Raw genomic sequence first — 288,358 nt, 5'->3', positions numbered from 1 at the left:
AAATAAACCTGAGAGAAAGTTGATGAATTGATGGGAGTGAAATAAATAAAAATCTTTGCAGTTTATAATATGAACTGAAAAAGAACAGAAAGCTTTTATAACATTTATAACATATAGTGTATAATATATAACATTTTCTTTGAGATAAGTATTACAAGTGCCTGAATCTGACACCTTGGCCCAAATATGTAAACATTCACAGGAATCTACAACTGTAGAAGTTTCCACATCTCTGAAGCAGGAATGGGTAACGTATGCGAATTTCCATTCATGTTTGTCATTAGCTGTATTCAAATATTTATTATAGATTCATTATAGATTGCTTGAAAATCAGAAAGAGAGATGGAAAACAAAGAATAAAATTTATATTTGGCTGAGATATACCCAACCTCATATACAAAAACTTATTAAGTGCAGACACATTCATTTATTGAACTTCTCAGTCTTCTTTGAAGAGTCAGGGCTTATCCTTACTGCTTATGAGGTGAGATTAAGCCTTTTTGCAATGCCTAAACACAGCTAGAGATGCTACTGAAAATTAGATATCTTGGGAAAATGTTCAACTATATACACACATGAGATCTTCCAGTCCAGATGACTTCCTATCCTAATGGCTGAGGATTAACTGGTACATAAGATCTAGAAATACCTATAAAAGCACTATTGCCAGAAATTGTGCATCCCCAAACCATGACTTTTGTTTTATTTGCTATCTATTGAAAACAAGATGCTTTTCCACTGTCCTCCTCTGGGGAATTTATCTTATTTAATATAAAATGAATGAATAATGAACTATAGAGCATTGGTCATTAATGTGGGTAGAGTCATCCATAATGAGTGGTAAAGGAAGCAAAGCCAAGGGAAGAAAAACTAATATCGTTAGTGAAAATTCAGCAATCTGTGCCCTAGTTTTACATCAGTTTTACAACAACTAAAGGGTATATAAAGGCCTATTTTTATTTGTAGCCACAGTTGTCAGTAGAAGTCTTGCTTTGTATCCTATCAACAGGCATACTTGGCAGTGATGTGAACACTTTTCAGAGGGCCCTAGAACTTCTTCCCAAGAAAAAAATTAAGTGATACCATTTGGTGTGTTTTCAGATAGACAGGCAAGATTGAGGAGTGGGAAGTGGGAAGGTTTCGAAAAGGCTTTGAATCCTTCTGCTCTGTTGTTCTTTCTAAGCCCTTTTAAAATAGTTTAGCTGTATTAAATGCTTTTGGGTTTTTTAGTATATTAAAATGTGTGCTTGGGGTTGTAACTTTCTTGGGGCCTGTTTGATTAATATTTTTATTACACTTTGGTTTGTGTCAGTGCAATGAACACAGGCCAAAGAATAAATGGCTAATTAAGAAAGGGAGAGGGAAACATGGGTGGCTGTCAATAGTTATAGGTTAGTTTCATTATCAAGCTTCAGGAAGTACGGTAAACAAAGTACTTCATCTACTGTTAAAGCATTGAGTCCAGGAGAGCTATTTATAGATTTAAATGTGGTATACAGAACATTGTTATAAATAAATTAGTAAGAAAGGCCACATTTTTTCACTATTTTCATTGTAGATCCACCTTTGTCAACTACAGACAAAAGCAGTCATAGCCCAAGGTTGTAGTAATTGTGCTTATAGCACACATACACAGTAATGTGTGTGCACCAACATCATTTCATGAATGAATTTGGGTTTCTGCCTGTTGGGCTAAATTTGACTTGCTTTCTGACACAACCTGTACATGGTACAAATTTAAATATGAAATCTTTTTGCCAATTTGAATGTATACTTACTATTTATGAACCTGTCTTACAGACTCAAAAAAGTGAATATGGCAGGTGAAGAAATATGGATACCCTCTGTTAAGTCTTCTCCGTAATGGCGAATGATGAAGACACATCTTACAAGGAACAACTCTTTATTTTGGTTCCAGCCAAAACTCCAACAGGCATGCAGGCCTCCTTTTATACGCCCAGATCCCCGGACACAATGGCGGCAACCACAGGCGCTTTTCCCGCCTTGCGCATGCACACAAAGCCGGCGCCACTCAGTCTGGTCCCAGGCAGCTTCTGCAATGCCCAGGACCATTGCAACATCCCGAGCCTGCATTTGCAGGCTCAGGACACAACACCCCTCCCCCCTAGATTGAAACAATCCTGACATCTTCAACATTTTTCTTTGGGAAGAGTGTCATACATCCTTATAGTCAAAATCATAGAAGGGAGTACCTGAGGTTGCTTTCAATCACAATTCCCTCTACATTGTTTTGATGAATAAATATATCCGAAATCATCAATAAAACAAAATAACATGACTAGTCAATGACTTTAGGAGTATTACCCCTTGAACTGAACAGCAACTTCACAAAATCTTTAAGGTATTTGGGCGGGCACTTGACCCTTTTTGACCTCCTTGGACCAGGGAAGTTTGCTTGGTTCCCTTGTATGATGTGAGTTGTGTGGATGCCCCCGGTCAGTCTCCCTGTCTGGAGCATTATCTGTAGTGTATGAATAATGTGGATACCCCCAGTGTGACTCCCTGGCTGGAGTAAGTGTGGGTTTGTGGGATGACCCCCTGCCCCATGAATTCCTGTTCCGAGCACTTGCAGAACCTTGTGATGGGGAACCCATGGCCCCCACTGAAGGCTGATGACCTTGATCCCTGGAATGCAAATTATAACCTTCCTCCCCCCCCCCCGAACAGAGCCAGGAGGAGAAGGGTGAGAGTCCAGCCTCGTACGTAGCTGATCTATATGCCGTCAAAGAACGCGGCCATCTTCCAAGGTCACTTCATAGGACAAAGATCCAGAGACCTTGCAGACTGCAGCTGGTACCCAGAGATGACCAGGCCCATAGTTCCGAGTCCAAACCGGATCACCCACTTGAAGTCTCCTCGGTGCCCGCGGTTGTGACACCTGAGACGCCACCCGGTCAGGGTGCAGACTGCCCAGCTTAGTGATGAGCCGACGACCCCAGCAGAGTTCAGCAGGGCTCTTCCCAGTGGATGTACAACATGTGGTGCGATGTGTCAGAAGAAAGTCTGCTAACCTGTGATGCCAGTTACCATTTCTTGAGGGCATCCTTGGTGGTGCGCACCAGCCGCTCTGCCATTCCGTTGGTGGATGGGTGGAAAGGAGCCGAAGTTGCATGGCGGATCAGGTTGGCCTGAAGAAAAGCCTGGAACTCAGAAGAGGTAAATTGAGGACCGTTATCTGAAACCAGAACATCTGGAAGGCCATGAGCTGCAAAAATTCCTCTCAACACCTAGATACTCTTGGCAGTAGTAGTGGGGGACACAGGAACAACCTCTAGCCACTTGGAATGGCTATCAACAACAACCAGGAAGAATTGCCCCTGAAAGGGCCCAGCATAATCTATATGTATCCTAGACCATGGGGTTTGAGTTTTCTCCCACCTATGAACTGGGGCCTGAGGCATTTCAAGCCGTGACTGTTGGCACACATGGCACCCATGCACCTGGGCCTCAATGGCTTTATCAAGGCCAGGCCACCACAAATGGCTGCACGCAAGCGCTTTCATCCTGACTATCCCATGGTGTCCCTCATGTAGAGAGATTAAGATTCTAGACCTCAATGAGGCTGGGATTACTATCCTACTACCCCATAACAGGCATCCCTTGAAAGTGGACAACTCATGCCTCTTTTGCCAGAAACTTTGGAACTCAGTATCAGGGGACATGTCAGGCCATCCTGACAACATCCATGTCAGCACACGTGTAAGCATGTGATCAGTGGCAGTTTCTGCAGCCACATCCCTAGCATTGAGGGGAGACTCAGGCAGCTCTTGAATGGACAGAATATTAACGGCTGGAGCAGGATCAGGTTCCAAGTTTGGCAGGGGTAATCTACTCAGGCCATCTGCATGACCCATTTCCTTCCCAGGCTTATGAATTAACATGTAGTCATATGCTGACAGGAAAATAGACCATCTCAGCATACAAGGAGACAGGATATGTGGAGTCTGTTTGGTAGTGGTAAACAACCCCAGCAAAGACTTATGGTCAGTATAGACTGTGAAGTGGCAGCCATATAAGAAATCATGAAATTTCTTAATGCCAACCACAACTGCTAAAGCCTCCCTGTCAATCTGAGCGTAATTTCGCTCTACAGAAGACAGGGTCCTGGAATAATAGGCCACAGGGACCTGCGTCCCATCAGCCTTCAGGTGGTTAAGTACAGCTCCCACCCTATATGGAGATGCATCGCAGGCAATGCAAACAGGTAGCTGCTCATTGAGCTAACACTGCATTAGCAGTAAGCAAAGTTTTAACCTCATTGAAACTTTTTTCATGGACTTTGATCCATTGCCAACAGGCTTGTTTGTCTAAGAGCTTGTGTAAGGGCTCTGCTATTGCCACTTTATGTGGCAGAAATGCATGGTAAAAGTTTAATAGCCCCAAAAAGGCTTGTAACTCACCCTTAGACTTAGGGCTTGGGTCCTGCTGAATAGCTTTCAATTTAGCTTCAGAAGGGTGAATGCCTTGAGCATCTATCCTGAATCCCAGAAGTCAGTAGAATTGACTCCTATCTTACACTTGTCCTTCTTTAACTTAATGCCTGCTCTTCTAAACTGATGCAAGACAGCCCTTAATCTCTCTGCCAAGTTTTGAGATGATTCCCCAGCAATGAGGATATCATCAAAATATGGACAGACTCCAGGAATACCCCGCAGCGTGTTTTCCATGACACTTTGGAATATGCCAGGGGCTACATTCACCCCAAATTGCAATCTTTTTACTTTAAAAGTTCCTCTATGGGTTACAATTGTCTGAGCCTCAGCAGCTGCCTCATCAACAGGCAACTGTTGATAGGCCTGTGCCAGGTCAAGCTTCGCAAAAATGCACCCCCCTTTAGGGAAGCCAGGGTGTGGCTTACTACAGGTACTGGATAAGCCTGCTGCTGCAGTGCCTTGTTTAGTGTGCACTTGTAGTCTGCACATATACGTATGTCCCCATTAGCCTTTAGAGGCGTTACTATGGGGGTTTCCAATGGACTAGAATCTACAGGTTCTAAGATGCCCTGCTGGAGCAATTTGTCCAGTTCAGCATCAATCTTGCCCTTGAGGGCAAAAGGTACCCTCCTAAGCTTAACCCTGATGGGTGTTATGTTTGGGTCTAACCGTAGTGAAACTGGAGGCCCCTTGTAGGATCCAAGCTCAGAGCTAAACACATCTGCAAATTCCTTGCAGACTTCCGCCTTGCAAATTGTGAAGCCTAGTAACCTGGATTCCCAGAGCCTCGAACCAATTGAGTCCAATAAGACTCGTGCGTTCACCCCCAACAACCAACACATCTAAGGGACCTTCAAAATCCTTGTACTGTACTTTAAGGGTGGCCTCCCCCTTAACACACACCTTAGAATTTTGAAAACCTGCAAGTATTACATTGGATGGCCTGAGTTTAGCTTGAAGGCCTCTGCTGCTGCAAATTTTCCTGAATGTGTTGAGGGAAATAATGGATAAAGCAGACCCAATGTCCAACTCCATGGATAAAGGAACCCCTTGCAACCTTACTTTAAGGGACAGTTTCTTCTTTAGGGGTTTATGTGTGCCTGTCCTGAAAATACTCCTATGCGATGCGCAGAAACCCACCCTATTTTGGCTGGGGACCCTGGCACCTTTCAGACACAATTCTTCATGAAGTTGGACCTTCTGGCACCCGAAACAGATGGCTGTGATGTGGCCTTGCTTGCCACACGCTCTGCAAATGGCGGAACGGAACCTGCATTCAGTTCGCTTGTGGCATCCTCCACACCCGAAGCATTGAAGGGATGCTTTGTTCTTGTTCTGGCGCTCCTTCTGCCTCCTTCCAGCTGGCTGGAAAAGTCTATTCACCTCTTCTTCAGGATCCGTATCTGACCCTTCTTGGATGTCCTCTTGGTGGACGGTAGCAGTCTCTGGAGGGCTCCTGGTGGGCCGTAGGGTCTTCACAGCCCCGCTCACTGCTTCCTCAGCCATCACCTCTCGAAGAGCATCTTGGAAAGAGACATCTTCTTTTGCAAAAATCTTCTGCTGTAAGTCTCTGTTCCTTAAACTGCATACAAAACGATCTCGCAGCCTCTCTTCCAGATCTTTGAACTCACACGGTCTGGCTGCTCGCCTCAAGGCCACAATAAAATCCTTAGCAGATTCACCTGGCCTCTGGTCTCTCTGCTCAAATGCATGCCTCCACGCAATAACGGACAACTTGGGGTGGAAATGTTCCTTTAGCATTTTCTTCAAGTCAGTATAAGTTACTGACTCTATAGATGCAGGGGCCACCAGATTCTCTGCAATTTCAAATGCTTCCTGTACACAGATGCACAACAGAGTTGCAGCCTTCAAGCTATCTTTTCTAATCTGATTTGCTCTGAAGTAACTCTCAACCCTTGCAACGTAGGAATTCCATCTATCTGGGTGTGAGATATCAAAGTCAGATAAACGACCAATCTTTGCCATCTTAAATCTGCACTTCACCACTCGCTACTCTTAGGGAAGAGGTCTTTCAGCCAAACTCACCCTCCAGCGACGCTGTACTGGCAGGCTGGGACGCTGACTTTAACGCCATCTTCCCTCTTCAGGACTTCTTTGGGTGAGTCTTTAAAGCTTCCTCCTGTTTAGCTTGTAAAGCATCTTATCCTCGTCGCCAGTGTTAAGTCCTCTCCGTAATGGCGAATGATGAAGATACATCTTACAAGGAACAACTCTTTATTTCAGTTCCAGCCAAAACTCCAACAGCAAGCAAAGGCACACAGGCCTCCTTTTATACGCCCAGATCCCCAGACACAATGGCGGCAACCACAGGCATTTTTCCCGCCTTGCGTATGCACGCAAAGCTGGCGCCGCTCAGTCTGGTCCCAGGCAGCTTCTGCAATGCCCGGGACCATTGCAACGTCCCGAGCCTGCATTTGCAGGCTCAGGACACAACACCCTCCCATTTATTTTTTCCTATTAATAAATATTTAAATACTCCTAAATAGCAGCATTGGCTATAAGAAATAGATTAAGAAACAGAAGTTACATGGGAGTGTTGAAGTCAAGGCAGGATCTGGAAGAACAAGAAAAATCTCTGTCCCCAAACTGGTCAGATCTACAAAACAGAATCTAGAGATTACAGCAGATGGCCAACTGCAAATTTTAGCTGATCCTGGAGTGATTAGCTACAGATTTACAGTACAACAATTTCCTTGCATGACAATGATCTACATGGGAGAATTGTCAAATAGAAACCTCTTATTTGATTAAATAAAAGTTATTATCTGAAGTATGCAAAAGCAAATCTCAATGAACCTGTGGGTTGTTTTTGGGGGGGGGCAACACAGTGTTTTAAACTGAAGAAACTAAAACTGAACTTTCAGCCATAAGCACACAAAATATGTTTCGAGAAAAAAAAGATACAAAATCTTTGGAAAAAAAAAATACCATGCCAACTGTTAAGCACACTGGTAACTCTTTTATGCTTTGGGGTTTCCTAGCCCTTGTGGCCAAAGAAATATTCCACTGGTGCAGGGAAGAATGAATTCAGTTAAATAAAAATATATCCCAGAAACTAATTTTCCACCATTGATGAAAAGTAGGTATGTATTGAAATTTGCAGAAGGATGCCTTGTTTAAATTTATGCAATGGGAACATTGGTCAACTTCTGTTCACTTGAGGATTCCTTGAAACATACAATTTGACCAGAGGTTGCTAAACTTTTGCATGTGCCTGTAGCAGCTTAAATTCAGCTATGTCAGTGTAGCTAGATTGTGCTGTTAGTGAGCAATGAGTATTATTACTCTTTGCATTCTAGGGCTATTTTTCAGTTTTTTTACATTTCCAATTACACCTCAAAGTTGCCATCGATCTGTTTGCCGTTAGCATGGAACTCAGAGATACTCTGATCTATTTAATGTAAAGTCTCTACCTTCATTAACCCTCCTTTTTGTTTTAAGACAGACCATTTAAATTGATTGCTATTAAATAAAAATCACAAGTGCTTTCAATCCGTCTGCTTCAGAGAGTTAAAATAAGCAACGATTAGACCAGGAAGCAATTGCTTTTTGTAATCCTTTTGCTTAAACTACTGCATTAGTTCTAACATGTAGATTTAAAACTGCTTCTTGCATACATTGATATCGCTTAGGAAAAACACAAAAGAAAATGGACCATTGATTTGAATTGAGCAATACTGAATCTAACTTTTATATGTCATCTCTGCTGGTGGATTAATGTTATTTACACACTATCCTGACCCACATTAACCTGATCCCAGATTCCTAGATCCTTTCAAAGGTTTTTTTGTTACTTCCTTTTTTTCCAATCTGGATGGCCCAAAGCTATATAATTGTATATAATGGGCTAGTGTAGTTGAGCATCCACATATTGATTAATCTACTGAATACTGCCTATATGTGAAAGTTCTATGTCCAGGACATGACTAAAGTATAGGGGGTGGGGCAGACTCATTGGGTATAAACCCCAATGCTTTCAAAATAGACACATTTGCATTCTAAACATAACATTTTTGAGAGATTACCTAAATTAAACTGGTGGAAAGAGTTCCATGCTATCCATGTAAGCCCCTAGCCTCTTCTCATTCTACTCCTAGTTTTTACCTTTCACTTTTCTTCATGTTTTAGGAAATTGAGCCCTTCACATATTTAAACCTATGTCTTTGATACTCAAAAGTAGTTTTCAAACTCCCTTCTCTCTTACTTGGTTCCTTTGCTTTCCTCCACAAAAAAAAATATATGCACAAACATAAATATCATTTGCATTCAAAAATTTACCTTAAATATGCTTTTCACCAGAACCCTTCTTCAAGAGCTTGATTGTGTGAGTGAAGGAAGAAAAGCACAAAAAAATGGAAAGAAAGAAAGAAAGAAAGAAAGAAAGAAAGAAAGAGAGAGAGAGAGAGAGAGAGAGAGAGAGAAAGAAAGAAAGAAAGAAAGAAAGAAAGAAAGAAAGAAAGAAAGAAAGAAAGAAAGAAAGAAAGAAAGAAAGAAAGAAAGAAATGCATACATACATTTTCTTCTTTCTGGTATTAATCTCCAAACATTATCACAAACTAACCTGCATCGTCTCAGTATTGGGATTACAAATTGTGGGATTGTAACTAACATGATCCAAATCAAAATGGCAGAAACTGATGAGTGCCTATCTGGAGTGATACCCAATGGTGTCAGCCTAGGTGTTTGATAATCTTTACATGCCTGCTAGAAAAAAGTAGATACTTTTTTTTTCCCCTGCATTCTTTTAAGCTATCCTGCTGACCTCCTCAAGCAAAGAGTCAGCAATTGTGAGAAATAGACATTCTTTTTCTGACACTTCTTCTATATCTCCTAAGCAAAAACAATGGAGAAGAGAGGCAGATAGACAATTCCTATCAGAGATCTCAACTAGTCACTTACAAACAGGTTTTGAAATTAGTTGGAGGATCATTTAAAAAAATAAGCTGATATAGTTTGAGACATATTCTGTCCCTCTCTGCTTCAAAGGACTAGAATCATGTGTATTCCAGTGACATCCTGTTTTGTCAATGAGACTCAATGAACTGAACACAGCAAGATTTGTCACCCTGTGGGTTAACTCCTTTCATAAACAGTTTCAAAACACAGAGATGGATTGGAACAGTACAGAATGTATTTCAGAAGCTTCATATGTTGCACCAGCTTGAAGTCTATTTCAAGCCTCATATTCATATTCTCTCAGGACCATGGGATCACACTAGGTGTGACTTCACCTTCTCTGAAGCTGGCCTACTTTACTAGATTGTCATAGGGAAAAGTTTGGAGAAGGAGGCGCATGTCATCTTGACCAATTACAGAAAAGACAGGAAAAGACAAAACAAAACTAAATTTGTATGGAGCAAGAATGCCCAATATACACTAAAACTGCCAGTCTGAAACATGCATTTCAAATAATGCAAAAACACACGAGCATTTTCATGTAGACTTCTGGTTGCAAAGAAACAGCACCATGTTCCTAAAAAGAGTAGAATGAAGGTAATGCTGAACATATTAGCAACAAAGTAAAAGTGAACTTAGCAAAGCTAGATGAGTTAATACCCAGTTCAGAGAGCTCAGGTGCATTTGACATATGAATCTCTTTGAAATATAATCAGCACAATTGCCAGATAACTGACTTGAACCACTTAACCTATGGTACTGCACTGTTGCCTCTGCTTCTGGTCTGTTTCCAGGCACAAAATGGAACAGTGGTGTTTTCCCTTCAAAAGCCTACAGTGATTAGATGAAAAGCCCTATCCAGATGTTTCCACCATGTCAAGGTACAGGTAGTCTTCAATTTATGACCACAACTGAGCCCAAAAATTTCTGTTGCTAAGTCAGGCAGTTGTTAAGTGAGTTTTGCCCCATTTTACGACCTTTCTTGCTACAGTTAAGTGAATCATTGCAGTTAAGTGCTTGTCAGTAGGTTGCAAAAGGCGATCACATGACCCCAGAATACTGCAACCGTCATAAATATGAATCAGTTGCCAAGCATCTGTATTTTGATCATGGGGATGCTGCAACGGTTATAAGTGTGAAAAATGGTCGTAGGTCCCTTTTTTTCAATGCTGTCATAACTTTGAACAGTCACTAAATGAATTGTTGTAAGTCAAGGACTCCCTGTATGTGATCACTGAAAAGTGGACAGGACCTTTTTGGTTGTGATGACTTTTTTTGCAAAACAGTCTAGGGAACCATGAAAGCCCCAGATGCAACTTATCTCTTTAGACTTTTAAGCAATGTCGTCGTGCTGCCTTCAACCACATTTTTGCCATTTGCAATTCTGTATCATTTATGTTATTGTAGCATTTGTTTTACAGTGTGAGGAAAAAATAAATGATAACAGGTAAGCAAGAAGGACGCATTTCTGCTCTTTTTTCTCTCTTTAACCTTTAGTTTTAGCTTTGCAATTACAAATACTTCTATTTCACTTTCTGTTGTATAGAGAAGTATCAGGTTTTCTGAAAAATCAAGACTGGGAATATGAAAAATCACTGAATGCCATTTGCTCCCTTGGAAAGAAAAAGCCTCTACATTCACTATTGACTCTGCCCTACATACATCTTCATTCCAAATTCCTAAAAGTGCATCTGCGTGTTTTGAAACTGCATATGAAAAGAGACAACCCACAGGGTGACAAATCTAGCTGTGTTCAGCAGGAACAGCAACACCTACTGATTCATTATTTCTCTACCCAAGGTTTATCTTAAGCACCACCTTTATACAGCTTGTGTTTCTTTTTCCTGTAGGCAATTAAAAGCGTATATCTCCATAGACAGCTTTGTTCCCTCAATAAAAGAAACTTCTTAATTTTGTGCTGCAGTCCTACTTAGAACTTCAGTTACAGAATCTATATACCCTAGAGTTTCAATGTGTATGGCTTAATGAGTTTAAAAGTATGTGACGTCCATTTTCATACATGCTTTTGAAGTGATCAAGCCAACTAATTTGACAAATGTTTGCACTGTAGCTCCAATTAAAACTAATAATCTCCTGCATTTTTCCTGAGTAAAAAAAATATTTCACTTTCACAATTGTTTAAATCTGCTAATGTGGACTACACTATAGGCAGAATGCTGTTGCATACACCTTGAATGAAATTCACAGATCATTAGTCTAATACTTTCCTATGAATCAGAGGCTTTGTGAAGAATATTTTAATATTTTACAGTTTAAGAATGCAGAAAAACAGCTTGTATTGTTCATTCTTCTAGCTCAGTATTGTCTACTCTGATTTGCATCTCCAGGATTTCAGGGAAAAAAAACATTTCTCCAACCTCACCTAGAGATGAGAAAAGATCAATCATATTATCAGTAGGGTGGGTACTCTACCAGTAGGCTTCAGACTGCCACCAATTCTCCCTTTTTTGTAGTAATTTGGTTAAAGATTACAGTTAGAAAAGAAATTAATGCAAACTCCAAGAAAGTATAAAAAGAAAAACAATTTTAAAAGGTGTAGAAAAGAAAAAAAGAAAAAGGAAAGCATGAAAAAAACTACAAGTATAAACAATTTTAACAACTTATCATCATCTCTTAAAACACAACAAATACTTTGTTCATCCCATATCTCATCTCTTAACTATAAACAAAATCCAGAGATCCTCATCACTCATCCCTTGTCAGCAAAAGTCCATTAAGGGTTACCAGAAATAACAACATATCTTTTTTAACCTTGATCAAATAAGACAACTATATATTCTTTCCCTGTAATTTTAACAATCTTACTTTTTAATCCCTTCAAATAACGTCTAAGAACTTGATTTCTTTTCATTATTTTTGTCTCTTCTCATAAAATTCTCCAAAACTTTAACGGAATCTCTTTGCACATCGAGTAAGAAAAGGTTATCCAAATCACTATTCTGGTTTGTTACTTGTATGCCATGTAAATATTAAGACATCAGTTGGTTTCATCCGTATGTCCAGCATATTATATCATTCTTGCAGCTTGTCAAATATACAGTAAATCCACATTCAAATCAAATTCAGACTCATCCAGTATAGCTTGTTCTTCTTTTGTGACCTCATTAACATACACATTAATAAAGATACTATCAATGGTATCAGACATTCTTAAAATTAATTACTGAGTCCATTGTTCAAAAATATCCTTTAACACATCCACTATTAAAGTATTATTATCCATTCTTTGTTAACAAGTCAAATTTAACTATTCTTCTCATTTCATTGAAATGTTTACTTTGTTCTAGCTTTGCTTCATCAAAGTCCCATCCTATCATGTTTCTTTTTCTTCAAAGAACCCAAACAACCACAGTTTCCCACAGAAAGGATTTTTATAATCAATTTCAAATAATTATTTAAATTAAAAATGGACTCTTACTCCATTTTAACTTTCCAGCCTTCAGAAATTGTGGGTGCTGTAACCCTGAAGGTTTTTAAGAAGAGATTGGACAGCCATTTGTCTGAAATGGTATATGTTTTCCTGCTTGGACTAGAACACCTCCAAGGTCTCTTCAACTATGTTATCCTGCTATATTGTTATTGTTATCTTTTTTTTCCTGGCAGATCTCTGACTACTGTCTTAACAACCAGGATTTAATAGCTCTACTTGTTATAAGCTTTGGGAAAACATGATAAAAACTTTTTTTCTCTCCTTTTTTTCATAAAGTTACTTGGAAGAATCAAATGAACCCAACAGGCAGAAAATATCCATGGGATATTTTTAACCTGTACTATAGATGTTGTAGAAGAATTTAGCAATGTTGGATCAAAACCAAGCTGTGAATTAAGCCTCATCTTTTGTGATGCTGGTGGGGGGGAAAGTACCCTAATTATAGTTGGTCCATTTTATTCTTTCTTGCCAAAAATGCAGGGGAGGTTTATGCACAGATATGTCAGGAATGAATGCCAGCTAAGAGAAGCATGACAAAAAGCTTCTATTGTTTCAGCCAAGGAAAAGGTTGCCTGCTTTATGTATCACCTGGCAGGTTTGCTTTCAGCTAATATTACAAACTATACCTTTATAGAGGCTCCATACTGCAGCAGGAATTTAAATTTTATTCCTAATGCTAGAACAGAACTAACCCTGATCCAGGACTGGTGACATGAAAATGTAATTTCCTAAAAGGAATATATAACAGGGATATTTCCCAACTGGAGTGAGCATGGCATGAAAGCAATTCAGACAAGGAAGTCCTGCAAATTTTATAGCCCCCAGATAAAATAATTACTATTCTGAGACTCCCTGAAAAGATTACAGATACCTGTAACAAAAACCCTGCACGTGAATTCTTCCATTTTCCCCTGCAATTGCCCTTATTGACTGTCTAAATTTAGACTGCAAGATAGGAAAGATCTTTGGTTTAGAACAGCAAAAGCAACAAGCTAGTTCCTACCCCTAAATATTTGCAATGCCATTTTAAGAAAGGGGTGCTACTTTGAGGCTCTTCTCATTAACAAAGCTTGCCTTTTCAACGCTGAAGTGGCATTGGTGAGGAGAAAAAAATGGCTTTATTAAAAACAAAAGAAAGAATATTAGAAGAAATTCAGTGTTTTCTTATTTAACCCAATCAATCTGGATACTTTTTTAAAGCCAGAGACTAGCCTAACTCTCACTGGGGCCAAATTCAGCAAATCAGTGTTAGTAGGTGAAAGATAAGTGAGCTAAACTTCCAGCTCCTTCTTATTCTGCAGCTGTGAATTCTGCAGCTGGAATCTCTTAAATCAAAACTATAACAGTTACTAATAATATTTTTGTTTTAGGAACAGTTTGTGTCAGTTCTTTGCTTATTTACCAAAATAAAGCAACTTTACTGAGAAGATAGCAGGAGGTGATAGAAGGTGAATTCACTGCATTCACACAGCACAGCCCTTTAAAAAAATCACTGGGCTACGAAGGAGACATTTCCATATTTCATAGCTATTTTTGGCTGGTGCCTAAAGTTGATGATACAGCAGGAAAAAAAAAAAAGAAGGGAGGGAGCAAGCTCTGAATGAAAGTGGGGGGTGGGGTAATGACAATTCTTTTACTGTGCCTTTCTTCTTGAAAACATGCATTATTCCAAGTCTTTTGCTCATCAAACCTAGCAAAGGAAGAAGGCTATAACTGTAAATTCACAATGCTTACAAATACAAATCTCTCTCTCTCTCTCTCTCTCTCTCTCTCTCTCTCTCTCTCTCTCTCTCTCTCTCTCTCTCTCTCTCTCTCTCTCTCTCTCTCTCATTAGCCATACAATAATTGGAACCAGTTTTTAACAACATTTCTTGAATCCCAATTTTCCTTTCTTGTTTTCCATGAAAACACTTCATCACTCCTGTCTGTTATCTATCTATCTATCTATCTATCTATCTTATCTATCTATTTGTATCATCTATCATCTATCAATCAATCATCAACTATCATCTATCTATCCACCTACCTACACTATGTATTTACTCTGAAGGTCTAAAATGACTATATTTTAGAAATGAATCTTTTCTATAGATGTCACACAAGTGCTTTTGCTATTCAGGCTTCCTCCAAAATCGTACAATGTGGTTGCTGGTATTATTCCACCATCAGTATACCTAGTTCTAGGAAAGAATAAGCTCTTGCCTAGAAAACCTTATAATCAATTATTTGATTGATAAGTGACAACAAAGGAGGAAGAAATTAATAAAGATGTTATTAAACATAAAACCTCTTTTCATTTATAGACCTAGTTCTAATAGACAGGAGGCACAGTTCAAGGGCAGCACCAGATATAGCACTGAAAATTGGGAGACAAATGCTACTTTTGCAGAAAGTTTTCAGGAAGGTTAAGGGGTGAAATGGGCACTTTAAGAGCCTAAAAATGCATAAAAGGACCCACTTTTTTAGCCACCCACTCAGAACATCCACAAAGAAGCTGCGGGCTGTACTTTTTATATTGCTACAGCATGGCATCAGGTTCAGTTTGTTAGGTCAAATGTCTCATGGAAGAAGAAATGTTTTAAGAAAGTTTTAACACAATTTAACACAAATTAAACAGAAGGCAGTTCCTGCTGTGTGCTGACATCTTGTTCAGCTCCTGTAGAGGCTTAAAAACCAACCTATATATAGTTTGAAACATTGGTGAGAAAAAAAAAACAATGGCCTATGGTTTCTTTTTATTTTATTTCTGGGTATTTTGGGCTCTGAGATTACAGGTTGGCCATCAATACACCAGTGTCTAGCCGATTTCATTCATCCCTATATAATATATATGGGAAAATGGGTATTGTACAGGTCCTTTCTTCAAGTCAGATACAGATGCAGCAGCTGAGTGCACATACGCTATGCATGTACTCAAGCTTCCTGTGTCACCAAAATTTCTGTTTGCCTAGATTTTCTGAATACTTTTAATTAGTCTTATACTTGTGCCATTTTTTGTATTATACTGACTTGCGATAATTCTCATTTGAAATGAGAGTGACTGATGGCAGAAGCTAAGAAATTGCCTTATATTATGGTATGCAGTTGGATCCATTTAATCCTATGCAGCTTTTTATCAAAGTAGATTTTATTGCTAAAATTGGAGCTGTTCAGAAAGTACCTACCTGTTTTCAAGGCTGGATCCAAGCCTTTAGGAATAATAACTCTGGAAATTTTGGAAATCCTGAAATTAAGTTCTGGATTTAATTAATCCCATTCCAACTAGTCTAGGCCAATTCAGGAATTGCCCAAAGAAAACGAAGATCCTCTAGTGCAGTGTTTCTCAACCTTGACAATTTTAAGGCATGTGGACTTCAACTCCCAGAATTCCACAGCCAGTATTGCTGGCTGTGGAATTCTGGAAGTTGAAGTCCACATGCCTTAAAATTGTCAAGGTTGAGAAACACTGCTCTAGTGGAAACCAGATCTGAATCTCAACCATTTCAATGTTTTGTTGATTTGTAGAAATGTTGAAGTGCAGAAAATAATACACGTCACTAAGTATCCTTTGTAAGTATTATCAGAATGGGAAGAAATGGAAAAGGATGGGAGAATCCCTATTTTTAACTGATATTAGACAATCCATGACCTGTTGGGTCATTCAATTTCCACAAATAATATAGACTTGTACCATTTCCCTCCCTACACTCATGACCCTTAGAAGAGCCCTGATGAAGCCACTGCCGCCTCCTCCTCTTCCTCCCACAAAACTGCCTGCCAATTTGCTAGGAATTGGGGACAACAAGGAAACATGGATCGTGAGGAAAGCTGCACCCCTGCTTCTCATTCTGGTGCATCACCAAGGTTCCCCCACCATCTTCCAGGGAGGAAGAGGGCTCACCTTTCCATCACCAGCAGCACCAGTCAGCCCTATTTATCAGCCTGGCACCCCAGTTGCCCCTTCATCATTCCACATAAAGTATAGACTTGGGTTGTTTCTCCTTCCCTCATGACCTTCAGGAGAGCCCCAATAAAGCCTCTTCCTCCTTTTCCTCCCCCTCCCACCTGTGGAGTAGCTTTCCACTTTGTTATGGGTATGAGGAACTAAGGAAACAATGGGCAATGAGGAAAACTGCACCCCTAGCCCCCATTCTGACATGTTTCTAAGGGCCCCCTCCTGGGAGGAAGAAAGCTCACCCATCAACTGCTCACCCATCCCACTGGCCAGTCCTACATTTCCAGCAATCATCCAAGTCATTCCCTTGTTCTTCTTTCACAGGCCACCACCATTAAAAGATTTCAAATTTCAACCTTAGTTCCAAAGCATTCACTGACTGCTTGTCTGTCAAGTCGGCCAATTGTTTGCAGGAACCAGAGGGAGTTGGGAAAGAAGGTGAGGATATGCTCCTCTGATCTTACCTTGTGCCATGCAATCTATGAACTTCTGGGAAGAAGTCAGAAAATGTGGTGTCTATGATATAGTCACAGCTTTGCCAAAATTCAATCCCATGGGCATGATGGGAACTGGATTTTGGATGCATTCTGTATATTGGCTCATTTAAGATATGTTGATTCAGAAATATTCCTCTGTGATGCACCATTTCACCCAACTGAAGGTTACAAAATATCAAACACAAGAATTTTAATAGTATATAGATTCTAATTTCTACTAACCCTAAATGATTCTCAAATGTGCATCAAATGAGGGGAGAATGGATGCACTGGAAATTATTATCCCTGAACCGAGAGTTCAATGAGGGATTCTGGGTTGTAATATGACTGTAGTACAGTGATGGCGAACCTTTTAGAGACTGAATGCCCCAAAACTGGTCCCGTGCCTGCTCTACCTCCTGCCCCGCCCCTGCTCTGCCCCCCCCGTCAACCACCCCGCCTGTCTGCAGGGCCACTCACCACCTCCAGGGCCTGCCACAGATAGCCCAGGCAGCCCAGCAGCGCCATGGTGGCCACGTCCTCTGCCTGCACCCCACAGCACCAACTGTGCGTGATGGGGCATGAGGGCAGAGTCTTTATGCTGCCTGGCTGCCATGTCCTTGGCTGCACTGTTCCACATGGGCAACGCTTGGGGGCGACTCTCCTCCAGGGGGGCTGCTGGTAAGGAGGAGGTCGTGGGGGAAAGCAAGGCTGAGACAATGGCACATGTGCTCACAGAGAGAGCTCGGAGTGCCACCTCTGTCTGGCACACGTGCCATAAGTTTGCCACCACTGCTGTAGTACTTCATCTGTTGCTCCAAAGAGCTAGGCCCCATTATCACATCTGTCCAACTCTATTTTATTTTGTATCTCCTCCACTTAACAATGGACACAATACAAAATGAGATAATTCTTCATTCCTGTTCAAGGAAACTGGGACACAGCATCATTGTGCCTGAATAAAATCTAAAAATGTAATCAGGCCACCATAGGGACTTCAAAAGAGCCCCTCCCGCGATATTTAAGAAAGGTTTCTCCATCACCTGCATGTGTGCCACATAAGGTCTAATCAGGTTAGCAGAGTTTTCTCTCTTCATTTCACAGCTTCCATTTGCTACACCAGATTACAAACTTTCGACACATAATTGAACCTGACTCAAGGAGCCAATTGTATTTCAGCAAACTTTTAAATGGGGAATAGCAAGGACTAAAGTTTTCTTTCAATGAATGCAATTTCTATGTGCAGAAATCAATTCAATTGACATTGGTTGAGTTTTAATGCTGAATTAAAGAGTTGTCAGGTTTCCCCCATGGGGTTTTTATAGTCTGGGCTTTATGAATTCATTAAAATGCACACACAAACTTTTAGGGAAGTAGTATTATACTGTAATAAGAACTACAAATCGACAATATTCCTCTGAGAGATGACTCTAATTTGAGTTGCCTAGTTGGCAAAATTGTTTTCCATTGCTTTGCATCTATTAGCACAGGGTGTCATATTTTCCCTGGTTCTTGTTTCACTTCCTCACTGTTGGCTCAGCAGGGACAGCATTTAAGAGCTCCAGAGGAAAGCAGACTCTTTTAGGGAACTGTCACCTTAGCAGGCACAAGACCAGAAGGAGAGATAAACAATGCATTTACAAGCTTTGTTCACAGAGAGAAAGAGAAAGAGAAAGAAAAGAATGCTCTTTTTCAAGAAAGAGTCAATTGATTTTTGTCTCTGCTACATTTCAATAGGAAACACAGTAAAGCCCATTTTTGTGTAAAGGCACCAAGGCTCAGTGGAGTTTGCAGTTGGGCCATTTCTCCACTGGCAGGAATTCTCACCACCTCCTAGCCCTTAGGTTTTCCTTCTTCCTTATAGTGTCGAACTTCACATGAACATTTCTTTGCTCATTTAATAAATGGAGCCAAGAAATTGCCGTGCAATATCTTGGCAGCTTTGCGGCTCCCTCCCAATTCTGAATGCTCAGATTCAATCTTTTTTTTTTTCCAATTTTCCCAATGAAAAACTAATTGCAGAATCCTTTTCTAAATCTATTCTCTTGCCTCCTGTTCTTTTCAATTTGATATTGGATAGATTGATTTCTTCTATGGTTAGGATTCTTAATCTTACCCCATGCCCTTTCTTGAATAGGGAAGCTCTTCACTCCATTACTCAAGCCCCGGTCCTATCCCACCTGGACTATTGCAGTGTGCTGTACACATGACTAGCCTCTAAAAAAAAACGGAATGAGGCCACATGAGCAACCTTGAGCACACCAACAATGGCACATGTAACATCTCTGCTTTGGATGCCAGTTTGCTTCCTGGTCCAATTCAAGGTGTTTGTTATGAACTTTCAAGCCCTACATGCCCTAGGACCAGGTTAACTATGGCGCCACCTTTGTCCCATTACATCAACCTGCCACTTGGTCAGGCAGGGAAGGAATGCTGTGGACCCCATCAGTTACAGAATTTCGGCTGGTTTGGGTCCAGAAGAAAGCCTTCTCTGCCATTTCCCCCATTCTTTGGAACATTAAGATCCATGATGGTGCAATGATTAAAGTGGAGCACTGCGGGCAAACTCTGCCCACAGCCTGGAATTCGATCCTGATGGGGCTCAAGGTTGACTCAGTCTTCCTTTCTTCAGAACTCAATAAAATGAGGATCCAGATTGCTGGTCAAAATGTGGAAATAATGCTTTTACATTGTAAACCATCCGGAGAGTGCTATAAAGTACTATGGAATATTACATAAACCTAAATGCTATTGCTATTATCTCCCCAGAGATGAAATGGGCCTCCACTCACCTGGCTTTTTGGAAGTGTTTGAAGACCTGCCAGCTTGCTTGGGCTCCACAGAGGAGAGTCATGTGCCTGGTTAGTGTTAGTGGCTGGTTAGTCTTAACTCTTGCCTCTTTAATTGTAATTATTTTATTGTTGTTTTTCATTTTTATTATATTTATGTATAGCTTTCATGTTTTTAATGTCTATTTGTGTACCACCCAGATTCACTCTATGAGGGAGATAAGCAGTTTCTAAACTCTGTGTGTGTGTGTGTGTATGTGTGTGTGTGTGTAAAATAAAAGTTCCTCCCAGCATACAACACCTACACAAATGAATAAACCAATCTGCCCCAAATTTGTCCCAGAAAACAAAAATCTGCCTAAAATGTAATTGAAATGAAATGAAAAGGCTTTAAAATAAATAGCAATAGCACTTAGATTTATATACCGCTTCATAGTGCTCTACACTATACTTCATAGTGCTATTGCTCTCTAGGCGATTTACAGAATCAGCATATTGCCCCCAACAATCTGTGTCCTCATTTTACTGACCTTGGAAGGATGGAAGGCTGAGTCAACCTTGAGCCAGTCAGGATCTAACTGCTGGCAGTGAGCAGAGTTAGCCTGCAATACTGCATTCTAACCACTGCGCCAACAAGCTCCTATTGCTTACTTGTAACCTGATCTCTGAAGTACATCTGTTTGCCATGTGCAGGATTACATTGACACATATTTTATGTGCTCCCCTGGATGTCCATACCTAGCGTTTATCTTCTCCCAGCATTGTGAAAGCCAAAATCAGACTTAGCCACAGAACAAAAGAAATACAATTTGATTGTCACTGTCTATTGCAAATACTTTATGAATGTATTTTGAAGGGGTGTGTGTGTGTGTGTGTGTGTGTGTGTGTGTGAGGGAGAGAGAGAGAGAGATTTGTAGTGATATCCAGGGGCAAAAGGATCAGAGGATGATAAGGAAACAGAGACAATGACTTAGCTATTGATTAACATTTTGTAACTGTAAAGCTGAGAGCTATCATAGTTCAGGACATGAAACTGCTAAGGTAACAAAAAAGAAAACCCTGAAAGTTGCATTTAACAAATTGTTCCCTTCCATATAAATATTGAACAAAGAAATTACAAGAGAGCAAGAGAGAGGAAGTGCACCAATTTTTGCACCTGAGAGTTCCCATCACGTGGATCCTGCCCTTGTGAAAGATCCCATTGTTGTGAAGCTAATATAACTATGTGAAGTAGTGCTGATTTGAATCAAAGTATTGCCTTGACCCAGACCATTGTAGCATTTCAATTTGAGATGTTGTATTGACTTAGAAAATTGAATTTATCTACCTCAGCTCCTTGATTCTAAAATCTGAAGCAAGCTTTCTCTCTTTGTCTATCTACTTGATTTTATTCATGTGTTCTGCATATGAAGAGAAGACTTCTGAAGCAGTCAGACCTAGGCAATACAGCTATTTTGATCCAATCTGGGGATGATTCTGATTGTGCAATCCACTGTGATTCAGCTAAGCTTTGTCAGGGCAAATTACCCCATCGAAAATCTATACAGCCTTGCAAGCTAATAGCAGCCATGCACTTTCTGTGATTTGCCCAGAAGTAAAATAATCCTTGGATCCTTTTATAATTGATATCAGGATCTTATGCATAGGGTACAGAAAGGGCTGAAACAATCCAAGGAACAAATAGATCCTGAGAATCTCTATTCATTGTTTGCCTTTTTACTACCCATAGCTGTGGATTGATACAATTAAGTAGCTTCAGTCACTCTTGAATGATATGTCCCAGAAAATGATGCCATGAGTTTAAAATATACTGCAATATTCATGATTTTATTTACTGCCATAGGCCACAATATTGGCCGTCCTATACACATGCACACAATGCTCCAGATTATTGTAATAATAATATAATTTCCAGGACCACTAACACAAATCCAATGTGTTCTATGAAAAACACTTAGTACCAGATCATCAGGAGGAAGAAACTTAAAATATGTGTGTCAAATGGGAAATCAGAACCCTTGTCCCTGAGAACACCCAGTGATGGAAGAGGCTACTTTTGCTGTTACAGCTTTTAGGCCTCTCTCTAAGTCAGGCATTGAAGAAATCTAAACTTTGGCCTAACTAAAGCCAAGGATTTAATCTCAATCTCTCTGGGCTTTAGAATAAATCTTGTGGAGTGAAAAGCAGAAAGCCATTCTTCAGTGGGAAATGTAGGATCTGATCAGTCTTTCCTAATCTGCAACCTATTCTGCAAATATATTGGGTTCCACAACTCCAATTACTTTCAGCCATGCTCATGCTACCTGGGAATGATTGGAATTGTGATACATTTAAAGGGCACAAGTTGGGAAGCCTCCATAAGATGATGTAATATTTTTTTTGTGTCAAGCAAGCCTTATTTCAGGGAGTCATTTTAGGAAGTAGCCTGGGAAAAGATGAGCTATTAAGCAAGAAATGAGAGGTGCACCTATTTCTTTGCTTCTTCTAGTCAAAATGAAAAAGAACATCATTTTCCCATTCAAAATGCTATTTTTATTGCTCTATGGAGTTGACTTGCTTAAGAAGCCCTCCTGGGATTTCCATGAATTGCTTTCTTTAGAAGCTCATAGACTCCAGTAGATAATCAGAAGACCTGTTGAAGAGACCTTCACTTTTCAATGCCCCCTCTCCCTTAGTTTGCCATCCTTGCCAAAGGATACCATACTACTCTTTCAATAATCTTAGACACCAACTAGGCAAAACTAACTCTTTGCTATGTTGAGTAGGCTGCAGAGGCACCTCTGAGTAAGAATGATTGCCAACTTATCTCAGATACAGAAATTCCACTACCACCAGAACAAAATTTTTCAGTTAAGGGGAGATGAAGGGAATTGCAAGCTGTCATGAAGACCAGATAGTCCTTAGTCACCCGCCATCTTATATTACACCACATGCAATGTTTGACTTGACTTTACATGTCAGACACTGAAGAAGCCAAGGGGTTGAACTCCTTTAGAAGCATGCAAAATATTTCATTTGTTCCAGAGTCAGAAAACATACAATAAGCCATGAGGCCTGCCTGACAACACAACTTGTTTCTTTAGCTTGTCTCTTTTCAAGCCTGGGCCCAGCCTCTTCTTTTGTCATGCTTAACACCTGCTGCAGTGTAGCTGGCTCTTTTTCTTTGTGCCAAGAAGCTCGTTCTGTAATATAGCAATGTTTCAAGCACACCCCTCTATTATGGTGATTTTTGACATTTTGCATCTAGACTGGCCATTTATGGCTCTCTCACTCTTGGTTGCATTTCTGAACATAAATTGGTCCAGGAAATGTACAGGAAAGGCAGCAGCCCTCTTTTACCTATAAGTACTCACAAGGCTTCTTGGGAAAAAGTTAGAAGCACAACAGAATGGTTAGTAGAAATAATTATACCAATGCATTTTACTGGGAAATTATTACTAAATAATCAATATTTTCCATTTTTTCAAAAGTGCACATTTTATCCGTTGAAAGTTTATGCTTCGTAAGAGGAACTGGGCCATTAATGGGGAAGAGGAAACAGTAAGAGTCTTGATGAGTCAGCCAAGCTTTTTCATTTTGTGTGTGTGTGTGTGTGTGTGTGTGTGTGTGTGTCCAAAGATCACACTGAGCTTTTCTAGTTGAAAAAGTGATAAGCTATCTTCTCTTTATACTTAATGAACTCCCAGGAGCAAACTGGGAAGAAGACAATTAAACACAATGTTGATATAATAAACCTTGAAGGAATGCAAACTGAAAAGTAATTTTGGCATTTACCTATCCCCTTTCTATTTCACCACATTCCCTAATACTGGCAGCATCTTATCAGAAAATTCTGAAAACAAACAAACCACAACCACCTTGAGGAACAGTTCTTTTTTTTTTTTTAGAACATAGAATAATAGGTAGGAAGGTGAATAGAATAGAGGTGGGTAGAATAGAGCTGGAAGGGACATTGGAGGTCTTCTAGTCCAGCTCAAGCAGGAGAACCTATATCATCTCAGAAAAGTGACTGCTTAGTATCTGCTTAAAAACCTCCAGTGATGGAGCGCCCACAATTTTGGAAGACAAGCTGTTCCACTGGTTAATTGTCCTCACTGTTAGGAAGTTTCTCCTTAATTCCAGGTTGCTTCTCTCTTTGATCAATTTCCAACCATTGTTTCTTGTCCTGCCCTCTGGTGCTTTGGAGAATAATTTGACCCCCTCTTCTTTGTGGCAGCCTCTCAAATACTGGAATACTGCTATCATGTCTCCTCTATTTCTTTTTTTCTTTAGACTAGCCAAATCCAAGTCCTGCAGTCGTTCTTCATATGTTTTAGTCTCCAGGTCTTGGATCATCTTAGCTGCTCTTCTCTGAACTTTTTCCAAGGTCTTAACATCTTCTAGGCAAACCCTCTGCTCAAGCAGGAGATCCTTTACCATTCTGGACAAAAGACTGTCCAGTCTTTTCCTGAAAAACTTTGCCTTCTGAAAAACATTGTTGTCTGAATATATAAACTGTCTACACAAGATTGCATCTTCTAATTTTGAAGATCTTAGATTTACCTGTAATGAATTTCTTATATGTAAATTAAGAAATGTAAACTAAGGCTACAGTCCTTTCCCTGGTTTCCTGGGCATAAGCTGCACATAATTCAACGAAGCTTATTGCGGAGTAAGCAGGTATGGGACTGACCTTCAGGATTGCCCTGTATGGCTGCAATCTTATCATTAAGTCAGGGAAAAAAATGATTCAGCACAAGCTTACTGAGAGATGCAGTCCAATTAATTCAGTGAGAAATAATGTTCAAGGATTATTATAAATATAATCCTCTCTGAAGGATTATATTTACAATAATAGACAACTCTGTGCAAAAGATATAAAACAAGTCTGAGTTTGGATGCAAGTCCTATTAAAAGTAACCATGGACATTTACAAATATTAATTTATTTCCTTTGTGAGGAGGTTTATAAACCTCTCCAACTTTTGGACTCCATTTTCATGAGTAGCAACACTACTCAATCAGTGTTATCTGGCTTGTAATTCCCAACTCTCTACTGCTCTTACATGCCGGGTTGTGTAGATATGAGATTGGTCATAAGCAGACTGGCACAGGTCTCGGCACAGAGCTCTGCATTTTTCAATCTCTAACCTCAGAATCACTGGGAAGACAAGTCGTCCATTTTATTTTCTGCAACTCTGAGAGGATCTTTTAAAATCTCTGAGTTTACTTGCTCTAAATAGAAATACAACTTGGCTTTTCTTTCATGAGTTATACAACCATTTAAGTACATGCAGGTTATGTTCTAACACATTCCACTGCAAGGATGCTATGTAAATATCTGTAAAAGAAAACAGAAAATGCAATTGTACATATAGCTAAGATTATGCTAGGCAATTTTTCCTCACATTTCACAACAATCAAAACAGAATTGTAAACATTAAGTATATTGCAAAAAATAAACTGGGTATATCTACCAATAAGGTAAGGAGTCTGCATTTATAAACTTGTAATAGAAAAGGAAGAAGTATGAAGACAATATTTAAGCTTCATAAAATGGGTCTCTGTGTAAATCAAGCCTTTGAAGAAATTACAATACCTGTAATAATCTAATTCTCAACAAAGGTGCTTTTGAAATTAATCTCAGTAGGTAAGTTGAAATTTCTAGTGGATAATCATGGCAAATGTTAACACCAAATTTCTGTGTGTGACATACACTGCCACACAGGATTTATAGTAATTGTAATCAGGTGTGGTAATTTCTTTTAGAACCCTTCACAATATTTGTTAGAGATGGATAGAAAAAATGGACACCCTTATACACTTATCCATTTAATATCATTTATATGTGAAAAGAGACGGGATTGTATTAAAGGGGATCTAATCCAATGGAGATGCAAACTACTTCCCTTGCCAAAATCTGTTTTAAAAGTGGGCTGTGCCTGGAGGTGATTATATAGTGGAACGTTGGTGACACCTAGTGGATGGCACTTTCTGACACTTTTCTACTGAACTACTTCAATATTTGCATGCTTACAAGAAAGACTAGTTTCTAAACTGCTGCAGCAAATGACATCAGAAGGTCTAAGAGTATATTTCAGGCTTTGAAATGTGAATTACCTTTTTCATTAATCAGCCAGCATCTCCCTCTCTTTTTTACATTTTTCGGGTTTTTGAAGATTGAACAAAATATCTTGCAGCAGCTTGCTTACCTTGCAATTTTAGCTAATTCTTTCCTATATCATCTATTGGCATCTGGATATCTGCAACTTAAACACTGTAGCCTCACTATTGGGGAATTTAACAGGCACTCTAACTCATTCCTACTAGAACCTCTGGACAATTCAAGTGATCTGTCAGTTGTCAACAAATGTCTTTGCCATCCATCCAGGTTTATGCAGTTTTGTTTATGATCATTTGTGATTACTAAAGATTATGTCATATCAAAAAGCCATAGGCAGAAATGATGCCCCTTTTTCATGTAAACTGTTCACAAGTCACACTAGTTGTGTGAATTACTTTTCATTGCAAACCCCACAGGTAATGTCAAAAGAGTAAATCCTCTTGTGACTGAGAGGAAAAAATACACTTTTTTAAGTAGAATAAGAAAACATTAATCCTAGATAAATTGCCCACAAATAACCTTTAATATTCTGAAGCTAGATCAACCTAGAAATGACCAGGTTACAGGGTCTGGATGATGAAATAAACAGTCCAAACAAACAATCATTTTTTGGATTGTTGAGACCTTAGAAAGAATGCAGAGAAGAACAATAAAGATGTTAAGGGTTTGGAGGCTAAACCATATAATGAACAATTGAGGGAAGTAGTGTGATGACTCCCCCAGAAGCTTCCCCAGGTACCTCTCTAGATGTCATCTGGGGGGGGAGGATGAACCAATTCCTGGTTGATTGATGACTCTGAGCAGCTGTCTTTGAGGGACTTGGCTGAAGTGCAGCTGCAGCAGAACATTCCTGAGCTGCAGACTGAAGCATATAACTGCAAGCAATAATGAGGAAGAAGAACAGCCTTCTGCACCTGATTGAAGAACAGGTAGGGCAGAGAAAAGGCACAAGCAGAGAAGGTCAGCCAGATTACTCATGAGGGGAAAGCCTTGCCCTTCTTGATGGGCTGCACTGGCATGTTGTGTGCATAGACTTACCAGATATTAACTAACTTGCTTAAACATGATGGGTGACCACAGCCAGCTGTATGAAAAAAGCTATAATTTAAATAATATAGTGAAATCAGGGAATGCTTAGTCTTTGAACAATTATAAACCTGAAAGGACTAATAGAAGCTTTTGCCATTTCAATTCCTCTTTCTAGACATTTATTCTTAGTTATATACATGTTCTAGAGAAAAAGCCATTCAGAACAGGATCCCCTTTCCACCAATTATCTGAGAATATCTAAAGATAGAATCCAACCTAGATTGCAAATTTGGGAGAAGAAGTACCATTAGTGTAGTGTAGTGCTTAAGGCACCAGGCTAAAAATAGGAGGTGGAGAGTGCTAGTCTCACCTTGGCATAAAAGCCAGCTGCATGACTTTGGGCCAGTCATTCTCTCTTAACCCAACCCACTTCACAGGGTTGTGGTTGTGGGGAAAATAAGATGAGGAAAAGGTATGTATGTTTGTTACTTTGAGCTATTTATAAAAATAATAAAGGTGGGATAAAAATCTAATAAATAAATTAGAAGTTCCAGTTTTCTCGAGACTTTATGAAAGAGGGGCATCATATTATTGTTATCATTATTTGCTTCAGGGAGCAAACAGGCTTAGGTTCACTCTAGATATTTCAGTAAACTCCAACGCTTCTTACAAAAATTCTGCTATACCAACCTGTAGGTTGTTGCTAGTTCAGTTCTGAACTTCAGTGGAAATGGAACATGCACAATGGAGGTGTCACTCATTCTTCTAAGAATTTTTCCCCAGCCTTTACCTCCTGGCATATTCAAATATCTCTTTATAACATGCTGTTCATTATTAAAAGTAATGTTCCAACAAATGACCATCTAGAGAGAAATGGGGGTGCTTTGAATAGAAAAATGGCACAGAAGAGTAATTCCTTTCATAATCCTCTACCTGTTTTGTAATCGCTGTTTCTTTGTTTGTTTCTAGACAATTTGAACTTAGAAAGCACATAAAGGAGACAATGTTACCTATTTGTGACAAATCTGCAAGACTTGAAGCTTCTACATTTAACGGAACAGAATAACAGAATTGGAAGGGACCTTGGAGGTCATTTAGTCCAACCCCCTGCTAAGGCAGGAAACCCTATACCATTTCAGACAAAATGATTGTCCAATCTCTTCTTAAAAACTTTCAGTGTTGTAGAATTCACAACTTCTGGAGGCACATTTTCCCCCTAATTAATTATTCTAAGAGTAAGGAAATTTATCTTATTTCCATGTTGCTTCTGTCCTTGATTAGTTTCCATCTATGGCTCCTTGTTCTGACCTCAGGTGCTTTGGAGAATAGTTTGACTCCCTCTTCTTTCTGGTAACCTCTGAGATATTGGAACAGTGTTATCATGTCACTCCTAGTCCTTCTTTTCATTAAACTAGACATACCAAATCCCAGCAACCGTTCTTTATATGTTTTAGCCTCTGGTCCCCTGATCATCTTTGTTGCTCTTTTCTGCATTCTTTTTAGAGTCCCAACATCTTTCTTACATCGTGGTGACCAAAACTGGATGCAATATTCCAAGTGTGGTCCTACAAAGACATTGTAAAGTGGTATTAACACTTCACATGATCTTGATTCTATCCCTCTGTTAATGCAGCCTAGGACTGTGTTGGTTTTTTGGGCAGCTGCAGCACACTGCTGGATCATATTTAAGTGATTGTCTACTAGGACTCCAACATCCCACTCACAGTTACTACTGTTGAGCCAGGTGCCACCTGTACTATAACTGTACATTTGGTTTTTCTTGTCTAAATGTAGAACCTTAACTTTTTCACTATTTCTAGGACTCCTATTGACTTGTAGCATATAACATCTCACAATATTCTATTTAATGATGGGGAACCAGAACTGAGGAAGGGATGGTTGACCAAGTCCATCCAGGAGATCACAGGCTACTTAGAAAAACTAAACTCACAGCTTCTAGGACTATGTCACCAATTCAGTTACTAGAAGGCTGAATGTTTTATACTTAGAAAATAATTAGAATTTCCAATTTCACTTTTGATCCAGTTTGCTGCAAGTACAGGTAGTTCTCAACTTACAACCATTATTTAGCAACTATTCAAGCATACAACAGCACTGAAAAACAGTGACTTATGACCAGCCCTCAACCATTACAGCATCCCCATGGTCATGTGATCATAATTTGGGCCCTTGGTAACCAGCTTGTACTTACAATGGTTGCAGTATCTCGGAGACACATTATCACCAGTTCTGACCTTCCCAGACAGCTTCCAAGAAGCAAAGTCAATGGGGGAAGCCAGATTCGCTTAACAACCATTTGGTTTGCTTAACAACTGCAGTGATTTACATAACAAGCAAAAAAACTCATAAAATCAGGTGAAAGTCACTTAATAAACACCTTGCTTAGCAACAAAAATTCTGGTCCCAATTGTGGTTATAAATCAAGGACAACCTATACAAGCTTAGGGTAGGTTGGTAGAAGTACTGATACAAATCAATAGGCAAAATATTTGTGCCCATAGGCTATTTTAATTTATTTATCAATCTTATCATTAAAGAATTTAAAAAATATATTCCCCAAACCACAATCTAAATTCAAAATATTCAAGTAACTTATCAATGTTGTTTGAACATCAGCTTTCTCTGCATTACTGTACTTGGAAACAAGAAATCTGATTAATTTTGTTGCTAGGAAAAAAAACATCACAGCGCTCTAAATTCAGAGCTACTGATTCTCATGTTTCTGATTTGTGCCAAAGTTTAATTTGACCTCAGTGCTTCTAAAAGGCATCTCTCCTTGGTAACTACTATTTGTTTTTAATTTTAATTATCTCTGTGGCCAGAGGGTGGCTTTTCTACTTAAAGAGACTGTACATTTTCATACTTTCTTCCCATTAAAAAGTCTGCAACTTTAGTTTAGCAGGTCAGACTGTGGTCCAGCTATCCTTGATTGACAATCTTTTAGCATAATGATTTCATATCCTTTGTAGATTAACAGTGAGTTATTAAAAGGACTGGATGTACTGTACACTCAGCCGCTCTAATATTGCTTCAGTCCAAGTATGCCAAATGTAGAACATTTTGATTTGTTATCTAAGTAGCAAAAGAAGAAGGGCTGGGCTGGGGGTGAGAATGGGGAAAAATGTGGTGTTTCCTCTGCAGTCACATGGCAGCAACACTGTTATCTGGATCAAGCATCTCTTTGTGTAAAATGTCAATTTCTGGGTGCTTGTATGTTAATAATCCAGAGAGGAATTAGTCTGAAAATCATCCTTCTGTCACTAAATTTCCAGATGAGTGGGAGAGGCAGAAAACTGAACTAGCTCTACTATAGGACTGCCAATTCCTGTGATTTCAGCAGCCAACTATCAGCTCTAATGTTAATTGGCTGTCCGGAGTCCAATTAAATATGTGGAAGGTTGTTTTCCTTTTATTTTTTCCCTTTTTTAAAAAAATTCACATTTATGTGCTTCCCACATGGCCCATTGCTTCCTGGATTACTGAAATGGTGCAACAACTGAGGGAGGCATGAGGCAATGTGCCATACGTGGCAGTCACAATTATGGCCACATTAATTGCTCCTGGAAGTTAATTCTGACAGCTGTGAGTAGCTGGATCCACACCACCCAATGCTTTGAATGCAGTGGAATGCCAGGCCTAGTTGCTTTGTATCCAGGAATAACGGCCTCCCGTTTAGAACTGATGAGTCAATGTTGCATTCAAATGAGCTACCAGAAGCTGCTTCTAACATAGTCTCCAAACCTTCTTTTCCCATTGGTAACTGGTTCTGAGGCACAAGTCATCTCTTGTTTCAAAATGTTTATTTATTACAATCACTTACATTCCACCTTTTAGCATAACAGTCTTTCCAAACTGCCTTAAAGCCGTAAAAACAGTTGTAAATAAAATACAGTTTTACTGTCTTACTGAAAATCAAAAAACAAAGGCATTTCCAGGGAGATTTTCACAAAGCAATTGGTAATAATGGAAGGGGCTTTCTTATAGTTTCTCATTTTAGCAGGTAACTTTGGTGAAAAGATACATACATACATACATACATACATACATACATACATACATAAGGTTATAAGTAACCTACTGTATGTATGTATGTATGTATGTATGTATGTATGTATGTATGTATGTATACTTTGTCTCTTTCTTTCACTTTTCCTTCAGGACTCAGGATGACATATCTGCCATTTTTTTTTCTCCCCAAGTGTTCTGTAAGATGAGCTGGCCTGACAAAACTGATATGCCTAAGGCCATCCAATGAATTTCAGACACCCAGTGACAATTTGAGCTTAAGTGGATTTGGGTCTCTCTGATCCTAGTCCAAGAATCTGACTACTTCTACACCGTGACATGTCTCCTCTTTTTAAGGACATTTAGTACAGTACCTTACTAGTTTGGTAGTTATCCTGCTGTTCCTTACAGCTAATAAGATACATTGTTATTTGAGCATTTCAAGCAAGATAAGCAGTGTCATTGCATCATCTTTGTGACAGCCCTTCACATACTTGAAAGGCAACTATCATATAGCTTTTTTGGATCCTTCTGTACAAGACAATTATTGTGCACTCATTCTGCCTCATTCACTAGATGTTGTTGGATGGTACAAACAGAAGTGACTCCAGTTTGTAACTTTCTATATTTCCTATTGGTTCTTTCACCTTTTTTAAATAAGGGATAAAAAAAATATTTTTTATCTAGGGAAAGTTCTTCACCTAACTTTGCTGACTAGTCCTTCTCAGAGTTCAGCAACATCTGGAGATCACAGCAATTCCCCATCTGTTTTTGGTAATACTACAAGTCATATAGTTGGAAATATTCATATCTGTCCTTTTTCAAAAATGAAACATAACCTTCCATCTTCCTTCATAGGACTCATCTCCAGATGCTCCTGAATCTTCGTTGCCCTCCTTGGACAATTCCAGATTGCATATATCCTTAGTAAATTGCTAGTGCCCAGAATTTAAATGGATTGGGAGAAAATGCCAGTGCTAAAATGGAAATGTGTGCTTCGGCAACAACATCAATACAGCAAGAGAATCACGTTCAGCTCTTATGTTTCCAACAGGCCATGAAACTAAAACTGCAATATTGTCCCATTTACCAGGCCATATAATCCACTGATTTTGAGGAAATTTACTTCTGAGGGGTGTTTTTATTTCTGAGGAAGCCATTTGAATGTCTCAAAAAGAGGTAGACAAAAGGCCAGAGAAATTAAGCTGTACAGAAGGGTAAGAAAATAATCTAACAGGAGCTGTTTTTTTTTGTTTGTTTTTTTAGAAGGGAAGTTTTTCCCTGAAGACAGAATCAGGGACAGAAGAAGGAAATAGAGAACTTAGTCCAACAGTTGACAAAGAAAAACCAAATGTACAGGTATAGTATAGGGTGTACCTTGCTCAATAGTAATAACTGTGAGAGGGATCTCGGATTCCTAGTGGACAATCACTTAAATATGAGCCAGCAGTGTGCTGCAGCTACCAAAAAAGCTAACACAGTGCTGGGCTGCATTAAAAGAGGGATAGAATCAAGATCTCGTGAAGTATTAATACCACTTTACAATGCCTTGGTAAGGCCACACTTGGAATACTGCATCCAGTTTTGGTCACCACGATGTAAAAAAGATGTTGAGACTCTAGAAAGAGTACAGAGAAGAGCAACAAAGATGATTAGGGGATTGGAGGCTAAAACATATAAGGAACAGTTGCTGGAATTGGGTATGTCTAGTTTAACAAAGAGAAGGACGAGGGGGGACATGATAGCAGTGTTCCAATATCTCAGAGGCTGCCACAAAGAAGAGGGAGTCAAGCTATTCTCCAAGGCGCCTGAAGGCAGGACAAGAAGCAACGGATGGAAACTGATCCCTGCAGTTAGAACAATTAACCAATGGAACAATCTGCTTCCAGAAGCGGTGAATGCTCCAACACTGGAAGTTTTTAAGAAGAGACTGGACAGCCATTTGTCCAAAATGGTGTAGGGTTCCTGCCTGAGCAGAGGATTGGACTCGATGACCTCCAAGGTCCCTTCCAACTTTATTATTATTATTATTATCGATCATCGCACAGTCAGCCAGATGTTCAGACTGGATTTGGCATTTGTCTACCTATCGAGTCCTTACCCAGGACCTGGGATAGGGAGATGTGGATGTTTGATGGTATTACAGATATCGTCGCAGGATGGAAGCAGTTCCTAATAAGGCCGCCTTTTGCAATTGACTAATAGCGAATTTGTCAATGCCAATGGTGTTCAAGTGCTCCAGTTGTTTTGGGATTGCACCCAAGGCGCCTATTACTATTGTACTACCCTTGCTTGCTTTTGCCACAATCTTTCTATTTCTATTTGTAGGTCTTTATATTTTGTTATCTTTGTTATCCAGTTCTTTCTCGTCTATTCTGCTGTCTCCAGGCACTGCCACGTCCACTATCCAGACTTTTTTGTCTTTCTTATCGACAATTGTTAAGTCTGGGGTGTTATGTTGCAGGTGCTTGTCTGTTTGAATTCTGAAGTCCCAGAGCAGGTTAATTTTATCATTTTCTATGACTTTCTCTCTTTTATGATCCCACCAGTTTTTGCTTACAGGCAAATGATATTTTTTGCAGATCTTCCAATGCACCATTGTTGCTACTTTGTCATGCCGCTGCTTGTCATCAGTTTGTGCAATCTTCTTGCAACAGCTTACCAAGTGGTCCACTGTTTCTTCAGCTTCTTTGCATAGGCGGCACTTACTGTCTGTTGCTGTCTTCTCAATTTTGACTTTGTATGCATTTGTACTTAAGGCTTGGTCTTGTGCAGCCAGAATTAGTCCCTCGGTCTCTTTCTTCAATTTTCATGCTCTTAGCCATTGCCAGGTCTTGTTATTATTTGCTTTCCCAGCTATTTTTTTCATGTATTGGCCATGTAGTGCTTTGTCTTCCCATGCCTCTATTCTGTTCTTCATTTGGTCTTTCTTGTAGGCCAGTTTGGTCTCTCCAGTAGTCAGTAAGCCTTCCTGATATACTAATTTCAGTGCATCTTCATCATTGTTCTTCAGATATTCTTCCAAAGCAATTTTTTCTTCTTCAACCATCTGATGTACTTGTAGCATTCCACGCCCACCTATTTGCCTTGGTAGATAAAGTCTATCAATGTCACTGCGTAGATGAAGGGCATGATTCATTGTCATTATTTTTCTGGTCTGCCTATCCATTGTTTTTAGTTCTGCTTGAGTCCAGTCCACTATTCCAGCTGTGTACCTAATGTCTGGGATTGCCCAGGTGTTGATTGCCTTTATGGTATTTCCTCCATTGAGTTTGGATTTTAAGATCTTCTTCACTCTCTTGATGTATTCACCTCTAATCTTTTTCTTGACTTCAGTGTGCTTGATGTTGTCAGCTTGAAGGATACCAAGTATTTGTAGTACTCTTCCTCATCCAGACTCTTAATGTTATTTTCGTGGGGCATCTTGATTCCTTCAGTTTTCATTATTTTTCCTTGTTTGATAGTAAGTGTGGCACATTTGTCCAAGCCAAACTCCATTACAATATCTTGGCTATATATACGGACAGTGTTGAGCAGCAATTCTATTTCAGATGATGTTTTTCCATACAGCTTCAGATCATCCATATAAAGGAGGTGGAATAGTCTGGCAGATGTTTTTGATGTTTGATAGCCATGTCCTGAGTTATTCAGTATTGTTGACAGAGGAAACAGTGCAATAACAAATAATGATAATGAATCTCCTTGAAATATTCCTCTCTTGATATTAACCTCTCCCAGCCTCTCACCATTGATCTGCAACTGTGTCTTCCATTGTGCCATCGATCTTTGCTCCCCCTTCACTGGGCAGGCCAAGAGTTTCTTATGGCCAGTTGAATGGAAGATAATAATAATAATAATAATAATAATAATAATTATTATTATTATTATTATTATTATTATTATTATTATTATTATTATTATTATTATCTTCCATTCAACTGGCCATAAGAAACTCTTGGCCTGCCCAGTGAAGGGGGAGTGATGTTTTCAAATCTGTTCTAACACACACAAACACATATTAGGCAGCACAGAAGATCCTTTGGAATGCCTGGCAACACAAACAGCACCTGTCTGCAACTCTTTAAAACTGCTAAGACTTTTCCTGGGAATGAGCAAATGCTTCTTTTTATAATGACTGCTGTAATCCCTTACATTGAGGTGAGTCGGGGTTGACTGAAATGAGCTGAGCATTTCAATGGCCAGATGCCCTTCCTGGCACCTGCACAGCAGATATTTTCTCTTTGTGTCCAGAGAGAGAAATATCTTCCACTACCTAGAATTGAACTCCCAGGCTCCTGATTGTGAGGCGACAACTCTACCTCTAGGCCACCACACTGCTCACAATGAGCAATTGCTTATTTGGTTTAAATATCTGGCCTTGAGTACTCCAAAACAGTTTTTGCTTCCACAAAATAACCCTTTTCTAGTTCTGAACTCCTGGATGTGGACCTGTCAAAAATGATCTAGTTTCCAAATTAATTTGGGGAGTCCTCGGGCTCTTCAGAACATCAGTACATTATTGATGCATTCCTAGAATACACAGCTACAAGATAATTTGGAGGGTTCAGGAATGTGTCACACATTACACTAAGCCATGTAGTTTGGTTTTCGCTAACTATTTATTTATGTGAACCAGGATATTATTGTTTATTCAGAAAATCAGCATAATGCATGAAGCCAGCAGTGGTGTTCCTTTGCGCAGAAATGGACAGCATGTAGACTGGAAGCTAAACATAGATTCGGTTTGGAAGGTTCTTCATTACTATACTGAGACACTCCAATGATGTGGCTCACCATACAAAATAATACCTAGCAATTCATGAGATAGATGAAATCATTGTAAGGTATGGTCAGAATTCAGGCTTGCAAGTCTGGTGTTTTCTTTTTTCTTTTAAATTTCCTATGTCACTCAGTCAGGGCCAGAGATCAAATGATGACTCAGATGTGGAATTGGAGGAAAACAGTAGTTCAGGAAGTGTAGCCAATTATCCATTTCACCATATGAGTTCTACACTGGATAGTCACCATATATCAACTCAAATTTGTATGGGAATCATTATAAATCAAAGGTTTGAAATGTTTAATTGGATGGGGGAGAGGTTAGGAAGAGAAACATTTTATTGTTGGTACTGATAAATGAACTGTAAAGGTCCTAATTGTCAGTCTACTGAAAATCATCAAGCAATGTGTCAAAAGAACCTCCTCTAACTTCAGCATACTCCTTTATTAAAGAATACTCATTATTCTGACCAAATTTGTACTTCTTTGGGGGGGGAAACATGGTAATTAATAAGTTATGAAATCCAAAAGGCTTGTCATGTAGACGAAGGCTCAATTCCTCCAAGGATAAATACCTCCCTACATTCCAATTGTGATGAAGTCTGAAGAATCGTATCAGTGAAAAATGACCGACAGCTCATTTCATGTTTCTAGAGTGAATAAAACATTATTTTTGAAAAAATAAGATGATGCTTTTTGCACTGTAATAGATGTGAATTCTGTATACAAAGCATTCATTCCTGATTGAAACAAGTAACCATCTGAAAACAGGTTAGCTCCTGCCAAATGTGCCAACTATGCTGAACTTCAGAGACCAAAACTCTGTCTTAATATAAAACAACTTTCTTTAATCCTTTAATGCTCCAAGATACCTGAGATTAAATTATCCTAAAAGTATCTAAGATACTTGAGATACAAATACAAATAATCAACTTATTTTTCAAAGCACCAGAAGGCAAAACAAGAAACAATGGGTGGAAACTAACCAAGGAGAGAAGCAACCTAGAACTAAGGAGAAATTTCCTGGCCATGAGAACAATCAACCAGTGGAACAGCTTGCCTTCAGGGGTTGTGGGTACTCCACCACTGACAATTTTTAAGAAGAAACTGGAGATCCATTTGAATCCATTCCAACTTGAAGAAAATATACCATGTGCTGCAACACAAGGAAAGCTGTCTGAAAATCCACTTATAATTTAACAACATGGTTTACATTTTTTTTGTTAATCATTTCTGAGCTGAATTTTATATGTCAATGTTTGTCTATCTCCAACTAAAATCAAACTGCATTTGGTCACAGCATCTGCAGTTAGATATCCCTGCCATTTGTGCTATGAGTAACTTGTGCAAGTACTAAGATGAAACCCTTCAAGCTTGAATAATAAACTAAAACACACTCTGGAAGATAGATTAAAGTACCCCAGCACTTTGAGATAGCATTTGCAACGCAGATAAAGCGCCTGTGCTTTAATTTTCCAGCCACCTACAACAAAATAAGCAAGTGTGCAGGAATAGTATTTTTCTTGCAGAACCAGGCCTCCAAATTATTCATATCGAAAGAAAACAACCAAAAATGTTTTTCAGCAAACAGTGCATGTAGAAAAAGATTATACATGAATATCAGCATTGCAGCGATAACTTGCCCATTTGAAGCAGATTGTTAAGAAACACAAAGCTGTTTCTTAATGGACTGAGTACGCTTTAAGTCTAATTAAGCAATGGATAAATGTGGTTGGCTAAACACTTTGAGACTGCTGGGAATCAAATTTGGTAGCAAAAGCAAACTGTGTGTGCTATGCATGTAAGAAATGTCTGTCAGAGAGAGGGAAAGCCAAGTAAGGTATCAAATAGCACTAACACATTTGCTCAGGATCTCAGAAAGATAGGAGTAAACATTTTAATACAAAAAAATAACTAAGCCGATCTATTAAAATATAAAGTCAAGTTTGCAAAACACACATGTTTACTTGCACTGAGTGAAAAGACTGCTACAGCAGGAAGTATAGAAAATCAGAAGCTGCCTCGTAACAGATAAAAAATAGATCCATATAAATAAAACAGGAACAGCAAAATAATTAAAATATAATATATTGTGGATTTTTTAAAAAAAACAGTTTTAGATTCTGTATAGGGAGGTTTCTGGATTGATACTTCAAAATACATTATAGTGAATCATAAATAGAAAAATAAAATGAAATGTTTTCTCTTGCAAGCAAGAAAATACTTATTGTTGTATGCAGCTTTTATATAATAAAACACAATACAGGTCGCCCTTGCCTTATGACCACAATCAAGCCCAAAATTTCTGTTGCTAAGTAAGGCAATAAAGTGAGCCATGCTTCATTTTACAAGCTTTGTTGCCATGGCTTTGCAGCAAATCACTAATAATAATAGTAATAATAATAATAGTAATAATAATAATAATAATAATAATAATATGTTGGAAGGGACCTTGGAGGTCATCTAGTCCAACCCTCTGCTGTTAAGTGAAGCATACAATTGTTAAGCAAATCTGGCTTCCCACATTCACATTGTTTGTCAGGCGCTCCTAGGATGGTTGCAAATGACAACCCAGAACCCCAGGATGCTGGAACCATTATAAATATATTGTAGTGGCCAAAATAGTGGAAACCTTTTGGGAAAAGTATACAGTAGAAATGCCACCTTTGGTTAAGTTTTCACCAATTTTTCTTCTAATTTCTTTATAACTGTAGCCTTGTTCACTTAATAATACTACTTTACATCGCTTTCTGGGCGACCAGTCAACTCTTTGCACCATTACTTTAATTTTATTATGTTTTACAAGCTCACTAAATGAAAGAACACAAAAAAACCCAACCAACTTGATAGCAATCACATAACACACTGACAAATGTCCTCCTCTCAGTTTCAATCCAATCCATGACACCAATAACTGAATCCTACTGTGATTGTCAAAACGAGATGACACCTGATTGGCTCGCTAAACACTCATGCTCATTGGCTACAATCAGATGAAGGAAAGCTACCTGATATCAATCTAAGCAAGTTGTGCTTCCTTTTTCTGGTTATTTGGCTATAACTTTTCATAGAATACAGTACAGATAATTGAATAAACTTTGCCGCATTACATTCTTGATTAAATTATCTTATATAATTTTATGGTACTACTCCAAAAAATCAGTCCTAGAAGAGATCAACCCTGACTGCTCTTTAGAAGGCCAGATCCTGAAGTTGAAACTCAAATACTTTGGCCACTAGAAGGGACTCACTGGAGAAGGGCCTATGCTGGGAAAGATTGAGGGCAATAGAAGAAGGGGACGACAGAGAATGAGATGGCTGGATGGAGTCACTGAAGCAGTAGGTGTGAACTTAAATGGACTCCAGAAGATGGTAGAGGACAGGAAGACCTGGAGGAACGCTGTCCATGGGGTCGCGATGGGTCGGACATGACTTCACAATTAACAACAACTCCCCCAAAAAGTGGTGTTATTAGCCATCAAACCTCAAATGTACACTTTTCCCAAAAGGTTTCCACAATTTTGGCCACTACTGTATGCTATTAACTTTATTGTAGAATCTCTGTAAAAATTACAAAATAATATAATATGAGCTAGCAGTTCAAATGTTCAAAGACAGATTCTGTTTCCATACAGACGTTTAGTAAATCAGTCTTTTTAAGATTGTTGAGGGTAAGGTACCAAAGTGTAATAGCAGGGAAGTTTTCTGGTATTGAGGTTACCATATTTTCTGGCATATAAGATGACTTTCTAAAGCACGGAAATCGGTGTCAAAGTCGGGGGGTCGTCTTATAGGTCGAGTCATCTTATATGCCGGAAATTACAGTAGTTTCCGGCGGATAAGACAACATTCTAGGCATGGAAATTGGCGCCGAAGTCGGGGGTCGTCTTATACACCGGAAAATACAGTAGTTAGTTTTTCAAGATAGTTAATTGACTTAAGGCTATTCAACAGGTTCCATTGATTGATTATGATTATGTGTCATCAAATTATTTTCAGCTCCTAGCAGCCTCATAACTCAACTTTACTGGAATTTCTCCTGTATTCCACTGGAGTTTTCATAATCCATCTGTGGTCTGCTGTAGACTGTCAGCAGCCCAAGAAAAATCACATTTTAGAGGAATATTCATGTCATAGCAGCTTGTCCTCCACTTCTATATTCACAAGAATCAGTAGCTGTCAACATTTGTGAAGTGAAACCTGTAACAAAATGTTTGTTTTAAAATGTAGAAACAGTTGATGTTTCATTATTTTATTTCAACTTTGGTCAAACCCAATTCAATGCATTTGGTCACAATATTCCTCCTACAGCAGCTTTCTCCAAACGTTAGATTGAACCATGTCAAATAAAGCAAATCTAAAGCATAGGCTTAACTGAACCCTAGAGTGGCCATTAAATAATAATAATAATATATTTTTCCTATGTTTATTACCTCATTCCTATTTATGTATACAACCTATTTTGTCCATAATACCTCTGAAGAAGGGTTGATTCAATTCAAAATGTGTTAGAGAATATGTCAAAATTGAACACTAATTTGGTATTTTCCCTCCTTTGTTTTTTTTCCTAGTCCAACATCACCCCTTATATAACACTCATTCCCTTTAAGTAAAAAAAAAAAAAAAAAAAAAAAAAAACAGGCTTAAGTTCATTTAGTCTTCAATTTAGGCTGTGGAATAGAGCCTACCATTGGAGATTATCTTCTCTTAGTAGTGGACAGATCCAGTAATTCTCTGTTGCTTCTATTAAATAGTTATCCTTCTTAATAGCTTGAGAGAAGTGGTTTGGTGGGGTCAGAACTTGAAGGGTTAATTTTAAAAGGTAATAATTTGGGGATTTGATTAAACTCTTTGGCTCATGGTCCACCTTGATGTGCCATCTTGTCTCACATATGGATTAATTTTTAGATAAAAGATATGGAAGGTTTCCAGGCTGCCCTTTCAGTTTAAATCCAACGAAGTTCTTTAAGTCCTAAATCTGTATTCAGTGTTAGAAACATACAGGATGCAATGTTAGTCTGGGGATGTCTTCAAATATATATATATAAAAGTGTGTTTCACGTCATCCAGAATAGAATACAGGATAACAGAGTTGGAAGGGTTGTATGTCATCTAGTTGAATCCCCTGCTCAAATAGGAGACGCTGTACCATTTCTGACAAGTGGCTGTCCAGTTTCTCCTTGAAAGCCTCCAGTGTTGGAGCACCCACAACTTCTGAAGGCAGGCTGTTCCATCGGTTTGTTGTTCTCACTGTTAGATAATTTCCCCTTATTTCTAGGTTGATTCTCTTCTTTCATATAAATATAAATAATATATAAATATTATATAAACAAATAATATAAAAATAATACTTAAATATAACTAATATAAATAATCTGTAGAAAAATCGCGGACTGAAAATGTTCTCACCAGTGAAGAATATCCTAGATAAGTAGGAACAGATGGAATCCATGCAGCATTTCCTGCAATTGCTTTACAAATTAAAAAATAGTTATTATAAAGACAAAAAGACAAAAAGTACAAGTATAAAAAGTGGAAAGAGGGGCACATAACTAAGGCAGAATATCAACAAATAGCCTGAGCCTGCAAAGATAGAGTGAGGAAAACTAAGGCTTGCAATAAAAGTCAAAAATAACAACAAAAAAAGCTTCTTTCAACATGTAAATAACAAGAAAAAAGTTAAGGAAATGATTGGTCCACTAGTGGGTGGAAGTGGCAAGAAGGTGACAAGCAACAGGGAGAAAGCAGAACTACTCAACTCATTTTTTGCATCCATATTTACACAAAGAGAAAAAACAGTCAAAGCTACCAAAACAGTACCATAAAAAACAGATTAGAAACACAAGTTAAGATAAGCAAGAAAATGGTAAGTGAGTGCCTGTCCACCCTAGATGAGTTCAAATACCAGGACCAGATGACTACACCCCAAGGTTCTGAAGGAACTGGCAGGTATGATCTCAGAACCACTGAACTATATCTTTCAAAGATCCTGGAACACTGGGGAACTATCAGAGGACTGGAAAAGAGATGATGTAATTCCCATTTTCAAAAAAGGGTAAAAAATGGATCCAGGAAACTACAGACCTATCAGCCTGACCTATCAGCCTACTTGATAAGATAGAAAAATGTGGGTTAACAGCATCACCACCACATGGATTCGTAGCTGGCTGACCAGCTGTACTCAATGTGTGGTCCTCAATGAAACTGCATCTACATGGAGGGAAGTGTGTAGTGGGGTGCCCCAGGGCTCTGCTCTGGGCCCAGTGCTCTTCAACATCTTCATCAATGATTTGGGTGAGGGGATAGATGGGGAAGTCATCAAATTTGCAGACAACACTAAGCTGGCAGGAATACCCAACACTCCAGAAGATAGGCTTAAGATACAGAAGGATCTTGACAGATTTGAACATTGGGCGCTATCTAATAAAATGAAATTTAATGGTGAAAAAAGTAAGGTTCTACATTTAGGCAACAAAAAACAAATGCACAGGTATAGTATAAGTAGTACCTTGCTCAATAGTAGCAACTGTGAGAGGGATCTTGGAGTCCTAGTAGACAATCACTTAAATATGAGCCAGCAGTGTGCTGCAGCTGCCAAAAAAGCCAACACGGTGCTAGGTTGCATTAACAGGGATAGAATCAAGATCACCTGAAGTTATTGTTTTAATTTTGTACGCCGCCCTGAGTCCCTAGGGATTGGACGGCATATAAATTTTATTAATAAATAAATAAATAAGTCAGTGGTGGGATTCAAGTACATGAACAACCGGTTCTCTGTGTGGATGCCACTTCCGGAAGTCCGTTCTGGGCCTGGGCAACAAAAAATTAGCTACCAGTTCTGCCAAAGTGGTGTGAACCGGCTGAATCCCACCACTGCCTGAAATGTTAATTCCACTTTACAATGCCTTGGTAAGGCCACACTTGGAATACTGCATCCAGGTTTGGTCACTACGATGTAAAAAAGATGTTGAGACTCTAGAAAGAGTACAGAGAAGAGCAACAAAGATGATTAGGGGACTGGAGGCTAAAACATATAAGAAATGGTTGCTGGAATTGGGAATGTCTAGTCTAATGAAGAGAAGGATGAGGGGTGACGTGATAGCACTGTTCCAATATCTCAGGGGCTGCCACAAAGAAGAGGAGTCAAGCTATTCTCCAAAGCACCTGAATGCAGGACAAAAAGCAATGGATGGAAATCAAGGAGAGAAGCAACCTAGAATTAAGGAGAACTTCCTGACAATTAACAAGTGGAACAACCTGCCTCCAGAAGCTGTGAATGCTCCAACACTGGAGGTTTTTAAGAAGAGACTGGAAAGCCATTTGTCTGAAATGGTATAGGGTTTTCTGCCTAAGCGGGGGGTGGGGGGTGGACTCGATGACCTCCAAGGTCCCTTCCAACTTTTTTTTTAATTATTATTATTAGCTGTTCATTGAATTAACATCACTGTTTTTGCAAGTTATACTGAGTGACAAAACAACTGGACTTACTGGTACAACTGCCAAGCATTTTGCAGCAAAACCCATTTCTTCCCCAGCCAATTAGGGGCCATGACATTGCCTTTGAAACCTCCCTTGAATGAATAGGGAAAGATGAAAGCAAAAGCAGCATTTTCAAACACAGCTTGAATAAAACTCCAAAGATTAGTCATGAGAATCATGGTGTTCCAAATGTAGCAGAGCAATCCAATAGAATAGACTCTCTTGAATAGAGTCTAATTCTATTGGCTTTCAAAAGCCAATAGGAATTGTCCAGGCTGTCTCTGCCCTGCTGAGCCCGCCAAAAGTCCCATTCTGCAAACGGTGCTGCACCAGTTGAGTAATCCTCGACTTACGACCAGTTGAGTAGTCCTTGACTTACAACCGGTTGTGGGTCACGGCATTAAAAAGATTGAGAACCACTGCTCTAAGTAGTTTGATTCTTATTGCTATTATTGTTGGGTGTATCACACCTTTATTTTTGTACAAGGCAAATAATGTTATACTGCCATTGCCCACATCAAGCCCGAGTTATAAATGAATGGATGATTCACAGTCACCCAGCCAGCTTTCATGTCTAAGGAAGGACTAGAACTCATAATCTCCCTGTTTCTAGCCTGGTATTATTAACTACTACATCAAATTGGCTTTTGATTTGGAATTTAAGCAAAAGAGTACAAAATCATACAAGGGAGGATGCACACTTCTAATAAATAGTATCCAGATGTTTCAACTACAAAGTCAACTTCAGTAAAAGGCAAAATGATTCAAATACATTGGTTGATGTAGTATACAATTGGTGGCTGGATTATTTTTAAGCCAGATTGAAGCTAGTTGCAAGGAAAAAGAAAGAAAAATACATATTTATCTAAAGATTTAAAAACAGATAATAATTTAGCCCTCAGAAATAATACATTAATAAATGACTTTCACACCTGGTGTATTTACAGTATAATAAGCTTCATTTTAAGCCTGAGCATGTAATCTGTTCACAAATAGTATATCACTTACAGATCAAATGAGTTGTGATATATACAATAACCAATAACACAATAACCATGCATTTTAATAGTCTGGCTTAGGAGGAAGCAAATTCCAAGGTTCCTGAGGCACTCCAGGCTCATAGTTTCATTGTGGCTATAAAGAAAGGGGAGGCAAAAATAATGTTGAAATGATATTAATTAACTATGAAATATATTCAGTACAAAACACTGTTCATAAACAAAAGAAAAGACTGAACTTATCCATAAGCTAATCATCATGAGAAAAAATGGAAATTAATAAAGTTATGAAATTTAACCAATTATCCAATATATATATCCACAATCTGAAAGTGGACAGATTAAATTGTATGAGTTTTGAAGGCATCAAGATTTGATCCAATTCAAGATTTTATTCAATTATAAGGTTAGCCAGGGAAAGAGCAAAATGCTTGCAGCTGTTTTTGTTTGCTTGTTGTTTTTAGAATGGGATGAAAATAAAGAGAATATTACATATTCCAATGAATTTAGCCGATTGAAGCAAACTGTAACATTCTTATTCTGCTTTGTATTTTTATTTTTATTTTATTTCTAATGTGTTTTATTTGGACAATAATAAATTCTATTTAAACAAAATAGTAGGTTCTTCGGAAAATATTAATTTGCAAAATTTCAGCCCCCAAATTTTCCATTTTTCCAGCAAGGCTGTATACTGTCACCCTGAATATTTAACTTATATGCAGAGCACAACATGAGAAAGGCAGGGCTAGATGAATCAAAAGTTGGAATTAAGATTGCTGGGAGAAATATCAACAACCTAAGATATGCAGATGATACCACTCTAATGGCAGAAAGTGAAGAGGAACTAAAGAGATTCTTGATGCGGGTGAAGAAGGAGAGTGCAAAAGTTAGCTTGAAACTCAACATTAAGAAAACCAAAATCATAGCATCTGGCCCTCTTAATTCCTGGCAAATAGATGGGGAAGAAATGGAGGTAGTGACAGATTTTATTTTTCTGGGCTCAAAGATCACCTCAGATGGGGACTGCAGCCAAGAAATTAAAAGATGTTTGCTCCTGGGGAGGAAAGCTATGGCAAATCTAGACAGCATACTAAAAAACAGAGACATCACCCTGCCAACAAAAGTGTGTATAGTCAAGGCCATGGTTTTCCCAGTTGCAATGTATGGCTGTGAAAGTTGGACCATAAGAAAGGCTGAGCGCCAAAGAATTGAGGCCTTTGAACTATGATGCTGGAGAAGACTCCTGCGAGTCCCCTGGACTGCAAGGCATTCAAGCTGGTCAGTCCTAGAAGAGATCAACCCCAACTGCTCTTTAGAAGGCCAGATCCTGAAGTTGAAACTCAAATACTTTGGCCACCTAATGAAAAGGAAGGTCTCACTGGAGAAGAGCCTAATGTTGGGAAAGATTGAGGGCAATAGAAGAAGGGGACGACAGAGAATGAGATGGCTGGATGGAGTCACTGAAGCAGTAGGTGTGAACTTAAATGGACTCCAGAAGATGGTAGAGGACAGGAAGACCTGGAGGAGCATTGTCCATGGGGTCACAATGGGTCAGAAACGACTTCACAATTAACAACAACAACAACAATATTTTTTTAAGGGAGAAATCATTGGAATGAAAAAAATAGTCCAGCTTATCCACCAAATAGTCCGTAGAAAAAATGTGCTGAATTAATGCAGAAAGTGTTCTATTCCAAATTATTAAGGAAGAAAATTAATTGTTTTTATTTTTAAAGATTGGAGAGTCTATCACAATTTGACTATCTGCTTTCCTGGCTGGTTGACTTATTTCATGCCTCATTGGCAATGTTAGCCTCTTCTGTATATTGTGTTATCAATATTGCATATATAATCCTGATTATTTCTTTATGTCACAATGTATTATGCATTATAATTGAACAATAGCCACACTATCTCAGAGTCACTTATGCAATAGAAAACTGTCACTTAGTATAGACAAGGTAGAGATAGGCAAAAAGAAAACATAGCAGACTAGACAGAGAAAAACAAGACTGACAGAACCGGAGAATTGCAGATAGATTGGACATAGGGGCTAAAGTACAGGTCACACAAATAGAGTTATGAAAGGATGTAAAAGGTGTATTTACTTGAATAAAATGGAAAGTATAACACAGGAAAGACTAAAATAGATAAGAAAGACCAGCAGAATAAATTTAAGTCTCTTTCCCTCCACACGGGAATCTACCAAAATAAATTTCAGCAGAAGAGCATGAGAGACAAGCAGCAGAGCAGCATACCCTCAAGCACTCTGATAGGCAGGTTTTTCAGAGCATGGAACAACTTGCCACACCCAACTCATCATGGCCAGCTTGCCACACCCAACTCACCACATGATTCACTTAATTCCTTTTATTTTTGTCAACCATGTTTTCATCAAAATTATTTTATCGCTTGTATCAAAGGAAATAATTCTTATGATTACTAGTTTTTGTAATGCTTTGATGAATAATAAAAAGAACTAATCCTGTTGAATTGTCCCACAGTGAATTGTCCTACGGTAAATTGGCTATGGCGAGTTGTCCCACAGTGAGTAGGCCGTGGTGAGTAGGGCATGGTGAGCTGGCTACAACAAGTTGGCTGTGGCAAGTTGTCCTAGACCCTTTGCAGAGGTGATAATATCAATATCAGAAAATTCTAACACCGCTCACTGCCCAATTTTATCCATATAGGAAAAATACAAGAATATTTGAGACCACAAAGTCAGGATCTCCAAATTATCTTTCAATATGTTTGAAACCATATGAAGGCACTTGAGTCCATGACTCAAATTAATTCAAAAATTTGAATAGAAAGGATTATTTGATCAAATCTCCCTTAAGGGATCAGAAAGGGGTCTAATAAAAATGAATATATTGGAGAACACACTGGTAAAGACGAAACAAAGAAATGACTGTACAGATATGGTTCTTAAAAATGAAGGATGATGGTGCTGCCTTGAATTACTGGTTGAAAATTTTGGAGGTTACCAAGAAGGCTGGCTGAGGTAGTTAAGAAAATTGAGCAAGACCATTGTAGCATCAAAATAAAAAAAGCAATAAAGTGGAGCATATAATATACGAAAATTCTAAGATTTGGTTGAAGCAAAAATAAAGCACCAACTGAGACTCTTTTAAAAAAAAACCTATATAAAAGTCAAAAATAATTTGACAGCATTAAAAGAAGAAAAAGAAAACAGAAACATGTCAATAATGAAGTTTCAATAATTTTTCAAAAATGAATATTGTACTGGAACAATGATAAGCTGCCAAAAAAACCAAAACAAATAAACAAACAGCTTCTCTTAAAATGATTTTCTTTGACTGGAATCAAGAGTAACAATGCCACAAAAGTTTATGACTACATGGTTCTGAATATACATTCCTCTTATTCTTTTCAGTTGTACAATTGAACAAACATGATTTAGTTCATCATTCACCCCCCACAACATTCTCCACTTGAATATAAAATCAAAATGGTGTGTTTATCTGCAAAAGTATGGTCAGCAATGAGAACTTTTATCAAACAGCTAAGCAAATAATAACAATTAAGAGTTTCTCTGCTTTTTACTTGAGTCAATTTTCTATCCAGTTCATAGACATTAATCACAGCTCTGATAGAGCTATAAAAACATTGCCAGAGGGTAATTTTTAAGATTCCAGGAACTGCCTGAAAGTCAAAGCCTATGATTAATATCCATGACTTGAACAAAATGGTTGAAATTATGAGGAACAATAATAATAAAAAAGATAAGCAATGTGATAAAAACAGAGCCAAATGCACATTTTGGTTCCACTCTCTATATCACAATCACCAATCTCCTTTAGTGTTCCCCAGTGACAGGAAGGAGCCTTGGGACATGTATGATTCTATAGTACAAATATTTAGTAAGAATTTCAGAAGTTGAAAATCTGTCTGTCTGTCTGTCTGTCTGTCTGTCTGTCTATCTATGCCTGCCTGCCTGCCCTATCTATCTATCTATCTATCTATCTATCTATCTATCTATCCATCCATCCATCCATCCATCCATCCCAGAATGACTTTGAAGCTATATTGATCATGTTACGTAGCAGCTCAAATACTTGTATCTTTGTAACTTCTAGTTCTTAAGGTGTGTGAAATCTATGCCAAACGTTCAAGCAATCTGAACCCTTTGAAACAAGCCCTGGTCAGCATAATGAAAAATGCTGGTAGTTGGGAGGACAAAAAATTCTTCATCCCTGCTTTCAGTGAACAGCAACAATTAAATCAATACTGAAATATTTGTTCCAATTATGTATATTTGTATTTGTTCAATACAAGGATATTTAAGTTGTATACTACCTTTCTGATTGCATAAATATTTAATTCTGTTGGGTCTTTTACTGAATTAGAGCTTTTGTTATTGTTGTTACTTTTCCCTTGAGGACTGAAGTGCCTCTCACTTTCTCTGCAAGTCAAAATAGCTTAAGGAATATGTCAGACAGACAGGTGATGGACACAAAATGGTTTGCTACAAACTTGGAGTGTTTTATTAACTTCCAATTTATGTACCATTTACATGGAACAGTGTCTAAATCATGTCCAACCTATGCTAAAGATTTCCTTGTTGTAATTTTTTCTGAAGTGGGAAAAAAAAGCATGCTATTCCATAGGGCAGATGTAGTGATACAAAAGGCACATCTATTGAATCCCACCAAAATGCTGTTTTCCCATGGGCAGAGGAAATCAGAGACAGACATGGATTCGTGCCATACAGGACTTTAAAGATGTTAGTTATCACCTCTGAATTGCAAGTGGAAGCTTCTCTGTTATGTAGTACAAATCATAGAGTAGTAGAATAACAAAGGCTACGTATTCTGCAGCATTCTGAGTTAGCTGTAACTTCTGAGTTGTCTTCTAAGGTAGTCCTAGGTCAGTGATGGTGAACCTTTTAGAGACCGAGTGCCCCAAAACTGGCCCTGCCCCTGCTCCACCCCCTGCTGTGCCCCAGCTCTGCTCCAACATCATCCCCCACCCCGCCTGCCCGCAGGGCCACTCACCGCTCCAGGGCCCACCACAGATTGCCCAGGCAGCCCAGCAGCGCTATGGTGGCCACGTCCTCTGCCTGCACCCTGCAGCATCAATTGTGAGTGATGGGGCATGAGGACAGAGTCTTGTCTACACTGCTGGTTGCCATGTCCTTGGCTGCGCTGCTACACATGGGCCACGCTCAGGGGTGACTCCTCCAGGGGGCTGCTGGTGAGGAGGGGGTCATGGGGGAGGTGAGGCTGGGGCAATGGCACATGAGCCCACAGAGAGGGCTCCGAGTGCCGCCTCTGGCATCCATGCCATAAGTTCGCCACCACTGTCCTAGGTAGAGTGTATTTTAGTAAGCAAGGTAAGAGGTAACTTAAATGCGAGTGATCATGAGTCAGGCCTCTCAATCCAGGAATAGGTGCAGCTGATATAAAAGATGGATACAAAAAGACACAAAACCAATGGAACCCCTTGCCTTCCAAAGCTGTGGGTGCCTGAGAGATCTGGGTTTCCTGGATCTAGGCCTCCTGCTTGAGCAGGGATTTGGACTTGAAGACTTCCATCTCTGGTATTCTGTATTATATTATTTTATAAAATTCCTCTGAGCCACGGTCGCTATTTGCTCTTCAAGCAAGAGTTATGTATCTAGTTATGTATCTAGACTTCCAAACTGTGCAGCAGGGTTGTCTAATGCAATGTGATCCCATCTAGAACCAAAGGTGGAAAATTTCTAGATCCAGGTGATTTGAAAATCCCCATAGCTGCTCAGTCTTGCTAGGTCTGAGTCTGAGCTTGTTCCTCGCCATTCAGACACCCAGAGCTTCCAACCTCTGAGCAACTAGGGCAGGGGTTCTCAACCTTGGCTGGCTGAGGAATTCTGGTAGTTGAAGTCCACCAGTCTTAAAGTTGCCAAAGTTGAGATCCCCTGAACTAGGGACTGAGATGTACAACTGGATATCATTAGCATACTGGTGGATATGCACTCTCCACACCCTTTCCACAGCCATTCCTTCAATGGGCTGCTGTTGTATTTGTGGTAGAGGAGCAGATCCTAGGAGGAGACTGGAAGGAAAGTCCTAGATTTAATCTGCAAAAAGCCTTTTGCAGACACACATTCTTGGGTTACTCCTTTCTCAAGACATGATTTCAGAAGGTTAGCAGCTTAGACACATATTCTCACCCTCCTTAGATAAGAGAAGCTGTGGAATAACAGAGATTAGTTATTTGGGGACAAATCAAGCTCTAAGTGCAGAAAAGTATGCAGATGGCCTTGAAGAAGCTGTTTAACAGTTACTACATAAACACCAATTTAACCTCAGAAAGGAGGAAGAAGTGAGGAAGAAATTCAAAATTCACCACTACTACTACTACTTGATTCTCTTGGGTATATAGAGAGAAAATCTCTCAGGTTTTCAACATTCTGTTATTTTACTCCACAGCAAAGCTCAGGTTGTTGATGACTGTACAAAATCATGATTTTCAGAGCACAAGCTTCTTAAACTGCTAGAATAAAAACTAGATTGAGATTTGTGCAGAAAAGACCACAGAAACATTTGTCCCTGACTCCCGAGAAGGTGCATTTTTCTAGGCACTTTTTCCTGCACTTTTGACAGAAAATGTTCTCTTTCTAAGATATATATAGTAATAATTCATAAACTATCTTGCTACCTGGGTTCCTGCTGAGATCCAACAAACACCAACATGCAAATAAAATTGCCAGTGCATAACACTTGTAAATTATGCCATAGAAAGAATTCAAATGCATATGCAAGCCAGCTGAGGTACAAAATCCAGAGCTACAGCTGACTGCTTAAAAGCTAAAATACTTTCATATACAGGTAATCCTTGACATCTGACCATTTGTTCAGTGACCATTTGAAATTACAGTGGTGCTGAACAAAGGGACACACATCCACCTGCAAAGTTCTGACTGTTGCAGTGCCCCTGCAGTCATCAGACAAGAATTTGGTGGTTGGCAGAATACCAGCCCTTACGACCATGGGAATGATGCAAGTGTCCACCATCATGGGCCAGGAGACCTCAATCAGCTAGGCCCACTGGCATGCAGGCCTTCTTCCTGCCCCACCACTCTTTTGGAAAGCTTGGACATTTCCCCCTCTACACCACTCCCCAAAGACTTGGGCCTTCCTCCTTCCCCACCATTCTCTCAAAGGCTTGGTCCTTCTCCCTGTCCCTGCAACAGTGGAGCTGGGATTGTGGTAACTGAATGAGGTGGTCATGTGAGTGTCTTGCTTACCAAAACAATCTATCAAAATATGGGGTTAGTTGTGTTCATAGGTCAAGTATTGCCTGCACTAAAAGTAGGTCAGACAGAAGAAGGTGAAGATTTCTCCACTGTCATCCCAGAAATACAGGCCATGGAATGATGTTCTTATCTTACAGAAAGGCAGGTTTCTGCTGAATGATGAAAAACACTTTCTAACAGTAAGAGCAGATTAACAGTGGAACCAATTACCCAGCCAGATGATGGCCTCCCCTTCAATGAATGGTATTCTTGCACTGAACAGTGGATTAGACATGATAGCCTAGATGGCATCTTCCAACTCTAGGATTCTGTGACTTAATGTTGGATGGACAAGTTGGCTAGAGCTACCTGGACTTACTGCTAAGATAATGAGAATAACTGCATATATCTTACTCTTGGCTTGGAGAAGTGGGCAACATGAATTAGAATAGATTTTACAAAGACCAAATGACAGTAGTTCTGATCCCTCTTCTCTTAAGAAATAAAGAGCTGGCCTTTATTTAAGTCTAATCATCAGAATTGTGAGGAGAATATAAATTATCCCTGTTCCCTCCCTGCTCAAGAGTAAGGCTGACTCCATTATGTCACTAGGATACTGGCCACTACTCAAGGGAAGCACAGTTTGCTACATTTTGATATTTTAATGGGGTGGTAACAGGATAAGCATTCATTGGTTGCAGAATTAGTTGGAGAAGAAGACAGAGAATGTAAGTGTAAAAAAGAAGCATTTAGGTTTTCAGAAGCTGCATTGCCCCCACCCCCATTTTAATGTCAGTATTCAAATGTTAGGCCAGTTGTCTTTAGTGAATGTCAGGAGGAATAGTGGTGACCTATTGTAGGACCCACTTTCTTTCAAAAAAGGAAAAAGTAGAGGAAAGGAGGTTGAAAATCAGAAAAAAATCCAAATCCAAATCCAAGCAATGATCTGCATGGTTTCATTACATTTAAAGTTTGCATTGCAGGTTGAAACAAAATGATAAGCCAACCTCTCAGAAAAAGAACCATGATTTAAACATCCTTGCTGAAACTATAGGATTTTTCTTTCACAGCCAGCTTTTTTTTAATATGAACAACACTGTTAATTTATTGAAGTACATGTGCTTGAACAGTGCACATATTCTTATTGTACTTTGTAACTGATGCGGTGTGGTGGTTTTTTATGTATTGCTCCCCAAATGATCAATCAGCCAAGATCTTTCACTAGTGTAAGTATAAATATTTCCAAGTTATTGTCTTCCTTATTTTATGAAAGCTGAAGGCTTATTGTAAAGTACAATTGTAAATAACTGTAAGAGAGGCTTCATACGCCACCTTCAGAAACATTACATTGGACTGGTTCTTACAAGGCAGATTGTTTCCTAAGATCCCCACCCACTCTAAACCAAGGAAGAAATTCTTCTCATCTGGGATATGATGAACTGTTGATATAAAAGCAATTACTGAATATAAAGGTACCTTTCCACATTTCAATAGTCCCAGTTCAGAGTACTGTCAAGTTATACCCCCAAAGGGTCAAGTCTGTTAAGAAAACTATTATATTTTCCATAGAGGTGCAACTTATGCTTTGCTCCTGGGATGGAAATCCCTGAACTTGCACTTATGTGATCCCATAGCAAGTCTCTATCTGTTTTCCCAATGCCTTGCATCCTCACCATTACTGGCTGTTCCCAGTTCATTGATATATTGTCCTGCTCTTCCAGGAAGTAAAGGTGGGCTTAATCAGCAAAGATTGAGGCTTACTTAATCAGCAAAGGTTGAGGCTGCTGGCATTTCTCCAGGAATGAGGATAGAATCCATTCTATTTCAACCATAACTTTCCATTTAAGGCAGGGGTATCAAACTTGTAACGTCACATGATGTGTTGCGACATATCGTGACTTTTTTTCCATTGCTGGCAATGGGGTGGGCACGATTTCAGCATGACACATCCAGGCCCGCGGGCCAGAAGTTTGACACCCCTGATTTAAGGGGAGAAAGAGAAGGCACAGGGATAGTATTTGTTTTTCCTAAAGTTACCCTATAGAGGTGATGCTATTAGTTCATCTAGCATTTTCCCCCATGGAGGTACAGCAGATCAACTTCTACCAATCAGAAGAGCAATGTTCTTTTACCTCAGAGAGACCCAGGACTGAGCAATGCCCCTCTTGGTCTCCTGCTCAGAGACAAGGATGACACCCATCTGAATATGAGCTCCTTTCCATTATGTGAGAGAGAAGAGATGGGGCTGAATCTTGCACCAGATTCCAGTCCCCATTCTTTCTTCATTGTAATTGTCATTCTTCGTAGTCTCTTGTCTTCTCATTAGCTATACTCAATAAGTCAAAGTCAAAAGGTACAAAAGGTGGAGAATAGAGAGTGAAGATCTCTTCAGAAGAAGAATGTGGAACTATTTAGTCTCATTACAGCTTGCAAATTAATGAGCCAATTGGTTACCACTAAAGCCTGACCTTGTGACATCTAGATGATTTGAGCTACCTTCATACTGATTACTAAATGAGTGAACTGCTAAGCTTTCCACACATCTTATGCTGAAATCACAGCAGCATTTTCTGTTATATCCTATGATTGCAAATTTTAAGTTACAATAAGAATTAGATTTGAATTAGATTTTGTAGTTCCTCTTGGTTTGGATCCACCCTTCTGAACAGAAGCCTTTCAATTCTACTTCTGGCTGGAGATACTATGGTGCAAAACTCCCAATTTGCTACTGTTTAGGACTGCAACAAGATACATTTCAGTGCTCCCACATCTCTACATTAATGGATCATGCAATGCATACTTTGTGCATCTTTATTATTTATTTAGTGTATGGTATATCATACATGGATTAGCTATGTATATTAACATTTCACCTAGATTAGTAAAACATAATAAAATATAAATGTTAAAAAGATCTGTGTTCAAATATCAATGTCTAGACCAGCGGTTCTCAACCTGTGGGTCGCGACCCCATTTGGGGTCGAACAACCATTTCACGGGGGTTGTCAAACAACGCGATCCGCCATTTTTTCCGCCATTTTTTTCCCCTTTTCCTTAGCTGTGCTACTCCCTCTTATTCTATTGGCTTTCGAAAGCCAATAGAATAGAGTCTCTTGAACAGAGTCTAATTCTATTGGCTTTCAAAAGCCAATAGGAATTGTCCAGGGCTGTCTCTGCCCTGCTGAGCCCACCAAAAGCCCCAGTCTGCAAACGGTGCTGCAAGGGAAACAGTCTGCAGAGCTTCCCTCCCTGTTGAGCAACTAAAAAGTAAGTAAAAGAGGGCCGGGAGTGGGAGGTGGGAGGCCGGTGGGTGCAGGGAGGGTTGCTGGCGCGCGTGGGGCCCGGCAGGTGCCTTATCTGCCTTGGACTGGGCCAGCTGGTGGCCCAGCCGGTGGTCACCCTGCGCCGCCGCTGCCGCGGCCGCCTGGGAGCATCCAGCCTGCCTGCCGCCACCCCTTGCCGGCTATGCCTCAGCCGGCGCAGGGGGCGGCACCGCGCATGTGCACCACACCACGCATGCACACCACGCAGGGGACAGCACCGCGCATGCACGCCGTGTCGCGCATGTGCGCTGCGTGCTTATGACCGGGGTCGCCGGTATAAAAAGGTTGAGAACCACTGGTCTAGACCATCTCACAATTGAAGTGCAGGGTTTTTTATTAGATATAGATAATATAGTAAATAACTTTTATTTAACAAAGCCCATGAACTAAAGATCCTTCCAGAGGATGATACAAGTTAAGTACAAAATCATAGGAAGTTGATATATAAAAACATCATTAACAGAGGAAGATTTAAAAATGAAGCCAAACAGCAAGGATTCCTAAAAATAGAAGAAATACCTGGCAAATCTTTTGAAAACACTTATTTTATTTATTATTTCAATTGTATTGCCTATTAAGGAATCAAAATAAGTTTATTTATGGGTGTTTCAAAGAGTTAAATAACATATTTGCAATAAACCCGTGAGTAGAGCAGCAACCAGCATATGGAATGAAGCACTTTATATCTTTATATTTAGACAACTGAACTTGTCTTGTGTTTAAATTTTACAGTAATTAATAAGGCCATGGTTTGATAAATGTTATCTTGTCAGAGCAAACAATATGTGATATGTCTAGTACCCCCATGTATCATTCCTTGTTGTCCAGGATGAACATTAATCTGATTGTGTTGTCAAAGCCCATTACAAAAAATGTCACAAGCATTCTAGAATGGTACACTGGAAAAATCTGCTCTGACTTATTATTTGGTTGCAAATATGCTATCATATTTTGGTAAGGTCTATAATATAAAGCTTAAGGAGGATGACATCTTCTGATTAATTAATCTAGGTTTATAAATAGAAACAGAAAAGGGTTTCACCATGGTTCATGCTGGCAGTAAATGTGGGGTTTTGCTTCTAGGGATCTATAACCAGATGAATATTACTGACATGAAGATAAGCTAATGATCATTGCTCCTTAGGGGGAAAAATACAGTTAACTTTGGAAAATGTATGAGGTGATCTGGGCTTTCTCTTTTGGCAATACAAAGTCTTCATACCCAACAGTGCAATGCTATACATGTTAGTTGAGTCTTCTTTGTAGCTTTTCATGAAATAACTATACTGTATGATTATAGATAATTTTGTGGTAATGTGGAAATTCTAGCAAGTGCTGTAAAGGAAAAGCAGTAAAATCCATGCTGTTATCAGTCTGTGGGTTCTTTTGCTTGAGAAAAGGAAAAAAGAAAGAAATGCTTTTGTGAACATGTTGGGCGTTTCATTGCCCAACGAGGAAAAAAAAATGCCAAGATTTGCAACCACTTTGTATTTTGTTTTCAAAAATAAGTTCCCATTTATCCCCCCGTCCTTAAATGAACTAGCATAATTTTGTGTCTAAATAGTTCATTTAAAATCTAAGCTTAAATATGCCAGAATAAAACCTGTTCTACAAAGTAAAGATTAAAAAATAAAATGAGATTTCCTATGCTTTGTATGGCTCAGATTTTAATGGAAAGCCTAGCAACCCTTCTATTATTATATATGTAAATCCAGCTACAGCTTTAAGACAGGTTTTGCCATGACACATTATCTTCTTCATCTATAGGAAGGTCAGTTATTTATATAAATGCTTTTTGAATATGAACCACTGAATTCATGTATAGACACTTTGATTATATTCAGTTGAGATGCTTATTATATCACATTTTACAAAACACTCAATAATTTCTAAAGATTAAGCCACCTGTTTCCTAAATTATAATGGTAATTTTTTCCCTCTAAGAATCATAAATCTGCATTAGAAAGCAGGTTCTTTGTTTAAAATGTAACTAATCTAAAATCAAACTTCTTTGGTTCATAAGAAATTGTAGAAGGCACAATACACTAACTCAAATTAACATTCTTCTGTGCTCTTAAACTCTTATGTCTGCAGGAAATTTGTCCTTTCAATCTCAGAAGTGTAATGATTCTGAACTAATGATGCCACTAATAAACAAATATGTACAATGGATGTGAAATTTAGCTACAGTTGCTAATTCAGCATTTTGAATTTTATTGAGAAATGGACCCAGAATTTCAGAAATAAATCAGAGGAGCTACTGTAACAACAATCACGTATTCTCTATAACCAGCTCTGATGAATAAGATGGCTAGAGAGTTCAGAAATACATTTAGTAATCAGTGCACCTAGTATATTAATATTACTTCTGCAGCTGTTCTCCTTGAACAGTTTCATCTTGTACACTGACTTCACATAAATCCAGAATTTGATAATCTAGCATCAGTTTCCATGAGAACAAATGGTAATTTGTGGTTGGCATCTTAGTGGTACCAAATCTTCAAATTCCTGACATACTGTCCCGGTGGGTGTCTTGTCTCACCTGCCTCCTTGGAATGTGCTCCCTCCTTCCTGGGAAACTATATCTCTTCACTGTAGTCTATCACATGATCTCCCCCTTTGTAGACACAATCCATCATAGACCTCTACCTAATGAACACCTCAATTTATATAGCATGATGAACCCATTATATATGAGTTCAGAAAGAACATCAGACAATATAATTGCCTCTTCCAAAGACATCCTTGGTTGCCAAAGAAGCCCTTCCAACGAGGAACAGATGAAATCCTTCTCTGAGTATTCAAGGGCAAATCCATCATTACAACCAACATTTAATGCTAGACCCCCAAACAGTAAACCAAAGTTATTCAAATTTACTTCTTGGGGTCTCAACACAGCATATAATTGAGACAGGGTATTCTCCACAATGATGGAATTCAACATGTGGTTATTGAATTATTGGGAAGGGAGGGAGGGAGGGAGGGAGGAAGGAAGGAAGGAAGGAAGGAAGGAAGGAAGGAAGGAAGGAAGGAAGGAAGGAAGGAAGGAAGGAAGGAAGGAAGGATTGATTTCTGATGATCTTCGGCAATATCTTACAAAAAAACTCAATGTGAAAGCTGACAAAGTCATAAATCGCTCTAGCTCCCATTGCTTTTTTGCCCCCCATTGATCCTTTTGTTCTGCTATTCGGGTAAGGAAATATCTCTGAAATAATGACCCAGTGTGACACAGGTTGCCTAGTAAACGAATAAAAAGAAAATGGTATAACCCAAAATAAACTACAGGCTAATGAACATGAATAAGAGCCCAATTTTACTTCCAGCGGCAGTCATTCTTCCAAAAACAAATGTAGCCAGTCCAGAACAGTGTCTTTAAAACCTAATCTGGTTAGACTGAAATGGAACATAGCAGGAAGACTGACTAGGTGACTTGTATGCCTTAATCCAGATGTTAACTATTCATAGGAAATGTCAAGGCTCCCTGTTTCTGATTCTTTGCATTTGGACTAAAAAGCCTTTCAAATAGAAGTTACCTTCAACAGAAGATTATTCTCCATAAATTTAAAACCTGTGGCCATGCCACTTATAGACATATAACAACGGGGTTCTGATATTCTGTTTTATAAAGGTTTCCTTCAGTACAGCTCAGAAGAGAAAATGCAAAGTTGGACTATAAATAGTAAAGACTTGGAATATAAAAATGAAAAGCAATCTGGCAAAAAAAAAAAGACATGGCCAAAGCTGTATGTGATTTGTCTGGTCAGCTTAGCCCAGCTATTGGGCTGTGTAAATCATGGTTATGCCTATAATGGTCTGTGGGAATGATAGGAGGAAAAGCCACAAACTAGACCAGGGGTAGTCAACCTTGGATCTTTTATGACTCGTGGACTTGAACTCCCAGAATTCTTGAGCCAGCTAAGCTGGCTCAGGAATTCTGGGAGTTGAAGTCCACGAGTCATAAAAGAGCCAAGGCTGACTACCCCTGATCTAGACAACCATCATGCAAAAAAGAAAAGTGGTGTTAGAAACATCTCAGAATTAGCCTTCCTAGCTTTCTCAGAAGTAAAAGGAGGGGAGACGTGCTTTCAGACCTGCAATATTCAGTTACTGTAACCTTATAATAAAGATAAGGTCGTGGTTCATGCTGCTTATCTCAAAGGACTTACAGTGCCTTAGCATTAGTATTAGGCCATCCAATAATGGTTTATATAATAACTCATGATTAAATAATAGCTTAGAACAATATGTGAATCCAATTTATGACAAATTTCCAGATAAGGATCAAAAGCAAATGGCAAAGGTGATGTCAGCCCCATCGAATAAACCAAAGAGGAAACATGACTAGATAAGTTAATTCTATTTTACTTTAAGGCTACATTAAAAAGAATCTTGCAAATCTAAAGGTACAAACTTCCTGTCGCTTTTAACTATCTGAACTATTAGGATGGAACCATCCTAAGTTTTTTTCTCGGGCCATTAATTGACCATGTACTCCTACCTGTCTTGTCTATTGTTCCTTAGGCCAGGGGTCCCCAACCCCCAGTCCGTGGACTGGTACCAGTCTGTGGCACTACAAAAACTGGGCCACACAAATAAGCAAAGCCTCATCCACAGGATGCAGGCAGCACACAAAACCACGCCCCCCCCCCAGTCTGTGGAAAAACCTCTCTCCATGGAACTGGTCCCTGATGCCCAAAATATTGGGGGCCACTGCCTTAGGCAGCATCACATTTCCCAAGGTCATCCACACATTCCAACACAGGTGACTACTCTTATGTCACTTCTTTGAGTCCTTAGACTCTTCCTCAGAGCTGAGTTGAGGTGATATCCGTCAGTCCTTTTGCTGGCAGAAAAGTATACAGTACCAGCAAACTGTTTGCTATTCCAACAGTAAAACTGCCACAGCTCATTGCCTGCTTAAAAGGGAAACATTACCATTACACTAGAACGGCTAAGGATGACTTTAAATTGCCTCAGGTATGGATTGAGGAAAAGATTAAGCAATGTCATGAGGATGCAGAAGACAAAACAAGGTTGTTGAGGCACATTCCTGCCACGGTTAGATGCAACTTAGATAAGTCCCTTTATTAGGCTTTTAAAGAGTCATTACTCTTTATACTGTAGTTGCTGGCTCCTTCCTAGCACTTCAGATCTGCAGTGTGAGGATCCCAGTAGAAGATATGGCCAGATGTTGCTGTTTACTGAATTATGTGAAAATCACCCTTCAAAGTCAAGGAACAGCATCCTTTGCCTGAGCTTTTGGAGACTATAGGATCTAAAAGGAAACCCTTAATTTAAATCAGGATGGTTTAGAAACAATAAGCAAGGTAAATATGGAAACAATTAAAATCTTAAAAGTTACATAAGAACTAAGACCAAGGAGACAGACCATACAATACATACCTCTACACAATCAGTGCAATTAAACTTAAATAATTTCTCTAGTGAGGCATTTGTGGGTGAAGCTTCACTGTGAGACCAATCTCAGATTCAGTACAGTTTTTGACCTACCTTTATCAAAATGTTTTATTTATGGTATGTACACTAATTGTATTTTAGTATTGTATATATTATATTCCAAATAATGTATACCTTATTTTGTGCTTATTATAATGTATTTTGTATTTCTCTATATACTTACATTATAGAAATGTAAATTTTTACCTTATCAGTAAAGAAGCTACAGCAGTGGTTCTCAACCTGTGGGGTCAAACGACCATTTCACAGGGGTTGCCAAACAACGCAGTCCGCCATTTTTTCCCCCTTTTCCTTAGCTGTGCTACTCCCTTTTATTCTATTGGCTTTTGAAAGCCAATAGAATAGACTCTCTTGAATAGAGTCTAATTCTATTGGCTTTCAAAAGCCAATAGGAATTGTCCAGGCTGTCTCTGCCCTGCTGAGCCTGCCAAAAGTCCCATTCTGCAAATGGTGCTGCACCAGTTGAGTAGTCCTCGACTTACGACCGGTTGAGTAGTCCTCGACTTACGACCGGTTGGGGGTCGCAGCATTAAAAAGGTTGAGAACCACTGAGCTACAGCAAGCAAATACTTAGTTTTCCTTGAGCAGAAAAGAATAGTAACTACATCTTGAGAGAGTTTTTCTAAGCTTTTTAAAAATGTGTTCATTCAGTATTTTATTTATATTTACATACACACAAACACTGTTTAACATAACTCAGTTGCATGATTAAGAACATCTGGGCGACTTTTGTCTCCTTAAAATAAACATGATTTTGCTACCAGTCTCTGTTAATAGCAAAATCAAATAATGAACTAGGATTGATAAAGAGAAGCTGGCATTTATAAACTAGAGAGAAGAGTAAATAAATGTAAAGTGGCTTGTTGAGTTGAACAGTAGCATCCTGAAAAGGCTTCATAAAGCAGATTTTGACAGTGTCGTCATTCTCCATCCATACAGACTACATGTTTCCAGTTTTCTTCTATGACTCCACTTGCAAAGTCAAATGTTAAATTGGCTGATATGATTATTTATTTATTTATTTTAAAAAAGGGATCCCAGGATTTCTTTGACTGGGCATAGATGTAAAAGAGAAATCAAAATCTCCATTTCTTCTAATGGAGAAAGGGATCTATAGAGACAGTCCAGGCCTCTTAGAAGAGAAAAAGAAGTCAGAACCTGGGAACTGACTTTTTTTCCCCATGGTTGTAACTCAGAGATTGCTAATAGTCCCTTCAAGGGTGCTGAAGAGCACTGCAAGTGCCAAAGGATGCTACTTTATGCTAACTTGGAATCCTGAGGATAAAGTTGAGATGAAGTTATTTTACCACCAGTGTTTTGGTCCCTAATATAAAAATGTTAATATGCATTGTCCATTCCACTGTAGAAGAAAATCTAAAGCTACATTTTCTTTTATATTCCCTGATAAAGGGATAAAACTGAAAGAACAATCTGATATTGTTTTATTATTACCATTGACAATCATAATTATTTGCTTAGCTTCCCAAATTAATAATTTAGTTTGATTCTAAACAAGATCAAAATCTGAGCTGGTGAAATATAGTACCTGTTTCTTTCTTTCTCTCTTTTTTTTCTTTCTTTCCTTTCTTCCTTTTTTCTTTCCTTTTCTTTTTTCTTTCCTTTTCCTTTTTTTTGTTTCATTTCTCTCTCTCTCACACACACACACACACACAGACACAGACACACACAGAAACACACACCAACTGTTGTTTTTAACTTAACTTGGAGAGTCCTCACAGAATAAGGGAGTTGTTTATGTTCTACAACTCAAGTCTCTTTGCAAGTGTCCTTTCACGTCTTCTTCTCCACTGATGTCTGATTCTTGGCCCCAGGCATAATTAGGGACACTGTCTTCTTTTTTCCAGTCACCAGGTCTTCCATGAAGAGAGAATTTTGACAGAGTGAAAAGGAATCCACCCCCACATATCGCCTCAGTTGCATGTAATCATTATAAACATTGCCTTTCCTTCAAATGTTGCTTTTAAAGAAAAACACTAAAGAATGTTTTTTTTAAAAAAAGCCAGATTGCTTGAAGAGTTTTCTTTCAATCAGTGACCTTGAGAAATTTGTGCCATGCCCTTAATCCTGGGGTAGCCAGACCTAAATCATTCTTGCAAATATTCACCATGGAACACTGAGCTGCAGTATTAATCCAGGAATTCAAGACTACATAAAAAGGTACATCCAATCAGTCACTAAGGTGGTTGCCTGGGGTACACATGAAATTTGATGAGCTTCCAAAGACCAGTTCTGGGAGGGGGACTGGGGAGGATGGTGTGATGTCTTATGTATCTCTAAATATTTTTTTTTCCTATTTTGCAAATGGAACACCAAGATTATGATATAAAAGCCATGTACTCCTATGCGGCTAGAGACAGACCTGTCAAATTCTCAACTGTAGCATTACTGTGTGAGTTGCCTTCTTATCTTAATCCAGGGGTCTTCAAACTTGGCCCTTTTATGACTTGTGGACTTCAACTCCCACTCATTATGTGATTGCCTGGCTGAGGAATTCTGGGAGTTGAAGTCCACAAGTCATAAAAGGGCCAAGTTTGAAGTCCTCTATCTGAATCCATCTCACCTTGCTGAATAAGGCTGCTTAACAATTCAGGGGTTTTTTTTAGTGCTGGCAAATAAACAGTGACCTCTCTTTTAGAGAGGTTACCGTTTATTTATTATTAATGAGAATCCAGAGGATGGGTTATTCAATTTGTTACATTCTGATTATTATTAAACTTCTCACTTTTTCGTGCCATGCTAACTGGCTCCAGTGAGCTGTTTCCAGCACACTCTGGTTAGAAAGCGATGCATCATGATGAGGAAACACCATTGAATGCAGGCACGTACATATGTACATACATATATTCTGGCCAGGCACATACAGATGCAGGGATTACTGTATACATAACATTTCCAAACAATCAACCTCTTATTACGTGCAACAGTGACGTCATGTATTTATAGCATAAGACACTGAGCTTTTGGAAAAATTATAAATTATAAAGAGAATGACAGAACTCCTTCATTGCTTTTGAATGTCCTTCTCCCTATAATCTGTCAGGCCTCCACCAAAAAGCCTAGTCTTCCAAAAAGCCTTGATGACCTGGCTCTCCCCACAAGCATTGGAGCAGTGCTGAGCTAGAGACTCTGAAAGTGGTTTGTCAGATGTGAGAAATATGTTGTTTTTAGAGGTGCCTGGACTTTTTATTTTTTATTTTGTAATTTTTATTGTTTTTATTGTTTGTAAGATGCCCAACGTTATGATATATAAGATGGGCAGCTCTATAAATCTTTCAAATACATAAATAAAATTCATCAAGCTGCAATCAGTAATTTGCTCACCAGGCGGGGGAAGAAAAATCCACACAGTCAGTATGAATATGTATCTCTAAGGCTTACAGCAGAGAACTTGCTAAAGAAAATACAAACACGATTTGAATTCCAAATTCAGAGCCCTTAGGAGCAATACCACAAGTTAATATTATTATAGCAGCAACATAGGTATTTAAAATTAAACCTGTATCTAGGACAGAGAAAGTACCAAAAAGAACCTGGAGTAGCTTTCTCATGCTAAGGTTAAAAGATATAAAATTCATAGAAAAGGAGCTGTAGGCTTTATATCTGCATATTAAAGAATTTCATATTCAAGTAGAAAAGATTATCCATGTCAAAGGTACATAAGAAATTATCTTATACCAAGTCTGAAGTTTATTTATTTATTCATTCATTCACCTTATATAATAGTAATAATAATAATAGTAATAATGATAATAATAATAATAATAATAATAATAATAATAATAATAATAATAATAATAATAATTGGAAGAATATCTGAAGAACAATGATGAAGATGCACTGAAATTAGTATATCAGGAAGGCTTACTAACTACTGGAGAGACCAAACTGGCCTACAAGAAAGACCAAATGAAGAACAGAATAGAGGCATGGGAAGACAAAGCACTACATGGCCAATACATGAAAAAAATAGCTGGGAAAGCAGATAATAATAAAACCTGGCAATGGCTAAGAGCAGGAAATTGAAGAAAGAGACCGAGGGACTAATTCTGGCTGCACAAGATCAAGCCTTAAGGACAAATGCATACAAAGTCAAAATTGAGAAGACAGCAACAGACAGTAAGTGCCGCCTATGCAAAGAAGCTGAAGAAACAGTGGACCACTTGGTAAGCTGTTGCAAGAAGATTGCACAAACTGATTACAAGCAGCGGCATGACAAAGTAGCACAATGGTGCATTGGAAGATCTGCAAAAAATATCATTTGCCTGTAAGCAAAAACTGGTGGGATCATAAAATAGGGAAAGTCATAGAAAATGATAAAATTAAACTGCTCTGGGACTTCAGAATTCAAACAGACAAGCACCTGCAACATAACACCCCAGACTTAACAATTGTCGATAAGAAAGACAAAAAAGTCTGGATAGTGGACGTGGCAGTGCCTGGAGATAGCAGAATAGAAGAGAAAGAACTGGAGAAGATAACAAAATACAAAGACCTACAAATAGAAATAGAAAGACTGTGGCAAAAGCAAGCAAGGGTAGTACCAATAGTCATAGGCTCCTTGGGTGCAATCCCAAAACAACTGGAGCACCACTTGAACACCATTGGCATTGACAAATTCGCTATTAGTCAATTGCAAAAGGCGGCCTTATTAGGAACTGCTTCCATCCTGCGACGATACCTGTAATACCATCAAACATCCACATCTGCCTATCCCAGGTCCTGGGTAAGGACTCGATAGGTAGACAAAATGCCAAATCCAGTCTGAACATCTGGCTGACTGTGCGATGATCGATAATAATAATGTTGGAAGGGACCTTGGAGGTCATCTAGTCCAACCCCCTGCTCAGGCAGGAAACCCTATACCATTTCAGACAAATGGCTGTCCAGTCTCTTTTTATAAACTTAAAAACTTTCTAGCAATTTAGTTCAATAAAACATCCATGATACATGCATGATAAAGCAACAAATTAAAAATTAAAAAAATGAAGCATCCTTCATCAATTCCAATTAAATGATTGTCAAACTCCAGCAAAAATCTATCATTGGTATACATGGCATCCATAAATACTCTGCAGTACAGCTTGAACCCTATCCAACATCTTTTGGAATAAAATCAAGACTGAGCAACTTTGAGAGCTATTCCTATGGGCAAGTCATTGGGCCTCAGCTGTCTCACATCATAAAGTGAAGAACAGCCAGCACTTTCTCCTGCATAACAGTGTAGAGTGTGATCCAAAGATGTGGTCCTGCAGGCATCCAGGTGTCAAGCCACATAGGACTTTATAGGTCAAAAATCCACATTTTAAATTACACATGGAAGCCAATGCAGAATCTGAAGCACAATTGTAATTTACTGTTGTTGCAAAGAGCTGGTTAACAAAGTGGCAGCTGAATTTTTAACAATTGGAACTTCTGGATAATCACCAGAGGCAACTCTTTGGAAAGTATATTTCGGTAATCCAGACGACAGATAATAAGATTCTGAGTTATAGTGGAAAGGTCTTCCTGATCCAGGTAGGAAAACAATTAGAGCACCGAATGAAGCTGGTCAAAGGCCACCTGACCATGGCCTCCATCTACTCAAACACCATCTACTCCAGAAAGACTTCTAACATAGTACTCCCCATCAAACATCAGTACTGAAGCTGACAGACTTAATGCACAAATAGCAACTCCATATTACCATTTCAGATAAATGGTTGTCCAATCTCTTCTTCAAAACCTCCAGTGTTGGAGCACCCACAACTTCTGGAGGCAAGTTGTTCCACTGAGATCCATATTTATTTATATGGAAAATATTTAGATTGGTCTTCATGAATGCATTTCATGTCTTATTCTGAATGATTTCCAAAATGGAAGCTCTGCTGCTCTCACTTTAGGGAAGATGCATGACTATGCATTTTTTTAAATGCCCCGCAAGAAATGCAAAAAGAGGATTTCAGCAATCCACGCCCTTTGTCACTGAGTCTATGAGGAGTCTGACTCATCAAGAAGTCCAAATAGAAGATGATGCATTGACATCCTTCTGTCAAATTTAGGTTAAATAGCCTCTGGGTATGTCTATGAATCTAGAGTGGGAAGGAATTTTGTCCTCGCAGAGCAAGATTTCCCATGCTGAATAGTCCATTCTCTACTCATTAAAATTCCCTGTGCTTTAACATCAATAATGCATACTTGCACCTCTGTATCTTTTTCCATAATCTGTTCTCTTGGTAGCATATGTGGTTTTGCAGAATTATCGTATTTTAGCCAGAAGAATTTAGGAGATTAGGAATGGAAGAGTTAGAAAATTAGAAGCAGAGTTGTTTAACCTTGGCTTGTGATGAAGAGGAAAATCTCTTAGTTTATAAACCTTTGGCAGCAAATATACAAGCAAGGTTTCTTTTGTTTTGAAATAAATGAGACTAGAAACAGATATAAAATTTGTAGCAAGGATAAAGTTTTTAAATTTTAAACAAGGTTAAAGGAGGAGGAGCAAGACCCAAGAGTTCTGCAACACATGTAGCAATGGCAGATCTCGAAGGAGTCTTCTCCGGGCTCCTGGCCAAGGGAGATGGCAAAGTTTCTGACCTGGAATGTTAATGGATTGAATTCTCCTCAGAAAAGGAAAAAAATATTTTACTATTTGAAGCAACATAATAATGATGTTATTTGTTTACAGGAAACTCATATTTTACTTAAGGATCAGAAATATTTAGTTAATGCTCGTCTGGGATCTCATTTTGTATCTTCTGCTCCCGGGAAAAAGGGGTGAGTTGTTATCTATGTGAAGCAAAATTTACCAGCTTGTCTGGTAGAATCAGATCCCCAAGGAAGATATGTGATGATTGAACTTGGCTTATATGGTAAGAAAGTACTTATAGTGGGACTTTATGCACCAAATCAGCAACAGGAACAATTTTATAGGTTGTTACATCAAAAAATAACTTTGTTGGACTATAGATCCGTGGTACTAATGGGTGATTGGAACGGTGTCTTAGATATACAAAGGGATAAGAAAGGTTCTTCTCCTTTTTTTAAACAGGCAAAATTACCTAAAGCCTTTTTTGACATGAAAGAGGACTGGGAACTAAGGGATTATTGGCGGGAATGTAATCAAGAGGAGAGAGATTTCACTTTTTTTTCAGATAGACACCAATCCTTCTCAAGAATTGACTTTTTTTTATTACAACGGACTTATATAATAGAGTAAAGAATGTAAAGATTTTTCCTAGGTCGTTGACGGATCATAGTCCAGTTTGGATGGAGCTGATTCAAGAAAAAGAGGAAAGAAGATCCTGGAGGGTGAATGAAAACCTATTCAGACAAGAAAAGAATGTTCAAAACTTAAAGGAGTGTTTAAAGGATTATTTTGCTTTAAATATGTATAAGGGGACTTCAGTGTCAATGGTATGGGATGCAGGTAAAGCATTTATGCGTGGGATCTTGATAAAAATGAATAACTCTCATAAGCAAAAGCAGATTCAGAAACGTAAAGAATTGGAAGATGAAATTAAATTAAAAGAAAAGTCTTTGATTTTAAATCCTTCTGATGAAAGCATCAAAGAATCTGTAAAGTTGTTAAGAACACAATTTAATATGTTGTTAGCAGATCAAGCTGCAACTAACTTATTGTTTATGAAACAAAATACATTTTGTAATGCTAATAAGCCAGGGAGATGGTTGGCTTATCAGTTAAGAAAGAAACAGAGACAGAGAATAATAGATAAAATAAATTATAAGGGTAAATTAGTCTCTCAGAAGGAATTGATTAAGAAATCTTTTTTGGACTATTACCAAAAATTATATAAATCTACCGATGTGCAAATCTTAGATATAAATAAATATTTAAGTGAGGCTAGTTTCCCCAAACTGACAGAGGATCAGAAACAGGGAATTAATGGCTTAATTACTAAGGAGGAGATTGCGTTAGCAATTCAACAATTGAAACCAGGGAAAGCACCGGGTACGGATGGGTTAACTGCTGTTTATTATAAAGCTTTAATGGAGGAGATGATTCAACCATTAGGTGATCTTTTTAATGATATTTTACAGGGTCTAGAGATTCCTCCTTCATGGCGTAGTGCTTTTATATCATTGATTCCAAAGGAGGATCAAGATCTTACCTTACCAAAGAATTATAGGCCTATATCTCTTTTAAATGTGGATTATAAGATATTTGTAAAAATTTTAGTAAATAGGCTTATGAGGGTTGTGCATTACCTTGTGCATAAAGATCAATCTGGGTTTATAACTGGAAGGTATATGAAAAATAATGTTAGACAAATTATCAATTTATTAGAATACTTAGATAAGAACAACCAAGTTCCTGCAGGGCTGATATTTTTAGATGCTGAAAAAGCTTTTGATCAACTGAATTGGCATTTTATGTTAAGAGTAATGGAAGAGATGAATTTTGGTGAAAAGATAGTACAAGCCCTTACGGTAATATATCAAAAACAATCGGCACAACTTATTGTTAATGGAGGTTTGTCAGAGGTTTTTATAATAGAGAAAGGTACTAGGCAGGGATGTCCACTATCACCGTTGTTGTTTGTTTTAACATTGGAAATATTGTTGATCAAAATTCGAGAGTCACAGGAAATTAAAGGAATAGAAGTTAACAAAAAAGAATACAAGTTAAGAGCTTTTGCTGATGACTTGGTGGTTACTTTGTCGCAACCTACTTATTCTGTAGTAAAGTTATTACAACTGATTCATTATTATGGTTTGGTCTCGGGTTTCAAGATTAATGTTAACAAGACTAAAATTCTACCTAAAAATATGACTAGTCAGGAGAAGCAGACTTTGGTTAATTTGACGGGTTTTGAAATTGTTAATAAGGTAAAATATTTGGGGGTGATGTTATCTGTTTCTAATGCAAAACTATTTAAAAATAACTATGAAAGGTTGTGGGTTAGGGTACAGAAAGACTTGAAGAATTGGGAGAAGTTGCAATTATCCCTCATGGGAAGAATTGCAGTGATAAAAATGAATATTCTACCCAAGTTTCTCTTTTTGTTTCAAATGTTACCGATTTTGAAGAATGAGATTAATTTAAGTGAATGGCAGAAAGGCCTTAATAAATTCATTTGGGCAGGGAAAAAGCCAAGGGTTAAGTTTAAAATTATGCAAGACTTCCGTGAGAGGGGTGGACTCAAGGTACCGAATCTGAAATTATACTATGATGCGGTGGTTCTAACACTAATTAGTGATTGGGTAAATTTGACAAATCCTGAGATACTCCATCTAGAGGGATGGGATTTACTTTTTGGGTGGCATGCCTATTTAATATTTAATAAAAAAATGGATTGGGTCTTTAAAACTCATATTTTAAGAATTTCTTTACTTAGGATTTGGAGAAAATATTATAAAAGTGATTTTAAAGTACCATTATGGGCTATACCTTGGCATGCGATAGAAGGAATAAAAAGAGGTGCTAAAATGGATATGGTGTCTTATAGACAGCTACTCAGATGGGATGGATTAAACTGGCAGTTTAAATCACGGGAAGAGTTAGCACAAGAAAATATTATTTATTCTTGGTTCCAATATAGGCAACTAGTAGATAGATGGAAGGTGGATTGTAAGGTGGGTTTTCTTAGAGAAGATGAAAATCTTATTAAGCAAGTGAAGGATCAAAGACAAACCCACATTAAGAGGATTTATGGGGTTTTAGTTGAATTGGATTCAGAAACGGAACTAATTAAAGATTGTATGATCAGATGGGCGCAGAATTTTGGTGAGCCAGTTCCATTGGATACCTGGGAAACCATCTGGGTGAGAAATGTCAAATTTACACAAGCACAGAACTTAAGGGAGAATTTTTATAAAATGTTTTATAGATGGCACCTTGATCCACAAAAAATGTCTTTTATGTACCCTGACTTACAACCTAAATGTTGGAGATGTGGTTGTATGGACGCTACTTATTATCATATTTGGTGGTCGTGCAGAGAGATAAAAGCATTTTGGATTAAGATATGGTGGAATATCCAGAGAATTTTTAGAAGGAGGGTAAAATTTACTCCGCAATTATTTTTGTTGGGTATAGTTACTGATTGTGATACAAAGGAGGTTATATTGATGTTAAATTTGATTACAGCCGCAAGGCTGTTAGTAGGGCAATATTGGAAGAAGGAATCTTTGCCTACCTTGCAAGAGTGGTTTCTTAAAGTGTCTTATTTGGCGGAAATGGCAAAGATTTCGGCTTTTTTAAAGGAACAAATGCAAGAGAAATTTCTTGCTGTTTGGGATAAGTGGATAAAATTTATACAATTTAAACTGGATATAAAAAAATATTATATAGCCTTTTCATAATTTTTATTTTTATATATATACATATATATTTTAATGTCATAATTTCCTTTTTTTATAAACATAATTTTTTAATTGTTTTTTAATTAAGCCTATATTCTGCTCTGGGAAGCTCAGGGGGGGAAGGGGGGGGTGTTTGGGTGGGGGTTGGGGAAGGGGGGTTTTGTTGTGTAATGTTTAATTTTTTCTTTGTATATGTTGTTTTTTGTTTTTGTATTGTTTTGTTCTTTTTGTAAAACTTATAAAACTTTTTAATAAAAAAAAATTTAAACAAGGTGTGCATGAAAAAGGGGGCTGATGAGTTGAATTTATTTAAAAAGAATATGGGAAGGTGATTTAGCAAAACCTATTTAGGAAATATCAATTTTGATTAGTAAAAACCCATTTAGGAAATATCAATGTTGAAAGCTGAGTATTAAAAAAAAATAAGCTGACTTCAGTATCTAAGTGCAAAATGTGATCAAGCTCCAACTGACATGGAGAAATGTCAGTTCTTAAAACACATTAGAGAGCCAGTTTGATTTAATGGTAAAGGCACCAGGATAATTCCAGGGAACTTTGAGTTCTTGTCCTGCTTAGGGCATGAAAGCTGGCTGAATGAGTTTGGGCCAGTCTGTCAGATCCACCACCTTCATCTTGGTGTCTTGCTGGTGTTCTGCCATCAACCAGGGAAGGGAGGAGGGAACAAATGGGCAATAAAGCTGTATCCCTTTATGATGGGAAATTGGGAGGGGGGACTGAGAGTTGAGGAAGAACAGGGCATTTTGGAAAATGGTCCATACTGACATCTTCAAGGCCGCATATTCTGAGAATGGAATTTCACCAGCCTAAACACCTCAGCACTTCCCAAAATATCTTGGTGGAACTAGATTGATTGCACACAGATGGATTACGGGGAGAGGGCTGGGGTAACCAAGGAGTTAGTTTTGTATTGATGCACAGGAACGTCAGATTCCGCTTGACTCTATTGCAATCAGCATCTCTTAGTAAAAGTGCCTTTTCACTTCAATCAAATGGAGTCAAGAGTTTTGCTTTCCTAGAAGATCAGACTGGGGCAGGTCTGACAGAGTCATTCTCTCTGCACCCAATTCACTGCTCAGGGTTGTGATTGTGGGGAAAATATGTGGAGGAAGGAGTATTAAGTATGTTTCCTGCCTTGAGTTATTTATAAAATAATAAAGGCAGGATAAAAAAATCTAAAATATTTTTTAAAAAATATGGATTACATTTTGGAGATAAAAATTTTAATACACTTGCTCTAGCAAGTTCAGCCTCATGAGTTCTATTTTAAAGGTGGAACAGGTACATATATCTCCAGGGGACTAAAAACAAAGACTTATATAGGAAGCCTGGGACAAAATTCCATACCAGAGATGTGACCTAGTGAACAATTATCTCCTGTTAGTAATTCTGACAGAAGTAGCTGAAAGCAGAAAAATATGATGAATCCACTGGTACTTCAGTTCTTTTTCATTTACATCTCTGGATGGGACAGAACTAAGGGTTGAATGGGAGTGGGAGAGATGTTCTGCAATAAAGAAATGAAAAAGCAAGTCCACAGTTGTCCTTCTGCCAACAGAGGAGCTCTTTATTAGCAGAAGGACCTGGGGAGCCTGTAATATCTCACCACCATGATTAAAAGAATAAGGTGATGGTAGGAATCAGTGGATGGTCTTCAAAATTTAATATTTAAAATTTATTGCCTGGACAAACGAGCTTACTAAGGAAAGTACAATGGATGGGAACCAAGAAAAGGTAGCATAAAGGGTGAATGTAAGATAAACACGTAGGCAAAATTGTTATCTGGGTCTTCAGAATGGGAAAAAGAGCTGTAAGAGGAGATAACTAGCATAACAGGAAAGAACCTATTGTTTTAAGGAGCCATAAAATATCAGAGCTCAAAATAACTAATTGAATATGTCTAATATAATTAATGTATGTAGCAGGAAATAGGTAGGAGGTGGTAGGAAAGAGTGTAACCTCATAGTACCTCAGCCAATGGGGAAAGAGGAAGGATGTGGTGACCAGGACAGGGTTGTATAAAGAAAGGAATATTTTGGGTTGGAACTTTGGAGAGAACCAAGCTTTGACAGCTTCTCTCCCCGCTTATTGCAATAAACAAAACAAAAGGCCTTCACTGTGTCTTGGCTGGTTATTGGTCAGGCGAGCTTGCCTCTGGTCACAAAGGAAAGTAGCCAGGAGCACATAACAGTGATGATTTTCCTTATTTGTCCTTTCCCTGCAGCTCCCAGTTATATATCATTACAAGTTAAATCCTCCAGAGCAGATTTCCCAGCACTTTGGGGAGAGCTGGGAAGCACCAAGAATGATCTCTCCCTCTTCTTCCTGTGGAAATCTCCACTTCATAATGGTCCACTATCCCCGACTATAAAATACAACTTAACAGTAGATGGAAAGGAACACTTGAATTGTAGTCAAGTGCTTGGGTCATTCCTAAGCAGCCTCCATTTCATCATTTTGATCATTGGGAGACATCCTTTGAAATACATATACAGGTTGCTGATTTCAGCATATTTATTCATTGGCAACTTTGAAATCATCGTCAGCAACAACAAAAATCACTTTTTGAACAAGCTTTCAGCTTTGCTGCATTTCTTGGCACTGGGTATTCAGCTGTTGGACTTAGTGCTGCAATATAAAAGCATCAGCTGCTTCCTTAGTTTTGTTTATCTTTTGAATATTGCATCCATGTATAGCAAAAAGATAACATTTAAGAATAGATGCAAAAGACTCTGCCGTTTCATGCCAGATGTATAGAAATCATATTCGAGGACAAGCAGTGAGTAATTATTTTAAATATGTATGCACTGCCTTAGCCGAACAAACACTGGATAGCTAAACGCTCCCTTTTTAACCTCCTGTAATCCCTTAATTTGGGGTACGGTTGGGGTGATTGGATGAAGCTGAGCTGGTTGGATGCCCTTCCCGGCACCATGTGGCATTCACAGCAGATATTCTTTTCTTTGTGCCCTAGAAAAGTAACATCTGCCGCTCCCCAGGATTGAACTCTCAATCTTCTGAGAAGAAGGCAAGCATCTTAACTACTAGGCCACTATGCCGCTCAAACACTGGATAGCTAATGGGTTAAAAAATTATAAACTATGGGGATTAATCTACAATTTCTGGAACAAAGAAAGTTGGATGCTACTGAGTTTATAGTCTCACTATGGACTTCCTCATCTTCAGGTGGACAGGAATATCCAGGCCCCAAGGGATTCCCAGATTCAAGATAAAAAAAAAATGACTTAAAAATAGAGACATATTTGTAGGTTGAAAAATGCCTTGCAGCCAATAGAAACAAAGTCCCTAGCATCAGGAAACCAACCAACCAACAACATTCTGAAAATGTATGATATTCCTATTTATTCAGGTCAGTAGGAAGACATGTTTATAAAGCTGAATTGGGCAGAGAGAGAAAAGAGCACACTCCATCTGTTGGCATGGCTGGCAGGGTTTAGGAAGTGGTCATTTTTCTGCCACCAAATCCCCTCCCTCCATCATCATCCCCATAGGATGGTTCCATTAGCAATCTGAAAAACACTTACATAGCAATATCTGCCACAGGGCAGTCACAAAACAATTCAAAAGCAGGGAGGAAGGGAAACTGAGCAGCCATCAAAAATCATTTCATCACAGCAATTAAGCCAGAGAGGGAGGAACTACTCACAGCTCTTAAAGGCAAGGATTTTGATCAGTGGGTGGAAAAGGGAGGGAAAAAGAACCTTCCATTCCTGCTGCAGATGTGCACTGTTGACCACTCAGACATCTGTGACATAGGACACAGTTGGTAAAATGCCATGCTATCTGTGTAAGGCCCGAGCCAGAGTTTTACAACTGTATGGAGAACTCAGCACACTCCAAAAAATGGATAAACAAACCAGAACAAAGAAATACGTAAAGTCCAAAGAACTCACATTTATTAAAATTTAAATAAATAGAGGTAATATTATTATTCACTATGTATTCAGTATGATAGGGGTGTCTCTCCTACTAACAAGTCTTAAAATGGGAGAGTTATTTCATGGCTTATATAGGCAGCCCAGTCGCTCCAGCACCAGAATAAGAAGGCAATTTTTCCAAGAGGGCAGAAAGTTGCCCTTTATTAATCCCCCATTAATCATCAAAGCAACTTCACAATGCATTTTTCTGCTCTACATCTAAAAGACACTTCCCACCTTATGCCATCTTGAGTGTTTCTGTCCCTTTGGGACAGTTGACTTCAGTTTGATTCTCAGTCATCCACGTCATGGTTGTCCCAAAGGTGCTTCACAACTGGATTTCTTTGTTTTTCTTTGAAGACATTTCGCTTCTAATCCAAGAAGTTTCTTCAGCTCTGACTGGATGGTGAGGAATGGGAGGATTTCTATTCCTTGTAGATAAGCTGATCATTTGCATTCTTTTAGAGAGTCATGGAGGCCATTTGGGGGTTGGTCTGTGTCCTCAGGGTCACCTGAGTGGTGCAAATGGGTGTGGAGCCTTCTTGGAATTGCTGAAAGGACTGTGTTGTGGAGCTGTGCTTTCTGCAAGATGTTCTCTGTCCTGCGTCCCTTCATCATTGAACACAGGCGCAGACTGTCAGGGATGAGTCTATGCTGTATGCATTTCAATCTGAAGCACAACATTTGTTGCAGACTAACTTCAACAGTTCATTGATTAGTATTTATTTTGCTCTATATTACCTTTTACAGCTGGGTTTCCACTACGAATGTTGTATTAGTGGCTATAATTTTTGCCTAGTTACTGCTTGAACCTTGGCAGTAACTTCCACTTGTACCATGTAAACTTATTATTGTGAGCCACCCAGAGTTGCTTAAGATGAGTCATCTAAATCTTTTAAATAAATAAAGTACTTCTGTATTCATACCAAGCTCTAGATGGTTTAAAAAAATTGTGTCTGGCTAAATACACTATAGAAATCAGTTACAAGTTTGCAGAACACCCTTGTCTTCCCATAGGACATTTTTCTGCTGTTGTTTCCTCCCATCTTTTGGCTCCAGGAAAGAAAAGACTAATTGCTTTCCTTCCAGGGAGTGGATCTTCCTGAATGTACATAGCTATCTTTGAAAAGTTCCTGTAAGACTAAAATGAGAAATTTAATTCCTTCCCTGAGTGACAGTTTTAACAAAACAGACTTCTTTGCATTGGGAGAGTGAGGAAGGAGAGGGTGATCCTGTAACTATGCTCTTATAAATATTCATTATCAGATTTAAGAAAATATCAACATGTCTATATATGATGTGGAAGACATCTGCTTTCTTCTGTTGATACATTAGTTGCTCATCAACAATTCCTGCAGAATGGATCCTCCCAGGAAAGAGATACTGTGGAGAGGGCCTAGGAATCTCTGAAGATCTGTGGAAGAAAATTGCCCTGATTTGATTATGAGACTGTGCTAAGATTAGAAAATTAATTTATACAACATGCTTAACAACATTTTAGCCTAGTACCATATAAACCCAGCCAGTGAAATGAGTTTATGCTTTAATATGCCATACAAACCCAGAAAATTGGGCTAATTGACAAAACCTTGGTTCACTTAACCATGGGTAAATTTGCATCCCTCGTGCTTCTATCAGTAAATTCAGACTGAACTGTTTTTAATTATTCTAAGAAACAGGTGAATGGCAATATTACATGAATTAACATAATATTAGAAGAGTTGCTAATATTATACCTGTTTGAATTATACATAAAAGAGTATAAAATGCATTCCGAATGTGATGACAGAAGTACATCTGCAATGGATACATTTAGATAGTGATTTCAAGGACCGTGCACCTGGTTTGTTTTTCGACTGTTTGCAATGTCCTATTAGTGCTAAATAAAATTCTATTGTTTTCCCTTTTAAACTGATGGGGCTCTTGCTGTGCACAATAGCAGCTAAATGACTAAAACTGGTGAGTCATTACTTTCACTTATTTGCTTTATTAAGCATAAATATTAACTTTTACATTTACTGAATTTTGAGATATTATTTTCTCATTATCAAAATTGCCATTACTGGTTTTGGGCCAATATAAAAGAAGCAGAATAGAACTGTAAGAGGGAATTTCACTATCAAAACAGATTGGACCTTATCCATTGTTCCTGGAAATGTAGGATAGCATTGAATTATAATATCCTTAACACTTGTGAAGTGTAAAGGGGTGGGCGGGGCACAGAAAAGAAACACAGCACCTGGCCATCTTCTAAGTATCTTATTGTATTCATGGTGATCATGCATATCATAATAAAGACTGATAGGAATCTACCCACTTGTTGAAATGTCTGTAAACACAGAGGGAAAATGTAAATGAGAATAAGTGTATTTACTATTTCCAAGCAGGTAGTAGCATCTAGCTGACCTTGAGTGGTCTTGAAAAAGCTAAGCAGGGTGAAACTTGGCTAGTACTTTGATGGGAAAGTTTGTAGACTAGATTTTTTTTTATTTACAATTCTTACTAAGCTAAACTAACAGTACTTATTAGCTGCTGTCAGAATTGGAAATTCAGTAAACATTCTGTGAGAAGACGGCAATGTCAAAACAGTTCTTTATTGGTGGACATGACCATGTGAATCAGCAAGAATCAAGTACAATATGAGGGATGCTCTGAAGTTTTACTACCTTTCTAGGACTGATATAAGATACAGAGAAGAAAGCAAGAATTCTGTGATTATGAGAAAACCAGAGATGAGTTCCACACCAACATTTAGTTCAGGCATGGGCCCAATGGTGGGATTCAGCCAGTTTGCACTGGTTCAGGAGAACCAGTAGCTAAATTTATCTGAATTTGGAGAACCAGCTGGCTTCTGGAAGTCCAGTCTAGGCCTCGGAGGCCTCCCAGGCCTAGAACAGCCCACCAGAACTGCATGATGCCACTTCTGGAAGCCCGTTCTAAGCATCGGCGGCTCAGGCCTGCATCACATAATAGAATCGGTTGTTCAGGTATTTGAATCGCACCACTGGATAGGCCACCTATGTGACTTTTAGTTGATTTTTATGTGATTTCCAGTCTTATGGGATCCAGCAAGGAGTTTGAAAGATTTGATTGGAAAAGTCAATGTAAAACAGCATTCCAAGTCTCCTCCTCCCTTTCTTGTATTCAAAGTATGAATAAAATACAAACAAAAAACAACGATAAAGGGGATAAAAACAATTTCATTTCTCTAGCCTCAAGCTTTGCAAGGGCAATTTATAGTGATCTAATTGTTCTGCATTCCCTGCTTCAGATAAGAACAGTGCTTCAAAAGTATCAATGAGATCTCTTTTTTTCCTCTGAACTCCAGCTTTCAGCTCTCAGATTTAAGCATGCAATGTGTGGAGATTATGATACAAACTCAACATTTGTGTTTACTATTCTAATTCTATCTCTACCCACTCTTCTAAATCCTAAGATTTTTTTTAAAAAAAAAAGTATTTCAGGAACTTCTGGCAAAATTTCCTCTCTTTTTTTGTTCAATCAAACAAAGTGGATGGGGCCCGGGCTGGGTGAGGACTCCCTTCTGGTCATCCCGAGGCCATCTCTGCCCATGCCAATAGGGCTCTGTGGCTGCTTTTTGTCTTTTACTCCAGACGGCTTTGGTAGATCCCCCATCACCCACCCACCACCCTCTTCGTTTTCACTCCCCTTCCGAGCCCTCTTCACAATTCTGCCCACACAGCCACCAAAGCGGTAGGTGGAGCACAGGAGCTGGAAAGCATTTCTCTGCCACCACAGAGCTGGAGAGGTTGCCCCATCCACCACCACCCAAATGCCCTCGCTTCCCAACCATTTATTTTTAACCTTCTTTCCAGCTTCTCCATCACTTCCTCCATTATCATGTGCAGTGGGACTAAAAAAAAAAAGTTCAATCAATCAATTCCAACTTCGTGAGATCTTTTGGGGGGTTTTTTTTGCAAGAAGTTGGAATTGATTGATTGAACTTTTTTTTTTAAGTCCCACAAACTTCTTTTGTTTGTGGGACTGCACACGGCGGAGGAGGAAGTGATGGCGGATCACATTGGAGCTGGAAAGAAGTTGTCACTTGGGTCTGATCAGAGACAGGAAGGGGGCGTTTCTGCCACACATCAACCAATTCACTGAACTCAAAAGAAATTTGCTACCAATTCTACTGAACCGGTGCAAACCGGCTGACTCCCATCACTGATTTTTACCACTGTGCCACCACGGTTCTTATAATAAAGCTCATTCCAAGCAATACATTCAGCCGGAGAAGACCAATCTGATTCTTCACTAGCAAAGAGAAGAAAATGAATCAGATTGAAAAAATAAAAAGTTGTGATAGATATGTGAAAGGGTTTATTTGGGAAATGGTACAGACTATCAACAAAGAGTCTGTTGTTATCTTCCTTGTGTTTCCAGGAAAACTTTTATTATACAAAAAGCTGAACAAATTTGCTTATTTCCTAACCTCTAACATTTAACATTAAACCTCTGCTATGTTACACTATGAGAGCCACTTTGGTGTTGTGGTTAAGGCATCAAGCTAGAAACTGGGAGACTGAGTTCTAGTTCCGCTTTAGATTCAGTACATATACTAATGCCTATGCCTATGTGTTTATATAATTCCTAAACAGTCCTATGAACATTTCTGTTATGGTTTGTTATCTAACAAAGTCTTTAGCCACCTTCAAAAGTTAGTTGGCTTCTGTTGCTGTCAGCTGCTGTTCTGAACTGCAAACCTGGCTTTATATGGTATCAATCTGTGCTGAGGGAGGGAGAGAAGAAGGTGTTTAACCAGATGTTGGTTTGCTGTAGGCTTGCAGTATCTCTGCTGGCCTGGTGAGGCTGTGGGGCTCTGATGTCCTTTCAGTCTGTCTGCTCTTGGTATCCTGGAGTCTACACCTAATCCCCTGCTAAACTGTCCCATTTCCCTAACAGATGCGCCACTCCCTTAGCTACACATTTTCTCTCTCTGCTCTCCCACACCACACAAATTATCCTCCAATACATCCTTACATTTAGATGCTATCAGCATTTTCCTTTTATAATTGGAAATCAGATGTGGTCCAGTGCTCCTCTGGCTATTTAAAGTCCCAGGAGGGAAAATAAAAAGGAAGCAAGAATTCAGGCTGGTTATTCCTTCCAAAAAAAGAAAAAAGTGGAGGGAAAGGCAGAAATTCAGGATTTTTTTCCCCCAAGCCCTTAACAGTGGCATGGTCTGGGTCATGTGATCACAAGGATCTTAAGAATGGATTAATTAGCATTTCCCATAGGGATGCACTGGAGAATTATATTTGCTGTGTAGCTCCAGCCAAAATCTGCTCATTTTTTAGCTCAATCATTCTTTTGCTAGCTTCTTCTGCTTATCAGATTTGGTTCCATCCTGTTCAGTTTTCAGAGAATTATCCTGCTAGCAGACATTGTCTTGGAATTTCTTTGTAAAAATTTCTTTCCAACAAATTTCTTTCCAAATTGAATTGGAAAAAAAAAATTCCATATAAGAAAAGACATAAGAAAAGAGTAAAAAATGATGATCCTACCCACCATTGACTTTTGGATCCCAATTAATGTCTTCAGAAAACTGGAGCCTTGACCATAAAGAAATTATTCATCCCTGTTCCTTTCCACACATTCAGGTATATATAATTTATTCATATCCAACCACATCCTTCCCAAGTTTAATATGTATTGGTTTTCAACTCCTCACTTTTCTTGGCAGCAGGTCTAACAGATTCAGTAAGCTTGAGGCTTGGGAAATCTGCATGAATTTAATCCATTACTGCAAACAGTATGGCCTCAGAGTCTGAGATTTTATGAGTTAGCAGATAAGACTCTTCTTGATGCCCCAAAGCACTCTATTTTGTACCCAAGAAACTCAGCCTCAAGAGTCAGGCAGCTGAGATCAAAAGCTTGTAAGTTAGTCCCACAAAGCCATGAGTTCCAGAGGATTATTCAGGTCTAATCTGCAAGTATAAAGCCCAAAAACGCAGTCCTGTGTCTAGAGGGGACTGAGCTAAAAACTGGTCAAAGGACAGGTGAGGTTCAAGGAATTCAGGTAAGGGGTTAACAGCTATAGAATCAGGTTCTAACAGCCCACTTAGCCTATCAGTTCCATGTAGCAATCAGCCCCTCCCAAACTCAGCTGCTTTCATAAATATATTTCATATTCACATGCTCCACTTCATATAAAATATGGTTTGAGCCCAGTTGAGCCCACCATCAGGGTAAATGATGACTGCATGTTTAAAAAATAAAATCAAGATGGCAGAAATGATAGTAAAATTGAAGTCCCACCCCTAAAAGGGGGCAGGGATTTGATAAGGCAGCTGTTGTCTTGACTTTTTGAACCCCTCTTATGGATACCCCTGTATTGTCCATTTACAGTTTTCACTGGTGAGAGATGAGACACTGAAAGAGAAAAGTTGTCTGTAGAAACAGCTTCTAAGCCACCAGAGTGTTTGTGAAAGTGGCAACATCTTTTTGTAAGTTCTGCATCAAAAGCCGTATAAAACAATGCTAAACCTCCAGGCTAGTATGGGATTATACAGTTGTGGAATAATTTATCCTGCCTTAAAAGCTGTCTTTGATTTCTGCCTTGGGCAGTTTTTCAAAACAGGCTTTTGCTCCCACCTGCATAGCAACCAAAAGCTAAGCTGACACATGTGGAAAAGGCACGCAGAGGCCCCAAATACCACCCAACTCCAAGAATGAGATGGGTAGGGAATTGGCAAGAAAATTCTCTTTCTTTGTCTAATTGTTCTTTCTTAGTTCAGTCTGCCACTAGCAAACATTTACTGCTTTGTGACTAGAGAAGAAATCCAATCCAAAGCATTTGCGGTGAGGCACCTATCATACTGAAAGCCTTCAGATTCTTTTATTAATTGTCAGAGGAGAGGCAAGTGTTATTCCTTCAATAAAGTGATATGGCTAGGAAAAAAGTGAATGCTATAGCTATAACATGGATTAATGTAACATTTCCCAAACAGCTCAATTTTCTCCATTAGCCCTGATGAAATGGAGATGATGGAATCTGAATATATTTGGAGGGTGCCAGTTTAAGGAATTGAGCTTCAATAAGGTTTTCCCCAACACGAGTGACTGTTAAGATAAGGATCAAGGCTCATACCCACTTATGAATTCCTTCTCTGATATCTGGTGAGTGTCATCCCTCTGAATGTGGTAAAGTATCTTTGCTGTCATAGATCTAGTTCTAAAGTATAACCTAAGCAACCTTCCTTAATTTGCATTTTCTCCAGATCTCTGGTGGCTGAACTTAACAACCAGAATTCTCAGCATTAAACAAGCTGCATGGTTTGACTACTAGATCTGAAGTAGTGTGGTTCATTGCTAGATAACAGCTGCTAGTATAAAGTTGTTGAAAAGTCTTTGCTGCCACTAAGAGGTCGTGCAAACATTTGCAGCCCAGTTTTGGCAGCCCTGCTGAATGGGGAATTTAGAAGGCAACAAATATATTGGACATGCAGACTTATTTCAAAATTTCCACAGCATATTATAGAATAAATTGCCACCAGAGTTGAAGCCTATTCTCTCCTTGTGACAGTTTATGAGTGGGGTCAGGTTTTTTAAAGGCTTACAGTCCTACTATTTTATCCCTTGTGTTTTATCTCTTATGTTTTAATCTGGTGTTAATATATGTTTTTACCATTTCTTATAAGTTGCCCAAATCAGTACACAACTTCATCTGACCTGAAATATTCCCAATAATACATGTGATACAAAACCCCTTTATCAATGCAATTTACTAAGGTGACCAACTTTTTTACAATGAAAAGGAGGACAAAAATAAATTGAAGAAAAAAAATATCATACATAAAAGAAACATTTTATTCATTGCAACAATAATACAGAATACACTATAATATGATAAATGCAGAGTGGGCCCCGCAGCTCCCAAAGCACCAGCCGCGCCAGCTCCAACCCCGGGGGGGGCAGCCCGCCATCCACATACCCTGCCTACAGCAGCCCCGCTAGCACCATCGCCCACCCTGAGCAGCCCCATGTAGAGTGGGCCCTGTGGCTCCTATAGCACGGGGGGCAGCCGGCCGCCACCACCCCTCACACCCCTGCCCGCAGCAGCCCCATTACCCATGCCTCTTGTGCCCGCAGCCATTATTGCCCTAGCAGGGGCTGAAGATCAAGAGAAACTTACAGTGGCGTGGCCGCTCCAGTCTCCTCCAGGTATCTTTGGGACTAACTAGGAGATGGTGTAGTTGGGTAGCAGGGGGGGGTGCAAAGTTCCTGCCAATTCGCCTTCACTGCAGACAACTTGCATGTGCAAAGTTTGCCAGCCGCACTCAGCAGCAATTTGGCATACTCAGCAGCAATTCCTATTGGCTTTCAAAAGCCAATAAGGGGAGTAGCACAGCTCATGCAAAAGTTGAAAAAATAAATCAAAAAAGGTGCCGGAATGCCATTCGGAGCATTCTATGAGAGAGAGAAAGCCCTGCAGATTAGTCTTCAAATATCGAAAAGGAGGACATGTAGGAGGACACTTTTCGAGGGAGGACAGAACTTGCAAAAGGAAGACTATCCTCCCTAAAGGAGGACGGTTGGTCACCTTAAATTTGCTGATTAACAACTAAAATTTAGGTCACGTTCTAATGCCCTCACTGATAATTACAGTCAGAAGACATACACATACAGACATTCTTCCTTAGGAATGACTCCTCCAGTTAGGGTTTCCAGATCAGAAGAGACAAACTTTGCTCAACAGCAAAGTATACCCAGTTTATTAATATCATAGCTCAGTCTAGAAACCAATAACATTTGTGTGGGTGAGTGTATGTGTGCATGGGTGTGATGTTATCCATTCAGTCGTGTCCGACTATGGGCCAAGTCTTTTCATATCTTCTAATCTTGTTCTACTTCTTTGAGTTGTTCTATGTTCCGTATATATGTACATGTATACAAATAACTACAAAATATCCAGAGAAAGAGCATTTTAAAAGAATAGATATTAGCAAGAACTAAGTAATTTGAGTCTAAAGATGTTTTTCCTACGTTTATAGAACCTGGACAGACAGGCTGTCTCTATGTGAATGGGTAACTAGAAATATTAGGTATCTGAAATATCCTACAAACAAGCTCCATATTATAGATGTATTTATTCAAAGATTTCATTAAAAACCTTAAACCTAGCATAGATTTCATCTAAATCCAGTATAAAAGAGAGTCTGCTGAAGATAGTTCTTCACTGTTATTTTTTTGATGGAAAACAACTGTAGGAGAATGGATAAAGAAAGTCAAATAGCTACTTGATCACATAGCTCATTAGGCCAATTACTCTTCATTGGACCAACCTATTTCATAATGTGTTGATGTAAGGACAAAATTAAAAGAGGCCCCCATGTAAACTGCCTTTCGAGTTCTCAGAGAAGAGGAAAGAGAGAGATGAAGTGAATCAATCAATAAGTCCTTGATTGGATATAATTAAGAAAGAATAGCAGCCGTTTCTCTAATTTAGAGCAAAATAGGCATATAAGAAAGCATTGTTACTCCTTTGTTTTAAAGGACCAAGTGAAAAATAGATACATGCTTCCCTTCCAGCAATTAGTGACATAAATACTCTACAAATTTCAAGAGGAACATAAAAGGTTCAGGAGAGGGGTAGATTCAAAGAATATTAATTATTCCAAAGACTCTTAGGGGGCAAATTCATTAGCTTCTTGTCTCCAGCTCTAACTATTAACGTTTTCTTACTACCATTATTAAAAGCCCAAATAAATTCCCTCCTAAACTGTATAACATTGGACATTGCTCCAGCCTGTAATGAGGTTCATCTGTATTGTCTTCTTAGGTCATAACCCTATACCTATTAGCCTAGAAATCAAAGCCACTTTAGCTTAGTTGGGATTACTTTTGAATGGGTAGTTAGGCTTCCTTACATTTGCAGTATTTGTCTGGAGGAAAAAAAAACAATAGAATTTATGTTTTTCCTTGCAGAGATGGGAATGGGAAAGGGATAAAAAAAAAACAGGGAATTAATGCCGCTATGTAATGTTGAAAGCCTAGATTTGCTCACTGGAATCTGCACTTTTGCCTATAGATACCTTTAAATAGATTAATAATTTTGTGTTAACATAAGCAGCAGTGGCAGAGTGTCAGTCATTACAAAACTCAAGAGTTTGAATATCAAACCAGAAAGAGCTGGAGAAAGTGAAATCCGTTAATTACATTTCTGTAACTGGCATATGCCTTTTCTGCTTTTTTTTTTAATGACATTTTCTCCACCACTTGGATAATATGAGCAACTTTAGTGCTACCCACCCTCCCCTGCAGCCATCTCTCTCAAGAACAAAATTACATTTAAGCTGCTAAAGTCAGATCTTCCCAAAGTAAAGAGAATCTTTAGAATGGATTTTTTAAAAGGTCGTTTTGAACTTTATCTAAGCACGCAGAAATGGATTGGAAAACCAAACCATTCAGCTGAATAATATCTTCTGATGAGCTCTGTCATCATTACTAGGACAAATTCATCACTTCCTTGAAGTTGTCTTCTCTTTCTCCCTCCAAATATATATATCTGCAATCACAAACAAGAGGCAAAGACACAAACAAGAACAGAATTTAAACTTGGCTACGATTTTGTTAATTGACAAGCTCAAACATATCGAGCTTATACTCATATTTTCCAGAAATGAAAGAGGCCACCTAGACAGTTCTTCCAGTTGCTCCAAGCCTTTAAAGCACGGGTGTCAAACTCGCCATGTCATGTCGTGATATGTCACAACTTTTTTTGCATTGTCAGAGCTGGGGTGGGCGCAGCCTCTGTATGATGCAACCGGCCTATGGGCCAGCAGTTTGACACCCCTGCTTTAAAGGATTGGTCCACATTGCATTTAGCTCATCAGTATTTTCCTCAAGTATGATAGAGACACATACAATTTTACTATTGCTGTAAGTTGTGGAAGGGTGGTGCAGTTCCTAGTTTTCCCAGATCTGGGTGATTACCACATATTCTCTGCACACCTGATTAACTACATCATTGGCTTCTCTTCTGAGAATCCCTGTGTTCCTTCATCTCTTTCTATCACAGCTGTGATGATTCCGTGGGGTCCTTGGTGCTCTCTGAGCTTGGTTATTTTCTTGTAGATGTTTCGTTACCCTAGTAGGTAACATCATCAGTGCTAGAAGGGAATGAAATGTGTGGTGATTCAATCTATCTCAGACCAGTGAAGTATTGGGGGGGGGGGTGAAAGAATTAAAAAAACAGGTGTCATGAAGATTAGGGTATCTTAATGTATAACCTCTGCAAATGGGGAAAAAAAGATTTAAAAAATGGGTCCCTCCAAATCAGCAACTTGCTGTCAGATGTTGGCAACTGGAACTGCTCAACTATTAAAACAATGGGGTTGGGCTATTGCATTGAAACCCAGGCAACCCACTGCCTGCTCTTAATGGAATGTTGTCAGATGCATATCTCCTGAAATTGCTACTTCAGAAAACACGCCCACTCTCATAGAATTGTGGAGCTGAAAGGAACCTTGAAGGCCAAAGGCAAAAGTCCTTGCACCATCCTGGACAAATATTTGTCCAATCTTTTCTTGAAAACCTTTGATGATGGAGCAGCCAAAACACTGGGGAAGCAAACTGAAATCAGTTAAGGTCAGCTAAGTACTCCCATCTGAACTGGGCCTCTTCAAACTTGTGAATATAAAAAGGTCCTACAAATGAGAGTTATTTCAGTGTAGGCATGCTATAGATCAGGGGTCTTCAAACTTGGCGGCAGAGGAATTCTGGGAGTTGAAGTCCACAAGTCATAAAAGGGCCAAGTTTGAAGACCCCTGCTATAGATTATCATCTAAAAATATCAGAATGACTGAAAAACTCAGGCCAGGACCTGCCTGGAAGGGCTTAGGAGAAATTCAAAAGTTCCCAAAGCATTGGTGCAAAGCTGAGAGCCAGAGAAAGGTAGGAGCTTCCTACTGATTGACTCACTCTTTTGCAGTCTGTTTCCACAAAAAATTATGTTACTGTGTCTGATAATATAATTAACCCACTGGGGTTGCCCTTACCCCTGCAGCGTTCACACTTCTTCAGTAGCAATTACATCCCAGTTGAAATGTAGCTAATGATGGAACACTCGGCACCAATTATATTTGCTCCTAAGGAAAACAACCTACCTTGCAGTTTAGAAGTCAGTGAGATGATCTTTTGTGCTTTCAACCTAGAGTAACTTTCTATGATCAGTGCTCTCTACCTAACAGACTAAAAGCCACATAATTGTGTGGTGAAAATTGCTATGGTGTTTGGGCTCAATAGACAATAACTGTAACACATCAACCAGCAGAGGAATTTCAATTGTTAGTGTAGTGCTATCTGTCTTTTCTTTCCAAGCCTATCTCCAGGCAGGTCTACATTTGTCTTCCTTTTTCTTAAGTAGGACTGTTTAAAGGCAAATATATACACTCATCCAGATATTTTGGAGTATAGTTCCTACCTTCACCATTGGCTATGTTATTTGAGAACGGTGGATTGTAATCCAACATATAAAACCAGCACTGTGTGGGGAAGGCTGTAAGAAAAGAAAAAATGATACTATGGGATTTGGTAGCATTTTAGACATTAAATGCCATTATGTGGATCATATTGTGCAATGATCTTAATGTCCTCACTTTTTTAGTACATACAAAGAGCATGAAATTGTAAAATGTAACCTAAAATTTCACATAAAAACGTCTAAATCTCACAAAATTTTGTACGAAAGCTGAATTCTTTAAAGTTGCAATAGCGTTCTCTTGAATAAGAATGCTATTACTTTGCCATTTCAAGCTTATCCCACCCCTGTAAGGATTCCCAATAAAACAACAGTAATATTAAAACTAGTAATACGGTACAGTAACATTTGTATTGAAAAAAAGGCCACCAGTGAAATACTGTGTGCCCATTTTAACTTGTTTATGAAAAGCCAGAATGTGAGCTATATGTCTTTCCAGAGGGAGAGAGAGAGAGGTGGGATCTCTTTTTAAAAACAAGGGACAGGGGGGAGATACTCTCAGCAATCCCTGTCATAATGGCCAAACCAGCTGATCAGATTCTACCTAGAACAGGGGTCGGCAACCTTAAACACTCAAAGAGCCACTTGGACCTGTTTCCCAGAGAAAACACTGGGAGACGCAAAACTTGTGTGTGTGCACACACGCGCACGCATGCGTAAGGGGGGAAGCTTGATTGAAGAGTTTAAATAAAAAGAAATAGAGGCTGTTGTGCATGAGTTCTCTCTTTCTCTCTCTCCCTCCCTCCCTCTCCCTCTCCCTCTCTTTGTCTCCCTCCCTCTCTCTCTCTCTCTCTCTCTCTCTCCCCTCTCTCCCTCTCTCGATCGTCTGCTCACCTGGCAAGCTGGCACCACACTGTTCTCCGACAAGCTGACACACATTCTTATTGGGCTGGCTCTCTCCTGCCCTTGGTCTGCCAGTCCTCTTCCCCCACTCAGTGAGAGAGAGAGAGAGAGAGAGAGAGAGAGAGAGAGAGAGAGAGAGAGAGAAAGAGAGAGAGAGAGAGAGAAGGGAAGCGCAAGTGCCTCTCTCTGTCTCTCTCTCTCTCTCTCTGCAAATGGTGGAGGAAGCTGGGAGCCGCAGAAGAAGGCTCGAAGAGCCACATGTGGCTCCGGAGCCACGGGTTGCCGACCCGTGACCTAGAACATTATGTTACACAACACACAATGTAACCTTTTGCTTCTTTAAAGATAATGACCAGGACTTTGAATTAGGCTTGGAAGCCTGCTGGCAACCAATGCAGTGACTTCAAATCAAATGTCACTATGCACAGGCAAGATTGACATGAAAGCACTGTAGCTGGTTGTATTTTGTACCAGTTGTAATATCCTGGTTGGCTCCAAAAGCTGCCTCATTCAGAGTACATTGCAGTAGTCCTGCTGAACAGTAATTAAGATTACTGTTATTTAGGTGTGGTAAGGCCATGACTGGCATACCTATCAAAGCCAGGAGAAGCTGCATCCCCTGTTGCCGTCATGCCTTTTGTCACCTATTTATGCAGGAGCCAGAAGTCCAACTCAGGCACATTCAAAGCAACTACAGGGATTGAACAGCGTCTCTTCATGATCAGCAGTTCCATCTCCTATGGCTGTAATCTAAGCTTGTTTTGCCCTGTCCAGATCTTCACAGTCTACAAGCACCAGCTGAGGGCTTCAATTGCCTCTCCAGCTCAGCACATAGTAGTAGTGTACAATTAAGTGTCCTCATCAGATTGGTGATACTTTACTCAAAGTTGATAGATGTGATTTTTGGATCTCAAGAGATTTTGGATATTTTTAAATTTCTATTTTCATTGCATGTGAGATCCACAGTTGCTGTCTAGAAATATCACTATTCTGTTGACTGGATTATTCATGAGAATTAGTTTTTGAAAGTCTAAACAGAGACACCACTTGGAGCTTTGATGTTTGGGCTTCCCAAGGAGATGATACAGTTCTTAAGAATTTTAAGAATGACTAAAGTCTACTCTCAACACCTGCCTTTTCTCTCATTTTGCAAAGATGCTTGCTATCATGTAATCCCAGTTGCTTGCTTGCTTGCCGTCATACCCCAGAAAACACTTGTCACTGTGGCTGTTAGTTTAGGACAGGGGTGTCAAACTCGCAACATCATGTGACATGTCACAACGTATTGTGACTTTTTTTCCATTGCGACAATGGGGTGGGGGCTGGCAGTTTCACACCCCTGGTTTAGGAAATGCTTCAGTTTGAAAACCCTGCACTCGCTCAGTGATAAACTGTTACATTATGATGGGGAGCCAGCCTGCATTATTACCATCTGTACTTCATGATTCCTTCTTTAATGAGGCTGCTGTTAGGAATCATACATAATGGGGAAAGATATTGATGCTAGCAGTTTCCTATTACTATAAAAATTAAAGCAGTCAAACTATTACTGCATAAAAAGACCTCTCTGAAAACCTCTCATGTTTGTTGGAAGCACTTTAATTTTCTGTTATTTAGTTCTTCAGGCACTAACATGGCCCAGTTCCCATCCATGCAAGATAATTCTTTGCATGATTCACTAAATATGATGATATGCTGCCCTCTGGTGCATTTTCCTTGTATATGAAAGATAACATGAAAGCTCCATTTGTTTCCCCATACTCATTTTTAAATGGACGCAAGCAGTTAGATTGTTTGCATTTGTAAATGGGTCACTAACCTTCATGCTTCTGGCAGAAAAGGTTATCGATTACAGGATCCATTCCTGCATGAAAAACAGGAAAGTGTACCAAGAGAGGATTGCAGGCTGAGATTCACAGATTTTTGGCTAAAACAGCTACGGCAATTAAAAGGGAAAAAAGATGGACAAGATTTTCTTTCTTGTTATTTTTTCCTTTTCACACCCTATTATCAAACTTCTGAAGACACGCAACTGACACTAAATAAAACAGCAGAAACCTTTGGAGCTTTTGCTTTTTCTCCTTTTAAAAACAAACATGTGTTAAAATGGAAGAATTAGTCTTTTAAACAACAGCTCTAGGAGCTGGTTTTCCAGGTGCACCCAAAAAAACAGGTTCTGGGTTTTACTCAATCCAAGAAACTGAGAATCATTGAGAAGTTGCATAAAACTGAAATGATCACATAGGCTGTGGCTGATTGCACAACATGCTTATCCTTAATTTATTTAACACATCAAATTTTTCACATACTGAGACTCTAACCACATGAATCCAGTTTGCATAATACATTGTTTCTGTACTCGGTTGAGCTGTTTGTGCTTCATTGTGTAGCAAGAATCAGCCACATAGTAGTAATGTGAAGAAAGGCCTTGGGGCAATTAAAAGCTTAGTCATGCAATTAGTCAGTACAAGCATCAGTTGACTTCTAGTTACAGCCTATCATTCATGAACTGGAGCAGGGAGGAGTTGTTATAGTACAGCCTTTGCTATACTGGTATCTCCCAGGTATATTGAATTGCAATTCTTGGAGGTTTCAAATAGATTTTGGTAGATGTCAAAAGACTGAAATAAAACCCTTATTAAGAGACTTATTGTCATCAGACTCTTAGATGTCAAGCTGCATAAAGCCTATCATGACCACTGGCATTTTTTTAAATTATATTTAAATCAATCCGTAATTCTCTTAGCTTTGATTTGGGCAGTTGACCTTTGTGATACAGCACTTACATTCCTTTCACTAGATTATAGTTAAGTGCATTAACATAAAATAGAGATGCTATAAATACTCTAATGCAATATTCTCTATCACCAGAAGTACTACTTCATTGGATACAAAGCACAATAGTTGACCTGATTATTATGTTCAAGAAGGCATTACAACACTTTTAATTTGTGGTTATATTTAAGTATGGTTTTGAATTTTAGCAAGCCATTTTTTCCTTGCACTTCAGTGTTCTGCAGTGAAATGTCGGAGAAAGAAAGGTTAAACCACCTTTTCCCAAAATTCTGTCTTCCGGATATGTTCAAAATTTTCATTGCTATAAAAGTCCTGAAATGGTAAGTTTGTTTTTGAATTAAATCCCACTGACTTCAGTTGAGAAGATCTACACATCCATTAAGTAGTAATTTGGGAAGCCAATTTCCAAATATATGTAAATAGAAGGCTAAAGTTAATACCTCTGAATGCTGCCTTTAATATTTTTTCTATCTTGCAACTGATGACAGCAGTCATGAAGTTATATTTTGAATTTTTACCAAAAATGTGAAGGTCAATTTAAAAATTGTGTTATGGGTTGCCTGCTCATTCCTCTCTGAAAAACAAAATTGTTTCTGAGCCAGCGCACGGAATGGGAGATCATTTACCTACCAAAGAGAAAAAGTCCAGTAAATATAATTTAAGAGACCTACTGAGAATACATCTATGACGAAAGGCAATGTAAAAATTTCTGCTTCTGAATTATTATCTGATCTGCCTGCTGTGCATGCTTAAGCTACTAAAGGAGAAAAAATAAATCGGCTGTGCAAAACAAAGAAGCAGAAAATATCTGACTATTATTTTGTCCAGTTCGCTTAACCTTTTATTGCCGTTGGCCCGGCTATCCCATCCAAGGCTCTGACTTGTGCATGGAAAGTGTTTAGAACTAAAAACAAACCAACCCACCTAGAGATAGGAATTCAGATTTGATTGAGAGGTGATTTGTTGAGTTATTTATTATTATTGTCATCATCCAATCATGTTTATGAATGAAGGACTTAAACAAGTTATTTCAGTAACCCTGAAAGCAAGGGAATGGGTATGTTTTCTTTTACAAGTCACGATCAATCATAGGGTATTGAGAGCAAATCACCACTTGCCCTTCCTAGTTAATGGAGGAACATGGAGATGTTTCAATCAATCTATCAAAAGTAATACGTGGTTGATGTTTCTGTCATAGCAGGTTGCAGGACCATGTGACCTAAGCTGACCTTGAAAAAAGTTAATCCAAGTTGTTTCTTGGATGGGAAGCCATTAAACAAGGTCTCTAACTAAGACTATAAAATTGGAAAAAAATATGCCAGTAATCCATGATCAGTCATTTCTATATTGTTGCCAAGAATATGCACATGTCCAAATAGCCACTAAGAATGAAGCTTAACTAAAGGAAATCTTTACCCTTATCTGTCCCTCTCCCTATCCCTTCAAAGCAGGGTTCAAAACCTGAAAAAAATAAAATAAAAATGAACATTGCTAAAAAATCTCACAAAAGTCCACTTTCTCAAGATTCCAACATTTCTGCCTACCAAAACTAAAGCATTGCATTCATGAAGAGGAAGAAGAGTGGATTATCTGCCGAATCCATACTGTGCAGGACATAAGGATTGAAGGGATAGACTTTCCCACCTGCAGCCCTCTGGTGCTTTTGAAGTATAACCTCCAGAAATCATAGATGAAAGCTAGAATTCCCAATATATCTGGAGGTGCAAGATTGGGAAAACCGATGTAAAGGTTTGGAAAAATCATGTACTAGGTGAAAGGAAGGGGCATAAGGAACAGTTGCTCTAAACCAGTGTTTCCCAAACTTGACAATTTTAAGGCATGTGGACTTCAACTCCCAGAATTCCACAGCCAGTGTTGCTGGCTGTGGAATTCTGGGAGTTGAAGTCCTCATGCCTTAAAATTGTCAAGTTTGGGAAACACTGCTCTAAACAAAGTGGCTAGCTATGATTGGAATCTTTTTTTGCGCTCAAGGGAAATGGTGTGGGTTGTTTTTTTATGTGCCTATATCATTTTATGAGAAGTGTATTTCCCAGATGGAACATAAGGACAATAAAAGGAGCAAGACAAAGAATTTTACAAAGTATAACACCATACAATGGTTAATACATTGATCACAAAGGGAGACATAGCTGTTGTGGTGCACGGCAATGCTTGTTACAGCAGCATTCTGTATGCAGTTAGGGTGATCAGACATCTGGAATAAGATCAGCAATGCAGATTATAGAAAGCTTGTCCTCCTTTCATGTCTATTACCTCAGGCAGGCTCATTTTTGTCTACTTTTTTAATATGGTCTGCTTTTTGTCTTTTCTTCAATTGAGTTCTATATCTGGGCTACAACTCCTGATGTCTGGTGTGTGACTGCAGATATTTTTGTATGCTTTTTAATGACTAGAATAATCACTAAGGGAAAATTCTTATGCTGCATATTGTTTAAATGGCATGTGATGTGAATTTTTCCATGATCGGAAAAAAGTTCAGATAAAGTCACCTTTATCTTTTTAAAAAAAAACTATGAAGAGACACTGCCCTTATCCTCAAAACTTCCTAGCTATTGAACTAGACCTTCCTTATGCTTTCCATTGGTGGGTAATGGATGCAGAAGAATGACAAGACAAGAAAAAATTACAAAAAAGGAAGAGATTCCTCCATTTCCTACCATTCTTCCGTCGTTTTGACTAATGGAAGTTTAAAAGTGGACAATTGTGTTGGAGGTACAGTTCTTCCCAAAATTTGAGGGGTTCAGTTGGAAAGTTTTCCATGGGCTGTCATTTTGTTATCCTGGGTGATGGAAAGAAAAGTTGACGGTGAAAGGTGAAAAAGAAGCCTTTCCTCTTTCATCCTTTCCAAATTAGTACCACTTATAAAAGGGATTTTGGAAGTGTTTTTGTGGATTATAGGAGTGGGTTAGGAGCAGGGCAATGTTTTTCTGAAACAAAGAGCTAGTCTGAAAAATGCCTCTTCAGACAAGGTTCTTCATTTCAATTGAAGTCGATTCTTCCCCCTTTGATGACCTTATTCGTGACATTTAGAGATTAAATTTTTCTACTGTTAGAGTATAGTTGCAACGTAAGGTCATCTGTTTCATTGTTTTTCATTGTTTTAATTTTAATTTTTAATTTAATTGTTTCTTATAAATATTTATGTTCCAACAAAGAGAATAAAATCTTCCCAAAGTGGCTTTGGAGAGGGATGCCTTCGTGTTAATGTTGATTCCTGGCAACTGCCTGGACAAGTTTCTGCGATGTTCTTAGCAAGATTTCATAAGCAGTTTACTCTTGATTGCTCCCTAGGGCTGAGATAGTTATGATTAGGCCAAGGTCACACATGCCTACAACTCACCATCTTTTGGTTTCTAGCCTTACTACCTTAAATCAAACTGGCTCTCTAATATGGCTTATTGTGACTGTCAAGTGTCAATACTGTCAATCATTTTCTTTGACTGTGGCAAAGCATTTGACAAGGTTTTGTAGAACGTTCTTACTGGCAAGTTATTAAAGTAGTGCTTGAATGGCACTACAATAAAGTGGGTAGTTAATTACACTCAAGAGTCAGCATAAATGGCTTTACACTGTATTGGGGAGCTAAAAATAATCTTGGGACTGTATTATTCAACATTTTTATCAATGACCTGGCTCTTAGGATTGATAAGATGATTATGAAATATGCACATTGAAGGACAGAACTCTGGTTTGAAAGGAACATGATCTTTTCAAGAGGTAACTATTACATCTCAGACCCTATTCCTAGGAAAGGTAGATTACAGTCCCCTAGAACCATAAGTCTGGGAAACCCCACTGCCAATTCAGAAATGGAGTCAAGGAGTTCAGGCAGGGAAGTTGTTATGGTGCTTTTAATTGTTTTACATTAGTCATTTAAATTGTCATATGAATGAATGTACCCTGTAGCATAGGAAGCATGCTTTATTGTCCTTCAGCCCTGAAAGGGAATTTGGAAATAATTAGGTCAGTTCTTTCCAAGGTTTTGTGGAACAGTAAATTCAAACTTCCCTAACTTTCCTCAAATTCCAAGTAGCACAGAATTTTTTTCTTTAATCATCCAGGGACATGAGAAAGACTTGCTATTCCTGTTAGTGTGCCTGATCATGTGCATTTTTCTTGGTTCTTTGTTTTTCATTCTTGTTTTCTTGGAGTGATAGGATTGGGGATTTTGGAGCAAGCCACGTCTGCTGCTCAAACTGAAAAATATGTTCTGTCATTGGAGTGGGCTCAAAGTAACAACAACTTAGCTCACTATAGGGAGAAAGGAAATGTATGAGGTGATGGATCATGACTGCATCTGCTGGTGCTGTCCTCAAGGGTTTATTTTTTGGAACACTGTATCCTCCCATCCCAACCCTATTCCCTCAGTTTATACCAGTCCTTTCCCCTGGAAGGGGAAGTTAAAGAACTTGCCATTGCAGTAGACCACGGGTGTCAAACTCACCACGTCATGTGACATTTTGCAATGTATTGCGGCTCTTTTTGCATTGCCAGCAATGGGGTGGGCACGGCTTTGGTATGATGAAACTGGCCCGTGGGCTGGCAGTTTGACACCTCTGCGGTAGACTTTCAATAGGAACATTGCTTCAGTGACTGAAATAAGCATGGCTGTTGTACTATCACCATTACCAAGAGAAGACAGCAGATTCAAATGGGACTATATTGATCAGGGGTGTCAAACTGCCGGCCCACAGGCTGGATGGTCATGCCAAAACCGTGCCCACCCTATTGCCGGCAATGGAAAAAAAGTCGCGACACATGACATTGCGAGTTTGACACCCCTAGTATTGATGATGGATTGGCTTCTTTGGGGATTTATTTCTTGCTGGACCAGCATCTGACCAGTTTTTTTTTTAATTCCAAAAGCACTCTATCCCAGCTGAGGGGGATATGGCAGGGAGCATTGTGCAGTTGGAGGTCATGATGGTCTGGATGAGACAGAACAGACCGAATCTGAACCCAAGTAAGTCAAAATCATTCTTTGCACATTAGGTTCTCTGTTGTCATCAGTGTTATTTCTGTTGTCTCTCTTAAACATGAAAGAACAGGTTAGGCTAGGGGGGTCCTTTAAGACTCATAGTACCTTCAAGAAGGCTACATAAAGACTATGACTAGAGGAGCCTTTGCCTAGCTACAGCTGTGTACCACTTGCAATTCTACCTGGTTACAGAGGCATCTGAATTTGGTAACTCATCCTTTCATCACCTCCTGGATGGTCTACTAAAATGCATTTCATATTTAAAAACTATGCCTCCAACACTGCTCCCATCATGAAATTAGAATGCAGAACCGTATGGAACATTTGGTATATACCAGTGATAGCGAACCTTTTAAAGACCAAGTGCCCAAACTGCAATCCAAAACCCACTTATGTATCATTGGGTGCCAGGTGGGTGTGGCCCATTGGGTGGGCATGGCCCATTGGGTGGGCATGGCTGCCATGGTAACAGCAGACTGGGTGGGACTAAAAAGTTCAATCAATCAATTCCAACTTTGCGAGATCTTTTTTTTTCCCCGCAAGAAGTTGAAATTGATTGATTGATTGAACCCTTTTTTTTTTTTTTTTTTTTTTGCACACAGCAGTAGAGGCCTAAAGCGAAAAGGTTTTATAAAACTCAGCTGAAGGCCTAGGACTGGGGCGACGGTGCACGTGCCTACAGAGAGGGCTCTACATGCCACTTGTAGCACGCGTGCCATAGGTTCGCCACCACTCTGCAGTACATTGTCAGAAACTAAATGCATGTTTACCAAAGACAATACAGCTGATTTTAGTGCCAAAGCAGGTTCTTTGGCAGCCAGCTCCCTAAATCAAATGGGACCAGCGAGCAATGGTCCAAGACAACTTTGGATGAACATGAAAGAGAAATCCATGGAGATTGCAATTGCTGGTAGGGTAGTCAAAGAATCCTGGTTTCCATTTTTCCTCTCAGTTGGATTTTAACTGCATATTTCAAAGTTTTTTTTTCTTTTAATCTGATACTTATTTTTAAAAGTTAACTAACTGGTTGAAAGCCGATTTATTCTAATTGCCTGCTGCATGTTAATGTGAATTTTCTTTTGTTATCAGGGTTTGGTTTGGTTTGGTTTGGTTTTGGTTTTTTCAGCTCTGAACTACTTTTTGCTTTCTGTATGGAAGCTAAGGGCAAATTTCTGAGTAGTGAAACGACCAGATTGACTTCACAACTATACCGGATTTCACTACAGGATTTAACTCTTAAAAAGCTCTGGTCTGGATTTTTTCTTTTTTAATTTTTGATGAAAAATTTTTTTTCTTCACACCTTCATCACGAGAAATATCATTTTACTGTTCTCTGCAGCCATTTTGTCACAGTATATTTATCCTTTTTGTCTTTGAATTGTTTTCTTTGGTTGTGTAAGTTCAGACACAAAGAGAGTCTGCTTTTATTAAAAACTCAAATAATGCACCAAGTTAAAGCCTGGTGGCCTACCTTCTCAGAAAAAAAACAAGTTAGTCAAATAAAAACGGAAAAAGATGGCATTTGATTCTCTCAAATCAACAAGCTCCACGTGAGAATATGTCATGGAAATCAAATGCAGAGAGTCTGAACAAAGGTTTAAGTGCTTAGGTCCAGCTTTTCCAATCTGATCCTCCTGAAATGTGTTGATCTTCAGTTTCCCATAACTGATGATGGCAGAGCATAATAGAGATTGAACTCCAACATGTTTGGAAAATATTAGATTGGAGAAGGTTGATGAAGATTTTTTGTATTATCGTTTATCATTAGGAACAGTGCATTTGGAATGGCAGGAGAGGGCATCTAAGCTGGGTTAGACCTCAACTAATAGAAAGGTGGTCCAATTGACTGAGGTCACTTTGAGAAGATCCAGCAGACCTGGAAGGATCAGAAAGGTAGCGGAGGCAATGAAAAGATAGAAGAGACTGTGAGAAGCAGTAGAAGAAAGATATTCTGATTGGGTTGTATGCAGCTACATACAACCCTGTTTGTTCTCTAACATTTTTCAATATCTGTAGCTTTATGTGAAGGAAATCACAGTTTCTGGCCCAGAAAGTATATGTATGGATAACTGTATGCATTTCAGGCCTGTACATGTAATGTTCTGTATGGCTTTTTGATTTTGTTGCCTGTGTGCATATATGCATACCAAGTCTCAAATAGTCCTAAGTGTACAATGGCTCTCTTCCCCTCCCACCCCATTTTCCTTGTTTTATCTAAATTCCTGGGGAAACTAAGGTGTGTTTCTTAAACTGATTGATATCACGTTGTGTTTACGCAACCTAATCCAGTGCTGGATTACAGTAAGTGAGTTCTCTATACTGTATAATTAAACTTGCCATCTGAATGCAAGATTATAAATTAGGATCAGATAATTTATATCAGTATCTATAATTTATACCAGCATCAGATAATTAGCATCTTTCGTATAATTGACAAAAAGATTTTGCTTTCCATTTTCTTCACCTTCTTTCTGTTATTTGTGAGCAAATTTTTACACCTTGAAGGTTTTTTAAAAAATAAAATAAAATAAAATGATTTTCCCAGGACAGAAATTTAGAAATTACAGTGAAAATGTAGTGCCACAGCCAATCCTCCAGGTGGCAGGTTTTGCTAGTTTTTCACTCTGCATACTCCTACTCCACATACTATATTATACATCTAAAGTGCTTTACAAAACTGGATTTTTAAATCCATAGAGCTCTCTCATCTCTCCAAGTCCTTACTTCCCTTCTTGCAGGGAAGCCACTTTCCCTTCCCAACCAGCAATCAACACCTGATCTGTGCATTTACCATTTCTCTTCCAACTTCTCTCAGCTACTCAGTTCAATCAAATTATAGTCTTTCCTATCTTTCTCTCTACTTCTTTGTCTTTCAATTTTGGGATAGACTGGCAGGATCTCCTGCAATAATTGAGTCACTCCCCAGGACCCTAGTCTTCATGGCTATTTACCTCAAGGCACCAATGAGACTGTTGACTCAAAATCTCACCAGCTCATCAGGCCTTTTGACAGAGCAGCTCTCTCCAAGGCCAAAAGTGAGCTACTTTTTCTCCTTTTGCTCACTTCCTTGGCTGGCTCACACCAGGAAAACAATCAGACTAGGCCGCTAAAACTCAAGTGCCATATTTTGTACCTCTGCAGCAAATAAATGAACATATTTTATCACAGTCTGCAATCAGAGGTTATAGTAGCATTGAGTTTTTCAGTCCTTTCATCAGATGTAAGGAAAGTGTGGTCCTCGTTCACACAATATGTTCAGAACATGAATAACTTAATGGGATTTTTTGAATGAATGACATTTGAGTGGGTTCACAGATCAAGCTAAGCTAAAATCTATGCTTTATAAGCTATTAAACATGAAGCCAAACATACATACATGGATATGTTAAACCATTGCTGCTCCAGTTAAACAAACTGCTATGGTACCAGTAGCAGCCTGCTGGTATCCATCTTGCTTGCTTGTTCAGCTTTGGCTGTTGCTCCAGTTGTTTCCTGGAATGTGAGGCAATGAGTTCAGTCAATCATGCATTTCCAAATTGGTTTACTATCACTCATTCTATATTCTACTGCAGGAATTTTCAGCCTGTGATCCATAGGCCATACACAGCCCCTGGGCAGCTAGTAAAAAATACTTGAAAATTAAGGAAGTTTACAATTTATATACATTATATACATTAACTATATATTTGATATGCAGCCCAAGACAATTCCTGTCCACTCAGTGTGGCCCAGGCAAGCCAGAAGGTTGGATAACCATGTTCTACTGCCTTCGTAGCCCATATGGAAACTTACGTTAGTACAGAAGGCAAATATAGCTACCCATTGTACAATATCAGACCCACCCATTATTCATACTTGAAATCATTATTATGGGACAACACAGGCTACCATTACTTTTTAAACTATATTTGGTGGAAAACAATTGTGCTGGCCCAGAAATTTAGGAAAGGGATTCCATTTTTCTCTGTACTGTTCTGTATATAACAGCTTCCCTTTAGATGTCTAAAAGCAAGCCTCTGCATTTCCCTGCCTCTTCTTATTCTTCGATGCTTTCTTATGCAGTCTAGCTCAAGAATCACAGCCTTTTAACCCCAAGGTCAACTACTTATGCACAAATAGGCTGATGGATGAGCTGCTGCACTCTCACATAAAATTTTGCTAGCACTTACTCATACATCTTATTACGTGCATGCATGTATAAACAATGTCTGCACTTAATAAGAATGAGTAAGTACAATAGCATACCATATAAGATAGGAAACCCATTCTAGAATGAACTTCAGCATAGATTTAATGCCTACTAATAGTGCTATATATTAACCAGAATGATCAGGGGTATCTTGCCAGTCAACAGGACATTCTTCTGTTGAAAATTGACAGGTCTTATTTTATTGTCTTGCCTATAAGTATTTCCAATCTATGTTCTATTCTGAAATTAAAGTTGCTTTGCTTTGCTCAGTAAAGTTTGTAACTTCATTTGGGTATTCATTTCCTACAATTCAAGATACAGGTTTTATCCCTTAGATTTAGAAAACCCAGTACAGCTTGGAGACTGAGATCTTTGCAGTCACCTGTTCCAAGCAGAATTGGTCTGCCAAATGCCTACTGTGAATGTCTTCTGAGGTCCCCCCATTTTGGGCCATGGGAGGGAAAGAGTGTGGTAGTGACTCCACTCTGAGGGAAGAAGTGAGGATGCCTCCTTCCTCCTGATGGTTCTGGAAACCTGGTCGAATTTGATTATTCTGGGAAAAACTTCAGCAAGTAGTACTGTATTGCCATTAGGAGATGCTACTGCAATTTATTGTTTTATGGGCATTTATAGGGTATTATGCTGTATTATGTACTGTATGTTACTTGTGTCCTGCTTAGTTTAGTGTACTGTAAGTGATGCAGAAGTTTCATAAATGATGAATACATAAATGATTTGCTTTGAAACTTGGAGGCATCTGTGCCATATCCGTGCCATACATAATGAATAAATTAAATATATTTACATAACAGATTTCTCTGGCCTGGGAATCATGAGCTTATCCCTCACCAGTTTCATCATTTACATCTTCTGGAATGTCCCCCCCCCCCCAGTCTAGTCAATTTATCTGGAATTCCATGTGACCTTCATCTGCTTATCTTCCAGGATCACCTAAGACTGGCTGGATGCTTCCATTTGCTATATGAGCAAAATGTAGTTTCATAATTTGCATATGAAACTGCATATAACATTCCTATATTATAGAACAAGGGTGTCAAACTCAATTTCATTGAGGGCCGCATCAGCATTGCAGTTTCCCTTGGGGGGACGGGGTGTGTGGCCAGGGGGGGTATGGCCTACTGGGTGGGTGTGGATGGAATGGGTGTGGCCTACTGGGTGGGCGTGGCCAGCTCTACATCATTCACGTCAAGGGTGCCTGTGGGGGCCTGGGCAGGAATGGGACAGATCTGAGGGTCTCTGGCAGAAGGGGATGGGACCAGGGCAAGTGCCAAGGCATGCTGCATTTCTTCATTCCTCACAAAGGGTGACACTTCCCCAGCATGCACCCAGGAGTTGGGACGATGCGGCAGGGGCTGATTCCTCGCTGTTTCCAGATGGCCTTGTGGAACTAAGACTGAATGCGTTTCAGCATAGATGGCCACCACAAAATTGTACATTGGCTCCCGGCCGGTCTGGGCCAGGGCCAAGGCAGCGGGGGCCATTCCCTTACTGTTTCCAGGATGGCTTTGCGGGCCACATGAAACCACTTCGCAGGGCGTATCCGGCCCCCGGGCCTTGTGTTTGACATGTCTGTCATAGAAGCATAAATCCAAAGCATCCTTCACAAGAATTGCGAAAATTTTGCCTTTAATACAAGAGCTTGTTGAAAAAAATATACAAAAGAAAAATACAAATTAAGAGTATTCATACCCCCTTCTATTAATTGTCATTAGGGTCAAATCATAATAAAATGTAAGAAGTATAGCTTGTATCAGTGATAAGCAAAGACTTAGATATATGAAGTGGCTACAGTAGTCACAACAGTAACAATTGATATTACAAAACATTCCATTTTTCTGTGTTAATTAAGATTTGCAAGAAAACCCATAGCCCTTATCTTGATTCAATTTAACAGAATTACTTCATGGTAAATTCTAATTTTGTACTGGAATTTCTCTTCAAAATGCTTTTTGCAATTACATGCTTAAGCAGGAACACTATTTCTGACAGCTACCTCATTGGAAAGAAAGAAATATAAAATGAATTTTGGAAATTTAAATGTATTAATATTTTTAAGATGTGCTTTTGATGGAATCTTAACCAGTTGCTTTATATATTTTTCTCTATGTAGCATAATCATACAAGGAAATACAGTGGACAATATACAGTACGGTATGTGGATGAAACTTAGCATTTTAAGGCAAGTGACATATTGGCAAGGGCTATGTATCACTGGATGATGTGATATAATCTAACAGACCTCCATTAGATACTAACCATTTCCTTTCATATAATTATTGCTATATATGGTCATATAAATATTTCATTTCCAGTTGCCAACATAGAGTTAGGTGTGATATATATGACACTTACTCCTAGTAGTACTGTATTAGTACTATCTTGAGAAAGTTTATACAGAAAGTATAGTTTTACTGGGGAAATTCATTTACTGAACTCAGCATAGAAAATCTAATTATTGTTAAATAAATTTGGCTGAATCTTTTGCCTCTTTGCTATGTGATTTAAAGTGAACTTTTGTATTTTCAAATCTGAACTTTGATTGCTGCTCTTGCCCACCTGGGTTTTCAGGTTTGGCATCAGTTGAGAGCCCAGTGAGTGACTTTTTTAATGAGTGAAATATTAAGGACTTTCAGAGAATCTGCTCTGCAAATAATAAGATATGAGCAGGGTTTTTTCTAACCATTCCATCCAGATGATGCACACATAATCTCTGCTAGACCTGCTGGATTCAAGCTATGGTGGCCTATGGAGACCCCAAGTGTGTTAGTCCTCAGGGATTTTCAATTTGCTGCCAAGTAACATTGAGTCCAGAGCAACACAGGAGCTCATGGCTCTCCATGGTAACCATGGACTTAATTCTGAAGACAGCTCAGTGCATATCAGTCATTGCATTTCGTGTTTTTGTCTTGGAGTAGCTGCAACATGATCTGGCACTGAAGGACATTTCAATGACATTTCAGGACATTGAAGGCAGATCGCTTTTGATTGCCTTTTTTTACAGGTGTCATCACACCCCCGTAGAAATAAGGTTCCAAAGGGAGCTTGGATTTTTCCCAAATGTCTGGTGGTAGTAGGAATGTGTCTGCCTGAGCTGCAGGCGGAAACTGTAGCCCAAAGGACCTTTGCACAGATTCACCTAATGTGCCAAATTTGCGTAGATGTTATTCCTAGATCAGGAAAGCCTTTAGACAGTCACTTAGTCACCTCACAAATGGATTGTTGTAATGGGGCTGCCCATAAAAACCATTTAGAAACTACAGCTGGTCCAGAGTGTACAACAGCAACCTAGGCACTGATAGACACGTGCACTATATGCATGTGTCATTGTTGCACACTGCACTGGTTGCCATTTGACTTCTGGATGTAGTTCACGATGCTTTTCATGATAAAGAACTTGATTATCTGAGGAACTCCCATTGTTTCTGCTCATCCAGTAAGATTGTGCAAGGAGGGCGTGTTCAAGTTCTCCTTGATAAAACAATATCGTCTATTAGGAAACAATATCATCTTTCTAATAGCATCTGGGCTCTGAAATAACATCCCTGAGAGATTTGTATGATTCTAGTTCTGATGTTCTGAAAACCTGGCTATACCTATAGGATTGTAGTGGTTATACCTATAAGCTATATCTAGACGATTGTGTATGTTTGTTCTTCTGCTTGAGGGTTAGATTGGTGTAGTGGTTAAAGCACGATGTTAGAAATTTGTGAGAAATTTGTTCAATAAATGCCAAAATGAATGTCACTTTATTCTGTTGACATTCTTGATAACTGATGGTTTTCCAGCATTTGGTCCTTGATATTTACTCAGAAATGATATTGTTGGAACTGATGTGTTATGATATCATCGGGCATTCACAATATTGACAGATGTTCTCCCGACAGGGAATGCTCATCTTCTTTGGCTCAGCAGAAGGGCATGAATTTTACCACCTGTACGACAAGTAGATCTCTTAATTCCTTTCATATTTTCCTTGAGAAAAATAATTTTCTCTTTTTAAAACAAAGCTGAGAAGTGAGGAATGAGAAGAAGAAACAAGGCATCTTTCGTCTCCCTAGAATTAACTGAGTGGAATGCTTGGGATTGTGAAAGCAACCAAGTCAGAGAGAAATCTATTTCAAGAAAAATGGCTACCTTTGAAAAGACTAGTAAATGTTTAGCTGGAAACATTGCCTAAAATTAGTTTTCAGTGTGGGTGCTTAAATCTCATTTATTGACTGATATTTATGTTCTCTAGATCAGCGGTTCTCAACCTATGGGTCGCGATCCCATTTGGGGTCGATCAACCATTTTACGGGGGTCGCCAAACAATGCGATCCGCCATTTCCCCCCCTCAGGGGGCGGCGCCGCGCATGCGCACCACGCATGCGCGGCACATTCGTGTGACGGGGGTCGCCATCACACAAACATTGAGAAACGCTGTTCTAGATACATCAAGTAACTTGCTTGCTTTTGTGCAATGTGGAACTTCATTACATCATAGCTGTTTCTAAACTAAGAAAAAGAGCAGCATTATTCTGTGATCTGTCAAAACTTTATCTTTCCCTGTATATTTTTCCATTGAAGGGTCTGTAATGTCAGTAGTTCTGTATTTTATCTCCTCCACCACTAAATGTTTTACATACGATTACTGAAAGTAAAAAAAAAAATGTTTACCCATTCTCTTTTTGTTTAAAACAAAACTAAAAATAGATCTTGGGAGATTGATCTATCTCCCAGAAGAGTGGAGCTGATTTCCCTAGCCTCTTGCCTCAGAACTAAAAGACCAGGAACTCTATGCATTTTCATTTTTTTTTTTTTCTGTAAGGTAAGTTGGCTGTGGTGGCCTTATCTCTTCCACACCAGGAATAAGTGAGACCACACCAGGTAATGGCCTCCTCCTGGAAGACAGGTGGAAGCAGGAGTAACTACCAAGTTGCTAAGCCAAGGCAGGGGCCAAGCTAATCTGCAGATCTCTAGGAGAGTTTTGAGACCTCCAGCCTTCATACTATGGACTCAGCCCTAATGATGTAATGTATTTAACAAAATCAGTGCTTTTTTTGTAAAAAAAAAAAAAAAAGGTGCCAGAACTCACACATGCTTACCCTACAAGGTTTCATAAAAAAAAAGGTGCTGGAACTCTGTTCTGGACATTCTATGACAAAAAAAGCCTGAGTAAAACATTCCATTGAATTATATATTTTATATTCTTTCATCAAAGTCTAAAAAAGTTTTTCAGTTAACTAGATTTATTAAATTATCATATATCTTTACACCAAAAGTTCTTGATTCCTTGCTCTATCCAGGATTTAAATATTCTTCTACTATCTTGTCAATTGCATTAGATAATAATTTCCAGAATATCCAGCACCATAATGAAAAAGGAAGAAAGAACATAATACAATTGTTGCTAATAGATGTCTATGGAGATTCTCAATCATCCAGGTCATGGTTGTCCTAAAAGTGCTTTTCGAAAGACAACTAGTTTTTTTTCCCCTTGAAAATGTTTTGCTTCTCATCCAAGAAGCTTCTTCATTTCCGGAAATGAAGTTCTGAAGTTTTGGAACTGAAGTTTGGAAACTGAAGAAGCTTCTTGGATGAAAAGTGAAACAATTTTAAGGAAAAAAATCCCAAGAAAGTCCAGTTCTAACTGGATGTTGTTTAACACTAATTGCTTGTCACAGGGGCTATATTCACATAATACATTGAATTAAGAAATTAACCAAAGGCAATCTATCCCAGTGATGGCGAACCTTTTAGAGACCGAGTGCCCAAAAACCAGCCTGCCCCTGGCCTGCCCCCGTTTGGCCCCCCGCTCCGCCCGCCCACAGGGCTACTCACCACAGATCACCCAGGCAGCCTTGCAGTACCATGGCAGCCACGCCCTCCACCCGTACCCCGCAGCATCATCTGCACGTGATGGGGTGCGAGGGCGGAGTCTTGCCCCTGCTGCCTGGCTGCCATGTGCTTGGCTGTGCTGCTCCCTGTGGGCCGCACCTGGGGGAGCTTCTCTGGGCAGGCTGCTGGTGAGGAGGGGGTTGCAGGGGGAGGCGGGGCTGGGGCAATGGCGCGTGTGCCCACAGAGTGCCACCTCTGGCACGTGTGCCATAGGTTCTCCACCGCTGATTTATCCTGTTATAACCTGTGTTGCTAGTTTGTCTCAATATGTTCTGCAAATCTAGAAAATTAGGTTAATTCCATAAATCATGATTAAATTATAAGTAGATCATAGGCAGTTAAACAAAATTTCTGTGTGCCTTATTTGTTTTTTCCCCACATTAATCTTGCATTACTTATTGACTTTTGCTATTTAGTATTTGTTTGTTTCTTTTTCTTGTTCTCTATTTACTTATTTAGCTTAAATTTCATTCCATTGACTGTAAACAAATTTGGTATATTGAATTAATATAGCAGTAGTACAATTTTATATCTGAATACAAAATTTATATTGGTGCAATATTTTTAATAGACCAATTGCTCACTCACACAAGCTTTTCAAGACATCTTTGTCACGCAAGATGGTAAAAGTCCAGGAAAAAAGCTTGAGGGGGGAATAGGTGCCTTGTGCTACTTCTATACCAAGTTAATTTTAGATGAACTAAAATGTAGAATTATAGGACTAGACATTCCCCTGAAGCTATTTATCCGACCTCATGCTCTGTACAGACATTCTTGTATAATCAGACCATTGCAAAGAATGTTCTTTCACAATTCTGCATCAGATGTCACCACAAGACTCCAGAGGGGGGGAACAGCCCACCACCTCTGTATTTGGTGTTGAACTTTTCTCATTGTCAAGATTTTTTTCCACTCATAAATTGTAATCTACTCTGTTCCTGTTCAGATTAGATCTAGTACGCTGATAGTCCTTCATAGTATTTTTTTTGTCTCCAGTTAGTCCCTTCTTCAATAGCTTGCTCAAAGAACCTTTTTCTATGCCTTTAACCAACCTTGTTACCGTTCTCAGAAACTGCTTCAATTTGTCTTTATTAAAGGTGGGCAACCTTTTGAACATATACTGCCAGGAGGTAGCTCTGACATTGCACAGATAACAGTTTGGTCTAGTGATTAAGGCACCAGGCAAGAAAGCCAGAGATTGTGAGTTCAAGTCATGTGTAAGCCAATGAAAGCCAGTTAGGTGTCTTTCAATCAGTCACTCTCTCTAAGGCCAACCCATCTCACAGGTCTGTCGTTGTTGTGGGGAAAACGGGAGAAAGAAGGTATGTTGGATATGTTTTCTGCCTTGAGTTTTTTGTAAAAATAATAAAGGCAGGATACAAGTAAATAAATTAAATAAAAATAAATAAGGCTTTCACTATAACAATCATGATCAATCTTGGAAAAAGCACATTCTTCATGTGGACATTCCTCCAGCACAGATCAGGCTCTTGACAGGCTGTGACGCTTCCGTATGGGGGATTGCTTAGAGTGCAGCCATGTTAGGAACCAGGCTTGTGAACACCAGGGAATCCCTGGTGTGATGCAGCATGAGCAAAATATAGAGATGGTGATACAGAAGAATTGGTGATAAATGAATACCTGCAGTAGGCCACATAGGAGGTCTCTAAATTACATCAAGCCCATATTTAGTTTCTGATGCTTTACAAACCAGATATTCTTTTCATATTTACTAGTAGTCAGTATTCAATATCCATCTCCTATTTTGGTAAATTACTGACAATTGAGAGAACACAAAAATTAAACTTTAACAGTGCCTTAAACTCTATTTAAGTGTAATTAACTCTGGGAAAATCTTAACTGGTAAGAATGTTTTGAACATTGCGGGGAAAACAAATCTAAATAAGAACTTTGAAAACAGGATTTATGACAAAGTAATTAAGATGATCAATTAATAATAATAATAAAGTTGGAAGGGACCTTGGAGGTCATCTAGTCCAACCCCTTGCTCAGGCAGGAAACCCTATACCATTTCAGACAAATGGCTGTCCAGTCTCTTAAAAACTTCCAGTGTTGGAGCATTCACAGCTTCTGGACGCAGGTTGTACCATTGATTAGTTGTTCTGACTGCCAGGAAATTTCTCCTTAGTTCTAGGTTGCTTCTCTCTTTGGTTAGTTTCCATCCATTGCTTCTTGTCCTGCCTTCAGGCACTTTGGAGGATAGCTTTATTTTCTGGTCTATGTTGCAGCCCGAGATATTGGAACACTGCTATTATGTCACCCCTCGTCCTTCTCTTCATTAAACTAGACATACCCAATTCCAGCAACCATTCCTTAAATCAGTGGTTCTCAACCTGTGGGTCGGGATCCCATTTGGGGTCGAACGACCATTTCACGGGGGTCGCCAAACAACGCAGTCCGCCATTCCCCCCCCCCTTTTCCTTAGCTGTGCTACTTCCTTTTATTCTATTGGCTTTTGAAAGCCAATAGAATAGATTCTCTTGACTAGAGTCTAATTCTATTGGCTTTCAAAAGCCAATAGGAATTGTCCAGGCTGCCTCTGCCCTGCTGAGCCCACCAAAAGTCCCATTCTGCAAACGGTGCTGCACCAGTTGAGTAGTCCTTGACTTACGACCGGTTGAGTAGTCCTCGACTTACGACCGGTTGGGGGTCACGGCATTAAAAAGGTTGAGAACCACTGCCTTATATGTTTTAGCCTCCAGTCCCCTATCATTTTTGTTGTTCTTCTCTGTACTCTTTCTAGAGTCTCAACATCTTTTTTTACACTGTGATGATCAAAACTGGATACAATTAACCAGTGGAACAACCTGCCTCCAGAAGCGGTGAATGCTCCAACACTGGAAGTTATTAAGACAGCCATTTGTCTGAAATGGTATAGGGTTTCCTGCCTGAGCAGGGGGTTGGACTAGATGACCTCCAAGGTACCTTCCAACTTTACTATTATTAAGTGTGGCTTTACCAAGGCATTGTAAAGTGGTATTAACACTTCACGTAATCTTGATTCTACTCGTTAATGCAGCCTATCACTGTGTTGGCTTTTTTGGCAGCTGCAGCACACTGCTGGCTCATATTTAAATGATTGTCCACTAAGACTCCAAGATCCCTCTCACAGTTGCTACTATGAGCAAGATACCACCTATCCTATACCTGTGTATTTGGTTTTTCTTGCTAATGTAGAACTTTATTTTTTTCATCATTGAATTTCATTTTGTTAGATAGTGCCCAGTGTTCAAGTCTGTCAGATCCTCCTGTATCCTAAGCCTGTCTTCTGGAGTGTTGGCTATTCCTTCCAGCTTGGTGTCGTCTGCAAATTTGATGAGTTCTCCATCTATCCCCTCACCCAAATCATTGATGAAGATATTTTAGAAAACATCTTTAGAAAATTAGATTAGAAAATTAGAAAAGAAGCTTTATATTGATATGGTTGTTACTTGTAGAAATACTAGAAAAATGTTTATATTCAATTGTTATCTATCAAAATACTAAGAAATGTACTAATTCAAGGTTGATAAAAGAGAATATTATTGGAAGAAGAAAAAATCAAGGAAAGCTACTATGTGGATTATGGAATTATAGAAATTAATTGTTATCTTTTTTTAGTGTGTGTATATATATAAAAGAAAGAAACTGACAATGATTTGTGGTATTCTGATTAGCATATGTGATTATATATTCAAAATATCATAAAGTATTATTCTTTATGACTGTTGCCCTGTACATATAGAATATGCTAAAATTGCTTATTTAATTTATTTGCCCACCCATCCCATAGAAAGCATCTCTAGATGCTTTCCAGCATTAAAACACTTAAATCCTAACAAATAAATAGCCCACTACTCTTCAATATCTTCATCAAATACTTAGATGAGGGGAAAAAGGGAATAGCTGATACCAAGCTGGCAGGAATAACCAACACTCCAGAAGCTCAATAAACAGAAGGATTTTGACAGAATTGAATATTAGGCTCTGTCTAACAAAATGAAATTCAATGTAGAGAAAAGTAAGGTTTTAGTCAAGAAAAATCAAATGCACAAGTATAGAATAGGTGTACCTGGCTCAACAGTAGTATGAGAGGGATCTTGCAGTCCTAGTGGATAATTACTTAAATATAAGCCAGCAGTGTGCTGCAGCTGCCAAAAAAGCCAACACAATCCTAGGCTGCATTAACAGAACGATAAAATCAAGATCATGTGTAGTGTTAATACCACTTTATAATGCCTTGGCAAGACCACAATTGGAATATTGCATCCAGTTTTGGTCGGCACATTATAAAAAAGATGTTGAGACTCTAGAATAGTGGTTCTCAAACTGTGGGTCGGGACCCCATTTGGGGTCGAATGACCATTTCACAGGGGTCACCAAACAATGCAGTCCGCCATTTTTTCCCCCTTTTCCTTAGCTGTGCTACTCCCTTTTATTCTACTGGCTTTTGAAAGCCAATAGAATAGACTCTCTTGAATAGAGTCTAATTCTATTGGCTTTCAAAAGCCAATAGGAATTATCCAGGCTGTCTCTGCCCTGCTGAGCCAGCTAAAAGTCCCATTCTGCAAACGGTGCTGCACCGGTTGAGTAGTCCTCGACTTAAGACCGGTTGAGTAGTCCTTGACTTACGACCAGTTGGGGGTCGCGGCATTAAAAAGGTTGAGAACCACTGCTCTAGAAAGAGTGCAGAAAAGAGTAACAAATATGGTTAGGGGACTGGAAGCTAAAACATTTGAAGAATAGTTGCAGGAATTGGGTATATCTAGTTTCTTGAAAAGGACTAGGGGTGACATGATAAGTGTTCCAATATCCAAGGGGCTGTCACAAAGATGAGGGAGTTGACTTATTCTCCAAAGCATCTGAAGGCAGGAAAGAAGCAATAGGTGGAAACTAATCAAGGAGAGAATCAACCTAGAAATAAGGAAAAAATTCCTGACAGTTAGAACAATTAATCAGTGGCATAACTTGCTTCCAGAAGTTGTGGATGGTCCAACACTGAAGGTGTTTAAGAAGAAATTGGACAACTATTTGTCTGAAATGGTATATGATTTGCTGCTTGAGCAGGGGGTTAGACTAGAAGACCTCCTAGGATCCTTCCAACTGTTATTTTGTTAAAAGAATAAAAATAAAAATCGTAATCAAGATATAGTTAAAAGGAGGGAACAGGATGTACGCAGAGGGGGGGGATTGCCTCTTAATTCAACAACCACCCTGGAAATGTGATATCTTAGGGTACCAGGCATTCTGGCAAAGGTAGGTCTTGGCTGTGGGGTTGATCAGTTTTCAATGTGTGATACAGGCTTGGCATAATGAGCGAACAGTGAAATAAAAAAAAGAATGAGTAAAGAGTGACTGAAAGAAGAGACTCATACTAATAAACAGCAGGAAATAATTCAGCCAACTAAGCACACAGCAATGGATATTAGAATAGTTAATATAATGTCAACTTATCCAATGAAAAGTAAACAGAAAACAATTGCCCATCATTAAGATGGAGATGCTTTGTGTTTAGTCATCATTTTTTTGCATATTTTGTACTCACACTAATTTATCAGTTCTGGGATGCATTGTATGTAACCTTCATCCTAAGACCTTATGCCTGTTTCTGCTTGAAATAGGCTCTTGTCCTTTGTACACGTTAGGGGAGGGAGAAAGAGAGTCAAAAAGCCATCTTGGTGGTTGCAAATGTGTGATCAAAGACCTGAGCATGAATATGTGTATGCATGAGGCTGATGCACATAGAGAAGATGGGTAGGACTTTGATTGTACAGGCAAGCCCTCCATCTTGGCTTTTTTTTTTTAAACTCTCCTCCCCTTTTGACTATCACTTCCTTCATAGCAATTTGCACACTCTATATCGTGTGATCTTTTCTTTTCATCTTGACTTTTAGAGGTATCCTGTACTCCCAGTAACCTACGGAGACCCTTAAGGTTCTATTTCTAGTGCTACCACTACTAAAGTGAAGGCATTAGTATTCTTTTCTCAAAGCTGGCCTTACTGCAGCTCTCCCATAATCGGGAGATAATAAATGTTTCCAGCACATGGGGAATTTTTTTTGTATGTTTTAGTCTGAAATTTCTATTTAGACTGTCTTTCCTCTCATATTCCAATCACTCTCCTGTCCTGTACTTCAGTTTTAATTTAAATTTAACTTCTGCATTTCCTAATCTTTAGAATTATTCTAGGATTTTTTTTTTAACCGGATAAATGATAAGCCCAAAGTTAGTATGCAGAACGAAGCTTGGATTCATAAACTTTCTCAGTAGAACAAACTTCCTTAATCCAGACCTTCCTTCAATCATCCCACTTATTCGATAGTGGTATTTTGGTTTGTAGACAGTTATTGAAAACTGCTCAAAGTCATTAAGGAATGTACAATAGCAATTATTGTGGATACAGAATAATCTGGAAATATCCTGCAACCAGGCATCTACCAAAAAAAGACATTTCTTCATACTTCATACTGAAAGCTTGCATTTTTCTATACTCCAGAGACCAAGTGCAAAGGATCTTTTCATAATCAAATAAAAATCTCCCATGTTTCCTATACTGCATTACATTACTATTTGCAATACAAAAAACGTTTGCACTGTACATGGACATAATAGTTGCAGGACTTTTTTCGGATACTTGAAAATAGGCATATGTCAATTAAGTTCCCAAATAGAACCCAAATGTTGTCCCACTAGTTACTCGATGGGGCGCTGAAACCTTGTTTCACGCGCCTCAGAGGCCGGAAGGGGCGGCGCAAATTACCAACTCCATCATAATCCGTTTCGCTTTCTGTCTGGTCGCTCTTGTGTGGTGGGCCCGCCCTCTCCGGTTTCGTCTTCGGCGATTTTGCCCTCGCAACCTCCCCTCCCCCCCGAAAAGCGCCAAGTAAACTTCACCTTCCCCCTCCCCTTTCTTATTGGACAAGGAGGAGGCGGGCGAGAGGCGGGGTTAAGGGCCGGGCTCCCGCGGACCGGGCCGCGCATGCACGAGAGTGAAACTGAGCGCCTGGACGGAGGTGACCGCATAGTTGAGATCTGCCGGCGTCCGCTGCTGCTGTTGCTGTTGTTTCTTCGGCCTCCGTCGGGGATAGACGAGGGCCCGCCATGCCGCCTCCGGGTCAAGTCCGTCTCCCAGACCTAGATGCGGTGAAGCTCCGCGTCCGAAGCCTAATCAGCACCCACTGGGTGATGATCTTCAGCAAGAGCTACTGCCCCTTCTGCAGGAAGGTGAGGGGGGGGAGAGAGGAAGCAGGAGTTACCGTGGCAACGATCCTTTCTCGCTGTGGGACCCTCTTGCCGCCGTTTCGGTTTCTGCTTGTGTCGGGTCAGTCGGGGATTCCTCGTATAGAGAGACACATGCACACGCTTCCGTTGCCATTTCCCGTTTCTTGCTGGTCAGTGAGCTCTTCCCTTCTGGAGGCGTTGAACAGCCTCTTCCGCTATCTGGAGGAATGGAGTATGGCCAGTGGTGGCATTCAAATATGCGAACAACCGGTTCTCTGTGTGGATGCCGCTTCCGGAAGTCCATTCCGGGCCTGGGCAAGAAAAAATTAGTTACCGGTTCTGCCGAACTGGTGACAACTGGCTGAATCCCACCACTGGGCATGGCGCAAGCTAGACCTTCCTCTCTGTGGCTTCTTCCATGCTTTCGCGCCAGGGAAATCGGGGCAGGCCGGAAGACAGGAGTGACATAATAGGGCGTCTGGGTTAACCTCTTGGTGAAGGCTCCAAAGTAATAATTGGGCAAAGAAAACTTTTGGGTAGTGATTACAGGCACCTGGCTAGAGACCAGGAGAACATGGATTCTTGTACTGCTTTAGACATTAAGCCAACTGGTTCAATCATTCTTGAGAGGATGGGTTTTGTAATACCTGTAATACATGGTGGCCAACACTCAGCCCTCCAGAAAAGACGGTGTTGAACCACTTTTGAAATTTTGCCAAGAAAACTATGTCCAGGCAATGCCTGATGTCCACACTGGTGATTTTTTGGAGACAATCCCCCACTCCCAAAATTGGAGCCCAAATCCACTTTGCCTTGCTAAGTTTTCTCTAAAATGATTGATGATTCATCATCAACCTAAATTGGAAATCCCAGGTGGAGTCACAGTGCCAGAATTTCCAAGGCCTTTATTAAGAAATGTTGTGCTGCACATTCTTTGGAAAGAAGTTTCATTGAAAGGACGTAAAATGTGCCTTTGACAATTTGTCAAACGTGTGTTCATATATGAAATTCCACTTGTATTTACATAGCTTATTTGTCATGCTTATGCCATATGTTCAGATGTTCAGAAAGATTTAAAATATTCAGAGGAGAGAAGGTGCAATACTTGTATGATGAAAATTAAAATAATGGTAATTAAGTGTGGATTAAAACATAGGATCCAATCTGGGTCGGTTACCAGGAGCAGAGGTTTATTCTTTCGATCATTCTGGTGATAGAAGTTCCCTGAGGATGGGCTCCAGCACAAGTCCAAAAGCTCGGAAGACTAAATCACTGGTCCTGGTGACAAACCCAGATTAGATCCTGCAACAATATCCTGGCACATGTATATTTGCCTTCATGCATAAAATATGATATAATTTTTTTTTTTCCCTTTAGTATATCATTTCTGAACTCCCACATTCAGGTTGTTGGGATATAGATTTTCTTCATGGAAATAGGATTGATTGTACCATCAGTAGTTAATTGTTTATTTGTTGCCACACAGGCTTTAAGGCTAATTTTGTAAACTAATACTCTATATAAAAGGAATTCTGGAAATCATGAAGAAACAGCTTGTTGTTGAGTAACACTGCTTATACAACAGCTTGTCTTGTACAACTCTCACTAATATGATGCTGCACTCTGTGTTGAGTATCTTTCTGGGCCTAGGAAGACATTAATATAATGAGTCATGGTAGAAATTCAACTCTGGTAATTAAATGCTATCATGATATACTTAACAGGACCAAAAGTGAATAAGCATTGGCTAGAATATGTTAATCTTGCAGTATCTCTAAAGAAGTAGAAAATATGAGTTGGATAAAGAGAATGAAATTATACAAGGAAAAAAACTAATTTATAGTTTCATATGTTGTAGAAATGTAAAATTGAAAGGCAATATAGGGAAGAAAATATACTGAATACAAAAAATCTTAGGTTTAAGAAAGTATAAATACATCAAAAGGGCACAAAGTTTTTCATGCTTTATTTCTGTATGGCTGCATTTAAACTGCAGGTGGAACCAGATCAAAATCTATAAATAAGTACAAATTAAAACAACTAAACACAATCCCATCATTGTGAAATAATTTTGGGAGGAGCTTTAGAGGCTATACTCAAGGATTTCAGAATACGCAGGTGATTCCTGAGTCAAATTAGATGCGGACTTTTTGGTAATATTGACAGTATGAATTGAGAAATTCTTCCAAGATAGGATTTCACTGAATCTTATTTGCATGCAGTTAAAAAGATTCTCCATTAGTTCTTCCTTATTCATTTACTAATGCATTAAAAAAAACCTTTAAAGTGGAGTTTCTTTCTGATGGCTTGATTGGATTAAGAATCAATTCAAAATGTTTATTTGGCCTATTACTAAAAAAATAGGGGGTTATATTATTACTTTACAAATGTTCCTGAAAGTTTCAAACAAAATCAGTTAAATGTACTTCTGAATAGATAGGTATGTCTTGAATTCAGAAATCTACTTAAGAAAGTTTAATTGTTTTTATGGTTCTATTTTTTGTTATCTTCGTGTTTTTCATAATCCAGAAGAAGGGATATTTATAACATCTTCAAAAATAGGTATGGTCATGAATGATTATGGTACAATTCTGTATATGCAGCACTGGATAATAATAGAAAAACAGAGAAAAGCAGCTGTACTTAAATTATATTGAATTGCTGTTCTCTCTGTGTCTGTGGGGGGGAGGGGGGAGAGACAGAGATGGTTATATTTCCTGCAGTGAACAGATTGGCTGCTAGACTCAGAGCCACTGTATATTGCAATCTTTTCCAGATTCTTGAGTTGTCTTTGTCCATCTTAACTATTTCCACTAAAGTAATTTCCAATCAACTTTCAAATTACCATGTGAGCTGAGTAAATATTGATGTGAGTTATCATCAATACTTAAGTCTCATGGATCTTCCCAGTTCTTACAAAGATAAATTCTGACCAAAAGTACAGATATGGAAGGTGCCTTCAAGATATTAATAGAACTCATCAAATCATGTGTACCCAGAGTGATCTCAACAAGAGAAGTCTTCAATACAATCAAAGCCTTCAGTTGCTTCCATTTCTTTCAGCCAGCAATAGTGTTTTGGTATAGGAAGAAAAAAAAATTACATTTGAACTTTTCCTGTCTGTTTTTCAGTTAACTGCCCTTCTATTTCTGATAGTGGATTTTCAAATGTTCTGGTTTCCCACAATTTCATTTTTTTTTTCTTGCTACCAATACTTTTTCCCCATCTCCTTTAGCTGTTTATCAGCATGCTTGGTTTGCAGTTTTCCTTGATTAATAACATCTCCCATAAAATAGTAAGTGTCTTTTAGGTATGGAGATGAAACCATAGCCTCTGTCTCCCAGTTCTCTTCAATTTACAATAGTAATGTCTGCCTTACATGTACCACAGTTGACATTATTTGTAATGTATAGTGTGCTAGCAAAAAATGGTAGAGTTTCCTAGTCCCAAGTGGTGAATATCTCCCCATATTTTATCTCTGGAACTGGTTTAGCAAACAGTTTAGATACTAATCTTTTAGCATTAGGTTATTTAAAAACCCTGCCTTCTATTCTGCTAAGTAATTAAATCAAATTATTCTCTTGTGCTTGACATAAATTATAGTATCTGGCTTCTAGCTATATTTTAACTTAAATATCACTTAAGCCACAAATTGGAAGCAATACTGTTGCTTTGCTGAGTTTCGTCAGTTATTTGTAGCTTTGGTGTGTACAAAGCCTATTTGCTTAACAGAAATGTTATCTGCAGGCAATAAAAGAACTGGGATTCAAAAGCAGGGAAAGAGACCCATTTTCAATATTCTCTCTCTTTTTTTTTTACCATCCACATTATTCTGGACAGACCCATAATCCTGCAGAGAAAATTTCCATAATGATACAGAGGGAATAGCAATCTTTATATTTAATGGGTAATATTTATGAAACTTCCTTTTTCATATGTGGAATAGTGTCAAGATATTGATTTAATAGCTAATCAGCTTATATAATATAAGATGTAAGATATGATGAGAATGACTCAGCAGGATTTGTGTCTCTTTAAGAGCATTTAAAGGAAGACTCTGCTGATGTGTTCTCTCTCTTCCATTTCCTGCTGTAATTGTGGTTTGTTGGATCCTCCTGAATTAGCACGTGTATGTATATTGTTCCTGGTGTATGATAAAGTAGATAGTGTAAGATAAACCACCATTGAATACAAACCACTGTTTACTGTGTTCACTCCTGGGTTATCTCAACGCAATAAGTTTGTGCACACTCTGACAGGTTATGGGCCCAGAGAGAGGAGAAACCCAGTGAGAGCTTGACCCAGAGCCAGAGGAGTTAAGGTTTGTGGTGGTAGCAGGCAACATGGACTCCATTAGCGTAATGGGAGGAGTTTCATAGTATCTCGTCTGAATGAGACAAACTACCTCTCCTGGTGTCTAAAAATGGAGATGTACCTGCGAAGGGAGGAGTTGTGGATGATAGTTACTGATCCATCTGCAGCCGTGGATGATTGGGACCGGAGAAAGAATGAGAAAGCATTGGCCAGCATAATCCTGAGTTTGGAGGATAGCCAGCTGATACATGTGAGAGGTCTCCAGTCTGCTAAAGAGTGCTGGGAAGCTTTGCGCAATATGTACGTGAGAGAGACTGCGAGCAGCAAAGTAATGCTGACAAGAAAGCTATATAAGGCCCAACTGAAATCAGGTGAGAGCATGTCTATGCATTTGCAGTCCATGAGAAAGACATTCTTAGAATTAGAAGAAAATGGAATGTCTTTCACTGAGGCACACAAGGTATATGTAGCGCTCAGTTCATTGGATACTTCATGGGACATCATAGTGACCAGTTTAGAGTCCATGCAGGAGAGGAACTTAACCATGAATTATTTGACTGGCCAGGTGCTGGAGGAGGAACAGAAACGTCTGGAAAGGCAGCAGAGAGAAGATGACGAGTACGCACAGACCAGGCCTAGAACTACAAAGAAGCCAGTAGGGCAGCCAAGAACATTTGCATGGTGAAACGCTGGTTCAAGTGTGGTTCTACAGAGCATCTCTAGAGACACTGCCCTGAGAGGAGAAACAGGAGCAGTGAGACAAGGTCGTGGAGCTACACAACTGACATTTTCCCTGGCAGCAACTTTAACGGAGAAAAACACTTGGTTGTTGGACAGTGGGTCAAGTTAGCATATTGCAAATGAGCCACAAATGTTTTCAAACCTAAGATCAGCGAAGCAAACATTTGTTAGCTTGATTAATGGACAACAGTCTGCTGTTAAAGGGGAAGGCAAAGTTTAACTGGTATTAGAGGAACATTGGAAAATGTATTATATGTACCAGAGTTAGACCATAATTTACTCAGTATTTCGAACTTAGATAATATGGGGTATGAAGTACTGTTTGCAAAAGGTCAATACACCATCAGGAAAGGTGGGGGGGATTTATGCACAGGCTGTTAAGCTGGATAATTTATATGTGTTAGGGAAGCAGCAGGATGTTTGTGCACAAACAGTTACAAACACTCCCACGCATGATAATTGTGTACGTCTATTACCCAGGAGATTAGGTCATGCAAGTTTTAGAGTGCTGCAAAGGATTCCAGACCTAGCTGAGGGACTTAATATTAAGCAATGCAACACATATTTAGATTGCGCTATTTGTAAGGAGTCAAAGTCCAGAGTGTATCCTGTACGTAAGAAAAGCTCAAGGCAAACAGACTTTTGCAGTTAATACATGCTGATTTAATTGGTCCTATGGCACCCTCTCTAGGAGGAGCTAGGTACATACTAGTCTTAGTAGATGACTACACCAGATAATGGGTTTTGCTATTTATTAAAGAGCAAAACAGAAGTTCCATAATAATTCAGGCAATGGATGAATTTTGTAGAGCGAAGATATGCCCATAAAGTATGCCAGCTGCAAACAGACAGGGGAACAGAGTTCATGTCTGACAATTTCCAAAAGTGGTTGAGGAACTTAGGCATAAGGCATAGACATACGAATCCGGATGTCACAGGTTCCGACTAATGAAGTACTTCAAAGAACTTTCAGGCATGTTTCCTAAAGTCTTTATTACAGAGCTACAATTTTGCCGGTCACCATCATGGACTTATTGATGCCAGAATCTGACTTCCTCTCGCTGGCATCAATCTTTTCTTGCTAAACCCCTCCCTTGTCTTGCAGTCACAAGTCACATTATCCAATTAGTGTGAAGGTCAAAAGTTTACTTCCTCTTTCTTTCCCGGGCTTTCTCCCCCCCACACACTCTAAGCTATGTATTAACCCAGTAATTACCAGACAGTTTTGCATATTGTCAAAGCAAGAATATACAGTATTTGCAGCATTGACACCGTACTCACCAGTAGAAAATGTAGTTGCTGAAGAGAGGAATGGCATATTGCAAACCATGAAAGACTTACAGCTGGCAGATGCAGGAATGAGTAAAAGGTACTGGGGGAAAGCCATGAAAACAGCCAACTATTTAGTAAACAGGGTATGGAGTGTTGCTATAAATGAAACTCCATATTACCTGTTATATGGAAGGGAACCTTCCTTGGCTCACCTAAGGACATTTGTCAGTTATGCCTGGGTGCATATTCCCAAAAGTACCAGAAGTACAAGAACCTAGGTTTGTTGGATATGAGCCAGGTTCCAAAGAGTATAGATTCACAGATGGAACAAAGAAAGTTGTGGTTTCAAGGTCTGGTTTTGCAGACCAAAACAATTGGGATTGGGTGCATGCTAACACCAAGGTGTTCATGCCAACATGTAGCACTAGTTCTCAGGAAGAAGAGGCCACACAAAGCCCAATGAAGAAAGAACAGGATAGCAGGTCAGAAATAGTAGGAATAGAAGAGGATAGACCTGAGATAAAGAGAGAAGTCACAGGAACAGGTGATACCGAGGAGGTCTGAATGTAGTAATAAAGGTGTATCTCCTGATCGGTTCTCAGCAAGTGGGGTTAGAGCGTATAGTGTAAGGCAGACATGTCAAACTCATGACGTCATGTGACATCATGCAACGTATTGGGACTGCTTTGCCATTCCTGGCAAAGGGGTGGGCGCAGCTTCCACGTGATGTGTCCGGCCCGTGGGTCGGCAGGTTTGACACCCCTGGTGTAAGATATGAAACCCATAATTACCAAGAGATGATGTCAATGCCTAAAACAGAACAGGATAAATGGAAGGAAGCTATGGATAGAGAAATGGAGTCTATGAATATGCATCAGGAGTTTACTCTTATGAGATTACCAGAAGGACAAAAGGCCGTGGAATATAAATGGGCATGTAAAAAGAAGTTTTTTCACAATAATGAACTGCCGTATAAAGCACGGTTAGTTACGCAAGGATTTACACAGAGACAAAATGTTCATTAGCATTGGCTTTAGCAACTGCACTTAGTCATACAATATATCATTTCAATATTATCACTGCATATTTAAACGCTGAGTTAGAAGAAGCTGTGCCAATATTTGAGGACCATGTTGCATGTATAAATATGGCAAAAGGAGAACATATCAGAAGCAGAAGCAAACACGTAGACATAAAATATTGTAATGTCAGGGAGGCTGTAAAGGATAAACTGATAAAGTTACAGCATTGTTCCACTAACAGTAATATAGCCAAGAGGTTGACTAAGCCTTTAAATGCAGGCAAGAATCAAGAGTATATAAAAGCATTTGGGTTAATAGCTGTTTAGCTTTAATTGGGAGGAGTGTCAAGGTATTGATTTAACAGCTAACCAGCTTATGTAATGTAAAATGTAATGATGAGAATGACTTAGCAGGATTTGTGTCTTTTTAAGAGCATTTGTATAAAGGGAAGGCTTTACTCCTGGGTTCACTCTTGGGTTATCTCTGCATTCACATCCTGTGGTTTCTAAGAAAATATAGCTTTGGGTACCATAATATATTTTAAGTGAAATAATTTATGAATTAAGTTATAGATTTTTATTTATTGCTGTCGTTACTGCTGAATGTCAGCTTGTTGGCTGTGTTGTACTGCAGTTTGGTATTAAGCTTCATATACAGTGGGGCAAAAAAGTATTTAGTCAGCCACCAGTTGTGCAAGTTCTCCCACTTAAAAAGACGAGAGAGGCCTGTAATTGTCATCATAGGTAGATCTCAACTATGAGAGACAAAATGAGAAAACAAATCCAGACAATCACATTGTATATGGTCACCTACAAACAAGCAAGATAGACCTGTAACCTCTTTAAGAGGCTCCTCTGTCCTCCACTCATTACCTGTATTAATGGCACCTGTTTGAACTTGTTATCAGTATAAAAGACACCTGTCCACAACCTCAAACAGTCACACTCCAAACTCCACTATGGTGAAGACCAAAGAGCTGTCGAAGGACACCAGAAACAAAACTGTAGACCTGCACCAGGCTGGGAAGACTGAATCTGCAATAGGCAAGCAGCTTGGTGTGAAGAAATCAACTGTGGGAGCAATAATTAGAAAATGGAAGACATACAAGACCACTGATAATCTCCCTCGATCTGGGGCTCCACGCAAGATCTCATCCCGTGGGGTCAACATGATCACAAGAACGGTGAGCAAAAATCCCAGAACCACACAGGGGGACCTAGTGAATGACCTGCAGAGAGCTGGGACCAACGTAACAAAGGCAACCATCAGTAACACACTACGCCGCCAGGGACTCAGATCCTGCAATGCCAGATGTGTCCCCCTGCTTAAGCCAGTACATGTCCGGGCCCATCTGAAGTTTGCTAGAGAGCATTTGGATGATCCAGAAGAGGATTGGGAGAATGTCATATGGTCAGATGAAACCAAAGTAGAACTGTTTGATAGAAACACAACTCGTCTTGTTTGGAGGAGAGAGAATGCTGAGTTGCATCCAAAGAACACCATACCTACTGTGAAGCATGGGGGTGGCAACATCATGCTTTGGGGCTGTTTCTCTGCAAAGGGACCAGGACAACTGATCCGTGTACAGGAAAGAATGAATGGGGCCATATATCGTGAGATTTTGAGTGCAAACCTCCTTCCATCAGCAAGGGCATTGAAGATGAAACGTGGTTTGGTCTTTCACCATGACAATGATCCCAAACACACCACCCTGGCAACAAAGGAATGGCTTCGTAAGAAGCATTTCAAGGTCCTGGAGTGGCCTAGCCAGTCTCCAGATCTCAACCCCATAGAAAACCTTTGGAGGGAATTGAAAGTCCGTGTTGCCCAGCGACAGCCTGAAAACATCACTGCTCTAGAGGAGATCTGCATGGAGGAATGGGCCAACATACCAGCAACTGTGTGTGCCAACCTTGTGAAGACTTACAGAAAATGTTTGACCTCTGTCATTGCCAACAAAGGATATATAACAAAGTATTGAGATGAACTTTTGATATTGACCACATACCGTATATGCCGGCGTATAAGACGACTTCCGGAAGCGCTAAACTCGGTGCCAAAGACGGGGGTCATCTTATACGCCGGAAATACTGGTAGTTTCCAGCATATAAGACGACATTCTAGGAAAGTGACTCAGCGATAAAGACAGGGGTCGTCTTATACGCCGAGTTGCCTAATATGCCGGCATATACGGTACTTATTTTCCACCATAATTTGCAAATAAATTCTTTCCAAATCAAACAATGTGATTGTCTGGATTTGTTTTCTCATTTTGTCTCTCATAGTTGAGGTCTGCCTATGATGACAGTTACAGGCCTCTCTCATCTTTTTAAGTGGGAGAACTTGCACAACTGGTGGCTGACTAAATACTTTTTTGCCCCACTGTACTTGTTATCACCTTAAGATGTCTGAAGGAAAAAGAAGCAACTACAATACATAACTGACCTTTAGGGCTATGCATGTTTCAGAAATGATTCTGAACAAGTGCTTTGGAATATGTGCATATGTGAGCTTAATCAAGTGCTCAAAGCAGCTGAATTTTTTTCCAGGCTTAACGACTTGTGCCAATTCCCAGTGCTTTCCCATTGGGCAAAACCAGTTGGAACCATGTGTAAAAAGTGCTTGATGGAGAAACTGTTTGCAAGGGGGGTTTTCTTTTCCCAGCTTTGCACAAAGGGGCTTGCCTTTGCCAGGTTTATACAAGGGGTCTTCTTAGCATGCCTTGCCAGCAGCAGGAGCAAGAAGATAGAGAAGGTCAGGTGGGATGGCGGAGCACAGGGCAACATGGTTCTCAGAGAGCTGGGGTAGGGTGGGATGACTGTGACTTCCCAGGATGTGGCAAGCTGTTGTATACTTCTAGGGCTGCTTGCCACCTCACCAGGTAGAGTGCAGAGTGACCAAAGAGCAGAGATGCGAGAAAGATAGGCGGGAGAAGTTGAAGTGCCCCTGTGATAGGAAAGTGCAGGTGGCTACTAAGCACCCAAATTTTGATCACGGGACCCAGGGGTGCTGAAACAGCCGTGAGTTTAAGGGCTGGTTGTAAGTCCCTTTTTTCAATACAGTTGGGATTTCAAGCAGTTGAAAGAATAGCTGTAAGTCGAGAATTACCTGCAGCTTTTTAAAAAGAAGTTAACTCATACAGTTTCTGATGTTCCTTGAATCATTTTGATCCATACGCCAACCTACTAGCCATTTTCAGTGCAATGGCATGTGCAATTACCTTGTAACTTTTAAGCGTCACTAAGTTCAGTGCTAGTTATTTGACGTCATGTTTGTGTTTACATGATGGTTTCATCAGTGAGTGGCTGAAAAATTTATACTTGGATGAATAAAATATTTAAAAAGTTAAATTATTTTAAATTATTCTTTAAACTACATTAAAACCATTGGGTTCTATTCCTTCTCCTCCCCCCCCCAAAAAAAAACCAGTTAAAACTCTTGGTCATATTAGCAGAAGGAATTGCTATTACCCCACTAGACCTTTGGAGAATATTATCTGTACAAGAAAGAAAAAAGTCGTATTAGCAATTAATGTAAATTAAAAGAGCTGCTACCCTAAGGCTGTAAGTTTAAGAAATGTTTAAGTGTTTAAAGCAGACACATTTTACACAGTAAATGGCACTCTGAAAACGGAGGTGGTAAATAAGGTTCACTACATAAACACCAAGCATCAGTTAATTTATTCTCATTCCATACCTTCAGAGTACCTAATAACACATTTACTCCTAGTTTAAAGAATTTTTTTTAATAAGGGGTTGTGTGCTCATTTTCTGTCTGTTATTGGTTGTGCTTGTATTCCATATACATTATTTCTGGTAATTTAAATTGCAGATTTAATTTTCTGCATCACGCAAAGCTTTCAGTATTTTCAAGTGTCAAATTGCTGCCTATAGGCTACCACAGAAATTGGAACCTGAACTGCACGATGTCACATGACTGCATTGCTTAGTGATGGCATTCCCAGTTGCTATTGTAACCTCAGTACCATGCAGGTTGTTAAGTGAGGACCACATATGGCTGTGATGTGGGAAGAGGTGGGGGTCCCAGACAAGCAGGCTAGTGAATGAGAGCTATGGGCAGATAGGTACTATGGAACATGGACAGTTATTATTCAGTGCTACCATCACTGTAACTTTACACAATTGCTGGTTGTATCCCAAAGACCTCCTGTATTGCTTATTTTGAAGTGGTCATAGATGTAAAAGCAAATCTATAGATTGACATCATAGGTTTTCTGTTTTAATATATTTTACCATTAAGGTATTTTACACATTGAAACAACGAAAGCTTTTAATTTCTGTTTTACCTAAAACAATTATTTATTTAAAATTTGCAGAACTTTATTTAATCTTTGGATTGATCAGACAAAAGACAGCATGCAAAAATATTCTTGTCAACCAGTCAGTTCTTTTATATGAGGCACATCCAAGATAAGAAAGTATTGATTTCTTTGAGATTGCTTGCTTCAGATAATGATACAAGTCACATTTAGCTATATCATATGGAACTTCAGTTTCACCTTCCTTCTGAGTTCAGAGGAGGATGGAATGTAGCAAATTGCTTTATGGCCAAATTGCTCTACCATTCTGAGATTAGCTATCTTTTTATCTGGAATAGTTGTGTAATGTCTTTAATAAGCTGTTGTTATGTGTAAAGTAATTACTACCGTATTTTCCAGTGTATAAGACGGCTGGGCGTATAAGACGACCCCCGACTTTTGAGAAGATTTTCATGGTTTAGAAAGTCGTCTTATACGCCGGAAAATACGGTAATTTCATTTTAGAATTAACCAAGGACTTTAATTAGAACTTAGTGGCAAACTCTCACAGCTAGAACATCCACAGTATTCATTTCCCCTTAATTCTCTTGTCCCTCTAGAAAGCCTCACTTGGTAAACATGCCGTTCTCCCACATAGTAGTTTCTACCCTTAGTCTAATTCCTCATTGATTTTGCTTATGGGAAACTGGCAGGGAGTGTTGGAAATCACAATCATGTGACCATAGCTATGATGATGCCACAACTTTGCAAATACACCTGGGGTGAAGATCCTTGGAATTTCAATTACAAAGGAGTAATGTGTTCCTGTTTTTATACATAATCTTTAAGACAGCAGATTTGACGTACCTTGATTCAAAAACTGTTGTGCTGTGATGCACAGTTTGAATTAATTACAGGTTACAAACAGACAAGAGAGTTTTAGCATATATAGATGACTGGAAGATGACGTAACAGAATATTATGTTTGAATGTGGCCTTAAACTGCAGTGGGGGACAAATATTCTGTGGGTACAAAAAAAAGGGACATTGTTCGTGTTAGAAGTTGCTAATATCAGTAAAACAGGTGGATTTGGAGTTTCCTTAGAAAAACAGAATGCAAGCTCAGAAGAAATGAGTTAGCTCATTCTGTAGTTAAGATCTCCCCATATTGTTATCAGATCTCTCATTCCTGTAGTAAAGGGTTTTTTTATAATTTACCATGCTTTTGTAAGTTTTATGTATCATTTCTAGAAGGTGTATAACCTGTAACTCAGGGCTCTTCCTCATTCTTCTGGCAAGAGCCCAGTGATCACCTTAGTTGTACCTGAGGATAAAAGATACTTTGTTCCATCTGTTTCCCAATGCTTTGGTTCCTTATTTAAGTGAGCATTTTCCCCACACTTTCTAATGGTTATGTATATTTAAAAAACAAGCTAATGATTTTTTGTACAAAAAATAAATATACAAAGATCAAAACTGGCATCCCTAAATACAGTATATTTTAAGCAATGCTGTAGGCAGCCATTACTAAGCAATAATTTGTTTATTTTAAATGCTTGTTTAATCTAAAGCAGCATTGTTCCAAGAGGAACAGAAATACTAGTTTTATGATTTTTCCTATTTCCTTATCAGAATTTATTTTTTTTACAGGTGAAAGATCTCTTTCATTCTCTGGGAGTAGAATATAGTGCTCTGGAACTTGACAAGATTGGTAAGGATAATATCGATCTCTACAAAACAGAATTCAAACTTTCTCCAACTAGAATATGTAATAAAGTGGTACAACTTTTCCAGACTTTGTTTTGAACAAATAGCTCTTAAAATTCATACTGAAGCTTTTTGTGAATTTCTTCCATCTCTGGATTTATACGGTCCCTTCCCTCTCAAAAAAGTGTATATGTTGCTTGATAACTTGTTAAAAAATCATCTAAACTAGAGTCCCTCCAATTGGTACCTGTGGACAATTATTTTGTGCCTATCAGGTTCCCTGCTGTTCCTTTAAGCAACTGGGACTGGAATATTGTAAATCTGTGCCAACTCTTCAGCATCATTTTAACTCCTAAAATGCCTGACCCTGGGAGGAAAAAAAAGGTTGCAGGTAATTGTTTTCTTTGACAATGTAGAAAGACTTATGATAAGGATAAAGACTAGCAAGGATGATAGAGAACATTCTGTGGAGGATCAAACACTGGTAAGCCAATCATCATTTGTGTACATGGGGATATGTCTTGCATGCAATAACTTATGCTTTACATCATATCCATTCTTAATCTGTTCAGTTATATTGATCTGGCTTATTCTGATGAGAATTATTAACAAAGATTTTGCTTTGTTTCTTTCATATGTTACAGAGTACATAATATAACAAAAGATTTTTTATCACATTTTTCTCCCCCCCCCAAAAAGAATAAAAGATTATCTAAAAATGTTTTTCAAATATACTATACTGCAGTTTGGCTTACAGTTCTCTCTCTCTCTCTCTCTCTCTCTCTCTCTCTCTCTCTCTCTCTCTATATATATATATATATATATATATATATATATATATATATATATATATATGTAGCCCACGTAAAATTGGAAGTGTCTTGGCGACGTTTCGACGAAGTCCCATTCGTCATCTTCAGGCTGGTGCTTTCAGCTTCGTGCCTCGAGCAGCAGTGTGTGGTCTTGGCTGTTTCTTCCTTTTAACTGCCAGTGGAGGTCTGAACTGAGTGGGTGGGAGCTTGGCTGTGTTCTGATTGGGTGGAGGTGTGTTCTGATTGGTTAGGGGCTTGGCTGTGCTCTGATTGGCTGGGCCAAGCCCCTAACCAATCAGAACACACCTCCACCCAATCAGAACACAGCCAAGCTCCCACCCAATCAGTTCATACCTCCACTGGCAGTTAAAAGGAAGAAACAGCCAAGACCACACACTGCTGCTCGAGGCACGAAGCTGAAAGCACCAGCCTGAAGATGACGAATGGGACTTTGTCGAAACGTCGCCAAGACACTTCCAATTTTACGCGGGAGAAAACCCGAACAACCAAAGACCTACATACAAACACCCGCGAAAACCTCAGAATATATATATATATATATATATATATATATATATATATATATATATATATATATATATATATATATATATATATAGTTAATAATGCTAAAAATATGAACCCTGGGAGTATTCATATCAAGAAATAAAATGAACACCAGGGTAGTAAAACTATAAAAGTTTAATTAAAAAGCGCCAAGCTTTCGCTGTCCCTGCCGGCATCATCAGGGCTAGAGCGCCAGAAAGTGTGAGAGTTTTTTTATAGGCAAGTCAGAGTCTGCGCCCGGCTCCTCGATCTCGTCACCGGGCCTAATTGATTCAACTGCGCTTGATTGGTTTGCTTCCTCCTATTCCTCTTAGTTACGTGTGTGTTGTCGTCTCTCCTCCTTTCTTTCGATTCTGGGGTGGGTGGGATAACTCCCCTACCGTTCAAATTATCTCTGTTCTGAAAAAGAAAGAGTAGCCTTGAATCAACTCAGAAAGGATGACACCATTGTCATATTCCCAGCTGATAAGGGGAGGGCAACTGTTGTCATGGACAAAGGGGTGTATATAAATAAGGCGCTGGAATTGCTACAGGACAGTGCTGCTTATAGAATAGTGAGTAAAGATCCCTCCACTACGTTAAGGAACCGCACCAACAAGCTTCTTGATGACTTAAAACGGAATGGGAGGATGGGGGAAGATGTGTTAAAAAGGGTACGCCCTGGCGATTCAGCCCTTGCCAGGTTTTATGGTTTGCCTAAAATACACAAATCCAACGTCCCCCTCCGTCCCATTGTCGCATTTAGGGGTACGCCCACCTCTGAACTGGCCAAGTGGCTGAGCATACGTATCTGCCACTTGACCAGTAATAGTAATACCACTGTGAGATCGGCAGGTGAGTTCCTCAATAAAATTAGGGCCCTGAGGGTGGAGGAAGATGAACTCATGGTCTCCTTTGATGTGGTCTCTTTATTTACTTCTATCCCGCAAGAACTTGCGATTACAGCTTTAAGAGACCGGTTGAATCAAGGAGACCAGGAACAACATCAGGACTCCCTCCAGACAGAAGACCTTATAAAATTGATGGGAGTCTGCTTAAACACCTACTTCACCTTTCAGGGCACTATATTTGAACAGATCAAGGGAACTCCAATGGGGTCGCCGATCTCCAGCATAATAGCAGAGGTGGTGCTCCAACGTTTAGAACACATAGCGATGGCCCAATACCAACCTAAGTTTTGGGCCCGCTATGTGGACGACACGTTTGTAGTCGTCAAGAAGCAACACAAGACTGACTTTATGGGCATTTTGAATTCGGTATACCCAGACATCCAGTTCACCATGGAGGAAGAAAATCAGGGCACATTAGCATTCTTGGATGTACTGGTGCAGCGCCAACTGGATGGATGTCTGACCACCAGGGTATACCGAAAATCAACATGTACGGATAGGATTCTCCACTTTGAGAGCAACCATCCGACAGCCCATAAAGCCAGCTGTGTTAAAATCCTATTTAAACGCGTGGAATCACATTGCAGCACTGCCAAAGCAAAGAGGGAGGAAAGAAACCATCTTTTCCAAATATGTAAGCGCAACGGGTATCCGGCAAAATTTGTTAACCGGTTCAGTAAATCATCTGAACCCCGGAATAACCCTGCACCCCAAGAACCCACACCCCAGACAACCACACGAGTTACCCTCCCCTATATCCATAATATCTCAGAGGCTACAGCGAGAATCTTGGCACCATACAACATACAAGTAGCGCACAAACCAAATCAAACGCTACGAGCAGCCATCATGCGCCCTAAGGACCCACTCCCCAGCATGGAAAGATCGGCAGTCATATACAAGATTGATTGTATGGACTGCCCATGTAACTATGTTGGGGAGACTGCCAAACGGGTAAAGACCAGGGTCCACGAGCATAAATTGGCAGTAAGAAGGGGGGGACCAATACTCCCAGATATGGGCTCACATGGCAGAATTGGGCCATAGATTCAATTTCAGTGAAGTTAGCGTGCTAGCAAGTGACAATACCAAGGGAGGCCGCCTACTTAGGGAGGCGTGGCTCTCTAATAATAGCTCTATTAATCGACACATCGACCTGTGTCCAGCATATATGGTGTTAAGATCGTGGAGTGCGACCAACCAGCTGTCCCATTACCGACGACCTAATAACAACCCGGATAATATCAAGGAGAATATGCCAACCCCCCAACTGGCTCGGTGTAGGCCAGATGAGGAAGAGCAATTATGGAGCATCCCTACCACTCTTACAACACCAGCACAGATCCAAAGGAACAGCAGAATGAATCTGGCAGCCTGCCTACGCCTGGAAAGAAGCGAGGCAACCGATCTGGAGAGGAGGAGACGACCCCTCCACTCAGCTGAGACGGCCGGATTGAGGATGTGTGAAGTGCGGAGCGAAGCCAGCGACGGACTTACGGACGCTTTAGAGAACTCCGAAGACCCCCACGATGCGCACATGGGCATGAACGACGTCAGAAGGGAGAGGAGAGCGAAAGAGAAGCACGGCGGCACTCAAGAAGATCGTAATTCCACTACCTCCCCCAGACCGAGCCTCCGAATTATAACGCGTACGAAAGGAACACAGGAGGCTCAGGAAAGGGGGAGGAGGAGTAAGACGACTGAATGTAAGTACAGTCAGGGGACCACCCCCCCAGTAGACAAACAACCCATCAACCTATCCCAGATCACCAGCATATCGCAACCAACTCAGAGCGACTTACAGGATTGCCCAGATGACAGTTGGATGGGAGGAGAAAGTACTAAAGTTAAAAGAGAAGGCTATCGCAAAAAGAACAGCCAAGCGGAGGATGATTGGGAAAGGAAGGGGAGGTGTACATTACCACTCAAACCTGATGGGGAGGATGGGTTGAAGAACAGAGATAATTTGAACGGTAGGGGAGTTATCCCACCCACCCCAGAATCGAAAGAAAGGAGGAGAGACGACAACACACACGTAACTAAGAGGAATAGGAGGAAGCAAACCAATCAAGCGCAGTTGAATCAATTAGGCCCAGTGACGAGATCGAGGAGCCGGGCGCAGACTCTGACTTGCCTATAAAAAAACTCTCACACTTTCTGGCACTCTAGCCCTGATGATGCCGGCAGGGACGGCGAAAGCTTGGCGCTTTTTAATTAAACTTTTATAGTTTTACTACCCTGGTGTTCATTTTATTTCTATATATATATATATATATATATATATATATATATATATATATATATATATATATATATATATATATATATATATCGCGGTTATTCGGGTTTTCTCCCACGTAAAATTGGAAATGTCTTGGTGACGTTTCGACAAAGTCTCATTCATCTTCTTCAGGCTGGTGCTTTCGGCTTCGTGCTTCTAGGAGCAATGTGTGATTGTACCTGTTTCCTCCTTTTAACTGCCAGGGGGGTATGAACTGATTGGATGAGAGCTTGGCTGTGTTTTGATTGGATGGAGGTGTATTCTGATTGGTTAGGAGCTTGGCTGTGCTCTGATTGACTGGGGGGTTGGCTGTGCTCTGATTGGCTGGGGGAGTGTTCTGTTTGGGTGGGGGCTTTGTTGTGCTCAGGTTAGTCTGAGTTGCAGGGGGGGTTTAAAATGGTGAACTGCATTGCTATTTTTTTGGCTTCGCGTTCGTGATCGTGCCTCATCTTCATGGTGGGTGTCAGTTTGCTTCATGTATGGATTGGAGGGGTTTAAAGTGGCTAATGATGCAGCTGTAGTCTGGCTTCTGGTTTGTGGTCGTGCCTTATCATCGGTGTGGCTTTGGGTTTGCTTTTTGCGTGGATGTGTGGTGGTGACATCCTGTGTGGTTTTTGTGAGTGTGGGTCTGGTGTCATTTTTTGTGTTAGGGAGTCGTTTGTCAATAAGGGCGGGTTTCCAAATGGCTGGTAGGCGGGAGGTATCATCTCGTTTGTTCATGCTGTGTGGGCGTTTTTCTATCTCGATGGCTTCTCTGATTATTCTGTTATTAAAATGTTCAGTTTTGGCGATAGTTCTGGTCTTTTTAAAGTCAGTTTCATGTCCTGTGATTTTAAGGTGTTGGACCAGGGAAGAAGTTGGTTCCTCTTTTTAGACTGAGTTTTTATGTTCTTCAATGCGTGCACTTATTCTTCTGTTGGTTTGTCCGATATATGTGGTGGGACAAGTGGTGCATGGGATTTCGTATACTCCTTGATTTTGAACTGGTATAGCTATTTCGAGTTCCATTAACTCTCTTCAGAGGTGCATGGGATTTCGTATACTCCTTGATTTTCTAATTCAGTTATTCGAGAAAACCCGAATAACCAAAGACCTACATATATATATATATATATATATATATATATATATATATATATATATATATATATATATAACAAAGAATAAAGAGAGAACTGGTATAGCTATTTCGAGTTCCGTTAACTCTCTTCAGCCAGACTTACTCTTCTGAGATTCGAACCTGGGCTTATCTGCATGTTAGGCAGTTGTTATAACCTCTAAGCCACAGGTTCTCTCCCACTCTGTTAGCTATCAGGAGAGAGACAGGGGGAGGAGATTTTTACCTTGAATGTAAAATGATGTCGCAGTTGGCGACTGCTGCTTGTGGATGGCTCTAGATTGATACAGGCAAAAGAAAAAGAAAAAGAAGATTTCTTTCTCCCATATTTGGGCTTACAGGGTGTACATTCAAGGTAAATATATATACATACATACATACATACATACATACATACATACATACATACATACATACACACAGTGTAAAATAAAATAATACACTTGCCATAAGGATTTGGCTGAAAAATAACCACCACTTTGCTGTGAAGGTTCTGAGGTTTTGCTTGATAAAAAAAATACAGGAAACCAGAAGTTTCCTTCTAGCTTTACCTTTTTATTCAGCTGAACAAAGACGGGCTTCTCTAAAAGAGAGAAAAAGCCCCAAATATCAGAAAAGCCTTATTTTTATACCTTCTTTGATTATATAAGTAATTCACCCAGCAAAGCTGACACACGCAAGATAAAGACTTTGCTCTTTAAGGCTGGCTCACTGTAGATAAGAAGGAAGAAAGCAGAAGTAGCTAAAAATGTTCCTTTTTGGGTGGTTTAGGTGCTTCCCTAAGACACCTTATGTGGGTTAGGATATTGGGTGTTTCCTTTGCTGCCCTTTTATGACCTTGCATTCATGATTCTGCAAGTGGCCAGAGATAGCGGGGCCATCTGCACGTATTCACAATTGATACTGTCCCCTAAGTCTGGGTCAACAACTTTGAGGAAATACTTTCTCCATAAGCTAAAATTTCTGTCCTATGTTGCAATATATTTATGGTATTTCTCTTTAGCTTTTCATCTTTTGTTTGGTGGTATCTGTTACTGTATATGTTAATTGAGAAACCAGCCAGATAGGACAAGCAAGTTCTTGTCTTCTGTATAATTGCCGGATGTGGTAACTAAGTGGGAAGATGTACAGAACTTTGAACTACATCTCTGCATTCCTAGATTTTGAATTCTGTAAAACAGATTTTTATCTGTTAGCTTATTTCTGTTTTATTAAGTTAGCAGTGGTTGACTCTAGTTGTGTTGACCCAAACCAGTATGTTTCAAAACAGCTCACTCCTAAAAAGAACTTTACTGTATAAATCCAGTGATGGAATATTAAATAGGAATTATTAATTCCTAATAAACTTGTAGTGCAAGAAAACATTTTTTAAGAAAGTGATTCGGTCTGAATTTCTTTTCCACCTATCTTCCTTCTTTAGCTTGAAGATTTGGTAGAGATTTTGTTTCAGTTATATTTTATATTAATTGTGTTTTGCCTTATCTCAGCCTTAATAAATCTGATTGATTCTGTTCTTCATTTTATCAGGCCAGTTTTAAATTGGGACTTAAAGGTTCTTAACTTTTTGGGTTACTAGGCATAACTGGGTTTTTTTGAAAGCAAGTTCAGAAAGTTATATTTTAAAGGCACACCATATAAGTACTCATAACTCCTTTCTAGTTGTATTTTCTATGCATTGTTATGAGCCCAGAGGCATGCTTATAAGTAAAAATGAGTGATGATTTAATTCTAGTTTTCCCTTCTTCCCCCTTTTTTCCCCTTAATTACAAGAGCCCAAAACTATGTTTTAAAAATCTGGAGAGCTTGGCAGTTATCAAGGGTGGAATTGGTATACTAATCCTTTAACATTGTTTTGGGAATCAGTGATAATGAAGCTGTTTTGTTTTTACTAGCTATTATTGAGAATAACTAACTCTACAATATATGAAGCAAAATTAGCGCAAGATGGAATGGTCTTTCTTCTTTATGACTAAACTGGATGAGAACAAGAACATTAATGCTGGTTTTTTTTTTTTAGATTTGCTGCATTTAACTGTTACAAGTCTGAAGTCTCAAAGGTATTTTTTTCAAAAGGCAACTGGACTGCTTTTTCCCTGAGGAAGATATTTTGCTTCTTCTCTAAGAAGCTTCATCAGTTCTGGCAGGATGGTGGGGGCTAGTCTGACAGGACTAGTCAAAATTAATTATTCTACCGACCCACCATCCTTCCAGACCCGATGAAGCTTCTTGGATGAGAAATGAAACATCTTCAGGGGAAAAAAATAGTCCAATTGCCTTTTGAAAAGGTATTTTTGAGACAACTATGACCAGGATGACTAAGAATCTCCACAGACATTTACAAGTCTGAAGGACATTTTTATTCGTAGACTCTTAAAACATGTTTCAGTTTTAGATTAACCAGCTTTTAATGTGTACTTTTATATGGAGAATTAATAAGTCTTCAGTTAGTGAATGAATATTTTTATTAATTCTTTCAGATCTTGTTTTGCAATAGACATGGATATTTTAATTAGAGACGTCTTACTACTTGAATGGATCTTAACAGGCGGTGGTAGTGCTCTTTATGCTGAACAATAAATCAGTGAACTTTACTGTTATAAACTTTATTTTCCCTTTATAAATTCTAGATGATGGACCAAGTATCCAGGAAGTATTGCTAGAATTGACGAGCCAAAGGACTGTCCCCAATGTGTTTATAAATGGAAACCATATTGGTGGATGTGATCAAACTTTTCAAGTAATCTTCAACTTTTTTCTCTTATGTATGAAAATAACTGTGACTCACATTTTTAAGCAGTTCCCCAATAGATTACTTTCACAAATTCTGGTTATTACTGAAATAAATTATTGTAAAGAATAACATGCACACGAATATAGGATGTGTGCATTCAACATATTCTTTTTTCTTTGAAAATTGAAAATGTAGAATCTGCTTTTCCTAATATCTTTTTGTGTTGTTCTCTAGAGCTATATCTTACATTAATTGCTTAAAAATGAATTTTCTACTTGTAGTATTTATCATGTCTTAAAGCTCAAGAAAGCACTGATATTCAGTATGGTTGCTAATCTGGTTAGTTGTATTCTGTTAGCTAAACAGACCTTGATGATCAGCATCAAGATTTATCTAGTGTCCTTCTACTCATAGAAGCAAGTAGGGTTTATATGAATGGAAAGGGAATGAAGGCAATTTTCAGGATTCTTTTTATATTAAGGCTCTTCACTTTTCCAGACGATCATCTGACTTCTGAAGGGGAAATTGTAAAAGTCCCTTTCATTTCCAGAAATGTTCATGGGATCAAACAGCCAGCCCCAAAAGGAAGAAACCCATTAGATATAGCCTAAGAGTTATGTATTTGACATTTAAGAAAACTAATAAAAGATTCATCCTTTTTTAATAAGCTATGTTTTTATTGCAGGCTTACCACGATGGTACATTGCAGAAGCTTTTAGGGAATGGAAAGGGTGAAGAGATGGAATCGTATGATTATGACCTAATTATTATTGGTGGTGGTTCTGGTGGACTTGCTTGTTCCAAGGTATGTCATCAATGTTACTTCTATGTTTTAGTTTTTTAAAATTCAGATTCATCCTATTGGTTATGATAGATAGATAGATAGATAGATAGATAGATAGATAGATAGATAGATAGATAGATAGATAGACAGACAGACAGACAGACAGACAGACAGACAGACAGCTTCATCAGTATTTCATATTGATGTTGAACCAATATGCAAACCAGTTTGCTTACATCATAGTGTTAAGGTAGCTCTTGGGGAGATAGAGTGAAGCTGCAGTCCTACATAGAGTCCTATATGTAAACTTCATCAAATACCATGGGATATGTACCTTAGTCACTACACATCAGTTTTTGCTGCAAATGGATATAGATATTCATGTATTGGCCTTTTTTGGCCTGGTGATTTCCATATTGAACTATAATTTTCCTCAATCCGGTTCATTATGAAAATTTTAACTATTTAGAGCAGTGGTTCTCAACCTTTTAATGCCGCGACCCCCAACCGGTCATAAGTCGAGGACTACTCAGCTGCTCGTATGTCGAGGACTACTCAACTGGTGCAGCACCGTTTGCAGAATGGGACTTTTGGCGGGCTCAGCAGGGCAGAGATAGCCTGGACAATTCCTATTGGCTTTGGAAAGCCAATAGAATTAGACTCTATTCAAGAGAGTCTATTCTATTGGCTTTCAAAAGCCAATAGAATAAAAGGGAGTAGCACAGCTAAGGAAAAGGGGGAAAAAATGGCGGACTGCGTTGTTTGGCAACCCCTGTGAAATGGTCGTTCGACCCCAAATGGGGTCCCGACCCACAGGATGAGAACCACTGTTTAGAGTTATAGGCCTGTATATGGCAAACCCCAAATCTCCCTCCCAAGCCCCAAGTAGTGTGGTGCTACTTCATTGTGGTGATAGTGAGGGTTCTTGGGAAGGATGTGTGCAGAGTGCAAGAAATGTATCCCAAGAGCAAGTATGTTCAGCTAAAGGAAATTGTGAAGGAGATTCTATCTGCTCAGGTAAAGCAAGTAATCGCCTATATTGGGCAGCAGGGATATCAAAAAATGCTGGAGGTAGAATATCCCTTTACTGATCAAGGCAGAGGAATCATTTCATATTGCTCAGGAGAGGGCAGTGATAAATAACTCCTATATTTTAGCAAGGAGACCACATTTAATATTGGAGAGGACTCCTGAGAATTCCATGAATAGCTAAGAAAACAAAAAATAGATAATAGAACAAATCAAACCCAGAGCTCTCAGTCAACCCACAAATGACCAGGTTCAAATTGTTATAATGTAAACACCTCTTCTGAGAAATATATAATGCTGGAAAAGGAGAAACAAATGAGAAAAAGAGAATGAGTAGTAGCAAGGTGGATGGACTCAACTGCAGCAGTGACGGGTCATGGGTGCGCTGACAGAAGACTGAAAGAACAAGATTTGGGACAGATCTGTGTAGTCACTTACGAGTCAACATAGACTTGATAGCTCATAATATTGCAAAGACTGGCTTATGCTTTCTAAGCTCCAGTATATATTGTTCATGCATAAATTCATCTATTCCATCTAATACAAGCATTTTCTTTTCTTTTAAAAATTGGCACTTGATAATTTTCTGTATTTTTTGGAGGCCATGGGGGAAAATAAAGATTTATATCTATCGGGATGAAAATGACTAGAAGAAATGCAAAAAGCATCATAGTTGCCTAGGATATCTTTAGAAAGTTAGCCTCACCAGCCATTTAGGAGCGATAGGCCTTTTCCCAATTCCTAGTTATTTTACCCCTTTTGTAATGCTAATAAGGTTCATTCTTTTCTTCTTATGTCCATTTTTCTTTTTTGCTTGAAACAGGGTCAAGAATGTCTATACATTTTCTTATGTATTGTATGTGAGAGAAAGTTTCATATATACAGTTGAGATAAATTAATTTCATAAATGGATTCTTTATATGCAACTAAGTGTCTTGCAAAGTGATTAAAAAGTTAATGTAAAACAATTAAGAGGGATTAAATAAAGATTAAAAATCTTTAAAATTAAGTATGTGTGCAAAATCTATTATTCTGAGGATACTGCTCCAGCCATTCTAGAGATAATAATAATGATGACGACAAGAATCTATAAAATTGCTTAAATCACAATTTAATATGTTGATGGCTGATCAAACTGCAACTAATTTATTGTACATGAAACAAAATACATTTTGTAATGCTAATAAACCAGGGAGATGGTTGGCTTATCAATTGAGACAGAGACAGAGAATTATAGATAAAATAAATTATAATGGTAAATTGGTGCACCAGAAGGAGTTGATTAAGAAATCTTTTTTAGATTATTACCAAAAATTATATAAGAGTACTAAAGTGCAGGTTTTAGATATAGATAATTATCTAAATGGAGCCAACTTCCCTAAATTAACAGAAGTTCAGAAACAAGAAATTAATGGTTTGATTACTAGTGAGGAAATTGAGATGGTGATTAAAGAATTAAAATTAGGTAAAGCACCGGGTACGGATGGTTTGACATCTATTTATTATAAAACTCTGGTACAAGAGATGATTCAACCTTTAACTGAGCTCTTTAATAACATATTACAGGGTTCTGAGATTCCCCCGTCATGGGGCAGAGCCTTTATATCTCTAATTCCAAAAGAAGATCAAGACCTCACCTTACCAAAGAATTATAGACCTATATCTCTCTTAAATGTAGATTATAAGATCTTTGCAAAAATCTTAGCTAATAGGCTTATGAGGGTTTTGCATCATGTCATACATACAGATCAAACAGGTTTTATAACTGGAAGGTATATGAAGAACAGTGTTAGACAAATTATTAATTTATTAGAATATTTAGATAAAAATAATCAAGTTCCTGCAGGATTGATATTTTTAGATGCTGAAAAAGCTTTTGACCAATTGAATTGGCAATTTATGTTAAGATTAGTTGAGAAAATGAATTTTGGAGAGAAAAATTTACAAGCTCTTGGTGTTATTTATCAGAAACAAACGGCACAACTTATAGTTAATGGGGGTTTGTCAGAGGTGTTTACAATAGAGAAGGGGACTAGACAGGGTTGTCCACTGTCCCCGTTGCTGTTTGTTTTAACTTTGGAAATATTGTTGATTAAAATTCGAGAATCACAGCAAATAAAAGGAATAGAAGTTAATAAAAAAGAATATAAATTAAGGGCCTTCGCAGATGATTTGGTGGTTACCTTATCTCAACCTACTTATTCTGTAATAGAGCTACTACAATTGATACATCAATATGGACGGGTTTCGGGTTTTAAAATTAATAATAATAAGACTAAAATATTGCCCAAAAATATGACTAATCTGGACAAGCAGATATTGGTTAACCTGACAGATTTTGAGGTTGTTAGTAAGGTAAAATACGGGGGTTATTTTATCTGTTTCTAATGCAAAATTGTATAAAAATAATTATGAAAGGCTGTGGGTCAATATACAAAGAGATTTGAAAAATTGGGAGAAGTTGCAATTATCTCTTTTGGGAAGAATTGCGGCGATCAAAATGAATGTTTTGCCAAAGTTTCTTTTTTTATTTCAAATGATACCTATTTTAAAGAATGAGGTTAATTTAGATGAATGGCAGAAAGGTATTAATAAATTTATCTGGGCAGGGAAAAAAACAAGAGTAAAACTTAAAATTATACAAGACACTCATGAGAGAGGTGGACTCGAGGTACCAAACTTGAAATTGTATTATGATGCTGTGGTTTTAACATTAATAAGTGACTGGGTTAATTTAACAAATGTAGAAATACTCCTCTTGGAGGGTTAGGATTTACTTTTTGGATGGCATGCCTATTTAATTTTTAATAAAAAGGTTGATAGGGTTTTTAAATCTCATATTATAAGGATTTCTTTACTTCGGGTTTGGAGGAAATATTATAGAATTGATTTTAAAATTCCACTATGGGCTATCCCATGGCATGCGATAGAAGGGATAAGGAGAGGAGTTAGGATGGATAGCGTTTCTTATACACAATTACTTAGATGGGATGGTAAAAATTGGCAGTTAAAATCTTTGGAAGATTTAGCACGAGAAAACATTATATAATTCATGGTTTCAGTATAGACAAATAGTGGATAGGTGGAAGATAGATCGCAATGTGGGCTTGCTTAGAGAAGATGAGAATCTGTTTAAACAAATAAAAGATCAAAGACGAACCCACATTAAGAGAATTTACGGGGTGTTAGTAGAATTGAACTCAGAAGCAGAATTAGTCAAAGAATGTATGATTAAATGGGCACAAAATTTTGGTGAACCAGTTCTACTAGACACCTGGGAAACTATTTGGGTGAGGAACGTTAAATTTACACAAGCCCAAAATTTAAGGGAGAATTTTTATAAAATGTTTTATAGATGGCACCTTGATCCACAAAAAATGTCTCGTATGTATCCTGACTTACAGCCTAAATGTTGGAGATGTGGATGTTTGGATGCTACTTATTATCATATCTGGTGGTCGTGTAAAAATATAAAGGTTTTTTGGATTAAGATATGGTGGAATATTCAAAGAATTTTTAAAAGGAGGGTAAAATTTACCCCACAATTGTTTTTATTAGGTATTGTTACTGATTGTGATACCAAAGATACTACATTGATGTTAAATTTAATTACAGCTGCAAGGCTGTTAGTAGGGCAATGTTGGAAGAAGGAATCTTTGCCTACTTTGCAGGAGTGGTTTTTTAAAGTTTCTTACTTGGCGGAAATGGCAAAGATTTCGGCTTTCTTGAAGGATCAATCGCAAGAGAAGTATGTTGCGGTATGGAAAAAATGGATAGATTTTATACAATATAAGATGGATATAAAAAATATCATTTAGTTTTTTAATAACTTATATTGAAAAGGTAATTTTTTTATCTTTTTCTTTCTTCCTTTTCTTTATCTTTTCTTTTTTCTTTTTTCTTTTCTCTTTTTATGTATTTCTTTTTTCTTTTTTGTATTTATGGTTTATATATATATATTATTGTTAATTATCTTGTAATTTGTTTAAGTAATGTATCTAGATTTATTCATAGTTTATATCTCTTTTAAGATTTTTTGAAGAAATTTTAATTAAGCCTATATTCAGCTCTGGGAAAGTCGGGGGAGGTTTGGGGAAAGATTGTTTTGTTTTTGTAAAATTTTAAAAATTTTCAATAAAAAAAATAATAATGATGACGACGACAACAACAACATCAATAATAATAATAAAGTTGGGAGGGACCTTCGAGGTCATCTAGTCCAACCCCCTGCTCAGGCAGGAAACCCTATACCATTTCAGACAAATGGCTGTCCAGTCTCTTCTTAAAAACTTCCAGATGATCCAGCAATCTTCCAGAAGTTAACCCTCAAATTTGAAAGATTTTTACAATGTTCTAGATACCCAAACCACTTTCAGAGGATTAACTCCCTCGCAATGAAACCCTTGGGACCACTCCAGAATGTTCTGGAGTTTCCCAGAATGTTCTGTTCCCAACAAGGAAGGTATCTGCCTGAAAATACTGCAAAAATAGTAATGATCTTGAAAAACATCGCTATATATAGTGAATTGAATTAATTATTTTTTCATCTTTATTTAATCCCTCTTAATTTTAATTGTTTTATAACCTTTTTATCACTTTGTAAGCCACTTAGAGTCAATTCAACAGTGAGATGGACAGCATATAAATTTATTAATACATACATACACTTAACATGTACATACCAACGTACACAAGTGTGTAACCTGCATATGTTTATTAGAGAAGAGGAAATCACCAGGATTGGTTTTGACTAGATTTAATAATATGTTAATAATGTAGGGAAGCTGAGCAGTGCACAGAACTTCTTTTCTGTATTTATATTTTCTACTTCTGGTTTTGTGGAACCATGTTTAATTCTATTTATCATCCTTTTGAATAAATGTGATAAATGCTAAATTGACCTGTGACTTGGCATTTTATTTAAATTAGTGATTATTTTTACATTTTGTAACTCTTAAATTCTATATTTTAAAGTCATTATTTATTCTGCTTATCTATTGCTTATTTTTTTCAGGAAGCTGCCACCTTGGGGAAGAAGGTCATGGTCTTAGACTATGTTGTGCCAACACCATTGGGTACTACATGGGGTATGTTTCATGCTTGCATGGACTTTATTATTGGCACTTATTATTTAATTTGCTGACATTCCTGATTCTGTTCTAAATGGTTCAATAAAATTTACTATGTCTAATGAGTTCACAGATGTATCTTTGAGAAATTCATTGGTCAGCATATTTCAATTTTCTTTCAAGCCCATTTCTATAATTATAATTACATAAAAAAGCAGTTACTCATATAGCTATTTTCTTGTTATTTAAAAACATTTTTGCAAATATGGAAAATGTTATTTTTTCTGATGTATTAAATCTGCTTGAATAGGCACTTTGTATGTGGATAGATTTGATATGCTTTGACTTTCTCCTAAAATATGGCTTCCTGATTATGCATCATGTCACATATTTATATGCTAAATGTGTTGAACATTTTACAATACGTATTACTCTTGCTATTATTACATAAACTTTATATATGTACATAACTATAAGTCTCCTGGTGATTACATAGACAAGGCAATATTTTGGGAGGGGTTGTGTTTTGCTGTTGCATTTTTCTTGCAAGAAAGTGTCTGGCCAAACATTACCAGTGAGCTTTATCCCTAATAAAGCAATACTAGAATCCAGTCTCTCAGTGTCTTTAACTGCTGGAGCAAATAAGCTCTCCATATAAGTAGAATTAATTATAGTTTGGTATAAAGTATTGTAAAGAAGAAATTCTTGCTTGCTTACAATAGAAAGACTTGATCAGAAGTGAGTATAGGTGAATTTTTATTATTCTATCATGTTTTAGCCATACAGTGTGTTTTCATTCATGCTTAAATGCTAGAATTAATTATACCACTCTGCTATTACTTTTTTCCATGGTTCCTGCCCTTTTGAATAAATTTCCCCAAAAGATTGTATTGCCTAGCCCTCCTGATATCTAAGATAACCACTAATTTCCATTCCCCTATAAGTACATTAAAAGTTGTTTTTAAATATTGTACTGGAAAAATGTTACTAACAATTTACTCAGGCAACATTTTAGTATCATCATAGAACTCATATCTGTTGACCTCCTGATGTCAACAAAAGTCCATTAAGGGTTGTCATAGACAACAGCATAGCTATTTCAGTTTTGATCAAATAAACCAACTTATATTCCTTCCTTTTACCTTCAACAAACTTGATCTTTAGTCCCTTTAATGTCCTAGAATTTGATTTTTTTCTTTGCCCCTTTTTACAAAATTCTTCAAAGGTTTAACAAGACTCTTGTAAATCAAATATAGGAAAATTATCCGTGTGACTCTTGGTTTGTTATTTTAATTATTAAGAAATCAGCTTCCTTTCTTGTATATTTCTTTTGTATGTCCAATGTAAGATTTTTTTCCATATCATTCTTGTAGTTCTATCTAGAGGAGCAGAAATCCTTAAAATTAACTGAGTCTGTTCAAAAGTATCCTTCAACATGTTCAGTATTAAAATTTTTTGCTTCATGTAATTTTAAGGCGAGATTAAGTATTCTCTTTTAATTATGATTTTTGGTTCCCTCTACTTCTCTCTAACATCCTTTTTTTTAAAAAAAACCCAATTATTTAAAAAAAATTCAAACAAAAGCATTTTCTCATGGGAAAGATTCTTTATAACTAATTTCAAATCCTTATTGAAACTTATCTGGACTCTTAGGCTGCTTGTAATTTTCTAAAATCAACCATTTAACCACTCTTATTTTTCATTAAAATTGTTTTTAAATCTTCAAACTTGTATTTAAAATGTCTTTTCCTAAGTATTGAAAGAAATTCACCCCACGTTTAAAATTACTTTCTGTCAGTATACTATGTAGAGGATTTTTTTAGTAGCAGGTAGTCAGTGTATTACATGGCAGTGTGAGGGAAAATAAAGGTGTGTGATTAAATTGTCCTAAATTGTCACATAACATGATGATTCAGCCCAACTTATTTTTCATTTCATCCAGCAGAGATATTAGATTAATATTATTATCATGTTAAAAGGCAGCTAGGAAACATAAGCTTGGCTATGCATTTCGATAACATTTCTTAAATTCTGGTAATATTAAACAAAACAATTAAAATTGCACCTTCCATTTCAGGGCTTGGTGGTACTTGTGTAAACGTTGGTTGCATTCCCAAAAAGTTGATGCATCAAGCAGCTTTATTAGGTCAGGCACTTGAAGATTCAAGAAAGTTTGGATGGGAGTATGATCAGCAAGGTTTGTAAATTTATTTATCTGGCAATATATAAGAACTCATGGTGAGGCTAGGATGTAAAATTTTGAAATTAATGTATAAGTAGATTTTTCCCTTCATTGAATATTCTCAAACTTGGCAATCTGGTCTGAATAGACTTGTTCTGTACTTTGCCTTTTAAAGAACAATGAATATTCTTTATCATTCATATTTAGGTATGTATGTATGTATGCCGTGTTTTCCCGAAAGTAAGACCTACCCTGAACATAAGACCTAGTTTGATTTTTGGGGGTGGGCCTAATATAAACCCTCCCCTCAAAATAAGATCTAGTTTTGGGACAAGGTGCATGCCTAAAAATAAAGCTTTGGGGAGGGTGGGGCTACCCACTTACCAGGCCTCCTGTGAATCAACACCTGCCTCTCCTTCTGCGGCATCCCCCGGCTTGCATTTCGCAGTCAGAGGCCTTTCCGGAGCTGAGAACTGAGTTATGAATTCAATCCATAGCTCGGTTCTCGACTGCAGAGGCCTTCTGGAAAGGCCTCTGACTGCAAAGTGCAGGCCAGAGCTCCATTCTCAGCTGCAGAATGAAGCTGCTCCTTCGGCCGCAAAAGAAGTGGGTCAGATGGGTGGGGCTGTCATTGCTGCCGCCACGAGGTGAGTGGAAAAGGACACCCCCCCCCAAAAAATAAGACCTGGTTCCTCTTTTGGTAGCAAAAAAAGATAAGACCAGGTCTTATTTTGGGGAGAACATGGTAAGCATGTGTATTTTTTTCCCCATTCAATTGTATCCATTTATGAAAGACCGGATTAGTCCCTGAAGTTTTCTTTGCCATGAATACAGGTGTTCCTTGACTTAGGACCATAATTCAACCCAGAACTGCAACATAAATTATGTTGGTTGGTAAGCACCAAATGACTGTCCGATTTTACATCCTTTTTTGCAGTGATCACTAAGCCACCATAATGGTCATAAAGAGATCACTGCAGGCATGAAGTAAACACTGCCATTGTTAAGCAAATGCCTGGATTTTAAATATTTTCCAGATAAATATTGCACTATTCTTGTACAAGCACGCTATAAATTAAATCTGAATTAATCTGTTTGCATGCTATTTTATCTGTGATACTTGCATCTTTTTTCAGTTAAACACAATTGGGAAACCATGGTTGAAGGAATTCAAAATTACATAGGGTCTTTGAATTGGGGATATCGGGTGGCTTTACGTGAGAAGACTGTGACATACCTCAATGCATATGGAGAATTTATTGGACCACATAAGATCAAGGTACTTGCGGAAATTTACATAAGTTTTAATCTTCCAAAATTGGTTGTATATACAGGGTGTACCAGAAGTCAGGCCCCATAAATAATTTATTACATATATTACATTAAATGTTTGGACTGGTTGCCATCTGCTTCTAAACATACTCCTTTGAAAAACAAAAAATCATGAAACATTGAAATTAGCATATGGGGTCTGGCTTTTGGTATAACCTTTAATAGTAGAATGAAAAGTCAATTAAATGGGTCAAAGTGAATATGGGTCAGGAAAACTTGAAATTTGTTAACCTTGCGTGCAGTTGCACACTACATTATCTTAACTTTGAAACCACTCAAAAGACATTAAATCTATTAGTAACAAATAGAGACATGAGCATGTTATAATCAGTTTTGGAGGTACTTGTATAGAGTAGGTACAAAGTTTTAACTGAAGCTTTGCTAAAAGAAAAAAGTTCTAAGATTTTTATATCTTCTGTTTATATTAATTCATTTGCAAATTGATATTACATTATGCAACTTTCATTGCTGATTTTATCATGTGCATTTGAATGAGATGTTTTTCCGACTACTGTATTAAATTGAAATTGCATTTGATTATGAAGATTATTGAATTGAAGATCAGTTTTTAAAAATGCAAGTATCTGATTATGTTGCTGTGCTTTGCATGTTAATGTTACAATTTTTTAAATTACTTGAAAGAAGTTACTGTAGTAAAGCTACATATACGAGTAATGTAAAGTAGTGAGAATTCAAAGAGGCTTTCTATGCACTTGAAAGTTAGAAAATCAGCCTTTTTTGTTCAAGAGTAACAGAAATAGGTGTGGTGCCTGTCTCCTGCCTACAGAAAACTTGGTTAAGAAAGCGACTTTTTACTATAAAATATAAATATTTTTAAATCCCTGTCAGAAAGAGTTGAAACAGTATTTAATTCTCAATGAAGGATTTACATCCATAGCATAGCAACATCAATAATATACTTATTTAGTTGTTGGCTAAAGGCTTCTTCCTAAGAATTTGTGCCTATTTGTGCCTTTAGCTTGGTGCCATGCTGGCGTCCTGCCATCAAAGGACATGGGGAGAGGGATGGGGGTAACAAATAGGCAATAAACCTGTATGCATTTTTGTGTGGAAATTCAGGAGGAGGGATGACAGTTGAAGAAAAGCAGATCAACATGGAACCGATTAGTGCCAAGGCATCTTAAAGGCCTTTTGCCCTGAGTGAGGAAAGTGGCTAGCACAAATACCTCAACATTTCCAAAACATCATGTCTCCTGGTGGCATCGCATTGGCTGGGCTTGGACTGGTCATGGGGGGAGGGACAGGACTGAAGGAAGAGATCAGACTGGGGCAGGTCTGACAGTATGTTCCTATACTTGAATACCTGCCTGGAAATCTCATAAAAAATAAAGCAACAACAGTTTTTACTGTGTCATCAACATAAGATTGATTGATTATGTGCCATCAAGTCACTATAAACTGCCAGCAGCCACATACCATAGATTGCCAGTCTGTCATTAATCTGCTCTTTCAGGTTTTTCAACTGTGCATTCATTGCCATAGGAACTGAGTTCAACCATCTTGCTGCTGTTTGTCCTCTTCTCTTTCCTTCACCTTTCTCAGCATTAAAGCTTTCTCTGAAGCTAGGTCTTCACATTATGATCCAAAGTAGGATAGTTTGTGTGTAAGGCAACGTTGAATCAGTGTAGATTAAAATAGCCATATGTCATCCTGAACTCATTGTTTTAAGTCAGAACAATAGAAAATGATCAATCGAAACACAGAATATAGTAACCTTTGAATGTTCCATGCCCCATAAAAGTTTTAAGAGTAGGACATAATAAATATATACTGCTAGAAATAGCTTTTGGAAAATATTTCATGTCTAGAAGGATAGTAGATGTGATGCTGCGATTCATTTTACTAGGCAATCAACAGAAAAGGACAAGAAACTTTCTACACAGCAGAGACATTTGTTCTTGCTACTGGAGAAAGGCCGCGATATTTGGGCATCCCCGGAGATAAAGAATATTGTATCACGAGGTTAGTTGAAATGAAATCATTACTTTTTTGGTTTGTTGGAAAGAATGTTTAATTTTTTAATAATTTACACTAATATCGCTTCTTTCCAGTGATGACCTCTTCTCCCTCCCCTATTGCCCTGGAAGGACCTTAGTTGTGGGAGCCTCTTATGTAGCTTTGGAATGTGCAGGATTTCTTGCTAGCCTTGGTTTGGATGTCACCGTTATGGTACGCTCAATCCTTCTTCGTGGCTTTGATCAAGAAATGGCAGACAGAGCAGGTGCTTACATGGAAACACATGGAGTAAAATTCATCAGAAAGTTTGTTCCTATTGAGGCAAGTATTCGTCAGATTTTTTTTCTTTCCAGGATTGGGTGATACAGCAGATAAGCATAAACAATGATTTAATTTGGAATGGCTAATATACAAATCACAATAAAGGGTATAGCAATACAGTTTGCTGTAAGTTTTTTGTTCATTCTTCTTCCATGCAGGTTATAAAGCTAGAAGATGGTATCCCTGGAAAACTCAAAGTAATCGCAAAATCCACTGAAGGATCACAAGTGATTGAAGGAGAATATAACACTGTAAGACACTTTTGCATTTTTGTGCATATGGTTGGTAAATCTTAGAATAGAGTTTAGCAATAGCTGCCGTTGCTTTGATTTAATTGCTAATTTCTATCCATTAATAATGTTAAAGAAATCAGTTAAGAAAAGATGCTAACACTTTTGAATTTGTTTTATAGCAAAATCTATTGTGCTATAAATGAATGCTATCATTCAATCATGATTCATTTTATTTAGGTTTTGATAGCTGTTGGCCGTGATGCTTGCACCAGGACTATTGGCTTGGATAAAATTGGTGTGAAAATGAATGAAAAGTAAGAATTTGAACTGTTTTATTCCTGACAACCTATTCATAATATGTTTCAAATTCTATTAAAAAAACCAAAGAGAATATAGTCCACATGTTTACTTAGAAGTCCTGAATCTTAAGCATTGTGATCTTAGTTTTAGATTAGTTCATATTATGACTGAATGCTTGCAGTTTTTATTGCCAGTAATGAAAATGCACAACTGTTTTCAATTTTGAGATTTTCCATATTTTTTATTTTGCTGATTTTAGATAAGTATTATGAATAAAGTAGAAGATCCCACTTCCTTGAGTTAATTTTTTAATTTGTTATAGACAAACTCTGAAATTATTTACTTTGGAGAGAGAAGTGAGTTATGTAATGGAGCTGTGATTTTCAGTTGTTATCTTTTCCTTTCATAACAAGTAATGGGAAAATACCTGTGAATGATGAAGAACAAACCAATGTACCTTATGTCTATGCGATTGGGGACATTTTGGAAGGAAAGCTGGAACTTACACCAGTTGCCATACAGGCAGGCAAGCTATTAGCTCGCAGACTTTTTGGAGGAAGTTCTGTAAAGGTAAATGTATATTCTTAGTGATAGTAGTGAAAGACTTTTAAGTTTGGACAAAAAACCTGCAATCTTATATTCAGGAACTTGAAATTTCTGTGAGCTATTGCACTAAATTTTAGTATAAAGCTTAACAATTTTGGTGGAAAATACAACTAATCTGTCTACTGATTCTGAACTTAGTTCAAATGCAGTACAGCAGTAGCCACTGTTTTTCAAAATGTAACTAACAAAATTTTATTTATTTATTTGAATAAAATCTAACACAGGTCGTACATAGTACTATATAAATTCTTATGGGAATAGAACTGGGAGAAAGTCTAGATAAGTTACTACAGTAATAATGTTCAGAATTCAAATTAAATTGTTATGATGCCAGGCCACCATGGTTTGAAACAAAAAGCAAAACATTGAAATCTCTCAACTTAAGATTTGCAATAATTAAAAATACTAGCAATGATTGTAATATTTTGTTTTAAAAATCATCTATATTTTAAAAGTAAAATAGCAAAATTTGGCAACATTCATATGTAACACAGTATTTATTATATCAATTTTTTCAAAAAATTACATAAGAAACTTCTGCCTGATCTAGCATCACTGCTAAAGAAGGAAAAAAATAAGCCTGGGCCATAATATCACAACTTTTTCTCTTCCATAAAGTTTAAACATGCACATCCGTTACCTAATATTTCTAAAAGGGCTGAAAATTAAATTGCTTTTTTTATACTACAGGGTAGACCACTATCCATACATTTGGTCTTGAAATATTTAAAGTAGAATACAATTGTTGGCTTCTTTGCTACTGCTGTTACATGTTTTGAGTCCTATTGTATGCTTCTACTTTTAGTGTGATTATGTCAATGTGCCAACTACAGTGTTTACACCTTTGGAATATGGTTGCTGTGGCTTACCAGAAGAAAAAGCTATTGAACTATTTGGTGAAGAAAATATAGAGGTACACTTGAATTTTTTTATTTGAAAACCCATTACACAAAAAAATATGTATAACATACCACCAGCTATGTATGATCTGTTGTAATGTGATATAAACTCTACCATTGATGGGAATATACAGGTAGTCCTTGACCTATGACCACAATTCAGCCCAAAATTTCTGTTGCTAAGACAATACATAAGTGAGTTTTGCCCATTTTGTGACTATCTTACCACATTTGTCAAGTTAATACCTGCAGTTAAGTTAGTAATACAGTTGTTAAGTGAATCTGGCTTTCCCATTGACTTTACTTGTCAGAAGGTTGCAAAAGGTGATCACATGAACCTGGAACATTATAACTGTCCACAAATACATACCATTGCTAAGTGTCTGAATTTTGATCGTGTGACTATGGGGATGCTCCAACAGTCATAAGTATGAAAAATAGTCATAAGTGACTTTTTTTCAGTACTCATGTAACTTCGAACAATTACTAAAAGAATGATTGTAAATCAAGGATGAGCTATATATTACAACAGACCATCCAGTTTTACACAAGCTAATTATTTTAATTTGCATTGCATAAGTTACTATTTAAATCCGTTTTACATACTGTGTATTTTCAATCACCAATCAAAATGATTTTAATATATAACACAAATAAGTTTTCAAAATGAAGCAATACAACACTAAGGCCATTGTTATCAGGCAAATTCAAAAAACAGTCAATTGTGACTGTAAGCCATACGACTGGTACTCCAGTTAGTAGTTACAAAATTAGTTGGGCTTTTTCCCACTTTGCCTAAAAAAAAAAAAATCTGCATTCCATGTCCTTTTGATTCAGTGCCCCTTCAGCAAAGTGCTTTGAGCCAATAATTTCTATTTTGATTGCTTCTTGAATCATCAAAATCCAGTAATGGAATTCACAAGGGAATTTTTTTTCCTAGATACATATAACTCATTATTAGTGTCTGCAAAAGGTTATCCATACCAACTAATACTTCAGTTATCCTCTTGAAACCCTGATGATCCATGGTTTATTTCTGCAGCCCACTGCAGGATTTCCCTTCCTCACATGTAAGCGAGCTGCCTGCTCTCTTTTGCCAGGCAGCTCTTTTGCTGTATCTACTTAATGACCACAAATGGGAGAGACAGGATTGCAAATACTGAGTGAAGCAGTTACATGGGCATCTTGCTTAACAACCACTTCATTCAACCACAAAAATTCCAGTCCCAATTGTGATTGTCATTGAGGACTACCTATATTGGATCCCAGTGTCATTCAGCAAGAAAGTATATATGAAAATTGAAAAGAAGCAATCTAGAAATAAGTAGAAATTTCCTGGCAGTTAGAACAATTAACTGGTGGGATAGTTTGCCTTCAGAAGTTGTTGGGGCTCCATCACTGAAGGTTTTTAAAAAGAGATAAGACTCACTTGAGCAGGGGGTTGGACTACAACACCTCCGAGGTTCTTTCCAATTCTGTTATTCTGTTAAAGGTGTGATGAGAGAAATAAGGCAGGTATTGAAGACCATGTCAGGAAGACATTGTAATCAACTGAAAAACCAAAGTATCCAAAATAGTGGGGGGGGGGGTTCAGAATGGGACCACCCTAATAATCTTTTTTGGTAAAACAAGACAAAAGAATTCATGCTTTCACTTCATAGTTTAGACTTCCGCCGTGCCAACCTCTAACTTTAGTCATCAAATGCCCATGATGTCAAACACAATAGATGCATAGATTAAAAAAAACTATATAACAGCTGAAATTTGTTTTTCTTCAGGTATATCACACTTACTTCTGGCCACTTGAATGGACAATACCAAATAGAGACAACAATACCTGTTATGCAAAAATAATCTGCAGTAAGCTTAACAATGTATGTATTTTGCTCTAAAATAATTTTTTATGTTCATATCTTCAGAGATAATGTTAGGTGTATATGAATTGCTCTACTGATATTTACAATAATCCTAAAATATTTGTTGTAGGTTGGATACAAAATCCTTTCTTAATCATGAGGGTTTTTTCAGAGGCCTGGGATCTGGTGGAAATGATTGTTAAATTAATTTTTGCTGCCTCCCATTATTCTGAAGCAGTTTTTCCATTAGGGAAAGGGATCATCAAGTAGAATGTGATAATGATAATTTCAATGTTTATTTTATTAGTAGTATCACATGTAGAATTTCATTCTTTTTCTAATTCCTGATCCAAACCATCTAATTGCTTTGAAATACCGTTATATATAAAGCTGTTAAAATACATACCTATATAGGCTTCCCAACACACTGGCTTATTAACTTTATTAAAGCCACTAAGAAGACTAGATATCAAAATAATCCATTTGATCATAGAAGTTGATGTAGAAGTTGAATTAAATAAACTCACAAAACATGCTTTCAACTTGAATAACTTTATACTGCACATATAAATATGTATATTTTATATGCATTATGTATATAGATACATAATTTCACAGGTCTTGCAACTAATTTTTAAAAAGTGCATAAATTATATTCCCATATTCTGCTTTTTCCGTGTATTCTCACAAATCTGGATTAAAGTTTCATTTTGTCTCCTAGTTTTGGGTTATTGGAGGGGTTTTTATTTGTGTCTTTTACATACTCTAAATTTAACATAGTGATGATATAATTTTCTTTTCTTTTCCTAATTTAACAGGCAATCCAAATTTTTTGACTATACTTCTATTACCTTAGAATTGATCCTACATGTACCAGGTTTTTTTTTTTTAGGAAGCAGATTAAAAGTTTAAAGTTTCTATTATTTTCAGCAAAATTAAGTGCTAGCATATGGAATTTCATCATCATTCTTAGTAGTTGTAGAAAGGGAGAAAAAAATGAAGTAATTGAACTCTATTCTTGTCTCTTCCTCTACCTCATACCTCCTAATTACAGAACCGTGTAATAGGATTACATGTACTTGGACCGAATGCTGGGGAAATAACCCAAGGTTTTGGGGCAGCAATGAAATGTGGTATCACAAAAGAATTACTTGATGAAACAATTGGTATACATCCAACTTGTGCAGAGGTAATAATTATAATGTTTTTTAAAAATATTGCTTAAAAGATGTTGCGTATTCACCCTGTTATCTTCTAAAACAATAGTAATCATTTCAGGTTGAGTTACTTTTTGTTTAGGTGTCAGCTTTGCCAGGTAAGCCAGATAGAAATCACAATCAGATGAGTTAATTGCACTTCATTGTAAAGCTGTATTGACAGTATCTTGCAAATCTGAAAGTACAATTCCCCTCCCCCCATCTCCTCTACAGCTCCTTTATACGAGGGCAATTCAGAAATAAACCTCCATTTGGTTATCAATGACAGACACTCGCAGATACAGAACTTTTATTATACACATTAGAAAACTACAACATTACATTACTTTTTGACATAATTGCCATTCAAATTGAGGCACTTGACATAACATCTTACAAGGTTTGAAATTCCTTAGTAGTAGTCACTCGGTGCCAACTCTTGGCTATTGGGGGCGGGGGTGATCAAAAACATCCAACGGAACTGCTTCAAAAGTTCTTGGGTGTGTCTAGCAGTGTACGGGCAAGCATTATTGTGAACCAACACCGCACCGGAAGTCAGCATGCCCCAACGCTTGTTATGGATGTCTTGTCTGAGTTTTCGTAATGTTTCATAGTAGACTTCTGAATTGATGGTTGAACCACACTCCATGAACTTCACTAGAAATACTCTTTTGGCATCTTCACATTCGGCGGGATTTTCTATGGCACTACTTCCGTTGTGTTGTTGGTTCACGATAATGCTCGCCCATACACTGCTTGTTCTTTTATAAAGAACAGACAATATTTGATCAGATATTGTTGACCTCTGATGAAAAACTGATTAGGAAATTATATAACCTTTTATTAAATTTGAAAATGGAGGATATAATCAAAAGCATTTTATATGCTTTGTTGTTAGGATTTTAATCTAGTTTTGCTATTTCATTCTCTTACAGGTGTTCACTACAATGGGAATTACCAAATCTTCAGGAAAAGATATCACTCAGAGTGGTTGCTGAGGTTAAACCCTGCTGTTTAAACTATTTTCTGATGGGCCACTAACCTATTGAAAGTTTCATAATGCATACCAAATACACGGGTAAATAAGTAATATGTGATTGTAGTATTTTAATACTAGAGATGATGCATTTTTGAACTTCTATAAAAGATGGTGGTCTTTGCCAGAAATAGTAAAACAGCAGGGTGAACATTAATCCTGACATAATTAGAATGGCACACAAGTGCATTTTTGAAGTTATGGCTCTGAACCTCATCTGAAGGCGAGTCATGACTGATGATTTCTATGCAAGTTGGGAAAACCTATTCGTCCAGTCAAACAAGTAGAAAAATTTATTCCAGAGAAACTTCTGAATTGCACAGGTGGAATTTTTTAGTTTCAGTGGTTTTGTATGAACACTCAGGCACAGTTGAATGTATGGTTGATAAATTTTGCTAGCATGCCCTGTTAACATTGTTGAGATACTAGTGCATTTTGTTAATTGTTAATATGAATGCTGAGGTTTGTTTGCATTTTTTATAAATATTCCAGTTCATTTATTAGAATCTGTTAATGCATTGCATTCCCCTGGGCATTAAAGTTCCAGTGACATGAAATATGATGTGTGTTTTTTGTAAATGAAATCCTTATAATTCTAGTCATCAGAAAAAACAGTGCTAACACATGAAATTATCTTTACAAGTTTTGGGGAACAGTTACTATTTTGGCATTTCCCTTTAAAAAAATCTTCCATCCCCCACATATATTCTAAAATATTCCCAAATAAAATTGAAACCATCTGCTTATGTTTTCTGTTTGTGCAGTAAGCAAATAATTTCAGCCATACAATGAATGTATTTGGTTAGGTTGGTAGTTTATAAGTACGTTGCCTCAACTTTGCCATAGCAATGACAATTAGGCATTGTGCTTTGTGAAATTCCTATTACAGTAAATAGTTTTAATCTGTGGAGATCTCCTTGGCAATCCTCTACTTGGGATACTTTGAGGAGGAGTTAGGCCTTTGGTGTCCAAATATATATGTTTTAAATGCTTCAATTCAAAAATTGTATTGCATAGAGAGTTTTAAACTATGATGCATCATGGAGAGAAGTCCAATAAATAAGCAATGTTATGTGTGTAAACTGTTATATTCATTAAAAAAAGTGCAGCTTTTACTAAAATAAGTATGCATTTGTATTCTTCAAAACTAAAAACATGGTTTCCAGGAGACATGTAGATGACTTTTTTTACCATGGGGTATAAAATGGGATTTTCTGTTCTGTCTGAGGGGTGCAGGGATCTGGGCAGTGACATTTATAGGAAATGACTTCACCCTCACGTTGAGGAGGAAAAGAAGTTTTAAATTATTTGTATTTCAGACTGCAAATATTAATCTTGCAGAGATTTAAAACACCAATTTTGTCTCTTAAACCCCAGATGAAAAAAATCAGCCCAGAACTGAGGGGTGTCTCCATTACTGTATTTACAATAAGTGTCACATTCAAGTACCAATACTGTTACGTAACAACCACAATATAGAAAAGACCAAAACCTTCAACCCTTCTCTAACTTAAAATGGGTGGTAGGGGTTCTTGATTACCTTCCTCACTCTCACTCCCATTGAATCATAACTATTGTACATTCTCAAAGAGATTTCCAGGAATATGCTAATATTTCAGATAGATATCCACTTCTTTCTTGAGATAGTCCATTCAAATTTTCTTATTAATTGTTATGATGCTTATGGGCAGGTATAATACTTTATCTCACTCCCATGTTCCATATTCCATAGGGAATGAAAGCTCTCTGCCTCACCCAAATTCCCCATGCCTGCTTCTGCCTGTTTTCTCCGATTTGCCTTACTTTCTCATATCTAGTTCCAGCTCTCTAACCACTGGATAAAAACAATCTTTCATCAATAGCTGATTAGAACAACTTCAAATTGTAGAACAAATTGTTGAATGTTCTACTGTTGAATTATTTGGAAACAAGTTTACAATTTTGAAATTAGTTTCAGAGCTGGATATTTTTGAAAGGGGTTACTTCTAGGAGAGATGAATTATCAGACCTGTTTCTAATGTGGTAACCCTACTTGAAAAATCATTTCCTCCACATTTCCCCCACATTCTACAGATGTATTCTAAATATGTTGATTCAATTCATATTTTAAAGGGGCATCATGATATTGTGAGAAGTTTGGGGAAGTAATGGGAGGAATGTTAGACTTCACCAGGAGATGGAAGGAGTTTGTTAATATCTGACAGTTCAGCCAGGCTGTGAAAGCCTCCATCAAGACTACTGTAGATAACAAAATATCTGAAAATAGTCTATGTTAATGAATGCACTAATAATGAAGGCTGGAAGTCTTTGTGGCAGTTTCCAAGAATTTGTACTTGCATTAAAAAGTGTTTGTAAGTTCTGTAATTTTGACTTTGTTGACCAGGTTTAAGGCTTGAAGTTAGTCTATTAATTATTCAAATATGTATATTGAATATAATGAATGGCCAGTGGTAAGGTTAGTTAAAAATCTAAACATTTCTGAGCCATACATAGCTTATGCAGTTAAAGATATCCATGACAGAGGAAACATAATTGGAATGTGCACCCAGAGGCATAATGGATTTTAGGTCCTTCAGAACAAGTTCAAACAATTTAAATGATTCATTTTAAAATAGGAGAGGTGGTTATTTCTTAAATGCTAATTAGTGGATTAGTAATTCATTAAAAGTAGAATGTCATGCTACTTGCTTGATTTCTACAACCAATAATTAAAGCTGAGATATACAAGTGCATGTTAATATATACTTGAGCGAAACTGCAAAAACAAGGGTGCTTACGTCAGACAGATTTTTAGTTAGAGGTATAGTGTGGAAGGACATAAAGGACAGCCTGTGTTCCTTCCTCCACTCACTTCTTGGCCCTCCTCCATCAGAACGACCCAGCTATAAATCAAATTGCAGCACTGGACAAGAGGTGAGAAGGAGAAGCAGAAATAATGGCTGCCTAGGAGCTCTGCAACCTGGCCCTCACAACAAATGGGCTGAATAAACAGAACTAAAGCCCAGGAGTCAAAACTAAAACTAAACCTTCATGAGAAAAGGCAACAGGATGGGACAACTTGAAAGGGTGTGTGTGTTTATTTCCTTTCCTCACAATGGTGTGAGGTAAAAGTTCAAGCCATTTTAAAAACTCAAGAAGCCTAGCAAGGAACAAACAGAAAACACACAGACCTATTTCTTTCACAGAAATAGAAAATAGAGATTTAAAAGATAGATTGAACTCTGTAGAAAACATTGTACAACTATATAGAGCAGGGGTTCCCAACGGGGTGTGACCAGGGGGTGCAAAAACTTGGGTTTTCAAAATTATAGTGTATATGTATAATTTGTTGCCATTATTTCAAACTTTTGTAAGGGGTGCGAGAATATATCAAGCATTCTAGGGGTGCGGGGTATAGAAAAGGTTGGAAGCCACTGATATAGAGTGACAATAAAGATATACAGCAATTTTTCATTCAAGTTGTGTACAATTCTCAAAGACCATCTGGACAAGTTCTTAAAGTTTACTTGGCATGATTTTTCAGAAGTTGTTTTCATTGTCTCCTTCCTAGGGCTGAGAGAAAGTGACTGGCCCAATGCCACCCAGATGGCTTTCATGCCTCAAGAGAGACTAGGTTTCTAACTGATGCCTTAACCACAGTTCTTAAGAAAATAGAAATATAAGTCATCAATAAATATATTGAGATATAAAATAGATGTGAAGATATAGTGAAATTGGACTTTAAAGAGTAGTATAGATAAAAATCTTACAGAAATTATATATATAATAGAAAAAAGTTGTATTAAGATTCATTTCTACACTAGTTGACAACATTTATAACTTAAGATTTGTTTCCAATGCATTGTGTGCATTGAATCTGAGTCAATCTAATTATTGCAGGTTCAAAAAAACCTCAACATGTTAGCAATCAATTTAGTTTTAAGGGCAAAAAATTGTGCAAGTAAATGTTAGAGCAGTGATTGAAGCCTCAAGTTGCTCAAACATTTCAAATCTACTATTTTTTCTACACAGGAATCCTAACATGGCTTCTGTGGAAAAATTCAAAATATTTCTTTTTTAATTTCAAATGAATGGAATTATGTGATAGAGGTTGGTGGTTTAAAAATGCAATAAATAAAATTCCAAATATTTTTTATTGCCAGAAAGTACTGCAAGAAGGTATTCAGAAGAACTTATGATAAATGAAATTGCTGTTAAAATATAAAGAAAACATTACAAAATAATAACTGTAACTGCTGTATGTCAAATCCAAATCTTATTTATAGCAAGATTTATGTTCAAATTTTTGCACCTCTCCTACCCAAAGTTATCTAATGCTCTGACTCAATGTTTCTCCACTTCAGCAATTTTAAGACACATGGACTTCAGTTCCCAGAATTCCCAAGCCAGCATGATTGAAAAACACTCGTCTGAACTATCCTCTTTGGGGGGGGGGAGGCTTGGTTTTCATTTATCCCTTATTTGGTTTTTCAGTAATGGACAGTCCTGCTACATAGTTTTATCTGACCATGTGAGAGCTAAGTCTACTGGCTAATAGGACAATCAGGATTGCAGGGAAAAAAGCATTTCCCTCTATCCTCATCAAAGACTATTTATTTTTCAAGGCACTACGCAATTTAATTAGAACAGATCTTACACCTACCTTCTGACCTGGAACTACCAATTTCAATATCTAAAATGCTGGCCTACAACACTGGCTAGAATCCAACTCATGCACAATTCACAATGGCACACCTCTACTTGTATCAAGAGAAACAGACCTATGAGTCATCACATGCTGGTAGCATCCAAGTCCTTAACCTCATGTAGAAGGTTCATCTAGCTCAGTGGTTCTTAAGCTGGGCAATATTGCCCCCCAGGGGGCAATTTTGTTTTTCAAGGGGGCAATGGAATGAAAAGGGGCGATGTGGGGGTGAAGGAACGAAAAGGGGGCAATATGGGGGGCAATGGAGCGAGAAGTTTTGGGGACACTTTTGAGATTTTTTCGTACAGTGAATAGCTGTATATCTGTCATACAAAAACATCAGATGATCGCTATTAGTGGATTGAATTGTGTTTTCAAATGTTCCTCCAGCTAGCTTCAGTACAGAACGCCATACATATGTGAATATGCATCGCTTATATTCATGTGCGTTGCGCAACAGCCTCTACCCATACAGTGGCATGCCATTGGCCAGAATATGGGAGATATGGGAAAAAGACTGGAAATAAATTATTTGCATCGATATGTCCTGATGACAATTTTAAAGAAAGCAAAAAAAGTGTTTGCATAAATTGAAGAATTATTTCCTATGTTGTGATTGAGAAGTTATGTTGGGGGAGGGGGCGATGACAACTTCCTCATTGGCTCAAGGGGGCGATTAGTTCAAAAAGGTTAAGAACCACTGATCTAGCTGGCAAGAGAACATCTGGAACCTGCAATTTGAACTTCCTTCAAATCGGCATGAACCTGAGCCTAATAGTTGTACTGGCATACTTTTCCCGTGTTATTATTGTCTGAAACAAAAACATAGCTAATAATTGTGGCACCATATCCATTCATTATGCTATTATAAGAATATTAAATAAATTGTAGAATGTAAAATGGGATTAAAAAGGGTGGTTAGAAGCTGTGTGCAGCATATAGACTGCCTCCTTCCTCAATCCTTTTAAGGCATAAAAATTATGTCACTTTTATTGTATTTTTATTATACTGTGGAGAACCGTGGGTAAAATCTAACAAAGAGCAATATATACGTTTCCCCAGGAAGACTCCAGAGTCCAGAACTAGTATCACATAGAAACAATATTGTAGTCCTGCACGAAGCAACTCAATGCTTCCAAGGGAAGATACTTAATTTATTCCAGTTGAAGGCGATTATAAATTGTTTTAATTCAGCGGCATGAGACGATAGGGCGACGGTCGTGCAATCAAGGGGTAGGTAGAGTTGTTACTATGCCGATGCCTCGGTCAAGTGCAACAGGGGCGCGGCTCTAATCCACAGGCATCTGACCGATCATAAAGTTCACGCGATGAAGGGAAGAGAACGCCGGCGCTAAGGCTCAGTATAAAAAAGGTTTTGCTCTCTCCAGTCCGAACGTCCTGCTCCTTCGCAGATCGGCCAACTTTTCACAGACAGGGCAGTCTGAAGAAGACGGTACTCCGTCCGCTTCAACTCGTCCTTTCTTAAGGCTACTTTCAGCAAAAGTCTCCAGAAGCTTCAGAATTTGATCTTGCCAAGAAAACTTCCACGTTGGTGGCAAACATTCCGTTAAATCACCAATCGCAGACTTCCATTTTCCAAATAATTCATTCTTCTGTAGCGGCAAAGCCAAGGAAATGTCAACCACGGGTGGCTTCTTTGGCAGCGATGGTTATCTATTTATTTATTTATCTATCGAATTTCTATGCCGCCCATCTCCCCTGATAAGGTGATTCTGTTGGAACTGCAGTTCTGAAGATGTCCCCATCCCGCCACCTCCGCTTCTCCTTGCGTGGAATACCTTCAATAAAAGCGTGGCTAAAGCGGGCGAGCGCAACTCTCCTCTCGCTCGAACGTCGAGTTCTATTGGCTCCGCCCCCCGCCCCATTCCCCCGCTTGCTGGGAACTTTTTAATAGAAGGCGGCGCGCTTGCGAATTACTCTCGCGTTCCAACTTGGAAGGGTGGGCGGTTGTCTAGTCTCTCGCCTCCTCCTGATGAAGTTCTCTGGCAGCCTGTTTGAGCCGCCCCTGGAGAGTTTCCTTGACACACTGCGTGGATCTCTCCCCCGCCCCACCGGGAATCCGAAGTTTCTCCCAGCGCCAACTCCAGCACCTTTCTTCTCCTCACCATTGGCCATTTTATCCCGTTGCTTTGAGGGACATAAACAGAGCTCTCTCCCCCCACGCCCTTCTCTTATTTCTTGGAAATCTCGTTGTTTTAAGCTGAAGCAAGCACTTCTGGTAATTGGAAGAAAGCGAGTTGATGGGTGGGGGGAAATGAGCCTAGGAGCCCTTCTATTTTTTGTTGAGGGGTAAATCCTTTTGGTACAGCTAATAGGAAACTGTTCACAGTGCAGTGTATGAGTCAGGACTAGGTTTCGGGAGAAAACAAATTGTCGATAATAATTGTATATATCTATACAATATATACAATGGTGTATATATATCTATATAGACTTATAGAGATATAAGACTTCTCCATTGGCTCTTGTGAACCAAATATTTCATATTTTTTCGCCACAATAACAACCTTGTGGTAGGCTGCTAGAGGGTAAATAACTCAAATCATCCAGTGTAGTTGAAGGTGGAATAGAATCTGGATCTCTCAATTCCTAGTCCAACACTTTAATCATTGAACTACACTTTTACTTTCTTCCAACTTTTATTCATTCCACTTGTATAAAGCTGATCCCAACTTGATAGCACATAATCAGTGCAATACAGATTCAGTGGTTGGCAATAATAATAAGTTTTTAATATTATTTCCTGGCTACAGTCACTTATCTCTGTGAATTTGGAACCTAGGAAGATAAACTTACTACTATACTTTCTTCTCCACCTAGTTATATTGGGTCGGTATTGCCTCTGTCATAATCATATTTCTTCTTTCACTTCACCTATATTTTCTATATTAAGAATTAAAATTGATGCATTTGTGCTATTTCCCATGATTGTTTGATGGGGTTTTAATGTTTAGTACAATGATAGCGAACCTTTTAGAGACCGAGTGCCCAAACTGCAACCCAAAACCCACTTATGCATCCTCGGGTGCTGGGTGGGTGTGGCCCATTGGGTGTGGCCCATTGGGTGGGTGTGGCTGCGGTGGTAACAGCAGACTGGGTGGGACTAAAAAGTTCAATCAATTCCAACTTTGCAAGATCTTTTTTTTTTCCACGAGAAGTTGAAATTGACTGATTGATTGAACCTTTTTTTTTTTTTTTTTGCACACGGCAACGGAGGCCTAAAGTGAAAAGGTTTTATAAAACCCAGCTGAAGGCCTAGGACTGGGGTGACCTGGCGCGTGTGCCCACAGAGGGGGCTCTGAGTGCCGCCTCTGGCACCCGTGCCATAGGTTCACCACCACTGTTGTAGTATTTTCAATATAGTCTGGCAAATTATTTTGATTTCTTTTGCTTGTACTCAGTGCCCAGTTGATCAATTCTTCTGACTAATCTTGGATATCTAACAACTTTTGGCATTTTCTAAGTTAAATGCTTTAAATATTGTATAGAATTATTTTTCAATTAGAAAACCGTTTTCAAGATCTAAAATACCTCTTTTGAGATTAGTTGATGAAAAAAATTAGGGTACTGAATATTTTGCATTTGATCAGATTTTTATAACACTCTCTCATTAGCTGGACAGAATTAGCCTGAGTTGAACTCTGGTTTTCATCAAACTCTTATTAAAATAAATGTGTGGCACTTCTACTTTATTAAGGAAATTTATGTTTTGTTTTTAATTTCAGGTAAATGCTTCAGTAGTTAATGACTGCATTCTTGCGTACCAGAAATCTGATTAAGCCAAGATTCCTTCTGGCTGATCATCAGGCTTGAGAATGGATGTTAATCAAACAATTGTCAGTGCTATTAAAAAGCCGAAAAAAAGGGGTGTCAAAAATAAAAAGAAAAGGTGAATTTGAAGTTATAATTTTTACATGAAAACATGTTTGCATCTTGGTTTTGTTTTTTCCTCTTGGGTTTATCTTCTTAGTGTTTTATGTTTGAATAGTTCATAGATAGGAATGCTTAGTTACAGTATTGGCTTTTTCTTTTTCTAAAAAGTCTGTCAGTAAATTCTTTTTCTTGCAATATCCAACCAGAGGTAAGGCAGCTAGCTGCTGTTTTTTTGCTTTTAATTTAGATTCCTGCATTAGACAGAAGCCTGGGTTCAAAAGCCCAAATGATTCCTTCCAACTATGTAATTTTATAATGTGGAAATATTTTTCACTGACCATAAATGAGTGAAAGCTGATTCTCAATATTCATCAATAAATTTATTTTTAGGAAATGCTCAGAAATATTTCATTTCTCATTGTTTTGTATCCCAAGGATTATGCCCTAAAATAATTCTAACATATTTTAGGTTAAAAATGTATCCCCAGGTAATCACACACCGGCTCTGTAAATTCAGATTAAGTGTCTTGACCTGGAAAAATCACTTTACAGGTAGTTCTCAATTTACAACCATTTGTTTAATTATCATTCAAAGTTACAACAGCACTGAAAACAGTCCTTGCACTTATAACCATTGCAGAATCCTCACAGTTATGTGCGCAAAATTCAGGTGCTTGTCAACCGCCATGTATTTATAATGGTTGCAGTGTCCTGGGATCATGTGATCACCATTTCTGATCTTCCCAGCCAGTTTTTGACAAGCAATGCTAATGGGGAGAGCCAGGTGCATTTAACAACTGCAATGATTCACTTAACAACTGTGGCAAAAGTAGTAGAATAAGGCACAATTCATTTAACAACCATTTTGGTTAGCAAGGAAACTCCTTGCCCCAATTGTGGTCATAAATAAAGAACTATCTGTATTACTATTTTCCTGACACTCTGAGACTCTAAAGACTTTGTAATTGAAAACTGAAGTTTCTCAGTAAGGAAGAAATTCATACCCATCCATATATTTATGTTTTCATGATTGTACACTAGTTACTGATAATTTGAAGATTATAATCCTCACAATTTGTTTGATATTGAAATTGCAATAAGCTTCAGTACAATCAATACACCAAACCTAAGAAATGAACAAATAGTAAATGCAACAAAAGTTAAGACCACAAAACAAATAAGATAGTATATGAATATAACACTGCAATATCCCCAAATAAACCCTTTTCTTTGAGACAATCCTTCCATCTACAATCTACATCCTCATAATGGTACCAGGGACAGAAACTTGGCCACAGAATCAGGCTTTGAATTTTATCCAAAATATATTTAACATAAAACTGAGTGTCTCTGTCAGTGAAGATCTCTTGGATATGGGAGGAACTAGTCCAAATAAAAGAATTGTGATTATTGCATATTGCATACAGGAACAAATGTGAGTACCATTGTTATCAAGAATAGCTCTGCATAGATTACCTAGGACTGCAGTATTAAATTAGAAGCAATTTACTTATCCATGTCTGCTTAAAACTTAGTTATATTGAATTTAATTGGGTTTACTATTAAATATGTCTCAGAACCGGTAAAGGCTTTCATTTCTCTGTTGGCTTCAATCATATAGGAAGTCAAGACTTCAGGTTAAGACTCATAATTTGTCTTTTTAATGGTGTGTCTAGGAGTTTAAAGGAAAGTTTGGAAGGGTAGGACAAAGAAATGGGTGGTTTCAAAACAAAAACTAAATTTAATTTATGGTAAATTTAAATGCAATTATATATTCCCTATGTAATTAATAACTTTTCTTTCTGCTGTAATATCATTTGGACTAATTTTTGAGGAATTATAAAATGGAACTTTTCAAAAGCATCTCTGAATTCCAATAGGAGAACCCAGCCTCTTCAAATCTGAAAATCTTGTACAAAGACCTTGAATTTTACTTTTGCTCTCGGTTCCTCTTACTGTATCAATCCTGCTCTCTGGAACAATGTCATGACCAAAGGCTGCTGATTTGTTCGAAAAATTGCCATTGTGGCACATTTTGTGTGCTATCATAGTAATAGGGGATATTGTAATTTCGTTTTTAAAATATTCTACTTAGCTGAACAAAAATGAGGATAATAACAATTCCTTATTTAATTCAAATCTTTATTTTTATGAAGATTAACTTTTCAAGATGAAGTCCATCCTGAAGAGGACTTAATTTTAGAAGAGTCAAAACCTTTGTAAGTATATATACTGTGAAAATACCAAATAATGTTATGGGTGATGATGATGTTATTCATTCAGTGATGTCCAGCTCTTGGTGATTCTATGGGTCAGGTCTCCACATTTTCTCGAACAAGTGATCTTGTACTACTTTGAGTTTTAGGATAAGAAAAACATGTAGCTTTTCTTTTGAGCTTTAATATTAAGCATATTAAGATTCTAAGTTGATGAGTTTTCCCCTTTTAAGATTTTTGAAGATGGGGATAATTAAATATGTTTCAGATACATTTTTCTTCATATAAAATTTTATTTTATGTATATGTTTTCAATATATTTTTGAAAACTGTTAAGAGTGTGTTCTAACATTTGGGTTTTTTCCTCTGTTTCAGAGTCACAACAAAGACTACTAGTTACCTTACCTTTGGCTTTTTTTTTATTAAAAGCTTACCTTATCACAGTCTAGATATTGTAGGAGGTAAGAGAAAAATAAGTGTTACTTATTTAAATAAAATGTCTGGACAAATTGTTCAAATTTAAAGAGTTGTTTGTGTATATGTGAGCATTAGAGAGAGCAGGACCTAATGTTAGCAAGGATGAGTGAAACAAACTTTACACTCATAGGTGTAAAGTAGGCCAATCTCAACCCTTAGTGTACTATATCCTATCACGAGAATGATCAAAAACTATGTGCACCATATGTAAGTGCCTAGGAAGAAAGAGAAGAGGAAATGATCTCAGTTAAGCAATCTCCTAGTCAAAAAGCAACCAGAGTGATAAGCAAATTTATTGTTTGGAAAACATGAGGTGTTGAAGAGTCAGTGGCCTTGACTGAAATCTGTAACAGAAACACTGTTGCCTTCACTTAGTCTTTGCTTTTGAAAACATGGAGGAATTCCACAGAAGTTTTGAATTAACTAAGAGGCCATATTAATTGATTTCTTTTTGTTCGTGTAGATCACCACTCCCAATTTGCTTTTCAGAATAGGAGGAACCATCAAATAGCATCAGGAAGTTGCACTAAAGACTGAAGCATGTTTATGGAGATTCTCAGTCATCCAGGTCATGGTTGTCCCAAAGGTGTTCTTTCCAAAAGCAATTGGACTTACTTTGTTTTTTCTTGAAGACTCAAACAAAGACTTTTCCTTGAAGACTCAAGAAGCGGCCTCAATGACTCTCAGAGAGTAATGAACATCCTTCAGAGTGCTAATGATCAGATAACTAGCACTGATGATGTGTAGTGGGGTGCCCCAGGGCTCTGTTCTGGACCCAGTGCTCTTCAACATCTTCATCAATGATTTGGACGAGGGGATAGATGGGGAAATCATCAAATTTGCAGACGACACCAAGCTGGCAGGAATAGCCAACACTCCAGAAGGCAGGCTTAGGATATAGGAGGATCTGGACAGACTTGAACAATGGTGAAAAAAGTAAGGTTCTACATTTAGGCAAGAAAAACCAAATGTACAGGTATACTATAGGGGATACCTTGCTCAATAGTAGTAACTGTGAGAGGGACCTCGGAGTCCTAGTGGACAATCACTTAAATATGAGCCAGCAGTGTGCTGCAGCTGCCAAAAAGGCCTACACAGTGCTGGGCTGCATTAACAGAGGGATAGAATCAAGATCACGTGAAGTATTAATACCACATTACAATGCCTTGGTAAGGCCACACTTGGAATACTGCATCCAGTTTTGGTCACCACGATGTAAAAAAGATGTTGAGACTCTAGAAAGAGTACAGAGAAGACCAACAAAGATGATTAGGGGACTGGAGGCTAAAGCATGTAAGGAACGGTTGCTAGAATTGGGTATGTCTAGTTTAATGAAGAGAAGGATGAGAGGGGACATGATAGGAGTGTTCCAATATCTCAGGGGCTGCCACAAAGAAGAGGGAGTCAAGCTATTTTCCAAAGCTCCTGAAGGCAGGACAAGGAACAAGGGATGGAAACGAATCAAGGAGAGAAGCAACCTAGAACTAAGGAGAAACTTGCTGACAGTTAGAACAATTAACCAATGGAACAACCTGCCTCCAGAAGTGGTGAATGCTCCAACACTGGAAGTTTTTAAGAAGAGACTAGACAGTCATTTGTCCAAAATGGTATAGGGTTTCCTGCCTTAGCAGGGGGTTGGACTAGATGACCTTCAAGATCCCTTCCAACTTTATTATTATTATTATTATTATTATTATTATTACCTAGTTAGGATAATGAAATGTCTGCAAGAAAACAAGCAAGCTCAGAGAGCACCAAGGGAACCTCATCAGATAACTGCAAGGAATATAAATCCTTCCATTCCCCACCATTCAGTCAGAACTGAAGAATTTCTTGGAAGAAACGTTCAACATCTTCAAGGAGAAAAACAAGAAAGTCCAGTTGCCTTTTGAAAAAGCATCTTTAGGACCAAGACTGAAGCAGGAATAGTAGTAGTTTGACAACATTTGCTTCTTACTATTTTTCTTCAAAGGAGGATCTCTTGAGAAGAGCTTAGGCATAAAACTCAATAGACTTCATATTTATTGCCCTCTAGTTTTTTTTTATCTCATTTGGCTTTTTACTATAAAACAAAGCAAGATTTTTTTGTTGTTGTTGATAGTTGTGATCTAAAAACATTCCTTTTAACAATCCTTTGTAGCAACCTATAATAACAGGAGTAAAAAACTGGTGCTGATAGATGGAAGAGGATTTTTCAGTCTGGATTTGATACCTTCCAACTGTACTGGTGAGATGAATCAAGGGATGGTCTTCCATTTCATTTTACATATTCTGTTTGGAGAGATGTATCTATTATAAGTATCCAGAACTCCTTTATAAGATTTGTTCTAGTATTATATATAATACTTTGATATTAACTCTTTTTTTGCTTCATTTCTCTGTTGAGTTCTTAACGCTTTCTAATATTTTTATAATAGTAGGATTGCTTTTTACTGAATATTTGAATCCTTTTAGAAAATAATTTTCTGTCCATTATTACAGAATTATTGGAAATTTAAATTTTACACTTTCATTAAAGTTTTGGTAGCATTTATACAAATAAATTATATTTATGCATTAAGTAGGCATATGTGTTTCTATGGATTTGTACCGTATTATCTTAGTAGGAAGATTGGGCTGTAGGCATTAGGTCAGTGGTTCTCAACCTGTGGGTTGGGACCCCATTTGGGGTCGAACAACCATTTCACGGGAGTCGACAAAAAAGGCTGTCCGCCATTTTTTTCCCTCTTTTCTTTGGCCATGCCCCTGGCACCCGGTGATGCATAAATGGTTGGGGGTCACCACAACATGGGGAACTATATTATGGGGTCGCGGCAGTAGAAAGGTTGAGAACCACTGCATTAGGTACAGGGGTAGGCAACCTTGGCTCTTTTATGACTCGTGGACTTCAACTCCCAGAATTACTGAGCCAGCATGACTCAGCTTGGAAACCTTTCCCTTTCCCTTCAGCATGGCTGGCTTAGGAATTCTGGGAGTTGAAGTCCACGAGTCATAAAAGAGCCAAGGTTGCCTACCCCTGCACTAGGATATATACTGCAGCACAAGCAAGTAAGTACACATATTGATGGAGTATACATTATTCCCTTCTTTCTCTGCTTGACTTCTTGGTTAAATGGAGTAATTTATTTAACAGCCTATTAAAAGGTAGTTGCATTTCTATGCTTACTATCCAATAGTTTTCCCTTTTGATGTAGCCAACATAGAAACACAATAATTAGTGTCCTTGTAGACAAACAGTTGACTATTTTTAAGAAAATAGTATTATATATTCATTTAAGAGACTGCATTTGGTTATCAGGCTTAATCATAATATTTATTTTAACATTTTAGCTAAAAGAGAGATGTATTTTCCAAAGTATCAGTTTAATTTGGCAAGAATAATCACTTACTCTGAAAAATACAATGTTTACTTTGTTCTGCAAAAAGATTTTGCAATAAAGGTAAGCTAATATATTTCCTTATAATATATCTCTATCAAAAGCTCAAGAATATTTTTAAGTGGACATTTCTGGAATATTTGAAAAATGGAAGAAAGAATTGGCATTTCTGGTAAAGCTATTGTAATGGTTCCGATAAATGAGACCAGTAGAAATAAGAACTCTGAGACAATTGCTTTCCTCAGAGAACACTTTTAATGGCTACATAATATCAGCACAAACAAAGATGAAACCAAGACTGAAAGTTACCCCCCCCCAAAGGTTACAAACTCCCCACCCATTAGTGTGTCATAAATCACAATCCCCAATTAACACCTTTGGTGGGTTTCCTAAGGTAGCTCCAGCCCACCAAACACATAGGCTGCTTGACCTGGGTCCCCACAAGAAAGTTATTTTTTTGACTAAACTATAAGAATGCATCTCCCCCCTCCCATTGCTGTGGCAGCTGAAAAATGAAGAAACATGGCTGTATTCAAAGTGTTTGAAGGTCTGACAGTTATAGCAATAAATTTGGGTTTTTAAATACCATATATTAAAATGATACCTACAGATTTGAGATTAAGATTGATTCATTCAAAATGTATTTAGGGTGTGATGAACTCATCCTAACTTCAACCTCAGGAAATAATATTGTTACTATAATAAACATTGAGGTAATATAAAAATGTTATTAAAAACTAAGAGTTTCTGAGAACAAATAATTGTTGCTATGCATGCATATGCTAAAAAAATTAAGAGATTATTTACTATAAATAATGGTTCTCACTCTTAGAGGTTTTTCACAACTTGGTTTGCAACCTTTAACCCAGGAAGTTGGGTTAAGTGGTTAAGAGTCAATTAAAAATTATTGATTTTTTTTAATCTTCCGAGAGACTGCAAATAGATTTGACCAAGGATATTGAGGTCATATTAACACCTCACAGCTGGTCCTTAGATGTTCTTCCTCCTCTATTTCAGTAAAAAATTAATGAAATTGGTAAGAAACTTGCTGAATCTTTCAGCCATAGCAAGCAGGCAATGACAAGCTTGTTCTGAAATCTTGCCAAGAAAACTGCAGGGATTTGTTCAAGCAGTTTGCCAGGAATCAAGTCTGACTTGAAGGCATCAATTTAAAAAAAAAAAAAAAAAACCACAACCACAAGAACATCATGAGAATAATGTTGGATCAGACAAGCATCTTTATCATATGTACATACATGCACACATTCATATTGTTTTATTCCAAGAGTTTCTTCAAATTCCTTAGCGTTCCTAAGCACTACAGACAAAACACGATCCACTTGAAGGAGCCAGGAGGGCAGCCTTCAGTTTAGTAAATGTTTTTCTTTAAAAAATAATCTGTGTTGCATATCAGTGAGAATGGATTTGGGACAGCTGCAGCTATTTTAACCCTATATGGTCACAGTTAGCCAATAGGTAATGTCAAGGTAATGCCAAAAGGTCAAGGACTCTGTTTAGAGCAGGGGTTCTCAACCTGTGGGTCGGGACCCCATTTGGGGTCGAACAACCATTTCACGGGGGTTGCCAAACCATGCTGTCCGCCATTTTTTTCCCTTTTCCCTAGCTGTCCTACTCCCTCTTATTGGTGGCCACACCCACTTGGGGGTCACCACAACATGGGGAACTGTATTATGGGGTCACGGCATTAGACAGGTTGAGAACCACTGGTTTAGAGCTTAGTAGCAATTATTCTAAGGACAGAAAAAAAAGGGGGGGGGAGAAACATGGAAGGAGTCTCAATAAAGATAGTGCTAGAATTGACCAGTAAAGATTACATATAATATATGCGGTGCCGGCAATGTGTGGAAAGCTGACATTGTATAGAATGTCTAGGAAATCTATAGAATGTATGACATTTTTAGGCAAAGTATGAAATGTCAGTATTACAGTATATTTTAATATGCTATATAGTATACTCTCCCTAGGTATTCTGTATAATACCTAGGTATTATGCAGAATAACAAAAGCTATTCAGGCAAAATATGAAAAGACAGTCATGAAGAGTTTGGGTTATGATTAATCTAACCCTAACTCTAATCCTGAAATGCCTAATTTCACATATTGATGGTAATGTGCACGCCTTTGGTAAATGAAATTTTCTTTGCAGCGTTGGTTCTGTTTTAAACAACAAGTTTGCTTCCTTACTTGTTTGCTTGCTTAATGCTGATTTGGTACTTTAGAATGTTTATATCCTGTCCTTTACATAGTTCTAGGTGACTCACAGCAAATACATTAATACATTATTGCTATAAGGTACAAATAAAAAATAGAAAACAGTAGCTAAGACCAATCACGCTTAAAAAGCAGAAATTGATAAAAAAAAATAAACCGCAAAAAGTTTATATGCTAAGACCCATCCTTAAAATGAAGGTCTTCAGCTTCTGAAAGGTTATCAGGTATATAGTTAAATTCTTGGTTTGTTGCTTATTTTGTATTTCACTCAATTTTTGATATCAGTAATTGTTTCTTAAGGTTTACAACAAGAACTACGCTGAAATTTGCTCTGTGGAAAATCCAGGTTTAGGTCGATTAACATTTATATCATTTAACCCAGTGAAAGAGGAACTTATCAGCGGAGGAATCACTGGAGTAAAGGTGATGGTTTATTTTATCCTTATTATTGATAGGTTGGCTTGTTGCTGAAATGACAGTAATACTGTATGTGAAATTGGATGTTTGGGGAAGGATCTGTATAAAACCAGGAAATATTATATCTTGCTATTTAAAGCCCTACAGGTTTATATGTTATTCCTGATATCTCTATATGATCAGAAACCTCTTAGGAAGTTTCTATTAATAATTGGCACCTTTCAAGTACTGTTGAATGCAGGAGTTTTATTCAAAAAAGAACAATCTGGTCCATAAAAATATAATTTCAGTCTCTCTCTTGATTTACTGGACTTATTGGCTTCATGAAAGAAATAAGGCTCATGTTTCCCCTCCCATAAAAATGTGTGTAATTATATGAATATATTGTCCAAGTAGTTGCTTTGAGAATAGACTGGTTTATCTTTCTGAATTAGATAAGAGAATATATCATATACTCACCAGAGAAAAACAGGCATGGGTGAAATGTAATCAAGGTAACTGCCAATGCCATGAATTGGATCATTTCCCCACAGATCTCAAGGGCCCTTGGTGCTCTCTGAGCTTGATTGTTTTCTTGTAGACGTTTCATTACCCAGACTAGGTAATATCATCAGTGCTAGCACTGAGGATGAAAGCATCAAGGACCCCTCATTTCAACCCTGACCTACAATAATCTCCTTTAAAGGTATCACGGATCTCAATAAACAGTTCTTTTAAACACCATAAATGATCTGTAATTTCTCTGTAATTCCATTATGTCCCAGCATTGTGTTACACTATTTCTTCTTAAATTTCTGGATATCCACTTCAAATATCCAATCATAGTTGGTTTATTTTTATGTATATTTAGGTAAGCTTATTCATATATTTATATTTCTTTCTGTCTGTTTTTTAGACTTGGAAGTTTAAAGAAAAGAAGCTCCCACTTGACTTTAATCCTATTCCAATGTACAATTACAGTCTTTTCCTTAGGTACATTATTTCTCTGAGCTTTGAACTGTATACTATGTAGCTATGAGCTAAATCTCTGTGTATATGTTTTATTGTATTTTGTCACAAATTATGTAACTTAAATGTATGGGAATGCAGTATAATGCTAAGAAAGCTACTGTATGTCTAACTAAAAAATAGGAGACAAAATTAAATTCCTGTGGCCATGTTATATTTGCTAGGTTTGCAAAACATTTTGAATTTAGAACAACCATTTTAAGTATTCTGACTTTCAAAACAAATCCTACATGTTCCGAGTCTTGTTCTGATCTTGCAGTTTGAATGTTGAGTAATATAAAGTCACCTTGAAGCAAGAACCATTTCCAGCCTTGAAAGTGGCTAGTTCATGTATTCTGTTCTCTATGCAACATGTATACATTTCAGAAATCTTGTTTCAAGCTTAGAACAATAAGCACTCAAGCTATTTCAGATTTTGTTCTGCCAGAACTCAATCAGCTCAGCTCAGTTCTCAGCAAATACGCAAATTAGCAGTGTGAAATTTGATCCTCAATTAGTGAGAGATTATTGATATTGTTTTCTCATAGCATTGTTGTAGATTTGTAAAAAAATATGCTTTTAATTGTTAAAATGCTTGGACTGTTTCCTATCTGATTGAGGTTGTTGTCTTTTTAAGAAAAAAGGATTTAAAGAATGTTTATGGCATTTTCATAATTTAACATGTTGCTAATATTTTGAATTGTAGTACAGAATATCCACATATGGGGAGGAGATGGTGTACAAACATGGATTTTGATGTCACTATGCAAAGATATTACTGCTTTTCTGATGGCCACTTCTTCTGCTATGATATCAATGGGAAAATGCTACTTGAGATACTCAATGCACACCAAAGTTCTATTCTCTCTTGTGTCTACTCCTCTAATGTTAACATTTTGCTTACTTCTTCAAAAGGCAATGAAAGTAAGTTGGCACTCAAAAACAAATATACATATATTTATCTTATCTTGTTATTGACTCAGTTATTTTAAACAATTTTTAATGATGTTAATCAAAAGATGTTCATTAACATTATGGAATTTACACTGCTTAATCAGCAAGATCATAAAAACAGAACAGATATTAATGTATTTAGTTACCTGTAAATTTTTCAGAAAATTGAACAGGAACAATGGTGACACCTCAAAAGATACTACCTTTTTATGCAGTGAAGACTGGCAGATATACAAAAATATTTGTAAGATAACCTTTAAAAGGATTTATATGCTTGGCATGGATTAAATTGGATTGATCTAATCTCAGCTGGAGCTAGTACCCAGAGGTTTGAGCTTGTTTTCTACAAAGAGAAATTTATTTATTTATAGTTTATATTTCTTAACTGACTACTTCGCTCCCAAATTCCTTCTTAAATCTCCTAGTTAGCCCATGAAAGAAATTTGCAGTTTTAAAAATCTGTTTTATTCTGTGAATTCTAATGTACAATTAATACTTACAAAGAATATATATATTACAGTTCCCCCTAAGAAGATGAGATTTCTCCCCATACTATATTGCTATATTGCTGCAGTTTCATTTGCACCTCCTTTTGGTTATTAATATACACAACAGGGAGGGAGGGAGAGTGTAGGGAGGAGTATAAGGAGGGAGGAGAGTATGTGCATATGCATATACCTGTGTATCTCTGTGAGATGTTTTGAATATTGGAGAGAATGGTTGGTATTGCAACCAAGTAGTTGTATGTAGAAGAAGAATTCCTGCCACAGACACAAGGAGTTCAATTTGAGGAGTCTGGCTTTTCGGGGAGGTTTCCAGTATTACTTGGAAAGGGAAAGGGTTGCTATCAGAGTTCAGTTCTGTATTCAAGAGTGCCATTTGTACAAGGTACTTACACTGCTTAATAAGGAAGGAATTAGGCCAGTGATGGCAAATCTTTTAGAGATCGAGTGCCCAAACTGCAACCCAAAACCCACTTATTTATCGCAAAGTGCCAGGGCTGCATCAGCATTGTGGTGCCCTCAGAGGGGTGGGGGGGAATGGCGCACTGAGTGGGCATGGCTGCAGTGGTCATGGCAGACTGGGTGAGCGTGGCCAGGGCCAGTCTCTCTCCATCTCTGGGGCATCCCCGGGGAACAAACACCGCTTGCTTCCTCACTTCCTGCCCTGTCGCTTCCAAACGCCACGTGCTCGCTACTCTGGTGAACTCTGCTGGGGCAATGGCTCACGTGCCCACAGAGAGGGTTCTGAGTTCCGCCTCTGGCACGTGTGTCATAGGTTCGCCACCACTGAGTTAGGCCTTGGATTTTTACTCTGCAAAAAAATTTCAATGACGGATGCTAAGGATGTATTTTTCTCTGTGATCTTCTCATACACTGCACTGAGGTGGTTCCTGAACCATACTGCACCTACTATTTGTCATGGGCTCTTTTAACTATGCCCAATAAAGTGGGCTCAAAATACAAAACAACCAACTCAAAATGGGTCTCTAGGCAGCGCACGTGCGTGCGCGCACACACACACACACACACACACAGAGAGAGAGAGAGAGAGAGAAGCATTCACAAGCTATTACTGCTCACCACTACTCCACTGTTCTCCACTCCTGCTAACTACTCCTACTTGTGAATCCTATTATTCCTACTCCTTGTGCATACTGCTAAAGAAAAGTGTCTCTTATCTGTTTCAGGCTTCTTTATATCTACAAAGTTGTTTTACAGCACAGCTTTTATAGCCAATTTGCAACACCGGCTGGGGAGAGGGCTTAAAGCAGCATGGGTGCTATCCATTTCTGGGCAACATGTTCTCTCACACCTTTTGTCAAAATCCAAAAATGTAATTTACAAATAATGATCTAGTTAGAGGGGCCATACAATGGATTTCCCTTCAGGTTTTACAAAGAGAAAATGTCATATAAGATAAGATACACCTGTTGTATTCATTGATTGTGATTCAAGTATCTATGCCCATAAATTTATTTCTTTGTTCAATGCATATAACTGCCCACCTCACATATGTGGGTTCCAACTTTATATATATAACTGGATCTATGTTTTTCTTATCTTTTTAATCCAGTAAAATCTTGGAATGACCAAGGCTGCTTGCTGCATGTATTTCAAGGTCATTCCAAAACGGTTACAAAGCTTCTACTGCACCCAAACACTACTTCTTTATTTATCTCTGGATCTCTAGATGGATCAGTCAAACTCTGGTCATTTGATACTATGGATGCTTTTTACAGGTAGCTGAAAAAAACTTTTTTTTTAAAAAAAATCCTCCTATCCCCTGAGTTGAATCCAAAGGACACTATTACAAAGAAAGTTTCCTGAGCATCAGTCCATGTGTTTCCTATATTAAAATGTGTACTATAAAAAATCAGGGAGCTTCAGAAGCTTTTTTTTTTAAATTATATATACTGACATTGACAGTGGTATAATTGTGAGTATACTTTGCAGCTCTGGAACATGCAGAGAATGTCAAATTATCCTTATTTTCTCTTGTTACCTTGGAGGTAACCAGTAACTAAACACTTCTTTGAACCCACTATCAGCACATTAGATTATGAGTTAATGAAAACTCTTCATTCCCTTTCAACAATTAATTAGCATCTAATCTATGCCTTAATTTTTTAAAGAAATATTGTGTAGCTTGCAAAAAAAAAAAAATCCAAATCATATACTGGAAAGCTAAAAGGTAACTAGCAAGGGAATTTTAAAAATATAAACAAATGCTTTTAGATATGGTGATATAGTGGTAAACCTGCATTGAGAAGCTTTTTGGTAGGGAGAACAAAAGAATAGCAGCTATAAAAATGCATATACAAATATCAGGGCATGGAAATTCCATTACAAAACACTGGCTTTAATGGAGCCGTGGGGAGAGGATTGATTGCAGATACTGTTACCTGCTCTGATTTCAGATGAAAATAAAGTGGTGAAACTGAAGACAAGAATCACGCTTATGGTAAAAAAAAAATTCCACCCAGGGAAAGCAGGGGATTTTTATGAGCTAGGCAAATGTTACGGAAGTTTTCAGTGATAGAGTAATTTCAGCAACATTGTATATATTAAAAGAGAAAAGAGTTTTCAGCAAGAAATACAGAAAGAGAAAGCTGTACAAACATCAGGTTAGAAATGAGAGTCTATGAGACATTCTATTGGCAGTTTAAAAATATTCAGAAGAACTTAGAGCAGTGATGGCAAACCTTTTAGAGACCGAGTGGCCAAACTGCAACGCAAAACCCACTTATTTATCGCAAAGTGCCAGGGCTGCATCAGCATTGTGGTGCCCTCAGGGGGGGCGGGGATGTGTGTGACCCACTGAGTGGGTGGGTGTGGCTGCAATGGTCACAGCAGACTGGGTGAGCAGGGCCAGGGTGGCGGGGGCCAGTCCCTTGTCATCTCCGAGGCATCCTGGGGGGCCAATGCCGCTTGCTCACTCACTTCCTGCCCTGTCGCTTCCAAACGCCACATGCTTGCTATTCTGGCAAACTCTGCTGGGGCAATGGCGTGCGTGCCCACCGAGAGGGCTCTGAGTGCCACCTCTGGCACGCGTGCCATAGGTTCGCCACTACTGACTTAGAGTGACAGGATACCTTCATATCCGTTACAATAAGTAGGCTAGTATCAAGTTTTTAGAATATAAAAATATAAATAGAATATAAAAATATAAATATTAAAGTTGTAGTGCAGAACAGGGTTCAAACTAAGCTGGAACTAATATAGAGATAAGTACATATAAAGTTACTTTGAATTACTGTCCATAAAATAAATTTATTTTTTAAAAAAATGTTGGATTTTTCCCTTACATGAATCCTGGTAAATATCTCAATGATGCATAACTATGAAGTTATATTCTAAAACATATATGAAGATTCTGGTTCAATTATACACATTTTATTATCATTTTATGAAATGTTTAATTTTGCTCTGTCACACATTTGAAGCTGGTTTCTTCAGCAGTTCATAACTGGCCACTGACTTCTTTCTTCTTCTTACATTTGGTCTATATTGTCATTCTTCTTTATCTAGTTTATCCCTCTTCCAAGAAGGAATACTTTCAATTGGCACGATGGAAGATAAATTTCTTTACTGCTGTTCGGCTCACAATGTTCATATTTATGATCTGAATTCATTTACCAGCTTTTGGAGTCATGTCAACAGCCCAATAAGTCACTTCCACATCTGTAGCGCTGTTGGGAAATCCAGCAGGGTGGCTGCAATGGGTGTTGACAATAGGTATGTGAAAACGATAATAAAACTGGCAATCTTCCTTTAAACCTTCTTAGGATTTTTGTTAGGTATTAATGTTTTTAATATGAACTAAATTCGGATAAGAACTGAAATAGTGCCCAAATAAGTACACTTGTGGATAATAATATCTGTTAAAATGTTATCATATATAACTAAAATAAACTTCACTGTCTATATGGAAGCATTTTATGACAATAAAATCTTTATTTAAGATTTATGTATGCTATATTTATGTATGGTTTTTTTTGAGATATACTGACTTTTCTCTGTTTATTTTCAAAGTTTAAGAATATTCTCTCTTCAAACTGGGAAGAGATTATGCACCGTTCTGCCACCTCCTTATCCCCCTATGCTTCAGCCAGTTCTCAGTTTTACCTACAACCGAACTTGTGGAACTATTTATTTTCTATTGACACACTATGATATATGGATTTATACAGCAAGGTAATAGAAAGTATGACACCTCTATTTAATAACAGTTGAAAATAGTAATTATTATTTTAGGAGAGGATAATGAGTTGGATATGAAAAATGAGAAAAGTTAAAAACCTGAGGGAAAAAATGGCAAGTACCCTTTTCTGTATTTAAATTGTAATATGTGGTAAAATTGATGGAATTAATTTATAGAAATGGACCAAGACTTGTAACATGAGAATGTTGTGGATCTTATTTCAACGAAAAAGAAACAATCTTTGTTTTGCTGATATATTTCAAAACTAAAATGAAACACACATAGCATATACTCGCTTTCAGCTTCAGATGTCTTAGAAAATAAAAACACTTTAATAAATGTAAACAAAACAGTTGCAAAACATATGTACTTGTTTTTGTATGTCCACAGTATAATTGTGTTGTGCCAATTTTGCTGTTGTTTTTAATTAATAAAAATAATTCAACTGTTAATTTGATAAAAGAAAATTAATATATAGATATGAATATGAATTTGCTTCCAATCCACAGTAATATGCCATCTTGAAATCTATGGTACATTTTATAAAGTCTTTTTTCCTAGTGTTCATAGTTGCTTTTGATTTTCTAATTTGCATCTGAATGTGGGAAAGCAATAAGAGAAAGAATGAGCTATCTTCGCTGCCCAATGTATACATTTGCTTAACTGAATAATTAGGATGACTTATTTCTTGGTTTTCTCCCGCATAAAATTGGAAGTGTCTTGGCGACATTTCAACGAAGTCCCATTCGTCATCTTCAGGCTGGTGTTTTCGAGCAGTGTTTTCGAGCAGCTGGTGTTTTCGAGCAGCAAGAAGCTTCGTGCTTCTTGCTGCTCGAAGCACGAAGCTGAAAACACCAGCCTGAAGATGACGAATGGGACTTCGTCGAAACGTCGCCAAGACACTTCCAATTTTATTCTTGACATACACTCTCTGTATCCTTTAGTCATCCCCTCTAGGAGTAACAGCCTTTCATGATGAGGTAGAACAGTGTTTCCCAAACTTGACAATTTTAAGGCATGTGGACTTCAACTCCCAGAATTCCACAGCCAGCATGGAATTCTGGGAGTTGAAGTCCTCATGCCTTAAAATTGTCAAGTTTGGGAAACACTGAGGTAGAATATCAGGACTTGAGGGGAGATCAACAGTATCATCATGCTTTTTGGTTATAAAACAGATCTTAGCCAAATTATTTGTCACTGAGCAATAATAGTAGTAGGAAGAGTAATTTCCTTTATTAAGTGCCATTGAATATATGGTAGGTATCAGCTCAGGCAATACTGTGTTCAGTTGTATAGTTGCTCACTTTATTGAAACTGCGGTATCATTGTTTTTTATTATTATTTGTTTGAGCAAAGAATTTTAAATGATTTAAACAAATTATTAAGTTAAAACACATTATTTAACCTCTGTTTTTAAAAATAAATGTTGACATACCTTCTGTATTTTATCTCTAAAAACAGAACATGGGATTTATTTACAATGGAAGATCAGAACATATCACCATTTTAAATTAATTATAATTTTAATTTCCATTTGGTTTGCAGTCTGCCCTTCTAATTGGCCACCACCTCCCTATTCTTTTTAAACTTGAGCCTTTGGTTGTTATATAAAAAGTCTTGCCAAAAATGCCTTGCCTCTGACAATATGCTCAATGAATATTAGGTTAAGCCTCAGCTCTGATTATTTGCACTTGTTGTGCATCCTTAATTCCTAAAAAATAATTTGTATTAATTCCCAAAAGGTTTTATCTTTGTCTGCTGGGTGAGATTATGACTAGCTCTGTGGTTTTTGAAGCACTTGATAAATAATATTTAAAGGGATGGGAGTTTCTGAAAAAAACAAAACAGACTTGCAGTTTCTTGTATTGTGTTGCAATCTGAAGAACAGTTGATTGGATATTCATGTCAACATATTCATCTATAGTTAAAGTGAGGACATGGAATATAGCGGACTATTTTTTCCCCACATTGTTAATTTTAATATGAAAAGACAATGAAATCAACATCAAAAGATAACTCAAAAAGTAATTTCTCAAATGAAATTATCAGAGTATTTTTTTTTCTGCTTTCAGTGTCAAAGACAGATTCCCATCTTTCATCTTTATTGTTAAACTTGTTTGATTTTTTTTAAAAAAAATTCAAAACAGTATTTTGTATATAATGTAAGTTTTTGATGTAAATTGCTTGTTCTTCCTAATAGAATAGCTACTTTCAATTTAATCTTAGTCCCATTATTATTATTGCTATTGGTATTATATACCTGAGGTTGGTTTTGATTTTAGGACTGATCCTGCATGTAGAGCAGCCGTATGGACCACAAGAGAATTACAAGAACATTTACATCGAAAACACCCTTTAGCTTCGCAAGTATCTTTAATTTTTGTTAAACCAAATTGTTGGACAGATATTTCATATGTTATAGAGAATTTCATGAACAATTTTGGTGGTCTTAGCACACAACATTTAAAATATTGGTTATCTATAACTCATTTTTCAAAACATGCCATAATTTTGTTTCACAAATTTCTAATACAATGTTCATTATGAAAATTATTTATTAATTGCATTTATAATTATATTTTCTATTTAGAAAGTGCAGAAGATAGCTAATTATAAAAACACCTTTAAAATTAAAAATCATAGATCTAGGCCAGTGGTGGGACTCAGCCGGTTTGCACCAGTTCAGCAGAACCGGTAACTAATTTTTTGTTGCCTAGGCCCAGAACGGACTTCCAGAAGGGGCATCCACACAGAGAACCGATTGTTCACGTATTTGAATCCCACCACTGGATCCAGCTAAAGAGGAGAGTCTTGAAACTTTGTCAAAATAATAGTAACAATTAGTGGTATCTCCCAAGAAACCACATCCAATAGCCCTGGAGCAACAACCAAAAATGAAAACATTTTTAAGAAGGTTTGTCCAGATATTAGTACCCAGACATGTTCTCCCAGTCAAGTCCTAAGATATTTAGGTCAAAAGCAACATTTTATACTGTGGCCAGAATAAAACTGAAAACAGTACAGGACTTTCAACATAGAGGTAACATGTGCGTAATACTGTGATAGTTAACAGCACACTGCATCCTTATGTGTTTCAGCATTAGAAACTAAATAATCTATGTTGACTTGCAAAGTGCTCCCTGTGTCTGATAGAATAGAATAGAATAGAATAGAATAGAATAGAATAGAATAGAATAGAATAGAATAGAATAGAATAGAATAGAATAGAATAGGGAACGGACCCTGGAGATCTTCTAGTCCAGCCCCCTGCTCAAACAGGAGAACCTATATCATCTCAGACAAGTGACCAGAAAATAGTCTAAGCTAGTGGAAGAGAGTTGAATGCATGTAGGGATATGAAAGTGTGGGTTTAATTATAAATGAAAAGTCAAAGATTTATGGCACAATATAAGTTTTTAGGTTGTTAAGGCTGTGCATGAAAGCTTAGAATTGTTATTTCTTATGCTGCAGGAATTGGTAATAATGGAAAAACCAGTTAGTTTTTGGATTAGAAGGAAGGTGGTCTAATCTTGTGAAAGTCCCCACTAATGGCTTTCCAGAGAATAGAGACTGGGTTTTTTCAGAAAGCCTTTCATGATCACACAGTTGGAAAAAGATCTGAAGAATCAGAAAGAATGGGGGGGAAAGCCTCTACAGTATTGCCAGAGAAAATTGTTAAGACTACCTTATTTAGCTTTTTGGAGCAGCAGATCAATGTTTAAAGTACCATAATCACTTAACATGTTCTGGACATGTCCTGAAAGTAAAGAATGACAATTGCTAATTGCTAATGCAAACCCAGCTGACATCCTACTAAGAGATCAAAGAAAACTAATAGGACTACATTCTCCCTATCCCTTTCACATCACAATGGTCAAAGCAATCTCAATCTTACATCCAAGTAGAAGCCTGTTTTGTTTCATAAAAATAAAAAAACCAGGAAAGAAAAGCTTCCCAGTTACCCTTTTGGAGTAGCTGTAAGACTACTCTCCATCAGACCAGATCAACTGATTGTGTAGCCTGTGCAGAAGGATAACTACTTGCCTAAGACTGGCTGACTGAGTGAGTCATGTCATGCAAATAAAGTCATTATCTGAGAACTTAAGTAAATTATTGAAACATCTGATCAGAGCAGAAATGGAAATTAGAACTCTGACTTAAAGTGTGTATCTGTTATCTTTGTAAAGAAGATAAAGTAAAGTAAAGAAATTGGAATACATCATAAGCCAAAGATTATACAAAGTAGTAGGGATGGTTCCATTTTTATATAAGGAAAAGATTTTCTTTTTGAGCTGTGTGAAGATTAACTAATCAGAACAAAGGATTTAGAATAGACTTTTAAACCAAAAGTACAGAAATTGCACTTAAGATTTTTTTTGGGGGGAGGGGAGGGGGTACACAATAGGGTAAATAAGTTTCCGAGTAATAATATCTCAAAAGAAGAAAAGAACTCACGAAAATGAAATAAGATTGATGCAGAGGTTTATTTACTAAAATAGAAAGATGTTCCTCATTGTCTACAAATGGCTGAAGAGGTTTTTCACTGAAATTGAAATGATCCCTGACCCTGGGCTACTGCATTTCCCCATGCAACCTCTTAAAATAATAATAACAAATTATTAAATTTATATGCTGCTATAATCTCAGCAACTCAGGGACACGGCTTCTTTGAGAAGGGAAAAAGCTACTGCCTACCATGTTGAAATAGTACTTTGTGGGTGTCTGCTCACTTTTGCTGTTGGGATGGAATAACTTTGTTGGGAAAATTATATGGTCACATTGTAGTATTATGACGAAGAATGGAAAATTAATAGTTTTGGCTGGTAAATGCAAAACAACTGATCAAAATCTCTTTATGAAACTGTTGTCTTTTCTATACAAGTAAGTGGACTTACAACTGATAGATTGATTAAAAGATATCTCACTATACCTTTCTAGATGTATTGAGAAAAATGGATATTTTCAACATACACAAAAAAGGAACTTTAGGACTTCAGCGAAATGTGAATGCCTCTGTAGCTTGTCCTCATCACTATGTTACTTGGTAGATGAAGGAATGGTATATGCAGATAATCAGGAATTTCTGGTTCTTGGTATGCAGGTAAAAATGCAGCTAGATATATATTTATGCATATTTGCTGTTAGAGATGATTTGAAAATGATAACAACTTTGGCATGTTTCACAAATATTACAAATAAAAATATTTCTCCCTAAATCACTGATCACTAAGAAGACGGTACACACAATCAGATTTGTAAGATTCTGTTATTATAGTCAATCTTAATAAAAGTAATTTTAGTCTGATTTGCCTAGTAGAGCTCATATGTAGTGATACATAGTTTAAAGCACGGGTGTCAAACTCGATTGCCTCACATGACATATCGAGATGTATTGTGACATTTTGCCTTTGCAGAGCTGGGCTGGGCCTGGCCTGCACGCGATGCGTCCGGCCCGCAGGCCACAGTTTGACACCCCTGCTTTAAAGTATCATCACAAATTGAATTATACTTTTCAGGAAAGTAATACGAGATACGTCAAATAAAGATAAAGTAGTATCAGATAAAAAATCAAAATGCTGCTTGTTTGGATCAGTGTGAGAGAAAAGATGTTAGACTAAAAGGCACGTTTATTCTCATCTAACATATTGGTTGATATGAAAGGTGAGAAGTTGAGTATGAAAGGAAATGGGCACTGAGATTGAGGAAAGTGAGCAAACTCACCGAAGGAGATGAAAGGAAAAAAAGGGATGGCCCATTGCATGGGGATTATAAAATAGTATAGTATTGACAAAATATGTCCATAGGAATGTAACCAAAATTATAAGTGTCTGGAATTCAAAAACCTATGAGGAATGATTTGAAATGTTGACTGTGTTTAGCCTGGAGAAGAGAAGAATATGTAGACCATGAAAGCTATCTTCAGACATGTAAAGAATTGTGATGTAGAAATGTTCAGAAGATAAGAGAAGAAATAGTGTGTTCAAACTGCAAACAAGTAGATTTTAGCTGAATATCAGGAAAAAAAATCCTAATGATAAGAGTTGTTCAGCAATGAAGAACATTGCCATGAGTAGTGGTGGGCTCACTGGTGATGGAAGTTTTATTAAAAAGAGGCTGATTGCCATGTGCCAGAGATGCAATATTATGGTTTGCCTAACTGGATGGGATTGCCAGAGTCCCTTCTAAACCTAACATTCTGTAATTCTAGGGAACACTGAAATTTCATTTTTCTAGGGAATACTTCAATTTCATTCAACCATTTAAATTAGGATTTTGAGTCAATAAATCAAAGTTTCATTGGGTAAAATTAAAATTAAATAAAATTAAACTTTGATTTGTTGATTTAGGATGAGTTTAATTATTGGGCATAAACTTTCATTAGTTTTATATGCCTTGTCTTTCATGCTAGGTGACAACCAGTAATTATGTTTGAGGTGTTTAGTGTATTTTGAGCAAGTACAGCAATTTATTCACGTTGGGTATAAATACATATTTTAGTTTGTTCGGGCACTATGTAAAATGCAGTGTGAAATGATCAGTTTATTTGTTCAGTATCTTAAAAAACATTTGAACAGTGTAATCAACACACAGAATAAACCTACTGTATGTACAACATTTTAGGATTACTGAAAACAAGGATAAGCAACTTTATATTTCATCCATTCATTAATGTACATATGAGATGTGATGTTACATTATTTCAATTTGCCACAGAGTTTTGTACATCATAAAATGTATCTCTAAATTACTGTAGAATGGGTCTCTTATATTTTGATAGTTGTGACTCAAAGATTATAAACAAATCTGAGGCTGAATTTAGGACTTAATCATTAGATTTTTATTTGTGACTTTTATCTAACTGTAGATATCTATAACAAAGGCTTTGAACATTTTCAGGCAGCAGTTTAAAATTTCTCAGAATCCTTGATCAAGGGGCAAAAATTCTAGAAATAAAACGTTGGCTGCATTCGAATGATATTTTTTTGACCATAGTCTTTCCAGTTATTAGGAAATGCTAGAGTTCCATGAAACACCTTTGAAAAGCCCTGATCTATAAAACATTTATTTTCAAGGATTTAAACATTTTAAGTAGCTTATTCATATAAAATGAATAACACAAAAACGTTGTCTCCTGAACACAGTGGTACAATGAGAAATCATCCCATAATGCTCCACAGAAAATCTCTGTGGATTTCCATATATCTATATGTGTATGGTCATGTGGTATATCATATTTTCATCATACTGGGTATAATATTTCTTTTTAAAGGATGGAAGAATTCTATTTCTCCATACGTCAGTTCAAAACTTGGTATATTATGAAATGGCTACTTATGAAGATCCTGTGAGTGCATCTTTTCTAATATTTCTTTTAATTGAATGACAAAGATATATACAAACATGAATCAGTTTCTTGTTTCAAAATTCAATATAATGCCACTTAGAATTATAAATTTACATTGCCATGCTTTTACAGTAAGGTTTGGTTGTACAAAATGGATATCACTGGGATCTGCTATGCTGGGCAGATCTTCATCCATTTTGGAATGGTAGATGTCTGGAAAATTTCAGTACAGTTACGCAAACATTATCCTTTCAGTTATCAAAAGCTGCTACAAGAATAGTCCTACATGTTATAGTATCTTGATTTGCTATGTTCTTTATGTAATAAAGGTTGAGACACAGTTGTCTTATCAATGAATAGAAGGTTGCATATATACACAGAGCTCTGAATTGCACACAAAGGATTACTTCAGTTACTCCAGAATACATTTTTCAACTGCAAAATTCCAATATTCATTAAAATTTGTTTTACCGTACCAACTCCTAAAATGTTATGAACTAAACATTAAATCTGGCATGTTTTTGCCTTGACTGGTATTTTTGGAATTCAGAAAAAAATAAGGGTTGAGTTTAGTGAAATTTCTAGAAATGGAAGTAAAATGTTAGATGATGATAATAATAATAATAATAATAATAATAATAATAATAGTGAGGAGGAAGAGGAGGAGGAGGAGGAGAAGAAGAAGTTGAAGTTGAAAGGGACCTTGGAGGTCATCTAGTCCAACCCCCTGCTCAGGCAAGAAACCCTATACCATTTTGGACAAATGGCTGTCTAGTCTCTTCTTAAAAACTTCCAGTGTTGGAGCATTCACCGCTTCTGGAGGCAGGTTGTTTCACTGTTTAATTGTTCTAACTGTCAGGAAGTTTCTCCTTAGTTCTAGGTTGCTTCTCTCCTTGATTAGTTTCCATCTGTTGCTTCTTGTCCTGCTTTCAGGCGCTTTCAAGAATAGCTTGAGTCCCTCTTCTTTGTGGAGGCCCCTGAGATATTGGAACACTGCTATCATGTCTCCCCTCATCCTTCTCTTTGTTAAACTAGACATACCCAACTCCAGCAACCGTTCCTTATATGTTTTAGCATCACTGAGTTTAAATATCATGATAAAATCAATAACATGCTACGTACCCTATCTGACATTTACTTGTTTATATAAAAGGAATATTTATTTACAGGGCTGACATGGCCACTGTCTCTTACAGTGAAATTTTGTGAATTTGGAAAGTCTACCAAGCAACCATTCTGGGTCAGCCCATGTGGTTTTAATAACAGCAATAATAAAAAAAAATTGCAATTACATTTCTGAGTTTCAAACTTGTTTTGTGAGAATTTAATATTATTAAGCTTGCATTTAAAAAAATATTCCTCAAATATTAATATTTTATCCCAAAACTATATAGAAGTATTAACCCATTTAATCCGATAACTTTTTACATTTGTTTTTATTTTTAATTTATATAATCACTTAATCAGTTAGAAATTGTTTTTTTTTATTAAAAAATACATTCAACATTTAGGTTATCCATTTGCATCATGATATAGCCCATCACCAATTGGTAATCATGTGCCAGAAATCAAAATACAAACTGATTCACTACAGGAGTCTACCTGCTCTGGAACTGGTCTTTCAGGTTTATGTGCCGAATGAGTCCACTGTTTTCACAAGGCTTGTGAGTAATAGGAATAGTTGTATAATATTGTGAGTGTAGAATTGAATGGCATTCTATTGAAAAAAGTATTCTTATTTATTCATTATAACTATTTGTTTCTTTATGATTCCTCTAATCTCATTGTATGGATCCTATATGTTGCTTGATATATCTGGCTACTGTTTATCTCTGCAGCTAGTCACATAGCAGGAAAGGGTTCTAATTGTAGAAGCATATGAGGAGATTTTTTAAATATTTGTACTGAATTTATTATCCCAAGACTCTTGAATGATGAGCACTTCTATTACACATAAAGTTAAAAAAAATGTGAAAAAAATGGTATGAATAGAGATGACCAGCTGACTTTCAGTTTTCACTATACTATATATGGAGATTATTCCTAAAGTAGTATAATTCTTGCCAAGTTGTCTTTTAGACATTCTCATATGACATACTTTTTAATTATGATTTTGGACTAATGATATTGAACTGCCTTTACCTTTCATAAAATAATGTTGTTAATAGTGAAATTGTGGAACAATACCAGTAAATATATGGGAAATTATATGGAAAACACCTTTACTAATTTTATATGCTTAACTCTTCAGTTTCATGACATAGCTATTTTAATTCCTCTGTGTCAGGAAAGAGAAAAACTAGGAGTAGAAGCTGTTTATCTGAAAACAGACCCGTTTTTATTTATTAGCTGAAAAAGCAATGATTTGACAACTATTATAAAGCCATTGTTGATTCTGAACCCATTTTTTTTTTACTGTGGACTAAACTATAAACACAGTGGGCAACATTTCATTCAGCAAACTAAAATAATTTGCATATTTCAGGACAGATCACTTTTTATTGGCCTGAAATCTGGCATCGTGGATATTTTAAATATTTTAGAGGAAAACAATGAAATGACATTTCCTGAAAAAGGTATGAAATTTATTATTAACAATTTAATGTGCAAATAAATTAGAAGAATTAAAACATACATTTCTGTATTAGAAATTTTTCTAGCATGGGTCGCTAACACAGTTTCCCCCCTGGATGTCTGATTCTATGGTTGGGCTCAAAACAAACAGATTAAGAAAATAAAAGATAGTTATGACTTAACAGTTCCCATATGTTCAGTAAGAACAGATGATAGCATATTATGGTCATCATGCTGTGTAAATCCATTTGACTGCAAATAGGTGGGGCTGATTGCTCCACCTATTTGCAGCAGATGCACAATTTAATTCACTTATGTTGTCATAGTAACAGTCTAGTTTCTGTTCCTTGATGAGTTCTATCTGTAAATCAGATACTTATCATTTAGTTGGGCATCATGCCCAGGAAAGGCAAGTTGAATATTGTGCAACTGTTATTTAAATCACAAGGCTCTTCAAATAGATAAGATGACTATTAAGTACATAGATGGATGCAATTTATATAGTCAAATCCTCTAGATCTAATTATTCTAGTTTTCATTTGTTACTAGATTTAGTTTTGTCTAGTTGTCATATCATTATAATAGCAGAAATTTTTGTTTGACCCTTAGTTGATAACTGCTGGTATAAATCATAAGTCTCTATTTTTTCCAAGGGATTAAATATTACTAGGATGGGATGGGCTAAGCTGATGATGAGGTTGATGACAGAAGGCTGAGTAATTTGTTCATAGCTGACAGGAGTTCTTCTCTGAATAATACCATATTATGTAATACAGTTAGAATAGAGTAGAGTGGAGTGGAGTGGAGTGGAGTGGAATGGAATGGAATGGAATGGAATGGAATAGAATAGAATAGAATGGAATAGAATAGAATAGAATAGAATAGAATAGAATAGAATAGAATAGAATAGAATAGGACTTGGAGGTCTTCTAATCCAGCCCCCCCCCCCGCTTAAGCAGGAGAACCTACACCATCTCAGACAGGTGATTGTCCAATCTCTTCTTAAAGATCTCCAGTGATGGGGTGCCCACAATTTCTGGGGGTAAGCTGTTCCACTGGTTGATTGTCCTCACTGTCAGGAAGTTTCTCCTTAGATCCAGGTTACTTCTTTCCTCGATCAGTTTCCAACCATTGTTTCTTGTCCTTCTCTCTGGTGCTCTGGTGAACAACCTGTCCCCTTCTGCCTTGTGGCAGCCCCTCAGATACTGAAACACTCCCCTATTTCTTCTTTTCTTTAGACTAACCAAACCCAAGTCCCACAGCCATTCTTCGTATATTTTAGCGTCCAGGCCTTTGCTCATCCTAGTTACTCTTCTCTGAATTGAATGAACTCTGAAGTTCACGTCACTTGTTTAATTCCACCCAAAAATATTCTAGTTAGGAATTCTGTAACACTTCCCAAATACTTTGCATGGTTTCACTTCTGTTGTTCAGATGCTTTCAAGTCTTCATGACTTGTTGAACATTGTTTTGCCAGACTATCAGCAATTGCAATTACAACTCCATTTAATTAATATTTATTTTTCTTTTTTATTTATTAAATCTTTTTGAATAAACAATTAGAAACAAAGAGGGAGATCCCAATACTTTACAAAGACATGATGTATCTCAACTATTTCATTCTTTAACAATAAATATTAAATACCTATTTAAAATATAAAAGAACTTCTCTCCTGAGCAGTGTTTAAGTGCATATTTGGGGCCAAATATGGTAGAGACAAATTTTCCAATGCCTTGGTCACTGTTAAAGTTGCTAGGTTGGCTGCTGCAAATTCTAATTCTCTGCTAGGTAACAAAACTAATCTTCTGCAACCTACACACACTGGTTTTATCAGCATTTTTCTTTTATAGTTAGAAACCAGGTGTATTGCCTTAAAGTGGAGAAAACAAAATGAAGGAAGAGACCGTGCTGGCCACTGGAAAGCATTCCTTCCATACTTATCTGTTTTTAGCTGATTTTTTTTTAAATACATCACACAATGTGTGAAGTTCTCTAAAGTTAGATTACATAAAGAAAAAAAAATATTTCTGGTTATTTACTCTATAAGAGATACACTAATTGCACTGCATATGGAAATGAGGTACAATAAAAGGTTGATGGATAGTTCAGTGTTACTTCCTGTTAATTGAGACATCTTTCTATTTAGTCGACCCTACACTATGCACCATCAATTCTTTCAAGGAAGATATAGGCAGCTGTAATTTATTATCTCATTTAACTTTCCAGCAGATCGTAATTGAAACAAGTGAAATGTTTAAGAAGGCAGCTAAATCCATTTCCACTTAATTTAATGCAGTATTAGCATATGTACTGTTTATGAGTAATGTACTGCTACTACAGTTATGACAGTGTTAAATTCCTATCATTGCAGGTTAAAATGCTTTCCTGACAGGATGGAATATTAGCACCTGTTGGGTACAGCATTTAAAAGCCATTACAACTAGATACAGTGGTGGGATTCAAATACCTGAATAACCAGTTTTCTGTGTGGATACCACTTCTGGAAGTCCATTCTGGGCCTGGGCCTCCGAGGCCAGAACGGACTTGCAGAAGTGGCATCCATGACTTCCGGTAGACCGTTCTGGGTCTGGGAGGCCTCCCACAGGCTTCCGAGACTCAGAACAGACTTCCGGAAGCAGCATCCGCACACTCCCGGTGATCCATTCTGGGCCTGGAAGGCCTCCCCCAAGCTTCCAAGGCTCAGAACGGACTTCCAGAATTGGCGTCCACACACATTCAGTGGTCAGTTCTGGGCCTTACGAAAATGGGCTAGGGCTTCAGCCGGTTTGTAGAAGTCAACAAAAAATTAGCTACTGGTTCTGGTGAACCGGTGCGAACTGGCTGAATCCCACCACTGACTAGATATAGAGCCTTTATTCTATGCAGAACATAACTGGCACATGGAAAGTACCGGGAAAAAAAGGTGTTTGATACCTTGCATGCAGTGGATACTGCATTCAGATCAGTCTTTGCACAACAAGAATATGTTGTCTTGACCAGCATACTAGCAATTTAAAAATCTAATGATAGCAAATGTTGTAATTATAAATATTGCCATTGAGACCTATATAAGATAAATTGAAGTGGTTGGGAAAAAAAACCCTGTGTCTTACAGTATATTAAAGAGTGTGAATTGTTTTTTTTTTCCCCTGCAGGATACTCCCTTTGTTAATTTTAGTCATACTATATTTTGTAGTATTAGCCATACCACAATTAGCAAATCTATAGACTCAGTGAGGCAGAGAAAAAGACATAATCCTGTAGATAGTATTAAAATAATTCAAAATTGAAAGATGTATTTGAACTCTGAAATTACGTAGCATAATTCAGAACTGATATTCATGTTCCTTCTTCAAGAGAAAATAGAAGAAAAAAATCTTCCAGCAACCTATCATGAGGGTCCTGTGATAGCAGTAGATTCCTGCAAGAATCTTTCTGTCTTTCTGAGTTGTGGGTAGGTAAATAAATCAGTGTTGCCCTTCTACAAAATAAGGTCATAAAGTAATGAAATAATAATGATAATAATAATGAGGATGATTAATAATAATAACATAAAGTTGGAAGGGACCTTGGAGGTCATCTATTCCAACCCTCTGCTAAGGCAGGAAACCCTATCCCAGTCCAGTCTCTTCTTAAAAACTTCCACTGTTGGAGCATTCACCGCTTCAGGTTGTTCCACTGGTTAATTGTTCTAACTGTCAGGAAGTTTCTCCTTAGTTCTAGGTTGCCTCTCTCTTTGGTTAGTTTCCACCCATGACTTCTTGTCCTGCCTTCAGGCGCTTTGGAGAATAGCTTGACTCCCTCTTCTTTGTGGCAGCCCCTGAGATATTGGAACACTGCTATCATGTCTCCCCCTCGTCCTTCTCTTCGTTAAACTAGACATACCCAATTCCAGCAACTGTTCCTTATATGTTTTAGCCTCCAGTCCCCTAATTATCTTTGTTGCGCTTCTCTGTACTCTTTCTAGAGTCTCAACATCTTTTTTGCATCGTGGTGACCAAAACTGGATGCAGTATTCCAAGTCTGGCCTTACCAAGGCATTGTAGAGTGGTATTAATACTTCACGTGATCTTGATTCTATCCCTCTGTTAATGCAGCCTAGCACTGTGTTGGCCTTTTTGGCAGCTGTAGCACACTGCTGGCTCATATTTAAGTGATTGTCCACTAGGACTTCGAGGTCCCTCTCAGAGTTACTACTATTGAGCAAGGTACCCCCTATACTATACCTGTACATTTGGTTTTTCTTGCCTAAATGTAGAACCTTACTTTTTTCACCATTGAATTTCATCTTGTTAGATAGCGCCCAGTGTTCAAGTCTGTCTAGATCCTCCTGTATCCTAAGCCTTCTTCTGGAGTGTTGGCTATTCCTGCCAGCTTGGTGTCGTCTGCAAATTTGATGATTTCCCCATCTATCCCCTCGTCCAAATCATTGATGAAGATGTTGAAGAGCATTGGGCCCAGAACAGAGCCCTGGGGCACCCCACTATACACTTCCCTCCATGTAGACGCAGTTCCATTGGGGACCACCCAGTCAGCCTGGTGGTGATGTTGTCTAGCCCACATTTTTCTATCTTATCAAACAGTAGGTTGTGGTCTACTTTATCAAATGCCTTCTGAAGTCTAAATAAATTAAATCCACGGCATTCCTCTGATCCACTAATTTTGTCACTTGGTCAAAGAATGCAGTAAGATTTGTCTGGCATAATCTGTTTTTGACAAACCCATGTTGGCTTTGGGTAATGACTATGTTTGCCTCTAGGTGTTCGCTGATTCGTTGCTTGATTATCTTTTCCAGAATCTTCCCAGGTATTGAGGTCAGGCTGATAGGTCTGTAGTTTCCTGGATCCATTTTTTTCCTCTTTTTTGAAGAAAGATGGAAGGCTAATCAACCTTGAGCTAGTCAGAATCGAATTCCTGGCAGTGAACAGAGTTAGCTTGCAATACTGCATTCTAACCATTGCACTACCACAGCTCTTCCAATGAAATAAGCTGGAATTGTCTCATGTTACACTGAGGAATTTAGGCAGAGTCTTAGTTTCCTCAGTGAAAGACCATTTCCCTTCTCTCTGTTCCTCTGTTTATGTTGTTTCTTTGTGTCCTGACTCTCTTTCCATTTCTTGTAGCTGTTTTTGTTTTGTTTCTAGACCCTCAATAAGTTTTGTGTGTACAGTAATGCTGCTTCTGAATCTTTATTTTTTTTCTCTCCTCATAGGAATTAGATGGAATTAGTTGTATTTTTACTATCCCCTACTTTAGGAATTCCCATCCAGCTGAGAATCTTTTCTGTTAAGTTACTTCTGCTAAGGATTTTACCACTGATTTAAGTACCACTGATTTAAAATACATTGTTTTGAAATCTGGGATACATACAGTATTTGTCTACTTTCAATTTTAGCTTATGTTACAAGCGAGACTTTTATATTGCATGATAATCTTTTATCCCCGTGTCCCTGGTTTTTCAACTTATAACAGAACAGAATGTTTCATAACAGAAACTTCCTCATGTCTTCCCTATTGATTAGAATCAAAGCAAATATAACCGATTCTCTTCTGTTTTCTCCATTATCTGAATAATAAATTTGTCAGTAAGACAAGTCAGGAATCTCCTAAAAAGGACTATACTTGATTTTTTTTTCTCTTAGCAAGTATTGGAATATCCTTTTACTATAACTCCATTCTTCTTTACAAAATTTGCAGTTTTAGAATTTTCTGTGCTTTTCATTTAAGTAGGCAAGGGATAACAAGTACAAAAATGCTATCACCTTAAATGTTCATCTATTTATTTTAACTGAAATGCTCTGTACAGACCACCAAATTCATTCATTTGGGGCTATATGATTGAGACAGAAAGATTGCACATCAAAATTATCTGTAAATGCCTTTTGTTTATATACATTTAATGCATTATATCTGAAAATGTGAACTGAATGTAGAAATGTAAACAAAATTAGTAATCTTAATAAATTTATCTGAAAATTATTTAATAAAATAAAAAATGCATCTGATATTGTCTATTTTGAAGAGGAAGTATTTTTCTTTGTTCATCTAAGGTATTGATCTAGTCCCTTTTTAAATATAATTTTGGGATGAAATTTGGCTACTGTACAAGCTAAATTGAAGCAAAAATGTCTATACAATTTGCTTCCTATGTATTCTAGCAGTATGTGGATCTTGAACTTAAGCATTTGCATAAAAATAAATTAAATTCTGTATGATGATTATTTCTTTTATTTTCTAGTTCAGATGCTACGATAAAACTGTGGAATCTTCACAAAGACCTAATGGCTGAGATTGCACTTGATAATACTTTAAGCACAGCCTGTTTCCTCAATAATTCTGGTGATATTTTACTGGCTTTCAAAAATGATATTTATATCTTATATCACAGTAAAATGTTGCACATTCTGAGAACTAGTATTCAAACTCCCAAAGTTTCAGAAGCAGGTAATCTTAATTATGATATTAGCTGAGTTTTTATATCAGTCTACCCCAACTCTTTTAATTCAGATGCAGACGCTACTATATTTAATGGAATTTAAGACCTTGTAATGCTGCAGCCTCTTTGTGTCAAGTTGTTCTATGTGTTAATAGAGAATTCATTGTGTGCATGTGGATTCTCAGATAGCCAAAGCATTTGCACAAAAAGGGAAGGTATCAGCAAATGTTGGGAAATTTACAAAAACATGAACTAAAAATAATTATATGGAAGGGGAATTAAAAACAGATGAATAATGTTTGTGCATACCTACTGAACATGGAAATTATTATATATAGCCTATTTCCAAGGATACCTCTTCACCTCACTTTGAACCATATCCATGTGACTCAAGTATGTAAACTGTACATATTTCTGGGAGAAGTGGGGGAGCTATTTCAGAGGGCAACGCCTCAACAGAGAGTCTGCAAGATGACATTTAATTGAAGGACCTGCACATACTTACTCTCCCTGATTGTAGTGGATGGGAAGAAATAAATGAAGACAGGTAGTCCCTCAAATAACCAGGCCCCATGCCATGAAAGGCTTTATTGATTTTGACCTGCATCTTGAATTATATCTTGAAGCCAACTGGTAACCAATGCAGTTTGCAAAGCAATGTTAAGACATGGGCGTAATGAGAAACATCCATTACTGTCCACACTGCTGCATTTTGAACCAGCTGTTGCTTTGAAATGGTCCTCAAGGATAGCCCAATGTAGAACACATCACAATTGTGAAGAGACAAGGATATGAATGATCTTTTTGAAGTCTCTTCAAGATCTCTTCAAGCAGTACCTGCAAGTCCAGAGGACCCCCAATTACCTGGCTGCATTATTATTTCCATTTTTTGAGTGCACACTAGTTTATCCATGCAAGTTGTCTGCTGTGAAAATCCCAGTTGGCAAAATTTATAGGTACCAAAACTCACAAACTAGTTATTTCTTTATAAGGAATGTTTCCAAGTGATTCCTGCTTAATGCTACCCATCAAAAATATAATATTGCCATTCCACTTTTTCCTTAGCAAGGGACACAATAATTATTATTAGGAGAAATGATAGTTTCTTTCATAAGTAAGATTCGTGACACATTTGCGTATCTTTATTATATGAGCTGTGAATAGTGAAGTTAATTGAAATAGTAACTCCTGGTCATGAGCAGCTGCAGCAAACCAAGATTACATCAAAATGATGACATTCATATGGTGATGTTATGATGGAAATCCCACTTTTAGATTTTTGTATCCCAGTATCATTGCACATCCTAAGTTGTGGTGTTTATACCATGGCATCTATTTTGTTACCTGCTCATGCCCATGCTTCTGGTTAAATTCAACAAAGGAAGGGGAAAGTGATTCATACTATTGAATATAAGAAACTGAACTTTTTAAAGGCTTTTTTACATGCAACGTATGTCTTCAAGAACTCAAAATGACATCAAGTTTGTCAGGATATGAATTCAAGAAAAACAAATTGTGTTTGCTATTCGTTTGAGCAAAGTGTAGAAGAATATCAGTAATGAGTACAAGACATACATGATATTCTGAAAAGAGAAAAGTTCCCTGATGACTATCATGTAGTGTTACAATATATGTGTCACCATTGTGATCTCCTTTCTAGAATCCTATATTTTTGAAAGCCAGCTTTTAGATTATCAATACAAAATGGATGTCCCTAAATCAGTTGAGATGGCTTCATATCTGGTAGGTACTCTTTTGATATTACTTTAATCAGCTGAGGACTTGAAAACACACTGAGTATTAAAGACATAGACCAGTAAACTAAGCAGTATTTAATATTAGATGCACAGCCTGCCACCCTCTGTTAGATATACGGTACTTTAGCATAATAACACCAAGGGGGAAATTCTAGTTGTAGGATTTCTTTAAAATGTAAGTTTAGAATATGGTATTAACAAAAACATTTTTTCTGTATTATGTGTATAAGCATGTTCTTACATGATGTTTTCTGTGTTTTTTTTAAATATTGAGAATTCAGTAGATGCTTAGCTTTGATTTCTCATTAGGATCATATTTCACTTTTCCTACAGTACAAACCACTTAATTCACCGAGATTTCAGTTCTTTACTCGCCTTAGCATAAGCCTCCTTTTATTAATAAGGAGGTAAAATATACAAGACAGCATTGTAAATTTTAAGTATAAAACTTTCTAACATAAATATCATATATTATAGTATTAAAAGTTATAATGCCATGGATACATTTACTGTTTTTGTTTGTTTGTTTGTTTGTTTTCTTTTGGTTAGGTGCCTTATAAGGGCTATGCCTTCACTGAAGATTTTACATCAGATTTGCAGGTTTTGCCAGAGAAGAAAGGAAAGGTAAGAATACAAAAGGCCTATATTATAAAGAAAAATGTACTTCTATCCAGTCTCTACAAGATTTGGCTAGTGTGATTTAATGAATAAAACCGTGAATGGATGAATTAATGATGGTGTCAAACCAATGAAGTTTGGTTTAATTGAATAAACTTCTTAAGAGTATAATGGAAAGGAAACAAAGTTCTTTCGTATTTTAACAGCTATTTCTTATTATTTATTGAAGATAAAAAGGAGTTTTTTGGAGGGTGTCTTCTAAGTAATATCTACTTTCTCATTCGTCTCATTAGGTGGCTTTTCTTTACCTCAATAAAGCTGTTCTGAAAATAAATAAATCTATAAATGGAGTTTAGAAGGAAGGGTGGGATACAAAGTAATATATAATATTGGAGTTGTTAAATATTTCATTGTTAATCAGTGAAGCACAACTTTAATAGAGTTGAGAGTTAAAGGTCACACTGCTTTGTCATGATTTTTTTGTGATGAATATAGCAGGAAAAGGAAAAAGAAAATACTTAAGATAGCCCACCTTTCTGATAACAATTGCTAATGTATCATTTAGTCAGTCAAATCATAGTTTCTGTAGTATTTAAAGGGTCCTGCAAATAGTGTAAGACAGGGCTTTTCAACCTTTTCACCCATTGTACCACTTTTAGGATATGGCAATATCCGAGTACCATCAGTCACTTAGCAAGGTGTCAAAAAACTTGATGACCCCCCCCCAAAAAGGAAAAAGTGATAAAGTACAGATAGTCCTCGACTTACAACAGTTCACTTAGTGACTGTTTGAAGTTACAGTGGCAGTGAAAAAGTGCCCCCCAAGCCACAGCCAAGCAAGACACCTGCCTGCCCACCTGGTGGCGCTCTTCCTCCTGTCCGAGGTTTTCATTGTTGTGAGCATTTCTGTTGAGGATTGGCAGCGGGGGTGGGGTAGGGATGTTTAGTTTTTATTCCCCCTGTCTGCTGGGTGGTTGCAGCAGGTCTGGGTCACTTCATATGACCCTGAGACACTGTGACTGTCATAAATATGAATCAGTTGCCAAGCATTTGAATGTAAATCACAAGACCCTGGAGATGCTGCAGCATTCCAGCTGATCAGCACTTCTTCTGGGCTCAGCAGAAGCACCAGGATCAGCGCCGACCTCCATCTGAAGCCTGGTGCTGATCCTGGCACTTCTGCTGAGCCCTGACAGCCCTGCAGTTCCAGCCATCTCTCGCTCAGGCTTGTGCAGTGCTGCCATTGGTTCAGCTCATTCCTCTCCCCCGCTACCACTTTTCTAGGATGGTCGTGTACCACCTGCCAGGTGCCAATGTACCACTGGTTGAAAAGCCCTGGTGTAAGATATTTCCAAATTTATTTGTATAAAATTTATAATCAATAAAATAAATTTCATTTTTAGCATATTACAATTATGGTTATATCTTTTTTCTCATCTCTTAGAGATCCTCACAGTTACCACTAGCTCCCTCAATGATATACTTGTCTCCTTGTACCTCAGAGGCATCTTTAAAAATGTTTGATTTCCTTCTCCAAGGTGGAACTCATGACTTAGAAGAACAAGATAAAGCTAAGAGTAATGTTTTTGAGAATTAATACATTTCTGAGATGAGTGTAGTTTGTTCGAAAGGCATACATTTTCTGTCTGATGAAAACCTATCCCAGACCAACAAGCATACTTTTTCTAGCTTAATAATATCTCCACTTAGTTTAATTGGTGTGCACTAAAAGCTGAATGATGGAGAAAAATTGGGAACTATTTATTTATTATTTATGATTAAACAATTGCTCATGAAATGCCCTGATGCAACACAAAAGGAAAAATCAATTGTACATTTCAACTTAATTTATATGTGCTTTGTTTTCTTAATCTCATTTATTTGTCCTTCTTTCTATTCCTCCTTTTGCTCCAGCTTGTTTCCACTTTATAGTCTCCTCCTCTATACAAGTGGAAAGATGTGCCCAACAATTTATCTACTTAGCATTGAAATGTGGTTCCCAATTCATTGATTCAGAGTCGCAACAAATATTGTAGTAGATCTAAAAAAAAGTTATTTTTTCTAATTGTAAAAGGATGACTTCAGTATTGCTTGCTTTGGAAATTAAACAGGACTAGCAAAAGCAAAATATTTCTGCATATTAACCAGAAGCTCCAAGTTTTGTTAAATAAATGGTTGAAACTATATAAATTAGTATACTGCATTCCAAATCAGGAGCTGAACAATATTCATAGATTTCATACAATTCCTTTTACATAGCACAGATGGAAAGCAAACGTCTAAGCTGGACATTGAAGCAGCTGCTATTTTAAGAGATATGGAGCAGAAATACTATATAGTACCTGCCTTTACATATAACATTAGAGGAGATAATTCAGCACTATTGCAAATAGAGAAAGAGAGAATGGAATCAAACAAATGTTAACAATTTACTTTAGTTAAGGAACATTCAGTTTCAGTTTAAACTAGTAAAGCTTGCCTTTCAGCCACAGATTTCTGATTTAAATGACAGAGAATAAATGTGAAGTTTCAACAGATAAGATAATTTGCTTTATTTCCTCAGTGTATGAAATTATTGTGACCAAAGATATGAAATATAAGCCTGAGCCCAAACCTGCAGCACCAGCTATGTTGGAAATGCCATTGTTTGGTGTTTCTCCATCTCCATCTTTTATTGAAGAGTCACTTGAGACAACTACGCAGCAGGAAGAGCAGGTTTTTATGATAATTTGTAGGGTTAATGTTAAAATATTACAGGAGCAATTCTTTTAAGCAAATAAGCTGCAGCTGAATATTTGTGTGCATTCTCCTTTCAGATTGCTCTTTATGGTTTTTGTTTGTTTTTTTTAAATATCAGCTGTTGTTAAGCATGAGCAGAATCTCTTCTATTCTTCTGGATGGTTCATACCTGTGTGGAAAACAGGTTGCTCCCAAATCATCAAAAGACACTGAAGCTTCACATGCCATTATTCTAGCAGTGATTTTGCCAGGATCCTAGGACAGTTATCACATCTTTTATTAGAAAAAGCAAATAATATGCTCAAATAGCATACGATAAGAACAATATCAATGCCTTTTCCTTATGATCTTGCTTTGCCCAAACCAGGGGTAGGCAACCTTGGCTCTTTTATGACTCGTGGACTTCAACTCCCAGAATTCCTGAGCCAGCATGTTGAAGTCCACAAGTCATAAAAGAGCCAAGGTTTCCCATCCCTGGATTAGACAGCCCTTGGCCATCGGATGTGGCTACATTACAATTTCTACCCTAACTGATCAATGGTAAGAAATGTTGAGAGTCCTAGTTGAGCAACATCTAGAAATAAAAAAAAATACTTATTCTGATGTTGCTCTCAATTTCATGGATATAAGGAATGGACTACTGTCAATTATTCAGTCTTTTTCCAACTCAGTGATCTTATAATTTACAAATTGCTGCATCAGGACTTAATATGAGATCATTTCTCCATTTTCCATAATTTCAGCCACTGTAACTAGTAAAAGTACTTGCATTTGGGAACAGTTGTGACCTGAATCCTGCAGTCAATCTCTGTAGTTAATTAAGGCTCGTTTTTAAATGTATCCTCTTCTGAAATTTGCTTGCCATTCCTTTATTATCCTTGTAAAGTGCAAAATCCTTGCTTCTTTTTTCTGAATCATAGAATAGTTAACTCTGTCTTTTGTGGTGTGAACCACATGGTAAAATTATGTATCATCTCTTTTGTTAAAAAGTCTGAAGGATTTCTTCTGGCTTTAACCTTTGGTCAATTAAATACAGTTTATTGCATACAGTGGAACTAATCTGCCTTCCCTCAGACTGTATTAATCAATAATCTGTCATCAAATAGCCACACAGTTCTTTCTTTCAGTAAAAAATCAGACTTTACTCTCCAATGGCTTTCTGAATGGGCTATAATTGCTTCAACATAACACCAAAAGATTGGGCTTAGAATCTTTGTTTCTTTCAGAAAGGATTTCATTGTGATCATTTGACCATAGAAAGAAAATATTCTGTAATTGCTGCAAGATGCAAACAACAACAAAAACCTAACAAGAAAGAAAAACCCTGGAGCAATAACCCAATTTTTGCAAAGCAGCAGTATATGTTTTTACTTGCACTCTATTTCTGAGTGCAAGCTGAAGCGACTTCTAGAACTCTTACCTGGGGCTGGTTTCCTTGAAATTTGTTTGTGGGAAGCAGTTTGGCATTTACCAAGCATGTGTTTGTTTACAAATATGCTGGCTGTGGCTATCTGGAATTCAGCTGAAAATCCTGAAAGAGAGCAAATTCCTGCTGGCTCAGGAATTCTGGGAGTTGAAGTCCACGAATCATAAAAGAGCCAAGGTTGCCTACCCCTGGCCCAAACTAATGATCCATTTGCTGCAGCATTATAACCGTCAGCAAGAAGACAGAATCCTAAGCAGGAAATTCTTTGCAAATTAGCATCATGAGCTACAACTATTTTCAATTCTGAGTTTCCTTCCAGTGCGATTCTTTTCTTTCCTTTCTTTTCCTTCTCTTACTCTCATTCTTCGATTTTCAACCTATTTACCACTTTATAGGAATTTTTGCTCCTCTTTTTTTCCAGTGTTTCTTCTTTTTATCTTTTTCCCCAATTCATTCTCCCCTTTTTTTTCTTCTAGTCCCCTTTCCATTTTCTGTTTACTATTTTCTTATTCTAATTTTTTGAGTTTATTTTATATTTATTTATTTATTTTATTAAATTTTTATGTGGCCCATCTGACCTACAAGGTGACTTATCTCCACAATCTCAAAGCTTTGGAGTTTCATTTCCACTAAGGAGGCAAAATTGGGTTAATGCTTTTGTCTGGCAATTTTCTTGAGAGCAAAATATCTTCTTTATTCCTTTTCTTTCTTATATATTTGGGAAACCTAAAAAATGGAATTGCTACATAATTAGCTGGATATTATAATATCAAGTTTATGTTACAGTCCCAGGATTGCCAGTATTTAGGTTATGAGAAAAAAGGTAGATTTCTGCGTCTTTCACTTTCAGCAGGTGTTGTGCTAAATTTGTGACATCTAATACTGCTTTATTGTTTTAAAGACAACTGATAACTTGACTGCGTTATCCATAGAGGAGCCATTAAATAGCACACAGCAGGAGCAAACTTGCGAAGAAACATCTCCAAAAGAACCAGAAATAATTCCAAAGCAGTCTTACTGTTTGCATAAAAAGATAAAATCAGATCCAAATATTTGTACATGTGAGTTTCTATTATCTACATGAAATAAATCTCTAAATGTAATAGATATTGTTTGGGGAGTAAGTGTTGACTTTGTGGCCACATAACTGTTAACAGGTGCGTGTCAATGTATCTGTTCTTTCCTGAAAATGTAAAAAGATGAGTTTTGGATTGGATGGCAAATATTACTTATTTCCTTCTGAAATTGGAGCCTTGTTTCTGCTTTATAGAGTTAAAGTAAAGAATGCAAGAATGTATTCTAATGCTATAAGATATAAATCTGATGGAATTCATTGGGGTGTTCTTCTAAGTGAAACATACCAAAGTAATGTCGTATATCTTTATAATATTTGTTATATAATATATATAACAAGTGGAACCTGCAGCAGAATACTGCAGCGTTTCCCTCCCACTAAAGCAGTCAGCATTCCATAATAATCTCCAAAAAAGGAAGGGAAGATTTAGAATGCTGCTTAGTCAAGAAAAAAATGAAAAAAAAAAATCCTCCAGCTCACTAGAATTGAAACCCCTGTATATGTAAGCACACTGCAGACTATTCTGCAAGAAAAAGCCAGGCTTAAGTAGTTGGATTCATGCTTCATAATTAAAAGCCCTTAACTAGAGCTTGCCCGAACAGAAGCAATGGCATGATCAGTTCTGCGTTATCAGAACTTCCAGTTTCAGGAACTTCCAGAATCAGCTGCGGACTGGCTCCTTGTTTTTCTGAACTCCATTTAATCATTGACCTCAATATTGTTGCCTCCATGTTACCAGATGCTGTCATTCCTGCTCTCATTCAATTCTGTTACTAGAATTCAGTTTGACTCTTCTTAGTTTGAAGAACTAACCATTCGTAAATAATGGGCTTCTAGGGATACCATTGTAAGATTCAGAATAGCCTTTGCCTTTTTTTAAATTATGTGTTACATATTTAAATATTTGTTTTAGTGTTTCTCCTTCCAATATAAAAGATTATTTGGTTTATTGTAGGCAGAATGCGGCATTTTCTAAATTTGTCCTATCTAAGTTTTTTTTCCTTTTGGAAGGCAAACCTTGTACAGTATTAACCTTGCTATCAGGAAGCTGAGTCGCTGCCATGTCCCCTGACTTCAGGCCATGAATTACAAACAAGAAATTACAATAACCAGCTGGATTGGCAGACAGATGTGGCCTATGATAGCATGTGCACCAGTGGATTGCAGTTCAAAAGCAATAGAAAAATAAGTAACAATAATTTCCTCTAGGAAATTACTTGATACATGCAAATAATATTATTACATTAGTTTTCACATATTTTTTTTGGGGGGGGGGGTTGTTTTTGGTTAGATTCTTACATATTTGAAGGAAAGTTGGAAAAGTATCCTGGAAAAGACAAACCGCACAGGAGAGAAACGGTATCCTCTTACTTAATATAAAATTACTTTAAAGTCTACTGCCTTTAATAGGGGAATAAAACATTTCTGTAACCATCACTGTAACAAATAAGCATTCTTAATTTTGATCAAGTTATATTATTGTTAAACGTTTTTCCAATATGATTTTTCAGTAACTTAGTACAAATACTAATTTTCCCGCAGATAAGAAATAATAAATTAGATTCAGTATTTACTGGGCAACTCACCAGAGTAAGAAAGAAGAGGTCCACAATGTTTCCAGAGTATAGACTCAGATAATTAGAAAAAAACAAAGCCTACATCAGGGATAAGGCAAATGGAGAAAGAGAAGCCTCAGAAAGAAAGTAAATCAAGAAGAAAAGAGCAACATGTGATCCTTCTGATTACTTTCTTTATAACTATGTAGCAATCTACATAGCTGTGATGTATCAGCCTTCTCTCTCCTAATGCCATCTAGATGCATTGGGTTAAAACTCCCAAAGTTAATCGGGGCATATTTTAATACAACTGGAGAACACTTAGTTGTATATCATGACATATTTTTGTGTCCCAGAAGCATTACTGTAATATTTTGTGTAAATCATAACAATGTTTATGTCACTATAAATTAATTAGTCCTCAAATGCCATGGTTAATATTACCTGGATAATTGAAGGGTCAAGCAAAGTAGTTTTTGTTCTGATTAGGTTTCACTGTATCATTCTATCCTTGCTATGCAGGAAAGGCTGGTTATATTTAAATTGCTTTTGCTTTATGATTTCCTAGATCAGTGATGGCAAACCTTTTAGAGACTGAGTGCCCAAACTGCAACCCAAAACCCACTTATGCATTGTCGAGTGCTGAGTGGGTGTGGCTCATTGTTTGGGTGTGGCCCATTGTTTGTGTATGGCCAATTGGACGGGTATGGCCAATTGGATGGGCATGGCTGCAGTGGTAACGGCAGACTGGGTGGGATTAAAAAGTTCAATCAATCAATTCCAACTTTGCAAGGACTTTTTTTTGCGAGAAGTTGAAATTGACTGATTGAACCTTTTTTTTTTTTTTTTTTTTGCACATGGCGGCGGAGGCCTAAAGCGAAAAGGTTTTATAAAACCCATCTGAAGGCCTAGGACTGGGGCAACGACGTGCGTGCCCACAGAGAGGGCTCTGAGTGCCGTCTTGGGCATCCGTGCCATAGGTTCGCCACCACTGTCCTAGATAGAGGCAATGATAACGGAACTAAATTGAAAAATTGTTCTGAAGAAATATTCATAATTGTGTTAACTGAGCAGGAAGTGAATTCTTGAAAGATAGATTAAGCTTCCCATGCCCCACTCCCTAAAAGTCTTTGGAGAAGACTTTTTTAAACTAATGTCTTGAGGAAGTTTATATATAAAATTCATAGCTATACATATACGGATCAAAATCTTGCCTCTAGGATCCATCATGCATACAGACTACTTCATGTAGCACTTATGCTGTATCATATGCACACCTCTGAAGTACAGCATTTGTAGGCTCCTGCATTTCAGAAGGGCACTAGAACAATCCTTATGAACAGGTTGAGTTTACATGGACTAAGAAAGTTAGTTTGTGTTAGACTGCAGAGGGGTTAGTATTCTGTAGTCCTTAGCTAAGGCTTACCAGGTTGCATATATTCCATTTCTTTATCAGTATAACCCAGGGTCCCCAACCCCCGGTCCATTGACTGGTACTAGGCGTGGCATGCCAGCAACCGGTCCGCACAAACAAGCAAAGCCCCATCCGTGGGATGCAGCAGCACACAAAACCACGCACTCTCCGGTCCGCGGAAAAACCTTTCTCCACGGAACCGGACCCTGGTGCCCAAAAGGTTGGGGACCTCTGGTATAACCCATGCAATTTAATATTCAGGATTCTTTTTTCTTTTTCTTTTGCTGTATCATTAGAAGTCAATTAATGCCATCATGGAATTGGGCACAGTTGCATATATAGAATAAAATAATGTTGATGTCGAGTTATGTAAATAGATATTGGCCACAGCACAATACAAATACAGCATCTGTGACTCATTTCATTTTGCAATAATTAGATTTTTTGATGCCCAGTTTATTGTTTAATGTGGTTAATTATTTAAATGTATTTTACTTCCTAGTATCCTAAGGAGAAGATGATTTTTGAAGAAAAAGTCACATACTCAAGCTTGACTGAAATACAGAAAAGAGTGAGGGTTTTTGAGCTTTATTTTTTTTCCAATACTTATACTTTGACCTTTGGAGGATTTTGCTCTTAGAAAATAGCCCAGTTCAAGCCTGAACAAAAATGAATGCTCCCGAGAATCCAGACCTGATGATGGAGTGCTGCATCATTTTCTAGCATTAGCAGCTCTTTTGTATCTCAAAATAAATATGGACTATTAAGATTGTACTGCTCAGTTCACTGATATCATGTCACCTAAATCTGGACGAAGAAATGCAAATTTCTAATATAATAATGGAATGGCTTTTTCTCTTATTTTCCCTAAAGCTACTCTGGTTCTGTCATTATATTATGATTTACATCTTTCGGGGCCAATTTTCTCAAAGGAAAATTTACAAAAATTTTGCCCATGTTTATAGTATTTTAAAAGGGTTCACCCACGAATGCTGCCATCTGCTGGTGACCAGTGTGTATTTTCTAACTGCAGTATAACAGTGGTTTTGTTGCGTGGCTTATTTCTAATCATTATTAGAACTATTCTAGAAGGAATTTACCTTTTTGTTATAATGTTTCTATCTTCTAATTTTAATTTCATTTACTTCTTTTTATTTTTGTAATTTATATAGCAACCCTTTCCCTAGCTTATTTTTACATTCAATTTTTTTTTAGATTATTTTACTTCAGTTTGTCTCATTAAAATAAAGAACTGCCGATGTAAAAGTTTAATTTGTTGTCTAATAGTTTTCTGGGAATTTCCTTTAACTTATTTTTACAATGTTTCTTTTTGTAATAATGTTTCATTAAGTCTCCATCTAAAGAAACTAATTTTTTTGTGGTTTTTTCTGATGTGTCTATATTAATTGATATTTGAGTTGATGTCAAAATTCTGAATCTTACCAAGTTTGAATGAACAGAAAAATTTATATGTGTAATTTTCCTTCCCCAAATTTGATATTGTATTTAAAAATAAGTATTATATGCCTACAACTGTCTCTCAGTTATAAATGTATTTGTTTATAAGGGCAGATGTTTGGAAAATATAATTATTCAATTCTTTCTATAATTATATTATATGAAATGTTTAGAAACAAGAGCTCAAGAAGCATAAGCCAAGGAAGCTAGGCAAAAGAGGAAAAGTTGGTCTCAAGAAGAAGCGGTTGCCGAAACATAGGAAACCTTTTTCTGCAACAACGGTAATTACTGTTCTATAAATAAAAACAGTATCTGGGTTTTTATAAGGGAAATGCTTTTTGCAATTATTATTCTTTTTTGCTCTTTTAACTGACCAATTACTGATCACCCTTATATAATAATAATAATAATAATAATAATAATAATAATAATAATGATGAGGAGGAGGATGTTGGAAGGGACTTTGGAGGTCATCTAGTCCAACCCCCTGCTCAGACAGGAAACCCTATATCATTTCAGACAAGTGGCTGTCCAGTCTCTTCTTAAAAACTTCCAGTGTTGGAACATTCACCGCTTCTGGAGGCAGGTTGTTCCACTGATTAATTGTTCTAACTGTCAGGAAGTTTCTCCATAGTTCTACAATTTACTATCCTCTGATCTCCCCTTATTCCCCTTTTCCATCTCCTTCATTATTTGCCTACCATAAATTATCTACAAAGTCTTTAAAAAGTTAATCAAGTGATTAAGTACATGCTGAAATATGTGAGTTGCATTTGGAGGCCACACATGATATTTCAGTAGTGTATGGAATTTCGTTCATCAAACAAATCAACTTTAAGGTATTTCTAAATAGGACTCAGCCAAACTGTGGATGGGATGCATTCCATGCTACCTATTTATTTATAATTCACATTATAATTTTACAGCTCTCAACTGCCCATTCTCAATTTAGATGTCTAGGACAGGATCTGCTATTATGTTGAAACAATACCTCTTCTATTTTAAAATTAAACTAGCCCTTCTGTACCTCAGCTCTTCCCACAACCACCATGAAATATTCGGGAAAATGCATGAGGAAATAAATAGGATTTCAATCCTTCCTTCCTTCCCCTTCCTTCCTTCCTTCCTTCCTTCCTTCCTTCCTTCCTTTCCTTCCTTCCTTCCTTCCTTCCTTCCTTCCTTCCTTCCTTCCTTTCTTCCTTCCTTCCCCTTCCTTCCTTTCCACTCAATAAGTGACTGAGTGGCTTAAAAAGAGGTATGAACATCAAAACAGAAAAAAAAACCCCACATCAGTAAGAGCATTGCCACAGGGTCAAAGAAACATAATATTTTTACCTATGGGAGATACTCTAATTTAAAAGGGAAGATTGTTCTGCATAATGGACATCATAAAAGAGAATGCCGTCTGACTGAAGCCCAGATAAATAAGTATCAATAGATCATAGCATTGTAAATAAAGCATCCTTAACAGAATACAATAACCAGATGTGCCTAGATGAGAAGAGGTTTCTGAACTACTTAAAGCTTCATACAGGTAATCCTCAACTTACAACCACAGTTTGTAAAACACATTACAAAATCCAACAATGAAGTTACCAAAGAAGGTAACACCTTCCATACCAGGCAGAGCTGATAACAGTTACTATTACCAATAGCTATTAATTATTGCTAAAGTGACTGTGGGAGTAGAATCAAATTATAAGAAATTATACTCCTGCACAAAATCTATAAAAGTTGTCTTATCACATGATTCCAGCTGATTCAGATACTGAGACCTGATGCCAGATAAACATAAACCAGATATTTGTCATGGTTTGGGCTACTACTATAATCTCAAGTCCCCTGTTCCTATGGAGAAAATAGATGAGGGATTTACAACCAAACAACAATTTTCCAGAGAACGTTTTTTCTAGAAACGACTGCATAATTGTTTCTTTGGTGGTAGTTGACACCATACTACCACAATAATGAAGCATTAAACTATTTCTTAAAATTTATTACTAATTCTTCTTTCACACTCCTCTCCACACAGTAGCTTAATGCAAGGAGTATTCAGGAGATGGTGGGGAAGAAATAGCTATTTCACTTGTAGTGTCCATTTTGCTACATTTGTTAAAGAAATATAAACATCAATTTCTGTGTCTCCAGGGTTCCGGAAGATCACGAGACATCACTTGTAGCATACGGCCTCGATCAGCTCATTCTGCAACTTATGTTGGTAAGATCAGGTATTCTGAAACTAAGTCAAATTTGTTTCTGTCTGGCCCAAGTCCAAAGATGATACAGCAAGATCCAATTGAGTCCAATCCTTTATTTTCTTACACCTACAGTGATGGATAGAATCTTGCTCAGCACTCTGCAGTCTCTTATTCCAGGCTGTTTTACATTGCCAAATCACAACCTCCCAGTGATGAGATTCAAATAAGTGAACAACCGGTTCTCTGTTTGGATGCCGCTTCCGGAAGTCCATTCTGGGCCTGGGCAACAAAAAATTAGCTATCGGTTCTGCCGGTTTGAACTGGCTGAATCCCACCATTGCACTCTCCCCTCCCCACTTCTACAGTTGTACATTCCACTGTAGTTTCATACAGAAAAGAGGAAACAAAAAAAAACTTTGTACAACAAATATTTTTCAAAATCAAAATAATGTTAATTTTAACAGTTATTGAATTAAGAATATATTTGAGGGATATTAATTTTTTAATTCTAGCCATTTTAATTACAGTATAGTTTATGCATGATATCATATGTTCTTAGTGATATGCTAAATAGTACAGAATTGTTTCCTTCATCTCATTATCTGACTCTGAAGTAAATTTGTACAGTTAAGCAGTGGAACCAAAAGACCACCAAAAATAAGCAATATTTAGTAGCAACAAACTCGAGTATTTCATGACCCAAGACAAACCTCTTAGGATAGGATAGGATAGGATAGGATAGGATAGGATAGGATAGGATAGGATGGGATGGGATGGGATGGGATGGGATGGGATGGGATGGGATGGGATGGGATGGGATAAGGCAAGGCAAGACAAGACAAGACAAGATAAGCTTTATTGTCATTGGTGGATCACAATAGCTTCCATTTAACCTAATTACAGTAAAGAAGTTCAACTGATGGATCAAGAAAGCTGGCTGCTGATACATATAGTATATGCTTACCCACACTTTACATTATACATGGTGGAGCAACCAGAATACAAGTTCACTAGGATTTAGAAAACTGACTTGTGGCAATAACAAAAATGATTAAACTTAAAAAGCCATGCTCCTTAAAGATTCCCTGGCATAGTTTTGCCCTGATGCCTATCCCTCATTGGGAGAAAGTTTAGTGGACGATCTGTGAGTGCCACTGCTTGGCATAATACTAAATATCATTTTAAGTTCAAATGCCAAATGATACATGCTGCTCCAGAAAAGCAAACAGCGATCTTCTTATGGAAGGTGGCAGAGAGCAATCCAAGCATGTTGCATCAGGATTCTGCTCTGAGAAAATCACTGATCTAATGGGAACTTTCTGCAGGGCAAGATGCTTTAAGTCTGTTAATTCCTCTGTACTGAAACACTATAAAATATTTTTGATAGGGAAAGAGGAGCAATAGTGGATTAACATTCAGTGGGCTGGGGATGGAGATGGAGGGAATGGAAGGAGTAGCAGTAGTTAAGCCACACAAGGTAGCAACCCCCATGTAAAAAACTGGCCTCTCAGAGGAAAAAAAAAAAGCTTTCCTTGCAGTTACCTTAAATAGCCAGAATGTGGAGCACAAACTGCACAAATATATGAACTTAGTTCTTACATATTAGCTACAGTTGTGTGAAATGGTCCTTTTCCTTCCAAAGAGAAACGTGACTGTCTGGAAATTTTAGCCATATTTTCTTGCTGAGTGAACCTCTAGTGAAACAATTCTACAAACATCCTCGGAGTGAATTTTCTAATCTGCCTTTCTTAAGGCAATATACCATCTAAACTGTGAAGGCCTCCGTGATCTTTAATAGATTCTTCTTTGGAAGAAAGTCCTAATTCTCATGATGTAGGGCAGGCCATATCTAAAATTAGATTATTACCAGTTGTGGTACTAAATGGTAGTTGCTTTAAAATCACCATCACCAAACAGTTTATATAACATAATTGCCTAATCCTGTAGCACCCTTATAATTGGCTACTAAACCAAAATTAGCCATAGGACTTTTCTGTTACAATTACGTACTGAGATTCCACAGTCAGTATTCCTTTATCACTGTTGTAGAGACACGTTCCTAAGTATGGTAAGAATGTTAAATATATAAAAGAAATGAGAAACAAGGAAATATGATTCTGACTATGGCTAAGAGCAGGAAGAAAGAACAATGCAACATTGATTTTGTGTAATTTAAAGCATTAATGTTACCTCTTTCCTACTGGAGTTAAAGGCAGCTAAGAACAGAAATATTTATTTTTCTAAAAAGTCCTTACAATTAAAGGGAACATTAAAAATCAAAATGCAAAACTAATTGGTAGGAAATTACTAAAAGAATTAAAGCATATTCTTGATTGATTATAGTAGCATGTTAAAGATTACTTGTTGAATAGCTTGCTATAAAGAAAGTCTTTAACTTCGTTTAGAAGATCCTGCATAAAATGGACATCCTAAAGGAGGTGTGTCCAGATTCTAGTTGCTAGTACTTTCTCTAGTACTAGCTGAGATTTTCCCAAGATAATAATAATAACAACAACAACAACAACAACAATGTTGGAAGGGACCTTATAGGTCATCTAGTCCAACCTCCTGCTCAGGCAGGAAACCCTATACCATTTCAGACAAATGGCTGTCCAGTCTCTTCTTAAAAACTTCCAGTGTTGGAGCATTCACCACTTCTGGAGGCAGGTTGTCCCACACGAGGCAGGTTGTTCCAAGTTGGTGGATATACTGTACCAAAAGCTTCAGTATTCATTCTTAACAAGTAGGCACCCAGTAGGCCAATAGTATGATTAACTATCTCACTCTACTTCAGTGACATTGTTTGTACTATTGTGATGTAATATAATGTGTCTCATATTTATGAAATATTAAAATCTTTTAAACCTCCAGTTTGTCAGGATCATACACAGGTAAAGCAATTGAAGTGCACTAAAATTGAAGACTTTTTTTAAAAAAAATTGAGGCTACATTTTTATTAGATTAATTGTCATTTTCTGAGCATTGGTGATTTATTTAGCACTTTGTGAACCCGCTCTTCAGAATGTTGTAGATATTTTAGATATTTAATGTTCTAAATCATAGGGAGCTGTCCACATCTCTGTGAAATTGATGGCATTCTCTGTGATTAACATAAAGTAGAATTGTTTAAACTGTGCTGCGGGCAGCCAATTTACTTGCCATCCTAATAATTAAATATAACAGTTTTCAATCAACCAAAGCAAAATTAATTATACTATTCACTTGTGGCTTCTATAAGTAAAAGGCCAAGAAGTTACAAAAGATTTCATATTGCTATCCTTTATTCTAAATAATTCTAAATAGTAAAGTTACTTTACTAAGGTAAACTTTGATTACAAAATTTGTAGATATATATAGTAAAGTCATTGGAAAATACAAGATTTCATTCTATCACAGGGTCACTTTATTATCTTCTAAAAAACACTGTACCAAATAAATATTGCTTGAGTTACCTCATTGCTTTGTTATCAACTCAAACTAGTCAGGAAATACAGCGGATGTGTTAAAACCTCTGACTATGTGTGTATTTTGCACAAACAAGTTGAGTTCTTCAAGAGATGTGCTAATATGTCTGAATAATATAAAAATGTCAACAACAATGCTCAACTAGCTTTTAAAAACTTATATTATGCATTAGCTTCTGCCAACAGGACTAGCCTTCCTGCACTTTATAAAGAGGTCAAATTGAACTTCTTTTTGAGAGATTTTTATTATTATTATTTTGCTTCGGTGTTGTTGTAGAAATATGACTTTGTAGATGCCTACTTTCCATTATATATTCTGCTCTAGAAATATTTCTATAATGCAAAAGCCCCAAATGTGAAGATAAACTAGCAGAAGAGGAATATGAGTCTATACTGGTATTTCTCATTTTTATAACAAGTATTGTCCTGCTAAAAAAAAACAGTAAGAAAAGCTTATGACAACATAAAGGATGGATTTAGTGGTATTGATTTGTAATCATGCTTCTGTTGTTATTAGCTAGGTTAACAGTAGTTTAAAAGTATTGACTTGCCTAGGATTAACCTTAATTAATAGTGTCCAGGCCAAACTCCAGCCATAGTTTTTATTTTAGCTAACTCTAGACTTGAGGTAAGGCAAATTCTCTGAAATTAGGGGCTTCAACTAGATTCTGAATGCAGATGGCGAATGGTCTTGCTTTTTTGATCTATTTTGATCAGAAGACCAGGTTTCTAGTACTTGAGCAGTACTGACTGACCCTGAGTTAAACCTCCTATTTTGACTTGCATTTAAAGAAAACTCTAGACTTGCATTTAAAGAAAACTCTAGACAAGAAGCATGCATACATAGTTCATATTAGCTCACTGGGCCTGCAATCTGAATTTTCACTTGTTTGAATATGGCTGAAGAAATTGAAAGATTTTAGTTTAAGAGGGATGAACTCTCTAAGTACTCTCTCTTTTTTCTTTTGTTTTTCAATGTGAGAACTATAAATGTGTGGGATGATTAACATAAAGGAAATGTTTTAGATATTTAAATGTAACTGATTTTAAGAAAATTCCAATGGATAACTAACAATGGGAAAAATGTTTTGAATAGAGTTTAAAGATTAGATGATTGGATTTATTAAATGGAACATTTAAAGATTAAGCATAGGTTTAATTATGGGTAAAAAGAACAGAAAGAATTTGGAAATAAGTCTATACCAGTTCAAGAGTTTCTTTTTTCTTCCCCTTTTTTCTTTTTTTTCCCTCTTTTTTTCTCTCTCATGTCTTTTCTTTTTTTATGTCTTTCTTTTGTGTCTTTTTCTTACTTATCTTTTAAGATATGAAAATAGATTTAAATACTTCAAGGTAATTAATGCTGGGAAAATTTTAACCAGTAGAAATGTTTTGAACATTGTAGGGAAAATAAATTTAAATAAGAATTGTAAACAGGATTTCTGATGAGGCAACCAAGATGACCAGATAGAAAAGAAGCATGATATTGATGAGATTATTATTGGTAAAATTTTTAGAAAAATCTTTATATTTAATTGTTACCCATCAGATTAATAAGAATTGTATTAATTTAAGGTTGCAAAGAGAATATTATTGGAAGAAGAAAAAATCAAGCAAAGTTATTATGTGGATTTTGGAATATAGAAACTAACCATTAGTGATTACTTTGTAAATATAAACCCAGACAATATGCTGTTTACAAAATATCAAGATGTTTATATTAAAAATCAATAAAATATATTTTAAAAAAATAAGAGTGGTTGAGCACAAGAAGGAAGTACTCTAACTTAATCACCACAAGTTTCTGAACACATGGCTGCATTTGTATATGGCTAAAGATAAGTCTGATAAGGGTATTCAGATGTAGCGATGTGACTAAAGCTACAAAGATCAGAACAATGGTGTTCCCTGTGACACTCTATGGAAGCAAAAGTTGGAATTTAAAAAAGCAGCATCTGTTGGAGAAGTTGCCTGAGAATGCCACAAATAGGCAAGAATAGCAAACAAATGAATAATCAAACAAATCAACCTAAATGGGTCACTAAGAGTTGACACAACTTGGCACCTAATCAAAGACAGGTCAGTTTTGGAATTGATTATCTAAGACCCAATGAATTCAATGCAATTTAATCTAGTCATGTCTAATCTGTATTCCATTTTGTTTTATTATACATATACTGTATTTGACAATACTATGGACTGAATAACCTTTAACAAATGTAGGAAGTACTCGAAAATTCCTGGCTAATAAGCCTGCAAGTTTCTTGTGATTTAATCTAAGCATGACTATCTATATAACCACACTGCACCTTAACCTGCTCCTTATCCCATGTTGATGCCACCTGGGCTTAAGGAACTTCCAGATTGAGGGGCTTCAGCAGATGTTCAGTTTGGACTGACAGCTACGAAGTCCCCTGGAAGTTCCCCCACTGCTATGGCTCCTAAATTACCATGCCAGGAGAGCAGCTGCCAATCATTTTCTCTTCTAAGTATTGTGCTAACTGGATATACTGTATATATTCTTACATGTGTGTTATGTATGTATGTCTCCAGGTAGATATATATGTATAAAAGTTACTAGATTTACAAAGTTAAAGGTAAAAATGCACATATATGAAAGCACAACTATCACCTTTAAAATAAAACTTTCCTTTCTTGAATGTTCCCAGCTTTGCCTCAATGTGCTCTGCTGTTTCTCTTAAAGATACTGGTTTTTTTTTTAGCATAAATATTATTAAGGATTAAACAGATAAGACAAATACAAAAATCTAATACATCTAGTCTTCAGCTTACAACCACAATTGGGACCAGAAGGTCCGTTGCTAACAAGGCAGTTGGTAAGTGAGTCCTACCCAATTTTATGGACTTTTTGGCATAGATGTTAAGTGAATTACTGCAGTTGTTACGTGAATCACTAGTCGTTAAGTGAGTCCAGTTCCCTCCTTTAACTTGTTGGAAAGTAACTGAGAAGGTCACAAATGGTGATCACATGACCTCAAGATGCTACAATTGGCATAAATGAATGCTGGTGGCCAAAGCGCCCTAATTGTGTCATGTGATTGGGGACACTGTGACAGTCATATGAGTGCGGACTGATTGTAAGTCACTTTTTTTCAGTGCCTTTGTAACTTTGAATGGTCACTAAATGAATGGTTGTAAATTGAGGACTATCTGTACAATAATACATAAAAGGAAGAAAATATTTAGAAAGTTCAGAACAGATAACTCTCCCCTCCCCCCAAAAAAACCTCTCTATATATGCAGATTCTCTTGTCTTGCCCACGATGCCATGAGAAAGAGTAGGAGAAACTGGAAAAATATCAGGGTCTGAGGGAGGAACTAGAAAGGAGGTGGAAATGCCAAAGTGGTGCCAGTGTCTGTCTGTCTGTCTGTCTCTAGCTAGCTAGCTAGCTAGCTGTCTTCTACCAGAGGCCTGGGAGTTTGAGGGTTCTGCACAGTGTCTTAGCTGTTCCTAACCCTGCACTCGTTCCTGGGATCTGGTGGAGCCCCTCTCCCTGCATAGGAGTCATAGCGCCAAGTGCTTCTACCGCCAGTGGCACCACTTGTGCCTGAAGCTGCAGCGGACCTTATTGGGGCCAAAGAGGGCAAAGGAGGAGGGGGCATTTTTTCTTCAAACAGCTGAAGTATAGGTGGTTTCCAAAGTGAATGGAAACAATGCTTGAACTAGATAATCCAGAAAACAAAATTTTCCATCTGAAACAGGAAAACATAGGCAAAGGTTGTATCCACAATGGGCTGGTTGAACGGAAGACGATACTGTCCATTTCTGCCTTCTAACAGAAACAGTTTGTGGCCCACGCTTACGATGGCACAACTTGACACCACAGGGTTTGCATTCAATCAGAGGAAACCTCAGATGTATAATAAATAAATGCCCAAGCAGAATATTCAGATAGCCTGGAATTTCAATTTAGGATGAACAAATATACATAAGAGTACATTCTGCTTGTTTGTTTTTTGTATTAGGACAAAAAGTGTTCCCTGCCCTTGGACGTCAGGTAGGACATATTTAGCATGAATGTAACATTTAAAGGAAATTTATATAATATTCAATACTTGTATGTTAGATGTTATACTTTGAAATGTTGGGCCATTTGGGAGATATTGCTTGGATATTGGTGTTCTTTGAGCAAGTTTTCTTCTTACAATTACTAATCTAGATAAAACTGTCAATACTTCAACAGAAGAGAGAAGAGTGACTGGCTTTTATGTCTGACAGTTTGTCCTGCCTGCCCTGGTCAGAAATATAGTTTGTACAGTCTGTGTCAACTCTACAACGAACCTGACCACAGTCAGAACATTGACAGCCTGTTTCTTATTGGCCTACCACAGGAATAGGCAACCTTGGCTCTTTTATGACTTGTGGACTTCAACTCCTAGAATTCCTGAGCCAGCAAGGAGTTGAAGTCCACGATTCATGAAAGAACCAAGGTTGCCTACCCCTGGCCTACCAGCTTGGTTCATTGTTTTGTTTCATCTTAGATTGTCCTTTACTTAAGCATTCTTGCTGCACTGGTAGTAAATTATTCCAGTAGTGATTCCTAAAATAGAGAATTCCTTCTCTAAAAAATTGTTGGAAATGTAATAATCAAATCAGACCATTTTTTTTCTTCACGAATGGCAGTATTTTAAAGCCCAACAGTTTTAGAAAATGATTTATAAAAGAATGAAACACATTTTAAATGTTGAATACTACGTATTCTATAAAGTATATCGCTGGCTTTGTATAGATTGACAGCTGCTAAGGTACTTTGTGCTTTTTATTGGTAATTAGATAGAACCAGTCCTGCAGAATACGGTAAATTTTATTGTGGAAATGCTTACCAATGTCAAAAATAACCTTGTGTTTGAAAAATAAATTGGATAAAGCATTCAGTGTAACTTGGAAACTAGTCCTGAATTATAATTCCACCTGTGGGTTTGTACTGCATCCAAAATTCTTCTTTCCTAAGCTTGTACATTTCTTTATTATTTGTGAAGTATAGATTTTTGATTAGGCAAAAATCATTACAATCTTTCATTTTGCTTATAATTTAGACTATATGATTATTGCATATTATCTTGATTGCTCTGAAGTTTTAAATGGACATTCTGTATAATATTTCAGTATATAGAATAAAACCAGTGTTGCTCTGACATCTAGATCTCTTTCCTAATTATTTTTTGCTTTTCTTGTTTTTCTGTTTGTTCTTAATTATGTTTTTAAATATTCAATAACATTTTTAAAAGGTAACTAATGAAATCTCTTGAGAAAATGGCTGATATATTTGTATTTTTATTTTCCAAACCTTAACTCAGTTTTCATTTAATATTTCTCTCTGCTTTAGGCATTATCACCTACTGAAAAAAGGTATGTATTATGAAAAGAAAATATTGACAAATAATGTAAATAAATGAAATAATAGTTGATCAAATCTCTACTTCCTCAAACTTCCCGTTTCTGAAAAAGACTTTGGAAATCTCATATTTGTGTTTACTCAGATTGAAAAGTGAATTAAAAGAATAGGCATGACAAGAATTAGGGAAAGCACTAATAGTTTGTTCATTAATTAATAAAAATATTAAATAAATACATGTTGAATTAATTAATTAATTAATTAATTAATTAATTCATCATTCATTCATTCAACATGTATTTATTTAACATTTTTATGGCCACTCATCTTAACCAATATAACTTGGGGTTACGAGCAAAAACATAAAAACACAAAGAGCAATCAGAAGCCAGATTTAAAAGTTAGTTGAGGTATCCTAAAAAAAATTCTGTAGTACATAAAAAGCACAGGCTCCACTACCATCCTATTTCCACAAACGGGAAGAGATAGATCTTCATGGCCTTCCAGAAGACCAGCAGGTTAGGGCCATCCAAATCTCAGGGGGGAAATTGTTTCACAAGGCAAATGCCATAAGAGAGAGAAAGGGTCCTGGGTCCTACCAGATGACATTGCTTCCTAGAAAGAAACCTGAGCACACTGTTAGAATCTAGTAGAATAGATAGAAATATTCAGATACAGTCTTGCAAGTAACCTGATTCCATGGCATGTAGGGCTTTAAGTGATAACCAGCATCTTGAATTGCACCCAGAAGGCTACTGGGAATCAATGCAGCTCTCATAGAGGTGATATTACCTGGGTACACTATGGTATGCCAAACCTTCATGTTCTGTCACATTGTGGACTAGCTGAAGCTTCTGAATGTGCTTCAGTGTAGCCCCAAATAGATGACATTGCAATAGTCTTGCATGTACAGGACTAAGGTATGAGTAACTAAGCAGTCCTTTCCAGTCTAAGAACAGGCACAACTGATACACATTGATTTATACAAAATGCCCCTGGCTGTGATTGCTACCTACTGTTCAAGATCCATGGGTCTCGGAAGACCTTCAGATTACCTTAGCCACAGTTAATGATGGGAGGTCTCTGGATATCAAAGGAGGGGGGACTAAACTCATAATCTTTCAGTCTTGTTAGGGTTCAGTCAAGTCTGCCCAGGATCACACAATCTTAAGGCACGAGGAAAGGCTTTCCAAGGCATCACTCTGACTGTCAAGATGCAGATGTAAAATTGTTATCATCAACATATTGATTATATTTAACCTGATGCTTCCAGATTACTTTTAATAGGAGTAGAGAAAGGGTTCTGTGTACCTCACAGAGCAGTAGCCAAGGGCTAGGCCTGCCCCCACCACACACACACCAACCTGTGTATTGTCAATCTTATTGAATTTCCAGTGATTATGATGTCAAATTAACAAAGTTATACAGGTTTGATTTAGAGCTTAAATAAAATTTCTCTGTAATCCATACTGGGCAAAAAGTTTCTAGGTCCCCTTAGAAAGGAGAAACTGGCTTTCTAGCCAAACTCATTGTTGGTTCTTGGTTTTCCTCTGTCAAGTGTCTTAGTGCGGTGGCTCTGGGTCTGCCTTTTTTTTTTTTTTTGCAGTGGCCTCTGAAATGATTTTGTCACATATGTTGCTTTTGAGTTTATAGCTATTCCAGTACAAATGCAATTTTCTTGTATTTTATACTATATTAAAGCTATTGTATTGGCCTGAGAACTTATTAGTGGCAGATATTTCTTGGCACTTGTGACGTACTCTTTGGGAAGCTTTGAAAAACGTACGGTTACTTTGTGGTAGATATTATCGATATTAAGGTGACCAACTTTTTTACAATGAAAAGGAGGACACAAATAAATTGAAGAAAAAAATATCATAAATAAAAGAAATATTTTATTCATTGCAACAATAATACAGACAACTTGCATGTGCAAAGTTTGCCAGCCAGGTGTTTTGGTGCGCTCAGCAGCAATTCCTATTGGCTTTTGAAAGCCAATAGTGGGAGTAGCACAGCTCATGCAAAAGTTGAAAAAAAAAAAACTATCAAAAAAAGGTGCCGGAATGCCATTCTGAGCATTCTATGAGAGAGAGAAAGCCCTGCAGATTAGTCTTCAAATATCGAAAAGGAGGACATGTAGGAGGACACTTTTTGAGGGAGGACAGAACTTACAAAAGGAGGACTGTCCTCCCTAAAGGAGGACGGTTGGTCACCTTATTGATATTATGATAATACTGAATTACTTGCAGACCAATGAAATCATGAATACACTTAAAGTATTTTAGTTTAAAATGTAATTAGGAAAATATATTTTTTTTCTAAAAAAAAGTTATAACTGGAAAATCATGTTGAAGAAAAAAGTTCCTTATATAGTTTATCAGTCCATTTTATAAATTGCATATTTGTTTTTTGATCTCCCTCACCTGACTAGGATCCTACTAGTTCAAAATTATGTATTTTTTTTCTTTGTAGGCCATTTTCAAGAAATAAAACAGAACAACAGTACAATGAAGGTTATAAATTCTCTAAGGAAAAAGATATAAGGTACCCTTATTATAAAACATATAAAGTACCATTAATAACAATCACTGTTATTAATAATTTGATTTACTCTTCTAGGATACGTTCAGTATGATTTACACATTGAAACATTGTTGTTGTTGTTGTTGTTAATTGCGAAGTCGTGTCCGACCCATCGCGACCCCATGGACAACATTCCTCCAGGTCTTCCTGTCCTCTGCCATCTTCTGGAGTCCATTTAAATTCACACCTACTGCTTCAGTGACTCCATCCAGCCATCTCATTCTCTGTCGTCCCCTTCTTCTATTGCTCTCAATCTTTCCCAGCATTAGGCTCTTCTCCAGTGAATCCTTCCTTCTCATTAGGTGGCCAAAGTACTTGAGTTTCAACTTCAGGATCTGGCCTTCTAAAGAGCAGTCGGGGTTGATCTCTTCTAGGACCGACCGGTTTGAACGCCTTGCAGTCAAAGGGACTCGCAGGAGTCTTCTCCAGCACCACAGTTCAAAGGCCTCAATTCTTTTGCGCTCAGCCTTTCTTATGGTCCAACTTTCACAGCCATACATTGCAACTGGGAAAATCATGGCCTGGACTATGCGCACTTTTGTGGGCAGGGTGATGTCTCTGCTTTTTAGAATGCTGTCTAGATTTGCCATAGCTTTCCTCCCCAGGAGCAAGCGTCTTTTAATTTCTTGGCTGCAGTCTCCATCTGAGGTGATCTTGGAGCCCAGAAAAATAAAATCTGTCACTACCTCCATTTCTTCCCCATCTATTTGCCAGGAATTGAGAGGGCCGGATGCCAGGATTTTGGTTTTCTTAATGTTGAGTTTCAAGCCAACTTTTGCACTCTCCTTCTTCACCCGCATCAAGAGGCTCTTTAGTTCCTCTTCACTTTCTGCCATTAGAGTGGTATCATCTGCATATCTTAGGTTGTTGATATTTCTCCCGGCAATTTTAATTCCAACTTTTGATTCATCTAACCCTGCCTTTCTCATGATGTGCTCTGCATATAAGTTAAATAGGCAGGGCGACAGTATACAGCCTTGCCGGATTCCTTTTCCAATTTTGAACCAATCAGTGGTTCCGTGTTCGGTTCTCACTGTTGCTTCTTGACCCGCATATAGGTTTCTCAAGAGACAAATGAGATGGTCTGGTACTCCCATCTCTTTAAGAGCTTGCCACAATTTGTTGTGATCCACACAATCAAAGGCTTTTGCATAGTCAATGAAGCAGAATTAGATGTTTTTCTGGAACTCCCTAGCTTTCTCCATGATGCAGCGTATGTTGGCAATTTGATCTCTAGTTCCTCTGCCTCTTCGAAATCCTGCCTGTACTTCTGGTAGTTCTCGATCCACATACTGCTGGAGTCTAGCTTGTAGGATTTTAAGCATAACTTTACTAGCATGTGAAATGATTGCAATGGTGCGATAGTTTGAACATTCTTTGGCATTGCCTTTCTTTGGAATTGGAATGTAAACTGACCTTTTCCAATCCTGTGGCCACTGTTGAGTTTTCCAAATTTGCTGGCAAATTGAGTGTAGCACTTTTACTGCATCTTCTTTTAAGATTTTGAATACTGCTGGAATACTGTCACCTCCACTAGCTTTGTTGTTGCTCATTGAAATATACAGCACATTAAAGAATGAATTCACAACCCAATAATAGCTAGTCAAGCTAATAATAACTATAAATATAAGCTGCCAATGTCATATCGAATATTGCTTCTAATTTTTGACATGAGACGTGTGTCAAATAATTGTACAAATTGTACAAAGGCACTTACCCCAAGAGCTCCTGTTAAACCAGAGCTTAGTTAAAGCAAAGCTTTCCAAGATAGCAAGCTCGTACAGGACTTGTTGCAAACCTGGAGTTTTATAGCAGTTAAAACTAATATTATTATTTTGGGAGAACTTAATATTGTGTATCCTCAACTTTTTAACTGAGTTTTTGTGGTTTAGATGAGGAATGTGTGTATGCACAGCTTTACAACATGTGAGCATATCTGGGATCAGCCCTTATAAATAGCATTTACATATTAAAATAAATATTTTCACATTGCCAAAATAGCATAAGCTGTTTTCTTCATTATTTAAAAACTATGTTACAAAACAATATCATTAATTTTATATTTCTTGCTTATTTTTTTAAAAAAAGTCAAGTAATAAAATCATTTTATAAAACAATACAAAAGTAAATTGAATACACGGTAGATCCATTTGTAGCCACTGTGCTTTGTTTGTACAATATCTTACATGGTGAGCTGCTGGCTCCAGGAAGTCCTCGTGGTCAGACCTTCACTTCTGATGAGAGAATAATTCAGTGCTCCCACCCATCCCCAAAGTCACTCTATGGCCTACAAATACCTTGGAAATGACGAAATGCATGAAGGCCCTTATGGGTTCTTGAAACTGGGATTTCTAGGCACCCGTTACTTCCTATAGATTGTCCTTGTGAACAGAGGTACTACTTGGCAGTAATGTGGAGGTAATGTTTCTTCAAGATTTCATGTGTCCTTTACCGCAGTGTAGCAGTAATGAGTTGTGTACAGTTTTTTGGGAAGAGAATGGCTATTGACAGTCATGATCTCCAAAATGTATACTCATCATTACAGTACCCTTGTTACTGAAAGTTATATTTCAAGGCCTTTTTGTTAAATGGCAGTGAAAGTAAATTAAAAAAAAAAGATCTAATTCCTAATATTGATTACTAAAAGGTTTGCATTTAGTAGCAAAGTTCATAATCAATCTTAGTAGCCCATTTGTAGGATCAGAAATCATAAATGAATGACAGTCTAGAGGTATATAGTTAAAATTCAGAGCTATTTATATCTTGCCTTTTGTTTAGAGTGGTGTTCTTGAGGAAGGAAAATGAACGGATTCAGCAAGTGGAGGAACAAAGTTTGACACAAGAATTTGAAAAAAAATTGTCTTCTCACAGACACTGTTTCACACCTAACAACTCTCAGCAATGTAAGGTTGATTATTTAATTAGCATAGCAGGGTTAGACTGGGTTAAAGGGTTAGACTGGGCATAAAAAAAATAAACATTCTGGAAAAAGATGAGAAAAATCTTTTCCACTCCTTTGCCAAGTGAATTGCATCATGTGTTTAGCTCACCAGAATTGAGCTCAGGTTGAAAGATAATCTATGTTTAAATGCAAAATTGTACCAAAAGGAATGGCTCCTCTCTTTTTCCTAGTGTTGACTTAGCATCATTATTTTCTTAGTAAAACTATTTATAATGATCAGTATGAGTTTAAGGCATAATCAACAGAAAGTGGAAATTATGAATTAAGTTTCTAATAGCCTTAAAACAGAGGTGATGCTAAAAGATGAACAACACCAACCAAATTTGAATTGAAAGGACCGGAATATTTTTTTCAAAGTTCAACTCTCAATTTTTCTTGTTGCTTAATGCTAGGCCACATAAAAACAATCAAAATTAGAAGTTATGACCCATTAAGTGTCAGCATGCTCTTAACCTTAATTTATTTGCGGATAGCTTCTGCTCTAAATGCCAACTAGGTTGAGGCAAGCAATTCAAGCGTTTCTTCTATTCTATGTAATTACTGGCCACTTAAAGCCCAGTATACACCCTTTCCATACCAGCACAGCAGATGACATCAGTGGAATATATTTTCCAACTAAAATAGATACTTCTTCCCTGCTATAATTTTAGTTATGCCACAATATACCATAAAAGAGCTGTCTATGTTATTTCAGTGATAACATTTAGATTTTTAAATATGCATATAATTTGAACCTCTGACTCCCTAAATAGACTTCCTATGTTAATTAACAAATTTATAAGTTTAGGCTACAAATATATTTAAACATGAGCAAAATAGTAGATAGCCTACCTTTAACATATGCCTTTATAATTTGTCCGAGAAATCTAATTAACGTTTCCAACATGAAGATGATTATATGCCAGTCGGAATATTTTGTAACTGGTATATTTTTTACAGGAAGACAAGCTAATTCTTCTCCAAGATTTCAGATTCTGCACTATTATGTATTATTTAAATGTGGTGTTTTCAGGCAACAAATGCCTAGCCATAGAACATTCTGTTGCACCTGGTACCTAGTTTAGGTGAAATGCTAGACAAATATGTACTGTTTCCTCATGTAGTTCTTTTGTCTGTCATCTTTAAACTGGGTCCAAAAATTTTCTCTATTAACAGAATAGCTTTGTCAATAGGTGTATATTTATGGCTGTGTTATTTTTGAGGTCAATTCATCTAGCATAGATGAGACCTATTATAGTATGACTTCTTATGATCTGTCAAATATAGTCTAAAACTGCATAATTCACCACCTTGCCTCTTTAAGATTGATTGAATTAATGCATGTTAACGTAGTTTGTTAGCTTTTCTACTTTTCTATAAAAATAGATATCCATGATGTAGATATTAAAACTTACAAACCTCTGGATAATTTTCACTTGGGATATGGAATCAATCCCACACTGATCATAATTGGTCTTGCTTGATCTTTCACCATCTTCAATAACATTAATCATAGTTTTGTTGTAGACTCGCTGCAAGTATTGAGAGTGGGAGACATTGTTTTTCAGTGCATTTCCACCATCTTGAATGTGTGATTCCAGTTGGTAGTGATGGGGAAAAAGAAGGATCATGGTCCTCTATTGAGGGGTTCTACAACATTGGACAGTTTCTCTCTTCCTATTTAACATGAACATGAAGCTATAGAAGGAAGTCATCAATTGCTACACAATCAGATATCATCAGTATACAGTGTATAATAATCAGTTTCATGTCTCAATTGTGGGCCAAACAGGATATGTGGTTAGGATGCTCTCTTGATGTCTGGGACACTTAGGGTCTAGATAGGGATAACTACCTTTAGGTTCAGTGCTAGTAAGATAGAATGGCTGTGAATGCAAAAGCCAGTTTGGTCTAGTGCAGGGGTTTTCAAACTTGGCAACTTTAAGACTTGTGGACTTCAACTCCCAGAATTCCTCAGCCAGCCAGGGCTGGCTGAGGAATTCTGGAAGTTGAAGTCCACAAATCTTAAAGTTGCCAAATTGAAGACCCCTGGTCTACTGGTTATGGCAGCAGGCATGAAGCTGGTTAACCTTGGGTCATTCACTCTCTCTTAGCCCAACTTACCTCACAATGTTGTTGTTGTTGTGGGGAAAATAGGAGGAGAAAGGAGTATTGAGTATGTTTGCCACATTGGAATATTTATAAAAATAATAAAGGTGAAATAAAAATATATTTTTAATGATTCCACAGAAATTTCATCTTTAATTCTGAATATGCTGTGCTATGGTGACTTTCCAGTCTTGAATACAATAGGGCAGACATGTCAAACACAAGGTCCGGGGGCCGGATGTGGCCCGCGAAGTGGTTTCATGCGGCCCACAAAGCCATCCTGGAAACAGTGAGGGAACGGCCCCCGCTGCCTTGGCCCTGGCCAAGGCCAGCTGGGAGCCAATGTACAATTTTGTGCTGGCCATTTGACATTTGCCCCGGTGGACCATGCCTTGCCCCAGTCCTACCCCCTTCTGCGAGAGACCCTCAGATCTGTCCCATTCCTGCCCAGGCCCCTACAGGCACCCTTGACGTGAATGATGTAGAACTGGCATGCCCACCCAGAAGGCCACACCCACTCTATCCATGCCCACCCAGTAGGCTGCACCCACTCTGGCCACACCCACCCATCCCCCCCAGGGCAACCACAATGCTGATGCGGTCCTCAGTGAAATTGAGTTTGACACCCCTGTAATAGGGTATAAATAGTAAGTGCATTTATTCATTTTCATCCACATATTGCACAAATTAATGAAACTTTTTTCCAGTGTCAAATGTACAAAATCAGCAATTTATTAAATCAATTAACCTATAAAAAGAAGAGTTAATAAAAGCAGTATACTATTAAGAATCACTTATACAAATAAAAAATGCTGAATATGTTTGTGCCTGATAGCAAAATGATTGTTCAAAGTTAAGTATGTCTTCTCACAGGAGAATATGCCATAACAAGGTTATCATTATCAAAGTAGGTAAATATAAGCATTGTCTTATCTTAAATTGCTATCTTATTCTTCCTTATCATTCAGTGGGAACAATTCTCACTGAACTCAGCCTTGGTTGTGAGTAGGTAAGCATAAGACTGCTCTGTTGTATCAATGCATATAGTCTGATATCAGAAATTATGCTTTACATGAAAACAATCTTATAACTAAGGGAAACCATCACTTAGAAAGTTTTTTGACCATAAGATCAATTTTAAACTAAGAATGTAAATTTAATAAATTAAATATAACATTCCTAAACATTTATATCTCTCTTTATTCCTGGTTGCCCAGATCAAAGTTTAGAATATTCCAAGATTGTATCTGATTCATTTTTTGCTCTGATGAAGCCTTTCAAACAATATCAAAGACGCCCATATACCGTGATGGAAGAAAGTACCATTAACCTTCCTAGGGACTTTCCTTACAGGTAGATCAATACATTATTTTAAAAATGTCAATTTGTTTATTAAAAGAATTCCTTTTAGTGTACTGTAGTTTAAAATATTTTGCTCTTGTTCACATCAAGATTTCATCCACCTGAAACTAGAGTAAATGCAGTTATTCCAGGTATAGTGCAGTACTCAACTTTTAAATTTTATTTTGCCTTTTCAACCTTCTTTTTGGGTAAATTTGTCTTTGAGTAAATTTCCAGGATTTGAGGGGATTTTTATCCTACTTTAAACAACTGCAGGGGATACTGTATCATTTACTATCCAGTTAGATAACATAGAAATCCTTCTAGAATTCACCAAGAAAAAAAAGAGAAAAGTGAAAGAGAAAAGGGGTTGTTCTGTTTGAAAAGGAATTCTTTTAAAAACTTCTCTTATAATGAAACTAAGATTGGGGGAGGCTTTTTCTTTATAAATAATTGTGCTCTGTATTATTTAGTTAATAGCTTCTTGTATCCCTGGCTCTAATAAACATGAGAAGCACACTTCTATCCTATTTTTATTATTGATTCCTGTTTATGCTGCTATTTTCCGTAGTACTGCATTGCTGAAATGCTTATTTAATTGTTTTGAAATGTTTTTTTTCTTTTGGGAAGCTGGAAAAGAAGCAAGAACCATCCTCACTGTATGCAATTTTGTGAAGTTTTAAGTTTCTTAAACAGTTCTGAACCCTGTCAAATTGGTTATTCTATTATATGTATATTAACCCAGGTTTAAAGAAACAGATTACAACAGAGATACTTCCCATCACAGGCAGACACATTCTCTGTGGTAGTATGAGTGTTCCTAAGAGCAGGAATCTCTCCTGAGACTTAGCAAAGCAGGCTTTATAATTCTAACACAAAGGACATTTTTAACAAGGAAAAACATTACAAAGATAGACAAAGCCCAGCACTTAGTTAACTGCATCTTAGCATGTAAGAATCCCAAGGAATAGCTGGCAGGAATAGTCAACACTCCAGAAGACAGGCTTAAGATACAGGAGGACCTGGACAGACTTGAACACTGGGCACTATCTAACAAAATGAAAAAGGAAGATTCTACATTTAGGCAAGAAAAACCAAATGTACAAGTATAGTATAGGGGTACCTTGCTCAATAGTAGTAACTGTGAGAGGATCTCGGAGTCTTAGTGGACAATCACTTAAATATGAGCCAGCAGTGTGCTGCAGCTGCCAAAAAAGCCAACACAGTGCTGGGCCACATTAACAGGGATAGAATCAAGATCACATGAAGTATTAATACCTCTTTACAATGCCATGGTAAGGCCACACTTGGAATACTGCATCCAGTTTTGATCACCACAATGTAAAAAAGATGCTAAGACTCTAGAAAGAGTACAGAGAAGAGCAACAAAGATAATCAGGGGACTGAAGGCTAAAACATATAAGGAACGGTTGCTGGAATTGGGTATGTCTAGTTTAATGAAGAGAAGGACGAGGGGGGATATGATAGCAGTGTTCCAATATCTCAGGGGCTGCCCCAAAGAAGAGGGAGTCAAGCTATTTTCCAAAGCGCCTGAAGGCAGGACAAAAAGCAACGGATGGAAACTAATCAAGGAGAGAAGCAATCTAGAACTAAATAGAAACTTCCTGACAGTTAGAACAATTAAACAATGGAACAACCTGCCTCCAGAAGCAGTGGAGCTTTTAAGAAATTTTTAAGAGACTGGACAGCCATTTGTCCAAAATGGTGTAGGGTTTCCTGCCTGAGCAGGGGGTTGGACTCAATGACCTCCAAGGTCCCTTCCAACTATTATGGATCATCGCACAGTCAGCCAGATGTTCAGATTGGATTTGGCATTTTGTCTACCTATCGAGTCCTTACCCAGGACCTGGGATAGGCAGATGTGGATGTTTGATGGTATTACAGATATCGTCGCAGGATGGAAGCAGTTCCTAGTAAGGCTGCCTTTTGCAATTGACTAATAGCGAATTTGTCAATGCCAATGGTGTTCAAGTGGTGCTCCAGTTGTTTTGGGACTGCACCCAAGGAGCCTATTACTATTGGTACTACCCTTGCTTGCTTTTGCCACAGTCTTTCTATTTCTATTTGTAGGTCTTTGTATTTTGTTATCTTCTCCAGTTCTTTCTCTTCTATTCTGCTGTCTCCAGGCACTGCCACGTCCACTATCCAGACTTTTTTGTCTTTCTTATCGACAATTGTTAAGTCTGGGGTGTTATGTTGCAGGTGCTTGTCTGTTTGAATTCTGAAGTCCCAGAGCAGTTTAATTTTATCATTTTCTATGACTTTCTCTATTTTATGATCCCACCAGTTTTTGCTTACAGGCAAATGATATTTTTTGCAGATCTTCCAATGCACCATTGTTGCTACTTTGTCATGCCGCTGCTTGTAATCAGTCTGTGCAATCTTCTTGCAACAGCTTACCAAGTGGTCCACTGTTTCTTCAGCTTCTTTGCATAGGCGGCACTTACTGTCTGTTGCTGTCTTCTCAATTTTGACTTTGTATGCATTTGTCCTTAAGGCTTGGTCTTGTGCAGCCAGAATTAGTCCCTCGGTCTCTTTCTTCAATTTTCCTGCTCTTAGCCATTGCCAGGTTTTATTATTATCTGCTTTCCCAGCTATTTTTTTCATGTATTGGCCATGTAGTGCTTTGTCTTCCCATGCCTCTATTCTGTTCTTCATTTGGTCTTTCTTGTAGGCCAGTTTGGTCTCTCCAGTAGTCAGTAAGCCTTCCTGATATACTAATTTCAGTGCATCTTCATCATTGTTCTTCAGATATTCTTCCAAAGCCATTTTTTCTTCTTCAACCATCTGATGTACTTGTAGCATTCCACGCCCACCTATTTGCCTTGGTAGATAAAGTCTGTCAATGTCACTGCGTGGATGAAGGGCATGATTCATTGTCATTATTTTTCTGGTCTGCCTATCCATTGCTTTTAGTTCTGCTTGAGTCCAGTCCACTATTCCAGCTGTGTACCTAATGACTGGGATTGCCCAGGTGTTGATTGCCTTTATGGTATTTCCTCCATTGAGTTTGGATTTTAAGATCTTCTTCACTCTCTTGATGTATTCACCTCTAATCTTTTTCTTGACTTCAGTGTGCTTGATGTTGTCAGCTTGAAGGATACCCAAGTATTTGTAGTAATCTTCCTCATCCAGACTCTTAATGTTATTTTCATGGGGCATCTTGATTCCTTCAGTTTTCACTACTTTTCCTTGTTTGATAGTAAGTGTGGCACATTTGTCCAAGCCAAACTCCATAGCAGTATCTTGGCTATATATACGGACAGTGTTGAGCAGCGATTCTATTATTATCATTCATCGCACAGTCAGCCAGATGTTCAGACTGGATTTGGCATTTTGTCTACCTATCGAGTCCTTACCCAGGACCTAGGATAGGCAGATGTGGATGTTTGATGGTATTACAGGTATCGTCGCAGGATGGAAGCAGTTCCTAATAAGGCCGCCTTTTGCAATTGACTAATAGCAAATTTGTCAATGCCAATGGTGTTCAAGTGGTGCTCCAGTTGTTTTGGGATTGCACCCAAGGAGCCTATGACTATTGGTACTACCCTTGCTTGCTTTTGCCACAGTCTTTCTATTTCTATTTGTAGGTCTTTGTATTTTGTTATCTTCTCCAGTTCTTTCTCTTCTATTCTGCTGTCTCCAGGCACTGCCACGTCCACTATCCAGACTTTTTTGTCTTTCTTATCGACAATTGTTAAGTCTGGGGTGTTATGTTGCAGGTGCTTGTCTGTTTGAATTCTGAAGTCCCAGAGCAGTTTAATTTTATCATTTTCTATGACTTTCTCTATTTTATGATCCCACCAGTTTTTGCTTACAGGCAAATGATATTTTTTGCAGATCTTCCAATGCACCATTGTTGCTACTTTGTCATGCCGCTGCTTGTAATCAGTCTGTGCAATCTTCTTGCAACAGCTTACCAAGTGGTCCACTGTTTCTTCAGCTTCTTTGCATAGGCGGCACTTACTGTCTGTTGCTGTCTTCTCAATTTTGACTTTGTATGCATTTGTCCTTAAGGCTTGGTCTTGTGCAGCCAGAATTAGTCCCTCGGTCTCTTTCTTCAATTTTCCTGCTCTTAGCCATTGCCAGGTTTTATTATTATCTGCTTTCCCAGCTATTTTTTTCATGTATTGGCCATGTAGTGCTTTGTCTTCCCATGCCTCTATTCTGTTCTTCATTTGGTCTTTCTTGTAGGCCAGTTTGGTCTCTCCAGTAGTTAGTAAGCCTTCCTGATATACTAATTTCAGTGCATCTTCATCATTGTTCTTCAGATATTCTTCCAAAGCCATTTTTTCTTCTTCAACCATCTGATGTACTTGTAGCATTCCACGCCCACCTATTTGCCTTGGTAGATAAAGTCTATCAATGTCACTGCGTGGATGAAGGGCATGATTCATTGTCATTATTTTTCTGGTCTGCCTATCCATTGCTTTTAGTTCTGCTTGAGTCCAGTCCACTATTCCAGCTGTGTACCTAATGACTGGGATTGCCCAGGTGTTGATTGCCTTTATGGTATTTCCTCCATTGAGTTTGGATTTTAAGATCTTCACTCTCTTGATGTATTCACCTCTAATCTTTTTCTTGACTTCAGTGTGCTTGATGTTGTCAGCTTGAAGGATACCCAAGTATCCTTATAATAAGTATATTATTATTATTATTATTATTATTATTATTATTATTATATGTGCTCTGTGTGTGTTGTGTGTGCCTGAGAAGAAAACCAAAAGGAAATGATCTGAAATTAGCAAAAAGTAGGCAGAGAGATGAAGAGGGACACAGAATAAATCTCTATAGATACCCAATTGCCCTTTGTGCTCAATAGCTCACAAGGTGCCAAATGGTTAGGATTCACATTTCCAACATGCTCATTTTAATCAAGTTTTGGGGTTATGAAAAAGGTGGAAGAGGTTTGTAAATACATAATTGTAAAGGGAAGGTGATGGGTATCTGGCTCTGTAATAAACTAGAAACAAAGAATGGCAACTAGTAAGCCTTCTTTGGAATATCTGGAAATATCCTACAAAAGACAAAATGCATGTTGAAAGCCTTATCCTAATCATGTCTGTTTGGACATATGTCCCTATGGAAGTGGACATAGGAATGCAAAATATTCTGACACTAGATAGTGTCAGAATATTCTGACATTGTATTAAATTGACATGATTTTTTTTGTCCTTAAATAATATATATTTAATTCAGTGTAATTTGTTATATTCATAGACTGGCCTGGGGGACGCCAACCACTCAAGATCTGAACATAAAACTTTATCATCCCAAGCTGAAATTCAGAAAGGAACAAGGAACAAGCAAAGTGATTCAAGAAAGAACTTTGCAACCAACCAGATCAATTCCGGACAAAGGGTATATCTCATAGATAACAATCACTATGATACCAACACTTCTTTGTTAGCAGCGGAGTTAATTGTGTCAGCATTACATTTTCACATGGAGACAAAATATTTTTTTCAGTTTGGTCTTTCAATGCATTTTCAAGGCTTCATAGATTTTTAAGTAAAAGGGAAAATATTTACAGAACAGCCCAGTTTTAGAAGAATGCTGTTTTATTGCTACTAAAACTAAACATTTTAAAGCTGAACTGAACAGATAGATATTATCCATTTTTATAACACTTTCCCACAATAATCAGGGTTTTTGTTTTTATACAGTCAAAAGAGTAGAGTTGATTCTCTATAATGTAGACTTCTTGCCTTGATAAAAATGCCAAACCTGATGCTAGTTTCACATTGCTAGCAAATAGGATCTAGAGATATTTGGGCAATCTTTTGATTTCACAGATGCATCAATGGCTCCAGAGTAAAGAATAAAAAATGAAACATCATAGATTTTATCCTTACTACTGCATAATATGGAAGGTTTACCTCTAGTACAGTGGTTCTCAACCTGTGGGTCGGGACCCCATTTGGGGTCGAATGACCATTTCACGGGGGTCGCCAAACCACACTGTCCACCATTTTTTCCCCTTTTCCCTAGCTGTCCTACTCCCTCTTATTGGTGGCCACACCCACTTGGGGGTCACCACAACATGGGGAACTGTATTATGGGGTCACGGCATTAGAAAGGTTGAGAACCACTGCTCTAGTATATTGTGCTATATTTCCATGGATGTGCAGAATTTTCAGATATCACTAATGTAATAAAGACATCTCAAACATTTAAAAACAACTGCATATTCACTAGGTTAACAGATTTACTATTTCTTCTATTAGAAAATTGAGCATGGCAATAGTAAAAATATGAAAATCAATAGAAGGAAAAACAAGCATTGAACTAGAATTGAACTTCTGTCCTTTTAAAAAAGAGAGGATACCAAAATACTAATTCTTAAAGAAAATAAAGACCAGGATTTATGGTCCATGGGTGGCCTGAAATCAAAATACAAAGACGGCTTGTAGGTTTTGTTCCTGAAGAACAGACTATCAGCAGTAAAACAATAAGGCATTTCAATGATCCCTGGTTTTCACTTTTAGTACTTTTGTAATGCTAATTGAGCATAAATCAAGATGAAATTATGTGTGACACATGAGAATGAAAAGCAACATTTATCTAAGGAACTAAAGAAGCACAAGTTCTGTTGTCTTTTGTTGTCTTCTTACACTTACACCGAGGCCCATCTCAAAACTTCCAATTGGTGAAGAAGTAACCCAACAATTTTGATTTTTTTTTTTACATCCAGCTACTCTACCGTTCCATTTCCTTGAAGGTAGCAAAAAATGGTTATACTGTCTTATAAAACTTGAAACACTTTTGATGTTTGTAATTTTACTTGAATCAGGAACTGTTTACTTTGTTAACTTTTGAAGTTCTAGTCAGTTCACTGTAGTTAAGAACATGAATCCATGGTGGGGACTTCACTCTAAAAATTATTGAATGTTTAATTAATATTTCAATATAATTAATAAGGCCGTTGACTGATTTTCTTTCTTCCACTCTTCAGGAGATACATCTTAGTGAACGACCCAAATTCATCACCTTCAGCTCCTGTTATGAGTTCACTGGAAAGCAGGCTGCTCAGTGCCCGTTTCCCTGCGCAGAGAGAAAGGGTTCTTCGTTCTCTCTTCTGAGATATGCAGGAACCCAAGTAGTCTTACCCATTTCTTTCACCAGCTTCGGTGTAGCCAATAAGCCATTTTCAACATCTTTACTTCTTGCATATCTTCACTAGGTAATAATGCGTAGGTAAAAGCACACTCTTCATGCATTTCCCCCCAAACCAATCTAACAGTGCCTTCTCCCTTTATAGTATTTGAACAAATTAGCCAGGTTTGATTTGCCATGCAATAACACCAATATCTGAACCTCCACATTTCATTGTGTAGTGTGAATTCTTTTACGTTGTATTTTTTGCACCTTTTAATCTATTCTTACATGAATATTTTTTCAGTGACGTAGTTTTTGAAGGAGTAACAGCAGATCAAAATATTCAGTTTTTTTTCTTTTTCCGATATGGTGTGTACTGCACTTTCTCATACCTGCAAAGACAGGATTAACTCTCTGTGGTGTTTCTGTAGCCGTATCAACATGTTTTTGGTAAACTGGTGATCTGTTCATTTACAGTCCAATCTTCCTTGAGGATTAATTAATAACTAGTTTTAGTTACTACTAAGTGAGATGCTGGGGTTAAGATTAGGCTTAGTGAATCCTGAAACGGGAGTCACTTTAAAATTGAGACAGCTCACAAACTGCTGAAGCCTGCATATACAGATTTCTTACCCTCTTATCAATGCATTGGAACCTATGTCTTTAAAATGTCTTATTGCACTTTAATTCAAGAGATGTGAGTTGGTAGCCAAACCTTAAATAAGACCATACCCAGTTTTGTAATTTTGCTAAACCAATAAATGATGCATTTAAAATTACTCTTTGGCCAATGTTTCTCTTTCTCCTTTTGTAATATTTTGTCTTTTAGTTGCTTTCTAAACTCCAGTTTTCAGAATTCTTCTAGTACAGTGGGGCGAACCTATGGCACGGGTGCCAGAGGCAGCACTCGAAGCCCTCTCTGCGGGCACATGTGCCATTGTCCCAGCCTTGCCTCCCCCACAACCCCTCCTCACCAGCAGCCTCCCTGGAGGAGAGTCGCCCATGAGCGTGGCCCACGTGGAGCAGTGCAGCCAAGGACATGGCAGCCAGACAGAGTAGACAAAACTCTGCCCTCATGCCCCATCATGCATAGTTGATGCTGTGGGGTGTGGGCAGAGGGCGTGGCCACCATGGCCGCTGCTGGGCGATCTGTGATGGGCCCTGGAGGTGGTGAGTGGCCCTGCGGGCAGGCGGGGTGGGGGCAGAGCAGGGGCAGGGCAGGGGATGGAGTGGAGCGGGGCCAGTTTTTGGGCACTCGGTCTCTAAAAGGTTCACCATCACTGTTCTAGTATAATCAGTAAATGTGGTCTCTCCATATCTTGGATTGGGCCCTTGAGTTCTTTTTTACAATACTCGGAGCCTTCTTTGAAAGCAGCAATAATGTTTGGAGGCTGGAAACACATAACAACATTAGTATGAACCACAACATAAGCTCAATAATTTTAAAATCAAAGAAGTACTCTACTCATTCCAACAAGCCAGAACAAAATAAACACGCACATGACCTCACCTAAGACAATTTTCATTTCAATATAAGCCAGCTGCCTCCTTAGACTTGAACAGAATGACCAAATATCCATTGATTCTGAAAGATGGGAGGAGAACTCTTAAAATTTAAACTCTTGGTCATCAACCTATCTGTACTTTTGGATTGCTACATAGACACATCTTCTGTGTGAATGAGTTTATTCTTATCTGCAGTAATGATGATTAAAAAAAACAGCTAACCAAGTTGTGTCTAGAAATTTGCTACAGAAAAGCAAATCTTTGAATTAAGTCATGGGCAACAACGATCCAATCTCCAGCCTACCTTTTTAGGGAAGGTGGTAGAGAGAATGATTAGACTTCAGCTCCAGAGGATTGCAAATAAGACAAATGATTCAGATTCATTTCAGTTGGATTTCAAGTCAGGGTTCAGGATGAAGAAAGGATCAGCTGTGGTCCTGGATGACTTGTAGTAAAGTTGAGAAGATTATAGTACATCTCTCTTTGTATTCCCTAATCTCTCAATTGTTTTTGTTGCCATCCTTTCAGATCAATTTTGCCTGTTGAGAGTAGGGAGTATTATTTTAGGATGGTTCTCCTTTCACTGTGGCTGGTTTCAATAGGTGTTGACACTGGTGTTGAGGGGAGTGTTTGCACCCATGGTCCCTCACTTATTTCAACACTCCTCCTTTCTGTTTAACATCAACATTAAATCAGTGAGTGAAATAATCCACTAGTTTGGCGTCAGGTATCATCAAGATATTGTATATCTCAAACCTTGGCAGGCTAAATGCTGCAGTAGAAGTCCTAAACCAGCATCTCAAGGCTACATAGCTCTGGATGAGAAGGAATAGACTTAGGCTGAATCACGAAGACTGAACAGCTTTGCCTGTTTGCCCCACCACCACCCATATTGTGCCAGATCACTTGGACTGGGAGGCCCTAAACTAGCAGGCCCTTTAGACAGGGACACAAGTCCTAGTCAATTCACAATCAGATTACTGTAGCACATAGTACATGGTAGTGATTTTGAAGCTTTCTGGAAGGGAAGTGGCTTTCCCCACAATTATTAGGATAGTCTGAGGCTGGAGCCCATTGACTGTGATTTTTTTAATGTATTGGGCAGGCTGTTTTAGGATACCATGAGTTGTTGTTTGAATGTTGGTTTTTGTTTTTTCTTTTATGTTATTCTTTTACGTTATTGCTGTTGACATGAGCTTCCCAGAGTGTTGCCACATGAGATAGGTGGTCTAACTGTGATCTACATGTATTTGGGGCAATTTTCAATTGATATTAATAAAAAGGTATTCTATGGATGTTACCTAGCATGTGCTGTGCCTCATATCTCATGAATTAAAAAACGTATTTATTAACATTAAAAAATGAATGTAAACAATTTGATCTAATTCAGAAGAGGTTATCATCCCTGAATTCCCCTATTTTGCCACACAGCATTCTCACCTCATTTTCAAACCAGGATTATGTACTCAGCATCACATTCAGACCAGCTTCACATATTTATAAGCATAGCTTTTGCTACATAATTTTTAATTTGCTGCTGTGCGCATCCATTCACTTACAGATCTTAGTTTAATTAAACAAAATCTCTGAAGAAAACGTATAAATTTTAGTAGCTGGAGATACCGCATCCAGCTTCACTTAGCCGTTGGCCCTTTTGAAAATGCCCCAATGGTATTGAATCCATTTAGTTTTGGTTTGTCTGAATAGTCAAAATTCCTTCACAAACCAATAGCCACAGCTAAGTGTACAGCAAACAATAAAGCAATTTCCCATCACCCTTTGAACCCAACGCTTAGTGGAGCAAGAAATAAAGGAGGCAAACTAATAGGTTAGTGGTTTCCTCAAGTCATGGTTGAAGACTTTTTTTTAATCCTAGAGGGGAAAGGAGAAATACGTTGAGAGGGATCGAGAGCAGAACAAACCCACTTCTGTGCAAAAGGGTCTGCAATGGAGTTATAAGCTATGAAAGATCTTGGCATTCTTGTGCCAGAGCTGCTTTGTGTTTTTGCTATACCATCTTAAAGCTTTAATTGTAGGAAATTAGGCATTTCTCCTATACAATTTCAAAAATTTAAATGCTGTCAGGAATCCTATCCTACTGTTTTCCAATCTTGCAAACATTTCCTTACTTATCTCTAACCTATTTACCTGTTCTTTTCAATACACAGTTGGTTGGCAGTGGGAGTAGAGGTCAATGTCCTTGGGGTACTGTACAGTCTTGCCTACAGTCATTTTGTGTATTAAGGTTCTGAAACTGATGGAAAACTCATTATGCATTGGGATGGAACACTCACAAAATAAAAAGCTGTCCGTGAGCACAGATTTCATTTTATGCACTAGTTGCATCCCATTCCATTCCTCAAATGTTCCTCTTTAAAAGAAACATATGTAAAAGTAAAATCTTTAGTGCGTTTTTGTCTGCATCAAGGATCCCTTACCATGTACTCACTGGAATGTAAATGAAGTAAAATCACAAGTCTGAGAGCAGTTGTAATAACAGCTGACTAACACGGGGTATCAGTGTGAACTTGTAACTGTCCGGGTGAAAATTTACACTTTTCTCTTCAGAAAGAATTCAAAAAGGAAGGAAGAATTTGAGTGTTTATATTTTCAGTCCTATACAGGCCCTCCAATCTCTGGACTTTTTATAATCTGGGAAGTGGGAAAGAGACACTGGGAGAGTGGTGGTAAAGGTTACTAGATGGCATTCAAAAAAAAAAAAAAAAGCTCACAAAGTGTATTTTAAACTAAAGATAAAGAATATGTTTTCCAGACTTTTGTTTTGTTTACATACCAGCAGAAAACAAAATAAAGTGCTTCATACCAGGAATATCCCCTTATCTTTCATGGCTGTTCCACCATGTCCCAAAGGTGCTTTTTCAAGAGGCAACTGGACTTTCTTGTTTTTCTTTGAAGACCTTTCACTTCTCATCCAAGAAGCTTCTTCAGCTCTGGCTAGATGGTGGGGAGTGGAAGGATTTATATTCCTTGCACACGTATTTATGTTACAAGTGCACAAAACTTCAGAGATATGGAGAAGCATCCCTGACTCTGAGAAAATAGTTTAGCTGCTCTTTCCATCTATTGAACTCAGTGGTGGGATTCAAATATGTGAACAACTAATTCTCGATGTGGATGCTGCTTCCGGAAGTCCATTCTGGGCCTGGGTAACAAAAAATTAGCTACCGGTTCTGCAGAAGTGGTGAGAACCGGCTGAATCCCACCACTGAACTGACATGGTATATTAATCCTAAGCATCCAGAGAGAGTAAAGGAGGAGAAAAAGGAAATTGCGTTTACCATACATGGAAGACAGTGGCAGAAGGAAACTAAGCTGCTTGTAGAAATGAAAGTTAGAGAGGAATCAACAAAATCAGGTTAGAATTCAGGGAAAGAAGTCACAGGGAAACTTCTTTGTTCACTGATAATTGAATCAATGTGCTGCATCGTCTTTTAGAGCAGGGATTGGCAAATGCCCAGCAATATGGTTAATAGGAGCAGCATGTTTATCTCCTTTAACTCAGAAAGCAATGGAAGAAGAAGAAACATTTACAGAGCCTTTGAACCCAGCTAATCGTCTTCTTTTCCTAGCTATTTTTCTGTGATTTCTTTCAATTGTTTTTCTGGTTTTTATTATTGCCCGATTGTATCTTATTAAAATATTTGCTTTCCTCTTTTGCTTGTTCGTTTTAATATTTGATTTAATGGGTATATATATTTTAGTTATCCTTGTACCCCACAATGAAATGGGTATTAGGCCCAAGACTTAAATTCATCAATATACATGAATGTAATGGGTTTACAAGGGCTTTGGTTTCAACAATAACCATTCTCATCTTTGAATGAAAATGTAGAGAAGACTCGCTTGATAGAACAGGGAGAAGAATGTAAATGGGATTACCATGAGCACATTTATTTCAGAAAGATGCTTTGAGAGCTGACTCTCATGAAAAGAAAATAATGCTAAATAAAGTCATTGCAAAAAAAGGGTCAAAGTTTTTCTTTTCAAATATCTTAATAAATAAAGCTCTGGGGGGCTACTGAAGCCATACCTTTTCATTCAAACAAAGGAATTTTATTTCTCAGGCTTATCTAGTCTGCATGATTTCTCAGTTTAGGAATGGATCAAATCTTAAAAATATATGGTATGTGTTTGTGCATGCACAAAATTATCTTTAGGATGTTATTCATGGTCTACAATACCCATGTGCAAAACCTCATCATTTTGCACAGAAATAAAATTCTGTATTACAGACCCCTTTTGTGAAATCGAATGTTTAGTGTAGAATGTTTTAGGAATAGGGCAACTTTAAAACCTGTGGACCCAACTTCATGCTAGGTGGAGAATTCTGGGAGTTGAAGTCCACAAATTTTAAAGTCGTCAAGGTTGAAATCTCCCCCTCCTCCCCCATTTAGAATATTGTTTCAACTCTCCTTCCCAGAAGTAACAGTGACCTTTTCAGTACTGCGGTCCAATCAGAGAAAAAAGTATGGTAGAGATTTTCATCTCTGTTTCATATCTACTGTTTCCAATTTAAACTGAGATGTGATTGGGGAAATGGAGAGAATTATAAAAGCAAGTTTAAATAAATACCTTCCCTGAAGTTCATGGCAAATTCAGCCTCCAAAAATTAGTATAAAGCAAGACACCTAAAGCTTGGAGAGAAAATGCAGCAAGATTATTTCTTTGTATGCAGCAGAGGATCATGCTGTTCAAACAGTAATAACACTTAGACTCATATACCACTGATTATAGCATTCTCTGAGCGATTTATAGAGTCAGCATATTGCCCCCAAACAACTTGGGTCCTCATTTTACCAACCTCGGAAGGATGGAAGGCTAAGTCAACCTTGAGACAGTCAACTTTCTCAGAATGTTTTTAGCTAATCCAAATAGTTTTTTTTAACACAATTAGCTTCCTATTTCTCTTTCCCCCTACCAATAAGAGTAACTATCATGATGAATGGTTTGTTAGCATGTTAGCACCTGTTAGTGATTTACTGGACTGCAGGTCTCTCTCAGTTTGCCATAGAGAAGCATGTAGGTTGGCAATTAGTTTCTTCAGTAGAGATCTTGGGATTTGTTTGAGGATAAAATGGCATTTGTGGTATTGTCCTTACGTTCAGTAAGGTTGGCTCTTGTTCTTTTTGTGCCCATGAGAGAGATCTGGCCACTTATTTGAATTTCTTGGATGAATTCTACATGATATATCTGTACAATATTCATGTAACAGAGTTGTTAATAAAGGTTTGCAGAACCTGTATGTGCAAGTATATTTGCTGTCAGGCAAAAACCTTTTGGATTGGGATTTTATCACTAGTAACAGGTTAAAAAGATGCAGAGACTGTTGTGTGTAGGATGGGAATTAAGACTGTATATCAGAGTATGTTTCTGCCTGCTTTATTAATAGGAAGTGAGAGGTGTTTGTCTGAAGAATTATAAAAGCAAGGTGACTGCACTGAAAATGGGTTACATATATTTAAAAATTAAAGATATTCTCAAACTGAAGTTGACTCCTAGTCTACAACCTTGATATTCCTCAGAGGTCTCTTGTCAAAAGGGTTACAAAGGCCCACAGCTAAGGTCTGCTATTCTGAGATGTTCTCTTAATAACTCCCGGTACATGAACTCATCCATCTTTTTTTTTTTTTTAACAATACTCCAAGTTGGTTTGTCTCTGCCCTTCCCAGAATTTTCATTTCCCCAGTTTTGCCTCTAGCTGTAGGATTTCCTAGTGGTTTCCCATCCAAGTACTACATTAACTCCCCACCCACAAGATTAGCCAAGGATTGATAAGTGCTGCCCTCTGTTGTGAATCGTTCTAAAGAGAGGGGAAAAAACCCTCAACTTCCAGGGTCTACTCTACAGTTTATGGCACGTAAATTATCTCAGATTCTATTCTAAGGATCTCTATATAGGATTTGGGAAGTCTCTAGTCTTTTCTGAAAATCTGGGGACCACCACCCAACAAGGCTGAGAACAACGAGTCTCAAGGGCCGTCAGGCTTAATAACTCCATAGGCAGCAGGGCCTGATACCCCGTTACTTTATAACAGAAAAGGCACTTCTGGGACATGACAGTCCATGGACTGAGCTGCCCAGGGCTAAGAGAACTGGCATCTCTCAAATGCTGGCCCGGGAAACTCCAAGCATCTCTAAGACAGCGGTGCAATTCTTTCCTAGGGATAAGATTATTTTCCCAAACTAATTACCAAACGCGTAGCTTTTCAGTTGCCTTTAAAGGAAACTCTTTGCATGCTCAGGAACGGTCTAGTCCTCCCGGAGTCTGGATTCCCGCGTTAAAAAGAACAAAAATTGAAACCGGGCTTCCAAACGCTTCCCCAAACACACAACCTAAAAAGCAAAACGGTATATACAACCCGGTGTGCCTTTGCCTGCGTATTGTGACTTCTTTCTTTACTCGGACTGATCCACGGGACAGGCAGACGGAGGGGGGGCCGCCTTTCCGTTTTCCCGGACGGTCGCTGTTATAAACTTTTCTCCGTTTCCCCCCGCCTAACCACTCGAAGACATCAGGCATACATATATATACATATATATGTACAGAGGGGGTGACACCAAAGGGAAGAGCCTGACCAAGGAAAGCATCTTCTCCTTGCTCTTCGATCCTCACTCCCCGGCCCGCTTACTTAGTACGGTCCTATCCTGTGAAGAGGTCTCTCCCCCCCCCCCCGCTTGGCCCAGGGGAGCTTCGGGCTTGCGAGCCAGAGGAGGTGGAAGCGGCAGAGCTCTGCTGCCAGCCGCTCGGAGCGGAGCCGGACAAGCCTGGCCATGAGTCGCTGGCGCCAATCCTCGCGATTTCGCTGAACTTCCAAGCTCTGATCCCGGGCTGGGGGAATGCGGCGCAGGGGCGAAGATGAGAAGAAGCAGGGTGCACCGCATGGTCTTGGCCACTTGCTTGGGCTCCTTGCTCCTGGTCATCTTCTACTTCCAGAGTAGCCTGAACCCGGGTAAGTTAAACATTTACCTCGGAGCCTCGTCCCCGTCACCTTTTTCCGTCCCGGCGCCGTAAGCAGGCACGTTCTTTCAGGGGGGCAGCGCGCCTTTTCTTTTTCCAACCTTCCTGACCCTAAATTGAAACAATGAAGAGACTCGTGGCACCTCAAAAGCCTTTTCTCTCACATTTTATTTCTGGCGTTAAGTTGCCCTCTAGAGACCCATATTTTAAGGTAGCCTCGGGAGACGCGCCCCGGGGCTTTCGCTGCAAAAGGCTTCGCGTCAGACACTCCCCTCCCCGGGAAGCTTGTCCCGGAGGGGTTTCTCTTACCGCCTCCTCCTTTAATCGAGACTCAGAGGCAGACGAGCAGACTTCCCCGTTCGTCAGGCGGTGGTTAATTAATTAACGACTTTATTAGGGGCTTTGCTGTGAATACTGTCCTTTGAAAGTATCATTGACAAATGGAGAAAATAACGTTATTACAAGATCGATACAGGCTACCGACTCTAGTTTTTACACAGCTAGTCCTCGACTTACAACAGTTAAGTCGAAGTTACAATGGCACTGAAAAAAAAGTGAGTTATGACTGTTTTTCATAACTTACCATCTTGCGGCATTCTCATGGGTTACATGATCAAAATTTGGGATGCTTAAGCAACTGGTTTACATTTATGGCTGTTGCATGACCTGGAGCCATGCGGGTCACCTTTTGCAAACTTCTGACCAGCCAAAGTCACTTAAGTTTGTAACCGGGTTACAAAATTAACAGCTGCAATGATTCACTTAATAACGGTGGCAAGAAAAGTTATAAAATGAGGCAAAAATGTCTTGCTTAGCAATATAAATTTTGGGCTTGGTTGTGGTTGTAAGTCGAGGATTACCTGTACTTGGATGTTAAATGGGTGTGATTTCTGAGAATAACTAGGAAGAGAGGAGTGGGCTTCAGGGCAGAGGGAAAAAAGATCACTGAGAGGTGTCAAGCGATGAAATACTTTTCAGTCTACTGGCTTCAGTGAAAAGATTTTAATGACTTTATTTTCATGCTGAGACATGAATCAGTAGGATTAATTGATTTTCAACAAGTAACTGAGTCAACATCTGGAGAAGAATTTCTGATACAAAATTGTGCTTATGGAGTGTAGAAGTTTCCAGGTGGCTGGGATTCTTTGGAGAGCACAAGGAGGACAACAATATAGATAATATTAGCGTAAGATCATCTTAAAATCCCAATTAACTTTGTAACTTATTTCAAAGAGGCTTCAAGTTTAGATTTCTTAATTGTGTAGACATAAAGGACATTGAACGCAGTTTGCACAGAATATATTGGAGGCTGATGGCCTTGAAAGATGTGAAGATAAGTCAAGGCTTCAATTTAACTGACTTCAGTTAAAGGAATGGGGGATGAAATCAGCTACCTTCACTTTAGGTTTATAGACTAACTTTTCTGAACTAACACACCCAGTTCATCTCAGTATAGTGCAAATGAGTTGTAAGCAACACTGGTAAGCAAGTACAAATTTACTGTGATTGGTAAGTAGAGTCATAGAAGTGACTCCAGGAGAACTCCTAAGATTGCATATTTTAGCTAAGTTCGTTCGGCTGGTGGTTGCACGTTTTGACAGTGGAGTGTGACATACAGAATGTGTGTGCTGCAAACTGAGGTGTGCTTAAAAATCTACTTTGACATAAGTGACACCCAGAGTATCTGTAGTGGAGATTGAATTGGAATAGAAATCCAGCTATTCCTATATTAGCCTTAATTTCTTGGATTCTGAGCATGAACAAGCAAAATGACTTACATGGATGAGATGCCTGCACTTTCTAAGGCCTGTCCTAAGAGAATGGCACTCCTCTTCATACAGAGATGATCTTACACTTTTTAGCAACCTACATCCATTTACAATGTAATTTTTAACATTACTGTGTGACACTAATTTAATTAGTGGGAGGGAGGGATCTTGGATATGTTCCCCGCCTTAAATTATTTGTAAAAATAATAAAGGCGGGATACAAATAAAACAAAATCTTGGCGGTGAAGCAGTATAGATGGGAAGGAACTGAAAATGCATAGAATAGATACCGTTCTTGATCACATATGCCATGCTCTCTTCAGCTGCTCTGGACTCATAGGTAATAACACCTGTGGTTTGCTGAGGCAGTGGGAATACTAAAGAGAAGATTCCCCTGAAAGAAAACCCAGCGAGAAGGTCTCAAGTAGGAAAACAGTTCCAGTTGTCTTCCTCTGTTCTGTTGATCTCTTAGCTCAGTGTCAAACTCGCAACGACACATGATGCGTGGACGCGGTTTTGTCGTGATGCATCTAGCCCATGGGCTGGCAATTTGACATCCCTGCCTTACCTCTTCCCAAAAACTCATAGACATTCCCATGGATCACCTAAGCAAGGCTGGCTGTGCACAAACCCAACTGAAAGAGTTTTCCAGATTCAGGAATGTGCGTAGAGTTACCTAATGGAGCTCGGAATATGCTGACAGAAGCTTCTTTCACAGATGCTTGGCTTTAGCTGGATGGGGCTTGTGACACAAATAGAAGAAGTTGGAACTCACTCATATATTTATTTTCTGGACTCTGTCCATCCCTTCCTACTTTATATACTGAGAGAGATCTGTTGCATAGAAAAATGCATTTTTCAATAGGACTTAATAATACTCAATTTTGTATTTGTTTCATTAATTTACATAGAACTTAAGCACATGTGCCACATTCCCTACATGCTTATTTGGAAGTTCCATTCAGTTTAATTGGGATTACTCTTGAATATATGTTTCGGATAGCAGGATGTATGAATTTCCTGCTGAAGACCAAAGCCCATATAAATAAAATGAAGAGATTCAATGAATGAGATAGCAACTCTTCAAAAGAAAGGCAGTATAGTTTATTTCCAGCTTAAAAATGCATGAGACTGTATAGCCTTGGTATCAACGATCTTGACTCCTATGGTATTTTTCACCATTATTCTTCAGCATCTATGACTTTGAATTAACAAGTTTATTTACCCTCATAAAGGTAGTTTATTCAAGGAGAAACCCTTTTGGATGTAGTTTATTTAGGGACAAAGCCTTTGGATGAATTTCCATTGATTTCATTGATTCTTTTCTAAAGCAGAAATAACTTGGATTTCATATATTGACTGGGTCAGGAGTTCCAAAGTATTGCTAAGAAGTTATGAATTGGGGAAAAAAAATATTTCTGTACAGCTCTAACAAATTAAAAGCCAATTTATTTCTATGCCAGTTAATTAGTAAATTCATGATTTTGGCTATTCATCCAAGCAGTGCCAAGCTTAGAGAAGCCATCCTTTCCCTGCTCCCCCGCCTTCATTTTGGTTCTTGAAAGTATATTGTTTCTTCATTTTAGAAGTGTCCATGTGACTTTTGTGAATCAAGAATATGTCAGTATTTCTCAAGAACATCTTAGCAGTTACCAGGATTGTGCTGATGTTAGTGCTGATCTTTTTTTTAGCACTGTGAATTGGAAGTAACATTTTGAATATACAGTGTTAATGAGAAGAATATGGGACAAAACTTAATTAACAACTTTCTTGCTTAGGAACAAATGTTGGGCTCAATTGTGGCTGTAAGTCGAGGACCACTTGGTCTTGTGCGTTTCCAAAGCCTGCTAGATATTCACACTTCTTAACCTGAAATAGATTTTTTGAGAAGGCAGCTTTGGAGCCTCTAAACTTTGATGCTATATCTGCTCTCTTGTCCCACATCTGTATAGTGATGGTAAAAATGAATCACCTAGGGCCCAGGGGTAGGCTGGCTCAGGAATTCTGGGAGTTGAAGTCCACAAGTGATAAAAGAGCCAAGGTTGCCTATCCTGATCTAGGCTAAGTCAACAGGCTATAAAGTGTATATGGAAAAACTACAAGCAGTCTCCTTGTGGCTAATTCTCTGTCAATTTTTTATAGCCATCATGATCTCATAGACTTTTCTATGAATACATCTAACTGTTCCTAATGCCTTCCAAACTGGGGCCATCTTGGAGTGCTGAATTCTAATTGTGCTTTGCAGTGTTCTTTCTTTTATATCAAGTCTCAGTTTCTGTTGGAGTGGTAATCCTAACCCTAATTGAAGTATCCAGGGAAAACCTCCCAATTTTTAATCCTTTTAAAATGAACTTTAAATGAATAAAATGACATGGTTCAAGAGAAACACTCCTTTGAAAGAGTTTTCATTGGATGAATCTGATTTTAAGAATGCTTATAGATCCTATTCTTGTATTTGATAGGTCATCTATCCAGGTGCATCATTTAAGACGTTACCCATGTTAGTTTCACTAGCAAATCTGATAGATCTCAATGGCTAAAACAGTGATATAGTGATTATTAGAGACTGACAAAAGGTTTGGAATAGGCTAAACTGTATAAAAGGTGAAGATTTACTTATACAAGAATGTAGTTGCATTTATTTAATAAGGCTTTATTTACATGGGTTTACTTAGTTAATGTAATCCTATCTTGTTTGCAGGAGCTTGTACTCCACCCTCAATGTTATTCCATAATAAGTTACTGCAAATTTCTATGCCCTTGGACCAGTTGAACCCAGAGCCCAGGAACACGGAGAAAAGTTACAATTGGCAGACTTTTATTTTCAGTCAAGGCCCAAAGTCTGAATACTACGGAACTACTGGCTGGAAGTTTGCAAGAAATGGCTGCCTCTAGAGCAGTGGTTCTCAACCTTTTTAATGCCGTGACCCCCAACAGGTCGTACGTCGAGGACTATTCAGCCGGTTGTAAGTCGAGGACTACTCAACTGGTGCAGCACCATTTGCAGAATGGGACTTTTGGCGGGCTCAGCAGGGCAGAAAAGCCAATAGAATAAAAGGGAGTAGCACAACTAAGGAAAAGGGGGGAAAATGGCGGACTGCATTGTTTTGCAACCCCCGTGAAATGGTCGTTCGACCCCAAATGGGGTCCCGACCCACAGGTTGAGAACCACTGCTCTAGAGAACCTGTCAAAGCTATACCTGCAGCCTGTTGAGCTAAATGTTGCTTCGAAATTGCCTGGCAGCAAAGCCAGTGTTTCTCCTTGAACATAGCTGCAAGGAGCCCAATATGTATAGGACTTCATGGAGGAAGATCCAAAGACATTTAGCTAGCTTGAAATAGGAAAGCTCTACCTGCCTTGGTTTTCCAATCCCCTTTGATGCCAATTTTTGGGTTTTGGTTGGGTGAGGAGAAGCAATACAAGGGGTAAGACCTTTAAAATTACAGCAGAAGTAAAGAGTTAAAGTCTTCCTGCCTCTCCAGGCCCCTTTCTCCTGAGTCAGAAAGGTGGTGTAAGACTAAGGCAGAAGGCATTATTTTAAATCGTATCCAAGTCCCTAGACGCTGTTTTTAAGAGTTGACTGTGCTGTGGTTTTACAGATGTGGCTTCTGTTTAGCTAACACACAGCATATGAAGCAAAAAATGGGTTTAGATCTCAAGAAAATAACAGTTTTGTCCCTTTTAAATGTAAACTAAGAATCCTGCTTTTTAAAAATCAGTTATGCCCTTACTAGTTTTCACAGCACTTACGTTGTTTTTAGTTCTAATGGGTTTTAGCAAGGACGTAGTTTTCCCCTGCAATATTATTTCAGAGTGTCATAGCATGATCAAGTTAATACGTAGTTATCTAAGTTGATAATTTATGCTTGCAACTTTAATTTCCTTGCAAACTTGGTACATAACCCCCCTCCATAAAACTGAAAAACCTCTGCATATGGCAAATTGACAGAATGATGTCCTATTGGTTCTATACATTTGCTGCAGTAACAATATGATTTTTTTATGCTTACAATTCTATGTGTAGTCTGATAGGTAATGCACAACTTTCTCAACATTGTATCATTGAGGATCAGAAACTATTGTTTTGATCTGGTTTTTCACAAAAATAACGTTTCATTGTTGGCTGCTGATTTACTGCTGATTTTGTGAGCAGTGTAGCAACTGATCTTAATCTATCATTCATCTTAATGATTCAAAATTACACAGGGCCATTTTTGTGTGTGTATTTCAACACCCAAGAGAAAAAATCTTTACATATAACAGGGCAAATAACATAACGTCTGCTTTAGTAATGGAATATGCAGAATGATTGGAGTTGTCAGTCCAAAACCTGTATCTCAAGTACCAGCTACGCAAATGCAGCTGAAAATGAACTACTGTCCTTTATAAACATCATAATAAATAGACAAAGAACTGATATGGGCATAAAAGAAGGGATAATTCCATATTCACCACTTTGAATGCCCAGGGGAAAGGGAAGCAGATATGGGAATATCTAATTCTGCAGCATTTCTGTTTTTCATAATATAAATGTTACTAACCCTTTGATTGCAAATACCTCACGTATCTCTTTAGATGGAGGAATTTCAGAAAAACAGCAGGAGTCTACTAAACTTGTTTGCTTTGAGACTAAATGTAGAAATTCAGCCAGTAGTTGGCTGGCTTTGCAAAATTTAGTATTTACACATTTTGCAGGGTTCAGAATATTAGATACTTCTATTTCCTGTGAGAGTTATTTTTAAAAATATCACCTTCTCATCCCTTCCTCTCTTTCTGTCATGAAGAAGTTCCTCACTTCTTAGAAAATATAACAGCTATTGTCTCTTGCCTTTTTGCAATTTTCTGTCTCTGTATTGTGCAAGTTACACATTTATTTATTTATTTATTTATTTTCAGCTCTGGGACTAGAAACACCAACTTCAGATTAAAAAAATATGCAAGTGTCAACAACAGGGAAGGCTGATGCCACTTTTACAACACATGTTGATGTCTTTCAGAAGATGAAATGAGAAGAGAGTCTTTTCAGAAGTTGATGGAGTTCTATGATTGGTACCATCATTTTAGAGTTTATAAATAACCACTCTGAGGCCTCTGGGACAAAATTGTCCTAAAGCGAAGGAAGGTGGTGAGAAGAACACTTATGCTGTTCACATGGTAGAACGTTAAGTTTGATCAAGACATGCAGGAGAACTTCACAATGTAGGTGATCCCTTTTATTCAGGAGATAGAAATCTTCATTTCGCCCAACAGTTATACAGTCCTTGACCTATGATCACAATTCAGACTTGGAAAATTCATCATTAAGTGGTACAGTCATTAATCAAGGTATCATGCGATTGCACTCAATTTTATGACTTTTTTCCCTTAGTCGTTAAGTGAATTACACATACAAATTCAAGTTAGAGTTAGGAACAGAATTTTTTCTTAACCGGGCACTGCCTGTAACAACAGCGGTTAGATCTCTTCCTTCATGGACTGTCTCCTTCGGCAGTCCTCAACTTACAACCACAATTAAGCCCCAGATTTATATTGCTAAACAAGGCAGTTGTTAATAGCAATAGCAATTAGACTTATTTACCACTTCACAGTGCTTTACAGCCCTCTCTAAGTGGTTTACAGAGTCAGCATATTGCCCCAAACAATCCGGGTCCTCATTTTTACCGACCTCGGAAAGATGGAAGACTGAGTCAGCCTTGAACCTATCAGGATTGAACTCCTGACTGTGGACAGAGTTTGCCTGCAATACTGCACTTAACCACTGTGCCACCATGGCTCTTAAATGAGTTGCATCCCATAGTATGACTTTTTTTTTGCCACAATTGTTAAGCAAATACTGCACTTAAGTGAACCATGTGGTTATTAAGTAAATCTGGGGTCTCCCGTTGACTTTACTTGTGGAAAGCCAGCTGGGAAAGTTACAAATGGTAATCACATAACCCTAGGACAGTGCAACGGTTATAAATACATGCCAGTGGCCAAGCTCCCAAATTTTGATCGCATAACTATGGATTAGGGGTAGGCAACCTTGGCTCTTTTATGACTTGTGGCTGGCTCAGGAATTCTGGGAGAAGTCCACGAGTCATAAAAGAGCCAAGGTTGCTTACCCCTGACCATGGGGATGCTGTAACGATCATGAAAGATGATTTTGCTTACAGTCTGGAGAAAAGTCTTAAAGAATATTTAGTATCCTCAGTTATAGAAGGGAACTGAGGAAAACTACAGATTTGTTTTTATATTAAAAATGCTGGTGATCAAGTAGCAGGAGAATAAACTTTTTGTTTGGTAGGATTTGGTGGACGACTGGAAAACTGCTGGACGTAAACTTTAGTTTTCTTTGAGAGTTCTGTTTTAGCATGGCAAATATTAAGGATAGGAAACGGATCTGTTTTTACTTGTGCATTTTTCCTCTCTGCATGTTTTACTTGCAGTAGCTATTTGAACTGTGCTGATTTGTTGCTGTGTTTGAGCTGGATTAAATCTTCTGAATATTCCCTTCTGCAATATTTTTTACACCTCCCAGACTTGGAAACCATTTGGTTGGCTCCAAATAGAAAAATGCCAGGAATTAACAGAAATCTATTTTATGTGTCCCTTGGTACTTATCCAGTTCAACCCATGTGATGCAGATTTGGAAAAAGAGGTTGTGGGTTCCACCTTGGCTTCAGTTGGCCCATGTGGGTATGCCCTCCTCCGGAACACATCTGCCTGCTCCAGTTTCTTTCTGGCTGCAGGGAACAGCTGATCTCTTCTTTTGAGTGCATAGAACCAAACCAGTGTTAAGTAGGTTGCCCTCAGGAGCTTTTCCATGCCCATCAGTTGTATCAAGAACCTGTGGCTCTTTCCTTAGCACTCCAGCCATTAGTGAGAGATGCTCCTTTTGTTGCTGCTAAGAAAGGCTTTATTATAAGCATATAGTCACTTTGTACTCTGCGAGCTAATGTTGAAAACATAAAGAACGTAGAGAGGTAGTTTGATCTAGCGGTTAATGCACTAGGCTAGAAACTGGGAGGCTGTGAGTTTTAATCCCACCTTAGGCATGAGAGCCCACTTGGTAACTTTGGGCCAATTGCTCTTTCTCAGACCAATTCATGTCAGAGAATTGTTGTTACGGAGAAAATAGAAAGAAGTATTAGCTATGTTCACCACCTTGAGTTATGAAAATCATAGAATGATGTTCACCACCTTGAGTTACTTATGAAAATCATAGAATGAAAGCAAAGGCAGTAACAACAGTAATAGGCGCCTTGGGTGCGATCCCAAAAGAATTGGAGCATCACCTGAACACCATTGGCATAGACAAATATGTCATCAGTCAATTGCAAAGGGCAACTTTACTCGGAACAGTTCACCTCCTGTGACGATCTATGTAACACCATCAAACATCCACATCTGTCTGTCCCGGGATTTTAGGAAGGACAATAGGGAGACAAAAATACTGAATCCAGTCTGAACATCTGGCTGACTGCAACAAACTACAATAAGGGCAAGATAAAAAAATCTAAATCTAAAAAAAGAGGGTACAAAAAAATAAGACAATAAAAACAAAGTAGGGAAAAAAAAGACATAAAACATTGTAAGTAGAAATGTTTGATAGCAGATTTCCCCTTTCTTTTCCATTGTTCCCAACCACTAATTACTGCTAAAACATTTGTACTTTTGTTTGGACATTGGATATTATTGCCCCTCTCTATTTAAATTATTTGCTAATTGTTTTTGATTGTTTCTTGATTTCTCCCATCAGTAGAAGGCATTAAAATAGTTAGCTTAAAGCAAGGCTCTTCAACTCTTGGCCCTTTTATAATTTGTGGACTTCAACTCCCAGAATTCCTTAGCTAGCATGCCTGGCTGAGGAATTCTGGGAGTTGAAGTCCACAAGTCATAAAAGGGCCAAGTTTGAAGACCCCTGGCTTAAAGTTTCAGAACTGCCTCTGGATTTCAAAAGTCACAGGGAAGACCCCCTGGAATCTTTCCCAAAGTGTCCGATTATTAGATTTCCTCCTCCTCCTCCTCCATTGGCTGTCGACAACTGTGTTTAATTGATTTTATATTACATGAATTAAATATAAATGAAATAAAGTCAAATGTACTTTCCATCCTAGCCCCATTACATCACTGTCATAGCTCCTAATTTTTCTTTGAATGGAAAAAAATTGAGTTTATCAGAAGCTATTCATAAAAGAAGCTTAAATTTCATCAGAAACTGGGTTCCTATTTTCTCACATTTCCCCTGACAAATAAGGATCTGAAAACAGGATTTGCAACTGTTTGCAAGTGGCAAGTAAGGATCAAGGTTTTAATATATAGTAAAATCTTGATGTTATGGATCAAGTAGAAAAAAGGGGGATGGCATATTTAAGGGCTGGGATTTTTATTTTGGGTTGATTGTTGCTTTTTTGGATGATTTACCTACCTACCTAATTGCTTTCCAATTATATACCTTTTTTGTTTGCTGAAAATAGTCTAGGAATTGTGTTTCTCATTTTAATATTTGCTGCCATATATCTTCACACAGAGGTTAATATGAGGGCTACTTTAAAGAAGGTTTGGGGGATTCATCTAAATGTATTTGAAACCATGATATTGAGAAGAAATAGTAAGTAAGTCTCTGGGGAAACATATTTTTGCATGTTCAAGCTTTGATATGTCCAACTGAAATAAGAATGGCTGTTTTTCCCAATATGGTTTTTGTATAATATTGTAGGGGATTCTATGTTACCATTTCCTCTCTAGTTTTCTATCAATTTGAATGTATGTTTATTGGGTATAGAAAAGGAATACTGTGATAGCTTAGCAATAGCATTGAGGCTTATATATCACCTCATAACTAAACTCTGGGCTGTTTACAATGTCACATTATTTACATATAGTCCCCAACAATCTTATTTTACTGACCTCGGAAGGATGGAAGGCTGAGTCAACCTTAAGTCCCATCAGGATCGAACTGCAGGCTGTGGGCAGAGTTGATCAAATATATTGTGATGGTGGCAATTGATCAAATATATTGCAGAATAAGTTTTCATAAGCCCATTTTGTCAGATGCCAGAAACAGTCATGGAAGAGGGTACATACAGACTTTTTAAAGGACTGTGTTAAACCTTCGTAGATTTGCCAAGAAATCCTGGAAGAATGCTGAGTACAATGCTTAAATCTCTAGTTCCCTCAAAAGCTGTCATATTGGACTGAGTTATTTTTATAAGCCTTTCCATTTCTTCTTCAGCAATGATGAAGTCTTAGCGTAAATAGAAGTGAGTAAGATAAGTTGGAAAGATATGAAAAATTGTACTGTATCTCCATTCTTCCATTGTCCGGGAACTGTACCGTGAACTGGATGGAATTCATCAGTTCCAGATGTGGAATTGGCAGACAAACTAGAAACAAACCATTCAGGCACATGTTACCCTCTGAGAATGTCAAGTTTGAGCAATACATCAGAGGGGAAATCTATTTGTTTTATTTGTTGATGTCTGTGACATTCCTGGAGCTCATTTATAATGTACAAAAGCAGTCATGTAAAGTATTAGCACAGCCTGAGAATGTATAAATGGTCACATTTACTCCAGGAAAAGCTAAAGATTCATTAGGTCACTTTGAACACTATTTGCATGTTGTCATTTGAAGCAGTAGGTGACCAAACCCTGTATAGTGTGGCTCCGTGAAACAAAGCATACATTGTGCCATGACTTCCCACATTGTACAGAGGATAGTATCATCCATTTATAATTCAACCATATTTTTCCATTGCTATTTTCTCTTTTTTTTCCTGTTTCTCTCATTGCACAAAGTCTGTTTTGAGAAGGGCAGAAGAAGGATGCATTGTCCATAAATGTAGAGCTTCTTTGTGTTATTCTTCTATCATTTTGTTTGGTTGCTTTAATTATGGTGTCCTTGGTGCTCTCTGAGCTTGGTTGTTTCATTACCCAACTAGCAAACATCATCAGTACTAAAAAGGAGTGGGATTTGCTTTCTCTTTAAATACAAGTAGCTTGCCCTGTCAATGTTAGTGGAAGTGTTCTTGGTGGATCTTTGATAAAATTGTTATTTACTGTTTGATTGTTTGTCTGATTTGGTAGTTTCTTAATTCAAGTATTGTTTACTGCTTGATAATTGATCTGGCATTAGTCCTGTTTATTTTAAACAATTGTGGTTCTTATGCAGGAATACCCAGATGAATTTATCTGAGTTTATTACCCTTTTTTGATGGATTTGTATTAAGACTTTGTTGCACATCTCATGTAAAATGAAATATTTAATATGAGATTCTTTTTCTTTCTTGCTCTTTCCTTCAGATAGGAAGCAGTTTAAGGCCCTTTTGTATTCTGAGTCAATTTGCTTAAGAGGCTTTATCTTCCAGTTCTTTCTCAGTTCTTACCTAAGGGATTACCTAAGGCAGGGGTCGGCAACCTGAAACGGTGAAAGAGCCACTTGGACCCATTTCCCTCACAAAAGAAAAAACTAGGAGCCGCAAAATGCGCGCATGCACGCGCACACGTAACAGGGCTTGATTAAACAGTGGAGCCTAAGGCAACACATGCACCGGCCCTGCCCCATCCAGCTCCCCCTCCCCCGGGCTGAATGTTGCTGCAGTTGAGAAACGCTGATCCAGACCAATTTAATACCTGCTGGGAACGTGCACTTTCAACTCTGTCCTTTTTTCCAAGATTTGGTAGAACAAATGTCGCAATACCTCTACTCTGGGCTCAGCTGGGCAGGAGAAGTGTCCCCTCCCTTCCAGTACAATTTATCAAACCAGGGCAGAAACGGGAACAGGGCTGGTCCCGTCACAGGTCATGGCTAACCCTTCTCAAAGGGTGTTGCAGACACAAACGCCTCTCATTTGCTCCAGGATAAAATACCTGCAGAAGAAGATGCTGGTGGCTCACAGCCCGGATTGTCAGCGTTGCTGTGGGACCACCCCCTGCGGTGCCAACTAATGCAGCGTGCTTCTCTTTGCAAACAAACGTGAAAGGTTTCATGGTTTCGCCCGCCTGGGTGGAGACCCTGCGCCGCCCCTTCTCCTGCGGCCAGGGAAAGAGAGCCAGCCCCGAGCCTGTCCCGGAGGACTTTTTAGGCTCCGAATACCCCCATAACCCCTCCCCCCTCAGCCCAGGCATTGTGGGTCCGCAGAAGGAGGGAACCCTCTGTACCTTTGGTACTCCTGGCAGCGGCGGCGGCAGCGAGAGGATGGCGAAGGGGCGCGGCTGCCCGGTCACCGCTGCCTCTGGCCTCGCTCAGCGTGACAGGCAGTGGCAGTGGTGGTGACAGCAGGAGGACAGCGAAGGGGCGCAGCTGCCCAGGCTGAGGAAGGCGCCACTGATGGAGACGAGGTGGGGGTGAGTGGCGGAGAGCCCTGCGGCAGCAGCGGCAGCAGGAAGACGGCAAAGGGCCGCAGCTGCCTGGGCCGAGAAAGGCGCCACCGATGGGGCCGAGGTGGGGGTCAAGCGGTGGAGAGCCCTGCGGCAGCGGCGGCAATGGGAGGATAGTGAAGGGGCACAGCTACACGGTCGCTGCTGCCTCTCCGGCCTTGCTCAGCACAATGGGCAGAGGCGGTGGTGGCAGCGGGAGGATGGCCAAGAGGCACCATGCAGCAGGTGGGGAAAGGGCCGGGCAGGCGCTGCGGGAGAATCTCTTGACCTGCGAGACGGCCGAAAGGCATGGGCGGAGTGGGGACCGAGACCCCCGGCACCCCCCCCCCGACTAACATAGGCGGCGGCGGAGTGGCTCCTTACCCAGGTTCAGCCACCTTTCCAGCAATCCTCCCGGCTCTTCCTCCGCTGCCACCACATGCAGTCCGAAAAAGAAAAGAGGTTTGTGGGCAATCCCACAAACCAAAGAAGTTCAACCAATCAATTCAAACTTCGTGAGAAGTTTGAATTGATTGGTTGAACTTTTTAGTCCTACTTTTTTTTTTTCAGACTGCACATGGTGGCTGAGGACAGGGAGCCGCAGGAGACAGCTGAAAGAGCTGCATGCGGCTCTGGAACCACGGGTTGCCGACCTGTGAACTAAGGGATTAAAGCAAAATAAAAACAAAATTGGAGTTCCACTCTATATGTAACTGTTGGCTAATCACCTATTTGCTCTCAGAACAATGCTGGACTTTGTCAAGCTTTAGTTAATAGAATTAAGTTCAGTCTAGTATTACATCTTCTGTATTGGAACTTGGCAGGCTCTTATTATGCATGTCTGGATTTTTCACTGCATGGATTGTAAGCTCTTGCTCTGCTCCCCATTTTGTCTTTTTTAGACATTTGGCCATCATGAATATAAATGAAAATACCATTAAACACGAACTTGTCTTTGCTTGGTTTTTTTATGGGTGGATGGGGCAAGCATTCAAGTTTCCAAATACCTGGTGCTGATGATTTCCAAAAAGTTTAATAAGATAGGCAGCCTTGGGAATATGCTAATTCAGTAAGTGGGTGATGGATGAGAGGGCTTGTATGAATATAAACTTTTTCAGGCAGAAAATTAGAGATAAAGGTACAGCATCCAAGGCATCTGTGGTCTAAAGAGGAATGACTATTTGAGCATCTCAGGACTTGGGTACTTCATTTCTCTTCTTGTTGTGGTTGAATATTGCCATTTGATCTAAGCAGCTTGTTGGATGACACTGTAGGAAAAGAGCAACTATTAAATAGGCATATATAATTCATTAATTGAAATTAGGTTATTTCAAATGCTCTAGCTTAATTATTAAGACTGTTATATAAGAGAATTAACTAAAATATGCATCTGAAGGTAGTTTATTTGTTTGCTTCTAATATTTTTAATCACAGTCAAGCTGGCTTCTTAAGTTTTTTAAGAGAAACTACTTCTGTGCTGTGCACTGTGGCAAATACAGTACAACCTGTTACAACAAGCTAGGATTAACCCTTCCCCCCAAAAACAGAAACAATAAAAGTGTAGCTGCAATTTTTCTTCTCCACCCTTCTTATTCATTACCAATTATCCTACTCTGTCGTTATGGAATTTCCAGGCTGTTTGAGAATATATTTTGGCAGTTGAGGCTTTTAATCCCAGATAATCTTCATATAGCTTGATTCTATTTTAATCTGTTCACAATTCCTTTTAAATAGAATAAAATAAGAAAATAATTAGAATTTCATAGAGGCCAAGTTCAGAGCAAACAAATGAAGCCCAGGTAACCTCAGGTCAACCCCGGGCTAGTCCTGGATAATGTTGATGCTTAATCATAGGATTTTGTGCCTTGTGAGATTTATAGAATGATTGTTAAGGAGAAAACTGGGATGGCTATTGGACAGTTTCTGAGCAGAGTGAGACATTAATAAGGGTCTTTTTTTATGCAGAAATTTGGCTTTAAAATTGGTGGAAAGTCAAACAGTCTTTATTCTTGTGAAAGTCTCGCAAAACCAACAAGGGGATTAAGGATAGTCTGATGCTCTATCCAACCAGAAATATTTTTTTTTTAAAAAAAGCAATCTATGGCTTCTCTAATTGTTAAGCTATATATCTTTTGCTTACAAATATTTTGGACAAAACTCAGCAGCACTTTTTCATGCGGCTGCTGATAAAAACAGGATCGCCAACATGATCACCAACGCCCGATAACGGATATGGCACAAGAATAAGAAAGAAGAAGAAAAGAATATTTAAAATATGCCCTATTTATCCTTTGATAAAAGGCAAATTCAGGCAGCTACTAAAAATCTGCTCTTTCTCATCTAATATGGAGAAAGAACAGAAATAGCCCTGAGCCACAATAATAGCAGTATCTGAAGAATTAAAGTCAGGCTAAGTAAAATCAGAATGGGATTAAGCTTGCATCTTCCTTACATAGCTGCAGGAGCAGCATTACAGTCACTATGAAGCATGCTAGAATTTTTTCCCCCAATTGAAATTTTCCCAAACTCATTCGAACATTGTAGGATCAGCTACTTTTGCACCAATGTGTGTATAAATGTATGTATGTATAATGTGTTTCTGCTCCATATGGATGCACAGCATATGCAGAGGGACAGCCATTATGCAACAGAATAGATTTGCATGACTCTAACCATATCCAGGTATTCCATTCTTTTAGAATTACAGTGTAATTCTCAATCGAACTGTCTAGATTTTGGGTTAGACATTTCTTCTTCTTTATTATAGGTTAGTTATTGGTGGGAAAATAAGAGCATGTATGCTAGAATTGTGAATGGTTAAATTTAGGGTTTGTGCATTTTTTGATCCAACTAAATTAAAAAGATTTTTCAGACATGCACTAATACTAGTACAGCATTAACAGGGAATACTCAGTTCTGGAACTGACTCACTTAAGCAAATGTATCTTGATTGTAAACTTGACAACTGTCCTCAGATTCTCAAAGCACAAATAGGAAGCAGTAAAGATGTAAAATCCGTGAACCAGCTCAATGCATTATAATAACGATATGCAATGAGAGCTCTCTGCTTGTTTTAGTAGACATACAAGCACCAATACCTGCTAGCCTTTTCATACTTTTTAGCTTTCTTGCCAGCTTCCTTAGCTTTACTATGGAGAAGAAAGACTGATTCTCCATTTGGAAGAAACAAAAATAATTATTTTGGAAAGCAGGGTCATCTGACTTCCAGGGAAGCAATTACAGACTGAAGACAGTTCCGAAAAGTAGACCTGATGGTCCCAATGGAATGCAGACCTGGTAATTAGAGTGGAAATTCCTCTTCAGACAAGGAGATTTGAGATTGCCCACAAGTGCTCCAGACAGCTGTTCCTTATGAGGAACCTATCAGGCAATAGTCTCTGGTAGTTTTAGAGATCTGGAGACAAGGGAATAAACCATGTTGTTCAAACTGTGTTTGGTGCCATGATCCTCATTTGGGACTGAGATCTGAATCTAAAGAAGCTGCTCCAGCTGAAACTGTGGAATGTTAGCCTGGGGAGACACAAGTCAAGAGCCACAAGCCTGATCAAGCATAGGCACCACCTGTACACCTGAGACAGTCAGATGAGGATGACATAAGCCTTCCAGTCTCTGCACCTAGCAAGTAGAGAGGAGAGCAAAGTTGTTCCATGAGGCTTCTTGCTAAGCAACAGAATACATTTCTTGATGAATTGCAGTTGGCTGCAGCTGATTTAAGAGACAACCCTGACCCATGTTCTCCTATATAATATAGGATTAATGGTTGGGGGAGGTTACTCTTTTTTTACTGAATTTTTGCTCTCCCCAATGCCCCCAAATGTGTCCCCTCCTTCCAAGTTGTATAGCTATCCCTGGATGGCAAACCTGTGAGAATAGTATAAATTATGGTCTTCACACATCAGAGGGCCAGTTTGGTATGTGGTTAAGGTGATGACCTAGAAACCAGGAGACTGTGAGTTCTAGTTCCATCTTAGGCATGAATACTGGCTGGCACTCTCAGCTCAACCTCATTGAGTTGTTGTGGGAAAAATAGGAGTAAGAAAAACTATTAGATATGTTAGCTTTGAGTTACTTACAAAGAAATAAAGGTGGTGTAAGGACCCATTTCAACTAACCACCCAAGAAAGCAGAACTCTTGAAACAGGCATTGTCTCAAAAGGATATTTTTATTAGGGATCAGTGACAGTAGGGAAGTCAAGGCGAGATCTGGGGAAAATCCCACACAAACAGTATAGTTAAGCTAGCAATATTTCTCCTCCCACCAAAGTCATAATATCCATTTGAAATTCAGCCAATCCACAGGTGGTATGATGTGTAGGATCCCAAGCTCCCCCTCCCCCAGCAGAATGGCAGCCCCCAAAGTAGAATATATAAGCAAGGAAAACACAGAGGTTTTGGGGACCTGACAGGTGGGGGGAAATCTAATAAAATATGGATGACACCCAATTGAGGGGAATTGACCTAACTTATTCTTCATCTAGAACAGGGTTTCTCAACCTTGGCAACTTTAAGACTTGTGGACTTCAACTCCCAGAATTCCTCAGCCAGCAAAGCTGGCTGAGGAATTCTGGGAGTTGAAGTCCACAAGTCTTAAAGTTGTCAAGGTTGAGAACCCCTGATCTAGAAATACTTCTTTCTTTTTTCCAGACCACTAACTGCCTTAACTTCTAAGTCACTGTTGCCCATTCTCACCAGTGGAGTTAACAGTTTGTCCTTTCAGTAATACTTACTTCCACCCATTTGCACCCAAAATACATTTCTGTACCACATCTGCTATATTTTATTTTAAAAAGAAAACTATAGAGGCCACTTCTAGTAGCAAAATAGCCCTCCAATGCATCTTCAGATAATTGACATAAACTGTAATTGATAATACACTTCAAACTACTTGGCTCTTGCTAAGCCCCAACCTAATTCAATGTTAAGATTCAGCAAATGTCTTCTGCTGAAAATATCAGTTGGCCATTAACAATTACCTCAACTATCCAAATCTATTTATAACATTGTTATAGAAATCATCTGCTAAGGCTCTTCTAGGGCCTCTGTTGTAATGCTATAGATGAAGACATCTATTTGCAATTTATGTATTTGTCTTTAATGTCTTATTTCATGCTTCTCCCAGCTAACCTGCTTTTTTTGCTGTGCGGTCTTGGCTAATTTAAGTATCTCTGCTGGCATGCTGGCTGAGGAATTCTGGGAATTGAAGTCCATAAGTCATAAAAGGGCCAAGTTTGAAGACCCCTGCTCTATAGAGGAATGAGGATTTGAACCAGAGTTTTCATGATGCCAGTTCAACCAAGCAGTACCTGTGTGTATGTCTGTGTATGCACATGCACACCAAATGGATTCATGAGACATAAACAGTACCTTGAATTGGGTCCCATCCCAACTGGGAACCCAATGTAGCCCCTGTAATTTAGAGAACATTCTGCTGTACTGGATTTCCTCAGTGAGAAAGCGGGTGGACCAATTCTCTACTATCTATAGCTTTCAATAATTGATAGAGTAGCTCATACATTATTAGCATTCCTTCCTCTTCATTTCCCTGTTTATACACAGTCTTCTTCTGTTGGAGTTGCTATTTGCTATTTCCATTAAAATCATTTAAAAATAATACTTAATAAATTCTTAATAAATAAATTATTAACAAATACTTAATACTCTGCCCCACAAATGAATTTTCACTCCCTTTTCCTGGGTAGTAGAGTATGAACCAATTAGTCATCAACTCTATAGAGGTATGCTTGATCAGAAATATGATTTCATAGTCAGGGACATATAAGCCAGGAAGCAACTCTGCTAAATTTCTTACCATCTGTAGGATCTCCAGGAATTCAGAAGAAGCCAAGCTATTTCTAGGCAAGGGAGAGTTGGCAAAGGGAAGAATGAACTAGAGTTGCTTCAATGGAGTATATGTAACTGTTTTTCTTTAATAAAGTTAACAAGGAAATAGTTTGTGAGAGAAGGAACATTTCATGGTCAATAATGTAGAACTTCTAATTCCAAATGCTTTTATTATTCACACGTGCATGTGCTTAAAAGAGAGCGAAGCAAAAACTGAACTTATTCATAGATTTATGAGAAATTATGTGTGTGTGTGTGTGTGTATGTGTGTGTGTGTCTAATTATACTAAAAATACGAATCCTAAGTAAAGCCATATGATAAAAGTAAATAAGTTCGAACACCAGGATAGTCTTTTCCCTTTTATTCCCTCCAATTCCTTTCCTCGTGTGCGTCCAGCTGTCAAATGGTGCCGGGTGCTTTTGCAGGAGCAGCAAGACAGAGGAGCAAGGGAATTACACCAAATGTGCATTCCGCCAACAGCCCCACTGGGGAGGAACAGACTTGGCTTGGGATGGAGGCGAGGGGGGAGAGTGAGTGAAAGCACCCGGCACAATTTGACAGCTGGACGCACACGAGGAAAGAGATTGGGGGGAGAAAAAGGGAAAAGAGAACAGCAACCTTGGAAACTATTAGCGTAGCAGCAAACGCGTGCCCTTTAAAAATGAAACAACTAGAGATGATGAATGGACCCATGACCAGGTCGAAAAGCCGAATGCAGAGTCGACCGTTGATATAAAAAACTCTCAGTAACCTTGGTTTTATGCTCTGACGATGTCGGCAGTGTTGGCAGACGAAAGCTTAGCACTAGTATTAAACAGTTGTTGGTATATATATATATATATGTATATATATATATATATATATATATATATATATATATATATATTTGTTTTCTGAGGTTTGCGCGGGTGTTTGTATGTAGGTCTTTGGTTGTTCGGGTTTTCTCCCGCGTAAAATTGGAAGTGTCTTGGCGACGTTTCGACGAAGTCCCATTCGTCATCTTCAGGCTGGTGTTTTCAGCTTCGTGCTTCGAGCAGCAATGTGTGGTCTTAGCTGTTTCTTCCTTTTAACTGCCAGTGGGGGTATGAACTGATTGGGTGGGAGCTTGGCTGTGTTCTGATTGGGTGGAGGTGTGTTCTGATTGGTTAGGGGCTTGGCTGTGCTCTGATTGGCTGGGGGGTTGGCTGTGCTCTGATTGGCTGGGGGGTTGGCTGTGCTCTGATTGGCTGGGGGAGTGTTCTGTTTGGTTGTGCTCAGGTTAGTCTGAGTTGCAGAGGGGTTTAAGATTTTGGGCTGCCTTGCTATTTTTTGGCTTCACGTTCGTGGTCGTGGATTGGAGGGGTTTAAAGTGGCTAATGATGCAGTTGTGGTCTGGCTTCTGGTTTGTGGTCCAATGGCTCCCTAGGACACACCATCTACCAGAACAAAACACACACAAACCGCTATCTGCACGCTCTCTCACACCACCACCCAGCACAGATCAACTCTGTAGCCAAGACACTCATCTCCAGAACAAAACGCTTAGCTGACGAACAACACCTAAAACCCGAACTACACACTCTCACCAATGTACTAACATCCAATGGATTCCATAGAAATAAGATTACAAACCTAATCCAAAAAGAAACCCCCACTAAAATCCAAGACAAAGAACAAGAAAACGGCAAAGCCCTCCTCCCATACATAAAAGGCACCACAGACAGAATCAGTAAGATCCTCCATAAACACAACATCAAAACAGCATTCTGCACAAACAGAAAAATATCCACCATCCTTAGAAACCCCAAAGATAAAATTGAATTAGAAAATCAAGGAGTATACGAAATCCCATGCACCACTTGTCCCACCACATACATCGGACAAACCAACAGAAGAATAAGTGCACGCATTGAAGAACATAAGAACTCAGTCAAAAAAGAGGAACCAACATCTTCCCTGGTCCAACACCTTAAAGCCACAGGACATGAAATTGACTTTAAAAACACCAGAACCATTGCCAAAAGTGAACATTTTAATAACAGAATAATCAGAGAAGCCATCGAGATAGAAAAACGCCCACACAGCATGAACAAGCGAGATGATACCTCCCGCCTACCAGCCATTTGGAAACCCGCCCTTATTGATAAACGACTCCCTAACACAAAAAATGATACCAGACCCACACTCACAAAAACCACACAGGATGTCACCACCACACATCCACGCAAAAAACAAACCCAAAGCCACACCGATGATGAGGCACGACCACAAACCAGAAGCCAGACCACAGCTGCATCATTAGTCACTTTAAACCCCTCCAATCCACGACCACGAACGCAAAGCCAAAAAATAGCAAGGCAGCCCAAAATCTTAAACCCCTCTGCAACTCAGACTGAGCACAACCAAACAGAACACTCCCCCAGCCAATCAGAGCACAGCCAACCCCCCAGCCAATCAGAGCACAGCCAACCCCCAGCCAATCAGAGCACAGCCAACCCCCCAGCCAATCAGAGCATAGCCAAGCCCCTAACCAATCAGAACACACCTCCACCCAATCAGAACACAGCCAAGCTCCCACCCAATCAGTTCATACCCCCACTGGCAGTTAAAAGGAAGAAACAGCTAAGACCATACATTGCTGCTCAAAGCACGAAGCTGAAAACACCAGCCTGAAGATGACGAATGGAACTTCGTCGAAACGTCGCCAAGACACTTCCAATTTTACGCGGGAGAAAACCCGAACAACCAAAGACCTACACATATATATATATGTGTGTGTGTGTGTGTGTTGCTCAGTGCAGCTCAAACTTTAATTTATTTGATTCAAACTTGCACAGCTTTCATATCCAGTTGCCTACGCCTTCAGTGACTTCTGAATTGGAAGTGAATTTGTGTTTATTCAATACTGGTTTATCTCATGCCAGAACAGCTGTCTGAGGCTTCTTTATTTATTGCCTTCATATAATCCATCCAATATTGAACTTGCTTGCATTCTCTTTTGTCTTGCAAATAACAAGTCAATTTTTTTCCTTACGGCACTGAATCTTTTTGATTGCCAAAATTTACAGGCAATGAACACTATGGATAGTTTGCGATTAGTTAGTGATTATCTTATGCACAAGATACAGATACTGCAAAAAGAAAAATATGAATCTCCTAAATTGTAAAAATGTTGCTCCATGTAATATATGTTTGATATTTATTCAGAAGCATAGCATTATGTTTATTGATCTTTAGTAAAGTAGAAAATTGCAGCACAGCCAATTTAGTGTTTCTTGGAAAAATGAAGAGGAAAGTGTTCATTGCTCAGCCATATTGAACTATATGAATAATCACCATGTTCATCTAAGTGACAGAGCTTGTGTCAAATGAATGAGCTAGACACATTCAAGTGTACAAGAAGTACAATATAATCCACATGGCTGATATATTAAATATCCTATTACTATTTTGATGGGAATTGCAATTTTGGAAATAATTTGGTATCTCTTCTTTCTTCATTTGGTGCTTCCCATGGCTGATAGTTGGAATCACCAGAAAGAAAGAATAACAGAATAAGAATAATAGAATAACAGAGTTGGAAGGGACCTTGGAGGTCTTCTAGTCCAACCTCCTACTCAGGCAGGAAACCCTACACCATTTCAGACCAATGGTTGTCCAATCTCTTCTTAAACACCTCCAGTGTTGTAGCACGCAAAACTTCTGGAGGCAAGCCGCTCCACTGATTAATTGTTCTAAGTGTCAGGAAATTTCTCCTTAGTTCTAGGTTGGTTCTCTCCTTGAATAGTTTCCATTAAGAAAGAGAAGGGTATGAAATACCATCTCCATTATATGACAGTGGCATCTTATCTGCTGGATTAAATCTATATAGTTTTCTATATTGAACTAAGTAGAAGTTGAAAAATGAGGAGATGTGTTTCCAGTGTATGAGGATTCCTAGATAATTTTCAGGGAAGACAATAAAGATCTCACTGGCTACGGAGGCCTCAGACTAAGAAAGAAGATGCTTTTCAGTCTAAACTATTCATAGAGGACAGTTAGTCTTTTGGATCTAATTATCCTTTGTATCAAACAACTCCACAGTTGACTGAAAGGGCAGGTGTGCAAAGGTGGAAGGGGCTTCCTGATATGAATTGTACTGAACTAATTTTGCAGCAGGTTTCTGTCCCCAGCAGATAGCTCAAGACAGTAGGACTCCTGGCATGGATCTAGCAGCAAGATTGCTTCGGTATATTGAGATGTAGAGAGTAAGGAAGATGACTTTATTAATTAATTAAATTTATATCCTGCTCATCTCTTAACAATAAAGTAAAAACAAGGTAAAACATTAAAATATTAAGACCATAAATTTTAAGGAAAGATCTGTAAAAAAAGTTTTAACTTTTCCTTTGGAGTTAGGTTCCTAGTCTGGTCTGCCTAGTGCAGGAGTAGGCAACCTTGGCTCTTTTATGACTCGTGGACTTCAACTCCCAGAATTCCTGAACCTGCCATGCTGGCTCAGGAATTCTGGGAGTTGAAGTCCACGACTCATAAAAGAGCCAAGGTTGCCTACCCCTGGCCTAGTGTGATTCTGAATGGAGAGCTTTCCTTTCAGAAAACTTGAGACACTGAACTGGACAGTGCCAGTTAAATGCCTCAGATGAAATAAAATTGAGCCCAGGCCTGTTCAGCTTTGGCAACTTTAAGACCTGTGAACTTTCATTCCCAGAATTCTCCAGCCAGCCACAGTAGTTGGAGGTTCTGGGAGCAGAAGTCCACAAGTCTTAAAGTTGCCAATGTTAGATACCCCTGATTTATATGATGACTTAGTCACTTGCAAGGGTGGGCAGGACTGAATTTCACACTGGCATATATGACTTGATTTCTCTAGGCTGGGCCCAAGAATTGCAAATGTTAAATGCCTGCACAGATGTGAGACTATGTATAGCACTTTTTAAAAAAAGAACCAAGAATTTTTCCTGATATATTAAACTAGACAAGAATAAAAGAGAATAGAGCCATCACATAATATCCCCCCCCCCAAAAAAAACAGATTTCGGGGGGGGGGTATCTTGCCCTTAAGAAGCAGCTGGCTTACCCACAGTTTCTAGTTAACCACATTTTCCACTTACGTTTCTAAAAGAAGAGTACCATTTGCAGCCCTTGAATCCATCCATCCCCTGATGTGATCTTCTGTTTCTCCCAGCCCTTAGAAAAGTCTTGGTTTGTATCTCTTCAAAATCACACATTCTTTCATTCTAAGATGCTTTCCATTGAAGACCATACTGTTGATGCTTAACACTCATATTTATTCTCTGATGAATAAATATGAAATAAATATAAATATAAATAAATATAAATAATAAATATAAATATAAATAAATAAATAAATATGAAAACACCAGCCTGAAGATGACGAATGGGACTTCGTCGAAACGTCGCCAAGACACTTCCAATTTTACGCGGGAGAAAACCCGAACAACCAAAGACCTACATACAAATACCCGCGAAAACCTCAGAAAACATATATATATATGCGATTAAAAAGGTTAAAAATATGAACCCTGGGAATATTCATAATGAAAATATAAAATGAGCACCAGGGTAGTAAAAACTATAAAAGTTTTTAATAAATTAAAACTATAAAAGTTTTAAAAAACGCCAAGCTTTCGCCGTCACCTGCCGGCATCCTCAGGGCTGGCGCGCCAGAGAATGAGAAGGTCTTTTATAGGCGTGTCGAGGTCTGCGCCCGGCTCCTCGATCTTGTTATCGGGCCTAATTGGTTCAGCCGTGTGCAATTAACCTGTGCTTCTTTTCTCTTTTTGGTTGCATTTTTATCCTCATCCGTCTCCAATTCTCCCAACTCCGGATTAGCTAGATGGCAATTGCAGTTATTTCGGTTGCCTTTATATTCTAACCTCCCCTTAGGCTCAGGTGGTAGTGCACATTCCACATTCCTTTCTCCACCATATCTTGTCCAGTTGTTACTTTTAGGATCGTATTCATTTCCGGTCTCAATACTTTCATTTTTAATGGGTCCGTCATCCTGATGATCTCGTAAGTTGCTACGGGTCCGGTGCAGCGTGGGGGGGTGTTCCGCAAGGTGGAGGGATCGTCTCTTATTAGTTGTCATGCCCAGCTGTCCTGCACGTGTCCTACTCCGGGTGCCCGGTCCAGGGGGTGTGTGCGCAGCAATCAAGCCACTTCCCTCTTGGTTGCAGCGCTCTTCCTCAGTTCTCCCCTTTTTTACATTATTAAGAGCATTCTCTTGTATTCCATGGGAGTCCTCAGGACCATCAGGTAGGGGGTGTGACGGCTCGATCTTCCGTACCCTACCGCTCTCCGATCTTCCCTCCTCCTCTATAACGGTGTGCGAGGGTTCTTCGTCAACCACCCCCCGTGGTTTATCCTTGTTAGAGCTAATCGCTCCGGCTGCATGAGGGGTTCTTCTCCTCCTTTCCGGATCAGCCGTGATGTTTCTTTTGATGTGTGGGCGGTCCGTTGCGTTTGGCGATTCATCCGCACTTCCACCTGCCGTATCTTCTCTCGTCTCCTCTTTGCTGCCAGGGGGCCGGATCCTGGTTCTTATCACCCCCCTAATCCTCTGGGATTGCAGTAGTCTCACGGGGGTGGTCGAAGTATCTCGCAATTGCTTTCCTTCCTCCAAATTGCACATGGTTTGTTGGATGGTTCGGGTGCTGCCCAAGTTGTTATTGGGCCATCGGGGGTGTTGCCGCTGGTTATTGGCACTCCATGATCTTCAGGCCAAATAGGACGGACATAGGTCAATATGCCTATTAATGGATTTGCTGTCCGAGAGCCATGCCTCTCTAAGAAGGCGGCCCCCTTTGGTACTATCATTTGCCAATACACTGACGCCGCTAAAATTAAACCTGTGGCCCAGATCCACAGTGTGGGCCCATATTTGGGAGTGACAATCTCTCCTTCTCACTGCCAGTTCGTGCTCATGGACCCTGGTCTTAATGCGTTTAGCAGTCTCCCCAATATAATTGCATTGGCAGTCCATACAGTCAATCCTATAGACGGCTGCCGATCTTTCGATGCTGGGGAGCGGGTCCTTAGGGCGCATTATTGCCGCCCGCAGTGTTTGGTTGGGTCTATGGGCCACCTGTATTTTATATGGTGCCAGGATCCTAGCTGTGGCTTCTGATACATGGTGGATATAGGGGAGGGCAATGCGTGTGGTGGCTTGAGGCATGGATTCTTGGGATACGGGGTTACCCCGGAGTCCAGGTGGTTTCCTGAACTGATTAATAAGTTTAACCGGGTAGCCGTTACGTCTACATATTTGGAAGAGGCGGTTTCTCTCTTCCTTTTTAGCTCTGACGGTGCTGCAATGTGTCTCCACTCGTTTGAATAGCGTCCTGACACAACTGGCTTTATGGGCCATCGGGTGATTGCTCCCAAAGTGGAGAATCCTGTCAGTACATGTTGGTTTTTGGTATATCCTGGTAGCTAGACATCCATCCACCTGGCGCTGCACAAATACATCCAAAAATGCCAAATTGCCCTGATCTTCCTCCTCCATGGTGAATTGGATGTCCGGGTATACCGAATTCAGGACGCCCATAAAGTCAGTTTTGTGTCGTTTCTTAATGACCGCAAACGTATCGTCCACATAGCGGGCCCAAAATTTTGGTCGATACTGGGCCATCGCTATGTGTTCTAGCTGTTAGAGTACCATCTCTGCAACCACACTAGAGATCGGCGACCCCATAGGTGTTCCTTTGATTTGCTCATATATAACACCCTGAAAGGTGAAATAGGTGTTAAGGCATATTTCCATCAGTTTTATCAGGTCCTCCGTTTGAAGGGAGTCCTGATGCTGCCCATGGTCTCCTTGATTAAGCCGGTCTCTTAGGACCGCAACCGCAAGTTCTTGCGGGATGGAAGTGAATAGAGAAATTACATCAAAGGAGACCATGAGCTCATCCTCTTCTACCTTCAGTGGCGTCAGTGTATTGGCAAATGACAGTACCAAAGGGGGCCGCCTTCTTAGAGAGGCATGGCTCTCGGACAGCAAATCCATTAATAGGCATATTGGCCTATGTCCGTCCTATTTGGCCTTAAGATCATGGAGTGCCAATAACCAGCGGCAACACCCCTGATGGCCCAATAACAACTTGGGCAGCACCCGAACCATCCAACAAACCATGTGCAATTTGGAGGAAGGAAAGCAATCGCGAGATACTTCGACCACCCCCGTGAGACGACTGCAATCCCAGAGGATTAGGGGGGTGATAAGAACCAGGATCCGGCCCCCTGGCAGCAAAGAGGAGACGAGAGAAGATACGGCAGGTGGAAGTGCGGATGAATCGCCAAACGCAACAGACCGCCCACACATCAAAAGAAACATCACGGCTGATCCGGAAAGGAAGAGAAGAACCCCTCATGCAGCCGGAGCGATTAGCTCTAACAAGGATAAACCACGGGGGGTGGTTGACGAAGAACCCTCGCACACCGTTATAGAGGAGGAGGGAAGATCGGAGAGCGGTAGGGTACGGAAGATCGAGCCGTCACACCCCCTACCTGATGGTCCTGAGGACTCCCATGGAATACACGCGAATGCTCTTAATAATGTAAAAAAGGGGAGAACTGAGGAAGAGCGCTGCAACCAAGAGGGACGCGGCTTGATTGCTGCGCACACACCCCCTGGACCGGGCACCCGGAGTAGGACACGTGCAGGACAGCTGGGCATGACAACTAATAAGAGACGATCCCTCCACCTTGCGGAACACCCCCCCACGCTGCACCGGACCCGTAGCAACTTACGAGATCATCAGGATGACGGACACATTAAAAATGAAAGTATTGAGACCTGAAATGAATACGATCCTAAAAGTAACAACTGGACAAGATATGGTGGAGAAAGGAATGTGGAATGTGCACTACCACCTGAGCCTAAGGGGAGGTTAGAATATAAAGGCAACCGAAATAACTGCAATGGCCATCTAGCTAATCCGGAGTTGGGAGAATTGGAGACGGATGAGGATAAAAATGCAACCAAAAAGAGAAAAGAAGCACAGGTTAATTGCACACGGCTGAACCAATTAGGCCCGATAACAAGATCGAGGAGCCGGGCGCAGACCTCGACACGCCTATAAAAGACCTTCTCATTCTCTGGCGCGCCAGCCCTGAGGATGCCGGCAGGTGACGGCGAAAGCTTGGCGTTTTTTAAAACTTTTATAGTTTTAATTTATTAAAAACTTTTATAGTTTTTACTACCCTGGTGCTCATTTTATATTTTCATTATATATATATATATATATATATATATATATATATATATATATATATATATATATATATATATATATATATATCTAAATGCATACCTTTTCTAGAGGTTTCTGAATCAAATTATTAATGCAGTCTTAACTGTGTGAATATTTAAATCAGTTATTTTATCAGTTTATTTAGAGCCAGTTTAATCTAGATGTTTAAGTCCCACCTTAACCATGAAAGCCAGCTGGATGGCTTTGGGCCAGTCACTCTCTCTCAGCCTAACCCACCTCACAAGGTTATTGTTGTGGGAAAAATAGCAGGAGGAAGGAGCATTGAGGGTGTTGGGCCAGTACTGTTTTTGCAAGCATCCCATTGCAGCTATTAAGTCTAGGGTGTTTGCTAGGTAAATTGTTCCAGCCCTTTCAGACTTAAGCGGGCTGTCAGGCCACAGGCCAGTCTTTCTTGGAAAAAGGAAAATGCCTGCAGTCTGGAGACAGATGAATCTGCAGGAAGGGAAGACCAATAGCTAAAAATAAAGATTGTCTTCAAGGGTAATGTAAGTTAGTGACTGACTGCCAAAAGGTAGTTGAATTTCTTCCATTCAGATCTGTGCCTTGCATGGTTTTTTAGTTAGCAGAACTGAAAGACAGCAATGGTAAGATGGTAAGAAAGCCAGCTGGCATCTCTCCCCTGGATTTCCATGTATTTTTTTTTTTATCCAACGAAAAATCTAATTACCTGTTATAGTCACAATGCCCTTTTCCTACTTTTGACTAATTTGCTGGTTTCTCTACTGCCTGTAGAAGATTGCATTGTTTCATTGTGCAAAATTCTGAGTGGCCACGTCATAGTTCAGTCCCATAAATCCTTATGAGTTGCCCATTTGGGAACTGAAGATGAAGTTGTGTTCTCCTACACAGCCTATACAGGGGAAGAGGAGGAAGTTCCAGCCATATGTTTCTTTCTTGCTTCTATGGAATCTGCAGAAAGACCTCCCAAGGATGCCTCTGAACTTGAGCCATGGTGCAATTAGGGCTGGGCCAGATCCAAAAATAACAAGGGCCCCATCTCAGCCACGGCAATTGAAGAGTGCTGTGGCAAAATGACACCTGACACTGTTTGCTGCAACTCCCAATTCTGTTTTTCTTTTTTACGAATTCGTAATCACAGGCCAAGAATGTTATGTTATCCCAGTCCCTTATTTCTAATTTTAAACTGTTACTTTGTTCTATCATAGAATGCTACTTATCCCCCACATAAATGCGGTAGGGGCTATAGAGCTTGGTTTATTTTACTCGTGTGGGCATAGGACGTTGTGATTTCAATGATTCAAAACATAATGGATAATGATGCAAAGAGGTGTGTCTGTGAAAGAGAATATAGAAAGCTACAAATCTGTAAATTGTGCCCCCTTCTCAGCAGCATCTGTCTAGGGCACGGGTGTCAAACTCGTCACGTGACGTATCACAAGTTTTTTTTGCATTGCCGGAGCTGGGGTCGGCGTGGCCTCCGCATGATGCAACCAGACCATGGGCCGGCAGTTTGACACTCCTGGTCTAGGGCAATATTACTCCACCTCAGCAGCTTTAAGGTGTGTGAATTCTGAGAGTTGAAGTCCACGTGCCTTAAAATTGCTGCGGTTGAGAAACATTGTTCTAAGATTTCTTTCTCGTCCCCTCACTGTGATGCTGGAAAATGAACCTGGAACTGTCTGTATAGGAAACACACATCTAACCTTCATACTTAATGATAGATTGGCTTGAGATACAATGGCCACGCCTTCCTTAACAACAACGGAGAAGACCATTTTCTCTCTTTCCATTTTGTGTTGATTGTTACATTCTAAAAGGCTAACTTGAGCTAAGACATAAAAGTAAACCACCAACAAATGCAGTTTTCCTCTTCAAAGTAACAGCAAAGGGAGCACTGTAATAAGGAGGAAAAATCTTTTGGGTCACTCTTCAAGATCCCTGGGTAATTATTGACCAGAGCTATAATTTCTGCTTTTAAAGCAACTGTATAATTTTCAACATCTTTTTATATCTTGTGTAGACTCAACCAAAAGAGAAGGAGATGGCTGAATCCAATAGCTTGAAAGATTAACATTTTGTATATGCTACCGGTGGGACAACATTTTCATTTTGTACTTCTTTTGGCTTCCTTGGCTAGTCTAAAGAAAAAAAGAATTAGGGGAGACATGATAGCAGTATTCCAGTATCTGAGGGGCTGCCACAAAGAAGAGGGGGTCAGGTTATTCACCAAAGCACCAGAGGGCAGGACAAGAAACAATGGTTGGAAACTGATCAAAGAGAGAAGCAACCTGGAATTAAGGAGAAACTTCCCAACAGGGAGGACAATCAACCAGTGGAACAGGTTGCCCCCAGAAATCGTGGGCGCTCCATCATTGGAGATTTTTAAGAAGAGACTAGACATTCACCTGTCTGATATGGTATAGGTTAGGGTTAGGGTACAGGTTCTCCTGCTTGAGCATGGGGCTGGACTAGACGACCTCCAAGATCCCTTCCAGCTTCTGTTCTGTTCTATATTCTAAGGTCAATGCTTTTAAATAACATAGTGGATTCTGTTGCAGAATGAGGCAGCTGAAAATAAAATTTAGAACTTCAGTTTATTAAGCTGCCCCACATGCTTAAAACTTTTCACAGAAGGTGGTATATCTCATTTCCTGTGAATAAAGTGATTACAAACAGCAGATATATTTTCTGCCTCTATACTTCCAATTCTTGGATGAATTTAGATTTAATCATCTGTTCATTCCCTGGAAAGGAAAGATTCAGACGTGATTGGCCCATGTTGTGCAATTCTCTTGGCCTACTTCCTTGCCTTTCTTATGCTTAGTTGGAAAGGAGAGAGAGGAAGTTTGAAATGTGGGTTAATAGGGAGAAAACTGGAGTACGGCTGTGACTAATTCTCGACTCAGAAGCAAACTTGGATTTGGATCTCTTGATCGGATAAAACCAGTGCCAAATATAATATTGGAATCTTGTAGAAAAGTTAAAGGGTGACCAGATCCATCTATCTAGGTGTATTTAGAGTGCTGTGTCAAAAAATGATAATAAGAGGAAAGATTAGAGAGGCATTTACTCAGGGCTTGGATGCCGGGTGTTAAAGCTATCCCAAAATATCTGATTTCAGATAGCCAATAGCAGCAAAACTCTTTTCTAAATTCAGGCTTTCAAAGGCTACCAGGGAACATTCATTCTTTGTCCTTCACCCCATTCAGTCAGATTAATAACTCATCCAGATTAGCTTCAGATTGATTTCCTTCCTATTCTTGAAAGAGAATGATAGGAACCAACTGGCAGCCCATTTCAAGACCTTGGTTTAAAGTGATTATTGCTGTCCAGTAGTTAGGGGATGATAACACTGCTGATTAATAGAATATTGCTTCAACCTGGGATAGTTTTCTTTTCCAAAGATGGAAGATTGATGGCAGAAGAGGTGAACAAGCAAAGCTGTTCATTGTTCATGAAAAAACATGAAAGAAGCTAAAGCAATCTTTCCTATTGTGTATTAGCAACTGTTAGTTGTTTTTATTAAACCTTTATTTCAGTGGATTGTACTGGGAAATGCATAACATATCTGCCCAATTCCATTCTTTTTACAAAATTTGTTAGAAATTAACAGACAATACATTTTAAAGGTACAAATGTAATAAGTGAATGTATTATACAGGTGCAAAATTCCTATGGGTCAATGTCTATTTTAGCTTAAATGGAAAATCGTAATTGTTTCAGTCTCCAAAACATTTATAAGGCAAGATGTTGCATAAAACAAATTGTTTAGGGCAGAGCAGGGAAAGAAATTGGGGGACCCAGATTTGTTAAAACAGTAGAAATAGGTTTTATTATTTAGCTATTATATTTTTAAAATCCCATATTTATTATTTTAAAAGTAATTCAAGGTGGTGAACATACCTAATATCCCTTCTTCGTTTTCTCCACAATGACAACCCTGTGAGGTGTGTTAGGTTGAGAGTGACTGGTCCAAGGTCACACAGCTGACTTTCATAACTATGGCTGGACTAGAATTCACAGTCTCCTGGTTTCTAGGCCAGAATTTTCATTACATGCAGATGACCTGACTTCAAAATATTCAGCTCTCCTTCCAACCCCCCCCCCCCCCAATGTTTGGTAAATCATGCCAGGTGAAAAGTTCTAGAAATGTTAAAAGTATCCAAAGTCTTAACAATATTTTGGTTAAGTTTGTTATATAGACATATGGATTATTATTGTTGTGCTTTTAGCCACAATGGGTTTGTTTATTTTTCAAGGGTGGTTGATTGCTCTCATTTCTATTCTTGTATATATGTAAAATGGATCTGAGCCATCACAGCATCATGTGTCTGTGTGATTTGTGTGGTTGAGAGATGAGTAACATCTGTGTCATCAAGAGTGATTAAACTCATTTGAGAAGCCCTAGTTAGTGTGGCCAGTGGTGAATAATGTTAGAAATTGTGGATCAGTAACAGTTGGAGGATCACAAGTTTCCATCCATAGGTTAGGGAGACACAGTGTATTAGTGGAACATCTTGTTCCTGGATGCAAAACATCATTACTCTCAGAGCAGTGGTTTTCAAACTTAATAACAGACATAATAACAACAGAGTTGGAAGGGACCTTGGAGGTCTTCTAGTCCAACTCCCTGCTCGAGCAGGAAATGATTGTCAGACAAATGGTTGTCCAGTTTCTTCTTAAAAACCTCCAGTGTTGGAGCACCCACAACTTCTGGAGGCAAGTTGTTCCACTGATTAATTGTTCCAGCTGTCAGAAAATTTCTCCTTAGTTCTAGTTTGCTTCTCTCCTTGACTAGTTTCCATCCTGCCTTCAGGTGCTTTGGAGAATAGCTTGACTCCCCTTTCTTTGTGGCAGCCCCTGAGATATTGGAACACTGCTATCATGTCACCCCTCTCCTTCTCTTCATTAGACTAGACATACCCAATTCCAGCAACTGTTCCTTGTATGTTTTAGCCTCCAGTCCCCTAATCATCTTTGTTGCTCTTCTCTGTGCTCTTTCTAGAGTCTTAACATCTTTTTTACATTGTGGTGACCAAAACCTAATGCAGTATTCCAAGTGTGGTCTTAATAAGGTCACTTCACGTGATCTTGATTCTATCCCTCTGTTAATGCAGCCTAGCACTGTGTTGCAGAGTTTGAAAACTACTCTTCTAGATTTAGATCTATTAAAATGATTGAAAGACAATGCTTATCTCTGTTGGCGATTGATCCTGATCAAACTCCCCCTATATTTTGTATTGAACAAATACTGATTTACATGGAATATGAGAAAAAAATAATGTGTGAAATGGGTACAAGTGTTTTGTTCAGGTTAGTTCTCAATACTGAAATGTGCAATCTGTGGTTAGTGATAGATGTGGTACTTCAACCCATCTGAATGGCCCCAGATGGCTGGAAATGATAGCTATTGTGGTTGGAAATAGGTGCTTTCATCCCCTCGTGGTCTGGAAAAAGAGGACTTGCCTGGAGAGCTAGAATTTCAGTGGAAAAACCTAAGTTTTGTTCTGTTAAACTCATGTCATTGTAAAATTGGGCTTGATGTTTGAAATGAGATCGTATGAGCAGAACAGAGGTAAGGTTCCTCCTAGGAGCAGTCCCGCTTCTTCAATAGCATTCTTTCTCTTGGACTTAACAGCTGTGACTTTGCTAAATCCCTCCAACTATGTCTGATAGCACTCGTTGCTTCATAAAGTTGGATGATTTTCAGCCAGGATATTTACACCTTGGGAAACCTGTAGTGATGGAGAATCCGGCTGTACTGATGATTGTGATCTCAATATTTACGGCCAGAACATCTGTATTTCTGAATATGGGAAGAAGAAAATGTGTGCATTGCATTTGGTCTCCAAAATGCTTTTGGTGTGCTCCTCCCTAATGCCCTTTTCCAATATGGTATGAAATGTCCTAAGGTTTAGAGCAGCAGTCCCCAACCTTTTTTGCACCAGAGACTGGTTTCGTGGAAGACAATTTGGGGGGGAGGGGAGGAGCTTGTAACCTAGATCCTTTGCATGTGCAGTTTACAGTAGGGTTCATACTCCTGTAAGAATCTAATGCCTGATAATCTGAGGTGGAGCTGAGGTGGTGATGTTAAGGCTGGGGAACAGCTGCAAATACAGACAAAGCTTTGCTCACCTCCAGCTGTGCGGCCTGGTTCCTAACATGCCATGGACCAGGATTGGTCCATGGACCAGGGGTTGGGGACAGCTGCCTTTGTATAGAGACCATTTGCAGTTACAATGGTGATAAAGTAACTTTACAGCTAATCCTCATATTTATAACCTTTGCAAGTCTGTAAAGCAAAGAAGAAGTATGTAAGATGAGGGGCCTGGGGGGTTATGTCTTTTGAAAATGGCTAAAGGAACTGGGTATGTTTTGCTGAGAAGTTTGAGGGGAGAGAAAAGAGCAGTCTTCCAACATTTGAAGGCTGTCCTGGGGGAGAGGGTGTTGGTTTATTTTCCATAAAGAGTAGGCAAGAAGTGATGGCTGAGAGCTCACCCAGAGGGAGATGCAATCTGGAAATAAGGACAACTATTGAGCAGTGGAACAGCTTGCCTCACAGATTTGTGGGTGTTCCATTGATGGATGTTTTCAAGAAAAGATTGGACAACCGTTTGTCCATGATGATATGAAGACTCCTGTTTTGGACTGAGATTGGACTAAAAGATCTCCAAAGTCTCTTCCAACTCTATGATTTTAAGATCATAAGCACAGTTGCAATTTTGCTTATCAACCACTTTCCTTAATGATCAAGCTGCTTGTGGTCTCTAAATAAGAACTTCATATATTCTGCAAATATTTTCATAGGTAAAATTTTCAAGATGGGCTGCTGCCATCCTGTACTTATTAAACTGATTTCTTGTTTAAGTGAAGAATCTTGCATATATGTGTTCAATTTTGTTCTGTTAGTTTCAACTCATTTTTCAAAAGAATCAAGATTATTTTTGATGCACATGCTGTACATTTCAGCTATCTACAAATTGGATAGGTATTCTTCACGTCTTCATCTCATTAAAAATGGATGTAATGACTATACCAGTCATGATGTTGATAATGGCTAGAAAAGGCATAGAGGAAGGAGAAATACCTTTGGGCAGAGCTAGTGAGATAAAGACTAAGTTCTTCGTCTGGAACCAGAAATCCCCAGTCTAATTCCCCAGATCCTACCCTGAAATGATTCAGTGGGCATTTCTTTAGGTAAAAACTGAGAAATAAAATATATCCATTAAAAAAAAATCCATGGTCATCTATGTCCATTAGAACTTTAGCAAAATGCTTTTACTTGCATCTTGGTAACAGTCATTTTGTGGGCAAGAATAACAATTGCTTGCAATACCCCACTTCCTTTTTCACTACAGTATAGCCAAATGGGGAAGAGGCCTGTTTGTACCACTCAAATTGATTTCCTCTAAGTTCATTGCATCAGCTCCTCTTTGCTGTTCCTTCAGCAGCAACCTGCCTTGTGAACAGCTTTGTTGCTTGCCCCAACTAACGGTTTCTGCTGAAGGAACTTGCTTCATCAGCTCTTCTGTGACACACAAGGAGGAGAGTAGGCTAACTGTTTAGCTTCTGTGGTTGGGTTAAGTTCCTTTTCTGATGATCTCTGTTGCTGGTGAAAGCACTTATGACCAATCTTTGTCTCCCTCTTTCTTTAACAGCTACACAATAGTTAGAAAGTTGCAGTTTCCAGGTGCCCATCAATAGTCTATATAGATAGGGTTTCCCAAATTTTGAGATCTACCTTCCTTGAGTATCTCTTTCTACATTGCAGAAATGATGCCAACAGAGGCAGCAACTCTGGACAGCAGTTATGAAGAGATATAGGAAAGCCAGTTCTATTCTAATATGTTGTTAAGAGGGCCATTACCCCTGAGTTGCAAATACCTGGATAGGTAGCAAATTAGATCTTGGCTTTCATTTAGCAATCATCTTTTGCAGCCTAGATTTAGTGGTTCTATTATTATCATGGTACTCATGAGGAAAGGGAGCACCGATCCTATAATAGAAAACAGGTATCAATATGCTTGTGGTAAAAAACTAAAACTAACACATTTTTTTTTAGTGAGAAACCCTTTCCTCATAGCAATTATAGGAGAAATCCTTAAGATGTTTTTGGTGGAGCTGCCTTGACAGATGTTGCTTTTCCAAAGCGAGCCATTGGCACAGCAGGTCCGAAACTTCAAAGTGGGACACAAAAGAGTCAGATGGTTTCTTGTGGTTTGAACAGACTCTTGGCAAGACATTGCACAAGAACATCACTTAGTTGTAAGAACAGGTACAATGCATTGGGCAATTATTACTGGAAGCTGCTACTTATTGAATCTTAAGCATGAAAAGTTTTTGAGATATCCCTGCCTTAAAAGAGAATAGCAAGAGCAAAGAAAAGATAGCAGAGGAATCTCTGATTTGTTCAGCATGGATCCTAGAGAGAGGTTGTGCCGAACTAATTCAGAAAGTGTTATACTTCAATTGAAAAAGAAATAACTGTTAAGAAAACTGTTTCAAAAATGAAACTATTAGTAAATACCACTATCCTCTGATACACTTGACTTTTGAGGCTATTGGTTTGACTTATTGATCAAAGGAGTTTGTGAATATGTTACATGTTCCTTGTACCACACACTTTTCGCTTTTTAATCACTTTGAACATATAACACTATGCTATGAGATGCAGGTAGTCCTCAACTTACAACAGTTCATTTACAGACCATTCAAAGTTACAACGGCATTGAAAAAAGTAACTCATGACCATTTTTCACATGACCTTTGTAGCAGCCCCATGATCATGTGACCAAAATTCAGTTACCTGGCAACTGGTTCATACTTATGGCCATTGCTGTGCTCCAAGGTCATGTGATCACCTTTTGTTGTTGTTTTTTAATTTAAAACAAAAGCATTTTCCCGAGGGAAAGGTTGGTTATAATTAATTCCAAGATCTTATTTCAAATGTATTTGTAATTTTCTAAAATCAAAGATTTAATCACACTTTTGCTTTTTATTATTTTTTTAAAAAAGTTCTTAAATTTGTAGTTAAAACTTTCTTTTGCTAAGGACTGAAGGAAACTGTCAAACTTGGTGCTGTCAAACTTGTCAATCTAAAAGTTTTCAGTAGTTGAAAAGCAGTTGATAAGCAATTTCTGGATGTGATTTAGAAAAGGAAGCATACAAACTCAATGTCCTTTTCAAAGGCACCAACCACATTTTGAGTAAGGGGGGCATTCCTTCATTTCCCAGGGTTCTGTGCTCGCCAGAGAAGCAACTGTTTGGAACCCTTGGGGATGATCTCAAGTCTTCTCCTTGTCCAGAGAAAAATAATTGAAGAACTGGTCTACTCGCCTCTTCATTCTGCCTTGATCATTGGCTCTACTTTTCATAGAACTGTCTGCAGTCCACCATTTCTTTCTCCTCCCAGAGTCAATTGGGGCTCATGCAGCCCTTCAGTAAATTATTAAGTAAATAAAAGTTGAAGAATAAAAATATGCAAATTTAGAAAAAACATAACTATTCTTGGACTTCTGGAAAGCAATGATGAACTGAAGACTTTACTTTTAGCAGAGTTGATGACTGTAGTGGAAAATGGATCTGGTGAGTGAATTAGATCCCCAAAGTCCTCTCCAGATAAAGAAGAGGACTTAGGATCACCCAGAATGTTCCTCGCAGATGCTGTCTCTGATGAGACCAGGTGCCTCTAGGAGATTTTAGATTTTAGAGCTTTGGCAGCAAGAACAGTCATTTTTGCCCAAGCCATAGTTTCTTTGAGTTTCATGACATGGGGTGACTTTCCTTCAACGTGCAGCAAAAGAAGTTTTATGTAAGTTTAAAACTTAAAGAGAAAACTTTTATTTGGAAATAAGCAATAAAAGTTGATTAGAATGTTGATTTTGGAAAGCTTTTAAATGGCATGAGGGATCAGATGGACTGGAAGTAAGATTTGAAAAACATAAGGCATAGTTCCTGTATTTTGTTTAAAATCTTACTAATATGTATGAAAATGTTGAGTTTAAATGTAGAAAAATCTCTCCCTGGGAAAATGTGCTGAATGAAAGAAAAACATGATAACAGGAGACCTTGAAGGCTGGTTACCAGAGGCAACCAGAAAAAAATAAAGATTATAATTAAAGGAGAAGGCCACTAATATAGAATGGAAAAATTATTTTAACTGTGGAAGAATTCAAAGATATTGGCAACAACGTACCCAGAACTTTCTCTTTAGAGGATCATATAATAATAATTTTTACTGAAAATTGAAAATACAAAGAGAAAATTATTATTGAAAAAAAAGCAAAACCTAAACTATTTTTTATAATTAGTCTTGGGAGAGAAACAGGGCAGAGAACAAGTGAGACAATCCTATTATTAGATCAACTGAAACTGCACATATAAGCATACAATTTAACCAAATGCTCTTTGAGAAGGATTTTCCCACTTTGGTGCTATTTTGTCTTTCTCCCTCTATTTTTTTTTCCTAATATTTCTTTGAGGAGGAAACAGGACAATCACAAAAGGCAGATTATGTCATTTAGATATTTGGGAAAGTTCCATCATGAGGACAGGGTGGTCGTTCAACATCAATCTTAATTTAAAGAATGCTGTTCCCATCTTTACTTTTTGTATTCCTTCTCTAAGTATGACTAACCCTGTACTTTCCATGAAATAGAAAAACTTTTCCACACATGTTTAAAATCTCTCCTCCCCCCCCCCCATTTTTCTTTTCCAGCTGCAGAAGACAGGATATTGAGGGTTAGCTGGCACAGGAAATCGGGTCGAAGTCCACTTCAGACTCTTTACAAGGATGACCAGGTAAATGGACTTCAGAAAGCAAAGTAGTTGTATACAAAGAAAGAGAACAGGCTATTTATTTATTTATTTATTTATTTAATGTACATGCCACCCATCTTGGCAATCAATGTAACACTGGGTGGTTTTCAGTGCAATGAAATAGAAATATAAAATGCAATTATAAATAGGATGTTATCTGTTTAGTTGTGTCCGACTCTTAGAGATTCTATGGGCCAGGTCTCTCCACATCTCCCAAACTTAACTTTGTTCTGTGCTCTGGCTGATGACAGCTTTGATGGTGAATGACAAATAGAGAGACAATTAATAGCTGAAGAAAACTCTTTTTGCATGCAGAGAATGTGACCTTTCCTCCCCATCTCAGCAATTGCTATAAAGTTGTGTATATCGTTCTGTGAATTGGAGATTTGGACCCCGCCCACAGCTTTCACACACAAGTATTTTATTTGTAAAGTTTTTTGAGAGCCAAATAGGGTAGGTTTTCTCCACCTAATTTGGAAATACAGGATAATCCCTATGGGTGAAAGTAAGCCTTCTGTCACTGAATTCCTCATGTCCTTTTCCTTACCCTTTTGGCTGTGCAGATGTAAGAAAATAATCGGGATACACACACAAAGAAAAGCATGGAGGCCAAGTTGCTAATCCAGTCAGTACCTTTTGAACACTGGCATATAGTAAGAAGAGATGTCAGCATCTCTTTTTTAATACCTGCCAAACCATCTATTATATTGCTAAGTGATGTTGATAACTAGTCCTAGAATGAGTTGAGTTGTCTAGAATGCCAATTTTTTGTTTTAGAAATTGAATCATTCCAGATCTATTCTACTTGTCATTTTTTTTACAAACCAAAATTGGGGGATACTAACTCTCTTTGTCTCAGAAATAAGAGCTGGTTATAACCGAGAACTGAGAAAATAACTAAATGAAAGTGACTAAATGAACACCCACAGAGAGGAGTAATATATCCAGAATAACAAACTTGCCTACATATTTAAAGAATATTGCAAATGCAAATGTTTATCTAATTTGCTAACTTTAAGAGATTTCCCCTTCATGGATTACTGCCTTGTCATGGGGAAGGGGCTTGCGTAATTCAATGAAGCTATGAGCTATGCCGTGCAGGGCCACCCAAGATGGACAGGTCATAGCAGAGAGTTCTGACAAAATGTGATCCACTGGAAAAGGAAATGGCAACCCATTCCAGTATCTTTGCCATGAAAACCCCATAGACAGTACCAAAAGGCAAAAAGATATGACACCGGACAGGAAGGCCTGGAGGAACGTTGTCCATGGGGTCGCGATGGGTCGGACATGACTTCGCAACTCACAACAACAAAAAGAGGTTTACTTTAGAACTGTGAACTCAACCCTAAAAAAATTGTCCTGCTAGGCATCTTAAAAATCTACTGGCTACTGCAGCCACCTACAAACAGAAAAGCAGATTGTGAAATTGTGAAATTCTCCAGGATCTCCTACTATGAAGTGCTTGTGGGTCTCAGAGCTCTATTGGTAGTTTGACGTGAATTCTGCCTAACAGGATTTCATGATGAAAGTTGGGAATCCTGGCCTGATGTAAAACAAAGCATGGCATCAGTGAATAACAATCTGCAACACCTTGTATAGATCTTCAGGTTCACTAAACAACGGTGAATGCAAATAGAACTTCAAATAAACTTTTTGTGCAATAGCATAACAGGTGGGTAGTACTTGGATGGAAGACTGCCGAGTGCTCCCAGGGCAATAAGCTTATATTGGGGAGCAGAGAAAAAAAATCACCTGGAAGAAAGAGAGGGCAAACCACTTTCATATGCTGCCAAGAAAACTACATGGACCTCTCTGTGAAGTAACTTGAAAAGCAGAAATATCTCACATTCAGCGTCTAAAAAGCGATAAAATATGGGGAGGGGGAGGAATGAAGGAATAATAAAAACAATAAGATCCTATGACACTTCCAAGAATGAAATACATAATCTTGAGATAATATAGGAAAAGGATTAGATAAAACTATCACTGTGATACCTCTCTGAATACCTGCCCATCTTCCTACCTTGCCTTTCTTCCTTTTTAAGACTCTTTTAATGAGAAGTAATGATTTGAATAGGCGGGTTGCAAAGCAATGAACCAAACTTTAGCATAATCTTTATTTCCAGCCATGCTTCAGGTTTGTATGAAAAAAATAAAATGGTGGATCTTCAGGTTTCTATGAAGTCTTCAGGTTTCTATGAAAAAATAAAATGGCGGGTAACCATATCTCAGTTCTTTGGTTATAAGTGTGCCCATCTGCTTTCAGGGAGGGGAGTGAAGGAGGGGAGGAGTATTCTAGAGAATTGGGGGTTGGGCTAGCAGGCAAATCTTACCTGTTTGCCTTCTGGTGAAAAGCTGTTTTGTAATTGGCTGCAGCCATTGTCTTATAAAAAGAATGTGCCCCGCCACTAAAAGTCATTGAACAAGAGGGCACATATCACGTGTGCTCCGCATCCTAAATGTGCCCACCCACCCCTGACCTAAGAGTGTGTGCATCTGAAGAAGTGTACTTACGAAGTTTATGGCATACTAAATGTGCTCATCTGTCTCTCTTTATGAAAGGAGAGCTTTATATATATTTAGTCAAACTGCAAATAAGCACCTTGTTTTAACTATAATTAGGAGGAAGGAAAAGTTTTTGTCCCTATAAACAGGTTCTACTTTATGCTTTTATAAGGAAAGTTCAAAAGATATCTGAAGTCCATACATGGATAGTATCTTTCCCAGAACCAAAATGTTGCAAAAGGCCCTAAAAGTTTCAGGGATTTTTCTGAACTTTTCATTAGGTGAAGTGCTACAAAATGTCAGATAGACAGGGAAGAATTAAAAAAAAGAAGGAAAGAAGTCCACCATTAGCCAGAAGTTATAGGAAATCAAGAATAAACTCCAAGAAAGAAAGGTATTTCCTGATTTTGTCGTGAGTCATACCTTCAAGAGCCAAGCTGAAATCCCTGGTGACCTGAGGCACCCTTTTCTCCTAGGAAAGGTCTCCAATTATGGGAAGAAATGAAACTTGAAATAGCCAAGGGCAAATCATGGAGATAGACCTACATTTACAGTATTTTGGTCCAAGAGTATTTTGCTGCGGCTAAGAGCACTCAGCTGGGCATTTGGTGTAGGCCTTGATGCCCCTCCATACTAAACCAATGCATTTTAACATTGTTCATATCTATCATTCCATATCACTAAAACAAAATCAGAGATGATTGAGGAAAGGAAAGAAGCAACAGAGTCCTTCATTCAGAGGACATATCGATGTTATTTGGAAACCTTGAAAGAGCTGATGACAAATAGTATGGGAGTATTTCCATTCAGAATCCACATTTTGATGGATAGGTAAATTTTGAATTTATACCCCTCTCCTCAGTGTAGACAGATACATTCAGTTGAAATATCAATCATAGAAGCAATTAAGTTCAAAATAAATGGAACCTGTTTAGACCCTTACCATTTCCCCTCACTGTTGCTGCTCCTTAACAGCATTTCTAAGACTGAAAATGAGATACAGTATAGGAAAATTGGTTAAGTAATCTGCTTTCTAAACTGGTCCTTCCCAGTCTGATGACCTAGAATTTGTGGGCTCCAAATCTCAGATTTTGACTTTCTAGTTGGGAATTCTGAGGTTACAGTCATGTTCCACCTGAAAGGACCCCCGGGTTTACCCAGTTTTTACTTTCTGTTAACCTTTAATTCCTCACTATTAAAGGGTAAGAGCACCACTTTAAGGAGCAATTATAACCAAAGTTAAGACTACTGATGAATCTTAAAGGTGTCCAAAGATATCAGCTCCTGTGTATAGGTATCGGCAGCATGTAGGGGAGAGTATTCTTGGGATCTAATGAAAGGAGCTTGGCACATAGCATGAAGTGACTCCTGTTCCTCCTTATGTCCTTGTCTCATGTCTCCTCAGCTTGAGCAATCTTCCCTGCAGGCAACTCATCGGCACAGGAGAGAGCTGCTAAGCAGTATGTGCCATCGTTATACCCGCAAGCGACGCCTCCTAACTCCAGATGACTTGCGGCACCTGGTGGTGGATGATGTTCATGAGCTGCTCTACTGCTATGTCCCCAAGGTGGCTTGCACTAATTGGAAGAGGGTCTTGATGGTCTTGACAGGGCAGGGCAAGTACCAGGACCCCCTGGAAATCCCAGCACATGAAGCTCATGTACCTGCCAACCTTCGCACTCTCTCCGAGTACAGCACTCCTGAGATCAACTACCGCTTGCGCAACTACCTCAAGTTCATCTTTGTACGGGAGCCTCTGGAACGGCTGGTCTCAGCCTACCGTAACAAATTCACCCGTAGCTACAACACGGCATTCCATAAGCGCTACGGGACCAAGATAATCCGGCGGCACCGTCAGGACCCTAGCAGCGAGGCCCTGGAAAGTGGCGATGACGTGCGTTTTGAGGAGTTTGTGTACTATCTGTTGGATCCAAAGACCCAGCGTGAGGAGCCTTTCAACGAACATTGGGAGCGAGTGCACTCCCTTTGCCATCCATGCATTGTCCATTATGATATCATTGGCAAGTATGAGACCTTGACTGACGATGCCAACTATATCTTGCAATTGGTTGGGGCTGATGCAGGCATCAAGTTCCCCTCCTCGTCTAAGACCATCAGAACCAACAATAACCTGACTGCAAAGTTCTTCAAGAATATCAGCCCCTTCTACCAAAGAAGATTATTTAATTTATACAAGATGGATTACTTGCTCTTCAATTACACCATCCCTTCTTATTTACATCTACGATGAGGCTGGTGACAGACCCTTTCCTCATCGTTTCTGCTGTCAACCAACAGACATGGATATGAGATGCTTACAGATCTACCTATGCCCGTTTTTTTATATGTTTGATCAGCACACAGAGTTCTCTCCGTATTTTGTTCCTGTTTCAGTAGACAGAATCTAGGATGGTTTGTCTATCCTTCCTCCTGTTCTTAACCAAACAGCATTTGTTTCTAGGAAGCACTGGAACTATGTCCTTTTGTCAGGAGGTGGGAGAATCTGTGTGGAAGTAGGAGACATAATAAAATGTGCATGCATTTAGTGTGTTCAGTTATAATCCCCTCGCACCTCTCTCTTCTCCACACTGATGGAGGAAAGGGGAATATGAGCCAGAAGTGTCTAACTGCAAACAGAGGCAGAATTGTCTATGAGATAAGAGTCTTCTGTGTCTTCCCCTTTTACCATCCTTGCAGCTGGTGTTTCAGAGAACTGTATTTTCTTGGAAACAACACCCCCCCCCCCCCCGCATTTTCCTATCACGTTCTGCTGCCATGCAGTTTCCATCAATTTGCACTGGAGTGACGCTTAGTGGATTGCCCACTTGTCTGTGCAGATTTGTCTGTGTGAGAAGATCTTGACCAAAAGAAATATTTAATTATTTGCCTTGGCCTTTTTTTTTTTTTTCATGTGAATATGTTTTGGGTATGTGCAAATATTGTTGTGGTGTCCTGTTTTATGTAGGCCTAATCAAACTATGCTCCAGAATCAAGCTCTTCAGTTTAATTAGTGGACCCTCATTCAGATGGGAGAAATGAACTCCCGTAGAACTGTATTTTTTGTAGGTGATACCAAAGACACTGGGAGGGCACCAGGCTTGGGCAGTGTCCACTTGACTAGAATTCTTATATATGAAACTGGATTGAGCTCAGAGAGAGTTTTAAGAAGAGAACCGATTGTTCTTGTGGAACAGGCATTCCCCAGATATGTTTGACCAAAACCTGTCTTCTCTTGCCAGTATGACAGCACTCATTGGTGATAATGGGAATTTGGCACATTTGGAGAGCACTGAGTTGTGAAAGCTGAACAGAGCATTGATCAGAGGTTCTGCTGTGCCTTTAAATAGTATCGCCCCAGAAGACATATCTTGAGTTAATCATTAACAGTGCCTTTTTTCGTAGAGCATTGCTATAGTGTCTCAGTCATGTTTTCTGTCTAAAATAGCTGTCTCCTTTTTCTAAGCGGGAGCATCTGTTTTCCTGTAGAAATCAGGGTATGGCTGCAGAGACAGATTGCATGTGGACTTGGGCTGTACAGAGAGAAACAGAAATTTAACTGGTAAAATTGGAGGGTTGTACTTGAAGCGACAATCCTAGAAGACCACATTTAATTCAGTCCACCTGGACAGCTTTGCTTAAGTTGGCATTTTTGTCTCCACATGGTTACATTTCTATGTATACCAAAATATATGCCCTCATTTATGTAAATTGGTTGGAAGTGGAGTTATTGTACAACAGCATTCCCAACTTAGTGCCTTCTGGATGTGTTGGCTTTTAACACCCATAAGTCCCACTAAGCATGTTCAGACTGTCTGGGAATCGGGGGAATTCAAATCTAATACAGATTCTGTCGGAATAATTTGATTTATGCAATACGCTACTGAATGTACTTGTTTGCATGAAGTATTATAGGGCATACATATTAAAGACATGATTTGGTTCTGCTGATTCCTGCTGTATGAATGTGGCATTTCCACCCCGTAGTTGCTTGCTTTTATTAGGAGAGAATGAATTAATTCCCAAGAGAGGATTGAATAGTTCAGAGTTTGAATTAGTCCGTTCACTTGTGCAGCACCCCAGTATCAATGCAAGCTTTAATTTTAGGTAGCTTAGATTCTGACCATGGCTTTTTCTTACGATGAGACATTTGGCAATAAGACTGAGTGTTCTTATGGGTGGAATGATGTGACAGGAGGGCAAGGAACTTTGTGATTAATTCAGAATTCTAATTCAAATCTGTCTCCAATTGTCAGCTTTGCAAAATAGGCCAGACTAGAAGCACCCTCAGATGAACTAGATCTAACATTATTATTGTAAGATTACATTAACTAGAATCTTGTAAGTCTGAAAATACCTCTCTCCCCCATATTTATAATCAAGGAGGGTCCCTTCTGAGATGTTGGCCTCACACTCATTTCTTCTGCTGATTCAGCTGTCTCTTATCTAACTGTTGCCTAGTCTGCTTTTCTTTCTCCTGTCTCCAAAGTCATTCATGCACACCACTGCATCCAGTTTGCAATCTCTGGGATATGTAGCTAGCTTATTGGCTGGGAATTCTGCATGTTTGATCCCAGCATATATAGGAAAGGCACCAGCTTGGGAAGGGTGTTATTTACTTTGCAAGTATGTAATTACTGTACACTAACATGTAACCAGTGATGCTGTCTGCTCCTTAGTTTGCAACTTTCCCATTGCTTGACAATTAATTAATTACATTTAAAGTACCAATGAATTAGAAATCTATATTATTTAAAAATTGAACTAGGCAATTGTAGTAATCTCCTCAAAAGATTGTCTAAAACAGTGGTTCTCAACCTGTGGGTCGGGACCCCATTTGGGGTCGAACGACCATTTCACGGGGGTCACCAAACCATGCTGTCCGCCATTTTTTTCCCTTTTCCTTAGCTGTGCTACTCCCTTTTATTCTACTGGCTTTTGAAAGCCAATAGAATAGACTCTCTTGAATAGAGTCTAATTCTATTGGTTTTCAAAAGCCAATAGGAATTGTCCAGGCTGTCTCTGCCATGCTGAGCCTGCCAAAAGTCCCATTCTGCAAACTGCTGCACCAGTTGAGTAGTCCTCGACTTACGACCGGTTGAGTAGTCCTCGACTTACGACTAGTTGGGGGTCGCGGCATTAAAAAGGTTGAGAACCAC

At 38.3% G+C, this 288,358-nt stretch overlaps 4 protein-coding genes across 4 annotated transcripts; all 4 read left to right on the top strand.

Annotated features, from left to right (window-relative positions):
* The first annotated feature begins 111,544 nt into the window (after positions 1-111,544).
* On the top strand, positions 111,545-154,855 carry TXNRD3 (thioredoxin reductase 3). Its single transcript, XM_039331468.1, has 16 exons — positions 111,545-113,202; positions 126,457-126,517; positions 134,808-134,917; positions 135,597-135,716; positions 141,739-141,811; positions 143,871-143,990; positions 145,112-145,254; positions 147,175-147,290; positions 147,380-147,605; positions 147,764-147,856; positions 148,076-148,152; positions 148,552-148,708; positions 149,550-149,657; positions 151,422-151,517; positions 152,554-152,688; positions 153,631-154,855. The coding sequence occupies exons 1-16, from the start codon at positions 113,080-113,082 to the stop codon at positions 153,691-153,693; spliced, it is 1,821 nt and encodes a 606-aa protein (XP_039187402.1). The 5' UTR covers positions 111,545-113,079; the 3' UTR covers positions 153,694-154,855.
* A 5,480-nt stretch (positions 154,856-160,335) lies between these two features.
* On the top strand, positions 160,336-185,298 carry LOC120302681. The gene is made up of 14 exons (XM_039331485.1): positions 160,336-160,654; positions 162,162-162,325; positions 164,466-164,528; positions 164,901-164,986; positions 167,143-167,229; positions 168,333-168,442; positions 170,912-171,034; positions 171,924-172,000; positions 172,722-172,939; positions 175,046-175,211; positions 177,001-177,207; positions 177,505-177,666; positions 179,956-180,147; positions 185,151-185,298. The coding sequence occupies exons 2-14, from the start codon at positions 162,252-162,254 to the stop codon at positions 185,296-185,298; spliced, it is 1,713 nt and encodes a 570-aa protein (XP_039187419.1). The 5' UTR covers positions 160,336-160,654; positions 162,162-162,251.
* Positions 185,299-195,669: 10,371 nt separating this feature from the next.
* LOC120302725 lies at positions 195,670-233,960 on the top strand. Its single transcript, XM_039331582.1, has 16 exons — positions 195,670-195,772; positions 196,336-196,410; positions 197,849-197,981; positions 198,968-199,119; positions 201,471-201,630; positions 202,936-203,003; positions 205,117-205,185; positions 206,246-206,353; positions 208,221-208,290; positions 215,719-215,750; positions 217,080-217,102; positions 219,561-219,632; positions 222,450-222,574; positions 225,939-226,074; positions 231,304-231,444; positions 233,039-233,960. The coding sequence occupies exons 1-16, from the start codon at positions 195,734-195,736 to the stop codon at positions 233,163-233,165; spliced, it is 1,530 nt and encodes a 509-aa protein (XP_039187516.1). The 5' UTR covers positions 195,670-195,733; the 3' UTR covers positions 233,166-233,960.
* Positions 233,961-241,407: 7,447 nt separating this feature from the next.
* Positions 241,408-288,111, top strand: LOC120302773 (carbohydrate sulfotransferase 11-like). The gene is made up of 3 exons (XM_039331698.1): positions 241,408-241,657; positions 280,594-280,676; positions 284,608-288,111. Exons 1-3 carry the CDS (start codon positions 241,564-241,566, stop codon positions 285,451-285,453), a joined length of 1,023 nt encoding a protein of 340 aa, XP_039187632.1. The 5' UTR covers positions 241,408-241,563; the 3' UTR covers positions 285,454-288,111.
* Positions 288,112-288,358: the final 247 nt, after the last annotated feature.

Source organism: Crotalus tigris, unplaced genomic scaffold (genome assembly GCF_016545835.1).
Source record: "Crotalus tigris isolate CLP2741 ecotype Arizona unplaced genomic scaffold, ASM1654583v1 scf7180000024437.13266115, whole genome shotgun sequence".
Classification (NCBI taxonomy): domain Eukaryota; kingdom Metazoa; phylum Chordata; class Lepidosauria; order Squamata; family Viperidae; genus Crotalus; species Crotalus tigris.
This window is presented reverse-complemented; position numbering and strand designations above follow the sequence as displayed.

Coding starts and splice junctions, on each gene's coding strand:
- TXNRD3 (XM_039331468.1), top strand. CDS start 113,080: ATGCCGCCTCCGGGTCAAGTCCGTCTCCCAGACCTAGATGCGGTGAAG. Junction 134,918..135,596: donor GATGTGATCAAACTTTTCAA/GTAATCTTCAAC, acceptor TTTTTATTGCAG/GCTTACCACGATGGTACATT. Junction 147,606..147,763: donor GAAAGTTTGTTCCTATTGAG/GCAAGTATTCGT, acceptor TCTTCCATGCAG/GTTATAAAGCTAGAAGATGG.
- LOC120302681 (XM_039331485.1), top strand. CDS start 162,252: ATGGATGTTAATCAAACAATTGTCAGTGCTATTAAAAAGCCGAAAAAA. Junction 162,326..164,465: donor GTCAAAAATAAAAAGAAAAG/GTGAATTTGAAG, acceptor ATTTTTATGAAG/ATTAACTTTTCAAGATGAAG. Junction 177,208..177,504: donor GCAATGGGTGTTGACAATAG/GTATGTGAAAAC, acceptor TTATTTTCAAAG/TTTAAGAATATTCTCTCTTC.
- LOC120302725 (XM_039331582.1), top strand. CDS start 195,734: ATGGATGTCCCTAAATCAGTTGAGATGGCTTCATATCTG. Junction 197,982..198,967: donor AGAACAAGATAAAGCTAAGA/GTAATGTTTTTG, acceptor TTATTTCCTCAG/TGTATGAAATTATTGTGACC. Junction 205,186..206,245: donor TGACTGAAATACAGAAAAGA/GTGAGGGTTTTT, acceptor TGAAATGTTTAG/AAACAAGAGCTCAAGAAGCA.
- LOC120302773 (XM_039331698.1), top strand. CDS start 241,564: ATGAGAAGAAGCAGGGTGCACCGCATGGTCTTGGCCACTTGCTTGGGC. Junction 241,658..280,593: donor CCAGAGTAGCCTGAACCCGG/GTAAGTTAAACA, acceptor TTTCTTTTCCAG/CTGCAGAAGACAGGATATTG. Junction 280,677..284,607: donor CTCTTTACAAGGATGACCAG/GTAAATGGACTT, acceptor ATGTCTCCTCAG/CTTGAGCAATCTTCCCTGCA.